At 43.2% G+C, this 281584-nt stretch overlaps 4 protein-coding genes and 1 long non-coding RNA gene across 11 annotated transcripts; 1 reads left to right on the forward strand and 4 right to left on the reverse strand.

The window, feature by feature from the left end:
- Nucleotides 1-1764: 1764 nt before the first annotated feature.
- TUBGCP6 (tubulin gamma complex component 6) lies at nucleotides 1765-38183 on the reverse strand. Of its 2 annotated transcripts, XM_006122622.4 has the most exons (26): nucleotides 37867-38181; nucleotides 35765-36595; nucleotides 34536-34699; nucleotides 30150-30360; nucleotides 29265-29438; nucleotides 28420-28541; nucleotides 27763-27838; nucleotides 26492-26601; nucleotides 22968-23059; nucleotides 22724-22863; nucleotides 21151-21300; nucleotides 20203-20284; nucleotides 20021-20109; nucleotides 19426-19541; nucleotides 14292-14430; nucleotides 14082-14198; nucleotides 12314-13712; nucleotides 11248-11303; nucleotides 10977-11166; nucleotides 10555-10723; nucleotides 8693-8834; nucleotides 6413-6607; nucleotides 5931-6063; nucleotides 5500-5713; nucleotides 4125-4324; nucleotides 1765-2228 (listed from the first exon to the last, which is right to left on the reverse strand). In XM_006122622.4, exons 2-26 carry the CDS (start codon nucleotides 36509-36511, stop codon nucleotides 2137-2139), a joined length of 5319 nt encoding a protein of 1772 aa, XP_006122684.2. In that variant the 5' UTR covers nucleotides 36512-36595; nucleotides 37867-38181; the 3' UTR covers nucleotides 1765-2136. The 2 variants fall into 2 exon arrangements, with proteins under 2 accessions (XP_006122684.2, XP_075784265.1); XM_075928150.1 differs by lacking the exon at nucleotides 6413-6607 and having other exon boundaries at nucleotides 37867-38183.
- A 1432-nt stretch (nucleotides 38184-39615) lies between these two features.
- HDAC10 (histone deacetylase 10) lies at nucleotides 39616-85258 on the reverse strand. 2 transcript variants are annotated; one of them, XM_075928170.1, is made up of 23 exons: nucleotides 85096-85258; nucleotides 84052-84144; nucleotides 81216-81302; nucleotides 77070-77136; nucleotides 73634-73768; nucleotides 71388-71484; nucleotides 70760-70857; nucleotides 70395-70499; nucleotides 70137-70205; nucleotides 69366-69492; nucleotides 63918-63983; nucleotides 63505-63564; nucleotides 63040-63129; nucleotides 58626-58732; nucleotides 55874-55941; nucleotides 52370-52658; nucleotides 51594-51684; nucleotides 50221-50306; nucleotides 49733-49786; nucleotides 46194-46278; nucleotides 45435-45620; nucleotides 43276-43435; nucleotides 39616-41590 (listed from the first exon to the last, which is right to left on the reverse strand). In XM_075928170.1, the coding sequence occupies exons 1-23, from the start codon at nucleotides 85241-85243 to the stop codon at nucleotides 41580-41582; spliced, it is 2379 nt and encodes a 792-aa protein (XP_075784285.1). In that variant the 5' UTR covers nucleotides 85244-85258; the 3' UTR covers nucleotides 39616-41579. The 2 variants fall into 2 exon arrangements, with proteins under 2 accessions (XP_075784285.1, XP_075784274.1); XM_075928159.1 differs by lacking the exons at nucleotides 81216-81302; nucleotides 84052-84144; nucleotides 85096-85258 and adding an exon at nucleotides 78649-78808.
- A 21725-nt stretch (nucleotides 85259-106983) lies between these two features.
- Nucleotides 106984-191626, reverse strand: MAPK12 (mitogen-activated protein kinase 12). Of its 5 annotated transcripts, none has more exons than XM_075928185.1 (13): nucleotides 191285-191626; nucleotides 190142-190271; nucleotides 165819-165854; nucleotides 158214-158272; nucleotides 152758-152869; nucleotides 136616-136645; nucleotides 133994-134041; nucleotides 125366-125480; nucleotides 124657-124728; nucleotides 118003-118082; nucleotides 115773-115851; nucleotides 114745-114918; nucleotides 106985-108141 (listed from the first exon to the last, which is right to left on the reverse strand). In XM_075928185.1, exons 1-13 carry the CDS (start codon nucleotides 191398-191400, stop codon nucleotides 108071-108073), a joined length of 1122 nt encoding a protein of 373 aa, XP_075784300.1. In that variant the 5' UTR covers nucleotides 191401-191626; the 3' UTR covers nucleotides 106985-108070. The 5 variants fall into 5 exon arrangements, with proteins under 5 accessions (XP_006122678.2, XP_075784300.1, XP_075784325.1 ...); XM_075928210.1 differs by lacking the exon at nucleotides 191285-191626 and adding an exon at nucleotides 190811-191088; XM_006122615.4 differs by lacking the exon at nucleotides 165819-165854 and having other exon boundaries at nucleotides 106986-108141; nucleotides 191285-191622.
- Nucleotides 191627-197292: 5666 nt separating this feature from the next.
- On the forward strand, nucleotides 197293-208608 carry LOC142829250 (uncharacterized). Its single transcript, XR_012903677.1, has 3 exons — nucleotides 197293-197423; nucleotides 203185-203250; nucleotides 208416-208608. It is a non-coding gene; the product is annotated as an uncharacterized LOC142829250 (long non-coding RNA).
- Nucleotides 208609-222766: 14158 nt separating this feature from the next.
- Nucleotides 222767-280395, reverse strand: LOC102462429 (mitogen-activated protein kinase 11). Its single transcript, XM_075928230.1, has 12 exons — nucleotides 280091-280395; nucleotides 257526-257655; nucleotides 255756-255814; nucleotides 252909-253020; nucleotides 249943-249972; nucleotides 249767-249814; nucleotides 244312-244426; nucleotides 244121-244192; nucleotides 241630-241709; nucleotides 236748-236826; nucleotides 233485-233658; nucleotides 222767-223452 (listed from the first exon to the last, which is right to left on the reverse strand). The coding sequence occupies exons 1-12, from the start codon at nucleotides 280201-280203 to the stop codon at nucleotides 223379-223381; spliced, it is 1086 nt and encodes a 361-aa protein (XP_075784345.1). The 5' UTR covers nucleotides 280204-280395; the 3' UTR covers nucleotides 222767-223378.
- Nucleotides 280396-281584: the final 1189 nt, after the last annotated feature.

A 281584-nucleotide genomic window follows, 5' to 3' on the forward strand; every position in this document is an offset into this window, starting at 1 on the left:
TATCTTTGCAATGTATCCTTTGTTTAAACTCAGAAGTAGAGTGTAGAATTTTAGCATGAATGACAGTTCAGAGGATTCCCTTTCAAGTGCAGATTTGAAAGGTCTTTGTAGTAGGATGCAGGTAGTTAAGTCGTTGAGACAGTGTCCTTTCTGGTTGAAATGGCAATCAACTTTTTTTTTTGTGATCCTGTCTAATATCTGTTTTGTGGGCATTGATCCTTTGGCGAAGTGTCTGAGACGTTTGTCCAATGTACATAGCAGTTTCAGCAACTGCTTTTGCGGAAAAACTTGCTAGTTTAGACGCAGCCCTTGAGTATATCTGCTCAGTTGGTGGAAAGAAAGAATGAATTTGGAATATTTATGAAAACCAGTAATTTATTTACTCACATGAGACAAAGCATTTATTTAAAACAAGTTTGTTTTAAGATATGCATAAAATGAGGTTGGTATGTAAAACAGATAACATAGTGAGGTTTAATTTCACTAAGACAACTAAAAGCTATAACTTTGTATATCCTCAAATCAGTGATTTTTAACCAGTACAACTAGAAATCTCATATACTTTATAAATGTTAAGTTGCAAAGATATCATATACAGGCAGTCCCCGAGTTACGCGGATCCCACTTCTGTCGGATCCGTACTTAGGAACGGGGCTTTTCTCGCCCCGGAGGTCGTGGGCGGCGGGACCAGGACGCCTGAATCAGGACGCTTGGGGCAGAGCAGCTGGGGTGCTGCCGGGTTGGTCCAGTAGCGCTGAGGAGACGCTTTTCTCGCTCTGGAGGACGCGGGCGGCGGGACTGCGGCACGTCTGGGCGGTCCCGCCGCCCATGTCCTCCGGGGCGAGAAAAGCCCCGTTCGTAAGTACGGATCCGACAGAAGTGGGATCCGCGTAACTTGGGGACTGCCTGTATATATCTTTGCAACTTAACATTTATAAAGTATATGAGATTTCTAGTTGTACTGGTTAAAAATCACTGATTTGAGGATATACAAAGTTATAGCTTTAAGTGTCTTAGTGAAATTAAACCTCACTATGTTATCCGTTTTACATACCAACCTCATTTTATGCATATCTTTAAACAAACTTGTTTTAAATAAATGCTTTGTCTCATGTGAGTGAATAAATTACTGGTTTTCATAAATATTCCAAATTCATTCTTTCTTTCCACCAACTGAGCAGATATACTCAAGGGCTGGGTCTAGACTGGCAAGTTTTTCCGCAAAAGCACTTGCTTTTGCGGAAAAACTTGCCAGCTGTCTACACTGGCCGCTTGAATTTCCGCAAGAACACTGACAATCTCATGTAAGATTGTCAGTGTTCTTGCAGAAATACGATGCTGCTCTCGTTCAGGCAAAAGCTTTTGCACAAGAGGGCCAGTGTAGACAACGCGGTATTGTTTTGTGCAAAAAAGCCCCGATGGCAAAAATGGCAACCGGGGCTTTCTTGCGCAAAACTGTGTCTAGATTGGCACGGACGCTTTTCCGCAAAAAGTGCTTTTGCGGAAAAGTGTCCATGCCCATCTAGACGCTCTTTTCCGCAAATGCTTTTAAGGGAAAAACTTTTCCGTTAAAAGCATTTGCGGAAAATCATGCCAGTCTAGACGTAGCCAAGATGTCTTATTTCAGCCATGTTGTTCATTCTTTGGAAATAACAGGCTTATAGAAATAATTATAGAATATTAACTGTGGTTTAGACTGAGAATGTGTGTCACTTAAAAAAAAAAATCAGTGGACTAAATTTGGACATACTGAACATGCAGAAGTTTAAAAAGATATATTTTTGTTTATTTCACAAACGTATTTACATTGAACAATTTCACAATACTGAAAGGAAAATGTATACATTAACGGATTTACATATATCTGCCCTTTCCCAGGTTAACACTAAGCCTTGTTCTTTCCTGCATGGTAATGACAGGATCAGTATTCAATGGGGTGATAAATGATGGTTTGTACAGATTCGAAATGGCATCATTTTCTAAGTGCTGTGATTCCACTCTTCAGAGTTGTGTTGAATAATGGATTACTTCTTAAAATAAGCATCTGCCATGAGCATCAATTTTCATAAATAAGCATAAATCTGTAGCTATATTTTCTTTACAATGCTAACAGTACTTCTTACAGTATACTAGAGTTTAATTATCTTTGTAGTAATTATTGAAGTTGATTCTCAGCAGGAAATCCTCCAGGTGAGGTTGATATCCCCTATTTACAAGTTTGGTTACCACTGTAAGAAAAGCAAATATACAATTCTTAATTTAAACTTCTAACAAGTCAATCAATTGATTAAATGTACAAATACTATTATGGAAAAAGCCTACTTCAGATGTCAGATGTAGATGGAAACAAATCAGTAACAATGTATAAGTGCCCCTGCCTCTATTTCTAGAATTACGCGGCGTTCTCATTAACTGCCTATATAACAAATCTGATGCCAGGTAAGGAATAGAAGTGTTAATTCTAGACTGTGTGTATCTAAATGGAATTGTATTCTTGTAATTACAAGTATGCTTTATCCAAACCTTTTAAAAAGAACAATTTTAGGTTCCATAACGTCACATTAACCACTAGGCAGGCACTATTAACATACCAGGCCTCTTTTTTAAAAAGGCATCTCTGGTGGCTTCTTTATGCCAAGATCATGGTTACAGAAGGTACTAAGATGCAAACACCTTGGATGATTGCCAATTTTAACTATACATTGAATAATAAACTTACTAATACTAACCATCATTAAAAATAACAAAGGAATCTTTCCAATTTGTGGGCTTAAGCGAAGTAAGAAAAATAACCCTGGCCTCATAAACATTCCATACACTAAGGGGATTAGCAAGCATTAGTAGCATGCAAGGAAGGAGGAAAGGTGTGACATACACAGGATTAGAACCTGATCCAAAGCCATTCAAATCAACAGGAGACTCTCCACTGGCTGCTGTAGGCTTTGGATCAGGCCCTTTATGTGAGAGAGAATCTTGCAGAACAGAGTGATTACAAGGGCATGTGTAAGTACACATCTGTTTTGTGGTGATTCATATGGGGAAGTGTAAAGGACCAGGTCACTCTGCAGATTTCCTTACAAGAAGCTCTATAAATCTCTGTCCATGAAGCAACCATAGATTTTGTACGACTGGTTTAGATGGCTCCCAGAAATGTTTTGACTTCCTGTAGGCTTTGGAAGCAACCATTCTAACTCATCCTGAAATATCTGCTTTTCTTGTTTTTTGTCCTTTGACACCACTTTCTGATACCCTTAAAGAATAAAAAGGGCATCTCATTTCCTGAAGGATACAATCTGATAGAAACAGTATTTAATGACTGATATCTAAAGAAAAAAGTTGCACTTCCTTTGGATATTGGGCCTTCTAACAAAGGAGAGTGAGGAGCTGCCTATATTCACATAAAAAGGTGAGTTTAATTTTGGTAAAAAGACAGGAAGGGTCTGTAAGACCAGTATTATTTAGGAAATGTAGAAGATTAGATAGGGTCTCCCTAACTTGCACACCCTGCAGGCTCAGGTGACAGCCATGAGGAATTCTATTATGGAAATGAACATGAACTACATGGTGAAAATCCGTGCAATGGCAAAGTTCTTGCTTGCAGAACTAAATTTAGTGACATCTGCCAGTAGGTGAGGAGACAGTGGGACTCTCTTATCTATTTAAAAGAAAATTAATTTCACCATAAGATGCAGTATTCATCTTGTAGAGAGATGTAAAATATAGTTTAATGGACCTTTTAGTATTGCCATTTTAGATACTGTACTTCTTCCTGCCACATGGTTTCAAAGACTATGTTACAGCTACCAGATATATGCTTAGATTTATCATTTATGCAGCAATTATTTACCATGGATTTACTACCTGTAACCAACAAAAATGCTTATATTCACCTATGGGACACATGCCAAGAAATACAGACTTTTGATTTTGAGGCTTTAAATTAGTGGACAGATTGAGATTAGCTTTCTCAAAAATAATGCACTAAACAAAATGAGTTCAAATATACACTTGTGTCTTGCTTTTAGGCTGTATAATCAGAGACAACTGCAAGAAATGATGGGTTTTTCAGGAGTCAATTGACTGAAACAATATAAATTAGCCCAGTAATGTATACGAGTTCCTACCTTTGAATAAGAAGTGAGAATAATATTTGAAAGTGTTGTAAGATTGTTGCATCAAACCAAAGTTGGGATGAACAGCCATTTGCTTGCCAGCCTCAAAGTTCCATGACTGAGAGATTAACTGGCTGCGGAACTTCAAAATGAGACTGAAGATGCTATGAATTATGTTCATCACAGGGGTGGCCTTCTCAGTCAATAGTCCTCTAGCAAAAGAAAAAAAAACAGACTTTACAAAAACCTAAAAAGCCATTGTTTATTTGATCAGCTAGAAGTGAGAGAGAATCCTTCAGGTTCCCTCTTTACTTATTTAAAAAACAAAACAAACACATAAAAACAAGGCACCCGACAGGAATTAATTTATATAACCTTGAGTCCAGGATAGTTTACCCACTCTTCAAGGACTCTTGACATTTACATATGAAGAGCTCCATCTAGACTCGTGTTCATAATCACTTTTATGCTGGAGTGATTACGTATCTTGCTCTGTTTTTTCTTACCTTTGCCCAGATAATTAAACATCCAGGATTATTTCTGCCACTTCCCAATCTGGTTTTTACTGGATGCAGCTGTTCTTTTCTGTAACTAACAAAAAGTGCCACTTCCAAAAGGACACATTCTGGATGCCTGTTCACCATCTTTTCTTCTTCCCTTGTAATTTCTGACCGCTACTATTTTGCTCTATTCCTTCCTTTCTTACTCCACCATCACTATATCTACTTACCTCCCAACCTCATTCCCCTCATCCTATTCCTTTCCTCTTTGCTCTCTAACACAACATCTAAGGGCCTCTACAGTTTGGTGCTAGTAACAGCTGTAGTGCATGAGGCTCAAAGTGCTAACAGTCTCTGATTCTTAAAGCAAATAGTACTACTACCACTACTCATGAACCTTGGCAGGGTTTTTTCCCCCATAGACAACTTCTGTGTATATCAGATGACAACTGCTCCACCAAGATATACCGTAATCCTGCATCCTGAAATTAACTCTGCATAGGTATTAAAAGAATAAACAAAGTACATAGACAACCCTTGTGAATCCTTGAATTTGGATTATTTGAACATATTACTTATTCAGACAGATAACCCTCATTTCCCTAAGTAGTAGTTATTAACTGCAAATCATGAGCTCCCATTTTATCACAGCACTAATATTATGGTGCTTCTGTTGCACTTATGCAAAGATTTTACAATTTTTTGGTATGATTACTATTTGATGTACATTAAAATAATTTTACGCACACGTAAATATACACACCAAGACCGTGTGCACTTTACCACATTTTCACCAAAGAATGGGTCAAAACCTCTCTTGGAATAAATTGAAACAGCTCAGTTGACTTCAATGTTTTTTCCTTAAAGTGTTTCTTTGCTTTGCTTACCTGAAAATTGCTTTGTTGAGATAGTCTGCATGCGTTCTGTGAATTTCTTCCAGGTTTCCTACAGAAGACAGTTTGTTTCCAAATTCACACCATGTTACATGCAATATTTGGTTAGCAATGTAACCCTGAATAACTTTAACAAAGTGCTGCATTTCATGTTTATACAGCTGGAGCTGTCGAAATTGAACAGAATTTGATGCACGACTCACTAATGCTGAAAGTAAAAACAGACATATTATTGTTGGCACCTGTAAAGACTGTTTCCATAAAAATCATAGTTTGAGAAAACTATCAGCAAGTTTCCTTGAATACATTTTGCCCTTTAAGTCCCAAAATATCTATTTTATATGGTATGTTTATACTCCATTGTTTGGCACATGGTGCTAAAAACATTCTTATGCACTACCCTTTAATTTACTAATTTATCTTACCAGTGCGTTTTAAGTGGAACCAAATATCTTTGAGTGTCCACACCATGTGCTTCAACTGTAGCAAAAAGGAGAAGATCTTGTTGTATTTATTCATGCAGCTCTCGGTAATGACAATGTTTAAAGGCCAATCAACCTAATACATAAAAAATAAAGAAAGAACTATTTATATAAAAAAGCAGGTGCTATTAATGCTAACTTTCCATGATGTTGTATTTGATCATTTCAGAATATTTCAAAAACCTTTGTCACAGGAACTACAACCTGCTGAAACATGGCTAAATGAATTTATAAGTGGCATCACAGAATGAGCAGGATGAGTGTACCCTTTTGAATTATGTTAAATTAGCCTAATTTCTTTACTCTTTTCCTTGGGAGATAAAAATCTTCAGTAACTATACATCAAAGAATAAGCAGCAATTAACATGGATGCTCAAATGATCATGGTACAAGAGCAAGGTATAATTTTCCATATGCTTTCTTACCTTGTACCGTAGCTCCAAGCAATTCAACGCATCGGGAGCATTAGGTTTGAAAATTTCTGGAAGGTATTTGAGTGCAAAAGAAAGATTGGAAGCAAGCTGGGTGTCTCCATGAAGGCTATACTGTAATGCTTTATTTAAGATAGAATTGAGAACCAGGGGATTCAAAAGTTCACCAGGAGTTTGCCCTGAACCAAGCTTGGAAAAAAAAAAATATCTTAATTACACATATATTTTAGGAACATACAAGTCATGTTCTTGCTTTAAGGTATTTTTCAAAGGTACCTAAATTATCTCGGAGCCTAAGGCCCATTTTCAAAAGTGGCTTAGGCACAAGTATCCTATTCATTTTTTAAAATGGTACTTGATGCTTTTGAAAATTTTTCTATAAGCCTTATTCTTTTGGCTTAGTATCATGATAATCAACATAACAGCCTGATTAACTGACAAGTTAATGTGACAGAATCATAATTAATACTGTGAATAAACCTCTCAGTTTTCACCATTTGAATTTTAAAGCAACTTTAATGTATTTTCTGACATTTGTTTACTAACGAAATTAATGTATTTGTTGAAAACCAAATGATAATTCACTTCAAAATACAAAGACTTAACTGCTATAATGGAAAATATAAATAGAAGTATATAGCTAATTCAGAATTGATGGTGTCAGGTGCCAAAATAAATGAAGAATGTAAACACATCCTGTTATCCTAAACATTTCATTTATGTTACATCAATCCACCAGAAACTATTAAAATGACAGATCTGAGTATACTATCTAGATACAAAACATATAAGCACAAGTAGCCACACTGAATTTTTCATATGTTTAAAGTTAAGCATGTGCCAAAGTGCTTTTCTCGATCATGACCAAAAAGCTCTCAGCTTCTAGTAGGCTGGTGTTAACAAACCTGTGCCTATGCATGTCCTGACAGCGACCAGACATAAACCCAGACCATCTTTCCTGCTTCCATGACCTGACTCAGATGGACCTTGCTCAGGGACAGACACGAAGCATTTGAGTGCTACCTCCCTCCATAATTCTCTTTCAACAGTGTAGGGATGTAAGTGACTAGTCAACTATCCGATAAAGCTTTTGCTTATCAGATAGCTGACTAGTTCCTCGACTAGTTGCTTTCCCCCTCCCTGCTGCCTCTATCAGAGGCAAGAGGGGGAGGAGGAGAGCAGGAGCTGGTGCTGGGAGGAGCTGGCTTGAAAGCTGGTTCTCCCCAGCACCGTCTCTGCGGGGGACAGGAGGATAGCCGGGACTGGGCATGAGGTGAGAATCAACGGATTCCCAGCTCATGCCCAGTCCCAGAAGCTGCACCTCTGCTTTTTAAGTGCATTAAGAGCTTTTAATACATTTAAAAAAGCAGAAGCACAGCAGGCAGACTTGGAATGAGCTGGGGAATCAGCTGTTCCAGCTCATGCTGGGTCCCTCGCCCCCACTGCACTTCAGCCTTTTAAACCTATTAAGAGCCTATTGGCTCTTAATACATTTAAAAGGCAAAGCCGCAGTGGGGTGGGAGCTAACCCTGCTGTGGCTCCCCCGCTTATCGACTAGTTGATGGAAAATCCATTGACTAGTCGAATAGTCGATTAAACTAAATGGAACATCCCTAAAACGGTGAACTGTGGGATTTCTGAAGTAAGAGAACAGACCAACTTTTCACAGCATGGGCTCCTGCAGCATGATGGAGGGGAGTAGTGGGACTTAATCAGTGGCAACAGTGTGCTCCAGTGTGCACCAGGGGCCAGAGCAGAAGCACAAACTGTCCAGCTTTTCATAGGACTAATGGGTCTCTTTCCTGAAGGGGTCAAATGTCTGCTGCATTTAGAGATTGTACCCTTTGCCTCCACTGCAGTGCACCAAATCCCAGCATCCCTTTCCTCAGAGATAATATCAATAATATATACAGCTCATACAGAGCTTCTTGAACCTTGTCTGTCCTCCCATGGGCATTTGTAAGAGAGAGAGAGAGAGAGAGAGAGAGAGAGAGTGCATTTTGGCCCCTAGTCATTAAGGGCTCAGCAGGGCTTCTTTGCTATGGAATTTGCTGCTTTGGCAAAAGGAGGAACAAAATGAATAAGGGGGAAAATAGCAGATAGGATTTTAACCCATACTTCTCTACCACCATTATTCATATTGATTTTTAGCTCCCTATGTCAACACAGGGAACTGTCCTTAATATCACTTCATGAGTTGTTAGTGGTTTACAGACATTGTTTCTATTGCAAATGACCAAATGCCAGAATTTTAAAACACACAAGCACAAATACCTTCTCAAATAGTAGATCACTAAGTGACTGAGCAAACTCTCCATCTTCCATTAACAAAAAATGTCTTAATGCTTCAAAATGCTTCTCTATGTTCAGTTCCACAAAGTAGTAATCGACTATCGCTTTGTTCACAAGGGACACACTAATAAAAACATGAACAAACAATCACTCTTAAGAATTATTTTTTCCTTACTATTAAAATGCTGTCATGGATATTACCATCAAATTAACATTTCAATATTTTGCATAATGTCCAAGCATGCATGTACAAAAGAAAATGGGAGAAATGTTATACACAGATAGAATCCAGGATGAGCCAGAACTAAAACCAACCACTACTGAAAACTATAATTTGATTGAAATTGCCAGCATACCGACGACTGGTTATATATAAAGGGCTTTAGTGACACTACATGGACCATAGAAAAAACTTTAGTAGTAACTTTTCTCTGTATGAAACTTTCAGCTGCTGGGATCTGGACTGGTTAAGCAAAAGTGTTAAATCTGTGTCACTGCAGAGATGTGTAATTCACCCAGGAAATATAGACACCTTTGATGTTAAGTTGCAGACAGAGAAGGAGAGAAAGCTGGAGATGTCATTCTTGAGGCTGCGAGTTTGTCTAAGAGGTCATGGAAGTAATGGATTCTGTGACTGTCTGGGGCATCTGTGACTTCTGCAGCTTCCTGAGCACTGAGCAGCTCAAGCTAGCCCCTGAGGCACCTCCCAGCCACTGTTGGAGCAGTCTGAGGCCACTGTGTCCTCCCCAGCACCACCAGAGGTCCCAAACTGTGTGCAGCCACTCCTCTCCCCAGCACTAGCAGGAGGCCCAGACCATATGCCACCCGCCCCCAGCATCCATAGCACCCCCAGGACAAACAGTACCACCAGGCTGTTCATCCTCCCCAATTTACTCAGGGTATATAGTAAGGATATAAAATCCTGTTTAATTGACAAACTAGTAAACTAATTAGGAGGGTGAGTGGGGCTGAGGGTTGCTCTAGCCTGGCCGCTGAGCTAGAGTAGTTTCTCTCCCCTGCAAGCAGAGGCAGCACAGGAAGGGCTGGAGCAGCTCCCGTATGTGGCAGGCAAGAGTGCACCCCTGGCAGGGGATGCTCTAGCATCCTGGTCAGAGCAGCCCCTGCCCACAGGGCATCCATGCCTGCTGCAAATAGAAGCTGCTCAGGCCAGGATGCTGGAGCATCCCTTGCCTGCGGTGGGCCAGGGCACCCCAGAGTCAGGGGCTGCTCCAGCCTGGCCAGAGCAGCTCCTGTTCACGGTGGGTCCCCTCACAGGGCTGGAGCAGCACTCTGCCCATGGCAGGCAGGGAACTGCTCCAGCCTCCATCATTTAACCTTAACCGGTAAGCCTCACCTTTTACTGGTTAAGGTAACTAGTTAACCAGTTAAACATTCACATTCCTAGTATATAGTACAAGTTATGGATAGGTCACGGATCATGAATTTATGATTATTGCCCATGACCTGTCCATGACTTACTGAAAATACACATGATTAAAATGTAACTTTTATAGTTATTATAACTTAATACATTAGATATAAAACTATTTACAAGTTATACAACGAAGGACACAATGTCTAAATGGACACATGTAGGAAGGAAATCAACCCACACTGCCTACTATACCATTGTTTGGGAACATAAGAGAAGCTAATGCACATGTGATTTGATGGATTTCCAGACTCAGGCACATGGCGTGCATGTGTGGAATACACAGAGGGATCAGACTGGTATTCAAAGTAGTTCGATTTTTCATGCAGCTCTGTCTCAAGGGACAATGATCAGTGAAGAAAAAATAACAGTGTTAATAAAAGTGGATGTATTATTCCTAATTAGTACTTACTGGGACACTAGTGGAGCAGTAATAGAGTGTTTCATTAACACTGGCAGAGATAAAAGCTCACTTAGTTGTACAGCTGTTTCATCTGTTGCTGACTGCAGCAAAGGATCCACTGGGAAAGTGTATGACCTTGGTATCACATGATGCAAGAGATGGGAAACTGGCAACTCTGCTAAATTGAAGAACGCATATAAAAATGACAAGCTGTTATACTTGAGCTATTTTGATTAATCTCCTGAAAGTCATTCCAGAAAAATCTAAACATGCTAGAGTACTTCTGATTTTTATGCACAGAAAAATAATTTTGCCAATAAAGTTTGATGGTAAAAATAATCTACTAGCTTTTCTTTATACTAAACATCTGATTTCTCATTCATGATCATTACATTTTCTTGCTGAACTACCATTGCAAGAGTTCTACTCACACATTAAATCATAGCTGTCTTGGTATTTTTCAAGACAATACTGGTCTGATAAGGCTTTCAGATAAGCTTGTTCTTTCTTCCATGTATCATCATCATCTTCCTTCTCTTCAGTCTCAGAAGCACAAGCCTCAGAAAGTAAAGTTTCTTGAGGTGTGACAGTCAGTGTAATCAAATTTTCAGGTTCCTCTGTCTAAGAGAATGCAGATAAGTAACACCTTCTCTCACAGCAGATCATCTCATAAATCCCACGCACAAAGAATGTGTTCCTTACCTGTAAATCCAGAGGAAGCCTTGGAGAGAGATCTTTGCTGACATCTTTTGAAGTTTCTGTAAGAACACAAGTTGAAATAGTAACAGAAAAAACAACCTATAAGCATATAAAATACAGCAGACCTGATTATAATTCCAAACATTTAAATCTGTAACAAAACCACCCTTACAATGCAATTGAAAAACAGGGAAATTTAGGTTCACATACTTCTTAGCTATGTTACATAGTGGCACTATTGGAATTAATATATTTAAAGTACTGTCTGAACAATCTTCAATTTCAGAGTTCAAAATCTCACACAGTGGTGCTGGAACAATTTTAGGGGTCAGAATGCTGAGTTACGTTCCTCCCCTTACACCTGTTTTGTGCCCCTCTGATGACTGCCAGCTCTCTCGAACTGGACCAATCAGACACCATTCATGGCAATGGTATGCAGTCTGTATGGTCTGGGAGAGTTAGCAACCCTACACCCTTGCTGCCCCCCACAGAGGAGCTCTGGGTCAAGGCCAGGAGCAGAGCCCCAGGCCTGTGGTGGGACCCCAGGCAGCAGCAGACACTCCAAGGCTGGTGTCTGTGGATCCTGCAGGAGGGCAAGGACAGAGGGCAATGGGACCCTGAGGCCTGGCAGAACCCACAGAAACCAGCAGTGAAGTCAGTGAGATCCTGTGGGGGATTTCCTGGAAGCCAGATCCTTGGGGCTGGTGAAGCCAGTAGCAGGTTGGCAGTGGAGCTGGCCTCTGAGTGCGAGAAACCTGGGTGCAAAATCTGGGGATGTGTTGCAACACAACCCCCCCCCCCCCATGCTTCCTGTGCCTATGACCACACTACAATTATAAATGGTCTGCAAAGTTCAACCAGTGGAAAACTTTAACAAATATTTCACCTTTTTCATACAGGAGACCAGATTAGATGCAAATTCTCACCTCTAAATTCTAATAGTTTTTAGCCATATAGTCAATGAATTGACTCTCATAAGCATCCAGAAAAAACACACACACTTGATGGTAATTTTTAGAAGGCCTTAATAAACTGGTGACCAACTGAATACAGCTTGTTTAATTCTAACCTTCTTGTTTTTCTCTCTCTTCTGTGATGTTTTCTTGCTTTTCACCATCAATATTAGAAGCTGAAAGGACTGGAACGCTGTCTGAGGACTGTGATTGAGGTAAGACCTCTTCTTTGTGTTCTGATGATTTATCATCTCTTTTATTTTCATTAGTGGGAGAAAATTCTCCATTGTATAGAAATGTCTGAATTGTAGAATCTGATGAATGACCAGAAATTGTTCTATTATGAGGTATCGGATCACTTTCTGTGGATGGAGACCACTCCCCTATTTTAATGTTTGACTGAGATGCATGGCCAAAAGGGCTCCAACGAGGTTTTGAAGGCTCTGTCTCTGAAATTAGCTCTCCTATTTTAATGTGTGATTGTGAAGCATGTCCGTGGATGTTCCACCGAGGTCTAGATGGTACAGCCTCAGATACATTTTCCCCTATCTTGATATTGGCATCTGATGCATGCCCATGGATGTTCCACCGAGGTCTAGATGGTACAGCCTCAGATACATTTTCCCCTATCTTGATATTGGCATCAGATGCATGACCATGGATGTTCCACCGAGGCCTTGTTGGCTCTATATTTGAAACATATTCTCCAATCTTAATATTGGCTTCTGAGGCATGTCCATGAATATTCCATCTGGGCCTCGAGGGTACTACCTCTGATGTATACTCCCCAATTTTAATATGAGCTGCAGAGACATGCCCATGAATATTCCAGCGAGGACGGCTAGATTCAAATTCAGAGGTATACTCCCCGATCTTTATGTGTGAATCTGAAGCATGTCCATATGGATTTAAATGTGACTGGGAAGTATCTGCATGAGGCACATATTCTCCTACATTAATACTGGCACTGGATCCATGCCCATTAATATTCCACTGAAGTCTTCTACTCTCCACAAACACATTTTCTCCAACTCTGCCATGTCCTTGTAAAATAGTAGCTGGTCTGAGAATTGTATTAAAATCATATTCACTTTGCTGATTTAACTGTCTATTGCCTTCTCCTGGCAGTGCTCCTATCAAAAGAGGCTGACTTTCACTCATTTGAGTAGTTTCAGAAAGTTCTGAGTTAATATTTTGAAACGCTTCATCTAGTAAAGATCCTACTTGTACAATGGCAGCAGGTTGTTCTTCTTGTGATTCTGGTAAGAAATCTTCAATATTTAGACTGGATCCAGGCAGGGAATTAGCGCTCTGTGATGGATCCCATGTTTGCTCTGTACTTAATAGCTGGGATTCAGTTCCTGCTGCAGCTGACTCAGAATGTTGATTAATATGAATATTTATTGGCTGGGGCAAAGCCAATGGTTTATCAGCAGAAGTAACACTCTTCAGACCAGATTGAGAATCACTTCTGTGAATATTATTGTCAGACTGCACAGGTTCCGTAGAAGATACCTAAAATACAAATAATTATTGCATTCTTCAGATTTTTACATATAGTTAGTATGTATTTTATACTATTTTTCCACCCCAAGCTTTTCTTTTCAATTCCCCCTCTCTATTGCCAGCATCACAATATTGTAATTCTCATTCACACTGCTTCCATGGTGAAGTGGGTTGTACCCACAAAAGCTCATGATACCATCTACATGTTTTGTTACTCTTTAAGGTGCTGCTAGACTATTTGTTGTTTTTTAAGTTTTTCCAGTTACAGACTAACTTGGCTACCACTCTGAAGTTCTGTTTAATGTTCATTTTGTAAATCCTGATCACTTAGAAAACTTGGAATTGTTATGCAATGCTTCTGTAAGAAAATAAACAAACCTGAGAGCTTGGTTCTTCTAAAACAGTATCTGTAACTGAAACTTTTTGGCACTGCTTATGTGGAATAATGTCTAATTTCCTCCTGTACTTCCCATAAGGACATTTTTCAAGCATCTCCTAAAAAAATCAAAATAGCAAAACCAAAAGACTTTTAATGTACAAATGTTAAAATGCTATTAATGATATTTCTTTACAAAATTTAAAAGATACCTCAATGCGTTTTTGATCTTCTAACAGAAAGTTAAGACGGGAAGTTTCCAATTTGTGCCGCTGGATTTTCCATAAAGCTCTTTGCTCCCTACGTGCTGCATCATCAGAAAGTTTGCTGTAATGATCAATTAATTCTTGTCTGAAAGACAGTAAAGACACTATATTACAGACACTTCACCTGCTTATTTTTCATCTTGCATTATGAATATTAAGATAATATACTGGTGTAGAACAGCAAGGAAATTATAAATCTCTCAGGCTATTTTTAAAATTAAAAATCTGAGGTGTCTCATCCACAGTACAGAAGCCAGTTGAGAAAACGTAATGAAAATAGGATGCTATTCTTTTGTGTATTTTGTAGAACCATGTTATTAGGACACTAGTTTTTCGTAACATATGTGCTTAAATGTATAATGGAAAACAAAGAAAAATATATTGGTATATGTGACAGTATATTGATGAGTAAAGTCAAAGTCTGTAATAGCTATAATTACTAAGAAGAACTTAAAACAATTATAATCAATTTTAACATTGAAAATGGTGTTCTGTCTCTTGCTCATTACTGTTCAAATCTACCTGATACAAAGAAAAACAACTACTGAAATTGTTATTTTTAGCAAACCACCCCCATAGCACTGTCCTAATCAATTTAATTTGTAATCACACAAATATATTTCATTTGTCCTTATGATGGTTAATGGAAGCAGTAATGACTCCTGGCTTAGGTATGACCTGGAAGGATCATCTAGTACAGGGGTAGGCAATAATTTTTGATGGGGGGAGCCACTCCAAGAATTTGGCAAGTGGTCAATGTCTGCACTCTTCCATGGTTTTAATGGAGATGGTGTGAGGTCTGGGATGGAGGTTGGGTGCAGAAGGAAGCTTGGGCTAAGGGACTGGGATGCAAGAAGGAGTGTGGGATCTGGGAGGGAGCTTGGGTGCAGGAAGGGGTAGAAGTGCAGGAGAGGATTCTGATCTGGAGTAGGAGAGGAAGAGGGGGTGCACAGAATGGGAGGGGGTTGTGACCTGGGACAGAGGTGCAGGAGATTGGGTGCAGAAGAGGATTCCAACCTGGAGGGGAAGGTGCAGGAGGGGGTAGGGCCTGGGAGGGGGTTATGACTTGGGGCAGCAGTGCAGGAGAGGGTACAGTGATTTGGGTTGTGACCTAAGGTAGCTGTTTTCTGAGCTCTGCTCAGAAGTTCAAAGCTCCTGTACAGGCAAGGAGCTCAGATGATTGATAGTAGGGTGGGGGGTTGGGCGTCATCTCGCTAAGCAAACAGCGAAATTGAGATGTTCAGTGCTTGAAACTGAGCAGCTCCCAGAGCAAGTAAAAAGATAAAGAAGCTATAAGTCGCTGGGGGAGGAGGAGAAGAAAGGGAGTGAGTAATTGGTTGAGGAGGAGTCAGAGGGGAGGAGAGTTTGGAGAATCCCATCCGCACGAAGAGAGAGAAGCAAAAACTCAGCACTCTCAAGCCTCCTGGGAAAGGGGAAGTTAAGGGGCTGACTGCATGGTGTAGGTGGGGGAAGAAGGGATGGGTGGGTAATGGCATTGGGGTGAGGTGGAGGCAGGGGGAGGGAGTTTGTTTGTGATGTGAGGTGGAGGAAATCTGGATAATTTGTTTGTGCTTTAGCTGGGAGTTAGGACAGGATAGACTGCTGCTGTCTGCTAGTTTGAGAAGCAGGATTTTATCCCAGCCCCTACCTGGGCTAGAAGGAGCAGGTTGCACAGGTGCAGATGGGGGAAAGAAAAAGCAGGCTGCATGGCGTGCGTGTATGCGAAGATATTTGCATACTCACATTTCAAACAAAGTTTACATAGGTGTTAATGGCTTAAGGTAAAAAATAAAAAGATTCTTTTAACAGATTTTGGAATGTTGCAGATATCTAAAACTCTGATCTTAATGATTTTTAAAAAATTCTGTGTTACTAATTAATACATGATATATTGTATAGCATTAAGGCCAGATCTTTGCTATATGTTCTGGCTCTTATGAGTCGAAGTAGCAAGTACTAAGTATGATGCTAGTTGTTTTGTAGGATGAAACCTTATTTGCAAGCTCTTTGAAACATGCATGTGTCTACAGACCCTGAAGCCATGTGTTCATTTGTTTTGGGACTTCTACTCTTTGAATTTTGTTAGTTTCTAAGATGTTGCAGCACCATTTGTTATTTTTCAGTTACAGACTAACACTGCTACCCCTCTGACTCTTTGAGCTGGTGACACATACAAGGTGAAAGTTTCAAAGTTTACTTTTATCTGTTTTTACAGCAAGGATCCTAAACATTCCCCAGATAAACTGTATAGGCCTTAGTGAACCCCTTTTAGTCTCCCTCCCAGCATCATTAAGTATTGTATTAGTCATGCTCTCCTTGCAAATATTATTTCTAGTTGACTCATAGATTTGTTTAGCATCTTACAGCTGAGCTATGTATGGATAATGTGTGTTTTGGTGTGATTACTAGCTTGAGTTGTTAGAAAGGATGATACAACATGTATTCCAAACCAAGCGTAGTGTTAATTTTCTTTTTTATTTGATTTCATATTAAGTATGGTAAGCATTGCTCCTTGTAAACTATCCCTTGTTTTAATATAGTTTCTTCTACACATATGGTCTGCTTAATGTTGTGTGTGTGTGTGTGTATATTTTGTTTATACTGGTGCTGCACATCCACACACTACCTCAATATTGGTGTTGCACAAAAGAAATGTTAACTCGCCCAAAAGAAAATTCAACTTGCCCAAGGATAGAAAATGTTAGAGGGAACACGGGCTGTGACTGGGGACAGAGGATTGGGTTGCAGGGGGATTGAGTTATGTGGGGCAGGATTTCAGGAGGGGGAGCAGAGAGTTGGAGGGAGAGGCTGGTGTGCCAGAGGCAGGCTCTAGCCGGGAGGCACTTACCTGGGCGGCAGCCCAGCAGATCCCTCATCCAGGCTCTCTGCCTGCCCCACCCTGCATATTACTCAGAGCAGCTGGCTGCGGGGCCATATACGGCTCTGAGTGGTACATGCCCGGGGAGAAGGGGAGAGGGTACTTCATGCCTGTCCCGCAAGCAAGAAGCTCTCAGTGTCCAGAAACCAGCCAATGGGAGCTGTGACATTGTGCTGGGGGTAGGGACAATGCATGAAGCCTCTCCCCTGCCCCAGTTCGCAGTGTTCAGAGAAGCACATGGCCCATGCAGCCAGCTGCTCTGAGCAATGTGTAGGGGTGTGGCAGGCAGGGACCCTACCTGAGACCCGGATTGGCAAGCTTGTGGCCCGTACTTTGCCCGCTCCTGATCTAGTCTGACCTATATATATATATATATATATCACAGTCCCTTAAACAAGTTACTGCAGTATCAGTCACTGTACCCTGTGCTTGGCTAAAGCATATCTTCCACAAAGACATCCAGTCTTGTGCTGAAGTCATCAAGAGACAGAGAATCCACCATCTTCAGCTGGAGATTCTGAATGTACATAGATGGTAAAGCCCAAAACTCTATACCTGCTAATGACTAACTAAACACCAGACTTGGATGCGAGTCAGGCCTGACTACATATTAAATTAAAAGGAACTAAGATATACATTTCACCTTACATACCCAGACACCACTTGTGGCCCCATCAATGTATGGTCTTAGATTAAAATCCCTCTCAGCCATTCAAATCACAATTCACATAAAACCAAGCAGCATTTATCAATGTACAAACTGTGGCTCTAACTATGCAATAAGAGCTATATGCGTGGAGCTTCAATGAAGTAAGATCAAGGTCCACATAGACTCTGTGAAAAGTATTGTAACCCACATTTAACTTTAGAAGTAAAACAAAAAAAGTCTGTGTTAACTCCTACATGCCATTTTTAACCTACAGGCAGTCCCCGACTTACGTGGATCCGACTTATGTCGGATCCCTACATACGAACGGGGTTTTTCTCGCCCCAGAGGACACGGGCGGCGGGACCGCCCAGACGCACCACGGTCCCGCCGCCCGCGTCCTCCACGGCAAGAAAAGCTGCTCTGCGTCTCCCTGGTCTGCTGGGGGGGGGGCCTCCAGCAGACCAGGGAGACGTGGAGAAAAGCTGGGGAGGACGCGGGTGGCGGGACCCCCCCCCCTCCCCAGCAGACCAGGAAGATGCGGAGTGGCTTTTCTGGCCGTGGAGGACGCGGGCGGCAGGACCACCCGCGTCCTCTGCGGCGAGAAAAGCCTGGTCTGCTGGGGGGCGGGGGGGGGCGCACTAGCTGCGCCCCCGCCCCCCCCAGCAGACCAGGGAGACGCGGGTGGCGGGACCGCCGAGAGGCGCCGTGGTCCTGCCGCCCGCGTCCTCCGTGGCTTTGCTCTGCATCTCCCTGGTCTGCGGGGGGGGGGGGGGGGGGGGGGGAAGGGGGCGCACCTAGTGCGCCCCCCCCCCCCCCCCAGCAGACCAGGCTTTTCTCCGACGCCTGGGGTAGAGCAGCTGGGGCGCTGCCGGGTTGATCCTGCAGCGCCGCTCCTCGGCACTACTGGACCAACCCGGCAGCACCCCAGCTGCTCTGCCCCAGGCATCCCCAAGTCAGCCGCTGATCAGTTTCAGCAGCGGCTGACTTGGGAACACCTGGGATAGAGCAGCTGGGGTGCTGCTGGGTTGGTCCCCGCAGCGCCGAGGTGCGGCGCTGTGGGGACCTACCCGGCAGCGCCCCAACTGCTCTGTCCCAGCCATCCAGATTCAGCCGCTGTTGAAGCTGTTGAAACTGATCAGCGGCTGCTTCCAAGAAGCCTGGGGCAGAGCAGCTCTGCCTCGGGCTTCCTGTAGTCAGCCGCTGGTCAGTTTCAACAGCGGCTGAATCTGTACGCCAGTTCCGACTTATATACAAATTCAACATAAGAACAAACCTACAGTCCCTATCTTGTACGTAACCCGGGGACTCCCTGTACTTTGATGCATCCTAATCTTTTTAACACAAATTTTATTGTAAACGTTTTTCTGAAGTCATGATTATGACAAAAACCAGTGTAAAGGTCTAGAGGTATAGACCGTCTGTTCTCTGGAACAAATGATAAGATTCCAAAATGAAGAGAAATACTTTAATTATTTTTTTAAAACCAGGCCTCATGGGAAAACATATGAAACCTTTGGGAGACTAATCACAAATATTGTTTCTTAATATATTACCTTGCCTTTTTTTCCAGTTCCTCTTCTAAGGCTTTCAGTCTTTTTTCTCTCTCTCTGAGCTCTCGGGCATAGCTGAAATCATCATCAATCTCCTCCTGTTTCATTGCAAGTCGACGCTACATAAACATTTAGAAGTCTTAAAAAATCACTCAGCACCAGACATACAGATATGAATGTTTTACAGTGATTTTTAAACTATAGTTTGTTAGGCATTTAAACAATTTCAGAAAGTACAGTAAACTCCATCTTATAAACTAATTGGAGATTGAGGTGGTCATAACATTGAATATTTCAAAATTACAGTATATATAGTGCATAAACTGCATTGCATTACTTTCTTCTTATCCTCCAGACCACTGCAAGATGATTTGCAAAGCAATTAAATTATCAGAATGTAAAGGGAGGTTGACTTTTTCTTTATGGACATCACTATTTTGTAATTTTTCCCTTCCCTCAGGAAAAATGGTTTGTATAATTGGTCAGTCCTAAGATTAGATTTCATCAGAATTGGAGTTTCACTGTAAAAATTGGAATTTGTCTTTATTTTTCTTTAGCAGATAATTTAATTCTCAATGCAATCAAATGACAGAAATACCTCTTGCTCTTTTGCAAACTGTTCTTTTAATTTCTGAAACTGTTCCCGTTTCTTTGCATCCAAGGTCATTCTTTCTGATATTTGTTGATCTATATTTAAATGAAAAATATTATTACTTTACATCGACATATTGAAAAAACAAACAAAAAAAATCATTAAATGAAAACACCGGTGGAACTTACCATTAATGGCTTTTAGTACTTTACTTGCTGTTTCTCGAGCATGAACAATCAACTCCTGTTTTGCAATCTCCATGCGCAAATCCTATGAGGTAAATATATATTGTTTTATTATACTTTTCAGATATGACAAGATGATATTGCAATTTAAAGTATGGGCTTTCATTCCATGTATACACATGGTAATAATGATCTAAGGCAGCTGGCTTCCAGCATTTATACCCACTTAAAATGGGGCACTTAATTAGGTAAGCCACTGAATGCAGTATCTAAGATTATATTAAAATGTATTAACACAATCATAGAATGATAGGGCTGGAAGAGACCTCAGGAGGTTATCAAGTCTAGCCCCCTGCCCAAAGCTGGACCAATCCCAACTAAATTAACCCTGCCAGGACTTTGTCAATCAGAAACTTAAAAACCTCTAGGGATGGAGATTCCACCATCTCTCTAGGTAACCCTTTCCAGTACTTCACCACCCTGCTAGTGAAATATTTTTTCCTAATATCCAGCCTAGACCTCTCTCACTGTAACTGTGATCTGTTCATGTAATGAAATTCTACTAAAAGAATTAGTCATACAAATTATTAAAAGGACCTGATATACAGAACAATTGAATTAATTAATAAACAAGTTGGACTCAAATAGTATGCTAGCTGGGCCTTAATTACCTTTCCTTAATAGATTAAAGAAGATGCCACAAATTACTGAAGAAAAGTCCTCCAAAACGATTTCCAAAAATCATAAAAATATCAACAATAACAACTTGCCATTTAAACAAAACTCAGAAAGTAATTATGTTGATCTTTATTTTCTAAGATAATACAAAGCAACACAGGAAACTAGAGTCAGGAATGTCACTACTTTTACATATGCAATGAAATGAGAAATCTAAACCTTTTAAAAATATGCAAATAATATAAAATTCATTCTTCTTTAATGCTCATTTACCTTTTCTTCTTTGCTAATAGAACTGTAGCGGGCAATTCTTTCCATTCGACCCACATATACTGCACAGTCTCTCTCAATCTCTTTCAGCTCTTCAAGAGAAAAAATAACAGAAATCCGAGGAACGGGGATATCTGACCAGCATATGTAATGCTACAAATAAGAAATATTATACAGTTAAATAGTGGGGAAAAAAATCAGTGAATTTTAGATGATTAATTAGGCTTTATGATTGTATATATGTATATATCAACTGTAGAGATATTACCTATGAAAAGTCTTGTTCTGAGCCATTCTGGAGGGCTGTATCTAGACTGGCCGGTTTTTCTGGAAAATCAGCCGCTTTTCCGGAAAAACTTGCCAGCTGTCTACATTGGCCGCTTGAATTTCCGCAAAAGCACTGACTTCCTACTGTAAGAAATCAGTGCTTGTTGCGGAAATACTATGCTGCTCCCGTTCGGGCAAAAGTCCCTTTTGCGCAAAAGTTTTGCGCAAAAGGGCCAGTGTAGACAGCTCAGATTTGTTTTCCGCAAAAACACCCCGATCGCGAAAATGGAGATCGGGGCTTTTTTGCGGAAAAGCACGTCTAGATTGGCCACGGATGCTTTTCTGTGCTTTTGCGGAAAAGAGTCCGTGCCAATCTAGACGCTCTGTTCTGAAAATGCTTTTAACGGAAAACTTTTCCGTTAAAAGCATTTCTGGAAAATCATGCCAGTCTAGACGTAGCCTAGATGTTTAAATATCTATTTTTTAATTATATTACATTCTTGAATAGTTGATGGCATTACATGTCCAATAATGGGTACTGTTTGCCTTTAAATACCACATACATGGAACTGATGTAACAGGATTATGTTTCTACACCCTGTAACTAAGATCTGCAGGGACATAAATACAGGATCTTAGAAATCAGATGAAAAGATTAGAGTACAAATTAAAGGGAACTTTACATTTATTATTTTAAGCATTCTTCCTACCACAAACAGATTTGCTTTGCAAAAATGCATAAACAATGGAACTATTAAAATATGTCTGAATAAGTGTGCAGCAAAAAAGTCAAAATAATGGGGAGAGAAGGTATAACCTCCTTATTAATTAAACTCAGGTCTTTAAAAGACTCAGAGGGGTAGCTGTGTTACTCTATAACTTAAAAGCACCTTAGAGATGAAAAGAAATATATATATAGTATCATGAGCTTTTGTGGGCAAAACACACTTCTTCAGATGAGAGGAAGCCCTTAGCTTTAGTCAGTATTGTCTAAGTACTGGAGAACAATTGCTAAAACAGTCAGGCTTTATACGAAGGAAAACATGAAACCTACAGTTGTAAAAAGGTACTTTAAACTTGCTGCTGCACATTCATAGTTTGTAAATTAAGTTATCAACATCTGGATTACACTGGAATACTCAAGTCACAAATTCCTGAATGTGAACCGCTAAATAACATTATTCTACATCCATCCTTGGAGGGCCATTTATCAAGGCCACTATAAATAAAGGCATACATGTATTTCCTACAGATCTAGCCAAGAATTAGTTTTCTTAGTGCAATGTGAAAGAACCAAGCAACTACTTACCCTGGGACAACACAATTTCAATAAGTTTATGGTTTTCCCACAAATGTAAACATCATTGGCAATATGCTTCAGAAAAACAGGGACACAATCTTCTACTTCTTTTGAAATCAAAATATATCCATGGGTCCAGTAATGTTTATCTATAGATCAAAGACAAGACAGTTCAAAGTATATGTATTTAATAAAGATAATAAGAATGCAAATGGAATAAACTAAAAGTTCTACACACACATATATACTGTACCTCTGAAGCTAAGATAATCCTCATTTACTTGAATCATGAATTCACCATAAACATCTCTGAATACACCACTGTACACCCAATCATAGATAAACCTAAAACAATAAGATTATACAACATAGTTAAGTCCTTCTTTCCTTTTAAAATTATATTATTTGAACCAATAGACACAAGAGATTACAGATTGAACCTCCCTAGTCCAGTACTCTCTGGAGTGACAACAGCCATGGTCTGGCATGTTTTTAGTTAGCTGGATGGCCACTCATTTTGGATGTGGTCAAGTTTCTTGTGGTTCCATAAAGTTTGTTTACAGCCATTAGTTCTGGCTCTCAGTGTTCTGTGCTTTTTTTAAGCTCTAATTTACCCCTAAATGTCTTCTAAGAGCCCAGTAAGCAGTGTGTTATCAATGCTGCTACACCAGGGTTAGGTAATAATTTTAGAAGGGGGGGCACTTCACAAATTTTTGAAGTAGTCTCAGGCCACCCCAGAAGGGCCAGGGCCTTAGGCAGAAGGGCCAGGGCCAGGACACTTCCCGTGCTCCCCCACCCACAGACCGTGACTGGTCTGGAGGTGGGGAGTGAATCAAGTCTTTGCCCCCGGGTGCCTAGAGAGAACCGCCAGTTGCGCTCAACAACTGGCAGTTCACTCTAGATGCTGCAGGTCCTTGCAGGGCAGGAGGAGACTTCACGTGCTCCCCCAGCCTGGGGGCACTGGAGCACACAAAGTGTCTCGCATCCTGTCCCCACTCTGCAAGAGGGGGCACGGTGCCTAGAGTGAACCGCCTTCTGTTCAAAACAACTGTTGGTTCACTCTAGGCACTGCACTTCCCTGGCGGAGGGAGGAGACTTTGCACACTCCCTCGTCCCTTGGTCTCAACTGGCTTGGGGGTGGGGGAGAGGCAGGGAGTCCATAGGCCGGATCAAAGGGCTTCATGGGCTGGACCCAGCCCATGGAGGCTCTTTTGCCCACCCCTGTGCCAGACAATATTGACCTCCCCCATGGTTCGGTAAATTATCTGGTTCGGCACCGGTCAGGTCTCAAGGGTGCCAGACTAGAGAGGTTCAATATGTATTTTCTTTGACATATTGACAATCAATATATATTCATACATAGTAAATATTAAATCAGCAGCACATTTTTCAAAATTATGACAAAAATGTTGTCATTTTGATGAAATGTTAAAAGTTAAAAATAAATCACCTCGATAGCTAACCCCAAAAATATAAAATGGTACACACCTAATTTTTGTCATAACAAGGATGCTATTAGAGAATCTTAACTGCAGTTAGTTTAAAATCATTCTAATACAAGTAAAAATCTTTTTTTACTGATCTGGACATACATAAAAGCCTTTGAACTGTAATAATGATAGTATACATTTAATAGGAAAGGGGGTAGGAAGAAAATTTTAATTAGATGCAACTTGTTTAGACAGAGAAGATGGGCTATAGAACTCTAGGACACAAATTTAGACAGCCTTTCCTTTGAACTTAAGCAGCTTTTGATATATTTGAAGAAATGGGAATTATTGTTTTGGGATAAAATATGCCTTTTTCATATGCGTATCATAAGACTCTCTTTACCCCAGTATATGCAAAGGTTACCCTCCCTGTATTCACAGAAGAAACAAAATTATCATAAGTTACAGATACTGAAACTCAGGGTCCCATAGCAGCATCAGACCAGTCCTCCTTTTCTACTTGTTCCTGGAAAGGTCTAATGCCTAGAAACAGACTAGTACTGTAAACAGAAAAATGTAACCATAGCAACTGCAGTTCAACCTTAATCTAATAAAAAATAAGACCTGTTGTGTGTTTATATTCTTTTATTTTTATGATTTATAGCCGCTACAACAACTTCTATGTTGTATATTTCCTGGAAGTTAATGAATTAATAACTGCATTAACATCCTCAACAGCCATTACATAGGAAGAAATGTCCCTCTATGGCAACCATTATTACTTAAACAATTGATGTTTTCATACTGACTTGCTACAACACACATTTTAGGCCTTGATGCTGCAAATCCTTATGTATACACTTACAACATTATGGCCTAATCTTGCAATAAACAAAATGAAAGTCCAATATATAAGCTGCAGAGCTGAAGCCATATTAAGTATTTCAATGGGTTTACAGCTGAGAAGGCTTGAGGCCCAACATTTGACTGGTAAGTGAACATAGGAAAAGGATGCATGCAGTATGAGAAGTCTTCGATTCAGAATAATTTGATGGGAACACTTTTTTTTGGGGGGTGTCCTTGTTCAATTTTTTTAGAGTTACCCACATTATTATTGATTTTTAAAAAATTACTATTGTACAGGCAGTCCCCGGGTTACGTACAAGATAGGGACTGTAGGTTTGTTCTTAAGTTGAATTTGTACGTAAGTCAGAACTGGCGTCCGGATTCAGCCCCGCTGCTGAAACTGACCAGCAGCGGCTGAATCAGGACGCCGGGGGAAGACCAGCTGGGGTGCTGTCGGGTTGGTCCAGTAATGCCTAGGAGCGGCGCTGCAGGACCAACCCGGCAGCGCCTCAGCTGCTCTACCACAGGCGTCTGCGAGAAATGCCTGATCTGCTGGGGGGGGGGGAGGGGCGAGCACTAGCTGGGCCTCCCCAGCAGACCAGGGAGACGCGGGCAGCGGGACCGCACAGACGCGCCGCGATCCTGCTGCCCACGTCCTCCGCGGCTTTGCTCCGTGTCTCCCTAGTCTGCTGGGCCCCCCCCCAGCAGACCAGGGAGCCACAGAGCCGCTTTTCTCGCCCTGGAGGACACGGGCGGCGGGACCGCAGCGCGTCTGGAAGGTCCCGCCGCCCGCGTCCTCCGGGGCGAGAAAAGCCCCGTTCATAAGTACGGATCCGACATAAGTCGGATCTGCGTAACTCGGGGACTGCATGTAGTTCCTAAAAACATCTAATATTTTATACACTCCTTAGCATCTTTACAGAAGTAGATAAACAATTTCCAAAGTTGTGTGGATTTGATTAAGGAAACTGATCCAAGGGACTCTATTAAAGATAACATTTTTCTTACTCAACAGCTATCCCTGTCTGTATTTAATCATCTCTGCTTATGTTTATGATATACAAATGTTTTTATTAGTTTTGAACTATTAATACTGAAGCGCCAACATATATGAGAGAATGAGGTGGAATATTTCCTGTGTCTGTGTGTAATTAAATATCACTTGTCGGATCTTTATTACTGGTGGTGATGATGGAAGGAAGCTGAACCATGATGGAGAGAGAGATCCCTGAGTGAATTTGTTGGGTTGGCAGTTAAGAAAAATATTCTTTTATTTATTAAACCACTTTTGCAGTCACTTTTCAGAACTGAATCACACCTTAAATAATTAAAAATAATTCACATCCTTTCTGAAAATATTCAAGCTAATGGTCTGACCTATTTAAACTAAGCCAGCCTAGTTATCCACTTCTTCAGAGTGTTTATTACATTAAAAATGCCCAAATGGAAAACTAGTAGGTTATTATAAGCACAATTATAAAGCAAATAGTCAGCAACCCACCTGGTATATGGTTCACAGCTGGTTTTTAACAATGACAGAAGAACTGGATAATGTTCATTACTACAGTTATTAAGAGCCTCTTTGTAAAGGTATGAAAGCAATCTTACTCCCTGAAAAAAAGTGATAAATGCCTAAGTTTCAAAACAATAAAATCCACAGTTCTATTAGTAAAAAGAATCATACTATACCACATCTGTATATCTATTTATTAGACAATTTGGTCATGGCTAGGTCTGGATAAAACTGAAATGATATCGCTGGGATTGGTCAATACCAACTACAGAAAATGGTGGAGGTAATATTTTCCCCCTTCAACTGACAAAGCTTTACTGGAATCTTCAGGATTCTTTCTGGATCCTGGATTGCTTCTGGATATCCAGATATCAACTGTTGCCATGAGTGCTTTTCTCATCTTTACTTGAACACAAGATTGTAATCTTACTTACTTGAGGTACATTTTATCACCACTATCCCTGCATTTACCACCTCTATATACTCAATTTCTGCTATACTCTATGTGGTGGCATACCTCTTTACCAGAGAAGCATAAAATAGTGTAAACAGCCAACATACATAGTAGAGTTTCAAACATACAGCATATTACACCAGTGTTTCATAGACTGCATGACCCACCAACCACTTTCCAGGGACAATTCAAGAACTTGGTTTTGAACTATAAAGCCTTTTGGGTCCTGAATATCTTAGGATCCACCTTTTTTGAGTTTTATCTCATTCATTGAAATCACTAGGGTAAAATGGTGCTGGCATGACATTCTCATTGGAAAACCATAAAAGTTAAAGTTTATATTTGACTGTGCCTGCATTTGTTCACCTTCAGGTCTTGTCAAGTCACTGAAACTTTTCAGAGAAGCAAGCTAAATAGCAAGGATTGTAGAAGGTTGTTTTCTGCTGATAGCATTGCTTTTAATGTTTAGATTATTTTGGTAATAACAATAGAAAAATATTTAAAATTGCATATGCTACATTATAAAAGTGTTTCTATTTTATATACCCACTTACACCACAATAAATTAAACAATTTATAACCAATATATGAATTCTCTCTCATTTAATGTATTTACATGGAATTTTCCAAAGCATTCAGCATTGATCTAATAGTGTTCATTACTAACATTACTAAAATAGACTTAACTGGGAGCAGAGTTATGCCAACACTGAGCATTTAACATATTCTACTCAACTGTATTTGAAGCTGAAATACTGATATTAAAACTAAAACAATAGGTTCAAAAAAGAAAATCAATAATCACCGTAGGAAATGAAGCACCAGCACCTCTGCTGATTCCCAGTGCAGTTGTTCCTATGCCACAGAGTTCCGCTAAATACCTAAACATAAACATTGCATCTATGTAGTATTGGTCACCCAGAAGTATCCCAGAACATTACACTGATCAATGAAATGTGGCACACTTTGGTAGCATGAAGGTGTCATTCTGAATCATCAAACTATAACAGTTGGAGGAGGGGAGGTGGAGAACATTTCTCCAATTCAAGCTATAGAAAGAAATTAGAGAAGCAGATTATGACTCCTGTTGGAATTTGGCAAGGGCTGTGGGTCTAACTATCTATACTAAAGCTTTCCATTCTATCTGTCTTTATATATACTTATTCACTTCACTTCTTTGTGCCACAATTTTCTCCTCTGTAAAAAGTAGGATTATATAATAAGGAGTTCATCTATAAAGTGATTTGAGATCTACTGGTGAAAAAGCACTCTATGAGAGCCAGATAGAATTATTACTATTACTTGCCAGTGGGATGTTAATATTTTCTTCTGTGAAAATCTTATGAAATGAAAACCAAAGACTGTGAATAGGAAGGCTTCTCTAGTAGTGTCTTTTTAGCATTCATAAAGAGGGGATGTGATTTCATTTTTTCATTCCTACAATACTTTATTATAATATTACCTTAACTGTCGCCCTAATTTTCTGAAGAGAAAGCTGATTGTTAGAAGGCTTAAAGTGGGAGGTGTTGACAAAACACAAGCTCGGTAATACTGAAGGTACTTTCTCAATCCACTCGTGAATGCCTAATAGAAGAAAAAAACATTGACAACACCCTACTGTTAAAACTATTAGTGCTCAGTTTATGTTCACATTGATTACAGCATATCAGACACATTTACTGCATTCTAATTTGGGCAAGTTATCTTTAAAAAGAAGCTCAGCTTCAATGGCAAGATGAGAAAACTTGTGTATTTGATGGATAACAGAGGTTTTTTCCTTTTCATGCATACGAACAACATTTGTTAACATTAATCTGAATTACATTGAATATTTAAGAGAATGAATGTATGAACATTAGATCATTTTTATTTTCATAGTTGCAATAAGGTATTACAAACAAAGATTTCCTTTGATCTTCTGGTTAAAAAATAATTCTCATTTGACAGCAACAAAGTTAATTATACATCACCATGCAAAGAAGATTCAGCAGATTGCTTAATTCAAGTCAGATGTAGAGAGTGTCTACAAGTAAGTAATTTCAAACTGACATGATCTAATAAAAATATTCAAGTGCATTGTTTCACTCATTTTATTTCTTTTACATTGTGAAATGCATTTAGATTTACCAAGAAGAATTACTAAATCTTAAATATATTTACTATACACATATTTAGCAATATCACAGCACCTGAGAAACAGTCATCCTTTATCTCAATAAAACTGCTCATCAGGATCATTCTTTAACACAAAGAATAAAACACACTATTGAGAATGCTAGAACTCCAAGTTCTATTCAAGTACATTACCTGAAATACAAGTCCTTTGTTGTACGAGGAATCCAAGACTGGCTGGAGAGAGAAGCGACTCAATCGTGTGTAATATGTTCCATATTCAGCAACTTCTGACAGAAGATTGTTCATGCTCTCAGGTGATGTTCCAGATACATATATCCCCTGCTTTATCACAAATGTCTGAGCAGCCTAGAATGGTGCAGAAAGAGAGACAGTATCAGTTATTTTAGAATTATAACTAATTACCCAACCTTATACACATTGGCTGTGTCTACACGGGGCCACTTATTCCGGAAAATCAGCCGCTTTTCTGGAATAAGCTGCGAGCTGTCTACACTGGCCCTTGAATTTCTGGAAAAGCAGTGATGCTCTACTGTACAAAATCAGCCGCTATTCAGGAAAAACTATTCTGCTCCCGCTCGGGCATAAGTCCTTATTCCGGAACACTGTTCCGGAAAAGGGCCAGTGTAGACAGCCCAGTACGGGGCTTTTTTCCGGAAAAAAGCCCCGATCGTGAAAATGGCGATCGGGGCTCTTTTCCGGAAAAGCGTGTCTACATTGGCCACAGACGCTTTTCTGGAAAAAGGGCTTTTCTGGAAAAGCAGCCTGCCAATGTAGACGCTCCTTTTCTGGAAAAACTGAAAACGGAATAGTATTCCATTTTAAGCATTTCCGGAAATTCATGCCAATGTAGACACAGCCATTTTCCTTTACAGATCACTAAAGATTTTTTTGGACATTTAAACTTTGATAAAAAAAAAGTTGTTTGGTTATTTTAAATTATACTAATAGAAGTCACAAAACTTCAAATGCAGAAAATGTACTTCTCTTGCAAAAATCTCTACCAAAAATGAATTCTGATATGACTGAACAGAATAATTCTTAGAAAGTTTTACATACCTGATTAAGTGAAAAGGTAGCAGATACCACACCAATAAGGACATTCAAAACATCTTTAACCAGTTCAGATTCTTTCATTAGCACAATCTGTGGAATCTGGAGTATGGTATTATTAAACAGTTGTAATTCCCCTTCTCGAAGCCTATAAAATTTATCAAAAGCTTCTCTTCCAGCCTCAGTCAGATATGGTTCCTCTTTTCTACCAGGCGGGCTGTTGTCAGAAAAAATACAAAAATAATAAAACCAAGAATAAATCAATACCTTTCCTTTAACTTTATATGGCCATTAAATGTGTTACCCAACTGATTATCTATAATGCAACATTTGCAAAAGGAGGCTGTGTGGACAACTGTCAAAAGTATGCAGGAAATAGCATTCTTGAAGAAATCCCTAAAAATCTCTTTACTAAAGATGTTAACTAACGAGTAATTTCCTAGTCGAGTAGTCGATGGAATTTCCATCAACTACTCGACTAGTATATAGGCACTTCCACATTCCTCCTTTGAAATGTACAAGAGCCCCGCCGGGGCTCTTGTACATTTCAAAGGAGGAATGTGGGACTCCGCATGCAGCCCGGGGCCAGTGGAATGTGGAACTCCGCATGCAGCCCGGGGCCAGTGGGAAGTCCCCATGCCAGCTTTGAAATGTACAGAAGTCCTGGGGCTCTTGTGCATTTCAAAGCGGAAGCGCCCTCATGGAGACTGGGGTCAGCAGGGGGACTCGCAGTCCTCCACTGACTCCAGGCTCCATGCTGTGCTACCGCTTTGAAATGCCATGCGGAGCCCCGTTCCACATCGCATTTCCCCAGAATCCAGGGTCAGCTGACTCCAGGCTCCACATGGCGCTGCCGCTTTGAAATGCTGTGGCGGTGATGGCCCAAGCACTTGGCCCACGGAAGGCAAAGGCAGTGATTCCCCTGTGGGTCCCAGAGCACTGGGGCTCCGAAGCACAGCAAGAAGATGCTGCTGTCATACCTGGCTTGGCCCCAGCCCTCCTCCAGCAGCCGCCAGGGGGAGGGTTTGAGAGGCCAGGGCTGGTGTGGCCCTGGCCATCCCTGGTGGCTGTGCGGGGAGGGGACATCCAAGACTGTCCACCCCCAGAGACAGCAGGACTGATGAGTGTAGCGAGCAGGGGGCATAGCCCCCCTAGTATATTCTTTATTACAATAATTTTTACAGCACCCAGATGTGTGGACAACTGTCAAAAATATGCAGGAAATAGCATTCTTCTAGAAATTGACTACACCCCAAAAGTCTCTCCACTAGCAATCAATTCTTAATTGTAATTTTTACAGCATTCAGATGCGTTTTAGAGAATTTACAGAAAGAACAGAAAGACACATCCCTGCATCGGGGAGGTAGAGAGAAAAGGCCCCTGGAGGGCGTAGTGAGAAAAGTCCCTACGTTAATTGTGTAGCTGAAGTTGAAGTACCTCAACTCGACTTTTGGTGCTGTCCACACTGCAGGAAGTCAAAGGGAGATCACTCTCCCTTTGACATCCCTTACTCCTTGTGGAAGCAGGAATACCGGCATCGACCAGAGTGTCCCTCTCAGTTCGAATTAGTGTGTCTTCTCTAGACCTGCTAATTCGAACCCTGGAAGATTGACAGTAGCAGCTTCGATCTTCTCTGTAGTGTAGACATAGCCATAGGAAGACACAGTTCATGCCCTTTGTGACCCCCCTGCTGGGCATGCTCTAACTGTAGGCCCAGTATAAAAGCCAGAGGAGCAGCTCAGTTGGGGCTGACCATGTGAGAGGAAGGAGCTTCTGCCGGAACCAAGGAGCAGCCACCCCCACTGGCCCAGCAACAGCAGCCGTAGCAACTGTGGCAAGCAGCCAGGAGGACGCAGGTGGGGAATACTCCGGCTAGAGGACCGGCATAGGAACTAGCCCAGAGCAGGGAGCTGGAGGTGTCCCGGCGAGCTCAGCGTATTTTGGGTAAGGATGTTAAGTGTCGGGTAATTCACTAATCGAATAGTCGATGCATTTTTGCATTGACTATTTGATTAGTCGATAGGGTGGTGCTGCTCCTTTGAAATGCTGCTGCAGTGTTTCAAAGGGGCAGCACCGCATGGCACCTGGGGTCAGCTGGGGACTCCAGTTGATCCTGGCGCTGCCCCTTTGAAACGCCACTGCGGCATTTCAAAAGAGCAGCACTGTATGGAACCCAGAACCCCAGGCTCCGTGCGGCACTGCTGCTTTAAACTATCCCTCTCTTCCACTCCCCCCTTTCTCTATCTAATAGAGGCAGCAGGAGGTGGGAGGGGGGGCGGGGAGAGACTAGTCAGCTATCCCAGAGGGGGTGGACCGAAGACAATGATCAAGTGATTTGTCTCATGCCATCCATCTCCAGCCTCTGACCAACAGAGGCCAGGGACACCATTTCTATCCCCTGGTTAATAGCCTTTTATGGACTTCCATGAAATTATCTAGCTTCTCTTTAAACTCTGTTATAGTCTTAGCCTTCACAGCCTCCTCTGGCAAGGAGCTCCACAGGTTGACTACACGCTGTGTGAAGAACTTTCTTTTATTAGTTTTAAACCTGCTACCCATTAATTTCATTTGGTGCCCTCTAGTTCCTCTATTATGGGAACTAATAAATAACTTTTCTTTATTTGCCCTCTCCACATCACTCATGATTTTATATACAGGCAGTCCCCGACTTACGCTGATCCGACTTATGTCGGATCCGCACTTACGAACGGGGCTTTTCTCGCCCCGGAGCTCACGGGCGGCGGGTTGCCACCCGTGTCCTCTGGGGAGAGAAAAGCTTCTCCCGGTCTCCCTGGTCTGCTGGACCCCCCCACCAGACCAGGGACACCCAAGCAAAGCCGCCCAGGCAGCGGGACTCCCGCCGCCTGGGCGGCTTTGCTCCTGTCCCCCTGGTCTGCTGGGGGGGGTCCAGCGGCTTTGCTGGACCCCCCCAGCAGACTAGGGGGATAGGAGCAAAGCCACGGAGCACGCCCGCAGCGGGACAGCCCAAGTGCGCCCGGGTTGTCCCGCTGCGGGCATGCTCTAAGGCATTGCTCCTGTCCCCCTGGTCTGCTGGGGGGGGGGGAGGATGCAGCTAGTGCCACCCTCCCAGCAGACCAGGCTTTTCTTGCCTACCCCTGGGGTAGAGCAGCTGGGGGCTGCCGGGTTGGTCCCGCAGCGCCGCTCCGGACCAACCCGGCAGCACCCCAGCTGCTCTGCCCCAGGCGTCCTGATTCAGCCGCTGCTGGTCAGTTTTAGCAGCGGCTGAATCAGGACGCCTGGGGCAGAGCAGCTGGGGTGCTGCTGGGTTGCTCCAGTAGCGCTGAGGAGCCGCGCTACTGGAGCAACCCAGCAGCACCCCAGCTGCTCTGCCCCAGGCGTCCCCAAGTCAGCCGCTGCTGAAACTGACCAGCAGCTGACTACAGGAAGCCCGAGGCAGAGTTGCTCTGCCCCAGGCTTCCTGGAATCAGCCGCTGATCAGTTTCAGCAGCAGCTGACTTGGGGACGACTGGGTTTCTTAAGCTGAATCTGTATGTAAGTCAGAACTGGCATCCACATTCAGCTGCAGTTGAAACTGATCAGTTTCAGCAGCGGCTGACGCCAGTTCCGACTTACATACAGATTCAACTTAAGAACAAACCTACAGTCCCTATCTTGTACGTAACCCGGGGACTGCCTGTACCTCTATCATATCCCCCCTCAGTCTCCTCTTTTCTAAACTGAAAAGTCCCAGTCGCTTTAACCTCTTTTCATATGGGACCCGTTCCAAACCCCTAATCATTTTAGTTGTCCTTTTCTGAACCCTTTCTAAGGCCAAAATATCTTTTTTGAGGTGAGGAGACCATATCTGTACACAATATTCAAGATGTGGGCATACCATAGTTTTATACCATAGTCATAGTTTTATACAGAATAAGATATTCTGTGTCTTATTTTCTATCCCTTTCTTAATAATTCCTAACATCCTATTTGCCTTTTTGACCACTGCTGCACACTGTGTGGAAGTTTTCAGAGAACTATCTACGATAACACCAAGATCTCTTTCCTGATTTGTCGTAGCCAAATTAGCCCCCATCATACTGTACGTATACTTGAGGTTATTTTTTCCAATGTGCATTACTTTACACTTATCCACATTAAATTTCATTTGCCATTTTGTTGCCCAATCACTCAGTTTGGTGAGATCTTTTTGAAGTTCTTTACAGTCTGCTTCTGTCTTGACTATCTTAAACTTGACTGTACTGTCATCTGGCAAAAATACAGCTCCATTGTTCAAATATATTGAACTCCATGTCCCAAATCAGACAGAATAAACAAACAAGGAATATACCAATTAAAGTCACTTACAACTAAAATACTTATAAATCATACATAAGCATGCAGTTATTTTGCATCTTAACATCAGACACATACCATCCAATTCTTTCCCAGCATCTTCGTTTGCTGGGTCCATAAGTAAGTACAGCATCCCAGAGATCTATGTCTGGAGTCATGCTCGGTTCTGACTGAGAATCAGGAGTAAGATTGGATGCTGATTGGAATCCCTCATCTTCTGATTGATCTATACTTTGAGGAACCTGTAAATAATCATGAGAGTTCAAACTCTACACACAGATGCAACATTTACTGAGAAAATTATGCTAATGGCATTTAGATGTTGGTCTCAAATAATTATTGATGTTCATTTTAAGCACTTGAGCTTCATTATTTATACAAACTAAAATTTTGCTATGTGTTTCTATGGATGGGTATCTTTTGCTTTTTGAATTTTCAGTCTTTCTTTTTTTCCTCTTGTGGACTGTTGCTGTGTAGTTTTTTTTCCCCTGCCCCTGTAATTATCCCATGTAATAGAAAAGGCTACATGCTACTTAGTGTGAAGTTGGTCCAGTAGCAATTCCCTTCCCTGGGGCTCTGTATGCTCTTGCCTATTGAGCTGAGTGTGGTGGGAATAGGGGCATAGAGTAGGAGGCTGCTCCCTGAATCTACAGCCCTATACAAAGAAATTGCAGATTCAGCTTTCATTTGGGTTTAAGATAGGAACTTGAAAGGAAGACTGGCACACTTAAAGAGCTACATTGCCACTTTACCTGTAGCTGTGAGTATCCATTGTAGTGAAAGGGATCAGTCAGATACTGGGTAAAAGGAGGCAACTCTTTTTCTTTACATGCCTGTACTCCTACTCTCAGGTTGGAAAACACAGTGCTAAATATTCTTAGGAGCAACCCTGCATCCAATAGGTCAAATCTATTACATATACCTATTACATGTATGTTGCACAACAAATTCATAACAAAGTCAGTGAGAGTTCCATGGTTGAGATGTTCAGAGTTTTACATGATTGGGCCCTGATCCTGCAAAATCAGGCATGTGTTTATGCATATGACTAGTCTTAGTGGAAATGGTAAGAGACACATTAATCATAAGAATTTGAGGGATCAAGACCTGTGTCACTTATTTTGTGAAAAAGAAAAAATATTTTAAATCCACACCTTTGTAATGTTGATACAACTACCAGAAATTTCTCTCTCTCTCTCTCTCTCTCTATATATATATATATACACACATTTCAAAAAAAGAATACTTGAAATGTTTATATTCTGAAATAAAATAATAAGTATAGTGAAAATAAATAGACCCCGTACTTTAATTGCAAGTCCAGACAAATCCGCATTGTCAGGTACTGGTGGCAGATCCAACCTAATGTCCATATCATATGTACGGCTATGGACAAGAGCACCAAAGAGTGAGACACGTGTTTCTTTTTCAAACTTGTCACCAACAGGGTAGTTCTGTGAAAATAATCCAATGGCAGGAAGTCCAGTGCCAGGTGCAGCCTCCATTATCTGAAGTGTCTTTTGAATTGTATCATTAAACTGATATTCTTCATTTGTAATTAAAGACTGTATATCAGCTTCAAATACACTCACATCATAATAATCATATCCCTGATATTTAACATTTCTCCCAACATACTTGTTGTTCAGAAAATAGTCCTTTTTTTGTGGTAGAAGCTGAGGGGGACCAGTTCCTACAAGTTGTACAAGAAGATCCAGAACAGAATTTACTTCAGTAAATGGTAAACAATTAGATGTTTCCAATTCCTCCACAAGTTTCTCCAGCCTATCTGCTTGAGCACCCATTCCACCAACCCTCAAATTGAAGGACAGCATTAAAATTTTGTTTTTCACTGGAAGTCTGGAAATGTTTGACTGTACTTTACGGGTCTCATCCTGAAAAAGGTTCATGAACAGGGCATTATATGCAATCTTTTTTAGATTTTGCTTAGCCCTTTTCTTGCTGATCTTCTGTGCGCCTAGATGGACCTTCCATGACAAACCTGTCATGTGTGCTTCACACAAGTCACCAAACAGCTGTGTAATGCTCTCCATTTCAACACAAATGAGTGGTGCTGCAGTAAAGTCAATTTATTGCATATACAACTTTATTTTTGGTCTTTGATTCCATTTCAAGGCCTGGAACATACAAAGGGGGAAAAAGACATTAGTAACTAACTACACAAGTAGAACCTCAGTAAGTATGTGTTCATAAACTTTAAATTTAAAATACAGTTACTGTAACACATACAGTGTTACATACACAAACTAATCAAAGTACTACTTCATAAACTGTTTCATATACAAGAACACCTACCTACTGCTTAACTGTTTTAACCATTTATATAAGCAACTGCTGCCTGACCTGCTGCAACAGGTATGAGGTCCTACCACTGGTTTCACTATGGCCAGGGGGTTCCACCTCCTGGCTTGATGATGGCCCCTCCAGAGCTGGCTCAGCATGGTGCGGTTGGTTGCCACTAGAGTTCACTGGCAAGGGCTGGTTAACCAGTAAGCAATCCACTAAGCCTCATGCTTGCCATTTAACATCCCCGTAAACACCCTAATTTGGATCTCACACCTTTCACCAAGGTTAGCCCCTGGTGGACCACCAGACACTATTTACTTGCATGTCCAAAGATTAGGGCCACTTACAGTGCCCACTGTTTGGAAATGACAGTCCGTGGTCAATGGGAGCTGTGGGAAGAGGTGTCTTGGTCTATACTGCTTCTGGCAATTCCCATTGTACGGGAACGGCAATCTGAAGCCAATGGGAGCTGCAAGCAGCCATACTTGCAGATGCACAAGTAAATAAAGCATTGGCAGCCCCCCCAGGGGCTATCCCTAATGAACAGCTTGCAGCCTGTGGGCCACTTATTAACCACTCCTGTTTTACACATAGAGAAAAAGCCCTGCCATGGTACATGAACAAATCCAGGTCATCACATGAAGAGAGTGTTTCTCTGTCAAGCACTAGCACCTCCCAGTGTCTTGTCAATACTAACCTGTCAGGAAAGACCCCCCCCCCCCAACAACTTGATTAACAAAGGTAACTTTCAGCAGCAAGCTCAGCTCCATTTACAGTGTCAAAAAGGTGTGAGCGCAAAATTATTCCAGCCACGGTCACAGTTTGAGAGCTAGTGTAGACAGAGCTGGGGCGATTGTACCAGTCGCTAAAAGCAGGAGCAGACCACACAACCGTAAGAACAGCAGCGCCCAGCCCAGCCCGGCTCCGCGGCCACCACCCGAAGATGTGCAGCCCCCCCCCCCCCCCAACAGTGACTGTGAGCCGAGCCAGACCACGCTCCCCCCGTGACTGGCCCCCTCCCCCAACGGGGGCAGGCCCCACCCTGCAACACCCGAGGCAGCCCGCAGCTCCCCGCGCGTGACGCCCCCGCCCCAGCCCTTACCCCGCGCTCAGCAGCCCCAGGCGCCTCTCAGGGCCGCGACAGCAGCGACCGCCGCGCGTCCCGCTCTCCGGCTCCGGCAAGAGCGCGGCGGCGCCGCCCTCGGGACGTCACGGGAGAGCGACGGGCCCGGCAGCCGGGAGGGGGAGAGCGGGGCAGGGACGCGGAGCGGGCGGCGCTCGGCTCCCTTCGCGGGTGCACGGGGGCGCCGGAGGAGGGGGGCAGGGGCTCGCCTTGCTGCCTAGCGCTGGAAAGTGTGGGGCGGCTGCGAAGGGCGGGGCGGCTTGCGCGGAGCAGACAGGGAGCTGCAGGCGCAGTAGATACACGGGCGGCGCCTGCCTGCAGCGTGCCCGCCAGCGCCTCTCCAGCCTCCCCCAGCTAGCTGCCCAGGGCTGTAGGGCCCACTGACTCGGGGGGGGGCTGGTTGTAGGGTTGCCAACAACGGTCTAATCCCACAAACCCAAACACCCTGCCCCTGCCCCCTTTCCTGTGAGGGGCCATTTACTCCGCCCGTCCCTTCATTTCTCGTTTCGCCCCCCTCACCAGGCCACGGGAAAAGGTTGCAGTATGAAGGGGCTCTGAGCGGAAGCCCGGGGGCTCGCAGTGCGGGAAGGAGAGCTGGGCTGAAGCCTGGGGTAGCGGGTTAGGGTGCAGGAGATGAGGGTCTGGGTTCAGGGCTGGAGAAGGGGTTTCAGGTGTGAGGTACTGGCTGAATCAGGAGGTTGTGGCGTTGAGGGGATTTGGGGGGCAGGAAGGGGGTTGGGGTGCTGGAAGTAGTGAAGGGTGCAGGTTCTGGCCAGGTGGTACCTTATGTTGCTCCCAGTTGGTGGGGGGGGGGGGGGCAGGTGGCACCATGCACTGCCCTCAACTACTAGTGGCTGTGGTTCCCAGCTAATAGCTGCAGAATTGGCACTTGGAGTGGGAACATCATGCAGATGCACCCCTGGCATGCAAAGGTTCTGAGAGCAGAGCAGGCAGGGAGTCTGGCTCAGCCCCTTCTCTTCGTCACACACCCCTGGACTTCTGGTGCCCTGAAATCTTTCAGTCTGGCTTCAGTAGCCTCTGAGAGAGAGGCCCACTTCTGAGAGACCCCAAATGAAATTGGGCAGGGTGGAGGACAGGGAGTTGCCACTGCCTCTTTCCTCTGGAGCCATTCCGGAGTGCTGGCTCCAACAGCACCTGCTGCTCTTCTGTCCTCCCTAGGAAGCAGAGGCCAGTTACTGCAGATAACTAGACGTTTAACCAGACTTGCTGGTTGTAAACTGGACACCTGGTAACCCTATTCTGGCATGGCAGTGGGGAGCACAGGCCATTGGCTGCACAGATCACTCTGCTGCACCCCCCCCTCCACTCCACCCCACACACACCAAGGGACAGGCATGTTCCAGAAACACCCCAGGATCCTGTCCCTCAGCACCAGGTGACAGGTCAGGCCAGCAGGATCCAGGTGTAGGGTAACAAGGTTGTGTGGGGGATCCAGGTGCAAGGGGTAGTTGGTTGTTGTGGGGTTCTGCAAAAGGTGCAGATGAAGGTGGTTGGAGCTCATCCGGAGTCTCTGTATGTTGTTTTGGCTCACCTTATTGATAATTTTATATCAATACCGTAAATTGGATTTTCCTTTCAAACTAAAGTAGGTGTTTTATTTTTAGTTTGATTGCTATTATTGCATTACACTTTTTAGCATTTACACTTCCAATATATTTTTGTGTAGACCAAGTTATAGTAAAGAATGCCACTGGAAGACAGTTAATGTACAGAAATAAACAATTTTTATTGTAATAGTTGGCTAATACATATCAACCTTTAAAAACAATCTTTTGAATTTATATGCAAAGTAATCCTACTGAAAAAATCGTACTTGAAAATATTCCATTTAGTTTGATAAAGAGCTCAAATTAAAATAATTTAAAATACAAAAATCTTTGTGTCATTCTAGCATTGACTACAGAATATTACAATTTAATGAAGGCAGGCTGGAAGTATAACTTCAGCAAAATGTTTTTGCCATCAGAAAATGCTGACCATGTAAAACATTTTGTAAGGAGATGGTTGGTTTAGACAAATTTACCATTTTTGGGGAAAAAATGAAATTAGTTTTGAAATTTGAAACTATTTAATTTTTCAATTAAAATAACTTTTTGTTTAGAAATTTAAGTTTCTGTATAGTTTTAAAAAGTCAAAATAAAAAGTAAATGTTTCAGTTGACCTGGTATGAATTTTTTGGTTCATGAGAATCAGATTTTGAATTTTCATCCCAATTTGGGACAGTAAAAGTTTTCAAAATCTCAAAAGCTCTCACAGTATGGAAAACTGCTTCCTTCTGACCTCCAGTCAAAATTCAGTATGAGCTACAGAAGCCAAAATAGGACTAGTTATATGGTGACCCATATTAATAGAACATTACTACAATTTAAAGTTGTGATATTCAGATTGTTTTGACGTAAGTACTGTTACATGTTGTGTTCCCACATGGGCCCCAATCTTGCAATCTATATACTTAATTTTAAGCATATGAGTAGTTGTTTTAGGTAGAATTTTCAAAAGCAGCTAAATCAAAGAGAAGCCTAAGCAACTTATGAGTAGGGCTACTCATAAATTTTCAGTAAAGGATGAGTCACGAGACCAAACCATTTTGTTAAATGTGTTGCATATTTGGCAAAACTTCAATAAAACACAATTAGAGCCTCGGGCTCTAAGGCTCCCTTCTCCATAGCAGGGAGCACGCTAACCCTGGGAGTCTGGCTGGGGCTGAGGCTTTCAGAGCTGGCTAGTCTCTTCCTTCTGTGGCTCAGCTCTTGATAACCTTATTTTTGACTTGAGCAAGTTAAACATGGATGAAAGATCACATATAAAATATCTACCATGTATTTCAATCCAAGTGACAGGAATAGACTTCGTAGAGATAAGTAAAAAAAGGCACTGCTTTATATTTTGGGATCTGGAATTAATACCCTGAGCTCATTTTGTTAGATGCATTAGTTTTACGCTGACAACTGAGCTATGTCACCACATAAACGTAGCTATTTTTATACATTTTCAAATGTTCACCTTGTTCATTGTGCTTAATCATGATAAAATATTAATATTCCTATATGTAGAAAACATACAATCTCTCCATTGCTTGGAAGATTAAAATAGTTCTTAGTAAAGCGCTTTATTTTTAAAACTGATATTTATTCTTTTAATTACTTCTTTTTTTATCATTTACAGACCCTACTAATTTCCAATCTTAATTGGGAGAGTGAAGAATGAAAAACAAAGTTCCTGTTAACAAACTACTTTTAAAATTATGAATATTTCAGTATGAGCTAGATACCACAAATTTACAGCATTCAACCATTGGAATTCATATAGAAAGATGCTGGGTATGGCAAGAGAATTAATATGGTAAATGCTATCCCGGATAGAACATGCATTTAAAAGCAGCAAAATCATTTGATAGGGAGTTACATGTAAATGCAGGTTTTGCATGAATAACTTCATACATGCACAATTTGCAGACTCACAGCAAGAGCTCTCAGCTAAAAATGTGGCCTTTTTAAACAAAAATATTTAATAAAAAGTCATAACACAATTGTAAATGGCTGTGGCCATAGTATGATAATCTCTTCGTTTACTGATTTAAAAGAAAACCAAAAGTGACAATTTTTTTCTTTCTGTTATGACGAAATGTGTCAAATGATAGAGCTAGTCAAGTGACTTCAGTTTCCAACAATCTAGTCTCTTACTACAAAGAAAAAAATCAGCACAATTATTAGTCAAGCTACACAACAGAATCCCAAAAATACATTTCTACTGAAGCTGCTTAAATAATCTTCCACAAACAGCTGCAGGGTGGTGGTTGTTTGTTTGGAGGGGTTTTTTTGGGCAGGGGGAGAAAGGCGGTCGCAGTGGTGTTTGCATCCCCATGTTTAATTTTGTTTGCCTAAACTTGCTCCCTTTCCCCTCTCTTCTAAAACATTGAAGAGATCAAATCGCTAATCTCAGCCAGTTTACTGCATAAAGCAAGATTGTTCAATAGGAAAAGGACGTTTACATACCCTCTCTGTTTGGGAAGCAATTTTTATCTCATAGTATGTTCACTTTATCCAGTAAAGATACTTCCCCAATACTACCTCTATTTAGCACTTTATGTGTTACCTAAGATCCATCCCACCAATTCATACCAATATCTTAACTTGCTGTCCTCTACCTTATCTCTGGTTTACCATATTCCAGGTACCAAGAGGTGGGAAGGCACTGCTTGTACCAGGACAAGATATTAATATATCTTGCTTTTGGCAGGTTTTATATTGTCAAAAGCTACATTTCACTTCGTAGACTATTCTGGGATCTCTCTGTCTTGGCATAAATAAGCAAAGTGTTAATCAACCCACTTGCTAGCTTTAACACCATAGCCAATAAATGTATGTTTGGCATCAGGAGGCATTCTGGATCCTGGTGCTTGAAGCATATTTCCCTGCTCAAGACAGAGTCCTGTTCCAGCACAAGCCCTGATTTTTCAAATACTTATATATGTGCTTAATTTTAAGCACATCACTATGCTCTGTGAAGGTCAATGGAACTATTCATGTGAGACTAGGTAAACTGGTGAATAAATGGTAGTCTCTGAACCACATTCTGAAAAAGGTTAATAAATGCAAAGCCTATATGTCTCTTAATTATTCCCTGAATATAAAATACAGGACTATGTAGCACTTTAAAGACTAACAAGATGGTTTATTAGATGATGAGCTTTCGTGGGCCAGACCCACTTCCTCAGATCAAATAGTGGAAGAAAATAGTCACAACCATATATACCAAAGGATACAATTAAAAAAAAATGAACACATATGAAATGGACAAATCACATTTCAGAACATTTCAGAACAGAAGCTGTTCTGAAATGTGATTTGTCCTTTTCATATGTGTTCATTTTTTTAAATTGTATCCTTTGGTATATATGGTTGTGACTATTTTCTTCCACTATTTGATCTGAGGAAGTGGGTCTGGCCCACGAAAGCTCATCATCTAATAAACCATCTTGTTAGTCTTTAAAGTGCTACATAGTCCTCTATTTTGTTTCAGCTACACCAGACTAACACGGCTACATTTCTATCCCTGAATATACAATCTTTTGGTACAAAAACTATTTTTCAATGTGAGTGCTTAATATTAAGCACTTGAAATGGCTGTATTCCATGTTCTGTATAACCACTGTATTATTGAATTTAGCACTTTCTTACTTCAATGATGGGAGCACTAGGGAAACATCTCACCAGGCATTTAAGGGTTTGATCCTACTCCCATTCAAATATATGGAAAATCTCCCATTGACTTTAATGGCACACAATTTAACCCGTGGGAAATTTATAGCCTTTTCAGAAATATGCCCTCAGTACTAAGAAGTGGAACTACAAACAGATTACTTACCTGAACACTGGAGCATTTTCCATTCCTGTTTAAATTGGTGTCTCAATCGTTTTATTTCAAGTACATTTTCTTGGGAAGCAGGTGCATAGACTCCAAAGTCAGGTATAGAAACACCAGTCAAAGTTGTAGCCACACTTCGTACTAGTTTTATTTCTATGTCCTATTTTTTAAAAAATGTGGTGAAGCAGACTTTGTGTTAGTTCAACAGCAGAATGCAACATTTTAATCTATTGTAATGAAGCTGACAGTATCAATCATAATAAGTAACTTTCAGTTTTCAAATCTGAAAGTGCTACCAGTGGAGAAGTTGCTTCAGAAGTAGATAACTAAGGAATCTGTACTGTGAACTATAAAACCAATTTGTCTCAAATACAAATTACTTCTCAATTACTCTTTTATGAGAAGAGAAATAACAGAACAAAAGATGGAAAAACAGAAGAAAATAGGACTTATTTACTTGCTGTATTTTCCACCACAAACAATGATTCATTTTGCTTTGACCAGCAATGATATTATAAACAACTTCTAGAATCTTTTAACAGTTTAATTCAATGTTATAATGTCAACAAATGCTTTTTTCTGTGGTCATTGTGATTCATGAAGAAGAACATGCCCAAATGTTACTAAATTTCACTGAAAAGGAATAACATGGATTTTACTTCTTCAAAGAAATCAAGTACACTATATAAAATGTCCATGTTTTTATCATAGGAGCTCCCTGCTAAGTGTTCATATAAACCTGTTTCAGTCTTTCATTAGAGGCTCATGTGCCCATTCAAGCTCATCTTTCATCTCTTTTAGCCTATCCTTCAGACTCCCAAGAATTCTTCCCAGCTGCAGGCTCCTAATTAGTGTACACAAATAAACTAATTTTTCGGTATACAGATTATGATAAATATCATAGCACAGGAAATTCAAAGAAAATTCTAGAGAAATGTAGAATAATGTATGGTAAGATCACTTAATGGGCAACTTAAAAATAACATGTCCCTGACAGGAGCAGTTTTCAGGAAAGAGATTCTGTTTAATGTATTTCATTACATTAAAACAATTTATACGTGGTATATTTATCCCACAGAAATACTTGTTAGTAACTTTGTAAATGGGTTCACGGTAACTTACATAGTCCACTTTTTCCTTTTGTTCACTTTGCTTCTTTCCTGCTATATAATTCTGCTACTACTTTGTACTTATAATAGCACCTTTCATGCAACTATCTTAAAAAAAGTTAAGGTGTGTAACACCCTTGTGGTAAGTAAAGCAGCATTACTGCAGTTTTACACATCTGAAATCGAATAAGAGCCAAATCTGTAAAGGTATCTGGATGCTTAGAGACCAGGTGCCTAGTGAGCTTTTCAAGATTAGCCCCCAATGATTTCAATGTACAGGTGATTTTGAAAATTCCTGTAGGTACTTATCTGTACCTGTAGGTATCAAAACACTTTTACAAATCTGAAATGTAGTGACTCTGACTATGTTATACATGCAATCTTACTATTACATAGGCTTCTTTTAAATATTTTTTTAATATTGCAGTGTTTTTATTTGTTATTTTAAGGTGAATTAGCCAAATAAAATTGAGTATCTCCCAGCACAATGTATTCTGGTAAGGCCAATAGCCTGGTGCTACTTCTACTCAAGACAATGATGCTTAAATAGAATAACAAGTAGTCACATGGAACCTTAGAGCAGGGGTGGATCCATACATATACAGCCTGCCAAGACTTCTGATCTGGCCTGTGGCCCACCGTGCTAGACCCCAAGGGAGGCTCTCTGCTTGATACAACCCAAAGCTATTCAAATGGCTGGCAGCTTCCTCTAGGTGCCGCGTGTCCTTGGTGGGGGTGCCTGTGCCTACTGCCCAATCACACACCCCATAAGAAAATGCAGCCCTTGACCATTTACCAAAATCGTGGAGTGGCCCCCCATGAAAAATTATTGTCCACCCCTGCCTCAGAAACTAACAAAAGTATAAAGAATCATGAGCTTTCTTGGGCAATTTTACTATGTATATTTGTTAGTATCTAATGTGCTATAAGACTACTCATTTTTAAAGTTATAGACGAAGATGGCTACACCTCTGAGACTTTTTAAATATAATAGTTGCTCTCTGTTAGCTAAAAGAATTTTAGGTAATCAAGATTAATGCTACTTCTTACCTGAATTACCACAAGAATTCGGGATTCAGCTAAACCTTGCAGTAAACTCGTAAGCAGAGAAATCCCATTTACACCAAGGCTCCTGTTTGGTCCAATGACTATTATCATTAAGTCAGGTTGATAGTTATATGCTATAGGAAGAATGAATCCAAGTACAGCATAAAAGAAATTGTTTCTTTCTGTATCCTTTAACAAGAAACAGAAAACAGTTTAAAATTGATGTGAAACTCCAAAATCCCTGTATGCACATGTCTATAATGGGCAGTTTTCAGGGATTTTATTAAAATAAATAACCAAGGAAATAAAGGGAAAGTACTAGAAAAAAATTCTAGAATAGATGGTTATTGGAAACAGGATACATGTCTGATCCCATGTAGTGTTCTTATTTTCATTAATGAATCATTCATTGTGTTAATTACACAGCATGCATTATTCACCTCCCCTTTCATTTCAATACCACCTAGTGTCAGAGGCCATTATAACCTTCTTCAAGATGTCACAAGTTTGGTCCCTAAGATGCACTGTACATAAATGGAGACGAATAAAATATAAAAGGAAGATTTTCAAAGGCCCAAGGGCAGTTAGACACCTAACTTACATTTTTCCCTCAATTTCATTAGTAAAAACTTGATTCAAATTGATAATCTTAGACTTTACTGTCTGTTTTATAAACTAGTAAATATATTTTATTCTATCCTAACTTAATTACAAAGAAAAAGATGCCTTTTCTTATTTAGTCCCCAGAATTTTTTAATATACCTCTTTCCAGTTCAGAGAAATACGGTATTTGGAGTTGGTCTTTTCAGTTTGTTGTTTCTGGCAAATGTTCATGAAAAGAATTTTTCTGTAAAAAAAATTTATATTTTACTCTTTCATCAACAACTTTAAATGAGATAAATAATGTTACTAAAATTAGTGAAAATGGATATTAAAATCATTCTTTGGATGATATTTATGGTCCCTTATACAAGTTTTATGTCAAATTTATATCAGCGGGAAACACTTCTGAATTATTATAGTAACTAATTTAAATTTTTAAAAGCAATATTCAGAAAGTAAAATCCAGTTTATACTAAAATCTCAAAGTAAATTTCTGTATTAAAAAGTTTTTAAGAAAATAATGCTTGTCTCTTTCAGCATAAAGAGAAGCTGAAGAAATAGGATATTGATATATAAAGTTGGCCTTCAATAAAGAGTCGTCCATTTGACTCTCTCTCCTATCGTATGATTTGCAAAGCACATTTTCATAATATGCAATAAAGAAAAAACTACTTTCACAGTAGCAAAACTGGGAGACTATGCCAGGCTGGGGAAGATGCTTAAGAAAACAGGAATGGAAGAACTTCCTTGAGAGGAAATTCAAAGGATACGTCTTCACTGTGAGTTCTTCCTGCGAGTTCTTCTGGCAGAAAATATGCTAATTAGAGACTCATTAGCATAAGTTGTGACATCATTAGTATATTTTCTGCCATTTCTTTTTGCACAAGGGGTTTTTGTGCAAAAAGAAGCAGCATGGACTTTTTTGGAGGGGCGCAAAAACCCCGAACAGGCATAAGGATCTTGCGCAAAACAGGGCTTTTGCGCAAAAAAAAGTCCACACTGCTTCTTTTTGCACAAAAACCCCCTGTACAAAAAGAAACGGCAGAAAATATACTAATGATGTCACAACTTATGCTAATGAGTCCTAATTAGCATATTTTCTGCCAGAAGAACTCCCCGTGAAGACAAAGCCAAAGAGATTAGTTTGTTTACCCTAACTAAAAGAAGGGAGAGGAGAACAGGGTCAAATTGACTGCCATATTTGGGGTCGTGAAGGAATTTTCCCCAGTCAGATTGGCAGAGATCCTGCCAGGGTTGTGCATTCCTCTGCAGCGTGGGGGGTGGGTCACTTGCAAGTTTAAACTACTGTAAGTGGTGAATTCTCTATAACTTGAAGTCTTTACACCCTGATTTGAGGATTTCAGTAACGCAGCCAGAAGTTAGGGATCTTTTACGAAGGTGGTGAGGTTCTGTGTCCTACAATGTGCAGGAGATCAGATTACATGATCACAATGGTCCCTTCTGATCTTAAAGTCTATGGCTGTGTCTAGACTGGCCAGTTTTTCCAGAAAATCAGCGACTTTTCCGGAAAAACTTGTCAGCTGTCTACACTGGCCACTTGAATTTCCGCAAAAGCACTGATGATCTCATGTAAGATTGTCAGTGTTTTTGCGGAAATACTATGCTGCTCCCATTCGGGCAAAAGTCCTTTTGCGCAAAACTTTTGCGCAAAAGGTCCAGTGTAGACAGCTCAGATTTGTTTTCCGCAAAAAAGCCCCGATCGCGAAAATGGCAATCGGGGCTTTTTTGCAGAAAAGCACGTCTAGACTGGCACGGACACTTTTCCGCAAAAAGTACTTTTGCAGAAAAGTGTCCATGCCAATCTAGATGCTCTGTTCCGAAAATGCTTTTAACGGAAAACTTTTCTGTTAAAAGCATTTCCGGAAAACCATGCCAGTCTAGACACAGCCTATGAGTCTAATGCAAAAATTGGCTCGCCCCTGAAACCTCTACATAACATTATTATTATATATTAGCAACCCATTTTACTAGGTGCTGTCCAAACACAGTATGCCTATCTATATCTGTACAAATTACAAGAAACTTGCCTTCCATGTTAGGTTCTAATGCTTATGCATTTTGTATTTTCAGTCCTGGGCTAATAATGCAATTTTATTATGGCTCCAAATGCAACAATTGCAGAATTCCCCCAAGACTAACATTTTGGAATAAACTGTGTCTTTCAGGCATAGCTCTCTAATGAGCGTATGTAACCATATTAGCCCAGATCCTCGAAAATATTTAGGCTCCTAGACTCCACTAAAATCAACTGAATGTCAACCACTGATTTCAGTGGAAGTTTGAAGGCTAAATATCTTGGAGAATTCGAGCCATTGCTTCATTTGGATTCCCAACAAAAAAACCTACCACCCATGGTAAAATCCACAGGAAGTGACTCGGATAGAGGAAATCTTGTGTCTCCTATGACCCCCATGGATCCTGGGGGAACACTGGTAGACTGGGTCCAGCAGCAGGAAAGTTTTGTGACTCTACAGCAGCTTCGTGCTCCTGGTGACTTCCCATTCCCCATGGCTGACTAAAGAAACTCCTCAAAGAGGGGTCCTATCCATAGAGAGGCCCCCAGGGAAAAAGATAATAAAGGCATTTTGTAGATAAACTGCACAGCTGGGTGAGAAATGATGTATGCATGCCCACTCTTTGCTATCTGGCCAGTTCTGCTTCTCTCTCTTATGCATCTCTAGAGAACAGCAGAGAACCCACTGAGTTTAAGGCTTTAGATGAGCATGTGCAAGACTACCCCTGCTAACCCTTTTACATCATGCATCATACAGTTCCTAAGTATCGTACCAGTTCTGTTGGTTTTTCAAGAGGGCATGACCATGGCTCTGACCCTTTGTTGAAACCAGTTTCACTGTAGCTTTAGCTTGGAGCTGGCATTACTTCAGACAAGTACTGAGAATGTATCTAACGCCTGTAGAGGGCACAAGAGTGTGAATGCAGAAGGTATTGTGTGTCCTCCCCCATCACATTCACCTGTGCTGGGCTCTTAATCACAGATGTTTCATTGAAGTCAGTAACAACAATACATTTTTATCTCCTATCATACATTGTTTTTTTTAAGATCTTTTAAAAAATAGCTTGTCATCTCAATCTAAATTTTCAATAATGTTGACAAATATTATACTTCAAATCTAAAGCAGAACCTCTTACAAGGCAACCTTCTGTCTTTAGAGATCATCCCAAAATATCCCTAATCATACTGGCTACGTCTACATTGGCACCCCTTTCCAGAAAAGGGACGCTAATGAGACGAGTCGGAATTGCAAATCCGCGGGGGATTTAAATATCTTTCAAGTAGGAATGAGAAATCCTCCGGAAAAGGGCTTATTTTCCGGAGAATTGCGTCTAGACTGGCACTTTTCTCTGGCTTATCCCCAAGCCAGAAAAAAGTGGCAGCCATGTAAATGCAAATGCCGCGGGGGATATTTAAATCCCCCGCAGATTTGCAATTCCGACTCGTCTCATTAGCATCCCTTTTCCGGAAAGGGGTGCCAATGTAGACGTAGCCACTGAGTACAATTCTGGCCAAGCTTTCTTAGGTGATCAACTCTATTAAACAATGTTTACTGGCAACTTGGGTAGTCATTTAATGCAGGTTTCCTCAGACATGTACACCTAGAATCATTTATAAGTGATCCTCTGAGATTTAACCATCTGAAATGAATGGAGAATCTTACCCATCATCTAAGTTGAGTTCAAGATCCATGTCTCCAACAATTATGCAGAGCACTCTACAGAACACAAAGAATAACCATGAATGTGTGTGTGTACACGTACACACACACACACACAAACACCTACCTTAAATTGATGTTTCTAACTTTTTAAAACATGCAATACAGTTAAGTGATCAGTACAAGAGAAAATCTTAAAAATGTGGCCATTTGGCTATGGGGTTTTCATGTGTGGAAGAGAATTCAATCCCAGAAAAAAATGATTGTGGGACTGCTCTGAGTTTGATTTAATAGCAATATACAAATAGTGGGATAGTATTCAGGTTCATGGCAGTTCAGGCCAAAAACCAAAGAAAACAACAGGCTGATAATGGGATTTAGGCAGTCAAAAAAAAAGTTAAACCTTTTTAAGGCAACCCATTCTGTTTATGAATTTATATCACATTTTCAGATTGTATAAAAGAGGACATTATGCAACGAGCATAGTTCACCTTTGTAATCCAAAATCAAAGCAGTGCTTTAGTGCAATGGTAGTAGAAACAGAAGCCACAGATGCGTCTACAATTCCATTGCACACCTAAAAATAAACATTTGTATTAATAAATCATAATAATTCTACATCATACTATACTTAAATTCGTATCAGTTGAGCCTGTTTTTGTCTAAATGAGATACTTTGTCTCTGTGTCTGTTTGTTCAATAACTCCTCCTTAAACGGTAAGAGCTAGGACCACCACATTTGGCATATGGCTTCCTCTTATTATAACTTAAAGCAAGGTAAAGATGTGCCTGGAATGGGATTGCTTCTCAGAAAACTATACAGAAAAGAGACAGACTCAACAGGCAAATGAAAGGAGCTGGCTGGAGAGGGTGGGGCGGGGGTACATCCCCACCTCATCTGGGACAGTCCCAGTTCCAAGCCTCCTATCCCCCAGGCACACTTTAGGGAGGGAGAGAGGAGCTGAAGCTTCCGTCCTCGCCCCCCACTCCAAATTCATACAGGAGCAATTCTAGTTGTTTCCCCTTGCTCTCTGAGGAAGGGTAAGTGCTCAGTTTGCTGAACTCCTAATTCTAGTTTGGGAGCACATGTAGCAGACAAATCTGGCCTGCCCCAACCAGGGGACATGCATCCCTACCCCAGCTGTGTCCACTGGAGCTGCAGCAGCCATGACAAGGTAGTTCTCACCTAGGCCCAAGATGCTGCAGTAAGGGTATGTCTACACTACCTCGCTAGTTCGAACTAGCGGGGTAATGTAGGCATACCGCAATTGCAAATGAAGCCCGGGATTTGAATTTCCCGGGCTTCATTTGCATAAGCGGGGTGCCGCCATTTTTAAATCCCCGCTCGTTCGAACCCCGTGCCGCGCGGCTACACGCGGCACGAACTAGGTAGTTCGAACTAGGCTTCCTAGTTCGAACTACCGTTACTCCTCGTGGAATGCAAGCCACAATACGGGATGATATGCAACTGCACTGCCCTAATGGTATATCCAAAAGGGAAAATTACTCCCAACATGCACTGGGAAAGGAATAATTTGTGATACTCCTTTATGGGGTGCAATTATACTTTCGTTTGCATAGTCATGGCTCTAATTCCCCCCTGCCCAGTTTTGCATGAAGCATCTACTGCACAGCCCTCTGCACTCCCTTAAGAGCCAAAGCTAATGATCTGGGTAGGCCTAATGCACTAGGGGGATTTTTACTTCCTCCTCTGTCACCTTTACTCTAGTAAGTAGGCACAATTTTAACACAGATACAATCTGATGGAGACTAGCAGAGTAGGAAAAGATATATTTGAGCTAACAATGAAGAAGAATCAAAGAGCAGAAGAAACACGGGAAATAATCAAGGCAGTTTTCATTACCTCCTTCTTTAGTATTTTATCTAGGACAGCCACCACATTCTGAAGAGAGAGCAAAGCTTTCTCTTCCTTCACAAGCTCTGCATCAAATCCACTGTAAAATAAGATTTTTAAATTAATTAAAAATTAATCTAACAATTTGTTAGATTCTGAATAGTACACTTATAGGGTGATTTTCAGTGGCAATGTTAATTAGTAAGGGCTTCTAAAGTATTATGTAGATGTTGAACATTTGTCCTCAAAGAACTAGAGGTGATCAGAGGACGACTGTTCTATTTCATGAGAATTTTTAAGGTCCTGAGCTTTATTTTCACTCCACAAAATCCTTTGGGACACTTTCCAAAGCAGAACTGTGTCAAAATAGGTGTTTTTTTGATTAAAAAAACTCAAGATTTTTAATTCAGGCCTTCCTCTCTCTGGTTAGAAATGACAAGAGCGCCCTGGCCCGCAGAAAACTTTCTACTGAAAACTTCATTGAAATTTGTATATTTCTACAAAAGGTTTTAGCTTAAAAAAACAGCACTAAATTTGATTAAATTACATTTAGTGACAAGCACTACAAAGAGATTTGTTGACACAGGAGGTAAATATCATGTATCCCACTTTGCAGATGGAGAAACTCAGGCAGAAGAAAAGTGAGGCCGAGGCAAAAGAGAAAGTTAGTATCTAAGAACTAGGATTACAAGATGAGAGTCACTGGTTTCCCGTCTTGTGTCCAAATCACTATACCACGCTCTCTCCTCAAGATTAAAGTTGATAGCCACATACATAATGCCGACCTGACAAGAGTTTTCCGTTCTTGTGCACTCATTTCCATCTCCACTTGAACAGATAATGGTAGAAAATGTGCATCAGCTTTAGAGACAATTGATGCTGCTGTTTTAACAGGAGGCACTGGAAAGAGAATTCTTTTCATATGTGATTCCAAAAACTTGTCTGTTTTGATGGCTTCATCACGATTAGTGTTCCCAACTGCTTGCTCTGCTGTGGGATGTGTACTAGTTTGAGTTAGCTGAGCCTCCATCACCTGTTGTGATTTGGTACTGAGATCTTTTAAAGGAGCTGTTTCTAGAAAAAAAATGCATTTTTTGATTTCACAAGTATCATAAAACACAAGTGTGATTCCTGGGCACTAAAAATGTTACATATTAATGTGTAATTGTATTTATTTACCATAACAGGTTGCATTTGCCTGGCTGGTACAAACAGAGCCATCCCAGCCATAGGACAGCTTGGGGCAACCGCCCTGGGTCCCACACTTTAAGAGGCCCCACCAAGCCCAGGTGACCTAGGAAGCAGCAGAAGTCAGGTCCATCCCCAAACTCACCAGTGGGAAGTGGGGCAACCTGGCTCCAGCCTGCTCTGCTCCCCTGGCGTTGCTCAGGGGAGGGATGGGACTCCCCTACAGTCACTGGTGGTGGGAAGTGGAGCAATGCAGCAGGTAGCCAAAAGATCAGGGCAGAGCGGCTTAAGGCCCCATCATTTCCCTCCAGCCCCCTCCCCTGAGTGACATGGCCTGGGGCATTAGTAGGGGGCATGATGCCAGCAGCACAGTTCTGGCCCATCCCCACACCACCACCGGTGGCAGTGAGAAGCAGACTGAACAGGCCCTAGACCACTCCCACTATATTTTCCCCTGTTCTTCTCCTCTCGTCCCTCTGTAAATAAGTATCTCCCTTTGTTAGGTTTCTTATACTTTTCTGGTGCGGTCTCTGGGGGATTTGGAACAGGTGACCCTGGGGTGAAAGGGACTTTCCCTGATGCATTCCAGTGCACACCTTCTCCTGGCCAGAGCTGCCTGTGAAGCAGACTCCATCTTGGTCACGAGGATGCTGAAGTTACACCTGGAACCCATAAGAGGCGAGGCAATTCTTCATTTAATCCTAAGCAGAGCAAAGTATCTGGTCCAAAAAGTGAATATAGCTGAACCACTTGGTTATAGCAGCCATAATATAATATAATTAACATCTTTGCAGGTGGGTGGAAATACTAAAGAATCCCATCACAGTATCATTAACTTCAGAAAAGGGAACTACACAAAAATGAGTAAATTAAAAGGAACAGTCACAATAGAGAAATGCCTGCAAGCTACATGGAAACTTTTAAAAACAAATAAAGGGTCAAATTAAATGCATACCCCAAATAAAAAAAATAGTAAGAGAAACAAAAAATGCCACCCTGGCTAAAAAACAGAGCAAAAGCAGTAAGAGGTAAAAAAAATCCTTTAAATATTGGAAGTCAAATCCTATTGAGGAAAATAAAAGCAGCATAAACTCTGGTAAGTGAACCACACCAGGAAGAGAGGGCCACTGCAAAAAAGCAAAATTAAGTTTTTGAATTGATCTTCACTACACACAATATGAGTAAGATTCCTGCACCTGAGCCTTTTAGGTGACAAATCTGAGGAACTATCCAAGACTGAGGTGTCAATAGAGGAAGTTTTGGAACAAATTGATAAATGGAAACAGTAATAAGTCATCAGGAGCAAATGGTATTCACTCGAGTTGTGAAGGAACTTATATATGAAATTGCAGAACTACTAACTATGATACATAACCTATCATTTGAATCAATTTCTGTACCAGATGACTGAAGGATAGATAATGTGACAACAATTTTTAGTAAGGGCTCCAGAGATGATCCTGGCAATTATAGGCTGGTAAGTTTATCTTCAATGCCAGCCAAACTGGTTGAAACTATACTAAAGAACAGAATTGTTGCACACATTTATACACACAATTTGCTGGGAAAGAGTCAACATGGCTTTTGTAAAGGGAATCATGCCTCACCAATCTATTAATATTTTTTGAGGAGGTCATCAAACATGCACAAGTATGATCCAGTGGATATAGAGGACGTGGACATTCAAAAAGGCATTTTTGAGAAGGTCATTCACCAAAGGCTCTTCAGCAAACTACACTGTCATGGGATAAAAGGGAAGGTCCTGTCGTGTATCAGTAACTAGTTAAAAGTCAGGAAACAAAGGATAGGAATAAATGGTCAGTTTTAAGAATGGAAAGAGGCAAATAGCAGAATCCTCCTGGAATCTGTAGTGTGACTTATTCATAAATGTTCATCATATTCATAAGTGATTTGGAAAAAGGGCTAAACAGTGAGGTAACACAGTGAGCAGATGATACAAAATTACTCAAGATAGTTAAGGCCAAAGATGATTGTGAAGAGTTACAAAGAGATCTCAAAAACTGGGTGACTGGATAACAAAATGGCAGATGAAATTCAAAGCTGTTCAATGCAAAGTAGTATACTTTGGAAAACACAATCCTGATGATACATATAAAATGATGGGGTCTAAATTAGCAGCTACCACTCAAGAAAGACGATGATGACTCTTGGATCTTGGGAATGTGCAGTGGCAGTCAAAAAGCTAGTTAGGAAACATTAGGAAAGATATAGCTAAAATGACATTAAATATCATAATCCCATTACATAAATCCATGGTACACCCCTAGCTTGTGTACTACATGCAGTTCTGGTCACCCCACCTCAAAAAAAGATACATTAGCAATGGAATAAGAGCAACAAAAGTGATTAGGGGAACAGAACAGTTTTCATATGAAGAGAGGGATTAAAAAGACTAGTACTGTTCAGCTTGGAAAAGAGATGACTAGGGAAGGATGTGGTAGAGGACTATAAAATCATGAATGGTGTAGAGAAAGTGAGCAAGGGAGTATTGTTTATCCCTTCATATAACACAAGAACAAAGGATCACTCAATGAAAGTAATGGCATCAGACTTAAAACAAACAAATGAAAATACTTTTTCACAAAACACGCAGTCAATCTGTGAACCGGGAGACTGTAAAGGCCAAAATGATAACAGAGTTCAAAAAATAATTATATGAGTTCATGGTCCATTAATGGCTATTAGCCACAATGGTCAAGGATGCAACTCCATGCTCAGGGCTTCTATAATCCTCTGACATCCAGATGCTGAGACAGGAAAGCAAAGAATGGACCACTTGATAATTGCCCTGTTCTGTTAATTCCTTCTAAGCATCTGGCACTGGGCACTGATGGAAGATAAGATACGGGGCTAGACAGACCATTGGTTTCACCCACTACGGCTGTTCTTATATTCTTATGAGCTATGCTAATTTACGCTAGCAGAGGATTTGGCTCTGAATAATGAAGTGCCACACAATGCTCCTGTGAAATAGATAAGTTATGTGAACCTATTGATGCTAATTATCAACTTTTTCTAGAGTTCAAGTATGTACCATATTGATTGAGCACATTAGCAAAAGGAAACAGAACAGCAATTACCTTCATACATCAAACATTTCCAGTATGGTTTATGTGCAGCTCTCACATTTTGTATAGACTCAATAGCACTACAAAAGATAAGTGATTAGCATCATCAGTTCAGATGAAAATATAGGAAAGTTTACTTGCCAAGTTCAACATAAAGACTCCATTTCTGAAGTCTGGGCTAGAAAAACCAAAAAGAAGGACATGTTACTTGTAAGTAACATTACTTTCAACTGTCAGCCACAGAAAATGAAAGGAAATGTTTAGTATTACAGTCCTGTACTGGCTATTGACTGGTTACAGAGCTTGCTTGTGAGCAAGTAACACACCAAATGTGTTCACCAAATGATCATGCAGCTATGGTTGAGGTTAGTTTGTATAAGGTCTTTCGTACACAGGGCCGCCTAGTGGCTGAAGAATATACAGTTTAAAGTTCCATTACATGTAGTGTGAACATATTTCTTTCATTACCTTAGAAGCAAGGGTGTCTGGTATGTAAGGCAGGGGAAGGCTCTGCTTTCCCAAACCACCACCCAAGCCCTGCCCACATTCCTCCCCCAGAATGCCTGTGGTAGGCATTCTGGGGCAGAGTGCTGCTGCCCCCAGGGCCTACCCTCCCCATGCTCCAGGGATGGAGAGGCAGGGCTGGGCCAGGCCACGCAGCACACCGTCCTCCGGGGCTGGGGAGGCTGGGACCACATGGCGTGCTCGCTGACCTCCTTCAGGGCTGGGGAGGCTGGGGCCATGCCGTGCGCCTTCCTCAGGGCTGAAGAGGCCGTGTCATGTGGAGTGCCCTCCTTCCTCCTTCCTCCCCTGGGGCTCCAGGAATGAAGAACCTGGGCAACTCTGGGGCTGGGTAGGCTGGGGCCCATGCCACATGTCTTCTGCCCTCCCCGGGGCTACGGAGGCTGGGGCGAGTGCACGCCTGTCTGCTTTCCTCCTCTCCTCATGGTTGGGAGGGGGAGCATGCACATGGTGCACTGCCCCACCTCCCCATGGGGGCAGGGAAGGGGCTGGGCCTCAGAAGAAGGAGTGAGGCTGGCAGTGGGGTTTGCCTCCCCCAGCCATGCCTTCACCAACTGCCCATGCTTAGAAGTGCATACATTTATACACTACCAAGTGAAATCCTGGCTCCCAAAATGCCAATGGCAAAACTGCCATTGACTTAAGTGAGGCCAGAATTTCACCTGTTGTATTGCAGCTTTCCATTGCTTCAGAAGATTAAGGACACCAACTTTGCAGTCAGATCCATCCATGCACACACTGTGAAGTAGGGATGTAGCTGATAAATGGATTAACCAATAAGCAAAAGCGTATAGGTTAATTCTATAAACTACATGTATCCCCCGCCCCGCCAGTAAATTTTTTAGCAGGTTGGCCAGCAGCCCAGCTCAGTCTTGCTTGCACCAGGTCTGGGACCTACCCCTGCTGCGGCTCTGCATTTAAAGTGTAGTAGAAGCCAGCCAGGCAGGCAGCCTGGCTCAGTTCCGACTTGTGCCGTGTCTGGGAGCTCAGCCCGCCTTGGACAAGGGCTGCTGCCACTCTGTGCTGCTGCCTCTCTACCAGAGGCAACAGCATGGGGTGACAGGCAGCCAGTCCATGAGAAGGGCTCATTTTTAAACTGGTTCTCCTTGTGGACCAGCTCCTGCTTGGCATCCTGCCCTACTACCTTAGATACAGAGGCAGCAGCATGGAGTGGCAGGGGGCTCCTCTGGAGTGGGGCTGAAGCACAGCCCTAGGGACTATAGAATAGTCAAGTAACCAATAAGAATTCATAAGATTACTCGACTGTTCTATTAACTGGTATTTAATATCTCTACTGTGAAATCAGTGGGACTCTGTGCAAGCACAAGGGGCAGACACAAGGCAGGTTTGGGGACTACTAAACTAGTGATATATCCTTTGCTGTTGCATTGTGTTGAAAGCCACAGGTTTGTTTCATATTATTATTGCTAAATCAGGAACCAGGGCCCAGTTGGGCTGGGTGTTGTACAAACAGTAAGTAACAAGAGAGTCACTGCCCCAGAGATATTACAACCTGGATTTATGACAAGATGTGTGCATTCATAGCCCACCATTCACTGGCCATTATTATTTTGTATGGCCACTCACAGCATTATGAATTCAGCTTTGACTGATGTGAATGTCTACCGAGAAGTAACGCCTAACGATAGAGGTAGCAAAAAAGTCCCCTCCTGAGTTTATTTTAATTTTAATAATTGGAAATAATGTCAGAAGAAGAAAACAAAATCAGACATAAATTGATCATTTTGGAGTGGGAGTGATCAGAGTCAGAAAATAATACATTCTAGCAGCATATTAAAGCCCTTATTCAGCATGGTATTATAAGCACAGGCCTAACTGTCCCATTGATGGAACTATTAATGTGCTTAAAGCTAGGTATGTGCGTGAATAACTTTCTGGATTGGGATCTAACTTCTTAATTTGCATATCTCTATTTTCAGAGTACCGTTTAATTATTTTTGAGAAACAAGGTTAAGAATGTAAGGAATGAGAATTTTTATTATTTTCTACAAATTGTAGTGTTTTAATGAAATGTTCTGTTTCCCATATTCAAGTTTTAATGTAGTTTTCTTTACACTTTTAGGCTTGATGATGAAAGCAAAAAAAAAAAATGAAATGCTGATATTATTTAATTTCTACCTCACGCTCAGACAGCTCCAATTCAATGTACAATCAGTGTCTTTCAAGCACAGTAAGAAGAGACACAAATACAGCATGAAACAAAATATTTCTTGATTCATACCTTAAGCATGGTGCCATTTCTCCAGAGATCTGAGGGAGAGGGTCTCTAAGCAAAGTTTTTACAGTCATGCAGACTGATTCGGACAATGACTTCAAATGGTATCCGCCCTAGGAAAATTAAACCATGGTCTGTGTCTTGCAAAGAACACTTACATATTAATCTATCTGTAAAAGCATTGTTATTTTATGAACATGCTTGGAGAAAGCGTATTTTTCACATAATAATATTCAGCATCCACCTTTTGAAATATGTCTGGATGTTAGCTAAATGGCCTATTTGAAATCATGGGAAGGTGGCCACGTTCTAAAAGCCCCTCCCCAACCTTATGGGAGGGACACTGAACCCATGTTCAACTGAATCCGGGGGACAAAAAATGACAACAGGGTCAAGGAGTGCGGGTCACAGGTTTAAAATAAGGGAGCCGGATGGGGACACCGAGCAGAGAACCCCGGACAGCGCCCACTGCTCCTCAAAGCTGTCGATGGAGCCAGTGGACGCCGCCCAGAGGAACTCTGCCCGGATTCGTGACACGAGGGAAGAGCGGAAATAGGCCCCACAGTCGCAGAGAACCCCCTCGTCTAACATCCTTCTCCTGCTATTATAGATGGCATCTTTCCCTAAGGCCAGGAGGAGGCTGACGAGGAGGTCTCGCGACTTTGTGGGGCCACGGATTGGGTGTGCGTAAATAAAAAGGTGAGGGGAGAAGTGCAGCCAGAACCTCAATAAGAGGTTCTGGAGGAGCCGGAATAGGGGCTGCAACCTGGCGCATTCAAGGTAGGCGTGCGCCAGGTTCTCCCTCACGCCGCAAAAGGGGCAGGTGTCTGGGATTGGGGTGAACCGTGCCAAGTACACGCCCGTGCTCAGGGCCCCGTGAAGGAGCCGCCAACTGATGTCCCCGACGGGCCGCGGAATTAAGGTGGAATAAACGCTGGCCCATCGGGGTTCCCCACCCTCTATAGGTCTGAGATAGTCCCGCCACTTTGTATCGGGGCGGGACACGAGGGTGGGGAAATGCAAAGCGTGGAGCACGAGCGTGTGGAAAGTGGGATCTAATGGATACTGCCATGGAAATAGTCAGCTACAGATTCTGTTTAAATCTAAAAACACATAGTCAGAAGTAACTTGTTAAAATACATCATTGCAAAATGATACCACGGAGCATAACATGGTTTGGATGCATTACTGGAAATCCTCCCCATCTCTCCTCCCCTCCCCCAATGGGGAACTGGGAGTGAGATTCTGCAAGGATACATCTACACTACAATTAAAACTCTATGTTTGGCCCTTGCCTTGGGCTTATGGGGCTCAGGATAAAAGGCAGTTTAAATGCAGTGTAGATGTTTGAGCCCACACTGCAGCCTCAGTTTTGGGATCCTTCCAGATTGCATGGTCCAAGGACTTCAGTCTGTCTATACCACAGTTAGACAGCCCCTTAACAACTCCAAGTTAGTTGACATGGGTCAGCCATGTGTGTCTAATTACGTAGACATAGCTTAAGGGATACAGCACAGAACTCTGCCTACGAGGCAGTCCCTCTGGTTCTGGGCTGCACTAGAGGTTGGCGAGTCCCCAGAATAATTTAGACAGCTCTGGGGCCCTATCTAAGCAGCTGAAGTCTCTCTGGGCTGCCATATGGGTCACAGCCCAGCCCATACCAGCCCAGCCCTAAATTTCTGCAACAATAAATGCTGCAGCACTAGCCCACAAAACACCCCCCTGCTTCCACACCTGACTGGCCTTATTTACCAGGGCTCATGAGAGGGTCCTTGAAGGCAGCATTATGAGTCTTCCACAGTGCTTTCACAAGGCAATTCTTCTCCCAGATGGAAGAAGGAATTTTAGGGTTCCTTCATCTTCTCTGGCTCTCTTACCCAACATAAAAGGGTCAGGCATGCTATTAAGATCTCACCCTTGAAGCCTTGTGTCTATTAAACTCATTTTCATCTGCAAATATCTCTTTTGATATACACTTAGGCTATGTCTATGCAGCAGCATTATTTTGAATAACATCAGTTATTCTGAAATAACAGTCTGCATCTACTCTACAAGAAGTTATTTCGACATAATATAGAAATAATGTTGAACTGGAGGACTTCTTACTTCGACTCCCGTAACTCTTGTTTTATGAGGAGTAAGGGAAGTTGGAGACAGCATGCTCTAACTCGGACTTCCTGCTGTGTAGACAGCACCAAAAATCAAAGTAAGCCATGTTGACTTAAGCTACGCAATTGACACACCTCAAGTTGCGTAGCTTATTTTGGCTTTAGCTCTGCTGTGTAGACATGCCCTTAGTGCTAAAAAGTTGCAACACTTATACTAACTGTCTGGAGACTAAAATAGTCTGGAGACTAAAATCCACTATTCCTCCATTGAGAGTCAATTAATAGTAAAAGATAAATGTACAGTAATTATGGGTTTCAAGAGCCTTTTCCAGGTATTTTAATTTTCATGCCCTTTCAGTTCTTGGCCTTTCTGCTAAGACTAGCGGATCATAACTAGGGCCAGGGACTATCACAAATAGCATTTGTTAAAATTAGGAAATGTGGTTGGCCTGCGGATTTAGCAGTGACCTTCATTGGTGAGATACTTGAGTTGCAGTTGGCAGACTACTTCCAGTAGCTTGTTTATGGAGCTGCCCATGGCATTAGCCTCAGAGGACAATGCTTGCTTCTGTCTTAGCTAGAAGGAGGGGGCTGCAACTGTAACTTTGTAACAAGCAGAGGAGAGGAGTTTAAAGTGAGTACATGGAGAATACTAGGTGAGCAATGGGTTCATCTTAAGAAAGAAATCCTGCTTGGATGCCTTGAATGAGCAGTAACATCTCTGCAAACTCAATGTGCTCACAAGAGCCACCAGTAATCTGGAATACTGGAGAGAGAGTGAGTGTGAAGGCTGCACAGTGAAATACTTTGAAAGACAAAACATTTTCAAAGTTAAAAAGAAAGCTTCCAGTGGCAGTAGGTAGGGCACGTAGAGGTTTTTTAATAAATACATTGAGAAATCAATAAGGTTTCCACTCCTGAATAAATATGTACCTAGGCTGAAATCTTTAAAAGCTCTACTGGAGCAAAGGTTATTACTTACAAAAATGTCCGAAATTCAGTCTTGTTCTGAATGGATCTGATATGATTTGGAGTAGCTCTTCACTGGCTGTGCACAAGCACTATAAACCCATATTGAGAGCTATATTTTTTTTATCAAAATATAAAGTTGTCATATAAATTCTCTCTTCCTTAAAAACATAGACTGCAAAATATCAGTTTAAAAATCATGCAGTTCTCCTAAACCAGAGGTGGGCAATAATTTTTAATGGGGGTGGGGCACTCCAAGATTTTGGTAAGTGGTCAAGGGCTGCATTTCTGTAGAGGGGTGCAGGGTCTGATTGGTGGGAGGGGTGCTGAGAGGATCTTGGGATAGAGGACTGGCATGCAGGAGGGAGTGTGGGGTCAGAGGGAGTTTGGATGAAGGAGGAGGTTATGATCTGGGGCAGGGGTTTGGGGTGCAGGGTCCAGGAGGGGATATGGTTGCAGGAGAGGCTTCTGGCCTGGGGGAGGGGGTGCAGGGTCAGGGAGGGAGTTATGATCTGAGAGAAAGGGGGTGCAGCAGGTTTGAGTGGTGACATGGGGCAGGAGAATGGGGTACAGGATCAGGGAGGGGGTATGGGTACAGGAAAGGATTTTGGCCTGGGAGAGGGGTGTACAAGGGGGTGCAGAGTCCGAGAGACAGTTGTGACCTGGAGGAGGTGGGGAGAGGGGATACAGAGCGTTTGGGTGGTAGCCTGGGACAGGTAGTTAGGAGGACAGAGGGGGTGGAATGCCAGAAGCAGGCTCTGGCTGGGAGGTACTTACTTAGGCAGCTCCCAGCCAGCAGCTTTGTCTGAACCTGAGACAGGCTCTCTGCCTGTGTGCGTGGGAGGGGGAGGAGGCGCTGCTCCAGGTGGCTCTGCTCCAGCACAGGGAGGGAGGGAGGAAAGAGGCTTCATTTGCTGCTCCTGCCTTCAGCAAAATTTCTTAGCTCCTATTGACCGGAAACTGGCCAATGGGAGCTTGGAGATTTTGCTAGGAGGACAGCACACAAAGCTTTCTCCTTCCTGCCCAGCTTGCAGAGTAATTAGCAGCCATCGTCTGTAGTAAGGGTGCCAGCAAGGCAGACGCAGGCCAGATCTGGTAGTCTGGATCCAGCCTGTTAGCTGCCTCTTGCGCACCCCTGTCCTAAACAACACAAGAGCAGTGTAAAATCTTAACCATTCTTGCATTCCTGGTTCTCAAAAAAAAAAAAGTGCCTCACATTCAAGTAAAGATTCAAGTAAAGATTCACCCAGATTATTTCTAGGTGCAGGCTAGAGGTGTGAGACTCTTCTACAGAGACCCTTCCCTCCAAAAATATACAATAAATGAGACACTTAAAACTTTACCTCTAGAACTGCACATAACCTTCCGTTAGCTAACTGCATTAGGAAATGTGTAAGGTGGGCAAAACACTCCGGAGTAGCAGTCATCTGACCCTGAAACCAGGAAAATGTTAGAAAGAAATAGAAACTCTGGACAACATAGCTGGTAACATAAGAACTGCTAATATGGGTCATCCCCTATCCATGTAGTGCAGTGTCCTATTTCCTGCAGGGACCAGCACCAAATATTTAGACAAATATGCAACATGTGGGAAAATCTATATCTCCGCTAACCCACCCATAAACATCTCAGCCAGATCCCTAGGAAGTTCAAGATTAGTTTAAAGCCTGAAATATGAGGATTACGTTTGGTCAAAGTGAAATCTAACTATCAGTAGCTAAACAATTATGACATTTTACATATAAATGTACTTTAAAAATAAAATTACATGAAAGAGAGAACGTGAAAAATCCTGTAAAATTGCTTACCTCAGGGTCACCAATTCCTGAATCATATCCAGAAGATACCAGAATAAGTTCTGGAGCAAACTGTGAAAAAACAAAGATATATTCATATGGAATTTTTGCAATCCATGGGCTCAGTCCGGCCAACTGGACTGCACACATGAATAAAGACTGCATGACTCGGGTCTTTGTATTGTTTTCCTTTCAGTCTTTTACACTGAATATATTAAAAAACCCACCTCAGTCATGTCAATATTTCACTATTCAGGCATCAATCACTCAGACACTCCTCTCAGTGAACAATGGAACAACTGCATTTCAAATGCTTACAGCATTCCAATACTTACACGTCTTTATAAAAACACCACTTTAAAAAATATAGAAAGGATAACAGGATGATTATTATTTTGATTAAAAAATCAAAACAAAAACTTTACCTCAAAAGCCACTGGAAGCAACACATGGAAAAATGCAGCTAGATAATCTGAATTTCCCATTCCAACCTGGAAAAAACAATGTAGGAGATATGAAGCAACTCTCTTTTTCTGATAAAGTAATGTGTTTTCTTTCTAGGGGCCAGATCAACAAAAGGTTTTATGTGTTGTGACCCTAAGCAGGTCTGTCTTCACACCCTGCACATTATTGTAATAATTTTTTTGTACAAAATATAGTTTCTGAAGTATCATTTGAAAATGAATTACTCACTGAGCATTTATATTCTTTTGATGTATATATGCAGTGTCTATTAAGATGTATGGATATATAGTAAAATGATGACAAAACTGTGTTGAAACCAGGCATGTTGGAGAAGTTGGTAAACAGGCATGACATACACAAAGGAATGTGTATTTCATTCTCTGACCAAGCCAATCTTCATGTAAAGACAATGACAATCAAATTTTAAACATTGGTAACAAAGCTAGTAAGCTAACAAGATCATGGAGCTTCCATCCTCACCAGATTACGTCACTTTCCTCACAGCTTGAATAAACTTTACTATGAGGAATACCCTCAAAAGAATCCATATCTGTGTTCTATACACAGGGTGGCTGAACCTCAAGAGCTAAGCAACTGAATCAGGACTGTATACAATATTACAGTAATTTAAAACTGCACTGTGGTCTTTTCTGGCAGCTAAAGACACTCTGGTGACTAATAGCTTTGTAATATTTAGGTATTAACAGCACATGAGGAAATATGGATACTAAATGATACTCTGCTTTAAAATTTGTGGCCAAACAAGGAGAAACAAGCTCCCTCCCAGACAAGTTAGAATGCACTACAGGCAGTCCCCGGGTTACATACAAGATAGGGACTGTAGGTTTGTTCTTAAGTTGAATTTGTATGTAAGTCGGAACTGGTACATATTGTAGGGGAAACTCTAGCCAAACATTTCTCCAGAGCTCAGTTTTATTCTCCCACACCTCACATCCCTCAGTCCTTTATTCTCAAGATGAGGTGTCTGCTGAGAAAAACCGCTCCGCGTCTCCCTGGTCTGCTGGAGGGGGCGCTAGCTTCGCATCTCCCTGGTCGTCTGGGGGGAAACAGCTAGTGCGGGGTTGCCTCACCCCGTTTGTAAGTTGGGATCCGATGTAAGTCGGATCCATGTAACCCGGGGACTGCCTGTATTTACCTGTCTCCTATAAACTAAGTTTAGTGGAATGAAAACAATGGAAGTCCATTTACATGCAGGGGAATAGGAAGCTCATTACAAGGGAAGAAGAGCATGAGATCATCCTGCCTCTGGAAACAAAGTCATAGAACTTTGGAAGTTACAGGCAGTCCCCAGGTTACGTACAAGATAGGGACTGTAGGTTTGTTCTTAAGTTGAATCTATATGTAAGTCGGAACTGGCGTCCAGATTCAGCCGGTCCCCAGCAGACCAGAGGCACTGGGAGCAAAGCGGCAGCGGCGGCGGAGTCCCGCGCCTCCCCGGCTTTGCCAGAGCGAAGCCTCAGAGGCGCGGGACCGCTCGCCTCCCCGGCTTTGCACCAGGTGTCCCTGGTCTGCTAGAGACAGTCCCCAGCAGGCCAGAGGCACTGGGAGCAAAGCGGCAGCGGCGGCGGGGTGCCGCGCCTCTGAGGCTTTGCTGTAGCAAAGCCTCAGAGGCACGGGACTCCGCCGCCGCTGCCGCTGCCGCTTTGCTCCCGGTGCCTCTGGTCTGCTGGGGACCGTCTCCAGCAGACCAGGGACACCGGGAACATAGCCGCAGCGGTGGCGGAGTCCCGCGCCTCCCCGGCTTTGCCAGAGCAAAGCCTCAGAGGCGCGGGACCCCTCCGCCTCCCCGGCTTTGCTCCAGGTGTCCCTGGTCTGCTGGAGACGGTCCCCAGCAGACCAGGGGCACCCGGAGCAGCTTTTTTCGTCCCGGAGGTCGAGGTGGCGGGATCGCTGCGCTCTGGGCGGTCCCACTGCCTGCGAGCTCCGGGGCGAGAAAGCCCCGTTCGTAAGTGCGGATCCGACATAAGTCGGATCCGCGTAACTCGGGGACTGCCTGTATAGGTAAAGACAGAAGCCATATTTGGCATTCATCACTAGACTGACAGAAGGGAAAAAGAGTTCTTGTATGCTAAGAAAGATGGTTTCTTCAACCAAGGGGGGGGTTTGAAGTAGCAATGTAAGTGACTAGTCGAGTCACTGCTTGACTAGTCCCTCTGCCCTCCCCTTACTACCTCTGTATCAGAGGAAGCGGGGGGGTGGAGGGAGAGGGAGCAGGAGCCAGTACTGGGGGGAGCCAACTTAAAAGCCAGTTCCCTGCAGCACCATCTCCGCAAGGGGCAAAGGAGGCAGAGGTGCAGCAGGGGAAATGGGACCGAAGAGTCCCAGGTGCGAGCCAGGCCCCAGACACTGCGCCTCTGCTTTTTAAATGTAGTAAGAGCCTGGCTCGCACCGGGTCCCAGACGTTGCATCTCTTTAAAAAGCAAAGCCATAGCATCTAGAACCGGGTGGGAACTGGGACTCAGCTGTCAGGACTCAGCTCCCATCAGGCTCTTATTACATTTAAAAAGCAGAGCCGCAGCAAACCCCCTTATTGACTAGTTGATGGAAATTCCATCGACTACTTGATTAGCTTCCTAACTAATATTTAACATTCCTAGTCTGAAGTCTCTGAAAACTGAATGTGAGAAACCATCTTGAACAAAGCGTATACCTTGTTAGATGATCACAGAGGTATCTGTGCCTTTAGCTATCATCTTTGAAAAATCATGGAAGATGGGAGAGAGTCCAGAAGACTGGAAAAGGGCAAATATAATGCCCATCTATAAAGAGGGAAAAAAGAACAACCCAAGAAACTACAGACCAATCAATGTAACTTCTGTGCCTGGAAAGATAATGGAGCAAGTAATTAAGGAATTCATCTGCAAACACCTGGAACATAATAAGGTAATAAGTAGCAGTCAGCATGATTTTTGTAAAGAACAAAACATGTCAAACCAATCTGAAAGCTTTCTTTGATAGGATAACGAGTCTTGTGGATAAGGGAGAAGCGGTGGATGTGGTATACCTAGACTTTAGTATGGCATTTGATACGGTCTCGCATGATCTTCTTATCAATAAACTAGGCAAATACAACTTAGATGGGTGCATAACTGGCTGGATAACCATTCTCAGAGAGTAGTTATTAACAGTTCACAATCCTGCTGGAAGGGCATAACAAGCGGGGTTCCGCAGGGGTCTGTTTTGGGACTGGTTCTGTTCAATATCTTCATCAACGATTTAGATATTGGTATAGAGAGTTTGCTTATTAAGTTTGCAGATGATACCACACTGGGAGGGGTTGCAAGTGCTTTGGAGGATAGGGTCATAATTCAAAATGATCTGGAGAAACTAGAGAAATGGTCTGAGGTAAATAGGATGAAGTTTAATAAGGACAAATGCAAAGTACTCCACTTAGGAAGGAACGATTAGTTTCACACATACAGAATGAGAAGCGACTGTCTAGGAAGAAATAGTGGACCACAAGCTAAATATGAGTCAGCAGTGTGACACCATTGCAAAAAAAGCAAACGTGATTCTGGGATGTATTAACAGGAGTGTTGTGAGCAAGACACAAGAAGTCATTCTTCCGCTCTACCCTGTGCTGATTAGGCCTCAATTGGAGTACTGTGTGCAGTTCTGGGCACCACATTTCAAGAAAGATGTGGAGAAATTGGAGAAGGTCCAGAGAAGATCAGCAAGAATGATTAAAGGTCTAGAGAACATGACTTATGAAGGAAGGCTGAAAGAACTGGGCTTGTTTAGTTTGGAAAGGAGAAGACTGAGAGAGGACATGATAGCAGTTTTCAGGTATCTAAAAGGGTATCACAAGGAGGGAGAAAAATTGTTCTCCTTGGCCTCTGAGGATAGGACAAGAAGTAATGGACTTAAACTGCAGCAAGGGAGGTTTAGGTTGGACATTAGGAAAAACTTCCTAATGGTTAGGGTGGTTAAACACTGGAATAAGTTGCCTAGGGAGGTTGCGGAATCTCCATCACTAGAGATATTTAAGAGCAGTTTAGGCAGACATCTATCAGGGATGGTCTAGACGATACTGGGTCCTGCCATGATGGCAAGGGACTGGACTTGATGACCTCTCGAGGTCCCTTCCAGTTCTAGTGTTCTGTAAGTTTTAGACTTTTAGATGGTTTTTTTTTAATTTTTATTCGATTGTACCCCTTTCTAACTGTATTCCTTTTACTTGGGCTCATTTAACCTATGTCCTGTTGTTAATGCATTTGTTTTATTTTTTACTGCAAACTAACCCAGTGACGGGAGAGGCATAAGGATCTTGCACAAAATTGAGGTTTTTGCACAAAAAAATTCCCGTCCACACTGCTTCTTTTTGTGCAAAAACCCCTTGCGCAAAAAGAAATGGCAGAAAATGTGCTAATGAGATCATGACTCATGCAAATGAGTCCCGCATTAGCATATTTTTTGCCAGAAGATCTCACAGTGTAGGCATAGCCTAATTGTGTAACTGAAGTCAAAGTACCTTAACTTGGCTTTTGGTGCTGTCTACAAAGTAGGCAGAAGTCAAAGAAAGAACACTCTTCCTTCAACTTCCCTTACTCCTCGTAAAATGAGGGTTATAGAAGTCAGATGAAGAAGCCTGTTATTTTGACATTATTTCAAAATAACGGGCTTGTTGTGTAGACACACACTCTGTTATTTCAAAATAATAGGAGTTATTTTGAAATAAATGTGGAGTGTAGACATAGCCTAACTCTATCAGAGAAGAAGGACTTCGAACATCCCCCTATTACCTGCATCTCCCATTGGCCTTCTCAAGTGCCTATCTCTCCCCCAATTACTGTATGGAGCATCTAGCATCCTAATTCAGGTTTTGTGGTTTTAGAGGTGCCTAAAAGTTAGGCATTGCAAAGCTGAGCTCTACAATTTTTATGTCGCTTTGTGGATCTTGGTCTCAAGTTCCTCCAAAATTTTAGGGAAAAGCATGTGTAATGGTTAAAAAGAAAGAACTGAATACAAAGCTAGAGCCTCAGTTGTTAAGGTTATCTTTTAAGTTCCCAATACAGCCGTCCACGCCTAATCAGCAAAGGATGTAAGCAAACAAATTCAATGGGTCTTAAGAATGTGCTTAAGTTCTTGGCTGAAGAGGGATGGATTTCATCATATGCTTAAATTATTTACTCTACTGGGGCCTAACTAAATAACGTACAGGTAAAGGAAGAATGTATGAATTGGTGACAGACTGATTAATTCATCACACTGGAAGTCATATTTTCTCACAGAGATTCCATTTGCCAGAATATTTGGCAAAGGTCACACAATCAAATCAAAGCATTTCTGATAAAAAGTATTATTTTTAAAATTGCTAAGACACTGCTTGAACACATGACAGACAAAGCTATTGGATTTGCACTGTTATGCTGTCAAGCAACATTTACCTTATTCCAAGGTACATTTATATTGAATCCTTTTCCATTTTCCTGACCAACTGCATCATAATCAGACTCTCTGAGTAAGGGCCAAAACTGCTGATGTTCATAGCGATGCCAGGAGAAATAGAGAACACTGAAAGAAAGAAAGAAGAAACAGACCAAATTGAAACAAAAGTTATGAAGGATCTTTTTTCATCTAACCTTCTGGCTCATTTCACAGAACGCATAACAACAGGCCTTCAGTAGCAAACATTTCCCATCTTTCTCTCCACTAATATCTCTGAATTGGCTCTCACTTACTTGAAAAGCTCTATATAGTCCATCACAATAATCAAATTCAGCAGGGGCACATTTGCTGTAAGTTTCTGACATAGACCCTTCTAAGGCCAGATAAAAGGATTATTTTGTAAAACAGGGGTGTAGCTGATGGGCTCAGAGTTTGTGCCTTTCAGAAGACAGAAGAACACCATTTTTTTAGACGAGCTTTTCACTGAATATTTGGATAGTAATGTAGAAAGAGTTTTCTATCAGCAAATAAAAGTAGCTATCAGGCTCATAATGTGCCAGTTTTTTCTAGAGTAGACTTGCAAATTGTTTTTAATTGGGTTTAAAGATTTGTTTCTGTTTGACAAAATGATAATAAATAAACACAATTTCAAAGAGAATGAAGTACCTAGAAGAATGAGAGGCATTCTGTAGGAATTTCTATTTTCAAAATAAGCTGGGTTTTATTCTACAAAAACAAACCAACCTGATATACAAAGGAAAATTACAAACCTGGGATCCTTTTCAAATATATATTGAATTCCTTGCCCATGGTGCACATCCCAGTCAACAATGAGAATTCTGCATAAATCAAAAGGAAATATTCACTAGAAATACCACACTAATAGAATGGTAAATAACAGAAGAGAAGATTACTAAAGGCACAACGGTAATTAGGTGCCAAATACCTATGGATTTTCACTGAGAGCTAGACACCTAACTGGCATTTGTGCCTTTGAAAACCTGCCCCAGAGACAAATATATACTAACCTTTGTAGACCGTATCTTCTTTTTGCATACTGGGCTGCAATAGCAACATTATTGAACACACAGAATCCATTGGCTGCATTTCGCTGGCTGTGATGACCTGGAGGCCTAAAACAAAGCTTCATATGGTTACTCACTATGAATGAACTTTGGCTGAAAAATAATGTAGCCACTGCCAGCTTGGGATGGCACTGTCCCTGTCGAGTGGCTAGAGATCAATAAGCTGCGACAGCCATGGCTAAGAGACATCTTTTATCTCAGGCAGTAAAGGCTCATATATTTAGATCAAGAGGTCTCATTTTTTATTCCTGCTGCCAGCACCCTGTGAGGATCTGTGTTTCAGTAAGAACTCTTAACCACTTTGTTACCTTACTAATGCCATTCCATTGTGCACTTTTCCGGACATCACAGAATCCACCAGTTGCAAAGTTGCTCCTACTGCTAGTTTAGCACAGCGGTAAGTATTCTAAGAAGAGAAATCTCGTGATTATCATTAGCTACCCATAAACTTATTTAAATTAAGCGTAACTGATATGGTTTGCATTGCTATAGCAAATTCTCTGAAGTGTTCCCTCCCCAATTAAGTTGGAATTGCATAAATGTAACAGAGAGCAGAATTTGATAATGGAAACTGAAGTGTGACTTTTACTGGAAATATTTGTGTAAATCATGCAGCATTGTGAAGCAGGAGTCATAAATAGGCAAACGGGAAGAATTATAGGAGGAAAATTTTGGTCTTGACTCCCTATTTTTATTAGTTTAAGATAAATTCCAGAACTATGCTTCATTTGGGTGATGTGGTTAGAGTGCAGATGTGGTATTGTTATGTTTGTCAATTAAAATAATTGCACTGATACTTGTATGTTCCTCATGAAAAAAACTACAATAATATTTAAACAAAAAATGTTGGCTATTTTTTACCAGCTATACAAAATGTGCTTCTAATGCAACATTGTAAACACTTATATAAATTACAACAAAGCAATGCCCTTATACCGGATGAAAGTAAACAGCATCATAATGTTTTGAGACTCTTTGGAGTTCTTCTTCATTCATTGTCTGGGTGCTCTTTATAACTTCCAAGTATTCGGAACTTTAATTAAAAAAAAGAAAGAAAGCAGGTTAACTGAATTCAGATCTGGCCTGAAAAATCTCTATTAATGCAAAAAGAAAACAAGTATATGATAATATAAGGGGTTGATGCAAGCCTGCGAGACCTAGAATGTCAGTCCCACATATCCAGTGGTGTTCTGGATATCAAAACTGAGATGTTGGGTCATATGAGAGTATAACAACTATCATTTCTATTAACTGGTCTTAGCACAACCAAGTGTTGTTTGCAAAGCTGTTCAATTTGGAGACTGCTATCAGCCTTCATGGAGGCCTCTCATTTAGACTGTCTTCATTTATGGTGTTGTGTACCTACTTAGCTACATGCTACAGTGAAAGACTACATTCACAATTGCCATTGGCTACGTCTACACTGGCCCCTTTTCCGGAAGGGGCATGTAAATTTCACCAGTCGTCGTAGGGAAATCCGCGGGGGATTTAAATATCCCCCGCGGCATTTAAATAAAAATGTCCGCCGCTTTTTTCCGGCTTTTAAAAAAGCCGGAAAAGAGCGTCTACACTGGCCCCGATCCTCCGGAAAAAGCGCCCTTTTCTGGAGGCTCTTATTCCTACTTTGAATAAGAAAAAAGCGGCGGACATTTTTATTTAAATGCCGCGGGGGATATTTAAATCCCCCGCGGATTTCCCTACGACGACTGGTGAAATTTACATGCCCCTTCCGGAAAAGGGGCCAGTGTAGACGTAGCCAAAGTGTTAGTAACCACATGTCATAGTGAAAGGTTCAGGCAGGGGAAGACTGAGGCAGCAAGGAAGCAGAACACTACACTCCCAAGAACAGCAGGGTAGATATAAGAGACACTGCTTCGGTGTGTAGAGACCCTGCATAGGACATGCACTCTGAGGGTTCCGATGTGTTGACTACTCTATTCCACTTGCTGAACCCTTGCCTCATTGTCTACACTGCTATTTAATCCTGTGCTAGCTGGGTATGCTGCATCTGTACTTAAAACACCTTCTTACTTTGCCATCCAAGGGAGAGATTATCACTTTGCAATTTGCTCTGAGAAAAGAGCAATGCAGTGATGCTCTGCCTCAAGGGTTGATGAAGGATTGATATTGTGTTTTTGAGAGTCATGGTTGGGTTCCAAATTCTCCCCTTGCTCCATGGAAGAAGGACCAGGTTTATATCTTTTGCATCTCCATGCTGGCTCAGTTGTATTTACTCCCATGTAACAAGTGCCATAGTCTCATCCTAGCTAGAGGACAGACACAGTGATGGCAGCTACCTAATAGAGATAAATATAAAGTAGTGACGCCAAAATGAAGGGATTACAGGAGTTAAGTTCACTGTATTAAAAAAAAGAGCTGACCTAAGCTCACATGAATCAGGTGTGAACATGTATAAGACATTTCAACATAAGTAAGTAAATAAATAGCTCTTATACTTTTCATCCAATTCCTTTGTAAAGGCAGTCAGTACCATTGTCTCTGTTAGGCACAGGGAAGTGAAGTGACTTGACCAGGGACAGCCAGTAGGCCAATGGCTGAGCTGGGAGTCCCAATCCATTGCTCTATCCATTAGGAAGAATAAGAATTTTACATGTCTTTTGAGGGTGGGAGGTAGTGGGTCACCATGTTGGCTTCTGACCTCTTTGAGGCCTGATTTTCTATATGTAAAAGGAACTTGGTGGTTTTATCCTGATGTAAGTAAAATCAACATTAAAAAAATCACTACACAACATAGGACAATTAAGACTGCACCAGAGCTGTGGCCAGGACCTACTGAGCTCAGGGATCGGGGCATTGTCTCTGAATATGTATGACAGAGTCCCTCTCAGGCCTACTGCAGAATTAAATGCAATACCTCTCTATGTAGTTCAATTTATCTTGGATAATTTCCTCTCTTTAACCCCCCCAATATCTTTCTATTTGATTTATACAAATTCTCATTTTTCCTGTGTTCAGTTTTTACTGGTGAAGTTGGACTAGTTTTGTGTAAAGACTACTAAATTTTACATGTAAAGAGCTTCAGTTGTATGCAGTTAGTGCTGAAGACAATTGGCAATCTCTGCTAGGTCAGGACCTTTCACAGCAGCAAAATACACTAAACGTTTTTGTAAACATCAGATAGAACCTGGGTGATGTAATAAACATTATACCCAATATCACACCTGTGAACCAACATGATCTCTTCCTCAGTTCCTTCCCTGACAGGTACACGGACACATCTGTCCACAAGATCATAATGTTTAAGTTGATCATAGGAGGATAACAGTCTTTCCGGCACTTCAATATCACAGACGGGGCTACAGATAAAAAATAATTATTTAGTTACAATACAATATCAGCAACGCTGTTATAAACCTTCTTCAGAGATGCATAAGATAAGATTAATTTTTCTTGTATGGGTGAATGAAAGAAAAATAATCTTTGAAAACTTTTGTTTGTAGAATGGGGGACAGCGAAGCAGACAGCAAACGTTTTTGGTTATAAAAATGTGTAAGTAAAATGGGATTTTATGTGGCTCTTAAAAAAAACAGGGGTGCAACCAACAAAGAACCCAGCCAAAAAAAAAAAATCAATAGAGATAGAGCCCCAAGACAAAAAAGGCAGTATTACTCACAAATGGAAAACAGTATCAGAAATAAATAATGCTAAAGGCCAACAAAGAAAAAGGGGCTTTACAGCAGAATTCTACTTTGATCAAAAGCAGTAAACACTCTAGGTCCCATGAAAATGCAGCTCACAAAATGGAAATCAAGGACACCCATCAGGTCTTCTATACAGCCTTCCCACTAAAGGAGAAATAGTTGCTAATTACATCAAGGAATTAATCTTATTCACAGCCCCACTGCCACCTTGGACTCTGATAGAGGCATCAGAAAACAAGGGAAGATGGTCCTGCCTTGAGCTTGGTCCTGCCTTGAGGGCGGGGGGCTGGACTCGATGACCTCTTGAGGTCCCTTCCAGTCCTATGATTCTATGATTCTATGGTGGCTGCAGGAGGTAGGTTAGGCAGCAATTCAAATAAAGTGGATATATCTATACATTTCTCCAATGGCGTCAATATTTTTGTTTGATAGCCAACCAAAAAATTCCTTTAACTGCATACACTTTTTAGCAACCAAGAGCTGACTTAAACACTTCACTACAGGCAGTCCCCGGGTTACGTACAAGATAGGGACTGTAGGTTTGTTCTTAAGTTGAATTTGTATGTAAGTCGGAACTGGTACATATTGTAGGGGAAACTCTAGCCAAACATTTCTCCAGAGCTCAGTTTTATTCTCCCACACCTCACTTCCCTCAGTCCTTTATTCTCAAGCTGAAGTGTCTGCTGAGAAAAGCCGCTCCGCGTCTCCCTGGTCTGCTTGGGGGTGGGGGAGCCGCTAGCTTCACGTCTCCCTGGTCTGCTGGGGGGAAGCAGCTAGTGCGGGGTTGCCTCACCCTGTTTGTAAGTAGGGATCCGATGTAAGTCGGATCCATGTAACCTGGGGACTGCCTGTACTTAGCTACGGGACTCATCAAATGTTTAAGATTAAACACATTCTTAAGTGCCTTTTTGGTTTAATATGTAGCAACTATAACTAATACGCAGCAGGACTGAAACAAACAAAAGGAAGTACTTCTTCACACAATACACAGTCAACCTGTGGAACTCATTACCAGGGAATATGGGGAAGGCCAAAACTACAGGCAGTCCCCGAGTTACGCGGATCCAACTTATGTCGGATCCGCAGTTACGAACGGGGCCCTTCCTCTCCCTGGTCTCCAGCAGACCAGGGAGAGGAAGCAAAGCGGCGGAACACGCGGGCAGCGGACAGGGCTATCCGCTGCCCACGTGCTCCGCGGCTTGGCTCTGCTTTGCTCTGCTTTGCCCTCCCCGTATCCCTGGTCTGCAGACCAGGGAGACGGGGGGGACAGGGGAGCAAAGCAGAGCCAAGCCGCAGAGCACGCGGCCAGCTGACAGCCCAGACGCGTCTGGGCTGTCAGCTGACCGCGCGCTCCGCGGCTTGGCTCTGCTTTGCTCTGCTTTGCCCCCCGTCCCCCTGGTCTGCAGACCAGGGAGACGGGGGGGGACGGGGGGGCAAAGCAGAGCCAAGCCGCAGAGCACGCGGCCAGCTGACAGCCCAGACGCGTCTGGGCTGTCAGCTGGCCGCGTGCTCCGCGGCTTGGCTCTGCTTTGCCCCGCGACCCCCTGGTCTGCAGACCAGGGGGACGGGGGGGCAAAGCAGAGCAAAGCAGAGCCAAGCCGCGGAGCGCGCGGTCAGCTGACAGCCCAGACGTGTCTGGGCTGTCAGCTGGCTGCGTGCTCCGCGGCTTGGCTCTGCTTTGCCCCCCGTCCCCCTGGTCTGCAGACCAGGGGGACGGGGGGCAAAGCAGAGCCAAGCCGCGGACGCGTCTGGGCTGTCCGCTGCCCGAGTGTTCCGCCGCTTTGCTCCCCGTCCCCCTGGTCTGCAGACCAGGGGGACGGGGAACAAAGCAGAGCAAAGCCACGGAGCCCGAGGGCAGCAGGACAGCCACGGCGCGTCTGGGCTGTCCCGCTGCCCCCGTGCTCCGCGGCTTTGCTCCTGACACCTGTGGTACAGCAGCTGGGGCGCTGCCAGTTGGTCCCGTAGCGCTGCTCTGGGCGCTACTGGACTAACCGGGCAGCACCCCAGCTGCTCTGCCCCAGGCGTCCTGATTCAGCCACTGCTGGTCAGTTTCAGCAGCGGCTGAATCAGGACGCCTGGGGCAGAGCAGCTTGGGTGCTGCTGGGTTGGTCCAGTAGCGCCGAGGAGCGGCGGCGCTATTGGGCCAACCCAGCAGCACCCCAGCTGCTCTGCCCCAGGCGTCCCCAAGTCAGCCGCTGCTGAAACTGACCAGGGGCTGACTACAGGAAGCCCCTACCCCGGGCTTCCTGGAATCAGCCGCTGATCAGTTTCAGCAGCAGCTGACTTGGGGATGCCTGGGGTTCTTAAGTTGAATCTGTATGTAAGTCAGAACTGGCGTCCAGATTCAGCCGCTGTTGAAACTGATCAGTTTCAGCAGCAGCTGAATCTGGATGCCAGTTCCGACTTACATACAGATTCAACTTAAGAACAAACCTACAGTCCCTATCTTGTACGTAACCCGGGGACTGCCTGTATAAATGGACTCAAACAAAATTAGGTAAATTCATGGAGGACTAAGATGGTCAGGCATACAATCCCATGCTCTGGCTATCCCTAGTCTAACTTCTGACTGCCAGAAGCTGAGAGTGGACACAACAGGAGAGGGATTGCTCAGTGATTATTCTTCTCTTCATTTCCTCGGAAGCACCTGGCATGAGGCACTATCAATAGTGAGTTGGATGCAGCACTGGCCTGACCTTAGCATAGCAGTTTTTTTATGGCTGAGGCCAAATGCTAATCAACGTCTAGCTGAAGGTCTTGCTATAATATCTTAATATAAATGGGGAATTAAAAATATCTACCTAAATAAGCTATGTATCTATTTATTGAGATGAGAGAGTGACAAATTTCCTTCCATCGGACAGAATGGGGTAAAATCAAGCTCATCTGGTACTTTTTTAGAAATGCTAATAACAGTCTGTTCATAGAAAATGCAACAAATCTGCAGCTGACTTACTCATCCCAAAGTAGTTTGTAACTTGTCATTTCATCATCATAAATCAATGCAGTTCCCGATGCCATTGCTATAAACAAAACAAAAACAGACATCCAAGATACATTCTGTGGCTATTTCAGATAGAAAACAAAAGTTTAAAAAAAAATGAAACTGTTCAGATATCTGTTGTATTCTGTGTAATCTATTTTGGGGTGAATGCCAATATCACAGAGGCAACAATATATACCAGAGGTAGTGATCCTGAAACTGAAACACAAAAGAGGCTCTGCAAATTATCTATATACACAACAAACCAACATTATTGGGCATTAGAGCACTGGACTCTGTTATCTAAACTGTAACGATGGTACATACTCATTTGTCAGGGCTGGTCTGAAGGTATGTTTGTGAAGTACTGGATAATTCTCAGACTGGTAGAACCAAAGTGTTAATATTTACACAATAGCCATTAGAGTCATAATAATTTATGTTAAATTTTACGGCTATGTCTACACTGGAAGATTCTTGCGCAAGAACAACCATTCTTGCGCAAAAACTTGCCTGCTGTCTACACTGCACGAGCATTCGTGCGCAAGTAAATTTACAGTATAGTGTTGGAAAACAGGGCTTCTTCCAGAAGTTATTCCTCTCCCCAGGAGGAATAAGCCCGCTTGCACAAAAGCTCTTCCACAAGAGGGCAGTGTAGACAGGCAACATGAATTTCTTGCCAAGAAGCCCCTATGGTTAAAATGGCCATCAGAGCTTTCTTGCGCAAGAGAGCATCCATACTGCCATGGATGCTCTTGCGCAAAAGCACATGGCAGTGTGGACGCTCTCTTCTGGAAGATTTTTTGCACAAGAACTCTTCCGCAAAAGAGTTCTTGCACAAGAAGCCGCCAGCGTAGCCGTAGCATGTTTACTTTTAGAAAGGTGCCTCTTAAATAATATTAACATGGGCACGGAAAGAAATTCATTTTAAAGTCTGTTATAAAAGTGATAAAAGGCCATTCACATGCAAAACAGAATGAACTGGTGTCATCAAAGGTAGAGGAGATCAACCAGTGGGGTTGTCAGTACCAGCTCAGCTTTTCAGTTCAGGCTCCTATTCAGTTCATTTCCTAACTTCTAAATCACATGAGGTTTCCCTATTATTTAAACAGCTCGCGTGTTTGCAGCGGGACCAACTGCAAAATCAAATAATCCAGTCGCCCCCTCTCCACCCGCAAAGCTCATCTGGAGAAAGGGCGAGTTGTCTGACCACTGGGATACCACAGAAACTCCAGCGCGCGCTCTCAGGAGCACCCCGCAGGAGGACGTGAAACGCCGAGGCGCAGCCACACGAAAAGCAGCCGGGGAAGCGGGCCGGAGAGTGCATCGGTCGGGCCGCAGACAGGTGGCAACCCCCACAAGTGGGGGCAGGAAGGAACGGCGCGAGCCGTGGGCCATGCATCCCTCATTCCCCGCGCGGGCTGCGCCTGCCTCGGCGAGCGGGGATGGGGAAAGGGCTCCGGCTCGCCGCCCCTGCGGGGAAGGGGGGTGCGCAGGAGAAGGGGGGGGGGTTGCTGCAGCTTTGCGCTGAGCTAGGGCTTTGCGTCCCTACCTCGGCGCGCTGCTGCTCCTGCGCGGGCCGCCCCTTGGCCTTCTGTGTTCTCTTCCTGTTTCCTCTATCGGCCCATGATCCGGAGTGAAACCCCCTCCGCGCGCCACCTCCCCCAGCCTCCTTCCCAGCCCAGCGGCTCCTGTGAGGGAGGAGTCACGGCGGGAGGAAGGGCGAGAGAGGGAGAGGCTGGGGTGGCAGGGCAGTGTGTGTGGGGGGGGGGGGAGGGCGGGCGGGATAGCAGGACTGTGGGGGAGGGTGGTGAGATGTAGGGTTGGTATTGAGTGAATGTATATGCGAGGGCAGGACATTGTGTGCATGCCCTGCCTCGTGTGTGTGAAGGCTGTGTGTGGGGGGGAGGAGGAGGGGGGGTTGTTTGCAACCCATGGTGCAGTTTGGGTTTAAGTGGGGCTCAACACAGGGCCCTTGAGTAGGAGCCAAAACAAAAAAAGTACAGTAGAGTCCGGATTATCCGATCTTCGGTAATCCGACATTCCGCTTTATCCGACGCTGCAGCTCCCGGGGACAAAGCGGTGCCAGCAGGAGCGGCATCAGCACCTCCAGGGCACGTTCCCAGAGAATGGCCCCATTCACTGCCCCGTCACTCTCCTGCACTACTTGAATAAACATGCTTGTACACAACTCTCTACTATGAATAGGAACACAGTTATAACAGTTTAAATACATTTTTTTCTTGCCAGTATGGATGGAAAAACAGCTCTCTAAATATATTAAGATTAAGCCCCTTATTTTCTTTTCCTCACTGATAAGAAGCCATGTTGGTACTACTAAAGAGTTGGACTCCACAGTGCTGGGAATTGAAGAAAATGGAACAGAAGACATTCTCTGTCCCATAGAGCATAGTCTACAGTGAGCTTTACAAGTGTAGACTCCATCAAAGAGTTTATTATAGGATTGGGGTTTAAGGATAAGATGTTACTGCTGAGTATAGGACATATTGGTGGGAGGAGAGAAGCCACAGGTAACAATGATAGGAACACAAAGTTACAAATATTAGCTAACTGTAAGCTAGATTTTTCTATTTTTAAATGTAAGTAAACAAGAGGGTGATTAATGAATCACTAAAGAATTATCTGATTGATTTTAACAAAGATGCTCTGGAGCATGGTAGAGAATCACGTGCTAGCATGTGTAGTTAGGACTTTAGACAAGACCTGGCTTTAAAATTCCAGATTCTTTATTCAACTTTTTAACTATACAAACACAACAGATAGCATATAACTGGTGTACCTGATAATTTATGCTATTACATATTTTTGTGCTGATTATACTCCTTTATTATATTAGTTCTGATGTATTTAAGTTGAGCCCCATCCATCCATCACCAACTGCTTTTTAAGATCAGCACAGGATTACTACAACTGAAGATGCTACAGTCATTTGGCCAATATAATGTTTTACATTTCTTGAGTATTATCAGTGTCTTTTGCAGTTGCCTTAGTCCCATGTAATTCCCAGAGATGGCTGGTAAAGCACCTGGGTTGATTTATAAAACTAACTCATGTTTTGTTTTAATTAATGTAATGAAAACAGACTAGATAAATTCAGTAGAATTCTGGTTCATATTCCAGTAGGTGTGTGTACTTTAAAAATGATCACACAATATAAAGAAATTATTTTTTCAAAAACTGTACTTATATGTGCTTTAAAATATTAATACTATGGTACTGTAATTGCTACCCATTATAAAATAAAACTAACCACCCCAAACATGTCCTTTCTGAGGCTGAGACTCTTTGTAGTGTATCTTTAGAAATTGATGTCTGACATAAAAGGAAACCATTTTGTCCATATAGAAATACCCAGTAGAGGGCCACCTTCTTTAAAAACACTCCATCAATGTATGAAATTAAGGATGTAAGGCAAATTTTCTCAAAGCAGGTGCCTAAAATTAAGCACTAAAACCACAGTAAGGCTTATAAAGGTTAATATTGAGATATTACAATGATTAGCAATACAGAAAACATAAGAAATTGACACATTTTCAGAGGTGCTGAGTACCTCAAACAGCATTGGAAGTATTGATAGTTATGATTTATATATGGAAGTATTTTATGACAGTTTATACATTTTATGCAAGATTTTTCACAGCAATCTGAGAGTACACATTTATACATGCTGGACCATAGTCATACTTCATGTAAGTGACTGCAACACCATTTATCACACAGATGTCTACTTTTACCCAGGTTAAATTCGTGTTATAACATTAAAAAAAAAGAAAGTACAATAAGACTTTACATTGCATTTATTATACATTTCTATTTACAGGATAGCCTTGGTATAAGGAATTTTACATGTACCAAGCAGGAATCATAAAGATATTTATAAACATTTATGGTGTTTCCACTTCCGTGTGGCCAAAGTCAGCTGGGAGTCCCTCCTCTGCCAGCGGTAAACTTGGTTTACTAAAACGGTACCCTCTTCAATATTCCCCACAATGACATACACCATGGGGCGGTAGGTCTGGGTCATCTTCTGAGTACAATTTTCATTTATAAGTAACCACTGTTGTATCATGTTCCGAGTATCATAAGGCAATAGTAAACCTTGATTGATGAATTCCACTTGGCATTCAATATTATACTCCTGATCACCAGAAACTGTCCTCTTTTTGGACAACTTTACCTTCACCGCTATGGGGAAAAACACATAAATTATGTTAACTATTTAAATATAGTAAAGAATACTGCCTCAGGATCAGTGGAGGAATCCATACTGTACTCTACAGTAGAGATATTAAATATCAGTTAATTGAATAGTCAGTTAACCTCATGAATTCTTATTGGTTACTCGGCTAGTCTATAGTCCCTGGAGGTGAGGCTGGCAACCAGTGTGTTCTGGCCCCACTCCTGAGGAGCCCTCTGCAACTCTGCTGCTGCCTCTGTATCAGAGGCAGCGGTGCAGGGTGCTAGGTGGGAGCTGGTCCGCGAGGGGAGCCAGTGTAAAAACCAGCTCCCCTCAAGGACCGGCTGCCTGTCACCCTGTGCTGCTGCCTCTGATACAGAGGCAGCAGTGCAGGGTGTCAGCAGCCCCTGTCTGTGGGGAGGGAGAAGCTGAGCTCCTGGACCTGGCGTGAGCTGGAACTAAGCCAGACTGCCTGCCTGCCTGGCTCCTAATACACTTTAAATGCAGAGCCACAGTGGGGGTAGGTCCCAGACCTGGTACAAGCAAGGACTGAACTGTCCAGCCTGCTAAAAAATTTATTGTTGGGGTGAGAGGGAGGAGAATGCATGTAGTTTATAGCATTAACCTATAAGCTTTTGCTTATCAGTTAATCGGTTTATCAACTACACTATTACATCCCTACTTCACAGTGTGTGCACGGATGGATCTGACTGCAGAGTTGGTGTCCTTAATCTTCTGAAGCAATAGAAAGCTGCAATACAACAGGGGTGCGTCTAGACTGGCAAGATTTTGCGCAAAAGCTGTCTACACTGGCCACTTGAATTTGCGCAAGAGCCCTGACTTTGTAATGTACAAAATCAGTGCTTCTTGCACAAATACTTTCACGCTCCCGCTCAGGGATAAGCCCTCTTGCGCAAGAGGGCCAGTGTAGACAGGCACCTTAATTTTTTGTGCAAGAAAGCCCAATGGCTTAAAATGGCCATCGGAGCTTTCTTGAGCAAAAGCGCGTCTAGATTGGCACGGATGCTTTTGCACAAAAGCATCCTTGCCAATCTAGACACTCTTTTGCGGAAATACTTTTAACAGAAAAACTTTTCCATTAAAAGTATTTCCACAAAATCATGCCAGTCTAGATGTAGCCCAGGTGAAATTCTGGCCTCACTGAAGTCAGTGGCAGTTTTGCCATTGGCATTTTGGGTGCCAGGATTTCACTTGGTAGTGTATAAATGTCTCCTCTTCTAAGAATGGGGGGAGGGGGAGTTGGTAAAGGCATGGCTTGGGGAGACAAGCCACCGGCCCCACTGCCAGTCCCACCCCTTCCCCGCCCCCATGGGAGGTGAAGCAGTGCACCATGTGCACGTTCCCCCTCCCAACCACGGGGAGAGAGAGGAACAGGTGGGAGTGCGCTCACCCCAGCATCCCTAGCCTTAGGGAGGGCAGAGGGCACGTGGCATGGGCCCAGCCCTGGAGGAGGGGGTGTTGCATGACCTGGCGCAGCCCAGGCTCTTCATCCCCAGAGCACCAGGTGAGGAAGGAGGGCGCTCCACACAGCATAGCCTCTCCAGTCCTAGGGAGGGAGGAGGGCAGAGGGTACATGGAATGTGTGTAGTCTATAGCATTCACCTATAAGCTTTTGCTTATTGGTTAATTGACTACACTGTTATATCCCCAATCTACTGTATTAGGCCATACTTTAGTTCTAGGTCATTGCAATAAGTCAGGGTAGTATTTTTTGTAAAGAGGAACATAGGTAAGAAATTTTTCGCTGAATCACACAACCAGAAAAACGTAACAGTCTTATAAAGAGCAATATAAGGTATCTTTAGTGACACTGCATTTGTTCAGCTACTTACATGACCAGCTGTTCCAGCACACTGATATCATTCCAGCCTACGTGTCCTAGGTGTTCCTAGTGAAATTGCGGCTTTCTCCATTTTTCAGTAGAATCAGCCAGCAAAATATCTGGCTACTCCTGCCTGTTCTTTGCACCATCTTTAGTTCTTCTCCTTCTCAATAAAGCTTCCCACTCAGCTCTCTCCCCACCTCTAACTTTATCGTTGCTTTTCCACACACATTTTCCTTAAGACCTGGTTGAAAATCAACTCAAGTCAATGAAAGTCTTTGCACTGATTTCTGTGGGCTCTGGGAGAGACTTCTATCTGTAATCTCACAGAATTGCCAGTGAAAGCCCCACAAGGGAGCAGAAAGAACTTTCAAAACCTCATTACGTAAGCCTTTGTTTAATATTCCAGTGTACTGAATCTTGCTTTGAGTGGTTAACAGGAAAAATGCTCATGCACACAACCAGTAAGGAACTTTCATCTTTTAAAATCAAACATCCAAGTGTCTCAGCTTTCTTTTGCTTTAGCTACCAATAAAAGCCACTTCTCTCCTTTGCCACAGATTTATCCATAAAATACACTGCAGTAAAGTACAACATACTAGACTAGAATAAAAGAGCTACTTTGTTATAAAATAGACAATAAGGCAACATCATTATTCAAAAGAAATCAGCATGGGACCTATGTGTATATTTCTATAGGAAAAAGAAGTTCCATAAACTATTTGCTTGGAGCTAAATTCTGACTCCCTTGAAATTGATGACCAAACTCTCATTGATTTCAATAGGATCAGGACTAAGCCCTTGATGTCCCCTCAGAAACTACCAATTATATTTGAAGTGCCAAAATGTGTCCACTTATCAGTAATCAAAAGAATATTGTGTCTACAATCATATACATATTAACAAGAACTTACCAAAGTTATTGGCACAGAAAACATCTAGTACTCTTTTCTGTGTAAAGATTTCCTCCACTGTTGGACAGGTCTGGCATATTGGCTTTGGCAATTCTGGTAAGAAATATTAAAGTATATTATTGAATATTGTTTAGTCCTTAGAATTTGGTGCCAATGAAAGGTATTAAAGTGATAGGCCTGAAAAGTGACTCCTCCATTTAACCACTGAATACATGTGACATAGGTAATGGTACCACAAGCTTCCAGACAAGTGCTCTGAAAATGGGCCACTTCTAGGGTTGAAAGGAGTTTCATTTTCCATGTCTTTTCAGTCCTTGCTAAGAGTGGCCAAGGTACCAGCTTATATTAATTATGGAATTACTTTAATATAAAGTTGTGGTTTTATGTGTGTGTATTGGAACAATTCTATTGGTGATGCTGGGTTAAATCCACCAGAAGGAAGATCTTGTGATTAAGACACTGGTCAAGGGTCCAAGGAAATGGTATTGGTTCTGCTAGGCAAGTCACTGGTGGCCAGATTTTCAGAGGTGACTCCTGTAGGAACTGTTAGATATAGAAATCTGAGCATTAATTTCTCCGTGTCTCAGTCTCCCAGCAGTAAAGTGGGAATTCTTCCCTATCTCAGCTTTTGTTAGGACAAATTTATCGTGTATATGAATGCTCAGATACATGGTGATGAAGGCCATACAAACTCCTATCAGTAAAAAAATAAAATACATTGAGCTCTATTGATGCAATGGGGATTATGCTGCATATATGCATGATTGTAATAGCCTTCCTCTTTCCTTGACCATCCTTCCTTGACTTCAGAGGAGTTACACTGATTATACCAATAAAAAATCTGATGCAATTTAAAGGACTTCACAGGATCAAGTGCAAAATGGATCTGAATGCAGGCACAAAGTGGATAAATGTGCATTCATGGTAATGACTGTTTACAAAAGAAACTGTTTTTCGAAATGTATCCCTAAAGTTGAATTGGATTGATTCTGTGCATTTGATTTTAAGACCTCGCAGCCACTCCCACCCATCTATTCCATTTACCTTTATGAATATGTTTGTAGTCTTTGCTAAGAGGTGCTAGACACATGTCCTCAGCAGCAGAGAAACGATCACAGTCCAAACTGTCAGGCCAAGACTGTCCATGGCAGAGGAGCACAGGAGCACAGCTGTCACGAACTGCGACACACATACTCCTACAAGGATGGATGAAGCTGTGAAAAAGTAAATGTCAGGTTCAATCAGTTACATTTCCTAGAAGTCTATGACAATAGCGAGGATTCCTACAGTAAATTTTGCACAAAGTTGTGCAAATCTTTCCTACAGGTCAGTGTTTAACATCTGCCTCCATGATGGTGCAATTCTACACAGCAACTGCTGATGTTCTGTATCTGGGCCCTGGGCTGGGTTGTAAAACTCATGCATAGTTTTAAGAAAAATGCCTGTGTGTCATTTTTATAGCAGCAGCAATGGCTCACTCCTGTGCCCAATAAAGCATTTTGGCAGTAGTTGGATTGGGATGTAAATTATTGAATGAATAACACTGCAATCTTAACAAAAATACAATCCTGCAATGTTTGATCTGAACTCTCCTTTTTTTAAAATCATGACCAATATTTAACTGGAACATTTTTGTGTGGAATTTCTTCCTGGAACAGGCAGGCAAAAAAAAAAAAAAAAAAAAAAAAAAGGTTAATAAATGTGCTTCAGCAAAAGAGAAACAAATGGGCAGAAAATTACCTTACATTTAAAATGAACAACATCATTCATATTTATACCTGTTCAGGTACACAAAACAGGATTTTAGAATGTGGTATTGTACTTACGTATCTAAGCAGACTGGTGCAAACAGAGAACACAAGAATGTCCTTGCATGAGGGTGGCAGCCAGTTTGTACAATATGCTGCCATTTGGTGGATTTTAGAATAACATCACCTATATTTGTGTGTCCCATCAGGTTGGGAAGTCTCATTTCAGAATAACCAATGCTGTGGCACATGCTCATCTCCATAGGTATCATTACACATTTAGTGGATAATCCAATGTCAAAACCCATGGTCAGTTTTAAGAAGCCACTCAGAGTAAAGGCAAGCATCTGTGCTGCAGGAACCATCTTTGAGTGATGCCTGAGCTGCTGAATACAGAGTTGTCAAGTCTCTCAGCAGCATTCAGACACACAAGGCTGGTGGTTTATATACACCAAGAGCTCACTGCCCCATTCATTATCAATGGTTTATCAAAACACTCAAGACAAGACCTAGGCTTATTGCCCATTCTAGTCATTGTTGTGATAAACAGGGAGGTGGAGACAACTTTCCTTAATTGCAAAAATTTACATACGGGATTTCATGAGTCTGAAAATGTCAGTGTTGTATGCAATATGGCATATTAAAGCGTGACACATGGTAGTTTTGGAATGTGCATACTACATCAAATTAAGTGATACCCTAGAAAAGTACTTGACAGACAGGCTGTCTCCTGGGGTTGGTGTGTCTCTGTTTGCAGACACTGCTGATTTGGCAGAAAAAAACAACAACCCAGGTTGACTTATCAAGTGAAAATGTTTTTCTTTTGGTAATTGCCCCATGTCTCTTGCACTGTTTTACAACTTTAAAAGGCAATTTCTTTATGTGGTCAAGTACTACAAAGGAGACAGCTTTCTGTCAGTAAGAGAATATTTTATTTGGAAAGTTTACTTAGGTCCCAATCCCATGAAGTGCTAAATGCACCACAACTACTATTGATTTCTATAGGATTCACAGAACTGAGGCTTAACACAGAATTTACTCTATTGTTTATTGAGTAGAATATCCAGGCACAGGGCTATACATTTAGCTATGGAACTTTCATCATTCATTGACTAAATTATCAGAAGGTATGTTCAAGTTCAATGATGGTGGAAATCTTTTCCTAAATGGATAGTATAGGACCAAATATGGCTTATAATTTATACAAGACTCTGGGTTAGGTTGAGATGAAAGATGGTACATATTTAAGGCATTCAGATTATTATGTATTTTAATTAGTTTATTAAACTATTAGCATTTCAATACTTTAAAATGTATAACTGCAAACACCAGTTTTTTAACACAGTTCTGTTGTCAGTTTTATTAATTAAAAATAAATAGAATTTCTGACACTGCTAATAGCATTACAAAGGGTGCCAGATACACAAGAAAAGGGAGCAAACCAGTTGAGTATGTATAAGAGCTGGCTTACAGCTTACATATTGCTGCTGGAAAAAAAAGAGTTGAAAATTTAGTTTCAAACTTTAGACAAAAAATTCATGGAAATTTTATATATGTTGATTTTTCCATCAGTTTTTTAACTTTTTCATTTCTTATCACTTGATCAATTTCTCCTTAAAGAATTCATTTGTTAATCAGAGACACACACAGCAATTGGTCTTTTTTATAATATATAAACTAATTTCAATAAGTTTTTAGATATTAATAAAATGTTGGGTTCTAATCACAATAAATCTGCTACAAAGTGCTTTTGCTCTAATAAATAGATGTGTACAAATTTAAAACATAGGTTAATAGTTTTTTGAAAGGCTCAGACACAATAGTTTTCATTTAAAATAGACTATTCCAAAATGTTTTCGGACCTCTAGCAGCATCAGATTTTAGAAAGATAACACTAGACATCATGCATCCAGTTATGTGTAAATGTCTAGAGGTAATATCCTAAACCCATTGAAATCCATGACAGAACTCACTGACTTCAGTGGGGTCCAGATTTCACTATATATGTTTGTCATATAGTTTGTATGTTTAAACACCCTGAAAAATGACAACATAAACATTCTCAGGGAGCTTTGGAAAACCAAATGTTCCATGGATTTTTTTTTCTTTTACTGTCTTGTTTCTTGCTCGTTTCTGAGCACAAATGTAGTTTATTTGTATCTGTTTCCATTTCCTCAGACCACAGAAGACCAATACAAATAAGACTGATTAGGGCTAACGTAGGGAAACACCTCAAATCCTTATTTATTAGCATCAGATTAATCAAGTGCTCTGTCTACTTCAACTCAAATTTAGGAGCACATTTAAACTCAGTAAAAAATTAGTTCCAAAGAAATTGGTTTAAGTATCATCAACTTCATTAGAGTCAGGTTTTTACCTGTTGGCTTTAGAGTTACTTTGCAATAATAGTGCTGGACACAGCTGCCTTAAACACAATGGTACGTCTACTCTGCACGGCTAAATAGCTACCCCACATCTACCCAAGCTGCCCACTATTTCAAAATACTTTTCGAAATAACGGGTGTGCTATTTCAATATCCCAGTATCTCTCATTCCATAACAGTTAAGGGATGTCTCGAAATAGCACATTATTTTGAAATTTAGCACTGTGTAGATGCACCAAATTTCAAATTTCAAAATAGATTTGAAATAAAATATGCAATTTGTGTATCGCAAATTGTGTATCTTATTTTGAGTTTAGGGTGCTGTGTAGACGCATCCCAGGAGAATTTGGGCCTGAGTTTCAAACTCTTTAAGCTGCCTTCTTGGTGCCAAATAGTAATTTTTGTTGTCAGAAGGGGCTCATGATGCAATGAAGTTTGAGAACCCCTGCTTAGCTTTTTTAGTTTTTGTTAATCAACAAGCAGTGCTCACAGAGCCTTAGTGTGTTCATTGACTTTGATAAACACATAATCCTTCTGCTTGATATTTGTCACTGCTTTTGGTTTGAGGCAAGAACTGAAATCTTTCCTTAGTGTTCCATAGCTCCAGTTATTTTTGCTGGCTGCCTTCTGTGTGAAAACAAAGTCCTGGAATTGGGCTCTTGATTCTGTTGCACCTTGATAATCATTTAGTTCAAGGATATATTAGCTGAATCAAATTGGTCATCCAGGGATGTTCTCAGCAGCATCATTTCTGAGTTAAGACTTTGCCATTCTGGCACTTCAGTTCATACACTCACACTTCTGTCTTATGTACAAGGATCTTAGCTATATTTGTTTGTAGACCTCAATACAATCTATACTGGGATTCTATACTGATGTCCATCATTGTATCATGTGAGTATCTTGCATGTGGCCAGTAACAACAGCCACATCTCTAGTGGATAGTTGGAGTCCCTTCTTGCGGATTAAAAATCTAATCTATGCATAAGGGGGAAGTGGTTGTTGATTTGCTTGTTTGTATTTTTTGTTCGTTTTTAATTTTTAGTTTTCTAATGTATTTATTTGGTTTTAAAAAATTTTGTGTGCAAAAATGGGACCCTATTTAGATAGATGAAGTGTCATGCTTGTTCAGAGGAAAGATTCTTAGAAAGAAGCAGATTTTTGTAGCATTTTCTAAAGATGGTCAGACTCAGGATTTACCTAATCTCACACAGCAGTTCATTTTAGAACCAGATCCCCTTCACTGAGAATGCTTTGTTCCCTGTAAGTAAATAATAATAGGAACAAATATGCTGAATATTAAGAATATTTAACAGGATGATTTAAGGAAGACATCCCTACAGGAGAGTGTACTGAATTATGTGTCAGCCCCTTTTCAAGTAAAAGTAGTTCCAAAGATGCTTTATTCATATGCTTTAACATAAGCCAAAGATCTGTTAATTTGGATGAAAGTAAACAGCAAATACATGCCAATTGTTTGTAGTCCATCCAGAAAGTAAACAAGGTAATCTTGTCTGTTCCCAGCACTTTCTTTGTCTGTGGCCTGTAGTCGGCTACTGATTAGCATGATAAGACAAAAACACATCAAGAGATGAAAATTATGTCTGGCCTCTGGCTGTTACTGGAGATAGCTCAATCAGTTAAGAAAGTACAACTTTTAGGTGGGGACTCACACTTGGCTCCATTAAGCTTGTAGCTGCCCTTTCAACTGTGCTTGCCAGTTTCCTGAATCTTACTTCAAATTACTCTACCAGGTTCCTGGAGGGAAAAAAATTGTGGCTTGGTATTTATAATAACAAGCATTGGGCCAATGTAACCTCGTAGGGACTTAATCATGTGTTTGAAAAGAGAAACATAATCTTAAATATGTTGGGGTGCTCTGGGGAGCCAGGAAGCTCAGTGGGATGGCAGGGCAGGATGTGGAGCTGGCAAAGAGGGGCGAGAAATCTGAAATGACCTCCTCTGGTCCAGCAAAATCCCTCATCCAAGACATCAGGTCCCAAGAGTGCCAGACAGGGCCAGCTTTAGGCCGATTCACCCGATTCCCCTGAATCAGGCCCCATGCCTAAAAGGGCCCCGCACCCTAAAGCCAGAGGGCCCCGCACCCTAAACCAGGAAGTGTGCTGGCGTGCTGGGTGCACTCCGGATGGAGCGTCGGTCCTGGAGGAGGAGTGCGGCAGCTTCTGTGCACAACAGGAGGGGGAGTCAGCCCCTGGATTTGGCTGGAAGTCGGGACTCTGCCCTGTAGCTGGGAATTTAAAGGGGCTGTGACTTTTTTCTTTGTGTGCTGGTTTGTTTTGGGTTTTTTTGCTCAACCAGAATTTGTGTGAGGTTTTTTTTTTTGGTCAACAAAAAATCCTGGCTGCCGGGACCACATTGAAATGGTTTGAATTGGGCACCGCACTTCCCAAACTATGAAGGTCTAGCCTGTAGTTTAGATCAGTAGCTCATGGTAGTATAGATGAGATCTGAGTCTATGTGTAAAGACCTACCAGAGTAGCAGTATGTACATGTAGCTAGGCCTTGCATACACTACCAAGTTATGTCAGTGTAACTACATCACCAAGTGACAGAATTATACTGATGTGATCCCTGGAATAGCTACCGCCTCTCAGGGAGGTGGACTTTTTTTCTGTTGGCATAGGTAGGGTAGTGTCTTCACTGCAGCAGCACAGTGTGACTGCCGTGCTGTAAGTGCACACAAGCTCTTGGTAAACATGGTTACTTGGACCCCAATATGCTGGTGTGGTGCCTACATTTGTTGTGTAAAGAACAAAAGATGCAACAGTTGCTCTCTGACATTGTTAGCAGGTGTCTCGACAGATATAATCATTTCTGGGATCCATTCTAGGGACAAATTAGTCTGGGTCAAAAACAGTAATATTGCTTCATTTTGCATATTGCCCACTAACCTGTTCCTTAATGCAGCTTTTAAAGTCTTTCCAAATTGAAAACATTTGGGGAACTTCCTTAATGCAGCCACACATTCAGAAAGTGTTTCATTTTCTTTTTGTTGTGTAAAGTGGAAAGACACAACAATCGCCAGAGAAAGATGTGCAGGGAAATAACTTTTTTTGCTTTAGCTTCAGTAGCACTATCTCAATTCCATAGAGAATAGTGATAGAAATGTTGCCGTGTTAGTCTGGCATAGCTGAAACAAAAAACAGGACTATGTAGCACTTGAAAGACTAATAAGATGGTTTAATAAACCATCTTATTAGTCTTTCAAGTGCTACATAGTCCTGTTTTTTGGTTCAATTCCATAGGACGTTTACACAACAGCAAAAGCAGGTTCCTTTTACATTGTGACTTGTGAAACACACATTGCATATATTGAGATCAAAGACAATTGCGTTCTATTATCATATCTTGTGGAGAGGTGCACTGATAAAAATGTCTCCACCCTAAACCCTATTCAGAAATGTATGGACCCAGCTCAGGCTCCAGGTTAGGATTCAAAGGCCATAACTTCAGCACCCATTTGCTAGGCTGGATACAGAACATATTTTGCCTTTGTGTGAAATGTAACATAGCTTGGCTTGCACAGTGGTTTGCTGTCTCTGGGCTGCTTTTCTTCCAACTGTGCTATTATATTAAGATGAATCCAGCCTAAATAGCTGAATGACAACACAAGTTAAACAAATAAATAGGGAAAAATTACCAGGCAATAATGTTTAATCTTAAATGGTGCATAAAATTATTTTTAAGAATGCAGTTTGCTTTGACTGGTCTTCTAAGAGGCAGGGAAGGAAAGCCGAGAATGGAAGGCATGTAATTGACTGAATACTTATCAGGAGTAGGTGATTTTAGTGAACAGCAGGGTTTTCATTCTCAAAATAACATGAAGGGTTTCATACTGGGTTTTGCAGCCTAAGATTGATTACTGTAATGTCTGATGCTCTCAAGAGACTATTTTCATTATTAAAACTCTAGAGAAGTAAACAGATTAGAGCTGGGATTGTTTTAGCTGACAATATTTGAAAGCTAGACTCAAGAACACTAGGAGACATCAGTAAGGACACCTTTTAAACACCATTAATAGATCGGTGCGGGAGAACTTTCCTAGGGCACAAAAAGAAAAATGATCCTTTACTAAAAAAAAGAGAATCAAGCCATTATGCTTGCTAAATGAAGGCTGTTGGCATGTCTGGTTGCACTGACAGCGTTCCACCTCTGAACACAGGAGGTAGTTACATTTTTATTGTCATTTGGGGCCAGACTATGCCCCCTTTCCTTGTGGTAAGTAGTACATGTCTCAGGGTATGTCTACACTACCCTCCTAGTTCGAACTAGCGGGGTAATGTAGGCATACCGCACTTGCAAATGAAGCCCGGGATTTGAATTTCCCGGGCTTCATTTGCATAAGCGGGGAGCCGCCATTTTTAAAACCCCGCTGGTTTGAACCCCGTGCAGTGCGGCTACACGGGGCACGAACTAAGTAGTTCGAACTAGGCTTCCTAGTTCGTGCCCCGTGTAGCCGCGCTGAATGGGGTTTGAACCAGCGGGGTTTTAGAAATGGCAGCTCCCCGCTTATTCAAATCCCGGGCTTCATTTGCAAGTGCGGTATGCCTACATTACCCCGCTAGTTCGAACTAGCGGGGTAGTGTAGACATACCCTCAGTGAGGCGTCCTGCTGAAAGTAGAATGCAGCTACTTTCTGGAAGCCTGATCCTGGCCATTGACATCAATGGCAAAGCTTCCAGTGGTGCTGGATCAAGCCTGGAAAGCCAGGTCTGCAACCCTTACTCATGTTGAATATCATTATACCGTGGACAACCCTACTGATTTCAGGGGACCACCTTGGCGCACAGCACTCTCAGCACAGGTACAGATTGAATGTACACTTGGATGAGTATAATCAGACCACCCCTACAACTCCTGTCTTTCAACTGCCTTTTAGGTGGCTATGCAAGATTGCATAATTATAAAAGAGGACATTTAAAGGGATTTTAACTGGGAAGGATGCCTCAGTCTAGTACTCTGCACTGCCACATGGGAGAATGGCTAAAATAATGCCCCAGTCCTGGTGTCTCAGAATCCCTGCTCCAGCAAAGGCTAGGTATGCTGCCAATGCACATGCCTCGTTGACGAGGAGAGAATGACTTCTGCCATTTAAAATCCACATACATATCCTTAGGCTGAACAGATGTTTTACATAAGTTCTGCTGTCTCTTCTCCAGGCAAAGATACCCAAGGTGTGGACCTGAATTTGGCCCTCCACTTGCATTTGCATTATGCCACTCCTTGACCATGGTTTCTTCTGCTGGCTGCATAGATAGTAATGTTGGTTTTTATTTGGTAAATAGATTTGGTAGATAACACTAAAAGATAAAGCATGGGAGAAGCAGATATTTTCTCCCCTTTTTGACTCCCTCCCAGCTCCCACTCCCAATTTTCCTAGTGCTATTTTTTCTCACTTTGATGTTTTATTTTCTCTCCCACTTTCTCACACTTTTTTGTCCTCTCCCCAACCCTCAACTTTCTCCAGTAAAACCAGGTCTATATAGGTGTGCAGTGGGCCCTTTGTTAGAATCATTCTCTGTCTCTCGGGCCATTTTCTGTCTGGGCTGCCTGCTTAGACTGTAACTCCTTTTGGGAAGGATGTGTGTTTTTGTGCATTACAGGCAGTCCCCGAGTTACGCGGATCCGACTTAAGTCGGAACTGCAGTTACGAACGGGGTTTGCTCCGCGTCTCCCTGGTCTGCTGGAGACCAGCAGACCAGGGAGAGGGGGAGAAAAGCCTCTGAGGACGCTGGCAGCGGGACAGCCGCGGCGTGTCTGAGCTGTCCGCTGCCCGCGTGCTCCGCGGCTTTGCTCCCGACGCCTGTGGTACAGCAGCTGGGGTGCTGCCGGTTGGTCCCGTAGCGCTGCTCTGGGTGCTACTGGACCAACCCGGCAGCACCCCAGCTGCTCTGCCCCAGGCGTCTTGATTCAGCCACTGCTGGTCAGTTTCAGCAGCGGCTGAATCAGGACGCCTGGGGCAGAGCAGCTTGGGTGCTGCTGGGTTGGTCCAGTAGCGCTGAGGATCGGCACTACTGGAGCAACCCAGCAGCACCCAAGCTGCTCTGCCCCAGGCGTCCCCAAGTCAGCCGCTGCTGAAACTGACCAGCGCTAACTACAGGAAGCCCGAGGCAGAGTTGCTCTGCCCCGGGCTTCCTGGAATCAGCCGCTGATCAGTTTCAGCAGCAGCTGACTTGGGGACGCCTGGGGTTCTTAAGTTGAATCTGTATGTAAGAACTGGTGTCCAGATTCAGCCTGTTGAAACTGATCAGCGGCTGATTCCAGGAAGCCCGGGGCAGAGCAACTCTGCCTCGGGCTTCCTGTAGTCAGCCACTGGTCAGTTTCAGCAGCGGCTGAATCTGGATGCCAGTTCTGACTTACATACAGATTCAACTTAAGAACAAACCTACAGTCCCTATCTTGTACGTAACCCGGGGACTGCTTGTATTTAGTTCTGAGCATCTTACACTGCTGGCACTTAAATTATAAACAGATAATATGATTTCATTTAAATGTGTGTGAACAATTGTACTTGCTGGGAAAAAAATATGTTTTCTTTGTTCAGCCATTAGATCCCACAGGCAATTGCTTCTAAAAGCTTTTCAGATACAGCGTCTAAACTGTGGCAAGTGTAAATTCAGTGCAATACTACTGGCATCACCAGCCTTTTTCTTTCTAATGTGAACTGATTAATGTTTGTAAAACACTCAGAAATAAGTTTGCACTTTGAAATGTCTGTGAACTTTAAAGCAACAAAACAGAGGCAAACAAGGAACTGTGTTGTCTTATGTGATGTGGACTTTAATGGGTTCTAATGTGCTTAACTATTTAAACATGTGCTTTACTGCTTTGCTGAACAGGGCCTAACCACCATATTATCAATTATGTGTGGAAGAAAAATATCTATCTATCTATCTATCTATCTATCTATCTATCTATCTATCTATCTATCTATCTATCTATCTATCTATCTATCTATCTATCTATCTATCTATCTATCAAGAATGGGCAATAAGCAGACGATGGGCCAGACATTGTGCACCGGGGTAGCCCCTGGAGAGTTGCTGGAATTTTATTTATCTGCACATCCACAGATATGGCTGCTTGCAGCTCCCACTGGCTGCAGAGCACCATTCCCAGCCAATAAGAGCTGTGTGAAGTGGTATCCCAGTTCATGCCGCTTCTTGAAGCTCCTATTGGCCAGAGATGATGATCTGCAGCCAACAGGAGCTGCAAAAAGCCATACCTGTGGATGTGCAGGTAAATAAAGTGCAACGTTAGATAGCTGATCATAAGGGGTACATTGTGACAAGTTTTAATCTAACACAAATGTATCCCATTAGCCTCAATAGAGGCATATTGGCATACTTAATATGAATTTAGCACACTAGGTATAGCTGACCTTTAGTGATATATATTCCTCTCCTAGTTCAGCCTTATTCTTTGGATGTCCATCAAAAAGTGCAAAGGAATGATGAGTTGCATGCTATTTCCCAGAGCTGGTGATACAGTTTTGGAAAAATCTTCCATTTTCAGAAATAATATACAGCTCAAAGCACTTCCAAGAATGAATATACATATTGTTTACAGAGAGCAGTTCAAATGCAGAGAGACATGCAGCAAGGTCATTATATTGATCAAATCAGATCGGTGCCATCATAGCATTAATCCAATCATAATCCATAGAAGTCTGTAGAATCCAAAGTTATTCCACAAATATTACAGCACAGGAAGGTAGCATTAGAGTTCCATTGTTAAGCCTTATGATGATATTGCTAATCTATCCATTAATTATAATTTTAGAGAATTAATATTAACTGAGAAAGCCACACTGAGAATTTCTAAACTCTTTCCTGTTTAAATTTGGCAACTAGGACATTCTTCCACCACTGTTCTGTAATTTAGCCACCTTAACTTAAAGTTCAACAAGGAATTTTATTTTGGAATCTATGAGAGTCATCATAATGGAAGCCTGTATTGTGTAACCTGGGATTTGAAGTTTGTTTATACACTTGGTGCCTCTGTCCTTTCACCCTGCTGGCTGAAGAACTCTGTCTCTGTTTGCAATTTTTTTCACTTCAGTGGTTTGACTTATCTGATGAGCGTAAAGGTTTCTTTTCAGATGTAGACAACTTCTTAAAGATATCTGCCTGTATCATCTTGGGGTTGTTTTTAAAATGATTCTTCACTTGTTTGCATTAGGTTTCCTTTCTTGCTTAACACTAATCTTTGTGTGTGTGGAGGGGAGGGGTATGTGTGAGATTAGGGGGCTGCATACATATGCAAGATAGTCATTACTAGCACAAATTACATATCCTAGTATTTTAAATTTAGCACTTACCATGAATCTGATCTAAAGCATGTTGAAATAAACTGAAAGTTTCACATTGAGTTTAGTAGGTTTTGAATGATGCCATATGGCAGGAACACTTGTAATAGGTTTCTTTTTATTTTTAAGAATTATGAATACATTTTCCAGCCTACTTTCATCAAGATGTTATACAAATACTGTGGGTTTTGTACGGAAGAGGAAATGCAAATGGCGTGCTCTATGCATATCTTCTTCCAATCCTTTTTGCGGAAGAGGTTTTTGTGATTAAAAAGCCCTGTATAGACGGGGACATTTGTCGCAAAAAATCCCTTTGCACAAGAGCCTTTATTCCTCAAAAAATGAGGCTTGCAGCCTCAGTAAGTGGTTTCTGTGCCTCTAGATGGAAAAGAAACACCACACCAGGAACGTGTGTGAGTTACAGCTACATTTTGCACATTACCACAGTGCAACTGTGCCACTGCAGCATCATCATTTTAATGTGTGCTGTATGGCCATTCTTTAATGCTGGGAGAGCTCTCTCCCAACGACTAAATAAAACCACATCCAACAAGGAGCGGCATCTTAATATCCAGGAGCACAGCTCCCCCCAATGAAGCTGTCCACACAGGCACTTTCTCTTGCTAAAATGTTGTCTTTCAGGGAGGTGTTTTTTCACATCTCTGTAAAGATTTAGGACGAAAGTGCCAGTGTAGATATATCCTGAGACAAGATGGGTGAAGTATTATCTTTTATTGGACCAATTTCTGTTAGCGAGAGAGACAAGCTTTCAACTATACACAGAGCTCATCTTCAGGTCTTGGAAACTTATTAAGGCTATGACTACACTACCACTTAAGTTGACATAAGTTATGCTGTGCAGGAGTGTGAATGAGCCACCCCTTCCGTGACATAATTTATGCTGATTGTAGTGCCGTGGTGGACAGCACTATGTTAGCAGGACAGCTTTTCCCGCTGCTATAATAGCCGCCACTTGTTGGGGGTAGATTAGTTACTTCAACAGAAGAGATCTCTTGTGTCATCTTAGATGATGCAGCTGTGACCCTGTAAGATCTATAGTGTAGCCATATGCCAAGGCTTAGTCTACACTAGCAATTTATATTGGTAGAAATACATTACTCAGATTAGAGGCAGAGTTTGCTCAAAGCTGTGTGCCCCTGCAGCTATTCAAGAGAGATTCAAATGGTGCCCAGCTGATCAACAGAACACCTGCAGCTAAGTTTTCAGTTTCTACAGGTGGTGCACATTTGCACATGCCTCAGTACACATAAAAATTTATTCTGCATGTGGATGGACAAAATAGGCACATGAATGGAAAAGATTAGAGGGAACATTGATCGAGAGTGTGAAAAATACACACCCCTAAGTGGCACAGTTATACTAATCTAACTGCCAATGCTATCTTGGTGAGAGGGCTTCTCCTGTCACCATAGCTACCACCTCTCTGCAAGGTTTATTAGCTACATTAACAGTAGAAGCCAGAAACGTTTCTTTCAGGGTGGGGTCCTATAACCTCTTTTTTGATATTGTACTACATTGCACTTAACGTTGAATGTCAATAGTATGCTAGAAACGTTGGCTATAATACCGTAGAAAAACATAAAAGACATAAGATAAAAGGTGGAACAGAATGCTACATACAAAATGGTCAGAATGAAGATGGCACCTTTCTTTAAAAGAAATTCCCCTTTGAGTTATGAAACTCCATACCTAGCCATCACATTATATACCAGAGTTATATAAAAATAGTTTATTGCTTTCTGAACAAAATCCAACACCAAAATAGGAATGTAAGAGGTTAACCAGTTACCTGGTAAGCATCAGCCTTACCCGCATGCTTATCTGGTGGTAAGGAGGTAAGTCTCCCATCCAAGGCGTGGTGCAGCCCAGTGGGCACAGCCTGTTCAAAGCAAGCACTGCTTGCAGTGCCCAGCCTGGCTGGAGCAGTCCTGCCCATGGAGGGCCAGGCTGGAGGAGCTACCCCCCCTCACAGCAATTTGGCTGGCAGGACCCTGGCCACGGAGGCCTCTGCTAGGAAAAGCCCCCACCACGGGATTGCATTCCTCCGTGGCTAACTGGATAAACATATAGTTTAACAGGTTAAATTTGTAAATGGGTATTTACGTCCCTACACCAAAAGGCCCATATTTTTGTCTACAGATGGAGAGCACAGTGCAGTTGAGGGGAAAAGTATGTACAAAAGTAGCCCTCGCACTGCCCTGATCCTGGTCTGATTTGAAAGAGCCTGTAGGCTGCTCTGCATTGTATCTACCTAAAGCCTAGCCCTAGAGGGCCATATAGCAGCCAGCAGGATATAATGAGGTGGGGATACTGTATAGCACAGGAATCATTACACCAGCTATGTGCCACAGAGCTTATATTGGGATTATCCTCCCATGGCAAGCTTTAGGGCTTGGGCCTACTAACAATGCAGTGCAAAGCAGCCACATCACTCTTCAGGATTGGAACAAAAGCTGTCAAAGCCAGCCATTACCATATAAGAAAGCAAACAGACCCAACTATCATTTGTAATAGCTACAATAAGAGAGGTACCCCTAACAATATGGGCCTGAATTAATGAACAATGCTTGGCATCCATCCAATGAATTTCAGCAAATGTATGAAAGTTCAAATATTGCATCTTACACTAGACATAGAAGTCATGTTATTGCATTTTCTAGAGATAGCAGCATTCAAATAAAATGCTCAAAAAACAATTGTCCTGTGCAATTAGAGTAGGCCAAAGCCACTTCCATCAGTTTCAGACCCATACACTGTCATAGTTTCTGCTCCCTAGAAATTATTTATTATTCATTGTTTTCCTGCACACGATGTGTCTCATCAGCAGTCATTTACATTGTTTGTGTTCTAGTAGGAAAAATACATTCAGCATTCTGTCACTTGCACTCAGTGCTATGAGAGCTCTACTTAATGACTTTGAAAAAAAATCTGGTAGGCAGAAATTTACTAATGAAATACTCTGAATGTTGTTGACAAACTATGCACACATGTAACACAGCCTGGAGCTTCAAAAATAGCATTATAATTCTACATCTCCTTTCAGTATTTTTGGGTGTAGGTCATATAGTCTTTATTTGCACCAAAGCTAGTCTGGCAGATGAACCCTTGAAGAAAATCTAGGAGTTGGTAGCCATTCTGTTAAGTGAGTGACTGACTTGCTCCAGAAATGGTAGGACTCATATAATTCTAAGCAAGTTCAATATCTGTCTTAATATAAAGCTTAAAATAGCACCACAGCTATTTTGCTTCCTTGACTAGAGATCATAAACCCTGCCAAGCTGTTTAGACAGTGGTATGAGATGGACAAATAGATCTGGGGGTATACAGAGTGAAACAGCACATTTCCAGTGGGCTTAGTTTTTAAAAAGTTACTCTTGCTGAGGGATTATTGCAGTTTTGGCTTTCTGGTCCGACATATATTCCAGACGGAAGATGCTGGGGAGAGCAACATCCATATTCTCTTACATTATTGCCAAGTGTGGATTAATTCAAAAGACTATGCACAAATTCTGTGTTGATGGAGACATTCTTACAAATCCATCCATCGATGGTGAAATCGCGACTCCCCCCATCCCCTGAACTCAGTGTCAAACCTCTCATTAACTTCTCTGGGGCCTTTTATCCTTACTCTGCCTGATTTAACTGGAGATTTGGCAGTGGCATGTTAGTTGCTGCATTAGAAATAATGCTAATGGAAGTACATTCACTTAGAGCAGGAGTAGCTCCTGAGCCGTATGTGGCTCTTCAAAGGAAAAATTGTGGCTCCTGTATCCACAGCTGTTCTGCGTTCCCCTGCTCTGACCTTTTTTCCTTGTCTGGTCAGGTCACTGCTTGGGGCAGTGAGATCTGACACTGTGGCCAACAGAAGCCTTCTTGGGCCACACGTGGCTCTTAAAGGAGCAGCTTTTTTTTTCTCTCAACAACGTCTTTCCCTCGGCTCTTTATCCATCACTATTTTGGCTCTTTGTCTGTAATGGGTTGGCCACCCTGACTTAGAATTTAGTGCTGTAAGATTATTCTAGAGACAAGATGGGTGAGGTAATACCTTTTATTGGCCCAACTTCTGCTGGTGTGAGACACAAGTTTTCAAGCTTATGCAGAGTTCTTCCAGTTATTCTAACTGGATATGCTTAGTGATTCTACTGTTGTTCAGGAGTCTTTTTTCTTAAATGGTAGTATCAGTGCCTTTAATACCAACATTACTGCATGTTGTCATATAGTCTAGATCTGAAGAATGTTTTTCAAAAAGCAAATTGCATAGTTTTGTTTCAAAATGTTTCTGTGCATACTTCATCCATACTTTGTTTTTCCTAATAATGACCCAAAGCCTTTAAAATATAAACTAAATAATTTCAATGGGAAACAAAAAAGTAGGAAGTTTGCTGAAAACTGAACATGCCTGGACACACACCAAATGACAGTGCACACACAACAAAACTAACTGCACCCTCTTGCACACAGAAAGTGAGCCTTTGGAAAGAGCCCAGAAAATTAGCTGATACAGCCCCCTAGTGGCCTAAAAACATTTCAGTTTGTACTGCATTTTCATTGTTTATTAAGAGCAATGAAAGTTTATCAGTTGACTTCATAGTGCCCTGGATTAGGCCCCAGTCACAGCCTTTGATTGTTATTTCTATTACAATAGTGCTCAAGGTGCTAGTTAGGCTCAGAGCCATACCAAGCTAGGAAAAATTCAAACACAATAAGATATGCCCTGCCATGAAAAGCAAGACTGTTTACAGCACTTTCTACAGCAAAAAATGACAAGATTCTAAAACAGGATCTGAGCAGTAATTTGTTTCATTTGATTTCGTGCATAGTCATCAATTTGCATTTGCTTTATTGACTGAGACTTCCCTTGTCTCATATACATCAATACAAGCAATGCAGAATTTATATTGCCAGGGGATTAGTGTACTAATCAAAGCCGCTTGGGAGAGTCATCTCATCCTTAAATAAAATACAAATGATTGATTGATACAGCAGACAATGGAGTGCTCCAGGAAACTGTAGAAAGGAAGTTCAGCAGAACTAGAGCAAGGGGAGTGTGTGTCTGTACTGCACTACTATATAACTGTATTCTGAAACTAATTTCTTTGTTTTGAAATGCCTTCTTCTTGAGGGAGGCTGCTGCCAGCCACAGAATGAACGTGCATACTTCCTTCCCATGTCTGAGGGCACAAGCAGTTGCTAGGTGGCAATGTAAGTTTTTAGATCATGGTATAACAATCACATGGACTGCAAAGTCTTATGAGCATTGAGGATCACTTAGCAACAGCATGGGGCAGTTGTAATGTGTGCATGCGGGGGAGGCACATAAAAGAGATCCTGTTTACCTAAACTACCAGCAACCCAAGGCTTGGTTTTCAAAATGTTTAGAAGCCTGTCCAGAGCACTGGTGGCCCATGCCCCAAACTGGACAGAACTACTGACCATGGTCAAGTGCTATTTCCTATATAGGAGTGGATGGGGAATTAGGAGATGGAAGGTGGATTGGCCAGGATAGCCTATTCAGCAGGGTTTCCAGACAAGTCACTAATCCGTCCCTACCCACAGATAGAACACTCCTCCCCTCGCTCCCTACTGATCTTCTAAAAAGTCGAAAGTTACCATTTGCAGTCTTTTCTCCAAATCTATAGCATATCTAGGTTGTAGACATTGCCCTTCAGTGTTCAAATAGTTAGCATGGCAACTTAATTTTTAATAGACTGCTTTCTAGGCTGACCATGTGCATGTACCAAGTATGAGCCCTAAGGGAATATTTTAGTCCAAGTTTTTATTTATATATATATATATATATATATATATATATATATATATATATATATACATCTCTAATATGAGATCTGACACAACTGGAACAGTTAGGAAAAGGCATCTGATATTTGAATTTTGCAGAAGGTAAGATAGCAGGAAGCTCAAAAGAGCAACTCATAAGCTTTTTTATTCTGAGCAATGGCTTTTTAAGACAGTAGGTAGTGAACATTATTTGAACAATTGGTATTATGAAATGGTCAGGACACAATTAGATTTTTCAGACTTACGTCCCAGTTCCATTTCCAGTGTTCTCTTCTATACTTTCTATTCTTGCAAAGTGTTGAAGTCATAACAGGGTTTACTAATTTTCACTGTGAACTAGAGAAGACAGTGATTCCTTACTCAGGTTAGGGAACAGTTCTTTAATCAGGTTTGGGAATGGTTTTATGCCTAGATCTTGAAATCCTGCCCCCCAGAACAAAGCCATGATTTTTGTGTAAAGAGTGAGAATACCTGGATGGCAACAACTATACTCAGTCACCTTGTGTGGTTGATATGTTGTATTGGGCACTGGAGTGGGGGAGGCTAAAATCTATGGGCTTTATTTCATTCCCAAATAAAAAAGCATGATCTCATATTAAAATGGAATATATCTATAATACTGGATTTCATACAGTTTCTTGACACCAAAAATATTTTACCCAGACATCTTTCATCAACAATACAGCTAGTTTGTGTGTGGGGTTGAGAGGTGGGAAAATGAGACCACTATTATTAAAAAAAACAGTTTATTTTTCACAATACACATTGAGTACATGCACATCATATTTACATTTCTCCTTAAGGCAAACAGAAATTGGGTTCTTATTCCTGAGTTGCCTAGCACCAGTAGAAATAGCAAATAAAAACCTATGAAACTTTGCCTCCCCCTTAGAATCAGCAGCTGTATCACACAAAGTGTACTTTGAGCCACACTGACATTTCTTTTAATAAGCTATTCATATTAATCACTCCTATTGCTCTCCTCAGCAATTTTTCTTATCTTAAGCTCTCTGAGGATCTATGATGCAGAGATATTACTTCCTGCTTATGTTAACTCTATGATCCCTTGTCATGTCATTTGACATAAGCTCTCATAATATTGCATCATCTACTGTATCTTTGATACGCTCAGAAGTCTGTATATTTCATTAATATCTTCTTGGCAACATCTTTTTTTATAAAAGATTAAAAATAAGAAAGTCCTATATTCACTGTTGTTTTAGATAAAATAATTAAAATTACTTTGCTTATGCCTTATTATACCTGTCCACCTTTACATTTAGAAATCACGGTAAGTTGAGAGGCAAAAGTCTTTCTCTGAGGGTGTGTCTTTTTTTTTTTTAAACGGCTGTTTTTCCGAAAAAACTTCACTTATGTCCACACTGCTATTGCGTTCTTTTGAAAGAAAATCCAAAGAACAGAGATTGGTAAACCTCATTCTACAAGGAAGAATGCCTTTTCCAAAAGAGCTCTTTCGGAAAAAGGCGTTTGTGGACACGGAAGAGGGAATTTTTTTGGAAGAGGAGGAAAGAGGAAAAAGCACAGGTGCCCTGGTGGCTTCTCCATCCATAGTAATCACAGCTTAAATGCTAGATAGCGTCAATTCAGTGTGGACACTATCTTTCGAAAAAGCAGATCAATTTTTCAATGTGCTTTAGCAGTGTGGATGCTCTTTCAGAAAAAGTTTTTTCAGAAGATCTCTTCCGGAAAAGCCTCTTCCTAAAGAAGCCTGCAGTCTAGAGGTACCCTAATGAAGGAGATATTTCATGATCCTAGTAAGTGTTGAGCACTAGAATTGCTCAGCATTTTCCAAATTTCAAAGAAATTAAAAAAAACCACACATATAGGGAAAATTTAATCGACATTTTTCACAAAATATTCATCCTGAAATTTCACCAGCTGTAGTGTAAGAAGGAATTTTTAAAATTTCTAAAAGTTTGGTGAAATTTAGAATTTTGAAATTTATTCTTTAAAATATAAAGGAACAAACTTTGAAAAATGCATTGAAGTGTTTGTCCCGTTTTTCTTGACTAGTTCTATCAAGCACCCTTAAATGCCATTTCCTTCTGTGAGAGTTGAAGATGTTTTGCTCTTAGCACCTTGCTGGAACAGGCCCACAATTTTCATAAATAGAAGGTCTCAGATATTAAAGGACCTGATCCTGTGTCTTTTGAAGTGCATGGCAAAACACTTATTTTCTTTTATAAAATTGGACCAAGCTCAGGTTAGCGCAAACAGTAGAGGCAAAATGAAATATTGATTCCCAACATGTGCGTTACTCAGTCTTATATGCTAAAGGTTTTCTTTTAGGGCATGTCTACACTAGGAAGTTATTTCAAAATAACTTACTTTGAAATAATAACTCTGAATAACTATTTCAAAATAGTGTCCATGTTACAGGGAAGAATCAAAATTAGTCCGAGGCAGGCTCCCTTGATGTGGACGCGGTACCTCAATTTAGAGCCCCAGGAAGCACTGGGAATAATTACTTTGAATGAAAACAGGAGCTGTGGAGTGTCCACACTACACACTACCACTACTTCAAAATAACTATTTCAAAATAAGCATTATTCCTCGTGGAAAGCAGGGATACATCTACACTGTACATTTATTTTGAAATAAGCTATTCCAGAATAGTTATTCCAAAATAGCTTATTTTGAAATAGCATGTCTACACTGCTGGGAAGCCTCAAAATTAGTCCGAGGCAGGCTTCCCTAATGTAGATGTGCTATCTCAATTTAAAGCTCCAAAAGGCACTGGGGAGGAATAACTTAGAATGGCACAAGTGAGGGGCTATTTTGAAATAGCAGCAATGGAGCGCCTACACACACCTTATTTTGAAATAGCTATTTTTGGAATAGGCGTTATTCCTCGTAGAATGAGGTTTACAGATTTTGGAATAAGCTATCCGTTATTTCAAATTATTTCAAAATAACGGAATGGCTGTGTAGACGCTCGCATGGTTATTTCGAAATAATGCTAGTTATCTCGAAATAATGGTGCAGTGTAGACACACCCCAGGAGTTATTGTTTTCACATACCAGGCTTGTTAGTGTGGATGCTCAGCTTGCTATTTTGAAATAAGGGGAATTATTTTGAAATAACTCCCTAGTATAGACCAGGGCCCAGATTGCGTTTATTGCTTCTTTTTATGCATGTTCGTTTTTTAAAGGCTTATTTATGCATGCATAAAATTGCAGGGTTTTAGCCATGACTTCCTCTCTTCATTTATCAGTTCTGGCTTTTCAGTGTTCATCACCAATACTTCCCTGCTAGATACTGCTATTTATACAGCTTTATTTTAAACAGTCATTAAAGCTGAGTTGAAGAAGCCTTTCAGTTTAAAATGATTACTGAGTAAAAAAGTCAACTGAGCCATCTCTGGGTTCCTTTCCAGTTACTAGCTGCTAAGATCAAATGTCTCTTTCCACAGATGTTCCACTTGGCACTGATACAAAGCAGTACAATGTAGTGGGAGTAACCTTTATGTAAGTATTCAGTTTTTAAAGAGATAAGCTTTAACCATAAAAACACATACAAAGATTTGTCAATTTCCATTTCTGTTCCCATGAGATTATGAACAAAGCAGCTAGGAAAGTGCAAGAGAAGAACACAGCTGAAGAACCTGTAAAAGCTTCTAACCAATATCCCAAAGTAAGCCATCAGGCAGATGTCTCCTGTGGATACTCTACCTTCTGTCAAGGCATTATTTTTCACATGAGAATGAGATAATGATAATAATTAAAAATAATTAGTACTGTACACCTAATACTGCTTATGTATTATATAAAAAAATCTAACTGCAGGTCAAAAGAATAATAAAAATATTATCCCCATCCCTTTTGTCATGATGTGATGTTTTGCATGTAGCTTTATTTGTAACTCATACTGGCACACTGACTTCCCCCTTCCCTATTACCAGGTACACTTTCAATCACCACATCAAAATTGTGCAGAAATTACAAAGCTTATAGGATGTATAAATCCTCACAATCTCCCCCTAGAAATTAGGAACCTCTATTTCACTATATAAAGTGAGAGCAACTTATTTAGAAGAGAAAGGAAATACTGTAATATTTAAAATAGATTTATCTGGTGCATGCTAAGCAGCAATGTTGTTTAGAAAACATCTCTTTCAAGGTGTCCTATCCCCCTTCTTAGTTTACTACCCTGGAGAAGTTGCAGGGAAGTTCTGTGGATCCTAAGGAATTTACTGGAAATCAGGACCACTTGTGGCTCTACCCATTCCTCTACTAACACTCTTAGGAAACGTCTACACTAGCCCCCTAGTTCGAACTAGGGAGGCTAATGCAGGCATTCAAAATTGCAAATGAAGCCCGGGATTTAAATATCCCAGGCTTTATTTGCATGTTCCCATCCGCTCGCCATTTTGAAATTCCACTAGCCCGAAGTAACTGCCCGCAGCTACACGTGGCAGTGAAACGGTAATTCGAACTAAGTCCTTAGTTCGAACGAACTGTTACACCTCATTCCAGGAGGAGTAACAGTTCATTCGAACTAAGGACTTAGTTCGAATTACCGTTTCACTGCCACGTGTAGCCGTGGGCAGTTACTTCGGGCTAGTGGAATTTCAAAATGGCGACCAGACTGGAACATGCAAATAAAGCCCGGGATATTTATATCCCAGGCTTCATTTACAATTTCGAATGCCTGCATTAGCCTCCCTAGTTCGAACTAGGGGGCTAGTATAGACATACCCTTGGGGTGCATCCAGGGCTGGATTATCCAATAGGCAGACTAAGCACGTGCTTAGGGCACCAGCAAAGCAGGGGCACCAAAAAAAAAAAAAGAAAGATTTTACAGTATAGTATTGTTTTTATTTTGAATTACATATGGGGGGCACTATAATCTTTTTAGTGCTAAGGGATAAAGATCTTAATCCAGCCCTGGGTGCGTCTACACAGCTGAACTACATCAGTTGCATAGCTTATTTTGAAATTGGGAGTGTCTACACAGCACTTATTTTGAAATAAAGCACTCTTCCTCTGACTTCCCTTACTCCTCATATAATGAGGGTTACAGGAGTCGGAGTAAGAAGTTCTCACAGTATTTCAACATTATTTTGAAATAACTGCCTGATGTGTAGACGCAGACTAAGTTATTTTGAAATAATGTTGCTCTGTTGACGTACCCCTATAGCCATGGGTGTCCCTGACTGCTACTGCTGCCTCTTGTGTACACCCCCTCAGAGTCTGCCCGGCATCATTTTCATCCCCTCCCAATCTGTAGGTCATCCTCAAATTGGCTTCTGCAGGAAGGAAAGAACCAAGAGGGAAGCTGGCATGCTCCCTTTGATGCCTTCTGGGCTTGGCTCCAGAGGTTCATATTTATAGTGAAAGAGGAAACATTTCTCCATTTAGCCTCAGATTGTTTAAGGTATTAACTATTTCTCTATAATCCTGTGACTTGAACAAGCATTACCTGGTCTAAAAACACATTCATGAAAACCCTTGTATTTTGAGGAGTACTTTGATTAAATGAAACCATACATGCACTCAAAAAGATGAGAAAATTTGGGTAGAGGTGAGTTTCCAGACAGTCTTGAAATGCTACTTCTAAAGGCACTAGCTTCCTGTTTAGATTAAAACACACTTATTCCTTACAATACAGATACAACAAGTTACATCCAGTTTATAAAAGGTTTGTACAACTGAGTTATCACAAGCATTTACACCTTTTCTCCTCCTTTTGATTTTTGAAGAGATGGTTCATACAGTTACACTGCCGTTTCCTTTGACTCAGGCAGGGGAGGTGGTTTGAAGTTTAGTACCTCTTTATAGGTAATGCCTGAAAAACAACAGAAAGAGAGAGCATTGCTAGTATGTTCATAAAGGGAGCCTCACGGACAGAAGTGTGGAGCCAACCCCCAAATGGCTGGAATGTTATCTATTTGGGAATGTGACACAGATGAGAGAGAAAACATATAAAGAGCTACGGTACAAATTGTCTAAAATTAATGCATACAATTAGGCACCTAAATAAATGACCTAATTGTCAGTGCTGTGCCTTCAACTGGCATTATCTTCAATAACTTTTGGTGTGTACAGAAATATAAAAATCAGGCCCTCTTGCTTAGGGGCCTAAATATGGGCACTGAAAATGAAGGGCCCAAGTTTGAGAATCAGGACTAAAACACAGCCCCCAAATCACATCTGAAGGAGATGGTCTCAGCCTTTAGTAGCAATGAGCAAAGACGCTACCTTAGGACTTTAGCTGGTTGTCAATCTCACACTGAGGGTACGCCTAGACTACAGGCTTTTGTCGACAGAGGCTTTGTCAACAGGTACTGTCAACAAAGCTTCTGTCGAAAAAGAGTGTCTAGACTACATCCAGTTCTGTCAAAAAAAAAAAAGCCGCTTTGTCGACATGAGAATGTAGACGCAAAGGACAGTATAGATGCAATAACATCTTCTGTCGACAGAACTGTCGACAAAAGGCATTATTCCTCATAGAATGAGGTTTACCGCTGTTGACAAAACTGCCGAGTTCTGTCGGCAGAACTCGGTGGTAGTGTAGACGCAGGTATAGTTTTGTCGACAAAAGTCCACTTTTGTTGACAAAAGCCTGTAGTCTAGACACACCCTGAAAGTGTTAGCTACCGGGAAAACATACTGTGAAAGACTCCTAATAAAAGGGTAAACCAAAGAGTTCAGTCATGGACAGGCAGGCAGGAATCTGTTAGGAAAAAAGGAGCTGAATCCCAACTTTTCTGACTTCTAGACATCAGGGTTAAAGCAGCCTTAGATTTCCAGGATTGGAGGTTAGTGTGTATGGGAACCACTGATCTCTCTCTCTTGTTTTGATATGAGACATTCAGAGCTGTCCTGTCTTTAGGACAGTTTGGGGCAGCTACCCCAAGGCCCCATGCTTTGGGGGCCCCTGTGGCAGCCGCTTCAACTGTCCTAGGATCGGGACAGTTCCCCATATTGTTGCGAGCCTGCGGGGCCCAGGTAGGTGGGGAGGCTAGTGAGGGTCAGCAGCAGGGGTCTGGCTAACCCCCACTCACTGCAATGGTGTGAGCCCAGGAAGTGGAGCGATGCACAACAGCGCCTGCACTGCTTCACCATCTCCCAGGCAAGTGGCACTGCTTTACCACGGCAGCGGAAAGCAGAACCCCACAGCCCCAGCCTGCTGTGCTCCACTTCCCGCCACCATGGTGAAGCTGATTGACTCGGCTGGGAGATGGCCGTGGAGCAGCACAGGCCACTGCATGCATCCCTGTGCTTCCTGGAATCCCAGCTCTGCCGTCAGTGCAGGGAAGGTGGGCCCCTGCTGCCACTCCATGCCAGGCCCCATTAATTCCCCAGGCCAGGTAGCTCTTGGGAGGGGCTTTCAGGGAAGCAGTACAAGGGGGGAGGGGTGGAAGAGGGCAGAGTGCAGGCAGAAGGAGGTGGGGTGCAGCATAGGGGAAGGGATGGAGTGAGGGCAGGGAAGGAAAGGAACACGGGTGGGAAGAAGTGGGGTATGTGTGGGGCCTGGAATGGGGAGGGGTTGCCGTGGTCCCTGTGCCCCACTAGGGACAGACCTGGAGACATTAGCATACTAAGTATCCAGTTCTCCTATCACTTGCTTTCGTTTCTTGAAGTTTATTTTAAATTCATCATAGTCTGTAAATCTAATTACCACAACTTCCTCATTCCAGTGAGCACAGGAGTCTTTTAGAAAGAAGACAGTATGGATAACGAAAGATCAGCTGTTGTGACCTGCACAGCCTGTTCCAAGTTTGTATTCCTCCCAGAAGATAGAAGTGATTTTGTCTGTATGAAGTGCAAGCGGGTCTCCATATTGGAAGAAAAGGTTAAAGAAGGACAAAGTATCAACCCTATGTTCCATCAGAGAAAATGAAGACTTTCTGGACAGAAGGCAGCATTTGATACTGCAGGCAAATCATGCTGAAGATCCAGAGAGGGCAATACAGAACCAGGAAGAAAACTGGCAGCATGTGACCTCCAGGAGAAGAAACATGACTCAGGTATCCCCAAACCTGATAGAGATAAGTAACTGCTTTCAGGCTGTCTGCACAGGTACCATGGTGGAAAACACTTTGGCAGAGACCTCGGAGGGAAGGGATCCGATGGAGACCAGAAGGCATATATGGGATGCATAGTCCTAGGGATGGGGGTTCCACAATCACCACTTCCAAAAAAAGGAGATGGATTGTGGTGGTTGGGAACTCCCTCCCAAGAGCAACGGAGTCATCCATCTGCCATTCAGACCAGGAATCTCGAAGTGTGCTGCATACCTGGAGCTAGAATTCACAATGAGACCAAGAGTCTTCTGAGACTGATCAGACCTTTGGATTGCTACCCCTTCCTACTTCTCCATGTAGGAACTAACAATACTGCCAAGAATGACCTTGAGCGGGTCACGGCAGATTATGTAGTGCTGGGAAGAAGGATCAAGGAGTTTGAGGAGCAAGTGGTGTTCTCTTCCATCTTCCCTGTTGAAGGAAAGGGATTGTCAAATCTTGGAAGTAAATGTGTGGTTGTACAGGGGATGTCGGAGAGAGGGCTTTGGATTCTTCGACCATGGGATGCTCTTCTGGGCACAAAGATTGCAAGGAAAAGATGGGATCCACCTAACAAAGAGAGGGAAGAGCATCTTCACAGGCAGGCTTACAAACCTAGTGAGGAGGGCTTTAAACTAAGTTCATTGAGGGATGGTGACCTAAGCCCTGAGGTAAGTGGGGAAGTGAGATACTGGGAAGAAACACGAGGAGGAAAGTGCAACAGAGGAGGACCAGTGATTCATAGGGAGAAGGTAGGGCAATCAGCTACTTATCTAGGGCATTTGTATATGAATACAAGAAGCCTGGGAAACAAGCAGGAAGAATTAGAAGTCCTGGCACAGTTAAAGAACTATGATTTGATTGGGATAATAGAAAATTGGTAGAAAGACTCACATGATTGGAGCACTATCATGAAAGGGTATAAACTGTTCAGGAAGGACAGGTTGGGGAGAAAAGGTGGAGGAGTTGCACTGTAAGAGAGCAGTATGATTGCTCAGAGCTCCAGCATAAAGCAGGAGAAAAGCCTGTTGAGAGCCTTTTGGTTAAATTTAGAGGCAGGAGCAACAGGAATGATGGTGTGATCAGTGTCTGCTATTGACCACCAGATGAGGTGACGAGGCTTTCTTCAGACAATTAACAGAAGCTTCTAGATCACAGGCCCTGGTTTTCATGGGGGTGTTTAATCACCCTGACAGCTGTTGGGAGACCAATACAGCAGTACACAGACAATCCAGGTATTTTTTGGAGAATGTTGGGGATAACTTCCTGGTACAAGTGCTGAAGGAGCAACCAGGGGCCATGCACAGCTTGACCTGCTGCTCACAAACAGGGAGGAACTAGTAGGGGAAGTAGATGTGAGTAGCAATCTGGGAAGCAGTGATCATCAGATGGTCAATTTAGGATCCTGCCCAAAGGAAGAAAGGAGAGCAGCAAAATACAGATTCTGGACTTCAGAAAAGCAGACTTTGATTCCCTTAGGGAACTGATGGGCAGGATCTCCTGGGATACTAACATGAAGGGAAAAAGAAATCCAGAAGAGCTAGCAGTATTTTAAAGAAATCTTATTGAAGGCACAAGAACAAACCATCCCGAAGCGTAGTAAGAAAAGCAAATATTGTAGGTGACCAGCTTGGCTTAATAGTGAAATCCTTGGTGAGGGTAAACACAAAAAGGAAGCTTACAAGAAGTGGAAACTTGGACAGATGGCTATGGAAGAGTCTCTATCTATCTATAGATATATACAGCTCAAGAATGCAGGGGTGTAATCAGGAAGGCCAAAGTGCAATAGGAATTGCAGCTAGCAAGGAACGTGAAGAGTAACAAGAAAGGTTTCTACAGGCATGTTAGCAATAAGACAATGGTCAGGGAAGTTGGGAGACCCTTACTGGATGAGGGAGGTAACCTAGTGACAGATGATGTGGGAAAAGCTGAAGTTCTCAATGCTTATTTTGACTCAGTCTTCACAGAGGAGGTCAGCTCCCAGACTGCTGCACTAGGCAACGCAGTATGGGAAGGAGGTAGGCAGCCCTTGGTGGAGAAAGAACAGGTGAAGAACTATTAGAAAAGCTGGACATACACAAACCCATAGGGTTGGATCTAATGAATCCAAGGGTGCTGAGGGAGTTGGCTGATGTGATTGCAGGCTGTGCTGATGTGATCTTTGAAAACTTGTGGCAACTGGGGGAGGACAATTGGGAAAAGGCAAATATAGTGTTCATCTTTAGAAAAGGAACGAAGGACAATTCAGGGAACTACAGATCGGTCAGCATTACCTCAGTCCCTGGAAAAATCATGGAGGGGATCCTCAAGGAATCCACTTGGAAGAAAGGAAAGTGACCAGGAATAGTCAACATGGATTCACCAAGAGCAAGTCACGCCTAACCAAGCTGATTGATTTCTATAACAAGGTAACTGGCTCTGTGGACATGGGGAAGGTGGTGTATGTGATATACTTTGACTTTAGCAAAGCTTTTGATACCGTCTCCCACATGATTCTTGCCAGCAAGTTAAGGGACTATAGATTAGATAAATGGACTATAAGGTGGATAGAAAGATGGCTAGATTGTCAGGCTCAATGGGTAGTGATCAATGGTTCAGTGTCTGGTTGGTAGTAACTAGTCACTGGAGTCAACAGCATGCTGAATACTAAGTCTTATGTTCCCTCGCACAGGCTAATAACTGTAGCTTGCTGCCAATCTTTGGAAGGCACATTCAGATGGGAAGGTGTTGATAGCTTTGCTTAGATTTGTTTTAGGAAAGGCAGATTTGTAACAATTCTTCATCACTGCTCCCACCCCTGTGATGTGAGAATCAGGAAAATGAAAAAAAGAAAACCCAGAATGAAAAGTGAACCTAAATCCTCAATGACTGACTCCCACTCTCCCCTTCTTTCCTTAAGAATGAAATTAGCATTTAAACCTTGCAACAGTGTTCTACAGACAGTATAAATCTAATTATTTTCTACTTGCAAGATTCCAGTGGAAAATGAGAATGTTTGATAAAAACCCAAAATGTTCCATAAAAATCAGAGGCCACTCCAGATCTACCAGCCAGCTTTGTTTAACAGAAATACTGTTCCAATTTTTTGAATTTTTCCATTCACAGTATAAATAGCTGCCTTCTAAAGATAATTTCTGGTCAGCTAAAGGTATTTCCCACTGGGTTCAGGTAAAGCTTGTTAGACCCTTAGCTAATCTTGGAGAGACTGAGATGGGTGAATTGAAAGATCTCAGGAAGAGGAAATTTGGTTGAAGGTAAGGGATGGGAGGAAAAAAAAGGAGCATAGAGGATGGGGGGGGGGGAGGAGAGAGCACCTTGGAGAGTGAGAGATAGAATTAGAACTGGGGCAACTTTATGAGGAGGTGCAAGGTGAGATGGGGACACTGACTCATTTTATGTTTCTAGATCTCATTGGTGTCTATCTTCTGGCAAGACCAAAGAAAATCATTTGTAAGGAGACATCAGTGTTTACTTTTCAGCTAACCCTTCTGCTTAGGGTTGTCAGGTGTCCAGTATTGGCCTGGTAAAATAAACAGAAAATACTGGACATTTTACATGTCTGGTATTTTCTGTTTTTCTTGGACAGATGGCTGCATGGGACATTCTTCCCGTCGCGTCTGGCAGGGGCAGTGGGGAGATTTAAAGGTCCCCTCCTGTTTTTTTGCTCAACAACTTTGGTTCCCCCCCCTTTTTTTGCTCAACCAATTTTTTTCCTGCCACGTTCGGTATTTTTTGTGAAAGTATCTGGCAACCCTCCCTGGTAGCATTTAAAACTCATCTTGCACTCTGCAAAGGTAATGACACACGGTGCAAGGTAATGAAGAATCAGGCCTGTGGTCTATATTTGCAACTTAATTGCTACTCAACTTTTTTTTTAACATGCATTGATACAACGTGTAGACAGGGGAGAAAAAAATTATGAAAGGAGAAACAGTAAAATAAAGCATGAAAAATTATGTGATGTACTCTGAGCACTGACTCTTGCCTAGTTTTGTAAACTAGTATCTTATACAATTGTTTATCAGAAATTATTTGCTGTATTTTTAAAAAATCTCTGTGTTTGAGTGAATACAGATTAATGACTTCAAGTGACATGACTTAGGGTTGCCAGGTGTTCAATATTTGCGGCCTCTGTCCAGTAAAAAAAACCCAGAAAATACCGGACGTATAAAATGTCCAGTATTTTCTGTTTTTCTTGGATGGAAGGCCACATGGGACATTCTTCTCCTGCCGCATCTGTGGGGATTTAAAGGTGCAGTGTCCCTTTTTTTTTTTTTTTGCTCAACCAATTTTTTCCCCCACCATGTTCGGTATTTTTGTGAAAGTATTTGGCAACCCTACTTCTGCTTAGTTCTTTTTGAACCCCACCATAAAGGACTTACGCTTCCACTCATCCAGTGGCAAATCCATATTGTCAAATGTGTCATCATATTTCTCTGCCTCAGTTTCCTCTTCAGGATCGTGAACTGGTTCAAAATAAGGATGTGCTAAAGCTTCTACTGCTGTTATTCTCTTATCCGCATCTAACACCAGCATCTTCTCCAAAAGGTTTACAGCTGTTCAACACAAGCCAAACAGGACATTCAAATATTGCCACAGAATCCAACTTGTATGTTAAAGCTGTTGTAACATTGTTGGTTTTTAGAATTACAGATGGTTACAAAGAAGAGTTATTTTATTTTATTGACATCTGTTGTTGCAAGGAGAAAATAAAAATACAAAGTGTTTTGCTGCTGTCAAGTTATATAGTGATAATTCAATACAAAACCCACTCCATTATGAACCAATGCACCAGGGGCAGAAGAAGGCTGCAATAATAGATCTGAGCCAATCTATGTGGTTAGTATACTTTCAGTCCACTAATGCAGTCAGGCAGCTATGTGTATATTTGCAGCACTGATATTCTCAGCTATGCAAACATAGTGAAATCCATGGAAATCTTTACATGATCTTCAATGGGATTTGGATCAGGCCCTTGTGATCTTACTGAAAAATTCATAATGTACTGTATATACTAAGTATGTTACCTTGAAAGATTTATAACTAACAAATCAAAACCAATTTTCTCTGGAATCCTAAAACACTTCTTACCAAGGATTATTTTTATGACGAACTTCAGTTTTCAGCTCCTGTTTGTTTTGTACAGCTATTCAGAATAGGGCTTGAAGAATCAATTTTAAAATAGGAAAACTATACTATCAATATTTTATTTCTTAGTACTTAGACACTGATCCAGCAAAACATTTAAGCCTGGGCTGGGTTATGGCCAACACCAAAAACTACTTTTTGCTTATGTCCCGCTTATTCAAGTACTAAATTACCATAATGAAACCTCAATTACAGCAGCAACTGCGGCACATATTTGTAGCACACCACCACAAGTGGTACACACTCACACATATTTTCTTACCCAAAGGGTTTGCATGCTTCAAGATGGCTGCAAAGTCTTTTTTCTGCACTTTTGGGAGGCTTTTGATATAATTTTTTGCCTTAAAAGAAACATGAACATTGGTTAGAACATTTCTTCCTTTTTATGTAATACGATTTAACAATATGTTTGCTTTATGAATTTTTCATGGTTTTTGGGAGAGTGTGTTATGCATATGGATACACTTAAGATCATTTTGGGGCTTTGTTGTCTTTATGTGCTGTTTGAAGGATATCTTGTTTTCAAGTATTAAAAAAAAAGGAGAAAAACAATATCTAAGGGTTATTAATTATACAGAGTATATTATTTAGCTTGAGAAAAGTATATGCATCATTCAAAGAGTTATAATTTATTTTTCCCCACTGAGAGTTGGTATAAATCTCTAGAAAAGTAGGCCTTTCTTTTTAAGATATATTCCTTAAGTTTTTAACTTTTACAGATATGTTAAGTTGCATTTAAAATGGTAGAAGTGTGCATATGGAGGCAGGGAAGGCAAAGTTAAAAACACAAGAACTTGGTCAGTGTGCTCTCAAAGAAGGTGGTAGTCATTTATCTAGAGCTGATGACATCTACTATATATTTTGAAGAGTTTGTTTATGGAATGGTTTGTGCAAAATAGAGTCATACTTTTCAATTACCTACAGATACCAAATTCTGCATAAACAATCCTGCCATTTAAATTAATTGAATGCGCTACTATTTTTTACACCTGAATATGCTGTGTGAAAGTCATGACTATTATGATTACAGTTCATAAAAAATATTTGCTAACAAAACTAAAATCGAGTCACCTAGTCAACTGTCATTTTAATGCAAAGAAATTTTTTCCTGTTACAAATCACAAAATAATTTAAATTAGTTGCGAAAAGAGTAATGGAAGCTTTACGAGTTTCTGATTCAAATGTACTGTTCATGGTAATTATTCAATAAAATGAATAATGTTTGAAGTTGAAATTCTACACATCTGCAAACACTTTAATAAAAAAAGCTATTACATATATTTCATTTCTTGAACTCTCTTATAAGTGTAATCTACACAAAATCACTTTGCCCAGTCAACCACAGGCCTCACCTGCTAGTGCTATATATTTAAGAAACTTTAAGCACTTGGGTATGCATATTTTTAAGTGACCACTGATTTTTTAACCAGGGATATCAAAAGATTAAAAATTAATCATGATTAATCACACTTTTAAACACTAACGATGCCATTTATTTAAATATTTTGGATATTTTCTATACTTCTGAATATATTGCTTTCAATTACAACACAGAATACAAAGTGTACAGTTCTAGCTTTATATTTTGCATGGCAAAAAAAGACATAGTATTTTTCAATTCACCTAATATAATATTGTAGTACAATCTCTTTATTGTGAAAATTGAACTTACAAATGTAGAATTATGTACAAAAAATAACTGCATTCAAAACCAAAACAGTGTAAAACTTTAGAGTCTACAAGTCCACTCAGTCCTACTTCTTGTTTAGCCAAGTGCTAAGACAAACAATTTGTTCACATTTACAGGACGTAATACTGCCCGCTTTTTATTTACAATGTCACCTGAATGATAGTTGAAGCATGAAGGGGCATACGAATGTAGCATATCTGGCATGTAATTACCTTGCAGTGCTGACTACGAAAATGCCATATGAACACCTGTTCTCATTTTAAATATAAAGTGTAGAAAAGCATGCAATATATTTCAGTTGATATTCTACTGTTTAACAGCGTGATTAAAACTGCGATAAATCATGATTAATGTTTTAATTGCAATCGATTTTTTTTAGTTAATCATGTGACTTAACTGCAATTAATGACCAGCCATATATTTAACACTTCCATTCTTGGGTGACCACCTTAAGATAGGACTTGATTTGCACACAGGTTGAACACTTAAAGCTCCAACTGACCTCAGCTGAAATTGTAGGTGTTCAAGTCTTCTACAAAAAAATCAGGCTTTTGGATTGCAGGTTGGGTATCCATAATTAATGTATGTTTCTGAAAATGTAGGCCATTACCTTACTGCAATGTACTTGATTTAAGCCTACTTGATAATTGTGTTTGACTAAATAAACTCAATCAATAAAAGTTTCCAAAAAATAATTTGATATTTTTATTATGAGATTCAGAGAACAGATTTTCATTAAGTTTTCTTGCAGTTGAAACTAGAACAAGCAGAATATTAGCAGAATACCAATCAGCATACTCACATCTTGACTTTGTAGTTTCTGAACGAAATCTTGAGTTGGTGTGCCTGTTATCTTCATTATTTCTGTGAGCTGGTCCAGATCTGAATGCCAGATGTTAGGAATCAAGTCCTTCTACAGTGACAAAGTTTTTAAAAGCCCTACAAATATTATACAATTTTCTTGCCAATGGAGATCAAAACAACACACAACATAAAAGTAAAATGAGAAACTTTACATTTATGCAGCTCAAGGCTCTGTGCTTCTTTTTCAAAAGTTGAGGACACCAAAAGCTCCTGAAATTAAATATATTCCAACTTTATAGGACAGATAATGTTCTTTCCGTTTGGGTAGCTTATACCTGGGAAATTTGCAATGGTTTATACACCTATGGGATATAGGTTGCTTCTTTCTCTCACAGCAGTTGCCCAATTACCCAGGCTAACAAGCCTGTTCCACCTAGCTAGAGCTCTGTTAGCCAGGGTGTTTTGGAGTAAAGCCCTGCAGACCTTTATGGCTATCATAGCAGCCCCAAAAGCAAATCTCATCACTATTCTTTGTCCTACAATCCCCTACTTTGCCATATTTCCCCCATACCATTGGGGGAAGGAGAGGTTTGACTTTACAACACATATGAAACAACCAGGATGCACCCATGCTCAAGTCATTGGAAGCTGATTGATTATATGTTAGTCCAACAATGGGAGCCACAAGATGTTCGCATGACTTGGGTACTATGCAGAGCAGATTGTTGTACTGATCACTATTTTGTTCCATCAAAGCTTTCTCGCTCTATCTGGCCAAAAATGTGTAAAAACCCCATCAGCCACACTTGTTAATACTGCCTGGAGGAATGATCTGTCAATTTCCGAGCAATTTTCCACAGAGCAGCTAACTTCTGCTTTAGAAACCCTTCCAATAATCAATGATGACATAACTGCCGAATGGCTATCCTTGTGTGACACAATGTATAAGACTGTTGTGAATGATGCTGGGCATGAAAATACCATCATGTAGACTGGTTTGATTAAAATAATATTAAAATATTGAGTCTCTTTGATGTCAAGTGACAAGCCCATGCCGTGTGTGATAGATTCAGTCGCTGGGACACCCTAGGGACTGTCACATGATGTGCTGAATTACAACTGAGTCACGTTCCTGTCCCTGTGGACACCCCTCAACTCTGTCCTAAGGCCTCCTCCAGCACTGACACAGAGATGGGGCCACAGCCCTCTGCAGTATAATACAGGCACTGAGATCAGCTCAGCTAAAGGGACTTGCCTCAGCACCCAAATGCATTGCCTCAATGGGACCTGAACCCTAGACAAATCCATCTCACTCTGTATAAAGTGTTATGAAAAGTAAGCTCATATTTCTTGGTATAAAGAAAGATATACACAACTGCTTCCCCTCCAGCCCCGGTACCAATTATTTACACTCGATTAATTAATAAAAGTGATTTTTATTAGTATAAAAAATAGGACTGAAGTGTACATAAGAGTTAGCAGACATAACAAAGTAGGTTAGTAAACGAAATAAAACAGAACACTCAAGCTAAGCTTCATACACTAAAGCAGTGATCACCAACCAGTAGATCGGGATCTCCCAGTAGATCTTAGAGCCTGTGACAGGTGATCCTGACTGGTTTGGCTGGGAAGCTATCAAGGGCCAGCACTTAAGCTGCCCCTCCTCACACTGCCTTTCTGCTCCTGGCAAGAGCCTCAGAACTGCCCCCTCGAAGCATCCTGCTTGTTGTGCAGGGTGACAGAGAGAGAGGCAGGGGGAACTGATATCACTTCCTCTCTTGTACCCCATCTTCACAGAGTGAGGAGGGCGGGGCGTTGGTGAAGGGGTGGGGCAGGGCATCGGAGAAGGAGAGAGGCAGGGGTATTTGGGTTTGAGGTAGATCCTGAACTGACAGATTCAAAAGGTGATCTTGTGCTTAAAAATGTTGGAGACCATTGCACTAAAGAGACTAGTGCATGTAATATCCCACCCTCAAAGTTGTTCTAATAAGCTTCTTTTACAATCTGGCCCTTCCAGTCTGGGCCCAGTCCTTTTCCACTGTTCAGTCTTAGATGTTTCCAACAGTTATCCTAGATGGGGTAGCCAGGGAGAGCTGACAACCTACATTACCTCACTCCTCACCCTTAAACAGGATTTGCATAAGGTAGGAGCCCATTGTTTCAGTCTGACCCCCCTCTCAGATGCTCATGGAAAAGTACATAGTTTTAGATGGATTCCAGTATCAAGTGACATGGTTACATGTCTCTGCAAGATCCTGGTCTCTATACTTCCAGGGCTGACCCACACACCTCTAAAGGAAGGTAAGTTTCATTGTCTCTTTGCTAATGGGCTATTGTAACCCTGAAGTACCATTAATAGTCCTCACTTAGCATGACTACATTAATAACACAGGTTTATATGCCATATTCCTAACTTGATCGACATAGATGATACATGCACGCAAATGGGAAAATCCAATGATATCTTACATGAGGTACTTTTCTAGTTATGTCATATTCACACTCATAAGCATATTTTAATAAAGTATGTGGAATGCCCCATTACACCATGCTGTTAGCTTACCCACTTTCAACTCTGCCAAATGCAAAATACATGTTTTGACTGTAAAGCAAAGCAATTACACACTCTTGCTGATAACCATGACTCAAAAACAGTGGCATAGCGAGAGGGGATGGTGGTGGGGCAGTTGCCCCTGGGTGCCACGCTAGGGGGGGCGCCAATTTAGTCTCCCTTCACTCCCCCTGTCATCCCTCGGCTTGCCTGCTCCTCCTCTGCCCACCGCCACCAGCTGGAGCCTCTTCCCCGCCTCTCCGCCCCTAGCCCGACCCTCCTCCATCCCCGCTGGTGGGTTAGTGTGTGCGGGGGTCCAGCCCCAAACTGGAGGGGAAAACATGATACAAGCTCCCCCCCTCTGCCAGGGTCAGGCTCAGCTGTGCGCCAGGTTTGGGGCCCTGCTGCATAGTGGGGAAGTGGGGGGACCGAGAAAGGCGGGTGCAAATTTTGTCTTTGCTCCTGGGCGCATAACACCCTCGCTATGCCTCTACTCCAAAAGTTTATATGATGCAGTCAAATCAGTGTATGGCCTACCTGATCTGTCCTAATATTGCTATTAAATACTGATAGTGAACCTTTGATCACAGATTGGACTGTCATCCACGAATGGTGATGGGAACATTTTAGTGAACAATTTAATTTGTGCACCTACTGTTTCTGATGAGTCACTAAATAATGTCCCTAAACTGCCCACATCTACTGCACTTGCCAATCCACTCACATGAGCCAAAATGTTAAAGGCTGTTCAAATCATGAAAAATAATAAATGCCCTAACCCTTGTTTAAAACACAGAGGAAATATTCTTACTGACAAACTCTTCCAATTTTTCTTATATGTCTGGTTTCAAGAAATTCTACTGCAAAATTGAAAGATGCCAACACTGTCACTGTTTATGAAGCATAAAAAGGCGCAAACAGTAACTATGGTGAATACTGAATATGCTTTGCTCTCTGTGGCCAGGAAGATTCTTGCACAGATCCTCCTGAACCAGCTCCTGACCCAAATCACTGACAATGTTCTATCTGAATCACAGTGCAGCTTTTGTGCTCAGCAAAGCTTTATTGACATGATTTTCATCATGTGACAAATACAGGAAAAATGTCACAAACAGCATCAATATTTATACATCTTACAAACAGCTTTGCTGCAGCAGTTTGTAACTTTGGTCCCACTGTCAGCCCAACGGACAATTGAAATTGTAGTTATATTCTAGCCAGTCATATTCTGAACAATTTTACCAAGACTCATCAATAAGGTTGGAAGGCATCATGCTGCAAATATCTTGGCAGCATGTTTGAAAATGAAGCTACAGTCAGTCATAAAGAGGAAGTGTGAATTAAGAGAGCCAGCACTGCATATGGTCACCTCTACCACCAAATCTGAAAGCAACATGGAATCCGACTAAAGACAAAAATCAAAGTCTATAATGTTGTTGTCCTCACGACTTTGCTCTATGAGTACAAAACATGGACCACTTATCAATGACACATTAAAAAGTTTGACAACTTCCATCTGCAATATCTATGATTATTGTGAAATGGAAGGCCTGGATTTCCAATAAGGAAGTCCTGGTGAAAGCTGGCTTGGTTGGCATTGAGACTCACTTGAACCATGCCCAAATGAGACAAACAGGCCATGTACTTCTGATCTCCATCTATTAAAGTAAGTCTTATATTCTGAATTTGGCAATTGTAAGCATGGATGGCAGATGAAACACTTCAAAGACACCGAAACAAAAAGTATGCAAAAGGAACATTTCTTACTCGACCTTTGAACAATTGGTGATTGATCGTAAGGGTAGATGGCCCCGACTTTGAGAAGAATCACATGGAGCAGCTGGAAACACTATGGCATGCACAGAAACAATGTGCAGCTCAATCAGCACAATTAGGCATATGACCCCGTGGCCTGTGTGGTAAATGTTATTCTTCCTGAACTGGTCTGTGGACTCACACTCAGATCCATTAGTACAAAGCATGATTGTTGACATTATCCTTGAAACTAAGGTGACCAGCATCATCATATGCAGTTTCCTGACTATTGCTGGTTGAAATTTTTTGAAAAATTTGAAATTTTGACAAATATTCCATGACCGATTTTCATATCTTTCCCCCTTCTTCCTCCATTCCAGACCCTGAGGCAACCTGGGTGGGATAAGGTGACCGTATGTGTCTAAGGAAGTATAGCTTCCTCAGCACCAGCATTATCTTTTCCAGGGATTCCAGCAGGTTTCCATGGGCTGATGCCATAGAAAGCAGCTCTTGTCTGGTGTTCCACCTCTTTGCCTATTGATCTTGCAGAGCTCCAAATACAAAACCAACACGCTTTCAAACACCTGTGGAGTCAGAGGGAGATGACGGACGAATCTGAAAAACCTTTACAAATGATGTTTAAAAATGATTTAATACCAAATTTACAACAGAATCCATCTGCGAACCTAAAACAAAAAACCTAAAAACTATATTTCTTGCTTTGCTTATCTGAAAAGGTCTGGAATGAGATTCTGTGTCCTCTGTGCAGCAGCTAACATAGGTTCACAGACTTTAAGGTCAGAAGGGGCCATTATAATTAACTAGTCTGACCTCCTACATAACACAGGCCAGATGTGGGGAACCGGTTTGTCAGGGTTAGCTGCTGGTGGGCTTTCAGGCAGTTTGTTTACTTGAGAGTCCTCAGGCACAGCTGCTCACAGATCAGTGGCTGCGGTTCACCATTCTCAGCCAAAGGGAGCTGTGGGCAGGGATGTGGGCGGAGCCACCACTTCCCAGAGCTCCCATTGGCAGGAAATGGCGAACCACGATCACTGGAACCTGCTGGGCTCTGTTCCTGTGGATGTTAAGGTAAACAAAGCATCTGAATGCCTGCCAGCGGGCTAACCCTGACAAACTGCAGCTGGCCCATGAGCCAGATGTTCTCCATCCCTGAAATAGGCTGTAGGGCTTTACCCAATACCTTGTGCAATATTCAACTTCTACAATTATTAAAATACTGTGTTTTCCACAGCTGAATTTCTGGTGCATCTTGAAATTGTGACTCACTTGTTTCCTTGTGTATGCATAAGGGATACATCCTCGAGGTCAGCACAGCTCCAGAAATAGTATTGGTTAGTTAACTACTGCCTTTAGGAAAATATATTTTTGTATTTTGTAGTTAACAAGGGACATATACTTGAATCTAATTAAATTTTTTTTACAGTGTTAAAAATAGTTTCAGGTACTGCAGTTGCTCTAGTCCCCCTGCATCATTTTTGGGGGTTTGCAATCCCATTCTTGTATTTTCAAGTGTTTTTCTCACCTGATAAGGGGAGAATAAGACACAAATAAGCGGAATAGAAACATACTAAAGCCCCAAAATATTATGCATAATTTAATTTCAAGCCTGCATTTAATTTCCCTATCTAAGAGAAAGAGTGAAACTGGTTATACACAAACACTTTCAATTATCAAAACAAACAGAAAAAAATGTCCACCTCTAATTCCTGGATAGGGACGATAATCTCAAAAGTTACTTGTAACAATAATAAGTCAAAAATGTCTAGACTGTAATGAGATTTTTTTAAAGTCCATTTAAGTTTTACTTTCTCAGTAATGAATGATACAATTCTATTTTAAATATGGAGAACCTTCCTAACCAGATCCTAACAATTCCAGATAAAATCGTGAGAAGTGTGTGCACCCAGCCTAAGGCACAAATCTAAACTGGGTTCTGTGTGTACCTGTAGGGTTGGCTATTCACACATCAGGTTTGTGTGCACACACATAAGAACTGGGGTACCTGCTATTGAAGATTTTTGCCCTTTTTTGAACACAGGTCCTCCCACCTGAGAATCTTAGAGTGATCTGTAACATTAATGATTCAATTCTCATTTCCCTCTAATGAAGTGGCTCAATATTATTAGTCATTATTTTTCAAATGGGTAAACTAAGGCACAGCCATGCAGTAATATGCCAAGGTTTAAAGGGAGGTGAAAATGAGGGGTGAGGGTGGGAATTCAATTGACCATTATGCCCATAATTTCTGAAACCAACTCATTGTGACACACAAATACTGACACACTTTTCATATCTTACTACCAGGAATTCAACATGAAAGGATACGATCATTTCCTTTGAACAGTGGCCTCCCTGTTATCATTTCTGCCATAATGCAGCCCACTGACCAGATGTCAACTGAAATTAAATAAATAAATAAATAAATAAATAAATAAATAAATGAGTAACATTACATTGCTGAATTATATTTATAAGTCCCCTCACAAATCTATGGCAGTTTCAGTTCATTATACTTTTTCAAAGAAGCAAATTAATATAGTAGATTCTCTATACAGAAAATAAATGTCTACAAAAGCAAGTTGCAATAACTGGTGTTCACAGCCAGGACACAGGGAGAGGGTCAACGCCACAGTATCAAACTGAGTAATTTCCAAAGGGACTCCAGCTACCTTCATGCTTCTTTAGTACCCCCACCTTGCTGAATGGTTTGCCCTTTCAGTTGGCGTTAAGGTACAATCTACAATATTCTGCAGAAAGATTACAGTGTGTAGCAAGAACAGAGCGCACTGCCACCTATGTCTATACTGGAGTTTAATTTCTAATGTTAACAAAGGAATATCCAAATTTTTTAACCACAGGGAACTTGCTCTTAAGTTCCTGTTTTTCATTTTCACATATTCTCATCATCAATTTTTTATTCCCCTTTAGGGAACAAAGATATGACTCCATATTACTTAACTCAGGGCATAACTGAGAGCTGTTAAAACTGTTCAGAGAGAGGATGTTAATTCCGGCACCCACATATACACATTACCTGTTTGAGTATAATGCATCCAATTAAGTATGACCTCTGGGGCTCTATACCATCTAGTAACCACGTAGCCTGTCATTTCACTGTCTGTATGCCTTGCCAGTCCAAAATCCAGAATCTATATTGGAAGAACAAAATTGAATTCAGAGACATTCCAACTTGAGACAACAGAAAAAATACTTTTTGTATTAATTTATTAAAATATGGGTCAAATATTTCATTCTACTAACAAAATTTCTGTCCAAGGAATTGCTATCAAACTTTCCAGTTATAAGGAAGCCATCCACCTTAGATACTTATATGACCCCCATTCCTGTAGCAGCTCAGTACTGCACAATTTTTATTGTTCATTCTTAATAGTATTCCTATGAGGTAGGGAAGTACAGGTTGCACTTCCCAGAACTGGAATTCTCTGGTCTGGCAACATCTGTGGTCCAGGGACCACGGATTTTCCTTGATCAGAGAACCCTGGTAGCCTAATGGCAAGAGGGCAACCCAGGAGGGGCCACAGGACGGGGCAAGGGCTGGCAGTAGCCTACAGCAGTGGGACTGGGGTCAGCAGCAATCCCTAGCAGCTCCCAACAGCCAGTAGCACTGGGACAAGGTTGGGGCAGCCCAAGCAATGCAGGATTGGGCCAGCGACAGCCCATGGCAGTATGGGGCCAGGGTCATAGTCTGTGGGATGCCGTGCGCCAGGAGCTTGCATTCTCGGCAGCCCACGGCAACGGGACCAGGACCAGTGGCAGCCCCAGCAACACATGGCAGCATGGGGCCGGAACCCCAGACAGCTTGTGGAAGTGGGGCTAGAGCCTGCAGACTGCTGCCAGGCTGGGACCAGAGCCTGAGCATACAACAGCACCTGGCAACCCAACCAGAGCCAGAGCCAGTCCCTGGCAGCTTGGGCTGCTGGAGTCTGTCCGGGGCAGCAGCAGCACCAGCAACCCAGCAAGCAGCCCATTGGGACTGGAGGCAGTCCCTGCACCCCATCTTTCCCTCCCCTTCTCAGCTGGCAGAGTCAGTGGCTGGGGGCTGTGGCAGGGAAACTTCTCTAGTCCGGCAAATTCCCAGGTTCAGAACTGGTCAGGTCCTGAGGGTGCCGGATGATAGATGTCCAGCCTGTACTATTATATCCATTTTACAGATGGTGAATGGAGGCACAGAGAGACTTGTCCAAGGTCACAAAGGAATTCTGAGGCAAGCCACGGCAGGGACTGAACCTAAGTCTCCTGAGTCTAAGGCGATTACTTTAACTATTCTTTCTCTCTCTTCCTCTTCTGAAGGGCTTTTTAAGGCCCACAGATGATTCATTCAGAATTATGAAGTTACATATGGTTAAATGTATTTATTAACCTATTATTGGGTATTTATCTATACTGCAAGCCATTTCCAGTGACAGTCACTTGAAAATACAACAAGAAGCCTGGTTCAACTTCTACAAAATGGTCCAAATCAGAGGATTAGCAGCAGAGCAGAGATGTGAATGGTTAATTGGTGGGCGCTGGAGCAGCTCCCATCTGCTGCGGGTAGGGGGCGCTCCAGCCCAGCCAGGCAAGAGCAGCATTATGTTTAACTGGTTAATCAATTAAACAGGATTTTACATCCCTACAAGCAGAGAACAGCTAGTGCAGGCCAACAGTGAAAATCAGTTATTGAAATAATAGGTTCATATGCAGCAGTGAGTAATTACTAACCAGAAAAGTGAGCCTCCTGGATGAGGTGAATTAACAGATTTTTGACAAAAAAAAAAAAAAATACCCAGCCACTGGTTTGTTGAAAAATAAAACTGAATGGACCATCTATGGCAGGAGAGATTTAAAAAACAAACAAACATTCTTGAATATTAAAATCACTGTTAATGTTAAAATTACTATTACAGAACTGTTCATTTTCATGCCAATCAGATTGCATGGACAGGGCTGCCCTTAGCATTTAAGGGGCCCTACATAATACTATTAAAATGGTGCCCATATGCCCAGTGGCAGTCTGGGGCAGGGAGGATAATGGCTGCAATTTTATAATCTTCAGCAGCACACTGAAGGCACATCTACATGACTAGGAAGATCGACAGTGCAGCGGTCAATCTTCTGGCATTCGATTTAGCCGGACTAGTAGGGACATGCTAAATCAAACACCTAGGGCACTCTGTCAATGCCAATACTCCTCGCTATTGGGAGGTCAATGGGAGTGTTTCTCCTGTAGACCTCCTGCAGTGATGACACCGACACCCTACCTTGGCTTAAGATATGTAGACTCCAGCTACAATATTTATGAAGCTGAAATTGTGTTCCTTAAGCTGATCTTCCTCTATAGTGTAGACCTTCCATAATGAAATTTTAAACTAAGGCCCTGTAGACTAACATAATACATTCAGAAACTGACTGTTTATACCTGGGGTTGGCAATTGCCTGCTAAATGGCTTCATTACCACTTAGAGATCTGGCAGACTTTTTCATCTCTCCGTTAACTAGAGCCTCTCCAGAGGAAGCAGAGCCACAGAGCATGGATAGGAAAAGGCAGGTAGGTGGGCATTAAGACCCAGTGGTGCCCCAAATTTTCAGCTGCCTTATGCAGCTGCATATTCTGCATATGGGGAAGAACAGGCTCGGTGCATAGATACCTTATGGACAGAGATTTAGAGTACAAACACTCATTGATACAGCAAGAGGGGATACCATGCCCTTTGCAACATGCGGACTATAATTCAACCATTTAAAATACTTTACTTTTCAATAAAATAGTAGCATTGCTCTCCTGGCACTAATGAAAAAGGAAAGTTAAATTATGTTCAGGGCTGGTGTAAGGCGTGTGCATGCAATTCCCCTGCATGAGGCCCAATGCTTTATTATTGGCTCCATTCCGGGATCTATTCTCATGTCCTGGAGATTCAGACAATTTATTTGATTACATTTTAAAACAATAATTATTAAAAGTTCAAAATATATTAAAGATACCTATGTACACACATTTGTTTTGTAGAAGTAAAATGTTCCTTATGACATACAAATAAGGTTGAAATACATATGTCCACTTGAAAACAAGCGTCATAATGTACTCCGTAATATGCGTTGCAGTGCAAAATATAGAGATATGCTCATGCGCACGCACAGTGCGCTAACAGCTGTTTAGACAATTTTGAGTGCATTAATGTGGTGGAACGTGGTTAGTTAAAGTTTTATATAGAATTTGGATGCCTTCTTGGTCATTTTTTGTGCCACCTGTGTGAGTGTGTGCGTGTGTGTGTGTGTGTGTGCGCGCGTGCGTGCGCATTGAAAAATATTATGGCTTTATTCTCACTGAACCACTTTAAGATAATTTCCATATTTTATATCACCTGCGGTGTCAGCTGCATTTAAAACAGAAATGGGATGCAAAGCGGAAAGAGAGATGTGCCGTGTTCAATGGCATTTAATCCCTATTTTGTACGTTACCTATAAACTTTCTCATTTAAATACTGGACACATGGCAAATAAATATTGACAGAAACAGGATAGCAAGATATAAAACCCTAGCCACTAGCTACTTGTGGCTATTTGACCGATTGAGTGTGACTTGTTCGCTTCAGAACTAGAGTGGCTACTGCTTCAGAACTGGTTGGACACCACAGTGTTACGCAATGTTCTTCTCTAGGGCTGTGTCTAGACTGCAAGCCTCTTTCGAAAGAGCGTCTAGACTGCACGCGGAACTTTCGAAAAAGCGGCTTGCTTTTTCGAAAGAAAGCATCCAGTGAGTCTGGATGCTCTCTTTTGAAGAAGCCCTATTTACATTGAAGAACGCCTTCTTTCGAAAGAGGAACTTTCGAAAGAAGGCGTTCTTCCTCGTGAAATGAGGTTTACCGCCATCGAAAGAAAAGCCGCGTTCTTTCGATTTAATTTCGAAAGAACGCGGCTTGAGTCTGGACGCAGGGGAAGTTTTTTCGGAAAAAGGCTACTTTTCCCGAAAAAACCCCTGAGTCTGGACACAGCCTAGGATTTCACAAGATACCAAGAGAAAATATGCAATACTCTGATGCTTTTCTATGGCCCGTATTATTTACATACATTTATCATTATTTTAAAGTTTTATTTGTGTGTGTGTGTGTGTGTGTGTGTGTATACATATATATAAATATTATCTCTAGTTTCATTGAGACTTAAAAACAGTTGCAATACACTACAAAGCCTTGTTTGTTTGTTTGTTTAGTAGAGGTAGCTAACAATTATAATACTAGTTAGTACATACGTTATGAACAGGGCTGAGTAAATTTTCTCAAGACAGACAATGCATATACAGCAACATAGAAATATTTCAAAAATTCATGTCAGCTTTGCCAAATTGTTCAGGTAAGAAAAAAAAACCTAACCAACCCCTCCAAATATTTTGTGTTGACATTTTAAAGTGGAAAGTTTCAATATTTCTCTTTGAAATAACCTTTTAGTTCGTATTTTTCAGTAATGTTATTCTTTTGAAAATTAAAATTCTCAAAACCTAAAAAAATTACACCCACTCACATAGGCGGCGAGACTATCTGAGGGAGCGCATGCTGCCGTGCAACAGCTGAGAGGGGAGACACCAGGTTCGTAAGATATCCGAGGGACCGGGGACTCACCTCGGAGCAGAGGCTGGGTTGGGATTTTTTTTCCTGCTCTGGTTTGAATGTGCGTCTGTCCCTCCATCTTATTTTAGCAACCCCCAACCCTCCCCCGCTTGGGAATAACCCGTGCGCTTGGGGGCCAGCTGCACTTGTCGTCGGGCCGGCTTTCGTAGTTATGACGTATAAACACTCGGTGCCAGCCCGGCATGGCAGGCTTTGGGCTCCGTTCAGCCCTGAGGGAGAGCCGCGGTGCGCTGGCTGGGAGACGCTGCACCCTGCCCGCCTAGCAACTAAAGGGCTCCACTGCTGCCTGGTCCTTGCCCTCCGCTTGTTTGGCTGCTCCTGCCTCCCTCGCCGTGCCATGGCCGGGACCCGCTGGGCTGGGCGCCCTGTAGCCCTGGTGCTGTTCTGCGCCTGCTGCGCTGCCAGCCTGGCTGGCGCAGAAGTAGTTTGTCAATGAATGGGCAGTGGAGATCCCACGCGGGCTGGCCGCAGACATTGCGGAGGAGCTGGAGTACAAGCTGCTGGGGCAGGTAACTGTCAGGCGCCGATCCGCTAGCAGCGGGTGCTTGGGTTTGCCGGGGTCTGATCCCTTCTCTCAGCGTGTCGAGGCAGAAAGTACCCAGCACCCCCCCTCTTCAGCCTGGGCTGCCTTGAAAGGTACTAAGAGAGTCACAGCTAAGTACTAAATAAAACCAGTTTAGTGTAAGTAGTTAGTACATATTCTAAGGACCACGCGAAGTGAAGAGGCAGCGGAGAGCAGTCTAAGGCTCTGTTTAGATTGCAGAGTCTAAAACTCTACCAAGTCCAGGGAATGCGTCTGCTTTTTTGGAACAGTTTCCAAAAATGCAGACGCATTATTTCGGCATCCCTGTATTCCTCATTTTATGAGGAATAAGGGATCTTCCGAAAGAGGAGGTTTTTCCAACATTTGGTCTCAGTTAGAGGGGCCAAATGTTGGAAAAGCCTCTTCCGAAAAAGCAAGTGGAAAAAAGTACGCCAATTGCAAACCGCAATTTGCGTATCTTTTTCTGGAAAAAAACCCTGCAGTGTAGACCTCGTTTAAGGGATCTATAGTAACTAGGAGTACATCTACACAGCATGGCTAAAGTTGAATTAAACTACACAGCTTCTGCTACATCAACTGCATAGTTTAAGTTGAAATAGGTTTACTTGGCTTTTGGCACTGTTTACACAGCAGGAAGTCAAAGGAAGAAAACTCTTCCTTCAACTTCCCGTACTCCTCGTGAAATGAGGTTTACCATAAGTTGGAGTAAGAAGTCCTCCAGTTAGACATTATTTCAAAATAAAGGCTTATAGTGTAGACATGCTCTTTGCTATTTTGGAATTAATGTCAGTTATTCCAAAATAATGCTACTGTGTAGACATACCCTCAATGTCTTTATAATAAGATGTGGAAGACATGTAAAAATCACATTAGCGATTTCTTATTTGCTTTCTCATAATAAACTCTTCACTGCAATAAAACAAATGCATACTGTGGGGTCTGGGCTACTTTGCATAATTATTTTTGGAGACTAAATATTATGCTCTAACACACTGATGGACTGGAAAATTCCCAAGACAGAAAAAGCAGAGTAATTGCATCACAGATTCAGTATCTTAGCTTAATGGTCTAGAGGGAAGCTTGCAGATGGCAACACCTACTTGCACAACTGTTCAGCAGGATTCTCATATGCAGGGACAATGGAACAGAAGAGACAACTCATACCTCTCTCCATGTAAAAATGTCTTAAAAGCAGAAGTCCTGGCTTTCTGATTTCCCTGGGGGTACTTGACTCCTACCCTCCAAGGCCCCACCTCTTCATGCCCATTCCACTACAGCCTCGCTCCTTCCCCTTAGAGACTCCTGCATGGTGTTGCACAGCTGATCTGTGGTGGACAGGAAGTGCTGGGAGGCAAGGGAAGGAGCTAATCAGCAGAGCCTGCAGGCAGCAAGGAAATATTGTGGGGGAGGGGAGGAGCTGATCAGCACGGCTGCCAGTGAGTGCTGGGCACCCACTATTTTTTCCCCGTGGGTGCTCCAAACCCACAGCACCCGAGGAGAGACAGCACTTATGCTTAGAAAATCTTAAACTCCCGTCTCCAAGTAACAAAAAAATTACCAACTGTCCAATTAAAGGGCACCAGCTTTTCTGGAAACCAACTCCTAGAATCACTCCTGCTAAGAAACTTTACAGCATGCATTTAACATTAACACTGGCTCAACTAGTTTCAGTAACTTTTCAAAAGAAACAAGAGCCTCATTTCTAACTTGTAAATTTAGGGCCAGATTCTGACATCCTTGCTCATCCTGAGTAGCACTATATTGCACAAAAACTCTCGCTGCAGTGGATGGGACTAGTGGTGGTGTAAAATGCTATCCGATATGAGAAAGAGTGTTTCAGTGCTATCCTTACATATTAGCTGCTACATGGACATTAACTCTTGTGGGGAAAGTCAATTTCTTTACCTGGTTACATGACAAAATAAGCAGATTTTCATCGCTGTTTATGTATTACACGAACCCAGATTTGAAAAACAGCTTTGTGTAAGCTCGTAAAGCAAGTATTTCTCATCAACAGAAGTTGACCCAGTATTTCTGCACTTACCTTGTCTCTCTAATATGGCTACAAGAAGACTGCATGCATATCTACACTGATTATTATAGTTTATATTATGAGACATTTTCAGCAGTTCCATGATTAGTAATTACAGTCCTTTTAACACCCCTAATGTGTATCTTTCTGGACATCCACTCTGTAAAACCACAGGCCTGTTATAAACCTCCTTCTTAAAACCATTCTAAAGCAGTCAATTTCAATTTTTATAGTACATTTTGCCATCACCTTCTCCTACCCTGGAGGGAATCCTGGCAGTATTAATCTCAGATGTCATTATTATAATCCATGACTGACATAGGCTTGTTCATCTAACAATTATCCTCCATACATCCAACTGTTATGTGAATTCATTACCAATACTTAGTACCATAGTTGAATTTCCTTATTGTCTGAAGCATCTTGAGGGAAGATGTCAAATAAGATTGCATTTAACATTGATCCCTAATTTTATACTTTGCTATATGTCATGAATTTTTAAAAAATAATCGTTCAGTCAACTTCAAGCCCTGTCATTGTTCATATTCAAGACCATATGATATAATTTTAAAAGCAGGATTTAATATGACACTACTGAATGATTCATTAATATCCACAAAGATAACAGTCACTGAACTCTACTTTTTTTTAAAAAAAGCAGCGACTAAATATATTTGGCAAAGTTTTTCCTCTAGAAATAGTGCCACTTGCTTGGTTTCATAATTCTCTCAGAGGTCAGTCATCCAATCAGCAGCTTGCAATGACTCAGGGTATGTCTACATAGCAGTGCTATTTCAGGATAACGTCCATTATCCCGAAATAGCATTCTGTGCATCTGAACAGCATGCCTGTTATTTCAAATACATTTAAAATAACGGGCTTCTTATTCCGGCTTCCTGTAAGCCTTGTTTCACAATGAGATTAAGGAAGACGCCGGACTAGTGATTTATTTTGAAATTAGCTCTGCGTAGACAGTGCCAAATTTTGAAATAAGCTATTTTGAAATAAGCTACGCAATTTGTGTAGCACAAATTGCGTTCATTTATTTCGAGTTACATGCTACTGTGTAGCTGTAACCTCAGCGTTGTATAGAAACACCCATAAGATCATTAGGTTTTTGATGTTCAGTTTGATCCTACCCCAACATATATATTCCATTATTTTAGTGTGCATTAAGATCAGATAAATGGGACACCAGTAGTCAGAACCACTTTTCCTCCACTTTTTTTGGAAGACTGGTACCACATTTGTTCCTTCCTTCTGGGGTTTTGAGACCACAATTGATCCTCCCTCCCTTCTGTTTTCTAGTATTTCCCCATTTCTCTGTGACTGTTCAAAAATCATAGGATAAAATCCTAAACTGGTGCCAATTGGAGTTCTGTCATTGACTTAGTTTCCCTCATGTTCTCTTATGCAGTCTTTGTAACAAAAGCAACTGCTATTACAGCAAGTGTTTCCTACCTTCAATTCACAGTCTTCATTTACTGCTAAATTTCCAGGCTTTAGATCCTGTAAATATATCAAGTTTGAGATGGACTTTTACAACAGACAGAAAAATACAACTTTTAAATAAAAATACATTACACGGAAGAAATAGTGACGGATCAGAAATTTCCTGCAATATCCTTGAAAATGTTTATTGAGTTAAATTTAAAAATATCTTTGTAGTCCATTCAATTAAATGAAAAATGTGTGTATTATTGTTGGACTGTTTGCAACTACTCTAGAAGGGAGACATGGCCAACATAAACCTTAGGAAGTTTTATGAGCTTCAGAAGTACTATTTTAAATCATGTGACAGATAAGAAAGAACCTCTGGGACAAAGGTAAGTGGGTTTCCTAAGAAATAGTTGTGTGGAGAGACAAATGCAAATTCCCAACTCTTGACCCAACCTATATCCTGAGGAGAAAACTATTGTCTGCTAATTATCTATTCCCGGAATCTGAAGATCAAAAGGCCCAAGCTATATAAAAGGGAGATAGATTTATTCTCCACATTGCTTGTTCTGAGTAAATGCTGTTATGAACGTGTAACCACAGAAAAATCCCTTGGTGAGGTCTGAAATACAGTCCTCCTACCAAAATCATGCTGTCTTGTTAACATGCATGTGTATTGTCTTATTGTTTTTAATGTTTTCTCTGTAATACTTTCAGCTTAAGATTAACAAACTTGCTAGGGAAAATTGCATGGTGAATTTATAAAAGTGGCAAATTACAACTGTTCAGAATTTGAGAGGAAAGAGAAGTGCAGACAAAGGCTTGTTTAGGCAATTTGGCTTTCTGGTGAGCTCAGAGCAGACAGGGAACTGTACAGACTGAAAAATCCTGCTCAGGAGAGAGTGAGATGTGGGTCTCTGCCCAAGAGTGATGATGAATGGGGAGCTGAAAGCCTAAATAGGTGCCTTTGGTGGACTATGCAGGAGGGAATACAGTTCTGGGCAATTGTACCTGTGATAGAAGTGTTCTTTTGGTATAATCACTTCAAAATGGCAACAGAAGTATTCTACATTATAATCAACATCAGTGCAAAACACAGGGAGCACAACTATGACATAGTAAAATTCTGGATACTTATGGGGTCTTTCTGCATTTTTTTAATGAAATGAACTTCTGTTCTATTAGCATAGCCTTGATGAAAAGTTTATTGCTATGGTTTGGCTACAAAAAAGAGAACTACCCCAGATTCCTTATTAAAGTATTTAGGTTGGACATCAAAGCCTAATTGGGACCATTTAAAAACCAACACTGTTAAGGGACCTACATAAACTCAACAAAATCAAAGAGCTTTCCTTCACAGCTGTTAAGCTACTCAGAAAAAGTCTTCAATTAAAGTCCATTATTAGTATTAATCGTGTTTACTATAGCAGTGCCTCCGGGCCACCCAAGAATGGAGCCTCATTTCCTGCTAATTTGACTCACTTGAATGAAGGCTGTTACTTGTTACATTAACAAAATTCCAAAAATAAAGGGGCAGGTCTTGATCATCCTCTGCCTCTTAGTAACATCAAAATCCCTCTGCATTTAACTGCTATAAGACTTTGACACTATAGATAGGGAAGAATACCCAGTTGGAAAAACTCAGACCCTTATTATTGACCTGTGGAGAATCACAGATTTAGGGAGAAAAATGTCAGCAGAATTTCCCCAAAACTTTTGCAGATTTATGTCAACTACAGCATAAAACAAGATGCTTGTACAAAATTTCTGCACAACTTTCCAACTGCCTTCTGATAACGAATGAAAAAAAGCAGGGAGTGTAGACTTGTTAACATCATAGGGATCTTGGAGAGAGGAGAAGGGAGACCGTGAATTGCAAAGACTCTACAATGGAACTGAAAGATGATGAATCAGCAAGAGAAACTTAGAAAATGGCTGAATGACTAGTTTAGACTATGATTACAACAGCTTTGGGAGTTAACATTCACACTAACTTAAATGTTACATCATGTTGGGTTTGTGACGAATGATACAATTTCCAGCAGTCAAATTAAAACCACCAGAGCAAAGTAAAATATTTATGGTGCTCCTGGTATTTTACTTCAAAGGAGCGATTTCTTGTCTTGGTTAAGGTAAGACAGCCAAAACTTTGCGTTGGAATGAAATTTGCAAATACAAGGGCAGGCAACCCAAAACTCTCATTTCAAAACTCTCACACTGATTTTGTGAGAGCATCAGTGGGATTTCCAAAAGGAATCACAATGGCCAGTTTTAGTTCAGTCCAAAAATGTTGATGAAAAAGTTTTTGTTAAAATATTCAGTGGAAATTTCAGACTTTCTATCAATGCTCTGAAACTTTTTGCATTATGGTGAAATATTTTTGGTTTTTATGTGCTGTTTTTCAATGGGGATTTTTTTTTTGATAAAAACACACTTTTATGCAAATTTTTGTTAGTATGGGGATTTTTTTTGATAAAAAACACACTTTTATGCAAATTTTTGTTAGTCTAAAACCCTAAAAATCTCCAACCAAAATGAATGAAGTAAAAAATGGAGAACCATATTTATGTACATACACGTGCACAAACATCATCTACAGAATACAAATAAAAAAACACAAGTATTTTTAATATTGTTTTCACTCACCCTGTGAATTATGCCTGCTGAATGGATATACTGTGAAAACAAAAGGATCTGTTAATTGATACTTGTTGGACTCTGAATAAATTATGTCAGTTCTACTGAAAAAGTGGCCTTAGGTGGTGCTAAAGGGATCTGAAATTAATAACAGAAAATGAGTCAATCAGTGTTGTCATATACAAAAATTGAAATATCATTAGAAACCAAGTAGAAAAGTGAAGAGAGACCAGAACATTAAGAGGGAGGTAATAATGAGATTTACACAACTTTAGATCAAATATTCAAAGAAGAAAATAAAAGTGTGCTCATTTTATGAATTTTCTGCCAGTGACATCAAAAAAATGATTTTAGAGGTGGTTACACTACACTCCTAAAATTAAATTGACACAAGATTATTTTTGCTTTCTAAAGAAAGACCATTTCTCAAATATACAGCTGCTGCTTTTTTCAGATGATAATCATTATTCCTGTATCTCTGTTTGAATACTGATAATGAATCAGGTCACCATTTTTTCCTCGCTTAATTTCTTCACAGATATTTTTTGTGTCCAAAAACACTCTGCCATTATTAAAAAAATAAAATCAGACTGAAATTGGGTTGTGAAATACAGGGATTAAAATAAATCCTATTGTTTTACTTACTGTTCATTTCTGAACTGGTTACAGGAGAAATCTAAATTGCACAATAACAGATTAGGCTCAGTTACTTCTGATAAAGTCCAGATTCAGGAAAGCATGTGCTATACTGCTGCCATCATGGAATTTAAGCACAGATTTAATTTTAGGAAAGCAGATGTTCAGCTTTAAGCATGTGCCTACGCACCTTATTTGAATAGGTATCCTTTCCTGAACAAAGGCCTGAATACAAACAAATCTAAAAGTAATCTTAAAATACATTTTATCAGATTAGAGTACTTTCATCATTTTTCCAGGGCTTTGTGAGAATGCTCATGTTTTTAAAACACACAATATTCAACCCAATCAGTGTCAAAGGATGAGAGTTTTGAAGAAATAGATATTTATACCATACTGTGCAGCACTTGCTATGTTCTGATAGGGATGTGCCAATGCATACATTCCAGTCACTGGGGCCCTCTTCGGCAGACAGTTTAGTAAACAAGAAAGATAATTTTGTTGTTACATTACTATTCTGTCTAACAACTTTGGATCCTGAGGGAGGCAACCAGAAAGATGCAAAAGCCAGAATGAGATGTTTGTTATGTTTGCTTTTTTGGGATGAGTTGCAATTTGAAACAGAGCGGTTCTGTCAGTCTGCTTGGAATACTGTGCTATATTCCATTGTGCTGCATCTTTGAAATATATCATAGAATGACAGACTCTCTAAACTCACTACATAACTATTTGGGAATTAAATGAAAATCTCTGTGTTGTTTAGATTTTTAGTCTCAGTTTAAAAGCTCAGGAGCATAGCAGTTTACTCAAAAAAGGGACTTTTCTTCATTTGTAAACCACTGAAGGCAAATACCTGCCTTTATCCTAACATTTTAGAAAAAGAACAGTTTTGCCTAGTTCCAGCTCTGACTTTCCCAACTAGGTTAATAGTTCAAACAGCACATAGAATCACCCTAGGCCAGATCTGCACTAGATCAGACAGGTCAGCTTAAGGTAGGCCATCCAGCTGTGCAAAATGCCTCGCTGAAGTCAGCTTACTTTAAGCTGAGTTGCTGCAGCGTCTACACTGTGGGAGGCTGATATAAGCACAAACTTTCATCAGCTTCCCTGACTCCTCACATAATGAGAAGTACAGGATGCTGGTGGGGCTGCCCTCAGCATTAGATTTGGGGATCTACACTAGACCTGATAAACTGAACACTAGAAAATCAATCTCCAGAGGGTAAAGCCTCTCCGTAGTGTAGACATGCCCATAGAGAGTAGTGCAGTTACTACTGAATATTCTGCTGGTATGAGGTGTAAACAGAAGCTCGTCTTGTTCACGAGTTTCTTCTACTGATTTATAATAGGTGGGTTACTAGAAGTTATGATGAGAAGGTAGGGGGTCCCAGTCCAGTGTCTTGTCAGTGATGGAGTGGACCACCATTAGCTTAGCAGGGAATCTCACTGCAACACACCAAGCTTCCGGGGATCAATTCCCCACCCTGGGTTACTTCCTACCAGTGCCCTCTGGGGAATCCTCTCCATCTCTCCCCTCCAGACTGGGTGCCTCATGTGCAGCCTCTAGGGTTGCCAGGTATCCGGTATTGACCTGAATAGTCCGGTATTTTCGCCTTCTGTCCGGTAAAAAAATTCAGAAAATACCAGACACCTGAAATGTCCAGTATTTTCTGTTTTTTTCCCATCCAGGAGGCGAAAATACTGGACACCTGGCAACCCTACATACTCGGCAACTGGGCCCAGCCCCTCCCCTTCCCTCCCCCCTCAGGCCCCAGCGCCCCTGTTTACCTGGTTTCGAAGGGAAGCTCCCTTCTTGCTCGACCAAAAACTCAAGATGGCTGCCGGCAAAAACATCAAGACCAGGGCAAGGGGAAGCAATGCCTCCCCTGGGTCTTAGTGCTCAACTTTCCTCTTCCTATCCCTGGCCTATTCTGACTTTGCATGCATTTTCCTACGCATCCAGAAATATAATTGATGCTATCATGTGCCGAAAGTGTCCGTCTGCTATGTACATTGGACAAACGTCTCAGACACTTCGCCAAAGGATCAATGCCCACAAAACAGATATTAGACAGGATCACAAAGAAAAAACAGTTTCTTGCCATTTCAACCAGAAAGGACATTGTCTCAATGACTTGATTACCTGCATCCTGCTTCAAAGGCCTTTTAAGAGTACACTTGAAAGAGAATCCTCTGAACTGTCATTCATGCTTAAATTCGACACTTTACACCTAAGTTTGAATAAAGACTCTAATTATCTTACCCATTACAAAGATAGCTTCCCCAGTTATCACCTCTAATATCATTAGCTCACAGACATTTACCTCCCCACCATGCCCCTTCTGTTCTGAAATTTGATTTGTCTTTTTTCATATGTGTTCATTTTTTTTAACTGTATCCTTTGATATATATGGTTGTGACAATTTTCTTCCACTATTTGATCTGAGGAAGTGGGTCTGGCCCACGAAAGCTCAGAAACCATCTTGTTAGTCTTTAAAGTGCTACATAGTCCTGTTTTATGATTCTGGGATGCATTAACAGAAGTGTTGTAAGCAAGACACGATAAATAATTCTTCCGTTCTACTCTGTGCTAATTACGCCTCAACTGAAGTATTATGTCCAGTTCAGGGCACCACATTTCAAGAAAGATGTGGAGAAATTGGAGAAGGTCCAGAGAGAACAGCAACAAGAATGGTTAAAGTTCTAGAAAACATGACATATAAGGAAAGACTGCAAGAATTGGGTGTGTTTAGTTTGGAAAAGAGAAGACTGAGGGGGGACATTATAGCAGCTTTCAAATACCTAAAAAGTGTTACAAGAAGGAGGGAGAAAAATTATTCTCTTTAACCATGTATGGAACTCTACGCCTACTTGTAGATCAAGCCCAGGGTAGCACAGGAAGAACACAAGGTTCCCTTGGAGCAAGATATGCAATTTTAGAGCAATGCTGTTCAGACACCATTTTATCTTTGTCCATGGCAAAGACTAAATAACTCATCGCACCACATTACACAGAGGTTTCCTCGCTCTTGCCTGATAGAATTTGTTTTGAAAGCCAGAATGCTCTTGAACTTTTATAGTAGTGAGTTTACATGCTCCATCTTTGCTTTCCTAGTAATGTTTTCACATAAGGACATATCTGTCTGCCTTTAGACACCCTTAGCTCATGCAATTATAAAACAGTTTCTTTTTTTGACATAATATGAGCTGAGGATGCAAGAGGAGTCATAACAAGAAGTACCACAATAAATGAGTAAGCCATGGAATACGGGAAATGATCACTTCCATTTGTGAAACGCCTGCAGGCCAGACAGTTCCAGCACCATCACTAGGGAATGACAAAAAACCTCCCATGCTCCCTTCCAAAGAAGAGAAAGAGAGGTGGGGGGAAATGTTGGTGCCATGGAACATAGCCTGGAGTACTACTGCTGATGCCACTAACTAGAGCAGACTGGCAACCATGAAGTGCTATTTAGTTCATGAATGGAAGGGTGAAATTTCTCAGGATGAGAGAAGACTGCTTAAAAGGAACTCCTGTCACATGGGTATAGAGCCCTGATGTATTTATGGAAAATGGTTGTTAGAAGTCAGTCAGTCAAGAAAGAAAGATCATCCGCTAATGACCAGTTTTATTTTTGAGAAACGTGTATGTCACAATGACCATATACATTCCAAATTATTTCTTATCGTCTTTTCACTGAACCCCTTAATACTTCAAAGAATACAGATGTTAAAAATGAGCGCAAAATGGTACAGAGTTGGGAAGTAAACAGTAGACCTAGGGTCTTTTGCATAACACAGCATACAGAAACAGGAGTTTTAAAAGAATTTCAGCTCAACAGTTTTAATAAAAATGGGCCTCATCCACCTTCAGGGAAGAGAATAATTTTCCTTAAACACCCTACTTTTGCTAATTGGTTCTCCCTACCACACCAAAAAATGAGTGTTAGAAATGCAAAGGAGGAAAAAAACAACCCATTTAAATACTTTTGGATATAATTTACATGTTTACTAAACACTCTTCTTAATAGAGAGATGGTGCGGCCAAATTACTTAACACTTCATTTCTGATGCCAGGTTTCTTTCATGTTTGTTTCTTTGTAAAGATATTTGAATCTACATTGCCGTGTACCCCAATACTAAGGAAACTACTTCAGCTTAGTTCAGAATATTTTTATTTTGAATTTATCTCTAAAATAGCACTTTGTATCTCTGATTATGGTTTTTTACCCATTCTCTCATAAAATCATCTTTTAGCACAGAGAATTTGACCATAGCAGTCATTTCCATAACAACACTGTCACCATTTTATCTCAACAACTGGTTTCGCTGATGAGGGTGAACGAATTGATTTATGGTACAGGAACTTTGGGAATAGCTAAATGGCAAATTTTGGTACCCTACCCAAATTCAATTCAATAAATTGTTACAGCTGTTGGTAAATTCTTCATCTTTAGTCACCTGGATAATAAGTGTTCTTCACTGCAAATAAAACATATGGGCAGAGTAAGGAGCTTTATACTGCAGAGCCCAAAGCAAAGTCTCCCCAGGAGTGGGGCCACCAGTCACTGCTGGCTTAGCTCCCAGGGAGGAGGCTTCACTGCCCTGCCACAGCAAAGCCACCTCCCCCTCCCTGAAAGGCTGAGTGTAACTGACACCATTAACGGATAAGCATCCATTTATAGGTTAAATGGTTAGTCGTTTACACCCTAACATCCCTATTCAATACAGGAAGATATGGCTAAGGAGCTAGCAAAGTGCAGTTCAGCAAATAGGTTTGAAAGGGGGGAAAAAAGGGAATGACTGAATTTAGTGCTCCTGAAAACCAGAGTTGAACAGCACTAAGCTGAGCCTAACATAACAAGGGGTGGTGCTACTGGAGTTTCATTCAGGCAAACAACACTTCAATGTGCCTGCTTTTAGATCAGTGGTAGAGATGTAGCCGTGTTAGTCTGGGGTAGCTGAAGCAAAATGCAGGACAATGTAGCACTTTAAAGACTAACAAGATGGTTTATTAGATGATGAGCTTTCGTGGGCCAGACCCACTTCCTCAGATCAAATAATGGAAGAAAACAGTCACAACCATATATACCAAAGGATACCATTTAAAAAAATGAACACACATGAAAAGGACAAATCACATTACAGAACAGAAGGGGGATGTGGGGGGGAGGGGGAGGGAAGGAAGGTGAATGCCAGTGAGTTAATGATATTAGAGGTGGGGAAGGGGAAATGTCTGTGAGTTAATAGTATTAGAGGTGATAATTGGGGAAGCTATCTTTGTAATGTGTAAGATAGTTGGGGTCTTTGTTAAGTCCGGTGCGGAGGGTGTCGAATTTTAGCATGAATGCCAGTTCAGAGGATTCCCTTTCAAGTGCAGATTTGAATGTCTTCTGAAGTAGGATGCAGGTTAGCAGGTCATTGAGACTGTGTCCTTTCTGGTTGAAATGACAAGAAACTGTTTTCTCTTTGTGATCTTGTCTGATATCTGTTTTGTGGGCATTAATCCTTTGGCGAAGTGTCTGAGATGTTTGTCTAATGTACATAGCAGACGGACACCTTCGGCACAGGATAGCATAGATTATATTTCTGGATGCGCAGGAATATGTGTTCTTGATCTTATAACTCACTTGGTTAGGTCCAATAATGGTATCAGCAGAATGAATATGTGGACAAAGCTGGCAACGGGGTTTGTTGCAAGGGAAGGTACCAGGGTTGGTATTAGTGTGGTATGTCCTGTGGTGGTTGGTAAGAATCATCTTGAGGTTAGGTGGTTGTCTATAGGAGACTATGGGTCTGTCTCCCAGAGCCTCTTTGAGTATGGTATCCTGTTCCAATATAGGCTGTAGTTTATTGATAATGTGTTGGACAGGTTTAAGTTGGGGGTTGTAGGTGATGACAAGTGGTGTTCTATTGTTGGTTTTCTTGGGTCTGTCTTGAAGTAGATGGTTTCTAGGTATTCGTCTGGCTCTTTCAATTTGCTTTTTTATTTCTCTGGGTGGGTAGTTGAGGTTTATAAATGCTTGGTAGAGATCCTGAAGCTTCTGGTCTCTGTCAGTGGGATTAGAGCAGATGCGGTTGTATCGAAGGGCTTGGCTATAGACGATGGATCGTGTGGTGTGTTCTGGATGGGAGCTGGAAGCATGTAGGTAACTGTATGAGTCGGTGGGTTTTAGATCAGTTCCTTAGAGACTCCTCCAGCTACTCACAGTGCTTGCACAGAGTGAATTACTCCAAGGAGAAAGATCCAAAGTATAGTGACATGAATGAAGGAGTAAAGATTATTACTGAATGCCTGACTTACAATATGAAAGGACTAAAACATCAAACATTAATGGATGAATAATGCCATCAGTTTCTGCAGATAATTCTGAGTTTATTAGAGATACATTCCTCCTTATGAGAAGTTGGAAAGCAGTTTTACAAATAATCAAGGGAACCATTTCTATTGAAAGATACAGTAAGATTAGAGTGATAAGCTATACTAGTATACAAGGATTATCTCAACATCTCTGCAAGATTTGCTGGAACTGGAATGCCCCAGTTTCTACAAACCCTGGGATTGCAGGTCACTGAAGGAGCTCCCTCCCATTTCCTCTTTACCTAGTGTGCTGCTTTGAGTGCTTCATAAATCAGTTCTTCACACCTGCTTTCCCAGCTTCCTATGAATGTTGTACATCTGATTAGTTGAGACAGAGACATCCTTTGGGGCTCACAAAGTCTACTCCTAAGGGTGCTTTATGATTGTAGGGGCCTAAATATGTCAGAGCTAATCTATGCATTTTTTCCACAGTAGGATCTAGTCCCTTTCCTTAAGAAGATATCCTAAAAAAGTAAACCACACTCCTTAGATGGAAATTAATCACTGATTTTTTTTTCTCTTGAAGATCCCATACTACTTCTGTCAACTCAGGCTTGTCTTGTAAGGTTCATGAAACCCTGGAACACAAACCCTTCTACCTGAACCCAATGGCAAACAAATAAAGGGAGCAGGATTAGAGAGGGACAAGATTAAAATATATACAGGCAGTCCCCGAGTTACGCGGATCCGACTTATGTCGGATCCGCAGTTACGAACGGGGTTTTTCTGGCCCCGGAGGACGTGAGCGGCGGGACGTCCAGATGCGCCGCAGTCCCGCCACCCGCATCCTCCCCATCTCCCCATCTCCCTGGCTTTGCTCCCCATCTCCCTGGTCTGCTGGTCTCCAAAGCCGCAGAGGACCCGGGCGGTGGGACCACGGTGCGTCTCGCTCGGTCCGCCGCCTCCGTCTCCCTGGTCTGCTGGGGGGGGGGGCGGAGGAGGGCGCAGCTAGTGCGCCCCCCCTCCCCAGCAGACCAGGCTTTTCTCTGGACGCCTGTGGTAGAGCAGCTGGGGCGCTGCCGGTTGGTCCCGTAGCGCTGCTCTGGGTGCTACTGGACCAACCCGGCAGCACCCCAGCTGCTCTGCCCCAGGTGTCCTGATTCAGCCGCTGCTGGTCAGTTTCAGCAGCGGCTGAATCAGGACGCCTGGGGCAGAGCAGCTGGGGTGCTGCTGGGTTGGTCCAGTAGCGCCGCTCCTTGGCGCTACTGGACCAACCCAGCAGCACCCCAGCTGCTCTGCCCCAGGCGTCCCCAAGTCAGCCGCTGCTGAAACTGACCAGCGCTGACTACAGGAAGCCCGAGGCAGAGTTGCTCTGCCCCGGGCTTCCTGGAATCAGCTGCTGATCAGTTTCAGCAGCAGCTGACTTGGGGACACCTGAGGTTCTTAAGTTGAATCTGTATGTAAGAACTGGCGTCCAGATTCAGCCTGTTGAAACTGATCAGCGGCTGATTCCAGGAAGCCCAGGGCAGAGCAACTCTGCCTCGGGCTTCCTGTAGTCAGCGCTGGTCAGTTTCAGCAGCGGCTGAATCTGGATGCCAGTTCCGACTTACATACAGATTCAACTTAAGAACAAACCTACAGTCCCTATCTTGTACGTAACCCGGGGACTACCTGTACACTAAATCTGGAGATAGGAGAAAACAATACAGATACAAAGGGGTAAATGTACTAAGTAGTGGAATGAAGTTAGAGGGGAGGGGAAAACTGCACTCCTAGTCTGAGTATGCAGAGTACACCAGAGTATTCAGGCACAATGTGTCCCATTTTTCTTGGTTTCAAACCTTTGCCAGGTCCATTGTAAATCAGGAAGAAAAGCTGGTTAAAATCTGATCAGGCATGATAACGTTTTTTTTCTTCCATTTAGGGCTTGATTCTATAGTTTACAAAGCATGGGAGGACCCACTTCACCCTTATTAATGTCAGTGAAACTCTGTAGGAGTGTAGGACTCTGCTTTTGCATCGTAAATTGCAGGATCCAGACTTTAACGACCAAACCTTCACAGAGGAAGAAGCCAAAAGTATAAATCCATTTCAAAATTCTGCTATTCCGTACCCTTGTCAGAGTTTGTCTCTCACAGTGAAAGGAATTCAATTCCACTGAAATGGCTGTCACTATGGGAAAGTGGCTGTAGCCTACAAAACTAGGTCAAGGCACTTTCAGCAATCAAATCTCAACTGCATGCTAAAATTGTTGTTGAAGCACAGCGTGCTAATAAGGACAGAACGCAGCATCTTTTAAAAGGAAGCTCTCTCTCCATTGGATGCATAGTTTCATTAAAAGGAAATAACAAAAAATAAACCTTTATGATAAACAATATATTTATAAAAAAAACCAACATACTCCATAATTTAAAATTTAGAGTCAATATTGTCATTTGAATTTTTAATCTAGAATGAGAAGGATTCTAATCTTTTCATTTATAAGAATCATTCAGGTACATGGGAGTTCTAAATATTTTTTCTAATTTTTTATCATTTGTGGTTCACAAAAAGAATGCTAATAATCATTGTTTATTTTGTGATAAGACGAAAATATCATATTGCCTCTACATAAATCCATGGTACATCCACATTTTGAATACTGCACGCCGGTCTGGCTGCCACATCTCAAAAAAGACATATTGGACTTGGAAAAGATTCAGAAGAGGGCAACAAAAATTATTAGGACTATGGCAGAGCTGCCATATGAGGAGATATTAATAAGACTGGAACTTTTCAGCTTGGAAAACAAACAACTAAATGGGGGATATGATGAGGTCTGTGAAATCATTACAGCACCCTAACCTCGAAATAAGATACGCGATTTGCGCCACACAAATTGTGTATCTTATTTTGAATCTATTTCCAAATAGCTTATTTTGAAATTTAGCACATCTACACAGTGAAAAATTTCAAAATAACATGCTATTTCAAACCATCCCTTATCCCTCATGCAACGAGGTTTACCGGGATGGCGAAATAGCATGCCCATAATTTCAAAAAATATTTTGAAATAATGGGCAGCTTGTGCAGATGCGGGGTAGCTATTTCGGGATACCTCTGGAAATAGCTGTGCAGTGTAGACATACTCAACGTGAATAAGAACTAGGGGTTCACCAAATGAAATTAAGAAGCAGTAGGTTTAAAAGAAACAAAAGGAAGTATTTTTTCACACAACGCAAAATCAACCTGTAAAACTCCTTGCCAGAGAATGCTGTGAAGGCAAAGACTATAACAGAATTCAAAAAGAGCTACATAAGTTCGAGGAGGATAAGTCCATTGATGGCTATAAGCCTGGATGGGAAGGGACGGTGTCTTAGCCTCGTGATTTGCCAGAAGCTGGGAATGGGTGACAGGGGATGGATCACTTGATGATTACCTGTCCTCTTCCTTCCCTCTGGGGCACCGGGCAATGGCCACTATCAGAAGACAGGATACTGGGCTAGATGGACCTTTGGTCTGACCCACTATAGCCATTCTTATGAAAGCTGAGTGAAACAAAACAGAGAACAAAATAGGATTGGATGGGATTATATTTCAAAATGATCCAAACAAACTGGAGAAATAGTCTGAGGTAAACAGGATGAAATTCAGTAAGAACAAATGCAAAGTACTCAACTTAGGAAGGAACAATCTAGTGCACACATACAAAATGGGAACTGACTACCTAGGAAGGAGTACTGTGGAAAGGAATCTAGGGATCATAGAGGATCACAAAATAAATGAGTCAACAGTGTAACACTGTTGCACAAAAAGCAAGCATCATTCTTGGATGAATTAACAGAAGCGTAAATAAAACATAAGAAGTAATTCTTCTGCTCTACTACACCTTCATTAGGCCTTAGCTTGAGTATTGTGTCAGGTTCTGGGTCCCTTCCTAAGCCCCTTTCCCACTGTCTCCCTCCTCTCTTCTGTCCCTGCACATCTGTCTTTGCTCACTACATGCTTGTTCCCTTCCAGCCAAGCCACTAAACCCAAGCAAATTATTTTTGAAAAAAATCCTCCACTTTTCTGCAATTTCTTTCTTGACAAAATAGAGCATGTTTTGTACTGCATGCCAGACATGCAGAAGGTACTTAATTAAAAGCACTAAATAAGGGAATACAAACCTGTCAGTCACAGGTTTTTTATATACCCAGATAGCTGACATGCAGGCAGCTTGTAAACACTCAGAATTCCTCTCATTGATCCTGGGGAACACAGAATGGCAAGCACTAGTTAAAGTTAATTGGGAAATCTCTGTCTTTTCTTTACACAATAAAACAAGGTGTCAGGTCTCCCCCTCAGGTGACATTTGCCCCCGACAGGAAGAAAATTACTGGAATCAGACTGCAAAAGCTGCCACCTCTCTTTTACTTCTTAAGAACATAAGAATATAAGAACAGTCATACTATCCAGCCCAGTATCCTGTCTGCCAACAGTGGCCAATAAGATGCCCCAGAAAGAGGGAATATAACAGGTAATCCTCATGTGATCCCTCTCCTGTCACCCACCTCCAGAGAAACAGAGGCTAGGGACACCATTCCTACCCATACTAGCTAATAGCCATTGATGGACCTAACTTCCATGAATCTATCTAGCTCTTTTTTGAACCCTGTTAAAGTCCTAGCCTTCACCAGGTCCTCTAGCAAGGACAGGTTGACTGTGCACTGAGTCAAGAAAAACTTCTTTTTTGTTTTAAACCTACTGCCTATTAATTTCATTTGGTGACTCCCTAGTTCTTATACTGTGAGAATAAGTAAAGAATTTTACTTATTCACTTTTTCCATACCAGACATGATTTTATAGACCTCTATCATAGGCCTGCACAACATGCGGCATGCAGGGGCTCACTGTGTGGCCCGTGACGACTACGGGCGGCGCGGCCCCATCCGATCTGCCGGCTGGGCGGAGGAGCGGAGCGCCACCGGGGAGGGGGAAGTGCGGTGATTCTTGCCACCGGGCTGCCTGCATGCAGCTCCAGTGTGAGGAGGCTGGGCATGAGCCAGAGGGCAGGACACTAGCAGACACCAGGATGCTGGCGTGACGTGGTGTTGTGACGTCATGGCCCACGACCACTGGATTCAAAAATGCTCTGGCAGCCCCGCAAACTGGAAGGCAGTAGCCAGGTAGGGGAGGGAAAGGGGCTTGTGCTGAGGGGAGGAGGGCAGGTCAGGAGAAAGGGGAAGGCACCAAGGGACAGGGTGCAGGAGAGACAAATGCCAGGGGGCCAAGTGGAGACAATGAGGAAAAGGGCAGGAGAGGAGGTGTCAATGGGAGGGGGGACAGGGTGATGCTGGGAGAGGAGAGGGTAAGGGCATTGGGAGCCATATGTTGTGCAGGCCTGATTTAACTGAAAAATTCTTAATAAAGTATCACCCCCCCCTCCCAAACCTACCCTTGCGGCTAGGGTTGCCAGGTGTCTGGTTTTCTACTGGACAGTCCGGTATTTGCTCTCTCTGCCCGGTAAAAAAATTCAGGAAATATCAGACATGTACAATGTCCGGTATTTTCTGAATTTCCAGCTTGGCACTGATGGAAACCTGGTAGCACCCATTGAAGCCGGGTGCTGTGGTGTTTTTTGTTGTATGCCTGACACGCGTGGTGGTTTTTTTTTTGCTCAACAAAAATTTTAGCCCGCGTGTTTGGTATTTTTTGGGAGAGCACCTGGCAACCCTACTTGCGGCCTGCAGCTGTTTTCTTTAGAGTAATATGGCCCTCGCCACTTTCTGAGTTGTGCAGGCCTGCTCTATCATATCCTCCCTTAGTCTCCTCTTTTCTAAGCTGAAAAGTCCAAGTCTTTTTAATCTCTCTTCATATGGGACCCATTCTAAACCCCAAATAATTTTTGTTGCTCTTTTCTGAACCTTTTCCAATGCCAGTATATCTTTTTTAAGATGAGGCGACCACATCTGTACGTAGTATTCAATACATGGACGTACCATGGTTTTATACAGAGGCAATAAGATGTTTTCTGTCTTATTCGCTATCCCATTTTTTAATGATTCCTACTGGTTTTTTTGACTGCTGTTGCACACTGAGTGGATTGTTCACACAAACATGTTGATTGTTTCAACAGCAGTAAGTACCTCAGACAAGGAATAAGAATTACCAAGGGACATGGATGCTGTCAGTAAAATACAGGCTGGTTGCTGCTTTAACAACAATAGCACCTGTTCAGCTCACAGAACTAAGAATGCAAAATGTCCCACTGAGACAGCACGGTGGTGCCAGCTTTATGTGCCAGACTGGCAGACCCAATTCCCCAGGGGTGAAGGAACAAAATCCCCAGCCCTATCCTACCAATACCTCCTTTCCTCCTCACCACCATGTGCCTCCTCCTCTGCTCCCCCTTTCCTTCTTCCACACCTTTCTGTCCCCAGGCTCCCACTGCTCAAGCTCACTACCCTCCCCATCAAGTGCTCTCCCTGCCCTGCCCATCACAGAACTTGAACTATTAAAAAAACCTAATTGCTCTGGTCCAAGCTACTAATTACCTATGGGAACGCTCTGAAGAGCTCTGGCACAGGTGGAAGGGGAATCCATTCCTCCTGGCCATTTATTGTTCCGCCTATTAGCTGGCCCTGGGCCTGAGAATAAACTAGCACAGGGTGCCTGCTGCCACAAATGACCCAGCACTTCCTGCTGCATACACACAGCATAACACTGTCTGGCCTACTTGCATCTTTGTCTAGACCTCTGAAAAGTGATGGTAAGGGGAGGCCCCTGCCTCTTCTAACAAACTGCTGCATCATCACATAGTGAGAGAATGATTTATCCCATAAAGTCCCAAACTGAAATTCTCCTGTAGCCCAGGAGGAGTGCCTATGGCATGAATGAAGCAGAAAGGTTTTGGAATTGTAAAAAACACTTTGGAAAACTGCACTTCCAAGCACTTTCCATCTGATAACCTCAAAGCACCTAACCACAACCAATGAATTTACACAAACTCCTGTGAGGCATGCAGGTACTATTATCTGTTGTTTTTTCAGATGGAGAAACTGAGGATTGGGCTAATTAAGTTCTTTATCTGTAGGGTTTTTTTTTAAATTAGTGGAAAAACTTCCTTTGAGATCAAGTCTTAAATGAGAGGTCCAGTGTTACTGGAAGTCTGTAATAGGAGGACCATTAAGAAAACCCCAGATCTTCACATTTCTTGCAGTGGGGAGCACAGGCCACTGGCTGCACCGAGTTGGGGAAGTCAATCTGCAATTCCCATCTATCCCAGTACAGGATCTTACCAGTGAGGCTACACCTGACCCTGACACAATGTAAGGGCTGGTCCTGCCCTTCTGTGTTAGGAGTACCAGGCTCAGCCCAGCATGATCCAAGTGTAGAGGGGCCTAGTGTGGAGGGGATCTAGGTGTGGGGCAATCTGGGTGTGGGTGGATCAGTGGGGATCTGGATGCACAGGGGCTTGTTGGGGGCATTGGGATTCATGATAATGGAAGAAGAGGTGGGGCTTGGTGCTGGGGAAATGGGGCATGATGGGGTGAGGGTCCAGGTGAGTCTTACTGGGGCTTTGTGGGGTGGAAGTCAGAGTGTGTGGGGGGGGTCTCGTCAGATAGGTCTAGGTACAGGGGAGAAGGGCTTGTCAGGGTGAGGGTTTGATGGGCCTGCTTAACTGGAGAGCCCCAGCTCTTGCTGAGGGGACACTGCATGACAGACTCCTGCTTTCCCTGAAATTACCCTATCCCCTTTTCTTCTGTGTGTGCTGGGAAGGAAGTCTTCCTGTTTTCTGTGCCTGCAGTGGAGCTGGGTAAGGGCGCTGGCATGAGGGAAATGAGAGAAGAAGGATTAGAAAGTGGGGGGAAGAGGCAATGGTGGAGGAACAGGGAGTGGGTTAGGGCAGACGGAAGAGAATGAGAGGAGAGGGATGGAGAAGAAAAGTGGATAGGGGAATCATGGGGGAAGCGTGAGTCCAGCATGCAGTGTCCCTTCAGCAGCATCTGGGGCTCTCTAGTTAAGCAGGCCATCAAACCCTCACCCTGACAAGTCCATATTTTTACTCTGGGATGCCCATGCCTGGCAGTCTCTTTTCATCTTATCAAAAAGGGATTAAAACAAATTTACAATAAGCATAGGAAATATGTACATGAAAGGAGCTCCCCAGAGATGGTTAACTGAAATGAACAGAACTAACAAGAAAACAAAAACGGGAAAGAAATCACATCTGGTGTCATATCTTCAGTAGCTACTATGGAAAAAAGCACTGTTCTCTTAACCATGCCACTTTAAACTGACTTTGAGAAGTCTGTAGATTAGTAAATGGGAGATTTTAAAACTGAACATGTAACCTGGTGTTCTGCACTGCCCTATGTGAGATCCAAGTTTGATTCTCAGTGAGGGATGAAATTTGGGCCCCCAATGAAATCAGTGTAAATGTTTTCCACAGGGGCAAGGTTTCACCCTTGGTTTCTAATTCTCTCAGCTAGCAAAGGCTAGATGGGCCAAAGAAGCAGCACAATTAACTGTTAGAAAAGGATGGACTAAAATCTGACTTGTTAAAATAAAATTGTTGATGATCTACTACAAGAGAGTCTTTGTATTCTCAACTACAAAAATCAGACCATCAAGGTGAGGGACTCATTCTGCAACCCCCACATGTGATTTTGGAAAAAACAGAAACAAATATTCATCATCAAGAAACATATTCACTGCAGGGAATTCCAGAGCTCACAATGTCTATCTATAGGGAGATTTCAAATTTTGGAAAATGTATGCAGTTATCTAAATCCATGGTCCCCAACACGGTGCCCGCGGGCGCCATGCGCTTTTGGGGGGAGCGCGCTTGGCGGGGGGAGCGCCGGGCGCGCGGCACTCGGCGGGAGGGGGGGAGCGCCGGCCCCGGGCGTGCGGCACTCGGCGGGGGGGGGAGGGCGCTGGCCCCGGCCCCGCGGCACTCAGCGGGGGGGGGGGAGCGCCGGCCCCGGCCCTGGGTGCGCAGCACTCGGCGGGAGGAGGGGAGCGCCGGCCACGGGTGCGCGGCCCTTGGAGGGGGCCCTGCCCCCGGGCGCGCAGCTATGGGGGGCCCCGCCCCCAGGCGCGCAAGTGTCCCCGCCCCCTGGCGCCCGGCGGGCAAACGGCCACGCCCCCTGGTGCCCGACAACCTCGAAAGGTTGGGGACCACTGATCTAAATCAATCTCCGAAGAAAAAACATAAGTTGTAAAAGTAAGAGTAATAAAAATGGCAAACCTTTAGGCCCTTTAACATTTGGTAGACCAGAAACTGGATTCGATCTTCAGTTAGTTTCTCATGCTTCATTATCTTACTCAAGTCTGTTCCCATAAATGGCATGACTAAGTAGCTTAAAAAAAAATTGAATACAAAATAACTCCACCAAGTTTGTCAAAGTGAAACATACTAGTACATTACATAAGATCATTAGAAATTACAGTTCTTATCATTTAATTAAGCTATTGGTTCATTTGATCTCCCATTTAAATTAAATACCTCTAGAACCAAATAATTTGTTCTAAAAAATAATACGACTTCCAGGAAATTGGTAGAGAGTTAATAGGAAATTATAATTTCTGAACAATTTGTCGTTTCCTATTACAGTAATTGACAACTTCCTAGTACAAGTGATTGAGTTACTCAGTACCTGCTTCAAGCAGTCATAATCATAATAGATAAATATAAAGTATAGAAGTCATTCTATATATCTCTTCTAGATTTGATTGTGACAAACAGAGAGGAAAAACTGAGAATTTGAAAGTGGACGGCCGCTTGGGTGAATGTGGTTATGAAATGGTAGCGTTATCAATTGTAAGGGATGGTAGGAGGAAAAACAGCACAATAAAGATACAAGATTTCAAGAAGACAGACTTTAGCAAGCTCAGGGAGCTAGTACATAAGATCCCATAGAAAGCAACTCTAAGGGGAAGAACAGTTCAAGAGAGATGGCAGTTTTTCTGAGATATTATTAAGGACAGAAAAGCAAGCTATTCCACTGCATAGGAAAGATAAGAAGTATGGCAAGAGACCACTTGCTGAATCAAGAGATTTTCAATTATGTGAAACTCAAAAGAGAGTCCTACAAAAAAAGTGGAAACTAGCTTAAATTACAAGAGGATGACTATAACACAGGCAGATAAGGGACACAATAGAAAGACTAGAGAGTAAACTAGCTAGAGCCATAGACGGTAATAAGAAAACACTCCATAAATACATTAAAAGCAAGAGTAAGGCCAATAACAGAATACACCATTACCCAAATGAGGGAGGGCGAAACAATAACAGAAAATGTGGAAATGGCAGAAGTGACTTTTTGTTTTAATTTCTGCCAAAAAGATTAGTAGTGATTTGATGTCTAACATAGTCAACACTTGTGAAACTGAAGTAGGATCAAAGGCTAAAATAGGCAATGAACAAGTCAAAAGTTACTTAGACAAGTTAGATTATATTAAGTCTCCAGGGACGATGAAATACACTCTAGAATATTCAAGAAGCTGACTGAGGAAGCATGTGAGCCATTAGCAATTTTCTTCAAAAAGTGGTAGAAACGGGAGAGATTCCAGAGGACTAGAAAAGGGCAAATATAGTGGCCAACGGTAAAAAAGAGAAATACAGACCAGTCAACTTAACTTCAGTACCAAGAAAGATAATGGAGCAAATAATTAAGCAATCAATTTGCTGACACCTAGAAGATAATGAGGTAATAAGTAACAATCAGCATGGATTTGTCAAGAACAAATTGAGTCAAGCAACAAATAGCAACTCAATAGCTTTCTCTGACAGGGTAACAAGCCTTGTGAATGGGGCAAGTGGTAGATATGGCATATCTTGATATTAGTAAGGGTTTTGATACTCTTTCACGGGAGCTTCTAATAAACAAACTAGGGAAATACAACCTAGATGAAGCTACTATAAGATGGGTACATAACTGGTTCAAAAAACATTCCAAGAGAGTAGCTAACAGTGGCTGAAAGTCAAGGACATGTTGAATTGGGTCTGTAGGGATCAGTTTTTGGTCCAGATCTGTTCAATATCTTCATCAATGATTTAGATAATGGCATAGAGTGCATGTTTATAAAATTTGCCGAAGATACCAAACTGGGAGGGTTGCTGCTTTGGAAGACAGAAAATTCAAAATGATCTGGAAAAATTAGAGAAATGGTCTGAAGAAAATAGGATGAATTTCAATCATGACAAATGTAAAGATGGGAGATGACTACCTGGAAGGGAGTACTACAGAGAGGGATCTGAGAGTCATAGAAGATCACAAACAAAATATAAGTCAATAATGTAACACTGCTGGGGAAAAAACACCCCACTAACAACATATTAACAGGGATGTTGTAAGCAGGACTTGAGAAATAATTGTTCTGCTCTATTCCACCTTGATTATGCCTCAGCTGGAGTACTGTGTCCAGTTCTGAGTGCACATTTCAGGAAACATGTGGACAAATCAGAGAAAGTCCAGAGAAGAGCAACAAAAATTATTAAAGGTTTAGAAAAACATAACCTATGAGGGAAGATTGAAAAAAAATGGGTTTGTTTAGTTTGGAGAAGAGAAGACACCGGGGGTGGGAGAAGCATGATAACAATTTTCAGTTACATCAAAGTTTGTTACAAGAAGCAGGGGGGAAATTATTCTCTTTTGAAAACAGGACAACAAGCAACGGGCTTAAATTGCAGCAAGAGTGATTTAGGTTGGACTTTATAAAAAACTTCCTGTCAGCATGGTTAAATAGTGTAATAAATTGCCCATGGTGGTTGTGGAATATCTGGTATTGGAGATTTTTAAGAGCAGGTTAGATAAACATCTATCAGGGATGGTCTAGAGAGAATACTTAGTTCTGCTATCATGTCCCCCCCATGCTTTATGAAAATTGGTTTATGAATCTGAATATGAACAACTCAAAGGTGCTTTAGGCAAAATGCATCATGTAACATCATTTTTAAAGTTACGATCTTCTGAATGTGTATATTTCTGTTTCGGTGCGTGTATCACTCTTGTGCATGAAGTTAGAAATATGAAGTGTGGATTCGTTTATAATTCTAAATGTGCTAATGTGGACCATTAGTGATAGATACTCTGGAAACTAACGGCTTGCTACACAGGTAATGATCTGTAAATAGTTGTTTTTTCTGTAAGCCCAAACTGTGACCCTATAAAGCCCTACAAAGACATGTGACCATGCCACACACATTCCATGTACTGAAATCGATCTTGAATCTGGTATTTTTCCATAGGCATTGGGGGACTAAACAAAGGGTTCCCACCCTGGGGAAGTCTATTTAAAGAATGGAAAGAATTCAGGCTTTTCTCTTCAGTTGAAGTTTGAAACTGCCTTCCCACCTAAAGCAGATACAGAGGAAGCTGATAGACAAAAGTCAGAGAAAAGATCAGCTCTGGCTTGTAAAGAACTGCATCTGCGTTAAGGATTAGGGTGAGGAATACGTTGTGTAAAACTAAGGATTAGTGTATTAAGATTAGCTGGCGTGTTTATTTTGTTTTAGTAATTTACTTTGATCTGTCTGTTTTCACTTGCAATCTCTTTTTATACTTAATTACAACTCGTTTGTTTATTATCAAGCCCCGTGTAAATTGTTATCCAGGCAGGGCAGTGTAGAACAATCACTGTGCATATCTCTCTTCCACTGACAAAGGGGGCTGACCTTTTGAGCTTTCTTTGTGTAAAACTTTTATGCAGACCAAGACAGATTTATTAGGGGTTTTGGTCCTGTTTGGGGCTGTGTTCCTGGGTGCTGTCAATGGCCTCACAGCTAAGCCCTCCTAGAGCTGAGTTGGTTCAGTGTCTGAGTTGTTCTTCTGGAGGGCTGTTACCCCAACTCTGCCTCAGCTGAGGGAGACCAGAGCTTCTAACTCAGCAGGACAGGGTGGTGGGTGCCCCAAAGGGCAGGTAGGCAGGCTCAGTGGCATGACCAACATACTGGGTGACAGACTCAAGGGGACTCCTGTGACTGAATGCATCACACCTTCCAAGAATGCAGGGGACTGGATTAGATGGCATCTTGAAGTGCTTTCCAGTCCTATGATTCTATAGGGAAGTTAACTAGATGCTCGGTGGGTAGTCCTAACAAACTATATGTGTGACTCTTTGCAGGGTTAGGGTCCTAGCTTTTCATCTCATGAGTGACAGGGCTGGGAAGGTGTGTGTATGTGGGGAAAATGGTCAGGTGCCACCTGAAACAGCACTGGGGTCTCAGAAGGGGCAGGGCTTTCGCCCCAGTACCTCTTCCACTTTATCTGGCAGATTGATGCTGATGCAAGATCTAAGTGTATGCTTGCCTCCAAAAAGAAGGGGTAGGATCCATATCAAAATATGTGCCTTCCAATTCCTAAAGGGTTCAGACAGGAATAATGCCCTAGAGGACTGGCAATATTGGAACTGCCTGCCCCAGCCTTGCTGTTTCTAGCCATGAGGCAGCTACAGTACAGTAGGATCAAATTCATATCACAGCCCAAACAAGCTCCCACATGACTAGTTAGCAAGAGGTAAACAATCAAATCTCCCCTTGAATGACTCATCTGACCTTTAATGCACAAAAACCTCCACTAATTTCTGTTTTAATTGTAAACACATTTGTACTTGCTTACACTGGACAGCTTGCTGAGAATATACACAACACATTTGCAACACACTGCTGTGCTTCTAGTCATGACAATAAGCCTCTATCTGCCTTTTGTACCCTCAAAACTCCTGGGTGATGTTTTACTTAGTCTACTAGACACTTCATCCTATAAAGTCTCTGCCTCAAAGTCCTGCATGGGTAAAGGGGGCATTCAGTCCACAACCTTGGGCTTACCCAATTTTTGTGTTTTATTTTCTACTTTTGTATTTTAACGTTGAATTTTTAAACAACATGGGATAGATTTGTATTACCAGAAGAGTGATTTCAAAACATTTTGAACACAACTCCGATCCCAGTTATAATAGAGGAAATACACTGCAATCTACTGAAGGTAACGGCTTTACTCTGGAAGCACAGTAACTCAGGTGCTTTAGGCAAAATGCATCATGTAACATCATTTTTAAAGTTACGATCTTCTGAATGTGTATATTTCTATTTCGGTGCATGTATCACTCTTGTGCATGAAGTTAGAAATATGAAGTGTGGATTCTGGAGATCAGAATTTAGCTTTTTGTTTCTCTGATATGAATTCAGTGCTTTAATTTGAGGATTTTCAAAGGTGTGTAAGGGAGGGATGCACCAATTCCCATGGAGTTTCAATAACAGGCATCTAACTTTCTTAGGCTATGTCTACACAGCAGCGTTATTTCAGAATAACTGATGTTATTCCGAAATAACATAGTCCGCATCTACACATAAGCAGTTATTTCGACATAATGTCAAAATAATGTTGAGCTGGAAGACTGCTTACTCTGACTCCTATACTTTAGTTGTATGAAGAGTAAGGGAAGTTGGAGGAAGAGTGCTCTATTTCGAAATAACTGCTGTGTATAGGGTGCCAAAAGTGAAATAAGCTATTTCAACTTAAGCTATGCAGTTAGCATAGCTCAAGTTGCACAGCTTATTTTAAGTTTAGCCCTGCTGTGTAGATGTGCCCTTACAAGTCCTTTAAAATGTTTTAGGCATGAACCTAATACTTATATTAAACTGAAATTCAGAAATAAACCATAAGTTAATGCCTATGATTTCTCATAGTATCAAAAACTTACAAATCATTAAATTTCTCCAGTGTTACATCTGGTGTGAACACATCCAATATTCCAATAACCTAAATACAGAAGAGAGAAAAATACAGAAATATATGGATTAATATTTCATCAACAAAAAAACCTTCAACCACATAATAAATATGAAGATGAGAAGGACCTTGCCTATAGCAAAGCACACAACTCTAAAGGTCTGTCACCCATTATCCATCAATTTTCACCTCCATCACTGGGTTTGCTTGACCTAAGTATAAACAAACTTTAAATTTTACAGGTTTTTTTTTTAATATACAGGCAAATTTGAGTGGCAATTACATAGAACAGCTGATAACTCTCACACTGAAGGATCCAAAGTATTTTACAATCAAACAAAAGTTTCACCCCATTGTACACATAGGAATAGGCCATCTTTACTATTCTGAGTCACTTCTGGGGAAAAGTAATAGAAATGTAGCTATGTTAGTCTGGTCTAGCTGAAAAAAAAACCAGGACTATGTAGCACTTTAAAGACTAACAAGATGGTTTATTAGTCTTTAATAAGCCATCTTGTTAGTCTTTAAAGTGCTACATAGTCCTGTTTTTTGTTTCCTCTGGGGAAAAGTGAGCCAACTGTGGGTCAACATATAGTAATGCTAGGTAATTTAGAATAGCAAATAAAATTAATTTTCCAAATTCATCTGCAGAAGAATTTTGTTAGGCAGAATATACTTCTCAGAATGGAACTTGGCCAGGACCTTGGGACTACAATTGTTTATTCCTGTGAAAAAGGGCTAATTGGCCTTAAGTAACCATAAGTCTTCAAGAACGCAACTGGGAATTTAACAGCTCTATATTTTGGATTCTCCTTAACAATATTGTGTTTTTCAACAAAACTTTAATAAAATGTATAAAATAGACATTTCCCTGATTTTTCACTAATAAGTCCTTCAGTGGAATGAGACCAGCTGTCTGGATATAATTACAATCATTGCCAATACTCCTCTGAAGTAAATTAAACATCCGTAAATTAAATAGTGGAAAAATACAACAATCAGGATTAGCACCTTATCATGCTTTGTGGCATTACCATGAAATTAAGGAGCAACAGTAAAAACTATTTTAAAACTTGCTTTGCAAAATGACAAATTTCCTCTTTTCTTCCAATACTTACAATTTATTACCAAAACTCTTAAACTCCCTCCCCCCCCTCCCAAAATCCCCCCCTCCCACCAAGCCTGGAAGCAAAGAGAAAAAGGAGTGAAAGAAATACAGTTAAGGAACAGGATTTGTTTCATTTAAATCTTTAAATATAAATATAGTCTCCACCCACTTAAAAAGCCCTTACACATAAACTTTCACCCTCTTCAATTATTTAAAAAATATAAAGGAGATTTTAAAGTTAGCCTGGATGTGCTCATCAAAGCTGAATCATGAAATTTTAAGGGCTTGGCTGCTTGTGAAAACTGTGAAAGTGTATTTTTCTGAAGTTGCACCTGGCTGAATCTACATTTCAAAAATTCTTAAAATATATATAGGTAACATATATAGTGTGTGTTATTGGATAGTCAACTTGATCCATGAAGTCCTTTCTCTTTTCATGAAAACCCACTACTTCCTGAGAAGAAGTGTTCCTTATCCTTTTCTAACCAATAAGCTTTCTATGCCCTCTTTTACCTGAACTGTTGCCTATCTTAGATTGTAAGCTACATCATGGTGACAGCACTTCAGCAGGAAAAGTAATTGATACCACAGAAGAATCATAGATTACTAGAACTGGAAGGGAACTTGAGAGGTCATCAAGTCCAGTCCCCTGCACTCATGGCAGGACCAAGCACCATCTAGATCAGGGTGGGCTCTGTGGGCTGCGTTGCCAGGACCCTCAATCACAGAAACAGCCCCATTCTGTTTTAAGTGGTTGGTTGCTCCCTGTGGCTGTCTGCTCTGGGCACCAGGGGCTGAGGGGGGGGACGGACATAGATGAAAGGGGAAAGCGAAGGCTTCGTACACTGCTCCTGCCCCCCAGAAAAATTCCTCAGCTCCCATTGCCCCCTTCCCCTGCACAACTCCCTGCCCAAGGCCAACACTCTCTCTTGCCCCAGGCCACCACCCAAACCCTCTGCACCTGTCCCCACTCCTCCAGGTCACAACTCCCTCCCAGACTCGGCACCTCCTCCGATACCCTCGCCCCCAGGCCAGAATCCTCTCCTGCACCCAGACTCCCTCCCCGATCCTGTATCCCATTCTTTTGCCCTATGTCACAACCCCCTCCTTCACCCAAACTCTTTCAGACCCTACACTCTCTCCTGCACCCCAGTCCCTTACCCCATGCTTCCTTCTGCATCCAACCTCTATCCCAGACTCTGCACCCCCTTCATAGAATAGAGGAGTGCAACCTTTTATCAACTGCGACCCCCATGGCTGAGCCCGGCCGTTGGCGGCCACGTGGTGCGGCACTTAGATCCGGGTGGCTGGGGGCTGGGCTTGGCCATTGGTGGCCGTGCCGCGCGACAACCTCCCAGGAAGACATCTGCGACTTCCTTGGGGGTCGCGACCCACGGGTTGTGCACTACTGCCTTAGAAAAGTGCAGCCCTTGATCACTTATCAAAATCTTGAAGTGGCTTCCCATCAACAATTATTGCCCACCCTGATCTAGATCATCCCTGACAGATATTTATCTAACCTGCTCTACAATCACCCTAGGCAAATTATTTCAGTGTTTAACCATCCTGACAGTAAGTTTTTCCTAATGTCCAGATTAAATTCCCTTGCTGTAATTGTATGGATGCTGTACCACATGGATTTGCAACCAGTGTCCTTATAGCAAACAAAGTATGGGAATCCATATTATGCTCCTTTTCTTACTGTGAAACATGAGAATCTTGAAATGGGTCCTTTCAACTGAAAATACCAACCATACACCTAAGAGATTAATCAAGATCATTACAATTCTGCTTCATCTTGCATTAAAGTCAGTGGAATATATCAGTTATTTGGACTATCTTGTTAGTTAACAACAGGATTTGTCCTGAGAGGCAAGGACTCAGCTCATACTTCTCCAGTAAACTGGAAAACTAATTGAGACAAGCTTGTCATTGGTCTTTGTCCTCTAAATTGAAAAGACCAGAGAAATATCAGCAACTCCATTTTAAACATCCTGAAGGAAATTTCAAAAGACCAATGTAGCACGCAAAATAGATAATTTTATAAACATGCAATGGATGATAGTACCTCATTTATTGTCATTTGATTTGATTTGATAAAATTGCTTTTCCTTTTTCAAAATGGATTTTTTAAAGCAACATCATTGAAATTGACCTGGACAAGTCAGACTAAGAATAATTAATCATTTATAAATATCAAAGAGAATTCTATTTCCTTATCACCAGTGACCTTTATTTAATAGCTATGTTTCAGAATGTTTTCCCCAACTAGAATACAGTTATTAATATTTCCATTCATGTCACAGCTTGCTGTAGATACACTAAAAACAAGAGGATACAAGATGAAATAAAAAAAATGTAATTTCAGTGACTAATGCAAATATAAGAAAAATCACTGGATAGTATGTTGGAAACATTCTTCTGCATAATACTCTGCAAAAACATTTGCTATCATGGAATGTCATCTTTCTATTAAGTGCACAGTACTTAAAACATAACGATCGACATAAGGACCAGTTTGGATAGTAAAGCACAAATTACGAGTGTGGTTAATCCTTTGAATACTTGGTTGGTATGTATAAAAAAACCCAGAAAAAACCCTGAAGTTATCAAAAATGATAAAGAGGACAGGTCACTAATACAGAGTGATCTGGAAGACTCAGTAAGTTAGGCACAAGCAAATAGCATCTGTTTTAATACAACTACATGAAAAAGTAATGTAGGCCGCAGTTAGAAGAAGGAGGGCTCTGCAATGGCTCTGAAACCTGGGAAAGGGGGGGCCAGGCAATGCTCCCACACACTTAAAACTGAGAAGGCCATGCCCCCCACTTTATTAGTAAAAGAAACACACGGAGTTTCGCTCAGTCCATCTGAGCATGCTTAGCATAAGCCAAGAAGAAAATCTGTGGGGGCATGGGACCATCACATTTTCCCACATGCATTGCCAAAGGCCATACCCACATCCCCAATTCTTCAAAGGTTCCAGTGCCCTTACTAGGAAGTGGTGACTGGAAATGATTTGGGGTTATGATGGAAAATCAGCTGAACATAATCTCCCAGTGCAAAACTGTGGTCAAAAGGAATAATTCTGTTTTTGAATGCATAAACAGGAGGTTATTAAGTAGGAGCACAGAGGTTACTTTGCCTTTTTGGCACCGGTGCAACCTTGCTGGAATATGGTGTCTAGTCCTGGGGTATGTCTAGACTGCATCCCTCTGTCGGCTGAGGGATGCAGATCAGGCAGGTCGACATCGCAAATAAGGCAGGGATTTAAATATCCTGCACCTAATTTGCATAAAAATAGCCACCCCATTTTGCCGACTCCGCACTTTGTTGGCAAAAAGTGGCAGTCTAGAGGGGGATCTGTCGAGAAAGAAAGCCTTTTTTGACAGATCCCTTATGTCCGTAGCAAAGAGGTTTACAGGATCTGTCGAAAAAGGCTTTCTTTCTCGACAGATCCCTTTCTAGACTGCCACTTTTTGCAGACAAAGTGCTGAGTCGGCAAAACGCAGTGGCCATTTTTATGCAGATTAGGCATGGGATATTTAAATCCCTGCCTCATTTGCAATGTCGACCTGCCTAATCTGCATCCCTCTGCTGACAGAGGGATGCAGTCTAGACATACCTCTGGTGTCCAAAATTCAAGAATATGATAATAAGTAGGATCAGAAAAGAGCCTAGAAATAAGGAACAAATGTTTTACAGTGAGGTAATTAACTGATGGAACAATTTATCAAGGGTTCTGGTGGATTCTCCATCACTGACAATTTTTAAAACTAAGATTTATATATATATGCTCCAGCACAAAATGAATTATTTTGGAAAAGTTTTATAGCCTGTGTTATACAGGAAGTCAGACTAAATGATCAAGATCCCATCTGGCCTTGGAATCTATGAAAAATCATGCATCAATTTCTTCACCAGTGCATTTACTGTTATTATAGATGCAAGTTCTGTGGAGAAAGAATGTCACTGGAAAAGACACTTCTCCAGAGTTTCACTTTACTGCTCAGTTTTTAAATTGAGATTTCTGGCATGGAGTAGCACAAGGAGGAGTGTATTCCATCAACCCAAGGCCATTTGAATGATTGTTTATTTTATCCTGTGTTAATTAGTTCCTTGTAAACTCAGTGAAAGTCCCTCCCCCATTCCTTTAAAGGTAGATCCAAAGTGGAGTGAATGGTAGGGGGATAACTCGGGAGGAGGGGGGGAGAGGAGATCCAAAAAAATCTGAGTTTTTCAGTATTAGTTTCTTATGTAGATTCCTCTTTCTTCTTCCCCAATAGAGTAGGAGGAGGTACTCTGAGGATGAAGTTGTTGTAACACTGATCTTGAACATCTGGGCTGCGTCTAGACTGGCATGATTTTGCGGAAATACTTTTTAACAGAAAAGTTTTTCCGTTAAAAGTATTTCCGCAAAAGAACATCTAGATTGGCATGGATGCTTTTGCGCAAAAAGTGCTTTTGCACAAAAGCATCCGTGCCCAGTATAGACGCGCTTTTGCGCAAGAAAGCCCCGATGGCCATTTTAGCCATTGGGCTTTCTTGCGCAAAAAATTAAGGTACCTGTCTACACTGGCCCTCTTGTGCAAGTATTCTTGTGCAAGAGGGCTTCTCCCTGAGTGGAAGCGTCAAAGTATTTGTGCAAGAAGCACTGAATTCTTACATTAGAAGGTCAGTGCTCTTGCGCAAATTCAAGTGGCCAGTGTAGACAGTTGGCAAGTTTTTGCGCACTTGCTTTTGCGCAAAATCTTGCCAGTCTAGACGCACCCCTGGAGTGCAAGGTAACAAAGACAATAGTAATAAAATTCAATTGCTTTCAGTAATAGTAGCAGTTTGCAACAACATGTTTAAAATATTTCAGAAGAAGAACAGATTCTGAAAGAAGCTCTAAGTCTAGAGAAGAAAATACAATCAAGACTAAATTGTTAAAAGAATTGATTCTTGGCAAACAAAAAGATGGATTTCTTTATATTCCACTGTGACACAGACAGCCCTTGGCAAAGGGTTCCCTGTTCTTTGCTAACAACTCACAGCAGACCTGGCAAACTTGCAACACTAGAAACAATTTACAGGATATATATCCTTGAAGAGTAACACACGTGGTATCTATTGAAAGCCATAACTTAGTTCATAATCATTGTGAGATGTATGTATGGATAATATTGAAGGATTAAAAAATTTATACTGAAAGTATGCTCTATGGACTTGGAATAAAAGTTAAGCCTTGTCTATACTGCAGAATTTTCTCACCAAAAGGCAGCTTTAGGCAATGGAGGTATACATACTGCAAAGCCATTTTTGGTAACAAAGCTCCTCAGTTTCAGTAACAAAATAAAACTACCTTGACAACAGTCACAGAGCTTTTTACACAAAAATTTCGTTACCAAAGTGCCAGTGCAGACACCACACTTGATTTTATCAATTTGTGAGTGTTCCACAATGTCCATCCTGAGTGCTCGGGTCAGCTATTTCAACTTTGCTGCTGTACAGCTAGTTATGCTACCGTCCACCCTTCCTCCTCTAAAGACCAGGGCATTTTTGAAATCCTACTTCCTGTTTGCTCAGCATGGAGAGCTCACATTGTGTCTTTCCAGCTGACCATTGTGGCTCCACACGGCAAATGCTCTCCTGCTCGGATTAATGTAGAGCTGTGGGATCGCTCAATATTTGGGGAGAGGAGGCTGTGCAGTCCCAGCTGCACTCCAACCATACAAATTTCAATACCTATGTGCAAATTTCTCAGGGCTTGTGTAAAAAAACCTGTGATCAGGATACACTTAGAAGGCAGAGCAAAGATCAAGAAGCTGAGGCATGAATACCAGAAGGCAAGGGAGGCAAACCTTCACTCTGTTGCTGCATCCGAGACCTGCCATTTTTACAAGGAGTTGGATGCTATCGTCAGCAAAAATCCCATATCTCAAGAGCTCTGTGGGGCTGGAGCCAGCAGAAAGTGGACCTAATCTAGAGCACAAAAAGGAGGCAGAAAATGAGGTGGAACAAACAGGATGGTCACCTGGGTGATGTGTCCAGTCAGGAGCTGTTCTCTGCTCGGGAGGTGTCTAGCCAATCTTGGCAGTTGCGCTCTGGCAAGGAGGAAGCAAAAAGTGGAAAATGGCTTTGCTTTGTGAAGTGCAGAAGTGGACTGAGGGCATAGAAATGTACAGTGCTGGCTGGGTTTCAATGTGGTAACACTTCTCCATGCAACTAAGCAGTACAGCAAAATAGGGCATTGATGCACACCCATGGGATTCCTCCGGAAAGATCTCTAGGAAACTTTCCTGGAGGTACTTGGCAATCTTCTGCTGAAGGTTCCTTTACAAAGCTGTTTTGTTCCTTCTCCCACTGAAGAAAGCTTTCCCATTTCATTCTGCAATCATTTGCGCAGGCACCAAAGCAGCACCCAGGTGAGGAGCAAAGGGACCAGGACGGAAACCACAACAAATGCACGTGTGCTTCCATGCTTACCCTCAGAAGTGAGATATCTGATACAATAACCCCCACCTGTGGAAAAGGGTGAGAAAATTTAGAATATTATCACTGCTCAACAGCACTGCAACCCTTTCTTATTGCTTTTCTCCCCATATAAAATGCTCCCCACCCTAAGGTAAACTCACGATGCTTGGGGTGTTTGCTGGCATGTGTACTTGTCAAAGTCAGTGAGAAAGTAATTGCCATGTTACTACAAGTGTATTTTACTGTACTGATTCAATGCTGTGCATGTACTTAATAATCATGCTTCTGAAGCACCTCCCTACACATGGATGGATCACTTCCACAAGATAAAAAAGCACCCAAAATGGAGCAAGGAAGACGTGTTCTGGGAAGTGATGCAATGCTTACATGCAGAAAAGAGGAAATGTAGGCAGTAGAGGCAAATAGAAAGGCAGGACAGAATAGAAAATGAGGCCTATGCTATGGCCACAATAGAGAGGATAATCAAAGGCATAGAGAAGCTAGCTGAGATGCTACAATTCCTCACAATGCTCCAGACTGAGCAGATGCATGCCCACCCTGCATTCAGAACTTTTCCCAGGCCTTTCCGAAACTCCACCTGTGAATTCCTTTCTGCTGTATAGGACTTCTCACTTTCCCATTCAGTCCACCCTCTAGGGATGTTACATTTTGATTAATTAACTAATTGAATAGTTGATGGGATTTCCATCAACTATTTGATTCGTCAATAAGAACTTCCACGTTTCGCCTCTGAAATGTACTCTGAGTCCCACACTGACCCTAGGCTCCATGCGTCCCTTCCGCTTTGAAATGCACAAGAGTCTCTCCCCTGGGGCTCTTGTGCATTTCAAAGTTGGAATGCAGCTTGGAGTCCGAGTCTGCTTTTAAATGCATGGAGCCTGGGGTCAGTGGGGAATCCGCGGTGCTTCCGCTTTGAAATGCACAAGAGCCCCATTGGACTCAGTCCTACACTGGCCCCAGGCTCCATACTGGGCTTCCTTTTTGAAATGCACAAAGCCCCTGCTGGGGACTCTTGTACATTTCAAAGTTGGCACACAGCATGGAGCCCGGGGCCAGCAGGCAGTCCCCCGCTGACCCCAGGCTCCATGAGGGCACTTTTGCTTTGAAATGCACACGAGTCCCCAGCAGGGGCTCTTTGTGATAGAGGCAGCAAAGGGGGGAAGCGATTAGTCAACTAGTGTGTCGACTATCCGAATAGCTTTTGCTTATCAGATAGTCGATTAGTTGCTTACATCCCTACCACCCTCACTGACACCTTTGCAACATACATTATTAATTCTCATCTTTGAAGAGTTGACTAAAAGCCTTCCTGATTTGAACAGCCCCCCTCCAGACTGTACCCTTTTAATAGCTCTAGTATCTGGCTGCTCAGTCTACACATCCTTACCTGCACATTGCACAATATTTGTGAAACACACAGCTATGCCCATGGGAACAGTATCCCCAAACCTGCCACAAAGGCATTGCCAGCATACCTTTAATCTGCCAAATGAACATTCAACAGGCATCATGCACCTATTCTTGAACTGTTCCCTACTGCTATCTAAGTTTCCTGTGTAAGACTTCATGAGTCATGGCATTAAAGGTCTCTCAGGATCATTATGGGCATTTCAACATCCTCTTCTGTAATCTTCTGGTCTAGCAGGAAAGTCACCCTTGCAGCTTTCTGTATGGTGTTCCTGAAGATACATGCATCAAGCATCTTTCTGGACCATCTGGCATTGATGTCAATAAAATGTCCACAGTGATCCCACAAGCACATGGAACACCATGAAAAAGTATCCCTTCCTACTGAGGCACTCCATTGCAAGGTGTTCCTGTGCCAAAATTGGAATATATGTGCCATCTATCACCCCTTCATAGTCAGGGAAATCCATTTCTGCAAGCCATCACTCTTTCACATACATTGCCAAGAGTCAGTCCTTCCCAGCAGGATGCAATTAATGGTCCTGCACACCTGAGTTAACACAAACTCACTGGTTGATTTCCTGACTTCAAACTGATTTGCGACTGTCTGTCTGGTGTTGCCAGCTTCCACACTCCTATTGCCACATGCTTCTCCACCAACACGACACCTCTTATTTGAGTGTCCCTGCACTGCACTACTGAAGTGAGCTTAGCACACAGTTCCAGAAAGTTAGCTTTCTGTAGCCCAAAGTTCTGCAGCCACTCCTCATCATCTCAGATTTGTACAACAATGCATTCCACCATTCAGTGCTAGCTTTCTGAGCACAAAAGTGATGTTCTGTCATGTTCAGCTGTTTTGTGAATGCCAAAAGTAATCTAATGTTGTTCCTACCAATGTCATATAGCACTTCAGGCATCTATGAATCCCACTGAATTCTGAACTTCACAATTAATTGTATTGTCAATCACAATGTGCTACTGACAGCTAACCAAGCATTGGAAAGCAGTACAGGATCTATTCTTTCAAGGGACATTGAAAAGCGCCACAAACCAAAGACAGAAGCACATGGAATGCTGAGACAGAAAGCAATGCATTATGGGACATGGATCCATTCTGTCTTTCTACAAGATCTCATGCCAGATGGACAGAACTGTAAGACAGCTACCCACAGTACACTGCTCTCACTGTCAGTGCTATTGCCCCAAGTGTGGAAGTGCTACATCAATGGAAGATGAGAATGTGAACATGTAATAACAATTTTCTATTAGCACTTTCTGATCGTCGACAAAACTTTTGGGAAAAAAACTGTCAATGCAGACATGGCCTTAGTCACCAAGGGATAATGTGTCTCAGTGACGGACCATTTGGACAGGTGGGAGTTGTCACCTCACCCTCTTTAGCTGGTGCTGCAATGCAAAGCTCAATAGCTTAGCTTTGTGCAATACGAGGACTTTCAATGCAGAACCAATAGAGGCATATGCAAACAAAACTACTTGCAAGTAAGAAGCAAAATGTACAACAAGATGGGGTTCACTCTGTCTGGGTACATCTACACAACAGAGAACAATCAAAGCTGCCACTGTCGATCTTCCAGGGTTCGTATTAGCAAATCTAGTGAAGACACACTAATTAGAACTGAGAGGGACACTCTGGTCGATGCCAGTAGTCCTGCTTCCACAAGGAATAAGAAACATCAAAGGGAGCGTGTGGACAGCGCCAAAAGTTGAATTAAGGTACTTTGACTTCAGCTACACAATTCATGTCTCTGAAGTTGCATTTCTTAATTCGATCTTGGCCCGTAGTGTAGATGTACCCACTGTGAGTGGAAGGCCATTTTTAGTGTGAAACAGAGGAAGAAGCACTATGGATCCATTCACTAAGGGAACCCCTTTATGGAGGAGTGTTTTCATAAACATTTAGATCCAGGTTCTTCGGAAACTTGCCAGTTTTGCAACAATTTGAATTTTGGCAAGGAAACCTACTTTATTAATAAGAATGGACCCAGGTTTGTATTTTGTATTGAAACCATTTGTTTTCATCACTTTCTCTCATTTCTAGTTAAATCTTTGTCCTTTCTTAAAATAAACTTATTTTTGTTTATTTTAAGTGCTCACAAGCGCTATGTGGTGTACAGGAGCAGTGGTTTAAGGTATGCTGCTCCTTGGGGACAGCAGAGCTGGCATTTCTGCAAGTAGCCAGTGTCAAGGGCTGGCTATCACAGAGGAATGATTCAAAGAGACTCAGGGGCTGGGGTGCATCTATTATTCATTTGCAAGGTGAAGACAGCGCTGGCATAGGCTAGAGGAGAGTGCCTATGAGGTTGACAGGTGGGTGGCATTAGGTGGGCTTATGTTCAGCTAGCCACTGTCAAGAATCCCTCACACCGGAGACAGGGGATTACAAGATGACTGACAACCATCGGTGCCCCAAGAACCATCACAGACATTCTCTTTAATATATACAATGCCTGTAGATTCCCAAGCTAGCAAACATCAGAGTCAGTTTGACAGATCTCATTGGGCAGCACATCCATTACCACAAGCCAACAGGCAATTTCATTTACATTTTTAAATTTATTTTCATGTAGTACCATCAAGCCACCTACTTTTTTTTAGTTACCAGAAGATTTACCCAGCATTGCTTGGGTCCTCAACTCAATAAAGTTTTGTTTTGCTTAACTGAAATCATTGTTCTGCAGTGGAGTGAGGCTCAGGGGTTCAGTATGCAGGCTGCCACGGGGAGAGAGGACTACTTCAGCCTTTTCTCACTGCAGCAGCTTGGGGCCAGGTGAGAAGTGCCTCTCCATGGCCACTGCAGCTCCAACAGGCACAGCCAAGTGAGGGGTGCATGTCCCCCCAAGTGGGAGCAGATCCAGGTTTGTCTACCCCCTGTTCTCCCCAGCCAGACTGAGGTACGTAGCAAACTATGCACTTTACCCTCACTCCTTAATGAAGGGGAACAGCCAGCAATGAATGGGAGGGGGCAGCTGCAGCTCTCTCTGACCTCCCTAAAGAACACCTGCAGGATGGGAGGCTGAGTTCAGGCAGTCCCAGACCAGGGCGGGGGGAGGGAAGAAGGACAGGGGGAACCCCTTTCACCTGTCTGGTGATTTAGTCTCTTTTCTGTATGGTTTTATGCATCCCCATATGCATCTGGAGGGGAGAGTTTCAGTCTCCTCTCCCCCACACAACCAAACCCTTACCTTGCTTGAAGTTATGCAAAGAGGAGGCTACATAACAAATTTGGTGGTCCTAGCTCTTACCCTTTAGCACCGTGGTCATCGCAACCAGTTGATCGTGAGGTGTTCGGGGCCCTCCCATTTCTCCCCACCCCCAAGAAGCCCCACTACCTACCTTCGTGACAATGGAGGTAGCGCTGGTTTCCTGTGGGATGGACGGAAGTCCCACAGCTGCGCTCCATTTCTGAGGTTTCAGGAAGTGCACTGGCTGCTCCCTCTCCCCCAAATAGCTGACACGGTACCTGAAAGGCCAAGTCTGTGGCATGCCGGGGACTTCCTGTGCGGGGGTGGGGGGGAAGTAGGAGTCCCCAGAGAAGGTGCGCGTGGACGTCCCTCCTCTGTGGGAGAGGGGGGGGCCAGAAGTCCCTGGAGCAGATGCACGCACGGTCTTCCCTCCTCTGAGGTGGGTAGGGGGAAGGGCGTAGGAGTCCCTGGAGGAGGCGTGTGCAGACTTTCCTCCTCTTTTCTGGGGGAGGGGGAAGAAGAGGGGGTACAAGTCCCCAGAGAAGGCACAAGCAGACTTCCCTCCTCTCCAGGGGGGGGAGGGGAGAGGAGGTAGGAGTCCCTAGAAGAGGCGCACGCCAGACGTCCTTCCCCTGGGAGGGGAGAGGGTAGGAGTCCCAGGAGAAGGCACATGCTGGGGACTCCCTTTTCCCTGCCCCGACTAACACCATTTTCCCTGCCCTAGCACCCACCTGCAGCCGGCCACCTGCCCCATCACCCTGTCCCCTAGACCCACCAACACCCTGTCCCCTGCTGCAGCATCCACTGGCACCCTGTCCCCACTAGCACCCTGTTCCCGCCCCAGCACCCTGCCCCCTGCCTCCACTGGCCCCCTGCCTCCACTGCCTCCCCGTCGCAGTACCCTGTCCCCAGCACCCACAGGCATCTTGTCCCCCCCCCCACCCTGTCCTGAGCACCCACTGGCACCCTGTCTCAGCCCCAGGACCCACTAGCACCCTTCCCCAGTACCATGTCCCCTGCTCCCACCAGCACAGTTGGGGCCACATTAGTGAGGCTTGGAGGGTTTTGGAGGAGTGGCTTTTTGCATTTCACTTGTGTGGCCCCAACTTACTTTTCTGTGAGTCAGTGACCCCTAACTCAAAAGAGGTTCCTCACCCTTCTCGTAAATAAAGACAATTCTGAAACTTTTTGTGTCTGACATAATATTTTATTTAAAAATGAAGCCTGGCCAACAAACCCCCAAATGGGGCCAAGCCCCCATCTGGCCGCATCATCATAACAATCCTGAACAGCGCCCAATCCCAAATCTGAGTCTATCATACACTGGAACCCCCTGTCCTGAGCCTCTCATTCCCAAACTCCAGCACCCCACAACCTCAGTCTTCTGCCACAACACTCCTGCACCATCCACATACCACAAATCTGTGTCCTGAGCCCCTTATACTCCCAACCTCCCTGCCCTGAGCCTCACACACCCCAACCCAAATTCCAGCACCCTCACATCCACAAGCCTGTGTCTTGCTCAGCACCCCAACCCTTCACCTGACCCCAACACTCCCCAGCCTGGAGCCCCGTCCCCGAGCCAGCATCCCCTTCTCTACCTCCTCCTGCATCCAAATTCCCTCCCAGAGCTTGAACCTCTCACCTCTTCCCACACCCAAATCCTTCATTCCCACTCCAGAGCCCACACATCCTGTCTCAACCCTGTGAGGGTACGGCTAGACTACAAGGCTGTGTCTACACTGGCCCCTTCTTCGGAATAGCCATGCTAATTTCGAACTTTGGAATAGGGAAATGCGCGGGGGATTTAAATATCCCCCGCGGGATTTAAATAAACATGGCCGCCGCTTTTTTTCCGGCTTGGGGAAAACCCGGAAAAGAGCGCCCAGACTGACGCGATCCTCCGGAATAAAGCCCTATTCCGGAGGATTTCTTATTCCTACTTTCAATAGGGCTTTATTCCAGAGGATCGCGCCAGTCTGGACGCTCTTTTCTGGCTTTTCCCCAAGCCGGAAAAAAAACAGCGGCCATGTTTATTTAAATCCCGCGGGGGATATTTAAATCCCCCGCGCACTTCCCTATTCCAAAGTTCTAAATTAGCATGGCTATTCCAAAGAAGGGGCCAGTGTAGACTTAGCCCAAGAGTTTTTCTGAGATACCAGAGGTATCCTGGAAAAACTCTTCCGTGTTCAGGAACACATTTGTTCTTTGGCTTTTTTTAGTGGAAGAGCAAACATGCTCTTTCGGCAACCCCTGTATTCCTCGTTCTACGAGGAATAAGGGAGCTTCTGAAAGAAGGGGGTTTTCTGACATTTGGCCCAGTCTAGACAGGGCAAATGTTGGAAAAACCTCTTCCTACAGAAGAATTGAAAAAAAAGCGTCAGTGTAGCCATACCCTGAGAGTGTATTAGGGCTAGATATATGTAGCCAGACACAAAACCCCATCTTGTTTTTCCACGAGCCCCATCTTGTTTCCCCCTCCCCCCCAGAGAGCAAGAGAAAGGCAGTCAGCCTTTGATGCCCTGGGAACACAGGTTTGCTGCCTGTCCCTGACTCTACCATAAACAGAAACCAGACAGTAAATGGGCTAGCTGATGACCCGGGGCCTCCCGTCGCCCTGATGGCTAGTACCAGTAATTGACACGCCTGCACTGTCCCAGAGAGGAATCTTCGCCCATCACATACCAGAGGTGCATTTTCCCAGGTGTAAATTATGCTTTGCACCCTTCGTGGGAAACTTGGCATTCAAAGCCATTTTTCCTAATTGGCCACTTGAGCCCAGGAAGAAGCCTACATGACCCAAGGGGTATAAAAGGGGTTCAGCAGCCCACCCTATTTGAGCTCCAATCATCTATACCTGCTGGCAGGTATTGATTGTCTCCCGAGGTCTGTGGGACGCCCAACCTCGCCCTACTTCTTCCCGAGGGATTGAGAGAAAGACGCTGGCCATGCCAAGTCTGGAACGCAGGGGTGAGAATATATACCTGCTATGTGTCTATTTTGCATGCATTTAATAAGAGCTCAGAGAACCAAAAGGGTTTCATGGTACCTGTAAGTGACTTTCTTAGTGTAATTTCTGTCCTGTCCTTTGTAGTGGCTGTGTTATCTGTAACACAGCAGTAGCATTTAACAGCTAAGTTTACCCTGTAACAATAAAATAGTAACTGTTTAAGCTTTAACCTGACTCCTTCAGTTGCTGTAACAGAACCAAGCACAATTTAAAAGAACTTCAGTCGGTCATAAGGGACTTACTGCCCTGACCGTCGGCTGACAATATAGCAAGTGATAGAGAGGAGGAGAACAGAGAGGGCGGGGCTTCAGGGAAAGGTGGGGTCTTGGGGGAAGGATGGGGGTAGATCTTGGCTTGTTCTGGTATTTAAAAAGTGGTCTTGGGCGTAAAAAAGTTGGAGTCCACTGCTTTAGGAGGAGTTCTTGAACAAACAGACAGAGAAACAGATAGATTCACATGCTTGCTCACAGACAAACTCTCTCAGATATATATTAGATAATGCTAAAGCTAAGATTAAGGTAAATTACATCAAGATTAAAAAAACTGAGTAGATTCTTTCTCCTGAATTTTACCATTTTGGCTATATGCTTTAAACATATCCCTTAGCTTACTAACTCTTACAAAGAACACTGGAACATACCTTTAATTGTTATTAATCATCTATCAGTATCTATCAGGATTTATGTACCAAACATTTGTATACAGGCAGTCCCTGAGTTACGCGGATCCGACTTACGTCAGATCCGTAGTTACGAACGGGGATTTCTCGCCCCGGAGAACTAGAGCAGCGGGACGCCTGGTCCCGCCGCCCGCCTTCTCCGGGGCGAGAAAAGCTGCTCCCGATCTCCCTGGTCTGCTGGCAGAGCCAGCAGACCAGGGAGACGGGAGCAAAGCGGCGGAGCACCGGGGGCCGGACCCGCGGCTGCTTCCAGATCAGCTGGAAGCGGCGCGGGTCCAGCCAGATGCTCCGCCGCTCTGTTCAGCGTCTCCCTGGTCTGCAGACCAGGGAGACGCTGAACAAAGCGGGAGCACCCGGGGCCGGACCCGCGCCGCTTCCAGATCAGCTGGAAGCGGCGCGGGTCCGGCCGGGTGCTCCGCCGCTCTGTTCAGCGTCTCCCTGGTCTGCAGACCAGGGAGACGCTGAGCAGAGCGGCGGAGGACCCGGGCCAGACCCGCAGCGCTTTCAGCTGATCTGGAAGCCGCGGGTCTGCCCGGGTCCTCCGTGGCTTTGCTCAGCGTCTCCCTGGTCTGCAGACCAGGGAGACGCTGAGCAAAGCCGCGGAGGACCCGGGCCGGACCGCGGCGCTGATCTGGAAGCGCCACGGTTTGGCCCGGGTCCTCCGCAGCTTTGCTCCACGTCTCCCTGGTCTGCTGGGGGGGGGGGGGGGACGCAGCTAGTGCCCCCCCAGCAGACCAGGGAGACGTGGAGCAAAGCCGGGGGCCTGTGGTAGAGCAGGTGGGGCACTGCCGGTTGGTCCCACAGCACCGCTTCTTGGCGCTACTGGACCAACCCGGCAGCACCCCAGCTGCTCTGCCCCAGGCGTCCTGATTCAGCTGCTGATCAGTTTCAGCAGTGGCTGAATCAGGATGCCTGGGGCAGAGCAGCTGGGGTGCTGCTGGGTTGGTCCAGTAGCTCCGAGGAGCAGCCGCGCTACTGGACCAAGCCAGCAGCACCCGAGCTGCTCTGCCCCAGGCGTCCCAAAGTCAGCCACTGCTGAAACTGACCAGCGGCTGACTACAGGAAGCCCGAGGCAGAGTTGCTTTGCCCTGGGCTTCCTGGAATCAGCTGCTGATCAGTTTCAGCAGCAGCTGACTTGGGGACGCCTGGTGTTCTTATCTTGAATCTGTATGTAAGTGGAACTGGTGTCCAGATTCAGCGGCTGTTGAAACTGATCAGTTTCAGCAGCGGCTGATGCCAGTTCCGACTTACATACAGATTCAACATAAGAACAAACCTACAGTCCCTATCTTGTACGTAACCCGGGGACTGCCTGTATAGAATTACAAATGGTGAAAAACATGGGGGTAGAATCCTGGCTCTACTGAAGTCAATGGCAAAACTTCCACTGACTTCAACAGACCCAAGCTTTCATGCATGGTCCCTGTCCCAGCTCACAGTTGACCTCTGAGCAGCATAATACCATTAATAGTCTGAGCACTCTAGAGAGTGCTCTTGAGTTTAGATTGCAGATTAGAGAGAACAAATGAAAAGATTCCAGGAGGATGAGGAGGCTTATTTTATTTTAATTCTTTTTAGAATTGTTATAGTATTAATTTAGAGGACTGACATGAGAGAAAAAAATCACCACCTATGTAAAGGTCGTGGAAAGTTGAAACATGGGGAGAGTAGGTGGGTTTCAGAATCTGAGTCACAACTTCAAGGTGTAATCTATAGAGCTGTTTTTAGAGTACTGGCAGGAGGAGCCCCACTTGCCCTAGTCTGTCAATTCTGGCTGGGAGGCTCCTTTCAAAATACTGTTGTGACATACTTGATTCAGGAAAACATCCCTATTTCAGGAAAACACTTAGCACATGTTTAACTGTAAATATGTGCTTAGGTCCCATTGTTGACATGCTTAAAGTGCCTACCTGTATAGGTCACCTAAGGAAGAAAGGGACCCCTGTGGCCAAAGACAGACTAACATCTAAAGAAGAAGTGAGTTGTACCCACAAAAGCTCAAGATACCAGCTACATGTTTTGTTAGTCTTTAAATTGCTGCCAGACAATTGGTTGTTTAAGTTTTCTCTAAATATTGCTCAACTGATGGGGAAAAAAAAGTTTCAAATCTGCGGATCTGTTTCCATGGCAACTGGGAGACAGATCAGTCAAATTCTTCAATGCTCTCATAATCCATTACTGCCTGTGGTGAAGTAGGGTGAGGGAGCCAGAATTGCTCTCTGAAACTGCTGATTCATTTTTCCTGAAGAGATTGGTGCTTCACCACGCCTCTCTTGTTTTATAGCTAGGGATCCTTCTGAGCATATTTAGGCTATTGTGTAATTACAATATGAGCATTTACCAAAAACTCTCTCTTGGGTAATTAATAAAACCTTATTTTGAAAGTTTTATTTCTACTAGTATTTCATGAATTAAAGTCTAATGGAACGTCTATGCTTAAAATGCTGCTGCAGCACAGCTGCACCAGGGCAGCTGCACACTATGATACTTCAGCAAAGATTCTACTACACTGACAAGAGAGCTTCAGTATAGTTCAGGGTGGGTAATAATTTCTAATGGGGGGGGGGCACTCCAAGATTTTGGTAAGTGGTTAAGGGCCCCACTTCTGTGGAGGGAGTGTGGGGTTTGGGATGATGGGTGGGATGTAGAAGGGAGCTTGGGATAGAGGACTGGGATGCAGGAGAGAATGTGGGGTCTGAGAGGGAGTTTGGGTGAAGGAGGGGGTTATGATCTGGGGCACGGGCTTGGGGTGCAGGGTCCAGGAGAGGTTATGGGTGCAGGAGAGGCTTCTGACCTGGGAGATGGGTGTAGGAGGGGGTACAGGATCTGGGAGAGAACTGTGATCTGCAAGGCTCAACAATTTAGGTAATCTACTCACCAAAGGCAAGTAGATTATAGCCCGGCGCCGCAGCGTGATCTGTGCATGCGGAGCATGCTGAACCGCGTGGCTGGCAAGCGGGGCTCGCCACGGCTTGACAAGCCCTGGTGATCTGGGAGAATGGGGGAAAGGAGGTGCAGAAGGTTTGCATGGTGACATGGGGCAGGGGAATGGGGTACAAAGTCAGGGAGGGGGTATGAGTGCAGGAGAGGATTCTGGCCTGGGGGAGGGACCTGAAGGAGGTGGGGAGAGGGAGTACAGAGGGTTTGGGTGGTGGTCTGGGGCAGGTAGTTGGGGGCAGAAAAGGGGTGGGGTCCCAGAGGCAGGCTCTGGTTGGGAGGTGCTTACCTAGGCAGCTCCTTTGCAAGAACCTGATAGACTCCCTCTCTATATGTGTGCGCGGTGGGAGGCACTGCTCCATGTGGCTCTGCTCCAGCACAGGGAGAGAGGGAGGAGGAGGCAGCTTCATTTGCTGTCCCTGCCTTCAGCAAAATTTCTCAGCTCCTACTGGTTGGAAACTGACCAATGGGAGCTTGGAGATTTTGCTAGAGGGTAGGGACAGCATACCAAGCTGCCCAGCATGCAGAGCAATTAAGCAGCCTTCCTGCCCAGCTTGAAGAGCAGTTAGCAACCTGCTGTTTAAAGCAGCTGCAGCTGCTGTATAGTAAGGGTGCTAGCAAGGCAGACACAGGCTGGATCTGGCCCGCTAGCTGTCTCTTGCCCACCCCTCCACAAGAGGCTTTAGCTATGCCAATGGAAGAAGCCCTCCCATCAACGTAACTCTGTCTACACCAGGGACTGGGTCAGTATAACTGTATTGCTCAGAGACAGAGCTGTTCCATCCATTGGATGGTCCAAGGTAACCCCCACAATGGTGATTTCGCTCTCTGCTGCGTGCTCTGGGTGCAGGAAACTAAGCACCTGCTCTGGTGGGGTGGGGCACATGACCACTCTTGTGCCTTCACTTTCTTACCCTGTCATTTTCATGAGTAAAAGAACCAAAGCCACTTTTGATGTATAAAGAGACTGAACTTTCAAATGGCAAATCCAGTCTGACTCACAAGGCAAAGGGATTTTCAGTTTAGACTTAGACTAATACATATTTTATTATAAGCACTGATTCTGTTTGAATTGTCCTAAACTGAAATATACATGTTTCAAGATGGCTTCATTACTTAAATAGTCTTATCTGAAGATTGATTCCATTAGGTTTATGCAGTATAAAGGAAAGTTTTCTGAAGGTAGATGGAGCATGTCCTCTTCAGCCTCAGATCCTGTACGTTCAAACATGAAATGTGCCTTACATTATGAATTGTGTCATCTTGTAAATGTTAAATATGGAAAAGACAGAGAAGCTGAATGACTTTGGCATTCATGATGCAAATATAAGGACATTCTTATAGGAGCTATCCCTGCTGCATTAACTGTAGATCAAACTGTTTATTTACTGCATGGTTAGTTTAATGTTGTGCATATTTATATTTGCCTCACATTACCGGGTCTTTGCATTCATGTAGCATTCTCAGGCTCACCCATCCTTTTTCCTTTCTAAACTGTCTTGCCACCAAGCCTGTGCTGCAGTCACCTGTCTTCCTCACTGAGTCTTTCTTCAATAGCTGTCCATTCCACTCCACCAAAGAGAAGGATCACTGCTGATGAACAAAAATTCCCTTCTCTCTCCTGCATATAATGCCAACAGGATGAGCACTATGCCCTTATAAGGGTACGTCTACATTGCACCGTTATTTTGAGATAACTAACATTATTTTGAAATAACAATGCGAGCGTCTACACAGCCATTCCATTAGTTTGAAATAATTTCAAAATAACAAACGGCTTATTCCAAAATCTGTAAACCTCATTCTATGAGGAACAACTCCTATTCCAAAAATAGCTATTTTGAAATTAGGCGCATGGAGATGCTCCACTGCAGCTCTTTTGAAATAGCCCCTCCCCCATGCCTCCTGGAGCTCTAAATTGAGATAGCATGTCTACATTAGGGAAGCCTGCCTCAGACTAATATTGAGGTTTCTCTGTAATGTAGATGTGCTATTTCAGAATAACTATTCCAGAATATCTTATTTCGAAATAAGCCTGCAGTGTAGACGAACCCTAAGAGTCTCCTCATAATTCCATCTCTCCCTTACTCCATGTTATAAAAGAATGAGAATAATCAAGAAGAAAAAGTAGATCGGAGAAAAGATACCTATCCTGACTCTCAGATTCACTACCACCTATAGATCTGAAGTAGGTCTTTGAAAAATAAACACACATCAGGATTTATGTGACTATTGTGGAGAGAAATATTGTGGCAATAGGACTAAGTGATGATGTCAACATGTCTACAGACTCTCAAGTCAGGCTTAAGTAGTTCCAATCTTTTCTCTGAGAAGCCTCAGAAAGTAGTATTTGCTTTCTCATCTGCCCTGAGGGTTCTTTTTCTGTAATGTACTGGAAGATTCTATTGTCATTCATCCTGTTCAATGTGTATGCAGTGCTATTAGGGTAGACAGAAAGAAGGAGTGGGTTGCAATGCCATCAATATGCTGATGACTCTCCACGCTATATCTCTGATGGGATCAAGTGTGTGCAGCTGATTTGCTTTCTAGTGTCTAGTCAAGATTGGGACTTGGAATATGGTTAGCTACCTGAAGCTCAGTTCAGAAAGGAAAACTGGTATATTGTCAAAATCAAAGGAAGTGACAGAACTGATATGTCATTACACCGAAGATTTTCCAGCTTTTTGTTGTTATGAAGTTGAGTGAGACCCAGTGAGATCCTTGGCTTTTCTGAAGATCCAGATAGTACAGGTGGCCAAGAATGATTTTTCCATCCATTCTTGGCTAAAAAGTTATGAATATGTCTTTTGAATGTGATCTCTCACTCTCCCATGCCTTTGTCACCTCCAGCCTACATTATAGCATTACACTCTACTGGAGTCTAAATCTGATGTAGATGAAATTTTAACTGGCACAGAAAGTGGCTACCCAATTACATAGCAGAAATCCTTGCAAGGAGTTTATGCTCCAAAAACTACACAGACTTTCGGTTCACTTCCTGTTGCAATCCAAGATGCAGGTTTTGATCTGTAACTTCCTTCCTGGTTTCAGATTTGTGTATCTCAGAAACTGACTCTCTTTCCATGTTTTAACTGGCAGCTGAGATCAGCCAAGATGTTTGAGCTGACAGGCCCAAAATTTGTTCAACTGGTAAAAGCAAGTTTCTCAGCAAGAGGCACTTTAATCTGGAACAAATTTCTTCCTTGCTCTGACACAACCTGAAATTATCTGCATTCAGGGCATGTTGGAAAGCTTATCGGTTACTCAGGAATTTTGCAGGTAGATGGAAGGGTGGAAAGGAGATCATTAATGTAGGTAGGATGGAGGCTGTTTTAGTTTTAACACTGCATCAGGATGAAATATATAGTAAGATGCCTCTTAAATTGTTTATGGAGTTTCCAGATAGGTGCACTGTATATATCTAAACAAGCAGCTGTACAATGTGGCTGCTTTGCCATTAAAAGCATTTGCGGAAAAGAGCGTCTAGATTGGCACGGATGCTTTTGTGCGCGATCGGGGCTTTTTTGCGCAAAAAAAATCTGAGCTGTCTACACTGGCCCTTTTGCCCGAACGGGAGCAGCATAGTATTTCCACAAGAAGCACTGATTTCTTACATGAGATCGTCAGTGTTCTTGCGGAAATTCAAGCGGCCAGTGTAGACAGCTGGCAAGTTTTGCCTGTCTAGACACAGCCTGTGAGCATTTTGCAAAACACAGAGTTCAACTTATGTAATATTATATGTCTGAAAACTAGAGGCCTGTAGCTTACTTAAACATCCACTGCTTTTTGGCAGAAGGGCCTTCACCCACTCCTGGGCTAGAGAGACATGCCGGCTGTTAAAACAGCCGGTGTTTCTCTCTAGGGGGCGGGGCGGGAGAGGGAGGCAGAAGACTTCTCCCACTCTCTCACCCCAGGTCAATCAGAGTGTAGGGGGGAAGCACAAGAAGTCTCTGACTCTGCCCTTCTGCCCACCCCTTCCGGGGTGACCCCCTTTTAAAAATTATTGCCGAACTCGCTCTAGATTTGGTAAAATCTAGGATATTTTAATACACTTCGCTGCTGAAAAAATTAAAATAAATTATTTAACAATAGCCATTGTTTTTCAACATCATAAAATCCCTCCCTCCCCCAATATTCTATACTTCCACTGGTGGCTTTGAAGCAGACACTAACTGATATCCCCAAGAGGGCACCAAGATGGGTTTAATGTATGTCTCTTTACAAACTGCTGTTGTACAAAAACAGGCATGTTAATGATTGCTCTGTTCAGTGTGCAGAACAAAAACCAAAATCGTATGTTAACTAGAAGTAACAAAGGCCCTAATCCTGCAAGTACTTGCACCTTGTTAGGATGAGGCTTACCAGTTAGGGATGTTAATGGCTGATTGGCAAGCCTCACCCTTACTGGTTCCGGTTAACTGGTGGGAGCTGGTGCAGCCTCCCCACCCACCATGGTTAGGGTGCTGCTCCAGCCCTGGCATTCTGCAGGCAGGGGTGCTCCAGGCTGGCTGGAGAAGCCCCCAACCTTTCTGGGCCTGGCCCAGGTACGATGCCGCAGGGGCGCCCCCCCACCCTATTCAGTCGGTTAACCATTAAACGTAATATTTAACCAGTTAAATTAAATGGGATTTTACCTCCTTAACTTTTTTGAGTTGGGGGCCTCTGACCACAGAAAAATCAGCCGGGGGTCGCACACAAGTGAGAAGAGCAGAAAACCCCCCAAAAACCAAGCCCTCCCTGTGGCCCCTGAATGAGAAGAAAGACACTCTGCTCATTCCCCTCACACACAATTGCTTAAGGGGGGGTCCAGCCTAGTAGATTTAGTGTGCTCCAGCGCCATGGGGAGGCAGCGGGGGGAATGGAGCACCAGCGCAGACTCCGCAATGTTTAGGGGGGCCCTGAGCCGTAGGGGCCAAATCCAGGAAAGCTAAGAGCTGCATCCAGCCTCCAGACCTGAGGTTCCTCAACCCTGCTTTAAGGTGCCACCGGACTCCTTGTTGTTAAAATACCTGTATTGTTTTGGGTATTGCATTTTTTTCTTTTCTGTTTAGGATTAAAAATATAATATAGAGAGTTTTAAAGGTCACATTTATAGATTTAAAGTCAAGTTCAAAAGAAAAAAAAATGCTAAAAAATCCTCTCATTTGTAAACAGCCTGTTTTTCTATAGTGGCTCATGCGTTGACCTCCTCAATTTCCTCCATCAGCTTCTTCCCAGAACTTTTCAAATTGAACATTAACTCAAAATATTTTTTAAAAAGATGGACATTACTGCTACTAGCTTAAGTGGTTCATTTTAAAAACTCAGATACAAATGGAACAGAATCTCTCAAATTCTCACTTCTGTGCTCCACAAACAAAACAACTCTCTCACATCACTTCTTCTCATGGATTCAGCAGCAGATGGCCAAAGTGAAGTCTCTCATTACCTAGGGTACATCTCCACTGCACACTTTATTTCACAATAAGCTATTCCGGAATAGTTATTCCAAAATAGTTTATTTCGAAATAGCATGTCTACACCGCAGGGAAGCCTCAAAATTAGTCCAAGTCAGGCTTCCCTAATGTGGCTTCCCTATCTCGATTTAGAGCCCCAGGAGTCACTGGAGAGGAATAACTTTGAATGGCCCTTGTGAGGGGTTATTTCAAAAGAGCAGCAGTGAAGCGTCTAGACGTGCCTTATTTCGAAACAGCTATTTTGGAATAGGCATTATTCCTCATAGAATGAAGTTTACATATTTCAGAAACAGCCATCCGTTATTTTGAAATTATTTTGAAAAACGGAATGGTTGTGTAGATGCTCACTTTGTTATTTCGAAATAATGCTAGTTATCTCAAAATAACGGTGCAGTGTAGATGTACCCTTATAAGAGCACAGTGCTCATCCTGTCAGCATTATGTGCAGAAGAGAGAAGGGAATTTTTGTTCATCAGCAGTGATCCTTCTCTTTGGTGGCGTGGAATGGACAACAGGATCTGCTTCCTGCTTCGGGAGGGGGCAGGGCTAGGCCTGCTCGCCTGGATGGCCAGTCAAACTTGGCACGCCAGGGCCCGGAGCATGCCATGCTGCTCCTCCCTGGCTGTGCGGGGGCAGGGAGCCCCTCCCAAAGCGCCCTGCTGCACCTGTCCGGGCTGGAACCAGCGCTGGGCAGCTGGGGCTCTGCCTTCCCCAGCCCTGGAGCCACCGCCTGCAAGGTAAATGGCTGGGCTGGGCAGGGAAGGGAAGAGACTGCCCGCACCTCCTCCTTGCTCCAGTGCTGCTCCTGGGGGCTGCTGGCCTGCCGGCCTGCCAGTGAGTGTGCAGGAGGATGTGGGGGCAAGAGGAGAGATGAAGGATGATGCGGGGGGGAGGGGCAGGATGCACTGAGGGGCATGGGGCAATACAGGGGATCAGGCTGGGGGATCACAGGGCTGAGGGGAGAGAGGCTGGAGCAGCGGGAAGATGTGAGGTGGGATACAGTTTTACTTTGCAGAAGCTGCACTTTCCTTTACTCCCCACTTTTTTGCCTCCCTCCCCAACTAGCTATTTGGCTGCATTCTCACCCTTTCACCTTTTCTGTGTTACTCTCCCAACTCCCTTCTGCCCCCAAACTTCCTCTTATGCCCCCTCCCCACACCTCTCTTGCCACCAAACTCCCTTCTAGACCCTGCCCTTCTCACTCTGTCCTACACCCCACCTCCCACCCAGATCCTGCATCCCTATCCTACTCGCTGGCAGCCCTGTCCCACACATTGAATCTCTCATTTTTGTTCCCACCCTAGAGCCTAAGGGGGTCCACAAAATCCACTAACTCTGGAACCCCAGAAAAATAAATCTGGCCTATTGGAAGCCCTGAACCTCAGTCCTTCCTGTCCCTCCCCCTCATCCCGTGGGGCTGGAGTACCTGAAGAGTGAGGTGTCTCAGTTGGGGGGGCCACAACAGTGAGTGCTGCGAGTTTTTAGAGGAGTTTTTTTGCTTCTCACTTGTGTGATCTCCAACTGATTTTTCTGTGGGTCAGTGGCCCCCGACCCAAAACAGGTTCCCCACTCCTGCCATAAATAAATAAAACATTGAAACCTTTTGTTTTGAACATAATATTTTACTTTATTTAAAATGAAATTTGAAAAACTAACATGAGCGTTAAAATGCTTCATTTGTTTAATAATTTAAATTAAACTGTTCTCCACAGCTGCAGCACTAGCAAAATGTCTTGGGTATAATAATGTAATTAACAGTGAGTTTCCATGAGCAACTGGTAGTCCGCGGAAAGGTTTGCATTGACTAAGGTGGTCCATGGGGTGCATGTTGGAGAGCCCCTCCTCCCCAACTCTGGGAGAGTGGCATGGACCAGGGCAGAAGGGTTAAATCTTGGCACGCCACGTTGCTGACCCTTGAATCTACGTATATCACAAGCTCCATTGAGATAAAAGTTTAATTAAATTCAGTAGGACCAGCCACACTTCAGTATTTGCAGGATTGGTCTTCAGGTGACAGATCATACAACCCTTACTCATGTGAATTGCCCTGCTGAAGTAAATGGGAATGAAATATTCTGAGGCATATTTCAATTCAGAATGCTCCAATAAAGATTACTCATGGGAGTAAGACATTTTAGAATATTAAATAGAAGTTTGCTTCCAAATGTGATGATGCACTGTTGTGGTACAGTAGTAGGTAGAGTAAGCAAACCAAGATAAAAGTTCAAATAATCACTGCAAGGATTTTTGACATAATATATCATACCAAGGCATATTCGTCTATCATTCTGAATATACCACTAAGTGAAATGGTTGAGTCGGAATATAGCCATCTATAGTCAACATATTGTAAGAGCTTTCATTTTACTAGCTACTAGACATACTCACGATGGCTTCACAAATGAAAAAAATCATTGCAACAGTTCCACAGTATATTGCAAATGATAAAGAAGTACTTTTAATAAGAATTCCTTATTAAATGTTTAACTGCTGCATAAGACACTTCCAAAGAAAAACATAATTTATAATAGAAAATTGAATATCATTTTAACCATGATGACCTTCCAGTATCTACAAATCATTTACATCTTGAGTGGGAAAAAAAGGAAGTCGAAGAAGATTATGTACTAGCAGATTAATTCAATATTGCAACGGTGTCCCAAGTATAAAATGCAGCCGCTGCACTGTTAAATGTTGGAATACAGTGCTGATAGATCTGTATTATATACTGCCTACACTAGATGTCATGAGCAAGGTGCTTTTAAAACCTAAGATAGATAAGACAAATATTAATAATATTCATCTCTATCTTGTTCCAACTATCATCTTATTTAGGAAAACAGCACTGCAACTCTATTTGCATTTTATAACAATTGTATTTATGATAAGATACTATTGCTCTATATTTTCTATATTAATATCTTTTGGAACTTGTTAAATAATTGCAGCTATGGTACTTTAATTCCCCCTCACGTTATTGTCTGACTAACTGCTGTTACCAAGATTTCATTCAAATGCAGAAATACCATCTCAAGATAATCATTGTCACTTAAGCTCTGTGGCAGGGTTGTACAAAGAAAAGGGGGCTATTTGGCAAAGTGATGGTGGATCCAGGGTATGTTTCTTCAGAGACACTACTGATGTGGATTAAAATAAGAGCCTCCATGCGTCAATATTGAGAGGCTAGGAAGTCTCAGAGGTGCTGTGTTGCAGATACAACTCACCCCTAACAGGGCAGAATGGTTGATTTCCACCCCTTTAATCACCACTAAATCCCAGCACAGATGCCTCTTACTCAAGCTGTGTTCCAGAAGGACTTGCTATGTACTCTCCCCCCCAGAATTCCAAGTCATTGCTTCTTGATTTCCCTTCTGAGACCTTAAATTATGCCTTTTCTTCATGTATAGCAGGGGTGGGAAACCTTTTTTAAGTCGGGGGCCACTGATCCACAGAAAAATTAGTCGGGGGCTGCACACAAGTGAGAAAGAAAGAAAAAAACCCTCAATGATTGAATGTGGAGAACATTCTCCACATTCCCCTTGCACACCAGAGCTTAGGGAGGAGGCTCAGGCTAGTAAATTGTGTGTGCTCCAACCCCATGGGGGAATGGTGGGGGAACTGGAGTGCCAGCCTGGGCTCCCCAATGCTGGGGGAGGGGCCCTTGAACACCAGGGACCAAATCCAGACAGGTGATTATTAAGCCTTTTATGGACTGAGATCACATCCCCAGATTCTACTCTCTTCTAGAGTCTTTAATTATCAAGTGAGCATATGGAAGAGTTCAAGATTGCTTTCCTAAAAGGCATAAACAGCACAAAGACAACAGATGAAAAATGCTAGCCAGCTGAAGTACAAAATACTCTGAGAAATAGGGGAAAACAATCATCCAGCTATGATGGATATTTGGTAACTGCATAAGTCCATCACTGCCTAAATGTTCAGTCAGAGTACTTTGTGCATGTTCCAAATGTAGTAAAAGGGCCTACGTGATGTACAAATATTAACTGTACAGCAGTTTGGACATATAAAATGCTAGCTGTTAATGGCAAAACACAATTACTTTAAGGATGCAGTGAGTGAAATGAATTAACCATAAATTATAAAAGAATGCTTAAGACTAAAATGCCTGAGGGACAGACACTAGTGGATTTGTAAGTCTAAAGTGAAGTCTGCTTCATCTAGATAGGGAACCAAGGTATTTCACAGATTAGTTTAAAAACTGAACACAATATTGGTGCTGTGTTTAAAGTGTCAATTCCATCACTTTAAATAACAAAGACTTATTATGCCAAGCCATTAGCTGAGCTGACCTTCCCACTCTCCCTCTTGCACAAGTTCTTGCTCTTTTCAAAGAACTAGCTGTTCCTAGATTAAAAGCATCAGAGGGGTAGCTGTGTTAGTCTGAATCTGCAAAAGCGACGAGGAGTCCTGTGGCACCTTATAGACTAACTGAAGTGTAGGAGCATAAGCTTTCGTGGGCAAAGACCCACTTCGTCAGATGCATGTGACGAAGATTAAAAGCATGCTCTTATCTCCCACATCCTCAAATGTTTTATCAGTTGCTGCACCCTCCCTCTCTTCCTAGTATGTCCCCATCTTTCTCCTTTCCTTCACCTCTTAACTCAAGGAACATGCATTTGTAGCTATACTGATCCTCCATCTTGGGCCCTTCAATTCCTTCACTCTATCAAAATTTCTCTTGACCTCTTCCTGACTACATTTAAAGCCCTGGCCTGCATCTGTTTTCCTTGACATTTCTGTCACTTTAGGTACTGTTCAAAACCTTCAGGATCTCTACCAAGCATTTATAAACCTCAACTACCCACCTGGAGAAATAAAAAAGCAAATTGAAAGAGCCAAACGAATACCTAGAAACCATCTACTATAAGACAGACCCAAGAAAACTCACAATAGAACACCACTTGTCATCACCTACAGCTCCCAACTTAAACCTGTCCAACACATTATCAATAAATTACAGCTTATACTGGAACAGGACACTAAACTCCAAGAAGCTCTGGGAGACAGACCCATAGTCTCCTATAGGCAACTACCTAACCTCAATATGATTCTTACCAAGTACCACACTAATACCAACCCTGGTACTTTCCCTTGCAACAAACCCCGTTGCCAGCTTTGTCCACATATTCACTCTGCTGACACCATTATTGGGCCTAACCAAGTGAGTTATAAGATCAAGAACACATATTCCTGCGCATCCAGAAATATAATCTATGCTATCATGTGCCGAAAGTGTCCGTCTGCTATGTACATTGGACAAACGTCTCAGACACTTCGCCAAAGAATCAATGCCCACAAAACAGACATTAGACAGGATCACAATGAAAAAACAGTTTCTTGCCATTTCAACCAGAAAGGACACTGTCTCAATGACCTAATCACATGCATCCTACTTCAGAAGACATTGAAATCTGCACTTGAAAGGGAATCCTCTGAACTGGCATTCATGCTAAAATTCGACACTCTCCGCAGAGGGCTGAACAAAGATCCCAACTACCTTACCCATTACAAAGATAGCTTCCTCAATTATCACCTCTAATACCATTAACTCACAGACATCTCCCCTTCCCCACCTCTAATATCATTAACTCACAGGCATTTACCTTCCTCCCCCCCCCCCCCCCCCACATCCCGCTCTGTTCTGAAATGTGATTTGTCCTTTTCATATGTGTTCATTTTTTTAAATGGTATCCTTTGGTATATATGGTTGTGACTATTTTTTTCCACTATTTGATCTGAGGAAGTGGGTCTGGCCCACGAAAGCTCATCATCTAATAAACCATCTTGTTAGTCTTTAAAGTGCTACATAGTCCTGTATTTTGTTTCAAAACCTTTGTGACAGTCCTTTCCTGGTTCTCGTTACATGGATCATTCTTTCAAAATCTCTTTTGTGGTTGTCTTCTCCCAACAGGAGCCACACTGGACTCTAGAGGAAATCTTCAATTAACATCTGTATCTCAATGACTCAGAAATTAACCTCTCCACTACTGACCTGTCTTCTCTTCTTTCATCTAATTCCACATCTCAATCTGTTTCTCTGAGATCTTTTCATGGCAATTATCTAGCCACCAACATGAATTTTAACATAGTCAAAAATGAATCTGAGATTTCCTCTGAACTCCTTTCCCCTGCTCCCTATTTTCTCCTGCTGTTCACAATATTTCTATCCTTCCTGTCCATCAGGCACATAATTTGGCTGTAATTTTTGACTCCTTCCTTCCCTCCAATCCTCTCTTCATTACTGCAGCCCTATCCTTTTCCACTTCCCTGACACATTACCCTCCTCCAATCCAGAGCAAACACAGGTGTTACAATCACCTTCCACTACTCTGATCACATCCGATCTTCACATTTTCTTTGAATCTCCCTCTAGTTTCCCTTTTCCACTTCCCTTATATCGAAGTGACTAAAATTTTCAAGAAGCAGCTAAATGACATTTTCAAGTGACTAAGATCTTGTTTACACTTGAAATATGACAGTAGTACCAGTGCAGCACTTGAGCTGTGTCACTGTATTGCTTCAGTGTAGACATCATAGCAAGGGGAAGGATTCTCCCATTACTGTAGGTAATCCACCTCCCCAAAAGGCACCTCCCCAAAGAATTCTTCCGTCGACCTAATGCTGTCTATACTGGGGGATTAGGTCATCTTAACTGCCTTGCTGAGCTTCCCTGACCATACCTGGGGCATCTGTCAAGGAGGGACAGGCCTTGCCCATAAGGTATTTCTTGGGCAAGCTTTGTCCTTGTGCTCTGTCAAGGTTGGGTGCAGTCTCACTGCACAGTCCATGACCTGTGGCAGTGGAGCTGCACAGTGATCTCCCATCTCTGTGCAGCCAGTAGCCAGAGTTCCCCACTGTCATGCTGGGGCCTCCACATTTATTTGAGAAATAAAATTTGCAGAATTTTGCAGAATTTTAAAAAATTGTGTGCAGAATTTTTATTTTTTGGTGCAGAATGCCCTCAGTAAAACAATTCTGCCTCTCCCTATTTAATCACTCATCTTTTATCACTTTCCTTCATCCCTGATAGTCCAGCCTTGATTGCTGCTCCTCACAAACCATCATTTTATTCTCTTCCAGATCACCATGGAGTTAATCCTCAAAGCTACTCACACATTCCGCCTCTCCAACAAGTATTCCATCACAGGAGACAGGCATATGCACTGTGCAAGTTACAATGTATATAGGTGTACATGCATTGTGTTTATAGATTTGTTTGTACATTACAATAGTGCCCAGAATGTGGTAGGCTTTGTAAAGACAGATAGAAAAAAAACTATCCCTCACAGTTTAAAATCTACAGGATAGCCATAGACAAATGCATGCAAACAGTATAGGTTAAAGTCACTTTTTGACGGCTGCTCTCTAATGGCACATACATGCACTCTCATCATCACTATTTTTTATGCTAAATACATGGCTAAAAATCTTTGTTAGAGCTAAATTACTGATGCTGCGGTGCCAGGGCATGTCTACCTTGGCAGATTATGGGAATACTGGAAGTATGGGGGACAGTAGATCAGGCACCATGCATGGTGAAATGTATGCATTTTGCTGTGCAAGCTGCAGTCTTGAGAGTATATGCTAACAACTAAACTTACATTTTCATGCTTCATGTGTTTCAGGAGGCGTAGTTCCCGATAGGCTCGTTTGGCAAAGAGTTCAGATTGAAATGGACGGTACAATTTCTTGATGGCCACTTTGATGCCACTTCTTCCATCAATAGCTGAGCTTTAAGAAAACAAGTATAGAGTTTGTGAGTGAGGATTGGAGTGATGCTGGAAGTCCTGACACGCAAGGTACATTGAACAATAAGTTAGAGGACTCCAGGTGTGGGGCTCTGCTCCGCCTTGCCATTGATTTGCTATGTTACAGAGGCAAAGTCACATAACCTATCTGTGCCTTTGTTTATCTTACTGTAAAGTGGGAATAATAACTCCCTAAGCTATAGCTTCAGAACTGGTTGGACACCATGAAAATAGACCATTCTTCCTAGGCAATTCTGATGAGCCACAGTAGAGGTCTATAAAGCAATGTCTGAACAGAGGTCAATCAGCTCTCATACTGTAATAAAGAATGGAACATTCTGATGAAGTCAAAATGCAAAAAAGATAATAGGGAAATGCAGTTTTACTGGATTATGTAACTGTGGAACTCACTGCTACAGGACACCGCGGACTGCAAGACTTTAGGGTAGCTAGGAAAGTGCTTGCCTATATCCATGAATGGGACCATGCAAAGTTACACAGAAAGGCTAGAAACTCTCATGCCTCAGGTGATGAACTCAATGCCCTGCCCCCTGGCACTAAGGAAGAGCTTTTCCGGGCAGGATCGCAGAACTGTCCGCTTTGGGCTTTCCTTCCAACTTGCCCTTCGTTGCAATGTGAGCGCGGAGGTACCGGGCGTACGCCTTTCCCTCGCACCGGAGCCGGCCGGGCCGATGTCGGAACTGGCTGCAGTGACTCCGGCACCGCGGGGAGCGGTTCCGGGCCCCGCTGGGGGCGGAGCAGCCACAAAGTTGGAAGGAATTAAAGGGAAAGTGGCCACGCTTCCCCCGCGAGCCAGGGACCCCCCGAGCCGCCTCCCCGAGCCCTTTCTGCAGCGCCAGGGCGGGGCGCCAGGCAGAGAGCAGCCCTCTGCTAGCCCGGGCGCGCAGCGCAGGCAGCTCCCGCCCAGCCCTGTCCTGGCCGGGGCGCCCTGGGCAAGGCGCTGGGAGGGACCCCCTGCTCCCCTGCCTCACTCACCACACAGCGCCGTAGGCTCCGGAGCCCACCGGCTGCAGGTCCCGGTAGCGCTCCCGCACCTCCCACAAGGTTTTCGTGATTTCCTGCCGGTAAAAGCCTTTCTTGGCGGAGGACATGGTGACTCGGCCCCCTGTCGGCGCCTTCCAACAAAGAGCCCCGAGGCGGAGAGAGGGGCTGCGGCGGCGGGGCTGGTGCGAGGGGCTGGGCTTGGAAGCGCTCCCGGGGTGTGTGTGTACGTGTGGGACCCTCTCTTAGCGGGGATTGAATGTGGCTCCGGCTTTCTCTTTCCCCGCCTCTCCTCTCCCCTCCCCACCTCCACGCCTGCCCTCTCGGAGGAGGAGGAGGAGGAGGTCCTGTGGGAGTCACACTGAATTCCCCCCTCCCCCTCCGCATCTGGGGCTGCCTGCTTTGTCACAGACACATAACTTTCCTGCCTGCGGTTGCTGCCTGATGGCGAGGCTGGGAGGGTCTCAGCCCCTGGGCTAGGGAGGATCTGCTCGCTCTTCTCAAACCAACTCGAGATCACGTGGTGAGATGTCGCCCCGCACCCCGAAAGGCCCCCCATTTCTAGCCTGTTTCAAGGAAGCCTGTTGTATTCGAAAGCAGCTTTCTAGCTAGGTGTGATCTCTGAGTTCTCTGAAAAAGGGAGGGTCTAGCTGAATGGCACACGCTCTTATTTACAGAGAGTGTGTTGGGACATGCAAGCAACAAGACAAAAGAAAGCAAGGTTTGCACGCTGCATTACAGACAAGACCCCGGTGAAGAGGGGTTACTTATATGAGGCCCCAGAGCCAATGCTGCAAACTGGTACCTACCCACTAATCCAGTTAGTTGCCTATATGGAGCCTAGATGTTTGTCCCAGTGAACAGTTTGATAAACATTACACTGACACAAGTAATCAAAAGCAGCATGGTTTTGCAGTAAAATTTGGTATATATTTTAGTTCCATGGCTTTTGTAAATGTTTTTTGTCTCAAAAAAATAAAATACACTTAAAAGGCAACGTCTTGTATGCACATGAAAGAACCCAAGGGTGGCTACTTCCATCTCTTTTTATCTTTGTCAGAGCTACTATGGTCGATTAAGGGGATGAAGGAACATTTGATCAGTGGAGAGTTATTGTTAATTTATTCCAGTGGCATCTAAAGTCTCCCACCAACTGGACTGGGGCCCAGTTGTGCTAAGCACTGTGTGGACACAGAATGAGGGTACATCTACACTGTGGAGTTTTTCTGGAAAAATGGGAGTTTTTCTGGAAACACTACACTTACATCCATGCTGCTATTGCATTCTTTCGACAGAAAGTCAAAGGAATGGAGGGTTTTTTCTGTCAGCGGTATACTTTTTTCTACAAGAAGCCTTTTTTCGAAGAAGCTTTTTCCAAAAAAGGTGTGTGTGGTCACGGAAGAATGTTTTTTTGAAAGAAGAGGCCTGCAGGAAAAAGCACAGGTGCCCTGGTGGCCACTCCATCCACAGTAATCACAACTGAAATGCGAGATAGCGTTCAATTAAAGTGGATGCTATCTTTCGAAAAAGCAGATAACTTTTTCATTGCACTTTTGCTCAGTAGACACTCTTTTGAAAAAAGTTTTTCTGGAAGATCTCTTCTGGAAAAGCTTCTTCAGAAAGAAGCTTGCAGTCTGGACATAGCCTGAGAAACATATCCTGCACCAAAGTGAATAACTGAAAAAGTTTGTGTAGATAAACAGATTTAAACAAAAATTGGTGGATCATACAGTGAAAAGGTGTAACTGTCATTAACATTTTTTTCTATTTTTGCTGTCACATAACATGCCATTCTCTACTTCTCCCCAAACCTCTGGCCCAATTGTCAGAGTAAAACTCGTTCACAGTTTCCCATTTCCCTATTATCCTGTCTATATCCCTCCTTCACATCAGCAGACCAGGGAGATGCGGAGCAAAGCCACGGAGGACGCGGGCGGTGGGACAGCAGCGCGTCTGGGCGGTCCCGCCACCCACGTCCTCTGCAGCAAGAAAAGCCGCTCCGTGTCTCCCTGGTCTGCTGGGGGTCCCCCCCCCCCAGCAGACCAGGGAGACGCGGAGCAAAGCCGCAGAGGACGCGGGCGGCGGGACCACGGAGCATCTTGGCGGTCCCGCCACCAACGTCTCCCTGGTCTGCTGGAGGGGGCGCAGCTAGTGCACCCCTCCCCCCCAGCAGACCAGGCTTTTCTCGCCGCTGGTCAGTTTCAACAGCGGCTGAATCTGGACGCCTGGGACAGAGCAGCTGGGGCGCTGCCGGGTTGGTCCCACAGCGCCGAGGTGCGGCACTACTGGACCAACCCAGTAGCACTCCAGCTGCTCTGCCCCAGCCGTGTCCAATTCAGCCGCTGCTGGTCAGTTTCAACAGCGGCTGAATCTGGACACCTGGGACAGAGCAGCTGGGGTGCTGCCAGGTTGGTCCCCGCAGCGCCGCACCTCGGCGCTGCGGGGACCAACCTGGCAGTACCCCAGCTGCTCTACCCCAGGTGTCCCCAAGTCAGCTGCTGCTGAAACTGATCAGCGGCTGATTCCAGGAAGCCCGGGGCAGAGCAGCTCTGCCTCGGGCTTCCTGTAGTCAGCCGCTGGTCAGTTTCAGCAGCAGCTGAATCGGGGACACCTGGGGTACAATATGTACCAGTTCCGACTTACGTACAAATTCAACTTAAGAACAAACATACAGTCCCAATCTTGTACGTAACCCGGGGACTGCCTATATTGTTGCATCAAGTAAGTGCTTACAGTCAAGCTGGTTCTGCAGTATAACTACATACTACACAGTGAAAGTGAACAACTTTGGTACATATCACTTAATATGTAAGTGGAGCCTTATACCTTAGTTCCTCCAGTGCCACAGACACATCAAGCTGTTTAATTCCTCTGCTGTATTTCTTCTGAGGTAATGCCAACGTATGCTACATCCTCTGTCTCTGTCTTGCAAGTGCTTCCTTGATTTTTCTCATGTTCTATTTCTTCACTCAGGTAACCAATTCAGTGCTTGCTTAGCATGTCTCTTCTTATGTTCTTAAGTTATGTTCTCCCATTTTACCACATCATGTGTCTTCTTTCTTTGCTGATATGTTCTAGCATGTCCTGCTCTGTAAGCTCTCTCTCATTTGTTATTTTGTCTGCTCATGAAATGTGTAGTGTCTTCCTTAGCCATTTGTGTTGGGCAGCTTTCAGTTTCAGTTTCTTTTAGCAACTCTCATTGGCAAAGTCTCTGCTCTCCACAGTAGCATGCTCAGTATAATTGTATGATATAATCTGATCCTTAGTTTGGAGTAGAGATCTCTATCAGAATGGTTATGGGTCATATTTCCAAAAGTGGTGTTTCTTTTCCTAATCTTGTAATATCATCTTCATCACAGCCTCCTTTAAATGTCATCACACATTCCTCACATAGCTGAACTCTTTCAACTTTTCAATTTCTTTTCCATCAGTGTACATCTTTGAATCTGTTGTTCAGTTTCCTACCTTCATAATCTTGGTTTTCTATGCATTTACTTTCAATCCAATTTTTTTATGCTTCCTGTTCTACCGCTGATGTAAGGGTAATCCTTCAGTTCCCCATCATGCTTAATAAAGCAATGTCATCAGCAAAGTTAAGATAATGTAATTCATCTCTGCTAACCCATTTTACAGAATCCATGATACCTTTTGTTGCTTGCTTCATCACCCAATCTATTACTAATGCAAAGAGGTTTGGTGATAAAACATACCCTTGTTAGACACCACTCACAATATTGAAACATGTAGGCCTGTATCTCCTCTTAATTTAGGTCTCCTTCCAGCATATAATGTTGATAAGCTTGTTGGTATCACATAATTTCTAGCAATATTCCCCAGGGTTCTCTGTGGACTCTATTAAATGCTTTCTTTAAACTAGAGAGAGTTAATTAAAATGGAGTATTAGTTGCCAACCAGTAGCTTTTTCAATGATCTGTTAAAGAGTGAGTATCAATTCACAGCAGGAACTATCTGGATGGAATCCAGACTTGTAATATTTCATTCACTGCCACCTTCATCCTATTCAGCATAAAGGTAGCCAATTATTTCCTGGGATTGTTAGCCGTACAATTCCTCTTCAGCTTGTGCACTGAATAAGATCAGACTTTTTGGCAGTGCCACAGTGGTACCATATTTCCAGTTTTGTTGCACCTGTTACCTTAACTTGTCTATATTTCATTACAGAGTTTTATTAGCTGTTCAGTCAGAATTTTCCCTCCAGACTTTATTAGTGCTGATTGAATTCTGTCAACCCCAGAATCTCTCCCGTTTAAGAACTTTGGTGACTGCAATGCTGTTATTTCATTAGATGTTATTTGTCCCCCTTCTATTTCTAGCTTACCCATGGAATTTCTCACCAAGCTTTGTGATCATTGACTTTGGTCACGTTAGTATAGAATGATTGCCTTGTTCTTTATGCATTTTCAACAGGTTCATGAGAATCCCTGCTGGGCACCACCTGTGACAGTCTGGTTCTTCCTGATATGTATTTGACTATTCTATGGAGCTGCTTGAAATCTCCCTTGTGCTCTTTCTTCTGCCTCTGCAGCCTTCTCCTGAACCCAGGTTCTTCTATTTTGCCTGCATTTCTTCTTTATTCTCTTGTGTTGGAAAAGACTGATGTCTATCATTGATTAGGGTATTTGTGCTACAGACATTTAAGAGCCATTTGCCATTATTAGTTAGTTAGTTAATATACATTCCATCACTGCCTATGATTCCTTCCCAGCCAGTAGAGTTACTGCCAACTGTGCACTGAAGTTGCCTATCATCAGCTTGATATCATGATTAGGCACATCATCCGATACTTGCTGCACCTGCTCCCAGAATGCATTATTTTCACTGCCAACTGCTGAGTTGTCAGTGCATATACTTGGATTATTATACACTTGACATGCTTTGTTTGCTGCTCTTACTAGTCTGTCTTCCCCAAGCCACAGGTTCTTCATTGTGAGGTTACCCAGGGTAATTCCTATATCACATTTGTATGTTCCTCTTCCTAAGACCATAGCACGATCAGGCTCTATCTTGCCACTCCCTGCCTATCTTGTGTCATTGATGCCAGGTATATTCAGATGGTATTTTTTCATTTATCTTGTAACTTGTACCAGCGTTCCCATATTATACAAAATAGGTATGTTGCATGGGCTGACTCTTGTTACCAATGTGGCCATCTGGCTTTAATGTCTCCAGAACTCACTTTCCTTTCTGCTTTCACCAAAACCTGTCATAATTGAGTGCAGGTGCAGCTCAAAACCCACTGCCCTCAAGTTTTGGTTTGGTTGAATTGTTTCTGTTGCAGTAAAGTTTTTACCTGTATGGGTTGCAAAACTTGTGAGTGCAAAGCTAAGGGAAAATCCCCAATCCTGATCATTTTCACTGGGAAGTCCATTGTTGTGATGCATCTGCTGCACCATGTGGTTGTTGGCATATGTAAAAACTAATAGGGGCCTGGGATAGTGGTAAAGGGGCATTACCCTTAAACATATTTTTTCTCTCTCTTTCTGCACTCTGGAAAGATAGATTAGGGTCTGGCCCAAGCAGATATTATACTTTCTATTGTATAAATATGCTTTGTCCCTTCATTTTTGCAGCCTAGAAAAACAGATAAGTATGCAGTTGCTCTTCTTTGTTGTGTCTTCTACTTACCCTCACTGGCTCTGTATAAGATATTTTTAGGGTTACTTTTCTTGTAATCTCTGTAACCTGTTGATTTGGAAAGTTTGTAGTGTAGAAAAGTGTTGATTTAATTAGAAATTTTGTAAATAGTAATTAGGGGCAGGTATAGTTGTATTCATCACCTGCTTATTAATATTCATTGTGTAGAGGTTAATATTACTAATACAATTTTAGGGAAAGTAGTGATAGACGTGTGAATTAACATATTAAAATAGATAAAAGGGTGTAATTGGTGCCAAATTGTTTCCACTCGAACATTGTGTTGACTGTCTGAGGTAAACGTGTGTGGGCAATAAAGCAGTTCTGTTTACCCCATCTGCTCCTGGGGTGCCTGTTTCTTCTCTAACCGGGGTCTTTGCAAAGGCAGCTGAGCCTAGAATACGAAAGTGGGGAGCAAGACCTGGCCTGAGAACATTGGAGACTTATTGGAGAATGGGTCTGTGATAAGGGACTTCAGGTGAGAGGCTTGGTAGGTCTCTAGTATGGGACATGTTGGCACTCTGGTGTAAGTTAAGGACAAAAGAAAAATCTTAACTATGAATTTCTGTATCAGTCTTCTCTTTAATGTACGTACAAGGGGTTTACACTGCACCCTCACTGATCCAGCTTTGTTTTATATAATATGTTATCTAACCTGTAACTGGGTTTGACTCTTTGAAGTGTTTTGGGATTAAAAAGTAAAAAATAGCGCAGAGGGGAAGAAATTAAGTTATAGACAAGAAAAGGCTTATTTTCAATGTAGGTTTAAAATGAGACACCCACTTTAATTTTGTTCCTAGTTACCGCTGTGAAAATCATGAATCCACTGCAGTTATTGGTGTTATGTTGGAGTGACCTATCCCTGAGGAATCAATGAACAGACCCACACAATAGCTGTATTAGGTGGCAGATGCTGCAAAGGTGAAGGCACTTGCACCAACCCTGGCACGACTGTGTGGAAGGATAATGAGGATAGCAAGCACCACCGCTGTGTGGGGACAATTCTTCATTGCCATTTGAGGGGTTTTTATGCCACTTCCCCTTCTTGCTGCTAGGCTGCACTAGCTTGCATGGGTTTTTTGGCCTCCTGTTTGCCAAAGTAGATGTGTTTGGTTTGACTGTGTGGAGGGGTGAAATGAACCAGCAGTAAGAGAATATTGCACTTGCCAGAAACTCAGATCAAAGGCTGACTATTTCCAGTAGAAACTTTCCAAGTTAGAGCAAGGAAAGCAAAAGTGAACTTTGTCACCTTTGCACGCCTACTCCACTGGATTGTGCTTGCTGCTGTTCAGCCTCATTCCAGGAGCACAACCCAAATTACAACATTTTTAAATAATACTAAAAACGTCTCAACCTATACTTGACATATATACAGGTTGAACCTCTCTAGTCTGGGATCCTTGGGATCTGACCGGTGCCGAACCAGAGAATTTGCGGAACCATGGGGCAGTCAATATTGTCTAGCAGCATTACCAACACTTTCACTGCTTACTAGGCAATTAAGACAGGAGTAAATTAGAGCTAAATAACAGCACAGAACACTGAGAGCCAGACCAGGTGGCTATAAAGAAACTTTATGGGACTGTGGGAAATGTGGTCATACCCATGATAAGTAGACAGCTGGCTAACTAAAATCATGCTGGGCTATGGCTGTTACCAGGAGCGGTCCGAGGCCGGCTGTAGCAGCTGGCGCCCCAGGCTGTGATGTAATCACGGGGCACCCGTGCTGCCGCCGGTCTAGGCGACCGCCTAGTCTGCCTAGGCTCACGGGCTGCCCCTGGATGTTACTGGACCAGAGAGTGTTGAACTAGAGAGGTTCAACCTGTACTGTCTTTCAGTGCAAGAAGCCTGGTGCACATTTGCAGGACAATGTGCCTATAGCAGCTTAGAACAATTTCAGTGCAGGTATATAGAGATAAAGCACCTTGACAGTACTACTTTAATAGAGCTGTGATATCTGAACTTTGCCTGTCGTACCCCTCCCTTACCAGGAATGGCATCTGTCTGTGCCCCACCCACTTTCAGCACTGCACAGTTGGCTCAGCAGAGGAACTTGAGCTGAAGGTGGGGCCTGAGTTTGGCTGGGACAGAGTGCGGCTGGGGAAGGAGATGGGCTGGGTAGGGACAGCTGTAACTGGGGCTGGAGCTGGGTTCGGGGGTTGGAGAGCACTCCCTCCTCACCTTTGTGAGGCCTGGCCTGCCTCCCACTGAGGGCCCCTGAACATTCCTCTGCAGCCCACTAGGGCACACTCTACAGTTTGGGGACCACTGCAGGAAGGCCTGTGTAAAGCACAAACACCTACTTTTGAAAATGGTCTTCATTTTCTCTGTGGGGATGTAAATTCTTTTCCTTTGGGAGGTGGTAAAATCTTTGTGGCATCTGACTTCACCCCTGAGCAGTGTTGCTGAGGTTAAAAATTCAGGATTGCTGTCACTGGCATTCTGTTTGTGGCTTACCTTGAAATGGGCTCTCACACCCCACCTGTGGACAAGCTGATTGTTCCGTTTGCCTCTTTGATAGTTGCCATGGGTCTGTTCCTCTTCATGTGTAAATAGCAAGTTTGGAAAAACAGCCCCACCTGTCTTCATCTGATGACTGAGATGTCAGATGTAGTAGAAAAACAGGCCTTCCACATTTATTTTTGGAGACATGTCGTAAATTCATTTGCAGCCACACCAGAACAGCTCTGACATCCTTTCACAACATAGATGTTTTTCCATGGACATTTTCTATTGATCGCTGACCTGCTTGACTCACCATAGTAACAAACATGGAAACTATAGACCCTTCTGACATTTGGTAGACAGGGTAGTACAATGTGCGTGTATAGTGTTAGATTAAGTGTACAGAACTGTTGTTTTTTGTAAAGCCAGGACTCCTGTAGGATTGCTTTCTAAAATTAATTACTACAGAGGATGGTATAGCTTTAAGGGGATGAGTTGGCCACAGTGAAACCTGAGATAGGCTAGGCCCATCATTGCGTGGCAAGAGTAAGTTTACTTCTATTCAATTTTCAGTCGTTCTATTATATACAACAAGCATATCTAGAACAAATGTAATGCTTGTGCCTTGATTGTATAGAGAATGTGGTCACCACCACTGTACATCTTTTTCCCATTTGAGGCTTCAGCAAAATAATGTCACTGGAAACTTGGTTTTGTTTTGTTATTCAGGGATGGGAGGAAGGGAGGAAAGAGAGAGCGTGAGAGATGTGTTTGACTTGACAGTATGGGGTAAACTGAACCAGCAACAGGACAACATTGCACTTGTCAGAAACTCGGAGGAAAGGCTGCTTATTTCCAGTAGAGACCTTTCCAAAACCCCTAAGGCTAATTCTTGCTCTTCACTCCTTTCATCTAAGTTATTAGAGGGAACATGATAGCAGTTTTCAAGTATTTAAAAGGGTGTTACAAGGAAGAGGGAGAAAAATTGTTCTCTTTGGCTTCTGATGATGGAACAAGAAGCAATGGGAATAAATTGCAGCAAGGGAGGTTTAGGTTGGACATTAGGAAAAACTTCCTGTCAGGATGGTTAAGCACTGTAATAAATTGTCTAGGGAAGTTGTAGAATCTCCATCACTGGAGATATTTAAGAGCAGGTTGGATGGACATCTATCGGGCATGATCTAGACCCGGAGTGGGGAACCTAAGGCCTGGGGGCCAAATGCGACTCCCCAGCTTGACTGGATCTGGCCCCCGAGGCTCAGGGCTTCCCCCCGCACTGGAGAGCCTGAACTGGTGCTCCAACCTCTCGCCATCCCTCCATGGGGCTGGAGCACATGAAATCTACTAGCTTGGGCCTCCCAAAGCTCTAGAATGAGAGGGGAATGTCTTTCTTCTTAGTTGGGGGCTACGTCAGTGAAGATGCTGTTTGAGTGTTTTTGCTTCTCACTTGTATGCGGCCCTCAATTGATTTTTCTGTGGGTCAGTGGCCTCTGACCCAAAAAAGAGTTCCCCGCCCCGATCTAGACAGCACTTGGTCCTGTCATGAGGGCAGGGGACTGGACTTTATGATCTCTCGAGGTCCCTTTCAGTTCTAGTGTTCTATGATGCTAACAGTATCGGCATGGGCTTCTAGTTAATGGAAATATATCAGTGGGACTAATGCTACTGCTATGGCCTAGCCAAGTCCCAAGCCCGTGTGGGGGAAGGGTGTGATCAGCCACTGGCACTGATGCAAATGATTAAATAATGTATTACAGTAGTTGTAGCTGTCAGGGAATCAGATCCCCATGACCCTAGGTGTTGTGCTAATGTGAAGTAAAAAAACAAACAAACCCTACCCCTAGAATTTATGATCTTGGGGCATGTCTACACAGCAGTTGGAGGTGCGTGCGTAGACATAAGCTACATCTAGACTGCAAGTGCTTCTCTGGGATACCAGAGGTATCCTGGAAAAGCAATGCCATGTCCAAGGAACACATGGATGCGTTCTTTTGCCATCTCTGTAAACTTTGGTTTATGAGGAAGAAGGGATGGCTCAAAAGAGCAGGTTTTTCTTAAATTTGGCACCATGTAGATGCACCAATTTTGGAAAAGCCTCTTCCAAAAGAAAAGCAGAAAAAGATACGCAGTTTGCAATATGCATACCTTTTTCTGACTTTTCTTTGTAGTTTAGATGTAGACATACCCAAGCTAGCTTTGATTTAGCTAGCATGACTATCATAGTAATGGAGCAGGCTATAAAAGCCTTGGGAACTTATTTGGCTGCTGGCCTGCATTGAAGCCTGTACTGCTGTGGCCTCATTGCTGCTGGCGTGCTAGCTAGGCTATGCAGGCCCCCCTACAGCAGTTCCAGGCCTCAGGGCAGAAAAGTCACATACAAATGTACCGCCTGACATCTGGACGGTTTTGCACCTGCACCGGCTGATGCCCTCCTGGTTACTTTGCTGGGTGCCTTTTCCTGACACAGATGAGGCTTCTGCATGCCCAACCAATAAGGTTGCCATCTGTGTAATTACTAATATGCAAAGACCCTTACCCTGCCCCTCTCTCATCTGTTCCCTGAGGCCACACCCCTGTACTACCTCTTATCTGAGGCCTTGCCCTTCATTCACTTCATCCCCACTCCCTCTGTTACTTACTCTCCCCCACAAGCACCAGGTTGGGATGTGGGGGTTGGCTGGGGTATGGGAGGAAGTTCAGGAGGTGGGCTCTGGGAGGGAGCTTCATTGTGGAGGGGGAACAGGAGTGGGTTGGTCTACGGGGGGAAGCTTGGGTGTAGGATGCAGGTTTGGGGTGCAGGGAGTTGGTGCTAACCTTCTGTGGCTTCCAAAAGGGACCAGCACACCCTGGCAGCAGCGTCTAAGCAGAGAGCCCAGGAAGTCCCCTGTATGCCACTGTCACATGCACTGCCCCCTGCAGTTCCCATTTGCTGCAGTTTCTGGCCAGTGGGAGCTGCAAAATCAGCCTGCTGCTTCCAGCCTTTTAAAATATGCAAGCCCCTGGGCAGCTGCCCCCTTCGCTCGCCCTCCCCCAGTGGACCTGAGTCTCAATCTACACATACCATAATCGCAACTCCAATTGCAAAATAGACATACCAGTGGTTGTATAATGACAAGGCTCAACAAGTAGATCAAAAAACCTTTGCTGAAGACATAGAAGGCTGTAACCATGAAATAAGGTTTGCATGGTAAGTACAAGTCACAGGTAGGTTGCATCTAGACTGGCCGCTGTCTACACGGGCCGCTTGAATTTCCGCAAGAAAACTGGCTTCCTACTGTCTGAAATCAGTGCTTCTTGCGGAAATGCTATGCTGCTCCTGTTCGGGCAAAAGCCCTCTTGCGCAAATGCTTTTGCGCAAGAGAGCCAGTGTAGACAACGCGGTATTGTTTTGTGCAAAAAAAGCCCCGATAGCGAAAATGGCGATCTTGCGCAAAACCGTGTCTAGATTGGCATGGATGCTTTTCCGCAAAAAGTGCTTTTGCGGAAAAGCGTCCGTGCCAATCTAGACGCTCTTTTCCGCAACTGCTTTTAACGGAAAACTTTTCTGTTAAAAGCATTTGCGGAAAATCATGCCAGTCTAGACGTAGCCATGCTGTTTCAAAGACTCTTAAACACAGTCCACAATCAAGTCTGTCAATAGTAAGGTGGGGCATTTCCAATTCTAAAGAGTAGTTCACATATATAGTTTAATACACAGAACCACCTTCTCAATGCCTTTTCCAGAAAAGGAAGGTTTGCAAACGAGTGATAGATGGCAAGGGTGTTACAGTCAAGAAATGATTTTATTTTAAAAGGGCCAGACCACAGCCTGTTGGAAGATTGCCAGCACAGTGAAGGCTCAAGAGTAGATGGGGACATGGGTAAGTACAGCTTTTATATGCTCCCCACCATACTGCTGATACTTTAGCCGGCATCCTCTTGTCCGATGGGCAAGCTGTGGCAGAGCAAGGCTCATTCCTGGTTCTGGATAGAAGCAGGGAGATTAACTCTGCTTTTCCTGCAGTGGAAATGTATAGATCTATACATTCCGATCAAGACTCAGTAGCCTTCCCCTTTCGAAAGAACCACATCTAGACTGCGATTTTACTTTTGAAAAAGCACCATGACGCGATTATGCAAATGAAGCGCAGGAAATTCAAATCCCGGCTTCATTTGCAATTTCGAAGTGCCTGATTTACATCCCTCTGTCGAAAGAGGGATGTAGTCTAGACACACCCTTGGAGAGGTGCTAAATCGGTACATTTCCCAGCCATACCCACTCCTGGGATACCTGTATCCACTTTGCATGCTGACCTGACAACTCTGGAAGAGAGAGAGAGAGCCAGAGAGTATGGGGTGCTTGCAGGTGTTTTACCCTACTACTCCCTCAATCAAGGCAAGGGGCAGCATAAGTTCTGCCAGTGGAAATGAGGTAATTGAAACTCAGTAGGACAAGCAAACCCCTCCCAGCCCAGCTGCTTATATGATAGATTAAGTATAGTTCCAGTGAGAACAAAGTAAAGATGCACATGATTCTTACTGTCTACTTAGTTATGTGCTTTTAATGATGAGATTTTGTAACACTGCCTGTACAGTTCTATTACCCATATTCTTACATTTTGAGATAAAAACAGTTCACAAAATAAAATAAGGCTATGTCTTTCTGCATTGTTAAAGGGTATTTCCTAAGTGAGAAATGATTTGTTTCTTAAAACAGCTTCCTCTCCCCCCCACCCCCTTTAATTAGCCTTGTTCATAATTCTCCTTCAATTCTGCTTTTTCAAAAGGCATGCTTTTTTTTTTAAAATCAGTAGAACTTTGTTTGCTTGCAGGAAATAAGAATTATTTCAATCAATATTTCTCCTTATTTTAAAAAATGAAACAAAAGTCTCTTTTTCCGCTGAAAAATCCTTTTTGAGCTTTTCTCTTCGCTGTTGTCTCCACACCCTTCCATGCCTGAACTGCTGCCCAGTGTTCTGTTTTTGCTATAATTGTGACCTCTTGGTTTTGTTATGTTTGGCTTTGTTATGTAAAGCATTGAGTACATTTTTTGTCACAAAATAAATAATTATTTCAACACTAAGTAGAAAGATATAAACATCAGTCAGCTGAATTCTTTTTATTAGTTTGATTTTACAAATCATTGGTTTGGATATTACAGTGAGAACTTATAGCTGGCCTACAGCTGTTATCTATTGTTTTATTGGTGGGAAGGGCAAAGGAAATGAAGCCGGCAGGGCTGTGTGTTAACTGTCAAGCCTAATAAACACACTTGTCTGTAAAAGCTCTCACATATCTACACTTCTCTCTTCCTTCAAATCCTGCCTTAGGACCCCGCCTAACAAACTGCTAAATGAGGGTATGTCTTTATTATGAAATTAGGTTGAATTGAGGTCAACTTTTAGCATTCGATTTAATAAAGTCGAAGATGCATGTCCCCCACTGAGTACATTCGGTCGACAGAGTGCATCCCCATTGCCATGGCTACAATCGACTCTCACAGAGGTGCACTGTGGGTAGTCATCGCACAGTTCCTGCTGCCCATTTGAACTGTGGGTTAGGCTTCTGTTTGATGGGACAAAAACATTGTCATGAATGGTTCTGGATACATGTCGTCAGCCTCCTCTTTTCTGTCCTCTTTCACTCTCTCTTTGCACCTTTTCCCCCCTGGTTATCTGTGCAGATGCCACAGCACAGTAAGGATGGATGCCACTCAGCGGTATGCTCCTATGGCAAGAATTGCAAACACCTCACCCATTATCCTGAAATTTGTCTAGGGCCTACCCAGGAGCTGTGTGCATGAGGAAGAATGTTAGAAGGACACACACAGACATGCAGGAACCCACTGAATGTGTTGATTGGCAGATGCTGGCAGCAGTCGGGCATGTTGACACAGTGGAACGCCGATTCTGGTCCCAAAAAGCTAGCACAAATTGGTGGGATGACGTAGTTATGCAACTGTGGGACAATGATCAGTAGCTAAGAACTTCACATGCATAAGATCACTTTCATGGAACTTTGTGAACTGCTTTCTCCGTCCCTAAGGTGCAGCAATACCAGAATGAGACCTGCTCTGACAGTTGAGAAGCAAGTGATGAGAGTCCTATAGAAGCTTGTAATGCCAGACAGCTATTGGTCAGTCAGAAATCAAGTTGGAGTAGGTAAAACTCCCATGGCAGCTACTGTGATCTACCATGGTGGCTGCTGTGATTGCCCAGGAGAGTGCAGGGCAATCAGTACCCTTCTGCTAGGAATGATAGTGACTCTGGTGAATGTGAGAACATACTGGTTGCGCCTTTGCCATGACGGGGTTCCCTAATTGTGGTGGGGCGATAGATGGATGCATATACCTATCTTGGCACCAGACCACCTTGCCAAAGAGTACTGTACATAAACTTCAAGGAGTACTTCTCAATGGTGTTGCAAGTGCTGATGGATCACAAGGGCCATTTCATTGACATCAACGTGGGATGCTCGGGAAAGGTGCATGACGTGTTCATCTTTAGGAACTCAAGTCTTTACAGAAAGCTCCAAGTTGAAACTTGAAAATTACAATTGGAGATGTTGAAATGCCAATAGTTATCCTTGGAGATGCAGCCTACCCCTTGCTCCCATGGCTCATGAAGCTGTATACAAGCAGCCTAGATAGCAGTAAGTAGCAGTTTATAGGCTAAGGAAGTGCAAAAATGATGGCAGAATTTGCCTTTGGCCATTTAAAAGGATGCTGGTCGTTTATGGAGTAGGTTAGACCTTAGAGAAAGTAATATTCCTATTGTTGCTGCGTTTTGCATGCTGCAGAATATCTGGGAAAGTAAAGGGGAAAGTTTCTGGCAGGGTGAGGGATTAAGACAGATTGTCTGGTGGCCAATTATAAGCAGCCAGACACCAGGGCAATAAGGAGAGCACATTGAGATGCACTGCACATCAGAGAAGCTTTAAAAAAACAGTTTAGTGAATGACCACACAATGAAGTGACAGTTGTGTTTGTTGCTCATTACCAAGCAGCCCTGATGTATACATACGCCCTGTAATTTCCCCCCCTCTACCCCCACACCCAAGGGCTTGTGTTTACTGCTGCGGAGATCGATGCTGCGGCAGTCAATCTTCCAGGGTTTGCTTTAGCGGGGCTAGTGACGACTGCTACATTTTAATGCTGACGGCGCCCCAATCAACTGCGGTACTGCTCATAGTCACAAGGAGTAAGGGAAGTCGATGGGAGAATTTCTCCCATCAACCTCCCATTGTGAGGCTGTCCCAGAAAATTGATGAAAGGTACATCAACTCCAGCTACGCAATTGTCGTAGTTGGAATTGCATATCACTTTCATGGAACTTCTCCGCCGGTGTAGACCTGGACTCAGTTGGTACACTGAATAAAGATCCCATCGTTCTGAAATTTTGCATTTTTATTTAGGCAACACAGTGAACACTGGCAACAGTGAATAGAAAAAGAAAAAGACTGGCAGATGTAAGAAGGGCCTGATAACCCAGGTCTGGGGAGGGGCCACAAGGACATGCAGCTTATTACAATTGCCCTGTGTAGCAATCAGAGCTATGCGGATGACAGCCTTCTGCTCCATACGCCATCCCTTGGAGCCTTAGATTTGAGTGAAAGGCTTCCAGGCCCTTCCCTTCCCCCAGTGGTGAAAGTATTTTAAAATTTCTTACAGGTACTGTCCTATTGCAACCTAGGATCCTGCCAGCTCTTTACATAGCTCCCCACTGGCTTTTGCTGCAGCTCTGCCAGCTCTTATTGAAGCTGAGCACCAGGGCGCACCGGCTTACTTTCACCTGTCTCCCAGATGTCTCCTCCTCCTCCCCCTTCCAGGACATCTGGGAGTGTAGGGTATAAAACTAGGTGAGGAGGGCAGGTGATTTATCAATGGGTACAGGGAGGCTCTGTGCTCTAGATGCTTTTTCTGCACCTCTACCAGGTGTGTCATCAGGTCTGTTTGCCCCCATGAATCTCAGTATCTTGTCCTGTGTGTTATGCTCATGTTCCCTGCATGCTTTCCTATCCTCCCATTTGGTGCAGATGACCTCTAGAGTTGTGCCCTTTTAGTGTGACCAGATTGCATGAACTTGTTAAACATTTCATCCTGTGTTTTTTTTATAATCTTCTGATCTCTGATAGCCTACCTGCTAGAGCAGGGGCAGAGACCACATACAGGCGGTCAGCTGCATTAGAAAAAACAAGGGTAGAATTTATAGAAGATAGATTGTAAAACCCAGAAAGTTAACGTTTTTAGGCTATATCAACACTGCCGGCAAAACCGGCAGAGAGTATGCAAATGAAGCGCTGATTAGCATTTTCTCATGCTTCATTTGCATAAACTATTTGGGCCGGTTTTGCGCAAGGGGTTTTTGTGCAAAAACAAGCAGTATGGATATTTCCTTTTTGTGCAAGCTCCTTGTCTTTCCCAGAGAGGAATAAGGATCTTGCACAAAAAGGGTTTTTTGCGCACAAAGGAAACGTCCATACTGCTCAAATAGATTATTCAAATGAAGTGTGACAACGTGCTAATCAGCACTTCATTGCATACTCTGCTAGCAAAAGCCAGCAGCATAGACAAAGCCTTACAGTGAATGAAGCACTCTATAGCACAAAGTACATGTGTTCGATACAAGGCTTAATTTTTCATTTTTAGTTGAGCACCTACCAGTGCTGAGCAGCAAAACTTTGCAGGTAGGCAAGCACGGTTAGCAACTCATTAAGAGGGGTATTTAACTTCCACTTTGAAAATATATGGGAAAGAGTTCTTGCAAACCACAGCCCCCATTGGTTGTGTGTTTGCATTTCCAAAGAAGGGCAGCAGGTTTGGGGTGGAGAGACACAGACATGCATAGTCAGTGTGTAGCCAAACTGTAATATTTTAATATTGTAAGAATATAAGTGCAATGATAGCAAAAAATCCTATATGATTTGCTTATAAGTTTTGTATGATTCTATGATTAGACGACGTTTGCTGTAAGGTCTTGCTTCCTGTTAGCTTTACAAATTAAGTTGTACCTCATGTCTGCATTACAAACTAAGTTGTGTCTTCTAGTAACTATGGAATCCTTGGTCTGAAACTGCAAATTGTTTGGTGCAAATGGAGCATGTGTGTAAGTGTGAAAGCCATCACAAATGCGTACGCGGTCAAGAAGTGGGAACCTTGAAGATAACTAGGAAACATCCATTGTGTCTGAGGCTGATTAGCAGAACTGAGGAACCCTGAAGATAGACAGACACCCCCAAGAGTGAGAGACAAACAAAAGACAATGATGGGAAGACTGACAATCAGCATCAAAGGATAACTGTGGGAGAATACGGAGATTGGCACTTTTTAAGCATAAATGATGGCAGCATGACACTGCCTGTAGACGCAAATACCTGTAGACTCACAGGGACCTTACATGTATAAAATGGGGTACTTTTGCCATTAGGCTCCAATTTTGGTCCTGCAAGCCAAGGCTCAGAGGAGCCTCAAATTATGATCAATGAACCCTATCTCCTCACTCAGTTAGCCTTGCCAGTAAGACTGACTTGAGCCACTACAGACTAGTAATTATGCACCATCTGCAGGATGGGCGCGTGCGCACACACATGCTGCTTCTCATGTTGTACTTTCAATAAATGCAGGATATTTTCCCCTGAAAAAGATCCCCTGTGCTTCTTATAAACATCACAAGTGTGGTGTCCCCCTTCCTGCACAGCATGGCTGTTCTCCAAGATGATCTTTTCAAGCCCATCACCATGGGTGGTGAGTGAACCTAGGGCTGGCGTAGGCAAGCCCCCAGACCTGCTGCTTCTGCCCAAGACTCCATCCCTGCAGCCATGAGAGCCAAGCCCCCCGGCACTGTGAGGCAGTCCCCCCAAGCATGGGCAGCCTGCAGCCCCCACGTACTCCCGAGGACAGGCCCAGGTGGCCCATGGCCCTGATCTTCCCAGCCCCTCCGAGCATGGGGAGGGCAGATGGCACATGGCCCTCCTGGAGCAGGGGGTGGGCACTACCCCCTCCCCATTCCAGCTTCTCTGGCACCAGAGCATGGGGAGGGCTGGCAGTACAGGGTTGAAGCCCAGGCAACCCCTGGAAACAGGGAGCTGCACTGAATGGGGGGAGCCTGGAGGTGGAGTGTGGGCTGGGCATTTGGGAAGGCATTGCCTTACCCTGCCCCTAGTATCCACTGTCCATGCCCATCACAAACAAGCCAGCAAACCTGGGTCAGGGATGAGCAAACAGAGGTGACTCTCCTCTGTGCTATCAATTACAAAACTTCCCCCGTTTCACCCAGATCTCCATGCGTAATATCATTGTTCTCCAAATCACAGAGAACAGACAGGGAGTGGGTGCTGCATGAATGTGGCCAGGAACCTAGACCGTATGCTGCTCTGCTTTGTGCTGCAGTGATGCCAGATCATTTATTGCTGGCTTGGCATGGAAAGGTGTCCTCTGATGGAGGTTGGAATAAGGCAGCCCTCTCCAGAGAGCTGCTGAGAAGGATTGCGGAGTACCCCTATGAGAGCTTTGAAGAGATGTGCAGGGAGAATTCCCGCCCATCCCCAGGTATGTTAACACACTTTCCCAGGGAGCACCCATTGTGTAGGTGGACAGGCCGCTACTGTACCCCAATTGCTTAGGGCAGATCAAGGGCTAAACCCAACTACATTTAACCACTGTAGTACGATTACAAATTTACATGCACAAGAAGTGCCCTCTTCACCTCCAAGGTCTGCCAACGAGAGGTCCTGGGAGACGGTTGGCTCCAGAGTTAGGAGAACTGTCTGGATGTGAGTGAGACTGGATCTATGCTTGCTTGCTGAGCATTCTTCTCCTCCTCATCTTCAATATCCTCCGCATTGTTGCCAGAGACTCACTTGGGAAGTATCCAGGGACAGTTCTGGGACACTGATTGGTTCCCCCACTAGAATTCCATGCCGGTGCTCATAGAAGCAGTATGTCTTTGGCTCTGGCCTGGTGTGACTGTTTGCATCTGGCACACTTGCCTGAACAGATTCTCCTCCCAACACAGCAATCAGATTCTGCATTTCCAGCATGCTCCACGCTGAAGCTTGTTTGTGACGCTAGGCATTCATGGTCAGATGTGCTGGTGGGAAATGAAATGCAAAAGTTCCCAGGTATTTTCCTATGTATCTGGGTGTGCAGCAGAGTTGAAAGTGCTGGCCAAAATGGTCACATTGGGGCACTATGGGAAATGTCCCAGAGTCCAAGAACATCAACTTGTCTCCCTTATGCCAAATTTGGCCCTGAAAGATTGGGGCGGCAGGTTTGTATAATTTTTGATGGTGCCCCATTAGCCACACCCCCTCACCTCCATTAACCAGGCCTCTGGAGATAACACGCTCAGGGCAAGATGGACACATGACCAGAAGTAAAAGGTGTCATGTCACCCCTCTTGAAGGACTTTTCCCACCATCCTCCTACCAACAGGGATTAGTTTGGTCCCCACCAAACCCCACCTCATACAACTATCCTGCAATTGCATTAACCCAATGTGTGTGACATTAACTTGGGGGGCAGAGAGGCTGGGGGAAGCGTTCCCTCTAAGGCAATGTCTACACTCTCAGCTTCTTGTGCTAGTACAGCCGTTCTTGTGCAAGAATCCACAGAGCAGCCACACTGCCCACCTGCTCTTGTGCAAGGAAATGTACAGTACGGCGTGATAAGAGAGGGCGTCTTGCGCAAGAGCTACGCTCTTTTCTAACAGGAGTAAGCTCTCTTGTGCAAGAGGGCAGTGTGGATGCTTGACAGGGATTTCTTGCGCAAGAAACCCCTATGGCTAAAATGGCCATCAGAGCTTTCTTGCACAAGAGAGCATCCACGCTGCCATGGATGCTCTTGCGCAAAAGCACAGCTCGCACATGGCAGTGTGGACGTGTTCTTGCGCAAGAAACCGCTAGTGTAGACATAGTCTAAGAGTTTCCTCCCATCTCCGGCCTCCTTATATTGTTATTTCACTCATTTATTGTGTTTGTTTGAACTACACTGAAGGATGGATTGAGCAGGAGCCTGTCATATTATCTGTTTATAGTGCTGAGCATGATGACAGTTCAGACCTGACTGGGCTACTGTAAAATAATTGGCAATTCTAGCCAATGTTCCCTCTGATCTATTCCATACACTAGGGCTGCGTCTAGATTGGCATGATTTTCTGGAAATGCTTTTAACGGAAAAGTTTTCCGTTTAAAGCATTTTCGGAACAGAGCGTCTAGATTGGCACGGACGCTTTTCCGCAAAAGCACTTTTTGCAGAAAAGCATCCGTGCCAATCTAGACACGCTTTTCCGCAAAAAAGACCCGATCGCCATTTTCGCTATCGGGGCTTTTTTGTGGAAAACAAATCTGAGCTGTCTATACTGGCCCTTTTGCACAAAAGCTTTGTGCAAAAGGGACATTTGCCTGAACAGGAGCAGAATAGTATTTCCGCAAGAAGCACTGATTTCTTACAGTAGGAAGTCAGTGCTTTTGCGGAAATTCAAGCAGCCAGTGTAGACAGCTGGCAAGTTTTTCCGGAAAAGCAGTTGATTTTCCAGAAAAACTGGCCAGTCTAGACACAGCTGTGGATTTCCCCCATCCATCTGTGGAATACATTTTTTTATGTGCACCAAGGCACATGCCTATGTGCACCATGAGTAGAAACAAACCTAGCTGTGGGAGCTCTGGCTAATCAGCTGGACAGCATTTGAATCTCTCCTGAGTGGCTGCACCAGTGCACAGCTCACAAGCAACACTGATTCTAGCTCAGTAGTACTAATCTACTGCATATCACTAGTGAGCACTATAAAGAATGAGGTATTGCTGATCGGAGGCTGTCAACTACATCCCATTATGTGACAGTTTTCAAACAAAGTGTCCCTAGAGATTAGGTAGAGCTCACTACACTCATTTCACTTTTGCTTTAGTTCAGCTCTGTAATTAAAAGGCAAGGAGTTCTGACTGAATAAGGCCCCCTTCCTGTCAACAAGTTATTTTGACATTAATTGAAGCCAGTGGGTCTATATGAATGTAAAATTAAGCATGTGTATGTTTGCAGGATTGAGGTTTTACAGAACCGTTTTAAAGCTTCAGAGGGGTAGCTGAAACTTGGTAGTTTGTAACTGGAAAATCTTAAAAAACAACAAATAGCCTAGTAGAACCTTAAAGACTAACAAAACATGTTGATGGTCTCATAAGCTTTCGTGGGTACAACCCACTTCTTCAGATGAATGGAGTATGAGAAGTCCAGATCCAAGAATAAATAAGGGAAGGCAGAGGAGAAAAGGAGTGGGGAAAAGAACAAGTCTCTTTCCCGTGAGTCCATATGATGAAGATGTCGTCAATGTACTGTAAGGGTGCTAGGAGGCGAGAGCTGAGGAATCGATCAAGGTCAGCCATAAAGACATTGGCATATTGTGGGGCCGTGCTGGTGACTTGAAGAAACAAGTTGTGTCTGAATCAGAAGTAGTTGTGGGTGAGGACAAAGTCACAGAGCTCAGTAACCAGGTGTTCATTGCTGTCATCGGAGATGGTGTTCCCAATATCCTGTAATCCGTCTTCATGTGGAATGTTGGTGTAAAGAGCTTCTACATCCATGGTGCCCATGGACCCAACCACATCAGCCACTACATCAGAGGCTCATTTAACTGGGAGGAATGAATAAACATATTGGCTGGCTTGCACACTACCTTCCACATCCTAATGACTTTACCAGTTGGTTGGTTGGTTCTTATAAAGGTGCAAATTGTTATCAGCCTCTTGTAATTTGAACAATCCAATTCACTATTTAAAAAAAATTCCCCTCCCCCTTCCCTTATTTATCCTTGGATCTGGACTTTTAATACTCCAGTCATCTGAAGAAATAGGTTGTACCCACAAAAGCTCATGACCATCTACATGTTTTGTTAGTCTTTAAAGGCACTGCTAAACTATTTGTGATTTTTTAAGTTGAACCGTTTTGGTTATTATAGAGACTTACAGTATAACAGATTGGACTTCACATGGCTGAGAAAATCAGACACCTCCCAGCGCATTCGCTCTCTTCAGTGGAAACAGCAAGGAAAATTTTATGAACGTCAGTTTGATATTTTATGTAACAGGAGAAAACAAGGTCACTGCCAGCTGCACTATTGCAGCTATTCAACTCTCCTGATGATAGTCACATAAAAACCCTTACCATTTCATCTTCACCTACTTACACAGAACTCATTTAGTAATGCTCATTGCACATGGTGTTGAAAACCTACATTACAGCTTTGTTACATTTGGTGCTACCACTCTGTTAGGAAATGCTGCTTTTGCAAGAGAAAGTCAGATTTAATGAGCTGCAATATGGGGATGAGTGCTAGATGCTTAGTTCACAGAGCACCTTGCAGCAACACACACTGCTTTTGCTCTTCTCCCTGCTGAGAGAAACAGAGGTGCTGAAATTAGCACTTAGATTCCTAATCAGATTGACACAGTGAAGATGGGTAGGTTGAAAGATTTGCTGCTATTGAAAAAAAATATGGAATTAATCCAGTGAAGGTTTATCCTAACAACAGGGCTGCCAACAGAATTCCTGGACCTCTGGGCAAGTTAGGAGGCTGGGGGCTGACTTCAGGTCTCTAGAAGGGGCAGGGCCTGGAGTAAAAGGGGCAGGCCTCGGGGCTAGCCTCACCCAGTCTGCAATGTCCAGGGTTCTGGCAGTGATTTAAAGGGCCTAGGGCTTCAGCCACTGCTGAGGTAGCTTCAGCTGGGAGCCTTGGATCCTTTTAAACTGCCAGCCTCCAGGACAGCTGCCCCTTGTCGGTAGTCCTGGCTAACAAGCTGTCACGGGGCAGACTCACCACCATGGCACCTTCAGCTGGTTGCTCTGGGAATTAGCTTTTTGAATGCCTCCCTCGAGCTGGTCTCCCCATGTTCCTCTTTGACCACGGTGTCCTCTTCCAGACACTTCCCTCTGGCAGTGCCCACTCCAGTCTCTCTGAGCCCCCTTCCAGGGGGGTGTTGCACACTCCAAGGTCCTCCCCTTCCAAGGGGCACCCAGTTCTTCTCCCAGGAAACACCTAGTTCCCCTGTACCCACAGTGACCCACTTCCAGTCTTCATCTAGCCCCTGCCACAGGGGCAAACTGCAGTCTGTAATGGCCACTCATCACTGGCAAAGGGGTGTGGACCTGCCGCCTTTGCATAACCTGGCTACTTCAGGCCCTGCAGCCTGGGAGCTTACTTGGCCAGAGCTTCCCCAGCTCTGCCTTCCTTCCCCAGCACTGCTCTATCTCCAGGAAGTCGCCTACTTTCCTGGCAGTCATGTCCCTAATACTCTGTCCAGAGCAGCAGTCAGTTCTCCCTCTCCCGCCAGGAGTCCTTTATATAGCCCCCCCGCTGGGCCCTCATTAGTCAGAACTGCCTCAGTTGGGGCTTCACTGCAGGCCTCACTCAGGGCTGGGGTTTTGCCCTTAAAGAGACAGTGCAGGGCAAACACCCTGTCACACAAGCTTAGGTGTAAAAATATTTTCCAGAATGAAATAAAATACAAACAAAGATTAAGCATACAGTAGAACCTGAGAGTTATGAACATCTTGGTAATGGAGGATGTTTGTCCTGCTGAACAAAATATATGGCTGTTCTTTTAAAAGCTTACAAATGAACATTGGCTTAAAACAGCTTTGAAACTTCATTATGCAGATGACAAATGCTACTTTTAATCCTCTTTATTTAAATGAAACAAGCACAGAAATAGTTTCCTTACCTTATCAAATGTACTGTAAAGTATTTTCTTTTTTGTCTCTGTTGCCTGACTGTATTTCCAGTTCCTAATGAGGTGGATAGTTGATTAGTAAGACCACAGCTTTGGTGTTTTTAACTCTGAGGTTCTACTGTATTTGTATCACCAGCAATTTTTTCAGAGATTCATGAGTGGAGCCTGTGATTATTCATGTTGCAAATGCTATTAAGACCATCTTTGACTAAAGTTAAACATGCCACAAATGAAGGTACTTTCTTCAAAGAGTCACCTTCGTCACGTTCTGAGAATTAGAGGATTGTCTATGTTCTTATGATCTAAAAATATATAGGAAGGAAGTGGTTTTTACACTGAACACTCTTCAAGAACTTCAAAGAGAGGGTGGAAATTGATCACTTAACGAATTGAAGATAACTTTGTCTAGCAAATGTTGCATCTTTACAAGTTGTTTTCAAGAGTGTGAATAAGCCTGATCCTGAGATGTGGAGTCCCCCCATCATCTCCTTAATCCCTTGCAGTATTTTTTTTTAAATGGAGAGGCCATACATACATTATGCAGGACTCTATACTGAGAAGCACTAACTTTGAAAAAGATTTGGAGGTTATGGTAGATAAGCTCCCAGCATGACACTGTATCACAAGGGCTAATGTGATCCTTGGACACACAAATAAGATTCTTGAGTAGGAATAGAGAGATTACATTACCATCCCCGTACAACTGCTGCTAAACTATCCTGTCCAATTCTGGTGTCCACAGTTCAAGAAGGATGTTAATAAATTGGAGAGGACTCAGAGAAGAACCATGAGAATGATTAAAGGATTACCAAACATATCTGAAAGTGATGAAGTCAAAGAGCTCAATCTATTTAGTTTAACAAAGAGAACGCTGAAGGGTGAATTGATCATAGTCTATGAGTACTTACATGAGGAAAAACATTTGATAATGGGCTCTTCAACCTAGCAGAGAATGGTATAAAACCATCCAATGGCTGGAAGTTGAAGCTAGACAAATTCAGACTGGAAATAAGATGTAAACTTTTAACAGTGAGAGTCATTAACCAGTGGAACAACTTACCAAGGCCATGTTGGATTCTCCAGCACTGGCCAGCTTAAAATCAAGAGAGGATGTTTGTCTAGAAAATCTGCTGTAGGAATGATTTGGGGCTAAGTTCTATGGCCTGTGTTATGCAGGAAGTCAGACAAGATTATCACAATGGTCTCTTCTGGCCTTGGAATCCATAATAGAATTTTATCAAGTAACTAGACTTTTGCTCCACTACTGCATAATTCACTTTTCATATTTTACAGTTTTGAGGACTGTAATTTCCCACTTTGATTCTGTTCTGCTACTAATTTCAAAATGCATAAGCAGTCAAGTACATTTCTTCTGATATTTAACCTTTTTCTACATTCTCCTGTGAGGAGAGCATTCAGAGTATTTTGGTACAAGACACATAGGCTGCGTCTAGACTGGCATGATTTTCCGGAAATGCTTTTAACGGAAAAGTTTTCCGTTAAGAGCATTTTCGGAACAGAGCGTCTAGATTGGCACGGACGCTTTTCCGCAAAAGCACTTTTTGCAGAAAAGCGTCCGTGCCAATCTAGACACGCTTTTCCACAAAAAAGACCCGATCGCCATTTTCGCGATCGGGGCTTTTGTGCGGAAAACAAATCTGAGCTGTCTACACTGGCCCTTTTGTGCAAAAGCTTTGTGCAAAAGGGACTTTTGCCTGAACGGGAGCAGAATAGTATTTCCGCAAGAAGCACTGATTTCTTACAGTAGGAAGTCAGTGCTTTTGCGGAAATTCAAGTGGCCAGTGTAGACAGCTGGCAAGTTTTTCTGGAGCGGCTGATTTTCCGGAAAAACTGGCCAGTCTAGACACAGCCATACAGTGCTATGCTTTTCCTCTTCACTCCCCAAAACTTAAGTTTCTACTAGTGTGCCTGCAATTTATGCTCTATTACAGTCCTTGTAGGGCCAGTCAGATTGATAGACCCAAAGTATCACAATATTAGAAGAAATGTATATGGTACAATAGTCAAGTGCTATGTACAAGCTTTGCAAGAAAAACTTTATTTTAAGAAAAATAATGTCAGTAAATTACCAGAATTCACATTGCATTAAAAATTGATTAGAGTTAGAAATTTGTTAATGGAGGGCTCCTTCAATCTAGCAGGCACAGACACTGCAAAATCCTCTCACTGAACACTGAAGCTATTCAAATTCACATTGGAAATAAAGGTGCACATTTTTAATCATGAAGATACTTAACCATTGGAATGATTTACTAAGGATTGTGGTGGATTCTCCATCACTGGAAATTTTAAACTCAAAATTAGATGATTTTCTAAAAGAGAATCTCTAGTTCAATCAGAGATACTGGACTTGAAGCTAGGGATGTTAAAATGTGGTTCTTCAGGTAAACATGTAACATTGAAATTTTCAGCCACCTTCACCCCTCCTCTTCTGCTGCCTCTGATACACAGCCAGTGTTTGTGGGCAGCCACCTTTTATGTAGGCTCCCCATTAGCACCAGTGCCCATGGAACCCCATGCACCTGTGCTGCTCTCTCTGTATCAGAGGCAGCAGCATGAGGCGGGGTAGGTTGGCTTTTAAGTCAGCTCCCTGGCTACAGCTACACTGCAGACTTCTTGCGCAAGAACTGTTTTGCGCAAGAGTTCTTGAGCAAAAGTCTTGCGCAAGAGCGTGTCCACACTGCCATGTACTTTTGCGCAAGAGCGTCCACGGCAGTGTGGATCTTCTCTTGCATAAGAAAGCTCTGATGGCCATTTTAGCCATAAGGGTTTCTTGCGCAAGAAGGTTTCTTCCACATACGGAGCGTCAGAGCTCTTGGGCAAGAAGCCCTCTGTTCAGACGCGCAAGAACACGCGTGCAGTCTACACTCTCTGCAAGCTTTTGTGCAAGAGCGGCCATTCTTGCGCAAAAAGCCTGCAGTGTAGATGTAGCCCTGTGTGTACCGGTTCCTGTCTGCCCCCCCACTCCTGCTGCCTCTCTATCAGAAGCAACAGGCCAGGGAGCTCATGGCTCCACATGAGTCAGTGCTTGTGGGGAGCTGACTTAAAAGCTGGCTGCCCATGAGCGCTGGCTCCTCCCTGCCCCAGCAGCACAGGGGGGGAACAGGGGCTGAGGGAGAGAGGACTGGGTGTAAACATGAAGGTTCACCAAAGAATCCAGGCTCATCTGTTAACTATTTCCATGTTTACTATTGTATCCCTACTTGAAGCAGGAATTCCCATGGAAGTCTTATGACCTGTTTTATAGAGCAGGTCAAATTAGATTATTATGAGTGTCTCTTCTGGCCTTAAAAATCTATGAATATGAAATGCTTTACATAAATGGACACACTATATACAAAGAACATATCAAAATTTGATTGTAATAATTTAACTAAACAAAATGTCACAATATTAAAGAACATACATGCTGTAATAGACTCCTTTACTGTAATAGACTCCATTCCGTGAACAGAACTGGGCCAAACAAGCAATTGTCCTGTAGGTCTAGTAGGCATGAAAAGATTTGCTCCTTAAATGCTTACATACATTAACAGTCTATTGTGGGTAGGCTGACAAAAGATTTCTTCACCTGTGTTCAAATGATAAGCATTGCTAGCAATAAATTTCCTCATATCTACTTTAAGAGGGTTTCAATTATCCTTAGGGTTACCAGGTAGTTGCAAAAGAATACTGGACACACTTGATCGGAGGTGGGGGGGGGAGGGAGGAGGGACAGGCCTGGAGGGGATCAGGGCTGGCCGGGAGGAAGGGGGGGGAGGCAGGAAGCAGAGCTGGCAGGGGGAGGGGAGGGCAGCGGGGCTATCTGGGGGAGATTGGGAGGAGATGGGGAGAACTGGCCGTGGGAAGCAGAGCTGGCGGGGGCAGCAGGGCTGGCCGGGGGAGCTGGGGGGTTGTCGGGGGCAGTGGGGCTAGCCGGGGAAGATCGGGGAGGAGAAGTGGGGGAGAACCGGCTGGCCGGGGGGGGGAGGGAGAGGGAGAAGAGGCGGGAAAATCAAATCAGTCAGCAGGGAGCAGGACTGACCCGGGCATGTGCAGATCCCAGGGTGCTGCCTGTCCCGCGCATGATCGAGTCTGGCTGCAGCTCCACCACGTGCTTGACCAGCGCTCAGGAGCAGGGACAGGGTTTCCCCTCCTCCTCAGACACAACCAGAGGCTCCCAGCACCAACCGCGCCCTACTTCCCAGCCACTCCCCCTGTCTCGCCAGGCTTCAGTCCAGCGCCCAGCCGGAAAACCAGAAAATACCGGACACTGCACATGTCCAGTATTTTCAGATTTTTTTTTTACCGGACAGAGGGCCCAAAAACTGGACTGTCCGGTAGACTACTGGACACCTGGCAATCCTGCCCTGCCTGTTAATTTGATAAATTTATCACATTACCATAGCATAGGAGAACCTCGAATCTGGAAAATAATTTGATTATTAGGATTTAAATGAATCCATAAAAAAGGCTCAATACCTTTTACAAAATCTGTCTCAGAACTTGAAATATCGGAGATAAGAAGATTGCACCCTGACTTCTATGTATTTAGGCATGCAGGTGAGATAACATTATATGGCTTGTGATGGTACGTCAGTAGAAATAATCCAAGTGTATATTAGTCTATACTTTAGGTAGTTATACACAGCAGCTTGGAGGTGTAATTCCCAGAGTGGTTAGTCAGACATGTGCTAACTCTGCTTGAGCAAGCATGCTAATGCCACAGATCTACAGGACTGGTGCTAAGTTCCCAACTTTGGAACTGCAGCTCTAGCAGGAATTGTGAGGGGGCCTCAAGGGAGCCTTTGTTGAGGACAGATTATCCTGTGTCTGTTATTTACTGTTGGGCTCTGAAACTTCCTTGGAAACATCTGGTATTGGCCACTGGACCTGCCCCAGCTTTGGATCTTGGGTTTGATCCACATGACTATTCCTATGGATAGCCATGTTGGTCCCAGGATAGAACAGAGAAAAAGGTGGGTAAGGTAATACATTTCACCAAACCAACTTCTCTTGGTGAAATAAGCTTTGTGAAGAATTCTGTGAAGCTCAAAAATGTGTCCTGTCAATCAACAGAAGTTGTTCTACTAAATATTACCTCACCCACCTTTTTCTCAGTTCCTGCACTGAAATCTTTAGTACCAAATGCAAAACATTCCACAATGTGGAATGACAGATGAAATTCAGTGTTGGCAAATTAAATTCAATGTTGATAAATGCAAAGTAATACATACTGGAAAATATTATCCCAACGATACATATAAAATGATAGGAGACTGAATTAGTGTTACCACTCCTGAGAGAGGTCTTGGAGTCACTGTGGACAGTTCTCTGAAAACATCCACTCAATGTGCAGCAGCAGTCAAAAAAACAACCTCCAGGAGTGTGAGGCTGGGGCCAGAACTCTGTGGCTTCCACTGACTGCACCAGGCTGAGGTTGGAGCCTTGTGACTTCCCCTGGCTGCATGGGGCTGGAGCTCTGCGGCTTCCCCCAGCTGTAGAGAGCCAGGGCTGGATCTGAGTGGGGCTAGAGTTGGAGCACCCTCTCAAAGAAATTCTTGTGTACAGGCCTGCCTGATGATTACCTCTTCTGTTCATTCCCTTTGGGGCACCTGGTTTTGGCTGTTATTAAATAACAGGATATTGGGCTAGATGAACCTTTAGTCTGACTCAGTGTAGTTATTCCTACTTCCTTATGTTCACAGACATTACAAACAATACTACTGGTGGCTCTTTGGTGTTAAAGTAGATGCACACCAGGCTCGGAATTAACATTAAAATATTTCAAGACAATCAGGTATTGATTACTTCCTAAAAAAATATAGTAGCTCAATTACATGAAATTTCTATGTCTGAAAATAAAATGAATGTTATTTGCATTATTCTGTCAAGGAAGACATTTAGGCTATGTCTAGACTGGCATGATTTTCCACAAACCCTTTTAACGGAAAAGTTTTCCGTTAAAAGCATTTGCGGGAAAGAGCATCTAGATTGGCACGGACGCTTTTCCGCAAAAGCACTTTTTGCGGAAAGCGTCCGTGCCAATCTACAAATGCTTTTGCGCAAAAAAGCCCTGATCACCATTTTCGCGATCGGGGCTTTTTTGCGCAAAACAAATCTGAGCTGTCTACACTGGCCCTTTTGCATAAAAGGGACTTTTGCCCGAACGGGAGCAGCATAGTATTTCCACAAGAAGCACTGATTTCAGACAGTAGGAAGTCAGTGTTCTTGCGGAAATTCAAGTGGCCAGTGTAGACAGCTGGCAAGTTTTTCCGCAAAAGCAGCTGCTTTTTCGGAAAAACTTGCCAGTCTAGACACAGCCTCTGAGTGGCTTACACAAAGTTCACTATTCTTAGCCTATCTGATTAATTTAATCAATGTGAAATCATAAGCGAGGAATCACTGAATGGCCACTATTGACCTGATTAAAAGTCTCCAGAAGTCAATGGAAAGACTCCTGTTGCCTTCCTTGGGCTTTGGATGAGGCCTTAGCTTATACATAGCAATTTTCTATTAAAAAATCATGAGAACCAACCGTTCCCATTGTCATGTTCTATGAAGTCTCAACTAGCTTAACATAAGCACTAGATTTGTTCAGTAATCAGTAAAGTTATAAAGAAAACAAATTCTCACAAATAAGATGATGTTGAAGCCTTTGAATATTTACCATGACGTGAACACTTATTTTCCCATCCTATAATTATTACCTCCTGTGCATCTACAGTGTTCATACATTTTCACTGAGGTTAATTCAGTTGTTTCTAGTAATTAAATGCTATGGGAAATAAATTTTCCTTTTGCTTTTTTTGGTAGCTGTTTATTAAGAAAAAAGGATCCAATAGCAAATATAGAGAAAGTAAACAAATGTATGCAAATTCATCAGCTGATAAAAGAGTGGTACAAGCCAAATTAATGACAAAGTAATTGCAGCAAAACAAAGTAACAATATTAATATAAAAAAAACCAATCCCCCAAATAAGCCAATGACAGAATGAGACATGACATGACAAACTATGTACACAGAAAATCGATAGCATCTTCTGGTATTTACAATTGTGAATCACAAAGGAATGAGGCAAACATGGACATATATTAACCAGAGGATCTCTAACTGAAAGATGTTAATATGAATGCTCTTTTATCATGGTTACACTTTCAGGGGATGAAAGAAATGATAGGGTTAATTCTTTAAGACATCTTGGCATCAGATATATTCTGCTATGAATGAATTTTAAATTTAGATGGTCTAAATTGGAGCTTTTAAAATATTGCTTAAAATGCAATTCCAATTAGATTATAATATTTTGCTTTTCACAAATCTCCAAGTTATTCTTAACCCTTATCCCTGTTTTGTTTCTAAAATCTCTAGTATTATGTTGGCCTCTCATGGATTGACTGAATGAAAATAAAGAGAGTAAGGAAGATACTGAGTTCAATGCTGAGAGCTGAACACATTATCTCTAAATTATAATCTGTGGTATCTTCGGTAAAATTTCTGGAAAACTACAAAAATTCCTCAAAGCATCTGCAGTGTGAATTCTTGTAATCTGTGCAAATTCATAACTGTTCACTAGTGACACAGTCTGTAGTAGCATCACAAAGAAACACTGTCTCTCAAAAACTTATCCTCTGCAGATTTAAAAGCTATACCGAAAATAATGAGAACGACACTTTACATGGCAGCAGGACAAAGTTTTATTCACTGATTTCCAACTGGTGTTAAACCACTCAAGAGACATCCAGTATGTTTATAAGACCACCACAGATATGACTACATTTGCATATTACGTCTAACTCACTACCATGCCCTCTTTACCTTAAAGGCACTAGCTATAAATAAAATTAAAAAAAAAAAAACAGATAAAATTAGGGTAATGCCAGGAAACAAGTGGTTGCGTATATGTACTTCTACTTTCATGTTTGCACATATTCATGCTTTAAATGTACAATTTTTTAAAAAGTATATTCAAAATAATAAAAAGTTACCTTCATTTTTGGCATTACAAACAATAAAATGAAACATGCAGAAAAAATCCAGCAAAACCAAACTCAGTGCATCATTTTGTCAGAATGAAGCAGTTCTTTACCACCTTTTTATTTTCTGTGATTACATTCATAGTACAAGGAAAAACAAATAAACTCTGGCTTCAATATCATTTACCTGCTCTTCCATACCTTTTCCAACATCTTTGGAGAGTGAAATCTACTCTTGGGAATACAGGTTAAATTGTAATGCTATGTTTTCAACAGTCTTGGTAGTCCAGCGAGGCAAAACACAGCTGGCTGTATTTACTGTTCTATTTCCAGGCTATCCATTTTTAAATCAGGTGGTTTAAAGCTAATCATTTCTTCATATGTAATCTCTGGAGGGGACAAAAAAGAGAGATGTGAACTACCTGAATCTGAAATGAATCACATTTAAGTAGTGACTGTATGTAGACTGTATGTAGACCTAAAGTATCTGAAAAGTATCAATTTACAAAGAAAATATTCAAGGCAAAAGAGACACACAGGTACCATGAAAGGGTTTACATTTCTAACCTTACTACGAACTTGATCAAAAGCCTGCTGAAGTCAGTGGAAGTCATGCTCCTTATTCTGACATATTTGCATCAAGCAGTTTATTACTAAAACACACTAGCCTTGAAGAGGAAATGCAGCGTATGTTGTCAAAGAACTTCCAGGATGACTTAATGAAATAAAATAAACTATAATATGAAACCTTTATAATGCCCAACTGAGTTTATTTTAATATACATTTTATCATTTCATTTCTTTAGGTGCAAAAAGAACATTCTTCATCTATTTCTCAATCCCTTGTGTTCCAACCTAAATGAAACACTTGAACCTCTACTGTTATGCCTTGTTCTTTGAGGGTTCTACTGCAATGTATGTAGCTTTAAAGTTTCCTTACAGGATAGTTGTTTGCTGCACAGTATGTTAGCTCCCAAACTTGCTTGAACCAAGACTTGCCCAAAGTGGCAGTATGCAGTGCCATTTTGCTCTACTTTCTGCCTAACCCCTTTTCTCTCTCTGACGACAGCAATCTCCCTTCAGCAAGGAGCAAGTTATATCTTTCAACTGACAGGAAAAAAATATCACAATTCTGGCTCTTCTCTATTAAAAACACCTTTTCTCTCAATGTGGAAAGAGACCATAAGGAACTGATCCTCTCCACACTGTCGTAAATGAAAAACTTCCCACATGTGCAGGAAGAGGCCTTTGCTCACTGGCTAGTGTTTAAAGTAGAAATGTTAAACTGCATGTAATTATGCTAAAGCCACCCCCCACCCCATGCTGCTGCCGCTGCCGGAGCTCAATGGTTAACATTCATGGTTATATGTTGTCTCTGTTTTAAAAGCAGCCCTACCTCCCTGTGTAAATGGTTACACTTTCACATCCCTAGCTTAAAGCTCAACATGCTCATGTGAATTGGTTTGGTAAAGATTCACGTACTGCAGCAGTAAGTGTGTGTATCTGCATGTGCATAGCTTTCTTCAATGTAGTCTTTAAATGTTATGTACTTAGGGCCAAAACCTGGCCACAGCTGTACGCTGTTTCACATTGCTCAGGTGGTGCAAAGCAGCATGGGCTTAACTTGAAATTGAGATAAGTCAATTACGTAGCTTATTTCGAAATAGATTATTTCAAAATTGGGAGCATCTACACAGCACTTATTTCAAAATAGAGCACTCTTCCTCCGACTTCCCTTACTCCTCATACAATGAGGGTTACAGGAGTCAGAGTAAGAAGTCCTCCACCTTGACAGTATTTCAACATTATTTCGAAATAACTGCCTGATGTGTAGACGCTGACTAAGTTATTTTGAAATAATGTTTCTGTGTAGATGTACCCTGATTGATTAAACAGCCAGGAATTTCCTGGCTGTAAACCTCAACAACATGTCATGAAGCTCTTTGGACATACCAAGCACTTGTAACCCCATTCAGGTGCTCAGTTCCTCACTCAGGATCAACCACTTAGAGACTTTAAAGTTTGAAGAATAGAAAATGGGAAGAAATGTGCTATCAATTTTATTTATTTATTTATTTTAAATTGAGCCAATATTCCATTAACAACTCAGAGAAATCATTTCTGTAAATGGACCTTTAAGGTCTCCCTATTTCGATTAGCAATTGCAGTATTTGAGAAGCAGTAATAAATAATGTTAATTTATTGGCATAATAAAATGTGTAGAAACTTCTGCTTGCAGGAAATATTCACAATCGTATTATTCATGGAAAGATATACTATTTGTTTCCATCATGAAATACTGTCACTGTGGAGATGTACATGAACCCACAGTTTGCACAGATTAATGAGAGGATGTTGTCTCGCTACCGTTAATGCTATGAGTTGTTTTCTATTACAATACCAATTTGATCTCTCCTCTAATTTCATCTAACTTACATCTATCAAACTGTCTTGTGTTGTCCAATGCCAAGGAAAATTCATTTTGGCATATTTGGAGGAAATCAGGACATTTTTTAAACAGTGTGGAAAATCAGAAGAAACTTATTGAAATCTTTCTTGGCCCTTATTTTCCCCCCACATCTCTCAAAAACAATTTGATCTAGAAATCCAGAGTTGATTAATTTTGTTTTCTCTTAAATAGTCTTAACACTTTATACTACTTGTACAGTAAAACCTTTGCTATCCAGCACTCTGTTAACCAGAAAACGTTGTTAACCATATTGCCTCCAGCCACAATACTGTCAAATCTTCAGGCGCATAGGCCTGGCTTGGTTTACCATGAGTGGCTTAACAATTTTTTATGTAAGAAATATTAATCATCTTTAACTCAAAATAAAAATGTGAGACCAACTGCCTTACACTACAAAACTACCAATATTAAAAATCTGAGTTTTACTATTATTGTCCATTGGTTTTTCCTAGGTTGATGGGACCCTCAGATAACTGGAATTTTTAGATAACTGGAACGCCCTAATCCCCGAGCGTGCCGGATAACACAGGTTTTACTGTATTAAGATAACTGAGTAAACACTTGAATTAATGCTATGTGCTTCCTTTTATTTTTATTCATAATATAAAACAGTGGTTCCCAACCTGTGTTCTGCGACGGTACTGTAAGGGGTCCGTGGAAAGGTTAAACATAAGGATCAGGCCCACTGTGGGACAGGGACTTTCAGCCCAGGGCTCAGTTTGAGACCATCCATCCTCCCACAGCCAGCTGCGCTGTCATTTATGCTCCAGTCCTCGCCCCCCTCCCAGCCCCATGGTGGGCTCAATCCTTACTTTTCTTTTCCTTTTATTTTTTTTTCCTCCACCAGGGCTCTGAGCCTAGTCAAGGGCAGAGTGCTGGGGCAGGAGCTGCCTTTGGCCATGAAAGCTCCCTCACCATATCCTCTGTGAATAAGCAGGGGACGGCGGGGCGGGAACTGAAGCAGCAGTGCAGGCCAAGGGATGTGCTGGCTGCTGCATTATCAAGTAATGGAATGTTTGAAAACAGCAATATGGTGGGGGGGGGGGGGGGGGGGGAAGGGAGGTCCATAAAATTTTAATAGATTGAAAAGGGGTCCATATGCTCGAAAACGTTGGGAACCACTGTTATAAAATAAAAACAGACTGTTAGCTTTACAGAAATTAATCAAAAGAAGAAAAAACAGCCCTGTTTTCCTTGGTACATTGTTTGGGTGAAAATCAATTTTCTATTACATAGCTAAATGCTTAGTCTAACAAACTTGAGCCTTCTCAGGTATGAATATTAGTTGCTTGCAGACAGTTGAGTCATTATAAATATTACGGCCAGATTTTGAAAGTCAGATACCTGCATATCTATTTAGGCACCTAAAAGAAAGACTAACCTGATTTGCAGAGCCACAGCACTGGTACTGGTGTTGATGGACTGTGAGAATACACAGCACCATTGAAAATCAGGTCACTTCCATTCAGGTGATTAAATATGGATTTAACTTTAAGCACCCAACTTCAAATACTTTGTCTGGAATGTTCTTATAATTTGTTTTGTTGGTCTTCCTTGAAGGATTCTTCTGTTGTCATCCAATTCATTTGTCCTCCACTAAGGACTACATGGATATAAGTAGGATTTTTCTACCATCAAGAAACAGATGGCTTTCTTTTAAATAAAGTTATGCATATGCTCGCTCTTATCCACCAGAGAATCACTCACTTGATAATTGAAGAAAGCAAGCCAGACACTTAATCAGCAAAGATAGAAAATCATCAGGTACTTTGAAAGCTGTTCCCCAGATTTTTTTATAGCATGCAAGGGAATTATTCTCCCTCACCCCCTATAAATTAACTCAAAGAATCTCTGTAGACAGATGTAAAGCAGATGAATATTAAGGCAGTTTGCATTTTAAAAGATGAATCATTAAGGGGCAATTCTTGTAAAGCTACTAACAAGTTGTTAAGCAAAGTACACTACCTTTGTTCTATTCTGGTTATAAATTTTGGATGAAAAGCATTAGCCTCTTGGAGGAAAGAGCTAACAGACTGGTTTGAGCTGTGTGGTAGCAGTGGAGAGACAAGTGTTAAAAGGGAAGAGAGAGGATTGTGTAAATTTTTGGGGACACTTCCAGGGTACATTTTTTACAGCCTCTCAAAATCTCTTAGGATTGCCCGATGCTAAACATATTGATCAAAACTCATATACTCCCTTTCAAGTATGAGATGCTGTCCCTGATCTAGGTTAGAAGGGAAACAATGGGTTGTATCACCCAAAACTGAAATACCACTGGACAGTCATCGGAGCTGCTTGCAAATAAAAGGATTTCCCAAATTTATTATTTGTCAAAAAGTTTTGAAATTCAAAATGTTTCTGTCAGGTATAAGAATAATTCATATGTATCCAAGCCTAGCTGTCCTCACACAGATGTTGTTTTAGTGACTTTAGTTGAGTTACTCTTGACTTGCACTGGTTGGCGTAAGGGAAAAGAAGATCAGGCTTTTAATTTCATTATTGTTTCAATGAGTGGGGTTCTCTCACTGGGAGGAGGAGAAGCAGGAGAAGGGGCAGAGTTAAGGTTGGTTTTGGGTACCTCAACAGGGGTATTTTTGGCAGTTAGATGTTAGAATTTTTTGTTTTGTTTTTCAATAACTAAAATACTTGAAATTCTAGACGTTAGCCCATCCCCAAACAAAACTGATTTGAAATCATATTATTAAAACATTGTCAATTAATGGCTGATTTATGGGCTTAACTGTATCTTACCAATGCTTTTAGTTGGGGAATATATAAATACTGTGTTTGCTAATATGTCCTTTATTACTAGTCACATAGGACTATAAATACCAAAATATGGAAAATGTGAGTTATTAAAAAAACCTCAATAAAATATACATAGGCACTAAAAATTTAGGGCAAGCATAGACTTGAGTAAAAGCATATAAAAAAGTTTAAAATACAAAAACACCGTCTCATTGCACTAACGCCTACAATCAAATGATGCAAGGTAAATAATTCAGTATGTAAGGCTTCTGATTCTAAATGTGCACGGAATACAGAGTGTTCAAAAGGCATTACTACATTTATGTTAAAGCAACTTGCTGTTTTTACATGTTGCAGGATTCATGTCTCCAAAAACAGAGCCTTCATGGAACTTTTTACAAAATACGAGGTTAGCTATTTCATTTATTCTTGAGACCCTTGACAACTAACAAGGGATGGCATAATGCTATGCCTCCCATGCCTCTTTCAATGTACCAAAACTAAATGAAGTACACTGAGCTATTCTGTGACTGTGCTTAAACAGAATGTAGACTTTTCCTTACAAATACAAAATTCAGACTAAAATGTATCTTTAATGAGAGACTAAAAGAACCCATCCATGTGCCTTCTACCCCTTGTTGTTTGAATTTTCCTATTTAGTTCCATCCAAATGGCATAGAAATGTCTCCCACATATTAGATTCTTTAATATGGTGCTTTGGATATAATTCTTCCATTGAGGGGGAACGGAGTTATTTTCATAAAAGCTAGAGGAGAGACAAGCATAAAAATCTTACAAATTGATGAGGAACTAGATTCACAAACTGAACTGAGCAGCTTGTTGGAAAATTTTAAAAGCCCTCTATCTAGCCTTGTATCTGTTCCTTAAGACTTAGAAGAGCAGCTTGCTATTCTCTTGAGAAGTTCTAACAGAAGAGAAACAAAAATACTACATAGCTTCACAATGTGTCAGTTTCTGGTACTACAGAAGCTCAGTTGTGATGAAATAAGAGAATTCGCAACTTCTTCAGTTTTGTGAGTGATTTTCTATTATATCTCTGCAAGCAATCGTGAACATATTACTTCATTTGGAATATTATTCTTCCATAATAGAGAACAAAAGAACCATATTTTGCCTTGTTTTAATGCTCTTCTAGCTAAAGCTGCAAAACGATTTCAATCAAGCCATTTTTAGGCCTACTAAAGCAATAACAACATTTCTTTCTAAACAACCCAAAGACCTTGATTTTTCCCCTTTCAAGAATTTCAACCAGTTTAGCTTCATTAAGGAATACTTTTACCTGAAGCTGTTAAAGAAATGCTAACCAAATAAATCTCTCAAATAATTCTTATATAAAACTACCTTTGCACTTAATTATTCAACACATGGAATGAGAACACACATTTACTTGAATGCAGCATCTGAAATATTAATTGTGATTTTCCTCAGAAAAACTGTTTGATGGCCTAGAAGTTTCCACTTCTATTCACACAGTAAAAAGTCAAAATTAAACTGAAATAATCAGACTGCAGAATCAGATGTAGTACAGTAAAACTCCAATAGTCCGGCATCCAATAGTCCGGCACTCCTGATAGTCCGGCATCAAAATGGCAAGAGCCTAGTGAGTGAGCTTCAGCAAAAAATGAGTCACAAGGTAACAGCAGCAGCAGCTGAACTGAGCAAAAAGGGTAAAAAAGGCTTAAAAAAACAAAAACATACAGTATGTACAATAAAAAGGGTTAAGAACACTTTATATACAGTATATAATGTATACAGTATTATATAAAACCAGTTTATAGTACCTCCTGATAGTCCGGCATATCTGATAATCCGGCACCACCTAGGTCCCATAGGTTCTGGATTATCAGAAGTCTACTGTATTTGTTTTATTTTCAGAGCATAGGGTATTTGCAAGATCCATTTTCTAATGCTAGGTGAAGTATGTAAAGAAGAGAATGAGATGAAATCCCTTGGGGGGTGAAATTCAGCCCTGTACAGCGGGCCAACAAAAAGGCCTATGCTCTGTTTCAGTTTCAAGAAAGCCGTATTTTGAAAGCTTACGTGGCCCCTAAAGCTTGTGCTGCCTCTTTGAACAAGGGTTAATTTCACCATCTTTTTGATGCAACAGAATCTGCTGCTGCATAAAACATGATTGCAGTTATCCCCACTTCCCAGTTTCAGCTCAGGAAACGTTAAGCCAAGTTTGCCCCTGTAACCATTTTAAAAGAGGCTTGCATCATGAAGAGGAATTATTTTTGTGAAAAGGAAATTGTTAAACCTTCCTGTCAAGGGCTCAACCATCTGAGGAAATAGCAGACAGACAAATCAAGTACCTGTAGCTACAGCAGCAAATGCAGCATGGATTCATACTCAACAAGGTACGTGCAAGGCGATATACAGGCAGTCCCCGGGTTATGTACAAGATAGGGACCGTAGGTTTGTTCTTAAGTTGAATCTGTATGTAAGTCGGAACTGGCGTCCAGATTCAGCCGCTGCTGAAACTGACCGCCAGTTCTGACTTACATACAGATTCAACTTAAGAACCCCAAGCGTCCCCAAGTCAGCTGCTGCTGAAACTGATCAGCAGCTGATTCCAGGAAGCCCGGGGCAGAGCAACTCTGCCTCGGGCTTCCTGTAGTCAGCGCTGGTCAGTTTCAGCAGCGGCTGACTTGGGGACGCCTGGGGCAGAGCAGCTGGGGTGCTGCTGGGTTGCTCCAGTAGCACCGCTCCTCGGCGCTACTGGAGCAACCCACCAGCACCCCAGCTGCTCTGCTCCAGGCGTCCTGATTCAGCCGCTGCTGAAACTGACCAGCAGCGGCTGAATCAGGACGCCTGGGGCAGAGCAGCTGGGGTGCTGCCGGGTTGGTCCAGTAGTGCCCAGAGCGGCGCTGCAGGACCAACCGGCAACGCCCCAGCTGCTCTGCCCCAGGGTCCACAACAAAAGCCTGGTCTGCTGGGGGGGAAGCACACTAGCTGCGCCCCTCCCCCCCCAGCAGACCAGGGACATGGGGAGCAAAGCCGCAGCGTCAGCGGGGTGCCGCGCCTCTGAGGCTTTGCTCTGGCAAAGCCTCAGAGGCGCGGGACCCCGCCGCGGCTGCGGCTTCGCTCCCGGTGTCCCTGGTCTGCTGGAGACGGTCCCCAGCAGACCAGGGGCACTGGGAGCAGCTTTTCTCATCCCGGAGGTCGAGGTGGCGGATCACTGCCTGCGAGCTCCGGGGCGAAAAAGTCCCGTTCGTAAGTGCGGATCCGACATAAGTCGGATCCGCGTAAGTCGGGGACTGCCTGTATATTTTCCAGGCTTTGCTGCAGACAGATTTTGTGGAGGGAGTTCCTGATGGCAATCAACTATCATCAACAATCTAGAACTAGCAGAATCATAGCAGAGCCCTCCTCAGGCTAATACAGGATTGTTCCTTCCTGAGTAGTCACTGTGGCACATTTCCTGCCCTGCGTTAGTGCAGCTTTGCACCACTCCTAGAACCCAGCCACTGTAGGATTTCACCAGAGGGGTCCTTATGTGGCACAGACACAGACAGACACTGTAGGAGGACATGATGGGGAGAGGAGCAGATAAAAGGGCACTGGAGAGGATCTCTTACACTCCTGGTATCTCCAGGTGCTGGAACAGATCCTTGGAGTGATGGATAAGTGTAATTTGGAGTAGTTATCAGTCTGCTCTCATTTAAAACAGAGACCAGCTTCAGAAGTGGGGGAGTGCAAAGATCATTTATCAGTTATCTTTGTAGCACCCTTTCTGCACTACAGCTCAGGATCTGGCCTAGAGTGTCTTACTCCACAGAAGTGCATACAATGAATCAGACTCCCTATAAGTAAACTCCATGCAAAAATATGCCATGTAAACCAGCTCTGCTGTATCCATTTGGTGATGAGGGAACCACACAAAGGGTTAGGCAGGATTCTCTGTTCTGATAAAGACACTCTGCACCACGTAAGTAGTGCAAAGTGGTTTTACATTGGCTGGAGACAGTAGAAAATTATCTCCCTCCACCCACCCACCCACAACTCTTCATTAGTGGAAAACTGGCAGAAGCAGCTTCATTGTCTCCTGTTCTAGCCCTCTGTGTATTGCTAAGTAAAGAGTAATTGTGTTTAGAATCCTGTGCAAAGGCTGCGCGTGTGTCTGTTGGCTTTTATTGTCATGTGCCTGTGTCCCTGAAGAGTTAAACAGTAAACCCACAGTGTCTACCCTGAGGTGAAATCTTGGGAAAGAATGTGCCTAAGGTACAGGAAGTCTGAGGGATCACCACTGGGCTTCGGGGCGAGGCATTTGGACTGAAAGGTCTCAGCTCTTAGGAGGAGGTGCTAAATAGAGAGAGTGTTCTGAGAACCCAGCCAGGGGGTAGTGAGTATTCCTACATCGCTTGCAATGTACACATAAATGGGAGATTCCTTGTGTGCTTTTCTTTACCTTCCCATGTTTTATATTTCTTCCATCTCAAATGGAATATGTAAAAAATATTGAGAGTTTCTTGTTTACAAATGTGTGCTGGAAGTTAAAACCACAACAGACCTTTTAATGCCCATAGTAGCTGGCCATGCATGTACAGAATCAAATTTCTTGATGCCAACTATACAACTGGAACAAATACTTTGGGCAAGCATCGTGGTGCTAATTCACCAATTTGAAATGGACAACAAAAAGCACACTCAGCACTTTTATCCCACATAATCCTTTTGGGACTTAAATGATGCAAAGGCCACAAGACAGCCCAGTATACTGAGGTGAACTTCACCCTAGGTGCGCATTTATACACGTAATCTACTTTACCTTTTATTGTGAAAGCATGTATAGGAAAGCGTTAACAGGCCATTTAGGACACGTTTGCTATAACTACAGAAGGGTTGGAGCCAAAACCTCACATGGTGTAAACTGGTGGTGTTCTGCTATCCCAGCTGAGGATTTGGTTCACAGGAGTTTACACGAGAACAAAAGTATGGGATCCTTATAAGATCACCTGTGCCCACCTTCATGTGGGGCTGTGTGTACTGAGGAAAATCCAGTGGTCAGATGATGGGAAGAGAGATAGAACCTCAGAGGGAAATACATATAGATATGCCTTGTTATTTCTGAAGTTTAAGTTCAAGATGTGTTGCAATTTCCTGGGTCTGAACCAGGCAAAATCTGTTTTTAAGCAAATTCTTTTGCTACACATTTGAAGAGTTGCATGTAAGTATCCCTTACCTTTCCATTCATCTATGGTTCGTTCTTTATTCTCTATTGATTCGTCATATAGCTCGGCCTCAGGCTCATCATCAGGATCATGATACTGGACAAAGTAAGCATGAGCAAGTGCTTCTGAGGCTGTTATTCTTTTATCACTGTCTAATATAAGCATCTTCTCAAGAAGATCTACAGCTAGGGCAAAACCAAAACTCTAATTAAATTTAAAACAAGTTAGGTCATTTTAGACATCAGAATCCTCATTTAGACTTCCTCGTAAGGCCATGACCTTGCAAACAGGTATGCATATGCTTAATGGTAAGCTCATCAATAGTCATATACAGGCAGTCCCCGGGTTACGTACAAGATAGGGACTGTAGGTTTGTTCTTAAGTTGAATTTGTACGTAAGACCGGTACCCCAGGTGTCCCCGATTCAGCCGCTGCTGAAACTGACCGGCGGCTGACTACAGGAAGCCCGAGGCAGAGCTGCTTTGCCCCTGACTTCCTGGAATCAGCTGCTGATCAGTTTCAGCAGCAGCTGACTTGGGGACACCTAGGGTAGAGCAGCTGGGGTGCTGCCAGGTTGGTCCCCACACCAACCCGGCAGCGCCCAAGCATCCAGATTCAGCCGCTGTTGAAACTGACCAGCAGCAGCTGAATCGGACATGCCTGGAGCAGAGCAGCTGGAGTGCTGCTGGGTTGGTCTGGTAGCGCCGACCCTTGGCGTGGCGGGACCAACTCAGCAGCATCCCAGCTGCTCTTGGGGACGGCTGGGGCAGAGCATCTGGGGTGCTGCTGGGTTGGTCCAGTAGCGCCGCACCTCAGCGCTGTGGGACCAACCCGGCAGCCCCCAGCTGCTCTACCCCAGGCGTCGGCGAGAAAAGCCTGGTCTGCTGGGGGAGAGGGAGGGGGCGCACTAGCTGCACCCTCCCTCCCCCCCCAGCAGACCAGGGAGACGCGGAGCGGCTTTTCTCGCCGCAGAGGACGCGGGCAGCGGGACCGCGGCGCATCTCAGCGGTCCCGCCGCCTGCGTCCTCCGCGGCGAGAAAAGCCTGGTCTGCTGGGGGAGGGGCGCACTAGTTGCCCCCCCCCCCCAGCAGACCAGGGAGATGCGGAGCGGCTTTTCTTGCTGCGAAGGACGTGGGCGGCAGGACCGCCCAGACGCGCCGCGGTCCCGCCGCCCGCGTCCTCCGCAGCTTTGCTCCACATCTCCCTGGTCTGCTGGGGGGGCCCCCCAGGGAGACGCGGAGCGGCTTTTCTCGCCGCGGAGAATGCGGGCGGCGGGACCGCAGCGCGTCTCGGCGGTCCTGCCGCCCGCGTCCTCCGCGGCAAGAAAAGCCTGGTCTGCTGGGGGGGGGGGGGGGGAGCCCTAGCTGCGCCCACCCCAGCAGACCAGGGAGACACAGGTGGCGGGACCGCCAAGACGTGCCACGGTCCCGCCGCCCGCGTCCTCCGTGGCTTTGCTCCGCGTCTCCCTGGTCTGCTGGGAGGCCCCCCTCAGCAGACCAGGGAGACGCGGAGCAGCTTTTCTCGCCGCGGAGGATGCAGGCGGCGGCGCGTCTGGGTGGTCCCGCCGCCCGCATCCTCCGCGGCGAGAAAAGCCCCGTTCATAAGTAGGGATCCAACGTAAGTCGGATCCACGTAACCCGTGGACTGCCTGTACTTAAAATGAAGCAGGTAAGAGTACATGCTTAAGCATATGCATATGTCCACAGTATCAGGGTCATAATGACCTAAACTGTGATTGCAAGTTCACACTTGTAATTTTTATACCCATAAATAATGTTCATATGATGATTGTTAGTTAGCCATAAAGGGGACAGTCACAGAATACAGAATACGTACAAAATGTATTCATTTTAAATTTGTATAACACTATACATGAGAGAGATATCCAGAGGACTGGAAGTGGTTTATATATTATGTTTTTGACTAAATATATTATAATTTATATATGACAATTTCTTTAACATATAAACAATCACCATTTTGTTAGTTTTTCCTCTTTAATATATTATATTTCTTACCATCATCTTTCTCAGATCATACTTTCTGCTACTGAAGTTTGTTCTACTGGCCCAGAGCAAGTGGCAAGATATTGACTCAGACAGTTTATCTTTTAATTCATTTGTATCAGAGAACTGCACTTCATTTCCCAATGAAATTTGTGAGATCTCAATCACACCTTATTGATAAAAATGTTGCGTAACTTCAGTACATTTTCACTTTCAGATAAAAATACTACAGTAAAACTCCAATAGTTCGGCATCCAATAGTCCGGCACTCCTGATAGTCCGGCATCAAAATGGCAAGAGCCTAGTGAGTGAGCTTCGACAAAAAATGAGTCATAAGGTAACAGCGGCAGCAGCTGAACTGAGCAAAAAGGGTAAAAAAGGCTTGAAAAAACTAAAACATTACAGTATACTGTATACAGTATGTACAATAAAAACGGTTAAGAACACTTTATATATAGTATATAATGTACACACACACATATATATAAAACCAACCATCTTATAGTACCTCCTGATAGTCCAGCATATTTGATAATCTGGCACCACTTAGGTCCCATAGGTTCCAGATTATCGGAAGTCTACTGTAATTCTTAAAAAATTTTCTGATTTACCTTTGTGTGGGATTAGAAAAACTGACATTGTAACTTTTAATTTTTATTGTGAGTTGATGCAGGGTAGTAATAAACCCCATATTTTCTACAGATTTAGCTACACTTTGAGTATTGACAATGTTGCTTCAGTAATCCTCAGTATTTATGCTTTTTTTCCCCGAACAGTGGGCCATATTTCAGAAAAACCCAATTAAATAGTACTGATGGTCTGATATGTCCCAGTAGAGTTGTTATATTCTAGGACCTTTGGTTTGAACCATACTGGAGCAAAATAGATAATGGGTATCCATTACAAATAAAACATTTTCCATCATTCTTGATAGGCAGTTCCAAATTTTAATCTTTGCTCTAACTCTGGTTATATCAGTTATACAATATTTGTCTGGTTTTTACTTTTTGAAAGCAGCCATTTGAGCTCTAATCCTTGGATTGCTGCTCACCCGGATCCACGTGCTTATTCTTCCTACCAAGAAAAGGGTCTGAATAGGTTTCATCAGAGTAAATCAAGAGTAAACATCCAAATCAAGATGTTTGGGAATGCTTATGGTATTGTGCTCCATTGTTAGTCAGTTGGCTTTAGTACACAGTAAAACCTGAGCTCAGATGCTTGTGAAAGAACCAAATGACATCAGTCTGAAAGGCCTTAAAAATTCTTACCTAATGGGTTGGCACCACGAAATACTGCTTTCAAATCCTGCTGAGGCATATATGGTAGAGATTCAATGTATTTTCTAGCCTGGGAATAAATCAAGGCATATACAGATTACATTTTTGCTCAACAGTAAGCATGGCAACTCTGGAAAATAATCTAATTGCTAGGTGTCCTATTTAAGGTAGACATTGTCTATACAAACTTATTGTGTATGTGTGGGTGTCTAGATGCACTCAATCACCTTTATAGGTCTTATAAAGGCCACGGGCAAGAGGTTATAAAAGGTGAATTTTCTCCTTAAAGTTAAAATTATTTCACATGGAAACATTTGCTTATGTTTTTATCTGCCTGCCTAGCTGATTATCACCATTAACCCTAAAATACCATCCTGTCTGCCACATGTAACTTTCAGTTACCACTGGCAAAGAGCGATTACCCTTCCTATCCAGCTCACCACCATCACACTAATGTTTAATTGACTAAGAATCAAATCCCAACTTAAGATGCCTCCAAGGTGCAGCCCCTCAGGACTTTTTGTAGCTTGCGTTGGCTCCATGGCCATGGGGTGAACTAGAATCCTCAGGACCCCCAACTTAGAGACAGCCACACAGCACATATTCAGCTGCCCAACCCACATATTCCAGGCAAGGTGCTGGGACCTGACACAATTGAAGACATTGCTTTCCTGATGTCCAAGCTGATACGCTGGTGACCTGCTGATTATGGGACAGAGGAGACTAGAGGAGGATTTTGAGGGTAAACAGTCAGACCCTGGTAGATGATAGCTCTGAAAATGGAATTGTCAAAGGAAAGAGGACAGAACAGCCCTGTACACATGAAAAAGAGGCTCCAGGCAAATTGTGGTTTCTTTAAGAAAGGTTGTTCAGTCCTGATCAGCTCTCTTCTCTACACATGGGTTATTTCCCCTCAGCACTTGTTACTGTAGGAAACTGAGTAATCCTCCAGGGCCTCACAGAAGACAAGAGGAGGGACCGAAGATGCAAAGAGCTGCTAAAAGTGGTGCTCAAGCTGACCAACTCCATGTCTCCTGGTCAGAGAGAAGGCACTAAGATGTGTTTTCCTCCCCTTCAGGATAAGTTGGCCCTGCGCATCCTTTCTTTCACAGTGATAAGAGGTTATTGGGTTATTGTGAGTCAGAATATAGCCACTGAAGAAAGGGAATCCTGATCTTTACTCAGTTCTCTCTCTGTGTGACAACACATTACTGATATTTCTCTAATTTCCCCACGATCTTTTTTAAGCTTTTCAATTGTTATGCACTAAAACAAAAAATACTTTAGTATTTTGAGAGGTCATTCTAAGATACAGTATCCATTCAAAATGTATCCCAGTACAGGGCTAAATCTTTATCTTACAGACAAAAAAATTATGAAACCAGAATGGCTGCCATTAGCATCATATTTCAACAAATTTTACCCATTTTACTAAGGAGGCTGGAAGCTCAGTTTTCTAAAAAGTATGATTGTTCTTACCAGCAGTAGCCAGTCATCTACAGATGACCTAGGTTTAAAGGACAGAGAACAGGATTCATTCCCCTTTTCTCTCCGTGACATGAGAATACATCCCTGCAGAGTGTTGGGCACTCTTGGGAGATGATGCTGAGCATGAGCTATTCCCATGGGTGCTAAGACAGGTCATCACTTCAAAGAATCAGAGCTTTAGGGGCACATCTTGATATAACTTGCTATGCAGTTACCCTTTCTTGCATGGAAACTACAGACTAAGGCAGGCATGTCCAAAGTCCGGCCCGCGGGCCAATTGCGGCCCGTGTTCCGGTTTAATACGGCCCCACAGGTAATTTGGCAATATCTATCTTCTATGGCCCCCAACGAATCCATATGTATTGAGATGAATACATTGTAAAATCTCAGTTAATGTCAGTTGGTCTAAATCAGTTATAAATATATTTGGACACAACATGTATACTTGGTGTTATGTTCCTGTTCATATTTTTTTAACTTAAAAGTTGACAGACAACCTTTATTACCAATAATATGTAATGTTTACAATGTTCCTGTTAAGGTTACAATGTTCCTGACATATATTTCAGCTTCCTGGATTTTTTTTTCATCTGGCCTTCAGATATGAAAGGCAGAGTGATTTAACACCTGTTTAGATTTGTCATCCATGTGACAATGAAAAGTATGCCGTTTGCAATAAACTTTGCATAAAATAGTTAATTTGCATTTAATTTTAATGGTTCAAAGAATGTCAGGCAAAATGGTCGGCCCTCACGCATGTTCACTTCATCAAATCTGGCCCTCTTTGAAAAAAGTTTGGACACCCCTAGACTAAGGTAAATAAATCAACCATTACCCAACAGAAATCATCAGATACCTGGGCATCTGACCACAGTTGTGCCTAATCTGTGCTGATTTATTCATATCCCATTCCACATGTCAAGAATCCATCTGTGATTGCAGGGAGCCAGGACTGTTTTGTTTTCAGGCTACATCCAAATGAGACCAATATCAATTTGGCTGCATCTTGGTTTACTCACCAATCTTTCCTTCATGCGCTTGTCATTCCACAGAAACCCACCCAGGGAGACCAGAGTATTTAAATAATTCTGAATTTGGAAATAGTGAAAGTGAGATTTTGGCCTAACCCCAAATTAAGACATCACATCTGTAAACTGACTTGGAAACTTGTTCTAAAACATCTGGTAAAGTTTATATAAAAGATCCCTTTATTTTTCCAGTTCTTTAATCCTCTGTTTATCATTGAAAATGGGTTTGGGGATTCTCCATTTAAGTCTTGATCTTGCCTTGAGTGGAGTGTAGCTGGGAACACAAAGCTGTTGCTCTTTGGGTAAAGTACGAATGGAGGCCAGACAAACTCTTTCAAACATATAGTAGATATACATCGCTGAACCTAACATAGGTGCAAAGCTCAGACGTGTGGCCTCAAGAAAAACCAAGCGACCAGGTACTGAGGAGTCCTCCCTGCAGTGCCTGACTGACCCAATCTCTCTGCACAGGGTATGAAGGGGAGCCAACTAATCATCAATTTCTTCATCAATACTTCCCAGGAGCCTGAGTGCCCACAAACTGTGGGGATGCTCCAAGTACATAACAGTTACATTTTATTTAAATAAACAGCTGGAGGGTGCAATAAAAGTGCTCACCTACCTAGTTTCTTCAATTGTTCAACAAATATAAATGGACTGGTAAGTTAAGTGCAAAGAAGATAAATAAAACACACAAAGGAATACAAGAATAGCTTTCACAGACGGTGAGAAATAAAGCAGTGTTAGAAATCCAGCAAATTAGCAAAAAGGTGTTAGACCAGCTTTATTTACTTGTCACCTACACAGTTCTTATATTCTGCATTAAGCCTTAGAGTAGCACATTAAACAGAGGGGAAAATATTGACTATGTAACAAATATGTGACAGTCCATCCATTCTTTTTTTTAAGCTCATGGCAATGAGCACCTCTGAAGCTGGACTTATGACCACACAGACTGTTCCACCAAAGATGTATTCTTTCTCCTTGAGATCTGCCCAACAATGTTATAAGCATGCAAATGTGGCTGCTCTCACTTCCTCCAGGGACTACACCAAGAGCAGGGGAAAGTGTAACGGGAGTCAGATATAACTAAGGAGTGAGCTCTATATATGCAATGTACAGTAAAATAAATGATCTGAGCCAAAGCTGTTATTGCTGAGGTGGTGTAAATGTGCTGTGATTTCTCTCACCAAATGTTTATGACATTGTGCCCATGAACATAGCATTTCAATGCCTTGACAGGCCAACCCAGGTCACAACTTTCAGCTAATTAATTCTCCTTCAGACTCTCCTGGAACCTCTATTGCTACTGCTTTATATGCACCTTATATGTAGAGTTTTAATGATCAAATTATGACTTCAATTCTAAAATTATAAAAGCAGATCCCATATAAATAGACAGGAAAGATGAGTGCACATGAGCCTCAAGACTAGGACCCAAAAGACACAAACATATACAGAACATAGTGATGTTTGGATCCAGCATTTTTGTTTGAATCTATCTCAAGAACTGAAGGTGCAAAAACTAAACAGAATTCAGTTGATAATTTCATGCTGTTTGGCAAACATCAATATTTATTTTTCAAAGTTCAGTACCAAAACAAAGAATCATCCAAATTGACTGTAAGATTACTGAATACATTCTTACATAATCAATGATTAGTTTTAGTGCTTGTAAAAACAATCACTAACATTTTCAAGACTAACAAAGGTAGGTGGCATAGGACTACTCATTTTTAAAGATACAGACTAACAGCTAAACTGTCAGAGCTATTAACATATTCAAGAGCACCTAAGTGATTTAGGAAATAAGTCTCATTGAAAGATGAAATCTTGAAAGTTACATTGGAAACATTTTATTCCACTTACTGAATGTTGCCACTAGTAGCAAAATAGCGAGTATTTTAAACAGATTTTCATATTTGGAATTAAGCAGCATGCTATCAAACACAACCAATGACGTGCCAAACCAATTACAAATTAAACCTCTCTAGTCTGGCACTCTCTGGTCTGGCAACATCTGTGGTGCAGCATGATTTTAATTAGCTGGATGTCCACTTACCATAGGGATAGCCAAGTTTGCCACAGTCCCATAAAGTTTGTTTATAGCCACCATTCCTGGCTCTCACTATTCAGTGCTATTACTTAGCTCCAATTTACCCCTAAATATCTTCTAAGAGCCCAGTAAGCAGTGGAACTGTTGGTAATGCTGCTAGACAAAATTGACCTCATGTGGTTCAGCAAATTCTCTGGTTTGGCACCAGTCAGGTCCTGAGGGAGCCGGACTAGAAAGGTTCAACCTGTACTATGGAAAAGTAAATGGATAAATCAGCAAATTTATGGAATGGTGAACTCACATGTTCCGATGATATTTTCTTAAGAAGTTCAGGACTGGGTGTTCCTACAACTTCCATTATTCTCTTTAGTTGGTCAATATCTGCAAGTATTCAAGAAAACTCCAGGAAAGATAGTAAAAGTAAGCCACAGACAAGCCTTGTATGTTTAAATAAACCCTAAACTCCTGCAGGGAGATCCTCAGGGAGCTCTACTGACTGCAGTGGGGTTAGCCAATTACACTAACTGAAGATTAGGGACAGTGTCTTATTCTCCACTGCCCAGAACCTTGTGTATTCATTTATATCTGTAGAATGTGAATGTAAAATGCTACCAGCAGTGCAAAGTCCCAGTGCAACCAAGTCATACACCTAACTTTGAGCTGGATAGGACTTACATATGTGCTTAACAATTTCAGCTCATGTCCGTGGGCTTTGCTGAACAGGATGACTGCTGACTTGCGGACTGAGTGGAGAATTCTGAATGGGTTACATATTAAACCCGATTTGCAGAGGAACAAAAGCATGTAGGACGACACCCATATGTTTAAAATGTACATATTCTGAGTTAGTATATGATCTGGAAAGTGAACCATACTAACCCTTTCTCTAATGAGTCAAGATTAATTTAAAGTCTTACTGAAACACTATAATCCTAGATTGCATTTTGCAAGTGAAAAAACTAGTAAGTCCATAGTATGCAAAAATATCCTATTTTTTGAAAAAAATACACATCAGACAACCAATTTCAGGCTCCAGAAACTGACTAGAAAGCCAGGCAGCTAGAGCCTGGCTGCCCTTTGCTCTACAACCCCACTGGGCTGCTGCTCAGAGGCTCCCTGCTTCCCGCTCCAGGAGGCAAGAAGCCCCGGTGGCACTTGGGGGGAGCCCTAGCTCTCAGTTCCAGACACTGTCCCTCTTCAGTTAGCGGAAGTTCTCCTGGTGAGGACATGTATCACCAACAGAAAGAGTGTTGGACATCAGCCACCGCAGAACGACTGTGGCGACTGTGAATTCACCTAACATAGGTCGAGTTAGGACAGTAGTATAGACATGCCCTCAGTGTGGAACACAATAGAATCTGATGTATACTATACTCCTGTTTCAGATGCAATGAGGTTTTCTGATGTGATCTCACAATCATTTGTTTATCTACAGTCTCCATTTTTATTTCCTCTGCATTTCCTTTTAGTATTATTCTACTCTACCCTGCAACTGCTTTTTCTGCCTTATCAGGCAGAGAAACAAGAAAGGCTGCAATAGAGTCCATTAATTTTGCACCATGAACAATAACAATTCCACTACTTTATACTGGACTGTGGGATTTTTGTCTCTCGTTTACACAAATAGAAACACCAATTTTATAACAATAAGTGTGTGTCTACCCTGCACTGTAGGTCAAAATCAGATACGCAATTTGAGCTATGAAAATTGCTTATCTTATTTCGATGTTATTTCAAAATAGCTTATTTTGAAATTTGGCACTATCTACACAGCACTCATTTTGAAATAAATCATTATTCCGAAACGTCCCTTATTCCTCTTGGACAGGGACATGGACGTTGGAATAGCGAGCCCATTATATTTCGAAATAAGGGGTGCGCTCAAGATACACAGAATAGCTATTTTGGGATTCCTCTAGTATCCCGAAAGAGCACTGAAGTGTAGATGTAGCCTAAGTGACATGCATATTAGGGATGTAAGCAACTAGTTGAGTAGTCCTCTACCCGATAAGCCTAGGCTTATTGGGTAATCAAGTCACAACTCAACTACTCACTCCTCCCCTTGCTGCTTCTGTGTCAGAGACAAAGTGGGAGGTTAACAGGAGCTGGTGCTGGGGGGAACTGGGTTAAAAGTTCTGTGGGGCAGGGGAGAGGGGCAGGAGAGGCAGAGGTACAGTAGTTTGGGACCCAGAGTGAGCCGGGACTGCTCAGTCCCAGCTCACGCTGGGTCCTGAACCTACCCTTGCTGCAGCTCTGCCTTTTAAGTGTAGTAAGAGCCCAGCAGCTCTTACTACATTTAAAAGGCAGAGCCGCAGCGGTCCCAGAGCTAGTGCAAGTTCAGTCCAGGATCACGCCAGCTCCAGGAGCCACTTGCACTGCAGCTCTGCAGAGCCCCTCTCCTTTTCTACTAATCATGTAGTTGATGCAAATTGTATTGGTTACACCATTAGCCAAATACCTGCTCCTTAACATACTTAATGCATATTAATTCTAATTGTTTTTTAAGAAGCAGCACAAATGGAAGAAATCAATCCTGCAAGTAGGTCATTATTTAAATATCAGGCATAAAATAAAGATTGCATGTAGCTTCTTGTGGTTTAAGAACATGTTATTGCTTTTTCTTTTGACGGCTGTTATGGTCAGCTGCAAGCTGAACAATTAGCAACTCTGTTTGCTGTATCGAAGGTTTGTTACCTGACAAATGGAGCCTGGAGAACATGTTGGTGGTTAGAGAACAGAAAGAACTGCAGTGCATTTGCACATCATGTAACTGCATTTTATGTTAAGGATACAGTCGTTTCCTGGAAAAAGAGCCTTGCCTTTCAGTAACTCTGCCATGATGCATCCCACTGACCAAATGTCAACTGTCAAAAATAAGGAGGGAAGGATATGCAAGATAAACATAAAAATGGTTAAATGCAGTTGTTTTTTTCCCTGTTGTGACTATACTGTTTGTAGTTTAAAAATAAGTACCTTCCTTTACCTGTTTGATTATAATGCATCCAGTTTAACATAATTTCCGGAGCTCTGTACCATCTTGTTGCTACATATCCAGTCATTTCATCATCAGTTTGTCGAGCTAAGCCAAAGTCTAAAATCTACAGAAGAAAAAAAAAACAGGATTTCTCATTATTTTTTATTACAGAAGCTGATTTGTTCCCTGTTCTTTACTTTTGGCTTACTTCAGCAGTCAGAACACCTCATCTTGAAATGAACTGGACCCTCAACATTTCATACCCAGTTTAAGATTTCTCCCCATCTCATGCTTTTTGGTAACACCAAGAAAGATGTACTACAGGCGGTCCCCGGGTTACATGGATCTGACTTACATCGGATCCCTACTTACAAACGAGGTGAGGCAACCCCGCACTAGCTGGTTCCCCCCAGCAGACCAGGGAGACGCGAAGCTAGCGCCCTCCTCCCCAGCAGATGAGGGAGACACAGAGCGGCTTTTCTCAGCAGACACCTCAGCTTGAGAATAAAGGATTGAGGGAAGTGAGGTGTGGAAGAATAAAACTGAGCTCTGGAGAAATGTTTGGCTAGAGTTTCCCCTACAATATGTACCAGTTCCAACTTACATACAAATTCAACTTAAGAACAAACCTACAGTCCCTATCTTGTACGTAACCCGGGGACTGCCTGTACTTTAATAATTAAGAACCTGGTCTTAATGTCAATGGCTCAACTTATGCAGTACCCATTAAAGTCATCGGGGCTATGTGCTGGTGCCAGGATCTCCCCATGGTACTATGCTGGTAGAACTGGAGCACAAGTGGAATTGGACCCTTTTACACAAACTCTGAATTTGACTTTAAGTTTAATTTTCCTGTAAGATTACTTTCATTACTAGCATTGCTATAGCAATAATCACAGCTAGTATATCAGAGCTGAAGAATATCAACAGGGAAAATCACATCTAAAGTGTATAAGTATAAAATGCCAATGCCCCAAAACATCAGTCTATAGCATGTTAAAAGCACCCTCTGTATTACTCACAGATTCCCTAATGTTCCCTTAGCTAACCTGTTTGTGCATAGGCCTTGTAGCACATATAGCAACTACTCAATCATGCACATTTTGATGGCACTAAGAAAGGCACCTGTAAGCTCCATCTAACACCCCACTGAAATGAAAAGAGAATTTTTCTTAAAAATACCATGCACATTTGATGGCATAATGTTGTCCACTGAATGCCCTCCTTTTGGAGAGCTTATGTCCATAAAAAAGTTATTTCAGCTTTGTGTTTCTTTGCTTTCTGGTATCTACTTCTTCTCTTGGGATAATCAACGTCCTACCAAGGACTGTGCTGCACAAGCATTCCTAAATGCAGAGGTGCTGTTGGGAAATATTCTAATTTAAATGTTGTCCATTAACCCAATCAACAGGGGTATCAGCATCCTTTGAAATAAGGAGAAATAAAGGTGCCTAAATACTTTTAAAAATCCGCCCCCTGGAGCTTTATCTAGACTGCAGGCTTCTTTCGGAAGAAGCTTTTTTCGGAAGAGATTTTCCGAAAAAACTTCTTGCAAAAGAGCACGTCCACACTGCCAAAGCACATCAAAAAGCATCCAGACTGACCTCTTGCATAAAAGGCCACCTGGAACCACTTCAGGCAGGGCTTTAGGTCACCAGTTGCTTCGAGTGCCAGGGGGTTGTGCCGTCCCGCCCTCATACAGCCCTGCTGCTGGGGGAGTGGCCTCATGGGGGTGTCTCCTGGGATGTTTGGGGGGGGAGATGGTAGGAGGGCGGGCACTTCCCAAGGGCTCAGGCATTCCCTCTCTCATTCTCTGTTTTGTATGTTTGTTTGTCTCCTTCCACAGGTGGTGAGGGCCATCGACTTGATCCTGCTGCGGAGGATCGTCTGCCTGGGAGACCTGGACCCGATCGTGGCTGGATTTGCTGTCCTGGGGTTCTCAAACTGAGGCGGAGCGAATGATGGGACCTGACCATCGAGCGGCCCAATACATTAATCGGAAGGGCTACTTTTCTATGGTGCTACAGGCCCTGGGTGACCACCGTGGACACTTCACGGACATTTTTGTCAAGTGGTCGGGCAGGACACACGATGCCTGCAGCCTGTACCACAAGCTGGAGGCTGGCACATTCTTCCCCTGCCAGGGCTTTGAGGTTGGAGATGTGCAGATGCCATTGTGTATCGTGGGGGACGCAGCCTATTCCCTTATGCCGTGGCTCATGAAGCCATACACCGGCCACCTGTATCCAACAGGGATCAATTCAATGCAACCTGAACCAGGCCAGGATTCAGGTCAAGTGTGCCTTCAGCCACCTCAAGGCACGCTTCCGGTGCCAGTTGATCCACCTCAACATGGGGAAGCACAACATCCCTGAGGAGGTCGTGGCATGTTGTGTCCTCCACAACATTGTAGAGAGGAAGGGGGAGGCCTTCCGCCTGGGGTGGAGGATAGACGCTGGCAGCGAAGGGTGAGTGTTCGAGCAGCCAAGGACAGCTGCCATTCGCCAGGCCCATCAGGCTGGGGTGCGCATCTGGGAGGCCCTGAGGGAGAGGTTCTCTCAAGGACCCCAGTAAGTCTCCCCAGGGCCTCCCCAATAAGGGCCTCTGACTTGCTGCTCTATCCTTTCCCCAACACAACTTCGCCATTTGCCCCTTCCCTGACTTCTCAATAAACACACCTGTTTGGTTTTCCACAAAACAAAGTCTGTATTTATGTAACATTAAGAAAAGGTAGGCAGTGGGAGGAGGCTCATAACCTAGAGGGAGAGGGGAGCTCAGGCCTGGAAGGAGCATGGGGGGGGGCAGCTAGATGTGCCACTTCTGGTGTGGGGACCTCGTCAGAGTTGGGTGGGTCTGGGGACCACAGGGGGTTAACGGGGGGGGGGGGGGTGGCGCAGGGTCAGGGTTGGCAGGGAGGGCAGACATAGGCATCACTTGGGGAGGGAGCATGGGCATCACCTGGGAAGGGAGAAGAGGCCTAGCAGGGGGGCAGGTGGAGGAGGAATGGGCATAGCAGGGGGACAGGAGGGTGGAAGCCAGGAGCAGCAGCATCAGGCAGGCGTGCCATCATGCGCGACATGACGGCATACATGTTGTCACACTGCTGCATGAGCTGGTCCCATGCGTGGTTCCGCCACTCAGAGTCCTTGCAGACCTTCTGTGCCAGAGTCTGCTGCATGTCTCGTAGGAAGTTGACATGCTGGCACATGAGGTCTTCTTGGACCCTGGCGCATCTTTGGGTCCCCCAGCCTCTTGCAGCTTGCTGCGGTGGTGTGGCTCGCCCGAGTCCCAGTTGGTCCGGCTGTGGAGAACGCACAGAGGGAGAAGTGGTCAGTCATCCCTGCAGACACTGTCCCTGAGGCCTTGTCCTCCTCTGTGAGCAGCGACCAACAGTCCTCAGGGCAGAAGAGGGGGATATCCCGGGAGCAAGGCCATGTGTGGCCTGCAAAGCGGGCCATGTCTCACAAGAGCCGGGCCTGATGTGCCCAGAGGACCGTGCTGCTTGCTTCCCACCCCCACCCACGGCCCATGGACAAGCAGTCAAGGGAAGTGTCCGGCCACAGTGGGATCCCCTTATGGGTGGCAGAAGAGCCAGGAGCAGCCTGGGCCTCCCTGGGGTCTGCAAACACAGCTGTGGCTTGCAGCACTGTCTACGGGAGTGGCTGCTGCCTCGCACTTGCAGTCATGCTCATGTGCTGTTTGCAGCACTTCTCTGTCTGTGTGGGGTCATGCCTGTGTCCTTGTGGCTAGCCTGCTTTCAGCTGTAGCAGCCCCCTCATCCCCAGTAGGACTTGTGTGGCCTCCCCTGAGCCTGGCAGTAGGATCCAAGCTGTGCTCTAGGGCTGCCTGCTGCGTCCATGTGCTGCATGTGGTTGCACGTGCACGGACCACAGCACGATGTCCAGCCCGAGCAGCATTCACCTCCCCACCCCCTGTGCGCCCGTCTCCCCCGCCCTGTGTGTGTGACAAAGAGACCACTCACCTGAAGATCCCCCTCCCAGGTGTCTGAGGAGACCTGAGAGACATCTTGGCTCACAGGCACTGGCTCCAGGGAGAGGGTCACGGTGTCCATGTCCTCCTCCGCCTCCAGCTGGCCCTGGTTCTCCTGCTCCTCCTCCGCCGAGACCTCCTACTGGGCGATGACAGGGGTCTCCAAGCCAGAGTCCATGAGGACGGGTGGGGAAGACGTTTTGAAACCCCCCACGATCTGGTGCAGCTCATCGAAGTAGGGGCAGATGTGGGGTCCTGCCCCTGAGTGTGAGCTGAGCTCTCTGGCCTGGACATATCCCGGCGGAACTCCTTAACCTTATTCCGGACGTGAGTGTCCGCACTCCGTTAGGGACTTGGCTATCAGGTCATAGATGTCCATGTTGTGGCACTTGGCCTGGATATCCTACAAGGACTCCTCCTTGCCCCGCAGCTCGAGGAGGGACAGGATCTCCAGTCCGGACCAGGAGGGTGCTCGCCTCTTGGTCCCCCTGGGTGGGTCCTGGGACTGCTCCCTGCATGGGCCAGGGAGTTGCGGGGGTCTTGAGGCTGACATGAGTGGCAAGGCTTGTGGCAGGGAGAGCCACGCGGTGAGATGCTGCTCATGAGGCCAGCTTCCTGCCACAAGGCTTCTCCAGGGTGTCTGCAGCTTTAAGAGTGGCCAGGAGACAGGCACTATAGAGTCCTGATTACTTTGTAATCCGCTCTCCCCCTCACCCTGCCCACGTACTCCTGGCAGGGCTGGAGGAGGCTTCATGTGCTCCCCCACCCCTTGGGAGGAGGCACATGCAGCCTCCTCCCTCCCTGCCAGGAGCACATGGAGCTCTGAAGTGCCGCGCGCTGCTTGCAAGGTGGGAGCAGAGCAGAAAAGGCTTCGCGCACTCCTCTGCCCCCAGGCCCTAATTGGCCTGGGAGTGGGGGGAGCAATAGAGCCTCTGTGGGCTGAATCCGGCCCACAGAGGCCCTTTTGCCCACTCTTGTTCTGGGTGCTATGATACAAATTATAAACAACAGTTAACAACATCAACAACAACAATCCAGAAGGCGATTCAAAAAGATCTACATTTTATTTTTTTTAAATAAATCACAATTTTTGAGGCCCGACTCGTGACTTTTGAACACCTCGGGTGATAATGCTGGTGTTTGCATTAGCAAAGGACCATTCTTATATTTTCAGCTCAGTTTACTTGTTGTCAACCTTCTATAAGTGTATGTCCTGTAGATATAAGGTAGTTGCTATATGTACTGCTTCACCTCAACATCTGGGGCCAGATCCTCAAGTCTTGTCACCAACAACTGAGTATCAACTAAGCCCATTTTTAACCTAAGTGTTTCTTAGTCTGTTTTTTAGCATTAAGAGGATTTTTATTTACAGTTGGATGTGTACTAATGTAAAAATGTCCATTAATATTGGTACAGAAAAGTTCTACTTCTAGAGATATTACAAGAACCTTCATCACAATAGCATGAATCCTACCCTTAATTCACAGTCTTCATTTACAGCTAGGTTACTGGGTTTCAAGTCCTGTAACAGAACAAACAGAGTTAGTCGTGCATACCTAACAAGGTTAAATTAGTATAAAGACAACATAAAGCCTTACATTGGGCAGTGCACACTGCACTAATTTATTTTCTGTGGCTAACTGAACTCACCCGGTGGATGATTCCAGCTGAGTGAATATACTGTGGAACAAAGAAAAAAAGAAAAGCTAAGAATCCAAGGTTCGAAAAAAGTGGATAACAGGTAACAGTCACTTATTCTATTCATATGTTTTTCTTCACTATGTCTGGCGGTTTTATAAAGAGTTCAGATTTCGGTCAGGAAACAGTCCCGTCTAAACAGCAATCACAAATGCTAACAGGCAGATAGCACAAGTGTCACTGACTTGCTCCAAGACATAAGTGTTCTCTCTCTCTCTCTCTCTTTCAAATATGAACACTTCAAGAAAAATAACCATGAAAACCACAAGCAGACCTGGGCACAAAGGCAGTAAATGGTCCCCCCATGCTTGTACAAGCCAAGTACACGAGGACATGGTTTGTCTGACATTTGGGCACAGGAGCAGTTGCGGGTTCTGCGGGGAGTTTGGGTGTGGGCTCTAGACTGGGGCAGTGGGTTGGGGTGAAGAAAGGGGTAAGTGGCATGCTTACCTTGGGTGACTCCCAAAAGTGACTGGCATATCCCTCTGGCAGCAGCTTCTAGGTGGGGTTGATATGGGGATCTCCATGCATGACTGCCTGCAGCAGTGGTGGGTAATAATTTTTGGTGGAGGGCCACTCCGAGATTTTGGAAAGTGGTCAAGGGCCGCACTTTTCTGTGGAGGAGGTGCAGGGTCTAGGATAGAGGTTGGGTGCAGAAGGATGCACGGGGTAAGGGACTGGGGTGCAAGAGATGATGTGAGGTCTAAGAGGGAGTTTGGGTGATGGAGGGGATGTGACCTCGGTCAGAGGATTGGGGTGCAGGGTCTGGGTGGGTATTTGGTTACAGGATAGGATTCTGGCCTGGGGAGGGCTGTAAGAGGGGGTACAGAAGGGAGGGAGTTGGGACTTGGGGCAGGACAGTGCAGAAGGTTTGGATGGTGACCTGGGTGAGGGAGTTGGGGTACGGGAGGGGCAAGGGTGCCAGAGGCAGGCTCCAGCTGGGAGCCTATGCATCTCCTGGCAAGCACTCCCAAGGCAAGATGGGCTCCCTGTCTGCTGCAGCCCCAGATCACTTATAGCTGAAGGCTATTCCCTCCATGTGACTCTCAGATCCGGGAGGGGGAAGAGGCTTGCGTTGCCCCCATCCCTGAGGCCAATCTCTCAGCTCCTATTGGCTGGGAACAACCAGCCAATAGGAGCTGAGAGATTGGTTGGGGTCAATTCCCATTGACTAATTGTTTCTGGCCAATAGGAGCTGAGGATTGTGCTGGGGTTGGGAGATCACACAAAGCTTCCCCCTTCCTCTAGAGCAGAGAGGCGCCAGACTGCACTTTAAACCTGTGGCAGCTGTGTGCCTGAGGGTCCCGCCAGGGTGGTCCATGGGCCAGATTTGGCCCCCGGGCTGTATTTTGCTCAGCCCTCGCCTGCAGACATCACTCCTGCACCTCCCATTGACTGTAGTTCCCAGAATGGGAACAGTGCATGAAGACACCCCTCCCACAGGCCGCAGGGATATGCCAGCCTCTTTCAAGAGTGGTGTGGAATGAGAGCAGGCAGAAAGCCCACCTTAACTATGTTGCGCTGGCAGTGGGCAAGGCCCCTGGGCAATTGACCTCTTTGTCCCCACCTGCATCAGTGGGCCTGCATGCCAGCAAGTCAATAGATGCATACCGTTGCCACAAGCTAGACTCTTCACAAACACAATATATGACCATGTAACTGCATTTATATTGAAGCAGAGTGGTGAGTTCATTACAAGCATATACAGTATATGTCCGATAATACGGCACCTTTAGGACCCAGGGGGTGCCGGATTATCAAATATGCCAGACTATCGGAAGTGGGGGCTATGAGGGGTCTGGGCTGGAGGCTGCGCCCCTCGGCGCTGCGGGACCAACCCGGCAGCACACCAGCTGCTCTGCCCCAGACTTCCCCAAGTCAGCCGCTGCTGAAACTGACCAGCGGCTGAATCGGAGAAGCCGGGGGCAGAGCAGTTCCAATTGTCTGGCTGCCCGGAGCACTTCCGGGTTCCAGATGGTGCCAGACCATCAGAAGTGCCGGACCATTGGAAGCCGGACCACTGGAGTTTAACTGTATTTATGTGCACATTTTAAAGAGAATTCTTGCTTTTCACAACAACAACAAGAAAGAGAAAAAACATTCTTAGGATGCTCATAAGATCAGGTGAAATCTGAGTAAGGGCTGTTTTAAAAAGAGCAGTTCCCTATTTCAGATACCAGTTACCTGAAGTTTGAGGAGCAATGGTACTTTGAAAAATTACTAAAAATAGAACCCTGAGGTGTCATGTGTATTGTCTTTCAGTGTCTTCTTATCAAGCTTTGATCAGTTTACAAGTAAAAAGATGCATTTTTTTTCTTATCTTCAGCCCTGGGATATGAAAGCCAACACGGTTTTTAATCTTCTCAGCACATCATCAACAGCAGAGTGCATAATTAGCCCCCCTGGATCTTTATTACTGAGGTCAATATCCAAGAAAAAAAACAACTTTTGTATCCAAGGGAGAAGTTACAGCACCGACAATTAAAAAAACCCAGACATATTTTACATACAAACTGAGCAGATTATATGTTAATTTATTGTAAAACTATAATATTATAATCCCATTATACCATTTGACAAATCATAAGCCTCAATGTTGCAAATGCTTACAGGGGTTCTTAATTTTACACACAAGTAATCCCATTCAAATTATTAGCGCTACTCACATGTGTAAAGTCAAACTTGTGTGTAAGTATTAGAAGGATTAGGGTCTTTTTTCCAGTTCTGAAAGGAATCTCGAGTGTTCTAAATTTAGTATGGTTTATAAATATAAATCACCAGAGGTGTCATGAGTATTTGTAAGTCTATTCAGCTCTGAACATGGATTTAAACATTTTCTTTTGAATGAAACTCTCATTATTACAACATTTTGGTGGCTGAGTACAAAATAAATGCAATAATGCAGTTGCAGCTTGTACCTTAAGTCCTCTAAGTAACTGGTAGATGAGAAACTGTATATGGTCATCTGTTAGCTTCTGGCACTTTACAATGTTATTCAAGTCAGCACCCATTAAATTTGTCACGAGATACCTGTAAAAATAAAATAACTTATTAAGCACAAGCAGCAGGTAAATCTAGTTTGTTTAATGTCATACTAATTATTCACTCCCATGTATATTCCTACTCCATCCATCAATGGTAAAAGAAGAAAATCTCCTTTACCAGAATTTAATAATCTGCAAACCTAAAATCCTGACAGGCTATGTCTACACTGCACAGTTACTTCGGAATAAGCTATTCCAGAATAGTTATTCCGAAATACCTTATTTAGAAATAGTGCATCTACACTGCAGAGAAGCCTCAAAATTAGTCCGAGGCAGGCTTCCCTAATGTAGATGTGCTATCTCGATTTAGAGCCCCAGGAGGAATAACTTAGGATGGCCCTGGTGAGGGGCTATTTCAAAATAGCAGAAGCGGAGTGTGCCTAATTTCAAAATAGCTATTTTAGAATAGGCATTCTTCGTAGAATGCGGTTTACAGAAGTCAGAATACTGAAATAATGGAATTGCAGTATAGACGCTCACATGGCCCTTATTCCAAAATAACTTTACTGTGTAGACACACCCTTAATGTCTTCTTGACAGACCAGTGTGTACAAACACAGGAAGTTGGGCAGTTTAGGGGAAAATAGCATATAACAATAGCAATTCATGTGTCAATCAGTGTATTTTTACTGCAACTGTAGCAAGCCAAAAATGATCATAGATGAAGAGAACTGCTGGTCAAGAAACAGCACAATCTATCTGGGTTCCCATCTGATCCTACTGAAGTCAAAGGCAAATCTCTATAAAAAGTCAGGTCTGCTTTTGCTTATAATGCTACTGCTACAATACAGATTCCCTTCAATGAGCGGAGACGGACAAAATTTGAGTCCCAGGGGAAACACTGATATTTTGAAATTAGTTTTCATCCCAAATTGAAATGAAACAATAAAATTCATAGAATGGAAAAATCTGAAATGTTTTGCTTCTGTATTTCTTATTGAAACAAAACCATTTTGACATTTCTTAACCAAAGTTTCATTTTGGCTTGTCAAATAAATCTGAGGGCCACAGTGCCCCATGGGTGCTGTAGCTCGTGTACCTCATGCCCCTATTCACATGAATAATCCTGTAAGTGACTTCAACAGGACTGGAGCCAGTAAGTGTTACATGATCAGACCACAACCATCCAGGCTAACCCCTATAAATGACTGCAATTTCAATACCAAATATTTAAAAGTCACTTTTTATTTATCCACACTGGAGTGTTCACCGCACTCTACCAACTTTAACCAATTAATTTATGTCTTAGGTTATGTCTACGTTTCTAAAATAACAGTGCAGTCATGTAGCTCTTCAAAGTGAAAGAGTGGCCATGGCAGGAGCGCTGGGAGAGAGCCTCCTCCCACCTCCATGAGGGGAGTAGCTAACAGTGCTGAGAACATGGTTCCCAGCACTGAAAGCCCAGTTACACTGGCACTTTATAACACTGTAACTTGCAGCACTTGGGGGTGGGAGGACATTTTTTCACACCCCTGAGCCAGAAAGTTGCTGTGTAGTAAGGTGGCAGTGTAAACTTATCCTCAGGTTCTAGATTCTGTTAAAGTAATCATTGGACCCACTGATATCAGAGAGTTTTGCTACTGAATTCAATTAAGTCAGAATTTCACCCAGTATTTCTCCTGAAAGACTGAGGGCCTGATTGTTTTCTCACTTACCCCAGTGTAAATCAGGAGCCACTCCACTAAAGCTACACCAATGTAAAACTAATGCTAAATGAGAGAAGACTCATTCCCAGAGATATCACCCGCTACAGAATATTTTCCTGTAGTCTTTATATGTCTGAAGTCATACATACTGGCTAGACTAAACACTTTACCTCAAAACAAGGTTAAAATGAATACAGGCAGTCCCCGGGTTACGTACAAGATAGGGACTGTAGGTTTGTTCTTAAGTTGAATCTGTATGTAACTCGGAACTGGCGTCCAGATTCAGCCGCTGCTGAAACTGATCAGTTTCAACAGAGGCTGAATCTGGACGCCAGTTCTGACTTACATACAGATTCAACTTAAGAACCCCAGGCGTCCCCAAGTCAGCTGCTGCTGAAACTGATCAGCGGCTGATTCCAGGAAGCCGGGGGCAGAACAACTCTGCCTCGGGCTTACTGTAGTCAGCCGCTGGTCAGTTTCAGCAGCGGCTGACTTGGGGACGCCTGGGGCAGAGCAGCTGGGGTGCTGCTGGGTTGGTCCAGTAGCGCTGAGAAGCGGCGCTGTGGGACCAACCCAGCAGTGCCCCAGCTGCTCTACCCCAGGCGTCGTGGACAGAAAAGCCTGGTCTACTGGGGGGGAGGGGACTCTAGCTGCGCGCCCCCCCTCCCTCCCCCAGCAGACCAGGGAGACGCGGAGCAGCTTTTCTCGGCCCCGGCGGCGGGACCGCAGCTCATCTGGGCGTCCCGCCTCTCCCGTCCTCCGGGGCGAGAAAAGCCCCGTTCGTAACTGCGGATCCAACATAAGTCGGATCCGCGTAACTCGGGGACTGCCTGTATACCAAAAATTTAGAGGAACATACAGTATCAAACAACATGTCAGGCAATAAAATCCCATTCCCTGGGTAGAGTCCCATTCCCCCTTTTTTGAAAAGGGAACCAAAGGCATGTTTCAGTCTCTCAAAGCTCACTTTGGCTGCAGCTAGAATAGAAAAGCGTGTGTCAGTTTTCCAGGAATATCACAGCGTCTGTCTTCATAGCTTACCAATTAGTCACACTGATGTTAAAATTTTACTTACACTTCATTAAAATTTTCTATTGAAGTTGCAGGTGTAAAAACATCTAGTAATCCTATAACCTGAAACAGAAAAGGTGATTTCCTTTTTATTTCAGAAATTCATGAGATGGCACATCATTTATGCTGGCTGTGCTTAGAATGCCTGGAACTATGCATATGAACAACATGGTTTCATCCTGAAAACATAACAAAACCAGAATAGTAGCTGAACGAACCTGAATAGAGATGGTTGTTTTTTGTTTGTTTTTGCCACTAGAAGAAAAATTATCTCTAAGGGCAAATATTACATTACTTTATGAAAAAATGGAACAAGACTTCAGACAATCCAAAGTCAAGAAGGAGGAGACCTAATCTCCCATTATAGAACATGTAATGTATGATTGGGATTGCATTTAAAGTTTAAGTAATACTTTACATGTTTTCTTGTAACATACTTACTAAAATAAAAAATGTAAGCTCCCCTCTCCACATACTTTTCAATCTATTGTAACACCTCTTCTCAGCTATATGTATTGTGTAATTGCCTATCACTACATAATTTTAATTTTAGTTTAAGTCTGGGAAATTTCACAGCATTCGGATCCCAATTCAGCAAGGTACTTAAGTGCCTGCCTAACTTTAAGTAAATTGGCAGTCCCATTGAAATTGATGTGACTGGATTTAAAGTTAAGCGCACATTAAATACCTTGTTGAATCACAGCCATTAAATCCCAGCAGCTTGCATTAGGTCAAGGACCAAACTCAGTCTTCAGATAAGTACATTATACTCCCATTAACTTCAGTGAGAGCTGTATGAGCATATATGAGAACAAAATCTGGCTTTAATTTCTCAGAACACTTTGCATCTCCATAAATTGGGATTCTCATCTGGCTGGCAACATCCGTGGTTCAGCAGGACTGTGAATGTTGCTGAACGAGAGTGTGCCAGGCCAGGAGGCCAGCAACTAAGAACCCCCCACAAAAGGCAAGGCTGGTGGTAGCAGGGCTAGGCGCTCAGCAGACAGGCAGCGGTAGCAGGGCCGTGGTAGTGGGGCAGGTGCAACCCATATGTGCTGGTCCGGCAGTGTGGCTGTGCTGCAGCAGCCTGAGTGGGGCTGCGTGCTGGCCCGGCAGGTAGTGAGCCTTGGTCACAGCAGCCCGGCAGGGAAGCCTATCTGGGGCCGCAGCAGGTTGGCAGCTCAATCGAGGCTGTTTGCCATCCTGCAGCGGGACTGCTGCCGCAGCAGCAGACCTAGGGCTGCGTGCTGCCATGCTAGGAGTGGGGCTGGAGCAGCAGCAGCTATGGCAGTGGGGCCAGAGCAGCTGTGTTGCCCGGCCAGCAGCGGGCCGAAGGAGCTGGCAGCAGAAAGGGGCTGCAGGCTGAGTGGGCCAGAGGCATGTAACCTTCCCTGGCCTGGCAAATTCCCTCATCCGGGACCACTCAGGTCCTGAGGGTGCCAGAATAGTGAGGTCCACTCTATAGATTCCCAAACTGACAAATGCAGATTTAAGTTCTATTTGGGTTTGATGCTTTATCGTGTCTTTCTCTTCTAGTATAGCCACACACTTCCAACAAAAGAAACTTTTGTTAATGTCTATCAGTACTCATTTATGTGAATGGAATTCTTCCCATTGATTTCAATGGATTTAGGATCAATTCCTGTAACAGCAACATTTTCTTGGAAGGGCAGGAATATACTGTACCACTGTAAGCATAGGCAAAATAAGTTAAACTTTGACTTATAAACTTTAATCTATAGAAACACAATGGAAAGTAAAACTCTTCACTTACATTTTCATGTGTCATGTGCTTAAGCAACCTAAGCTCCCGATAGGTCCTTCTTGCATGAATTAGTGACTGAAAAGGTCTTGAAAGCTTTTTTACTGCCACCTTCTGTCTTGTTTTGGTATCATAAGCTGAACTAAGAGACAATTTTAAAAAGATTAAAAATACCCTGGCATCAATAGGCAAGGCTTCATAATGTAACAGTCCAAAGGTTATGATTCTATTTCCTGCTTTATCACCTGAAACTCACTCATTGATCTCTGGTAGGAGAGTTATTTGGAGACAACCTCCAATATTCAAAGATACCACTTTTGCAATCTTACTAACAAATTATCAACTCCTAATGATATTGATCATCCCTAGGTATTACCCTGTCCCCATCTGGTATGGAAAATAACCAGAGAATTAGCTTCATTAATTTTGCTTTCCAACCCCTGCCCAAACTCAAGATGCTCTTAGGGAATATAAGGATTTCAACTGCAGTCCTTAGTAGACAGACTGGAGCCTTTACTAATTATAGGGAGGCTGCCATGCAGTCTGGCAAATATTAATTATTGTTTAGTGAGTATTTACATGGTCTGTGACACCTTCAGAGATCTACTGATACCAAATTAAAATTTCAAAATAGCCACCATCAAGAATAAAAAAGTTGCCTCAGGAGCCATTACTAATAAACGAATCACCAATATAAATGCATGCACATGCAATTAAGGCTTCAATCCCACGAAAATTTAAATGTGCACTTAATTTTGAACACTTGAACAACTCACTGTCATCAGTGGGAGGGCATAGAGTTAAGCATGTATATAACCATTTGAAGGAACAGGGACTTAATTTTCAGTACAGTAGCAAGCCTGTAACAAATAGCAAGCCCCAAACAAATACTGCAATAAGGGGAAACAATGGTTCTTTTACATTTCATTTCCTGACAATACACAGGACATTTGAAAACTACTTATGTGGCTCATCAATAGTGAAACACTAGTTTACCTATTGAATACCATCTCTGCATTTTTACTTTCCCACTAAAATAAATTCAGTTCAGCTAAAAAGAAATTGTGAAGTTGTCTACTGAAAGTGTTGATAACATAATCCACAGTTGCTGGAAACAGCAGGAGCATAAAGAGATAATCTTTAACACATTATTAGACAGTAAGCCCGTGTTTCTCAAACTGTGGATCCTGACCCCCGGGGGGTTGCGAGCAATTTAGAGGGGGGGTCGCGGTATCACAAAGTTTGAGAACCCCTGCAGCAAACCTTTTACTGAGCACAAAACTTGTTGAAAATTCAATAGTACAGGCAGTCCCCGACTTACGCGGATCCGACTTACGTCGGATCCGCACTTACGAACGGAGCTTTCTCGCCCCGGAAGTCGGGGCGAGAAAGCCCCGTTCGTAAGCTGCTCCGGTGCCCCTGGTCTGCTGGGCTGCTGCTGCCCCTTGAGACCCGGTGCCTGTGGTCTGCTAGGGACGGTCCCCAGCAGACCACAGGCACCCGGACTGAAGCCGCAGCCGCGGGGGGGTCCCGCACCTCTGAGGCTTTGCCAGAGCAAAGCCTCAGAGGCGCGGGGAACCGCCGCTGCTGCCGCTTTGACTGAAGCCCCAGCAGACCACAGGCACCCAGACTGAAGCCGCAGCCGTGGCGGGGTCCCTCGCCTCTGAGGCTTTGCCAGAGCAAAGCCTCAGAGGCGCGGCACCCCGCTGCCGCTGCGGCTCTGCTCCCCGTGTCCCTGGTCTGCTGGGGGGGGGCGCAGCTAGTGTGCTCCCCCCCCCCCAGCAGACCAGGCTTTTGTTTTGGACTCTGGGGCAGAGCAGCTGGGGCGCTGCCGATTGGTCCTGCAGCGCCCGTGGGCACTACTGGACCAACCCGGCAGCACCCCAGCTGCTCTGCCCCAGGTCCTGATTCAGCCGCTGCTGGTCAGTTTCAGCACCGGCTGAATCAGGACGTCTGGGGCAGAGCAGATGGGGTGCTGCTGGGTTGGTCCAGTAGCACCCCAGCTGCTCTGCCCCAGGCGTCCCCAAGTCAGCTTCTGCTGAAACTGACCAGCGCTTACTACAGAAAGCCCCAGGCAGAGTTGCTCTGCCCCGGGCTTCCTGGAATCAGCTGCTGATCAGTTTCAGCAGCAGCTGACTTGGGGACGCCTGGGGTTCTTAAGTTGATTCTGTATGTAAGTCAGAACTGGCGGTCAGTTTCAGCAGTGTCTGAATCTGGACGCCAGTTCCGACTTACATACAGATTCAACTTAAGAACAAACCTACAGTCCCTATCTTGTACGTAACCCGGGGACTGCCTGTATGTGTAAGAGTGAGATGACAATAGTAAATAGTCATACTGTGAAATATTATTAGTTACTATTTTAATGGCTCCCAAAACTGTGTTAAGAGCTCCCCCACAAAGAAATAAGATGCCAAAAGTAGTTTACAAGCGAATAATTGGCTCCTGTGTTTCCTGTGGGTGGAACTCCACATTTGCATGGCACCTCACTGAATTGAATAGAGCTCCATGTAGAGTGGAGGTCTACTCATCCGACGCCCAATGCAAGATCAGGACCTTTTTCCTGACAAGACGCAAAAAGGGGGCAAAAAAAGCCAACATGGAAAAGTAGAGGCAGAAGAACCAGGGCAATGTCAGTAAGGTTATACAGCTCAAGTTATGTCAGATTACACAGAAACTCAGCAAAGGCCAAAGCAGATGAATTTGTTTTAATCAGTTACACTGAAAGAGGAAATAGACTTAATCAGCACAATTTTTGTAGGCATCAGAGAGTGAGTCAATCATGAGATAGTCAGTTTGTAAGCCTCACAGAACTGGATCTTCAAGAGGGATTTAAAGGTGGAGAAGGTAGAGGCATTGCAGAGCACTCCAGAAAACAGGCTGCACCACTAAAGGGAAGAATGGAAGAAAGCACAGGCAGTTACAGGAGAAGGCTGGCATCTCTGGCGAGGAGGAACAGGCAGAATGATATGATGAGAGATTTGGCCTGACAAATAGGGAGGAGGCAGTTATTTAAGATGACATGGAAGCCACAATTTGATGTGTGGCTAGAGCAAGGGGGTGGGGGTGTTAGACATGGGCTGCTGGGCTCAGAAGTACAGGCAAGGAAAGTGGATTTATTTTGTGGTTAGGTTTTTCATTACTGGAAAAGGGAAAAATGTGGACAGGAGCGAGTCCTAAAGAGAAATATATAGTCACATGTCTCAATAGCACATTGAGGACTGGACCCAAACTCGAGGGTGAAATCCTGATCCCACTGAAGTCAATGAATGAGCTATATGAATTTCAATGGGCCAATACTTCACCCCATCTCTCTTCAGAAATACCTATGCTTCACTTACATTCTAGTGCTTTTAAACTTTGCACATTTGTGAGAAAGGAAATGGATGCACAGGTGGTTTAACACTTACTGCCATCTACTGCAGAGCACTGCCTAGCAACTAACCTTATTTGTGCCAATGCATGAACCTCCTCTCATACTTTCCCTGGCACATGAACGTCTTCTCTAACTTGGGCATTCTCAACAAGGGCTTAGGAAGATCCGTAATTCTGATAAACATCTTCTCCCCCACTTCAGTTCAGTAGCTTGATAAACATTCAACTTAGAAAAACAACAAGCAGCCCTGTGGCACCTTAGAGACGAGACGAGACTCTCTCTCTCATATAGAAACATGGGCTTTCTTGGGTAAAACCCAATTCATCATTGCTGGCACTTGATGGCACATTCAACATTAGAGGATGTGCAGTTGTATGAGCCCCTGATGTTGTGGCTCATATGGTTAGGTCCTGTGATGGTGTCACTTCTATAGATTTGTGGACAGAGTTGGCAATGCGCTATGTGGCAGGTATAGGTTTCTGGCTGAGTGTATCTTAGGTGTGATGTGTGGCTGCTGTTAAGTATTTGCTTCAGGTTGGGGGGAGTGTGGGATTGGCAATCCAACTATGTATACATAAAATGTCTGGTTTATGTGATTTATGCTTATCAATTGCATTACATGATCACTTTGAATTTTTGGTTTCTTTCGGTGTGCTTCTGAAACAGTTCAGGACAAACTAATGATTTTATTTTACATACAAAATTTACAAACATCACTGTCTTGGAAAGGACCAAGAAGAGACTGCTCTTAAAGCAGCCTCTGTTTAATGGCGGTGCCAATTTTTCTTATCAGCCTCTTGTAACTACTTAAACTATCTACTCGCTGTCTTGCCCCTCCCCCTTTTTCCTTATTTAATCTTGGATCTGGACTTCTAATACTCCAGTCATCTGAAGAAGTGGATTGTGCCCACGAAAGCTCATGATTACCATCTACATATTTTGTTAGACTTTAAGGTGCTACTAGATTTTTTGTTGTTTTTTAAAGTTTTTCTTGTTACAGAATAACTTGGCTACTCCTCTGAAACTGTTTAATGAATTATGGAGCATAGTCTTGGGAAAGAGCACATGCGCCATCAATCCAACCACAAGGAAATTTGCTGCGAGAGCAGCTAGCAACATGGCAGAATCAATTCCTGTCCTAATTTACAGAAGCAAGCATTTCCCATTGTCAATTTTTGATAAGCAGTGCCAACACACAACATAAACACAGGGAACTGAAGTATTCCCTTGATCTCTCACCCCCAAACTAATGCTTTATTATTTTATATCAGTTCAAAGACATTAGTGAATGCAACTTTCAGAGAGACGATTTACCAGACAAAGCACAGAGTGCTTCTTTGTCTACTAGGAAATACACAATTATGCACAAGTACATGCATAAGAATAAATATATAAAAATATGAAAGACAGCTAGACAACAGGAGAGAGGATGAGTAATAGTTTGCAGCGAAACAACATACTAATCTCATTGCTACAGGAACAACCCTTAGATCACCTGATAAACAGAGCAGTATCGCATCACTATAAAACCCTAATATATCATTTGGATACTGTTCCAACTTTCCTTGCTTATAAGATATGTAAGAACTTCAGCTTTACTTTAGTTCCAGCACAAACAATGCCAATTATTTAAGATGAATTTACAGCTAGCATCTGAATGCCAAAGCAGGTATCAGCTATTATATTAACTTACACTTCCTATCCTGTATAAAGCATATCATAAAATTGCACATTTCGGCTTCTTAACATTTTTATATTTAATTGTCTCCTTAGTTTACTAACAAAGAAACACAGTTCTTCACTACAAATGGTAACTAATTTCAATATAAAAACCAATGAGGAGTCCTGTGGCACCTAAAACACAAACATTTATTTGGGCATAAGCTTTCATGGGTTGGAACCCAAATAATTTGGTTAGTTTTTAAGATGCCACAGGACTCCTCATTGTTTTTACTGAAATAGTTTCAGTATAAAGCTATTACCTAATGTACTAATTATACTCAACCTTTTAGCTACTGGAGAGATTTAGTTTAATCTTTGTCTGTCAGGGCTTCCATTCTTCAAACATTTATTCATGTGAGCAGGGCTTGACAAATGCACTCGCCTGCAGTGAGTAGATTTTTCCAGCTGGCGAGTGCAGGAGCAGACTGGCCCGGTGGGTCATCATGACGGGCTGGCCGAAGTCCGCACCACAGGAGGTACGGCCAGCAGAGGAGCACAGCGTCGCTGGGAAGGGGAAAGTGTGGCGATTCTTCCCACCGGGTTGCCTGCGTGCAGCTTCGGCGCGAGGAGGCAGGACGGGACGCCAGGACGCTGGCGTGACCTAGGCCCGCTGATTTTAAAGGGCTGCGGCAGCTTGGCTCTGGCCACGTGTCCCTGGGAGCTGGCTGCGGCGCGTGGCATAGCCACGGCCCGCCCCGCCGGCTCCAGTCCTGCCACGGCCCCAGCCCCCCTTTGTCTCCGCGCTGCCCATTTCCCACGCCTCCCCTGCACCCTGGACCCCCTGCTCTCCCTCTTCCCTGCGACCCTTTGGCTCTGCGCCGCCCTTACACCCTGCACCATACTCCCCCCGATCCCTGCCCCCCAGCTCTGTGCTGCCCATTCCCTGCACTGCCCCTAGACCCTGATCCCTCTGCCCTTCCTGCCCCCCCAGCTCTGTGCTGCCCATTCCCTGCACTGCCCCTAGACCCCGATCCCTCTGCCCCTCCTGTCCCATTCTCCGTGCCTCCACCGCACCCCTGCACTCTGCTCCCCCCGATCTCTGCCCCCCCAGTTCTGTGCTGCCCGTTCCCTGCACTGCCCCTAGACCTCAATCCCTCTGCCCCTCCCGTTCCCCGCGTCCCGTTCCCCGCGCCACCCCCGTACTCCCCCACTGTTCCCTGCACCCCTCTGGCTCTGTGCTGTCCCTGCACCCTGCTCCCCCTGTGGGTCGAGAGTGAGGGGTGCTTGCCCATAGGAAGGGGCTGGAAAGGGCAGGGAAAAGGCTGCTGTGACCCAGCAGTGAGTGAAAGGGGGAGTTCACTTGAAGCGTCTTTGCCTTTATGGAAAAAAATGAATGAAAATGCTATTTGCTATTTATAGGGCTAAAATGTCAGGATAAAAAAGAAAACAAAAAAAACCCACTGCAAAATGCAAACATGTGTAAGAGACAACAACAAAGGGGAGGGGGCAAAAAATGTTTTGCTTGGGGCAGCAAAAAACCTACAGTTGGCCCCTGGGGAGGGGAAAGGGCTGGGCTGGACTGGGCTGGGCTGTGGAGAGGGGGGTGGAAAAATATGGGGAAGGGGCTTGTGCTGAGGGGAGGAGGCCAGGAGGAGAAGAAGAAGAAGAAGAAGAAGAAAGGGGAAGGCACCAAGTGACAGGGGTGCAAGAGAGACAAATGCCAGGGGGCCAAGTGCAGACAATGAGGAAAAGGGCAGGAGGGGACGTGTCAGTGGGAGGGGGAACAGGGTGATGCTGGGAGAGGAGAAGGTAAGGGCACTGGGGGCTGGAGGGGGAGAGGGAGGTGCTGGGAGAAGGCTTGAAAGAAGAGGTGGGCATGAGGAAGGCAGGGATGGAGCAAGGCATCTGTGAGGGCACAGGAGCATGAGGGAAATGGGGGCAGAGGATGGTGAGGGGGTGGGTATCAGGGAAAAAGAGAGCAAAGGGGGCAGGGGCAGTGAGGGAAGGGGGAGGCACCAGGAGGGTGCAGGTGCCAAGGGATGCTGGGGGTGAAGCAGAAGGGCAGACACCTGCAGGGGAGGGACCAGCACCAGAGGAGAGAGGCAGGGCAGGTGTGTAGAGGGAGGTTTTAGGAGAGGGGATGAGGAGGGGTAGCTCACACGATCAGAGTGGGGCTACTGGAGGAGTGGGCACAGGGCAGAGAGAAGGGCTGGCAGACGGGGGAAGGCTAAGGGCAGTGAGAAGGGCAGGAATCAGGACAGCAGAGGGTGTGGGTTTGGGGGGCAGCAGGCACCAGGGGAGCTGATGGAGCAAGGGGAGGAGACATGGCAGCAGAAAGAAAAGGTAGAGGTTTATAAGATATTTATTAATAACTTATTAGTAATTACTGTTCTTATTCTTATTAGGAATTTATGCCATTAAAAAAACACTTTTTGTGGGGGAGGGTGGCGAGTCCCTTTTTTGTCTGGCGAGTAGGGTTTTCCATAATTTGTCGACCCCTGCACATGAGTATGAGACGGGATATATCAACCCTGCATGGAGGAACAGGGAGTGAGCTCTGCTCTACTGGGTGAAAGAGCCCCTCCCACACAGCCCTGCTGGGCATGCTCACAGTGGAACCTCGCTATAAAGAGCCCTGGGGCAGCTCGTTCGGGGCTGACTGCTGACAGGGAGGGAGCCTCTGAGAGACCTCTGGAGAGAAGGCGCTACCAGAACGTCCACCAGCATTTCAGCCAAGAGCTACCACTTGCAAGGCCGGCGAAGACACAGGAGAGACAGCCAGCGGACTCTGATAGGAAGTAGCCCACGTTGGGGAGTTACAGGGCTCTGGGCTGGGATCCGGAGGAGTGGGAGAGCCTGGGTCCCCCCCTCTCCTCCCCGTAGCTGGCTTGAGAGGCCTACACCCCTGTGTACTAGGCCTCAGGGCCGTATTAACCCTTATATAAGGGACTTTGGCCAACTGGCCGTAATAATCCTGGTATAAAAAAGGCTTGAGAACTGATTTTGGCCAGTAGGCCGTATTAACTATAATATAAGAGACTGGGGAATAAGTCATCTGAAGAAGTGGGTTTTGCCCACGAAAGCTCATACCGCCATCTACATGTTTTGTTAGTCTCTAAGGTGCTCCTAGACTATTCGTTGTTTAAATTTTTCCAGTTACAAACTAACTCGGCTACCCCTCTGAAGCTCATAATATAAGAGACTGGGGAATAGACTTTGGCCAGTAATAACCCTGGTATAAGGGACTAGGGAACTGACTTTGGCTGGCATATTGTCTCTAGCGAAGGGACTAAGCTCGAGGGGCCTCCCAGGGAATGTCGCCCCTCAACAGAGTAACTTTACACATGAGTAGTCACACTAAATACTTTTTTTGGAACCATTACAGACATTATAAGTGAAGTCTTTGGGACCAATCACACATGTAAAGTTACTCATGTGCTTAGACTTGGAACAGTTAGCTTTGTTAGTACAGGCACAATGTGGGATCTGTACCTTAAGCTTTTGAGTAGAATGCCAGTGCTTAAATAATAAACATCTGTCACAGTCACAAAGATCAAACAATAATATACTACTGAAGATCAAGGTGCCTTTTATTCCACCTTTCACTAACCCCCCCCCCCAAAACTGTCAGGTAGCTATAGATTCTGGAATACAAAACTATAATTAAAATAGTCAACTTCTAAGTTACACACAAAATTTACTTTTTTTAAAATAGTGCCATCAATCCAAGCAAGCACCCACCATCTCATTTACATTTCCAGAATCCTTTTTTTCTTTAAATATCACCCATATTTTGTTTGCTCTCTCCATAATGATAAAAATGTTCAGTTGTAAGACTTAGGCTCCTACGTCACTTGGGCACTTTTCAAATTCACACACTTAGGCTTTAAATATAGACTTAGGAGTCTAGAAAACGTTGGTCATTATGCCTAAATGTATACCCTGATCTTGCAAAGAGCTACATGCAGCCAAATGTTAAATCTTAAAGGTCTTTGCGACAATGGACAATCTTTTACTCTATCTGTAAACTGTCAGGCTTGTTTCAGCACTAGATGAACAATAAACAACATTATTAATAGTTATGATGCAGAAAACGGAAAGGAAACTGCTCCATTTCCAAATAGCAGGCTGAATTAACTTCCTTTTTCCAGAAAAAATGTGCTCATTTTTTGTATTTGCCTTTGCTGAAGTTGTATTTCCCCATAGCATCATTTTTATAGTTACTTTTTTCCACCAGAACTCTAAAAAGTCCTGCTACAAGCACTAGAGAGCCACCCAATGACCTAACCATCCCACCCAGATCCATGCAACTTGGTTGCCTCCTTCCCATTCCTGAGAAAAGCACTCAAGCGGTCTGGTATCATTAGCACCAGGGAGCCAATTCTATCCCAATCTCTCCACCCCTCATACCTGCACAGCATTTTTCAGACATTTTCTTCTTTGTAATCATTGTCCATCTGCTGCTCACCATGGCTCTCATCACATCCTTGGTGCCTCAGGTCATCCATTCACCTATCTACTTCTCCTTCTCTCCTTTCCTTCCCCTCACTGTTAAAATTTCCATATCCTTGTTACTCTCCCCCTCTACATGCTCCTCTTCATCCAAATCTCCCCACTCTTCCTACCAGCACAAATCCAGATCCTGCAGCCACACCCTTCTCTGCCTCCTAACTTACTCTTAAGTCACTTGCCTCTCCAACTGCCACTCCTGTGCATTCTCCCTGTAATTGCTAAGCTCATTAATCATGCTCTTTGCAACTACTGTCTAGAGTTCCCCTCCTAGATCTCCATTCTAGACAGCCTGTTTCCACTCTGTTTATCATCTCTTAACAACTAGTGAGATGCTGATTTCCACCTCTGATCGACACAATGCCAGCCTCCACATCCCACTTGTTAAAGTTTCAAACAAGCAACTTCATGCTTTCTTTCAGATGTTTGGGAGCAGCTCTCAGTAAACATCTGAATAACTAATGCACTGTCCTTCTTCAAAACCCTCCTTGAACTCTCCTTTACCATGATGCCTACAAAAAATATGACAGTAGTTAGGGTACAGTGCAGTGATCACTGACCATCAGGCTGACCAACACTGTCTTATTGTTTCATTGTGTATTCTGTAAGTCCATATCAATCTGCAGACTTGTCCCATATTTAGATTCCATGTTCTTCCTGGCAGAGAGGACGGGGGCAGCGTTTGTACACTGTCTTACACAGTGGAGTCCGAGCTTGTGACTAGGGGCCCTTAGACTCTGTAGTAACAGAAATAAGAACAAAACTATAATTCAAGGTCCCCAAGCAATCAGAATCCTGCCATGTTAGTATCAAGAGTCACCATGAACTAGGAAAGACTTAATGAGAGCAGGAGAAATTTTATCAAACCCCTAAATGGCAGAGCTGTGAAAGATCAGAAAGAAGGCAAGCTCTGTTCAGTTCATTTTTCCATGTCAGGAGTGTCACTCAATTTCTACCAGGAAACAGAAATGCAAACTCAAGGGAACAAATCAGTTTTGAGCATGGCATTGGGTGAAAGCCCAGCTGGGGAAGGCAAGCTCCAGCCCAGCCCCTTCTGTCTAAGGCCCTGCCCCTGGAACCAAGCCCCAGCCCCTCCCAGCCTGATCCTTCCTGGTCACATGGAGAGTAAGAATATAAGCGACTAGTTGACTATCCGATAGCAATGCTTATCGGACAGTTGAATAGCCACTCAACTAGTTGCTTTCCCCCCGCCTTGCTGCCTCTGTCAGAGAGAGACAGCAAGGGGGAGGAGCAGGAGCAGGAGCAGGTGCTGGGGGGGGGGGGGACTGGCTTTAAGCAGTTCCCCTCAGCACCATCTCCACGGGAGACAGGGCACGCAGAGGCACCTCAGGGAAACTGCTGGTGCTTCTAATTTTGAAATGTACAAGAGCCCTCCAGAGAAGTGCTGCAGAAAGCATGGAGTGAGCAAGGACTCAAGCAATGCCTGCTCGCTCCCTGCTCTCTGTAGCTCTCCCACCGCCCACCACCCCCGCTGCCTCTAGCACCCCCAGCACCATCTCTGGGGTGCCGTCTGTGTCCCCTGCTGCCTCTATAAGAGAGAGCAAGGGGGGGAAGGGGACGCTGCTGGGAAGTAGCCCCTGTTTGCAGGAGTCCCAGTGGGGAGCTGGGCCTCCCGTGGACAGGGGCTGTTGCCAACAAGCAACCCCTGTTCAAGGCCAGGGGCTGCTCAGGCAGCAGCCCCTCCCCATGGCCATCCCTGGCTGCCGTGAACAGAGACTGATGCCAGAGCTAGACCAGCTCCTGCTCACCACGGACAGTCCTGTCCACTGCAAACAAGGGCTACTGGACTCAGTGTGAGCCAGGACTGAGCAGTCCCAGCACACGCTGATTGCTGCGCCTCTGCATTTAAAATGTAGTTAAGAGCCCAGCGACTCTTACTACATTTAAAATGCAGAGTAGCAGTGTGGGTGGCTCTGGAGCCGGATCCTGGAGCCACCTCCGCTGCAGCTCTGCACAGCAGCACTTATCGACTAATAGTACAGTTGATATAGACGAACCAGATACAGGCAGTCCCCAGGTTACGTACAAGATAGAGACTGTAGGTTTGTTCTTAAGTTGAATCTATATGTAAGTCGGAACTGGCGTCCAGATTCAGCAGCTGCTGAAACTGATCAGTTTCAACCGCGGTTGAATCTGGACGCCAGTTCTGACTTACATACAGATTCAACTTAAGAAACCCAGGCGTCCACAAGTCAGCTGCTGCTGAAACTGATCAGCGGCTGATTCCAGGAAGCCTGGGGCAGAGCAACTCTGCCTCGGGCTTCCTGTAGTCAGCCGCTGGTCAGTTTCAGCAGCGGCTGACTTGGGGACGCCTGGGGCAGAGCAGCTGGGGTGCTGCTGGGTTGCTCCAGTAGCGCGGCTCCTCGGCGCTACTGGAGCAACCCAGCAGCACCCCAGCTGCTCTGCCCCAGACGTCCTGATTCAGCCGCTGCTGAAACTGACCAGCAGCGGCTGAATCAGGACGCCTGGGGCAGAGCAGCTGGGGTGCTGCCGGGTTGGTCCGGAGCAGCGCTGCGGGACCAACCCGGCAGCCCCCAGCTGCTCTACCCCAGGGGTAGGCAAAAAAATCCTGGTCTGCTGCGGGGGGCGGGGGGGGCGCGCCTGGGCTGTCCCGATGCGGGCGTGCTCCAAGGCTTTGTCCCGCTGCTCCCGTCCTCCGGGGCAAAAAAAGCCCCGTTCGTAACTGCGGAACCGACATAAGTCAGATCCGCGTAACTCGGGGACTGCCTGTAATCACATTTTAACATCCTTAATGGAGAGCCAGGGTTGCTGTGGGGCAGCCACAGCAGCAGCCCCAGCCTTAGGCAGGACGGCATATAGGCAGTTTTGGGAAGGCTGTGCCTTCTCTTGCCTGCATCACTGACTGCCCATGGTTTTGAGCCTATCTTCGGGCAGGAGTCCTACCATTTCCTCTGCAAAATGTGTTAGAAAAAACTCAAATGCTCAGGAGCAGGGGTGTCCAAACTTTTTTCAAAGAGGGCCAGATTTGATGAAGTGAACATGCGTGAGGGCCGACCATTTTGCCTGACATTCTTTGAACCATTAAAATTAAATGCAAATTAACTATTTTATGCAAAGTTTATTGCAAACGGCATACTTTTCATTTCGTCACATGGATGACAAATCTAAACAGGTGTTAAATCACTCTGCCTTTCGTATCTGAAGGCCAGATGAAAAAAAAAATCCAGGAAGCTGAAATATATGTCAGGAACATTGTAAAGTACATTACATATTATTGGTAATAAAGGTTGTCTGTCAACTTTTAAGTTAAAAAAATATGAACAGGAACATAACACCAAGTATACATGTTGTGTCCAAATATATTTATAACTGATTTAGACCAACTGACATTAACTGAGATTTTACAATGTATTCATCTCAATACATATGGATTCGTTGGGGGCCATAAAAGATAGATATTGCCAAATTACCTGTGGGGCCGTATTAAACCGGAACACGGGCCGCAATTGGCCCGCGGGCCGGACTTTGGACATGCCTGCTCAGGAGTAAGTCTCCCTTTGCTACAAGAGAGATGGTTTTTCTACCTCCTTTGCCAGCCTTGCTTTGAAATCTGTCTAAAACGCCTATAAATAAGATCCATATCTTGCAATTCACTACAAAGCTTTGCATAGTCATCTTCAGTGAAAATCATTATCCTCTTTAAAACACAGATCTCATCAGAACCAACATAGATATCAGCAGAACCATACCGAGAACCAGGCTTAGCTGTGATGTAAGTAGGTGCGCCTCTAATGAAGACAATGAAATTAACTATCACCAGGGCTGAATGTAGGCCCAAATCCTGCAAAGGGATCCCAATGAGTGCACCTTTCAGACTGTACAAAGTCCACTTAAATCAACTATCTCTGCAAAACCGCATTGGTGCATAGCTGATTGCAGAATCTGAACCTTCACTCTTGCAGATCTTCAAGTCTTTGGCTTTTAAATACATCTATATACAAAAAGTGAGTGTATTATTATGAAGCATGATTGCTTCTGTATTCCTGTAACATTCAAATACACTGGCAGTTTTACAAATGATACAAATTACTGCAGTGATATTTGACTTAAAGTTGAAATTATACTTTTAGTGTCACTGTAATTAATGCTGATTTAATATTTCCATTAGAAATATCTATTTGCAATGGCTGAAAACTACCATGAAAAGGTGCTGTGGACTAAAAGTCCTCAGATAAAAAAAAATAAATCTTAGCTTTGGAGGGATTCTATTTTTAGCCAAAGGCCATTTACATCAGTCTAACCATTTTGTATAATTTTAAAAAATACCTACAATCTCCCCCGCTGTTCCTCCAACACTATTAAATGGTTTCTGAAGCAATTTTGCTGCTCTTAACATTGTGACAATTTATTAAATTAGTTTGGTAAGCTATTGCTGTATAATTTAAGCCCCAGTCCTGCAGTTCACTGCACCCCCAACCTGATTTTCAAACCATCAGAATCACAGGATCAAGACCTTAAATTTAAGAAGTTGGGAGGCTTAATACTATTACTTTTGCCTTTCCTTCCAATGCTTGAGAACAAAGTAAAACCCCATTCAGGAAAGGATCCTTACAGGAATAGCATGTAAGCTTAACTTTAAGCAAATGCTTATGTTTCATTAAAGTCAATGAGATGTAAGCATGTGTGTAAGTGCTTTTCTTAATCAGTGTATATTTTATTATAGTCTAAGGAAAATGAAAGAGTACACTGTGTTTTTAAAAACAAAATACACACACCTCAGTTTACCTGCGTGATATTATCTGCCTAAATATGTGGAGTTAAATCAAAAGAGGCTGTAAGAAGAAAACCAACAGGAAATGAAACAATGGCTAAAATAAGGTGCTAACATAAAGAATATCAAGGTTCCTTGAGGAAACATCAGGGTAGCTATTGATTGGGGAATAGCTCCCTGGCTCCAGCTAGTCTGCTGCAGATGGCCGTCTGTGCTGTGCCTAGCCCAGCCATAGATGCAGTTAACTGGGTAGAACTCAATTACAGAAGCTGATAGCCAATTACAAAAGCTGGCAAGGTGCAAGTATAGGAAAATATGCATATAGGCTTTTGTTCTGTTTTTCTTTTGCTCTGCATGCAGTGTATCTTTGGATGAATAAATAATGCATTATTGTGATGAAGCTGTCTTTGAGTAACTTAAATCAGCTGCTGTCAGACTCCTGAAGGAAAAGTTTTAAAAGTGGGAAAACTTAATTGGGCCTGCTGGGTGAGCAAGGCTGGGAAACAGGGTGGGGCTTCAATCCAAATAGCCCATCTAAAGGCATGTTGGCACTGCACTGAGGTATGGAAACATGCCACAGTAAAGAGTAAGACTAGTAAACTGTCCATATTCTGTGTGTAGCTCGCCATGGTAGTGAAAGGCTCTGGGGCTATCAGAACCTTTCCTTGTTGCCTCCCTGCGGTAAGGTGGACCTGGCCTTTGCAGCTCCGTGCTACATCCTATCCCAGACAGCAGCCATGTGGGAGAAACAGAGTAATGAAAGTGGATTCTTTAGAGAGGCCACTCTGAAGTGGCCACTTTGGAATCCACAGAAGCTTGGTTCTCCAAGGATTAGAGGAATTAGCAACAGCCCATCAAGGCCTGGAGGGCCCTGACAGAAGGAGCTACCTGGCCTTAGCAAGTCAAATCTCAGATGTGAGCAGAGGAGTAAAAAAGGCAGCTTGCTCTCTGGGCAAAGGAGCCTGACAATGGCTGAAATTACATAGCTAGGACTGCAGAGAGAGAGAGAGAGTGACCAAAGGGCAGTGGCCTTGAGATAAGGCCAGAGAAAAAAAAGAGTCTGGTAGGATGAAGCCCAGGGAAATAGCAGCAAAGGATTGAAGTCAGCAGTACATGACTGCTGTGTACATGGTACTGGGCTGGAAGTGGGCAGGCCCAGGTTCCCATACCAGTCACAGCTAAAGTAGTATAAACCCCAAAGAGACAGGGCTTATTTGGGAGCCTGCACAACATGCTGAATTTAAAGGGGCCAGAGCTGGTGCTGAAGATCCTATAGAGGGCAAATAGATTGCTTATTTATTGGACTCTTTCATACACCAGAAAGGGTTCATTGGGATTTTGTGTCTTGTTTAGAAGTTGGCCAGCAGTCCACAGGAGACGCCACGGGTGACAACTGACTGTATCACACCCAGCCACTTAGAGTTGAGGCCAGTGAGTTGAGAAGTACACTCAAATGGGATAAAAATGACTGAAAACAAAGCTTGCCCTGTAATCATGACACAGTCCAATTTTATTATATTGATCCTAGAACAGAAACAAGATGGCAATACACCTCGCCATTCACTTCAGTGCATGTCTTTACCATCCAAATGATCGGATAGTACAAAATTCTCTGAAACACAGGGAGGAAGCAAAGGGGATTAAAAAAAGAAAAGAAAAAGAAAATGTGTTTAAATCAATTTTTTTTTAAAAAACTCACTGAGTAGGGATTAAATCTTAGCTCCACTGAAGTCAGTGGAAGTTTTGCCACTGAGAAGTTGGGATTTAACCCTAGATGTTTAATGTATATGAATTTCTTCCAGGAAAAGATCTGTATCGAGGATGCTAAAATGCATGATATTGGTGTCAGAGTAGGGATGTAACTGACTAGTCCCTCGACTAGTCACTTCTCTCGCCCCCTTGCTGCCTCTATCCCCTGCTGCTGGGGAAGCTGGCTTAAAAACCAATCCCCCCCAGCACTGTCTCCACAGGGGGCAGGAGAGGCAGAGGGGTAGCGGGGACTAGGCATGAGCCGTGAATCAGCTAATTCCCAGCTCACACCAAAATCTCAGATGCTGCACCTCCGCTTTTTAAATGAAAAAAGAGGCAAGCTCTTAATACATTTAAAAAGAAGAAGCATAGTGGGGGGACCTGGCACGAACCGGGAATCAGCTGTCCCAGCTCATGCTCGGTCCCCAGCACTACGCATCAGTCTTTTAAATGCATTAAGAACCTGCTGGCTCTTATACTTTTAAAAAGCAGAGCAGCAGCAAGATTAGCTCCCGGGGCCAGGAGCTAACCCCACTGTGGCTCCCCCACTTATCGACTAGTCGATGGAATTTCTATCAACTAGTCGATAAAGCTAAATTTAACATCGCTATGTTAGTTACTCTGATAATTTATTTGTACTATATCAAAAGTAATCATAGTTTAAAGCTGCATAATAGTTTCTATTTTAATCTCGTTATTTGCTACATATAGCTTCCTGAAATATTCACTTTCTGGACTAATATGTCAAACAAATGTTGGGATAGGTTTAAAACTAAATAATTTAAAACAACGTTTCCATTATATAAAAATCCTTGCACCCTTTTAAAAATGTAAACAAAACCAGCTCTCCACGATAAATGGCTGGGCACTGAAAGTAGATATTTGGTATCATGTAAATAGACCTAAGTGAGAAGAAATGCTGTGGAGTATTATAGTGAAATTTGGTTTGATCTGAGTAAGTTATGACCCTTTGAAACTTATGGAACCCGCATACACCATATCTCGTTTGTTTCCTTTTACACTAAGCTTAAAGGACCTGATCTTGCACATAACCAAGTTGACAATAGAGCATCCACTGATTTGAATAGGTGAAGGTTCATCCATACAAAGTGCTCAGCTAAGGAAGACTGTGCAGCCTACACATGCAGAGTTATCTGGTGAAAACACAACATAGGGGTGCAAGGCCTGGGATAAAGCCTCCACAGAAGTTCTTTGTGCAGTGCTCGTACACTCTGAAGTCCAATGGCAACCCTACACCAAAATGTTGGATTTCTATATGCTTCACCTCCCATCAGAAGATAAAGGACAATAAACTATCCAAACTCCTATATGCCTCAGAATACAGTAAAACTCCTTTGGTCCGGCATCCAATGCTCTGGCACTCCTGATGGTCCGGCACCATCAGGAACCCAGAAGTGCTCCGGCTGCCGGACAATTGGAGCTGCTCTGCGCCCGGCTTCCCCGATTCAGCCACTGCTGAAACTGACCAGCAGCTGAATAGGGGAAGCTGGGGGTAGAGCAGCTGGGGTGCTGCTGGGTTGGTCCCGCAGCGCCGAGGAGCAGCGCTATGGAACCAACCCGGCAGCTCACCAGCTTCTCTGCCCTAGGCGTCCCCGATTCAACCGCTGCTGAAACTGACCAGCAGCTGCTGAATTGGGGATGCCTGGGGCAGAGCTGGACTATCGGAAGGGGGGGCTATGAGGGGTCTGGGGTGGCATCCCACCCCACCCCACCCCAGACCCTTCATATCCCCCCTTCCAACAGTCCGGCATATCTGATAATCCGGCACCCCCTGGGTCCTAAAGGTGCCGGATTATCGGAAGTTTACTGTATTTCAATTCTGGGACCCCAACTCACTGAGCAACATTGTCAACCTAACCAACCACACTGTTAGCCTGGTTGAAGAATCTATCCTATCTCGGGGACTCTCTCTCTGTTCCACCACAAATATGATTCAGTTCTGTGGAGATCTGGAAGCTCATTTTCACCGCCACTGTCTTATGGAATATTTCCAACACACAATGAACAACACGCTGACCCTCCAGTTCCTACCCGCCAACCCCACAAGAGGAAGGCCTCTTGGTGGATCCCTCCTGAGAGTTATAACGAGAGTCTTCACTTCTACAGCGATTTCTTCCACAAACATGCACGGGCTGACGTTGTCAGTAAACAACATCATGTAACATATAACCTCAGCCATGCAGAATGCATTGCTATACACTGCCTCAAAAACAATTCTAACATTATAATCAAAGAGGCTGACAAAGGGGGTGCTGTGATTATTATGAACAGAACAGATTATGAACAAGAGGCTGCCAGACAACTCACCAACACCAGACTCTACAGGCTTCTCTCCTCTGATCCCACTAAAGAATTCCAAAAACCCCAAACCCTAAACCACCTGCTCATGAAACTTCCTGCTACAACTCAGGACAAAATCTACACAAACACCCTCCCAAATCCCTGACCAAGAGTTTTCTATCTGCTACCCAATATCCACAAACCTGCAAATCCCAGATGACCCATCATCTCAGGCACTGGCACACTTACAGCAGGAGCTCTTGTGCATTTCAAAGAGGAAGCGTCCCAGTGGAGCCCAGAGTCAGCAGGACTTCCCACTGACCCTGGGCTGCCCGACTATGAAATGTACAAGAGTCCACAGTGGGAAAGCGGCACGGTTTCAAAGCGGCAGCATGGCACAGAGCCCGGGATCAGCTGGGGACTCCCCAGCTAACTCCGGATTCCGCGGAAATGCCACACACAGACCAGGGTCAGCTAGGGGCTCCCCAGATGATCCCAGGCTCCATGCAGCACTGCTGCTTTGAAGTATCCCCTCTCCCTCTCCTTTGTTGCTTCTACGTAATAGAGGCAGAAAAGGGGGAGAGGGGGAGCAACTAGTCAACTCCTAGTCCTTAGCATCCTTACTCCTAGCTACCTTTGAGACACCACCGACTTCCTGAGTAAACTATATAACATCAGTAATCTTCCTGAAAACACCATGCTAGTCATCATAGATGTAGAAGCTCTTTATAACCACATTTCACACGATGATGGATTATTGACCATCAAGAACACTATACCTGATGACAACACTGAACACCTAGTTACAGTGCTCTGTGACTTTGTCCTCACCCACAACTATTTTCAATTTGGGGACTAATATCTTCAAGTCAGCAACACAGTTACGGGCACCCGCATGGCCCCACAATATGCCAACATCTTTATGGCTGACCTCGAACAACGTTTCCTCAGCTCTTGCCCCCTAGCACCTGTACTCTGCTTATGCTACATTGACATTTTCATCATATGGACCCATGGGAATGAAACCTTGAATTCCACAGAGATTTCACCCCCACCATCAACCTTAGCCTGGACCAATCCACAAAAGAGATCCTCTTCCTTGACACTACAGTACAATTACACGACAGCCACATTTCCACCACCTTACACCAGAAACTTACCGACTGCTACATTTGTCTACATGCCTCTAGCTTCCATCCATGACATATTCCCCAATCAATTGTTTACAGCCAGGCCTTAAGATACAACTGGATTTGCTGCAGTCCCAGAGATAGAGACAAACACCTACAGGATCTATATCAAGCATTCTTAAAACTTAAATACCCATCTGGGGAATTGAAAAAACAGACTGACAGAGTCAGACGAGTACCCAGACATCAGCTTCTTCAAGATAGGCCCAACAAAGAAAACATCAGAACACCACTGAACCTACTCTCACCAACTTAAACCCTTCCAGTACATTATTAACAACCTACAACCTGTCCTGGAAAATGACCCCTTCACTCTCACAGGCCTTGGAGGGACAGGCCAATCCTCGCCTACAGACAACCCACTAACCTCATATTCTTTCCAGCAACCACGCAGCACATCACTACCATACTCATCCAGGAACCCACCCCTACAATCAATCCGATACTAATTCTGTCCAAACATCTATGCAAGTGACATCACCACATAAGCCACCACATCAGAGGCTCATATAACTGCACACCCACCAATGTGATCGATGCCATCAAGTGCCAGCAATGCCCCTCTGCCATGTATATTGGCCAAACTGGAAAGTTTCTACAACAAAGGATTAATGGACACAAATCAGATATTAGAAATGGTAACACACAGAAACCTGTTGGGGAACATTTTAACTTGCCCAGGCACTCACTAATGGATCTAAAAGTGACTATATTATTACAAAGCAATTTAAAAACCCAACTTGAGAGAGAAGCTGTAAAACTTGGTTTCATTTACAAGTTTGACACCTGGAATCAAGGCCTGAACAAATCAAGGCCTGATCTGGATAAGCCGCTATATTCTACACCCTCATGACATAAAATGCTAAGCACTGGGTACTTAGAGCCCACTCTATTAGACTCGTTTAACAGACACACACTAATTGACAATATTTTCCCCGTTTTTTTCCTTCTCTTTCCCTTCCCATCCCCTCTCTTTCTCTGCTGTTTATTTGTACCCTGGACCCCTTAACTCCAGTTATCGGAAGAAGTGGGCTGTGCCCATGAAAGCTCATGATACCATCTACATGTTTTGTTAGTCTACAAAGTGCTACCAGACCATTTTTTGGTTTTTTTCTGTAATAGACTAACTTGGCTACCCCCTGAAGCATCTATATTCGTGTTAGTCTCTGAGGTGCTACAGGACTATTCGTTGTTTTTTCAGTTACAGACTAACATGACTACCCTTCTGAAACTATATGCTTTGTAATGTTTCTTCAGAGTGGAGACTAATCTCTGTGGGTCACAGATTGAATTTTCAATCCAGTACAACATCCAAGCATTTAAATAAATACCTAGCAAAAGGAGCTGCAAATCATTTGTTTTATACCAAGCCCATTTTGAGCAATACCAGCACAAAACCATCTGATCTCCCCCACCCTTTATTTCTAACTCTGCTTTACAAATGTACATATAGTCATCCAACAACTGAATCTGGCCAAATGAGGCTATCTGGGGTATAAATCAGAGCAGAATTTGATCCCTGTGTGCTTTTCCATATATCATACTAGTCACCTCAAATAATGTTTAACATTATATATCATTCTATTTATTTCTTTGTTCTCCACTTTTGTGCTGGCCCTCTGATTAATCTGTTTGTCAAAAATCACATAACTCAGAGAAATGTGAGTACAGGTATTATTTAGACACAAATATGGAGCAAGTGAATTGCAGGCAAGACAATGGGTCACAAAGTATCCCTGATAGACACAAATATGGAGCAAGTGAATTGCAGGCAAGACAATGGGTCACAAAGTATCCCTGAAACAGGCATGACAAAATACAGTGAAGTTTTTCATAACATTAACAAGAACTTTGCTATTCATGAAAATGATCTCTGAGCTCTAACACACTTAGTTTTTTCTGCCTCATTCTAAAGAAACAGCCAGGTTTTATTTCTGATTCACAGAGACAATGACTCTGCAAGATCCTTGGCAGTGTTGCAATTTTAATTCAGCTAAATGTGCACATAACATGAAGGATTCTTTGACAGATGAATAGACTCTGTAAACAAACTCGTCATTGTCTCCCTGCACCTAGAAACAGTTTTAAATGAGCCTTGAGGTATTTTAGGTGAAGGTTTCAGGTGATGCAACAGTGTTATATCAACTAGTGAGAAGGCTACTGAAGGGGGAAAACAGTGGATCCGGTGATTTACTCACCTAAAGTTTTATTTAAAGAGAGCAATATTAAGTTGTTTGAAAGATAGCACCAGTCACCTTTACCTCCACCCCCTAAAATGAATGCACCAGATTTGCCCTCCCCTCAATTGCAGTGTGAATAAAAGAATCATCCTAGCAAACTTTAATTCATGCATGCTGCTCAGCAATCAGGAAGGTCTTAAATCCACAGGGGAAAAGAGGGGAAGCCTCTTTTCAGCAGAAGGAATGACCCAGGTTACCCTTAGCAACCCATGAGGAATTCCAGAGCTCAACATTACTGTGAGCGCTCAACCCCAGCTCTCCTCTCCCTTCGCCTAACCCTAGTGGGGGCGGGGAAGAGGAAGTCACACACAGAGCAACCCCCTGTGCATCGTACAGAGAGGAAGAGCAAGCCTATAGCATTATTGGGTCCATAGCAGATACTCATATAAAGACCCTATGGGCCAGAGGTGCTTAACTAGGGGCGCTGGAATTGCTGCCGCGCTTCCTGGCTTGAAGTGGTTTCCATCATACCCAAGGATTAGAGTTTGGATCAATGGCCCTCAGCAGCCCCGCTGCACAAACTGCTCCAGCCCCGCTTGACTACCCCGCATCGACCACACAGAGCAGCCCATTGACAGAGTCCTTCCCCCCCTCCCCGCATCCTGGGCGTTTCACAAACACGCCCACCCCGGGCTCGCCGATACCAACCCAGGCCTAGCGACCCGCCGTGCAAAGGGGCTCCCGCGAGTTGTTTGCGCCCAGCCACTAGGCGAGCAGGGCAATTCTCGCTGGCCGGGGCGGGAGCCCGGAGCTGTCTCCCCGGCAGGGGCCCGAGCTCTCCCGCGGCGCGCACTTACCACACGGAGCCGTAGGCTCCGGAGCCCACCGGGGTCAGGTTCTGGTAGCGCTGGGGAACCTCCCACACCGTCTTGTTCAATTCCTGCTTGTAGAAGCCGCCTCGCGCGGACATTGTGCGCAGCACCAGCCGCCGCCGCAGCAGCAGCAGCAGCAGCACCAGCTCAGCCGCCAGAGCGCTCCAGCTGGAAAGCGCCGGGCGGGCACCGCCGGCGGGGGGCAGGGAGGAGGGACCGGGGAGGGGCAGAGGGAGGGGTAAGCGGCAAGAGGAGGGGAGAAAGGAGGAGGGGCACGTAGAAAGGTAGCCAGAAATGCGAGCCCAGGGCCAATGTCGCTGCACACACAGAGTCACAGCAAGGGGCGGGGCGGGGCAGGCCCTGGTTCATGAACACAGCGGACAACAACAGACCAGAAGGCTGGGAGCGTGGGGGCGGAGGGGAACCCGGCAGAGCTCAGACTATCTGCCGGAGCCTGGAAGAATCAGGGCATCCCCTGCCCCGCCTCTTCCAATTCAGCAGAGAGCGCAGAGAGAAAAGGCGGGACCTACCTGGTCACCCAGTTTTGCCAAAGCAGCTGTTCGCGGGTTCTATTCTATTATTGAATGTAATGTAAATGTACTTGAAGCAAAATGCAGGACAATGTAGCACTTTAAAGACTAACAAGATGGTTTATTAGATGATGAGCTTTCGTGGGCCAGACCCACTTCATGTAAATGTACTGATACGGCAGGAAGCTCCCTACCTCACGGATCTGGCTACCAGGCTGTTTTACCTTCTTGCCAGCGTTAGTAATTTTTCTGGTGAATCTCATGATGAATAGGTAGTATTTTTCTTGAAGCCCCAGCCTCCCTTGATTATTTTGACTGTCAGCTAGCATTTACAGAAGAACTCAGGGTTAAAATGAAAAGCTTAACAAACACAACCCCTAAAGGCTCAAAAACCACAAAACAAATAAAAAGAACCCTGTTTATTTTTACCATCTTGTGTTTTTAAGCCAATCTCGTGATTTTTGAAGGCAAGTTAGCAATACAGAAATATTCACCCTATATTTACCCCCCCAGTTACTTCTCATTATTTCTTATAGCCCCTTGTGCTGCTTACCCAAATATATATTTAATCTTTCTTCATAAGTCCCCTTATGAATCTTCCATTTCCCAGATCGCTTTGTTGCTCTGCCCTGAATTCTGTTTCACCACACTGTCACCAACCCCACTGCACGGTGTCAGTGTGTGTAGTGGTGCATCAGTCACTGGGTGGGCATAGCTCTATCTGGAAAGCAAGTTTTGTAGGTACTCCAAGCCCTGTGGGCTTTGGATTCTGGCTTTTAGTTGATTTCCCCTTCCCCATCCAAAACCACCTCTATTTTGTTTCACTACCACTGTGAGAAATAGCACTGGGGACACTTGATTAACAGTTTCAACAAACAAACAGACAAAGATAAACACAGCAGTTATCAATCCAACCAACTGGGGCAAGGCAATCTAAACAAGGGATGTG

Source organism: Pelodiscus sinensis, chromosome 1, assembly GCF_049634645.1.
Source record: "Pelodiscus sinensis isolate JC-2024 chromosome 1, ASM4963464v1, whole genome shotgun sequence".
NCBI classification, from domain to species: Eukaryota; Metazoa; Chordata; order Testudines; family Trionychidae; genus Pelodiscus; species Pelodiscus sinensis.

Excerpts from the sequence above, each read along its gene's own strand:
- LOC102462429 (XM_075928230.1), bottom strand. The coding sequence starts at position 280,203 with ATGTCCGCGCGAGGCGGCTTCTACAAGCAGGAATTGAACAAGACGGTG. Across the intron at positions 257,656-280,090 it reads GGAGCCTACGGCTCCGTGTG|TTCAGCTTATGATACCAAAA; the intron begins GTAAGTGCGCGC and ends ATTGTCTCTTAG. Across the intron at positions 244,193-244,311 it reads GATGCATTATAATCAAACAG|TTGACATTTGGTCAGTGGGA; the intron begins GTAAAGGAAGGT and ends TATTTTTGACAG.
- HDAC10 (XM_075928170.1), bottom strand. The coding sequence starts at position 85,243 with ATGTGTGTCGCAGTTCGTGACAGCTGTGCTCCTGTGCTCCTCTGCCAT. Across the intron at positions 70,206-70,394 it reads AGAAGATACGGTCTACAAAG|AATTCTCATTGTTGACTGGG; the intron begins GTTAGTATATAT and ends TGATTTATGCAG. Across the intron at positions 45,621-46,193 it reads TTTCTCTGAACTGGAAAGAG|GATACAGAAAGAAACAATTT; the intron begins GTATATTAAAAA and ends TTCTTGTTAAAG.
- MAPK12 (XM_075928185.1), bottom strand. The coding sequence starts at position 191,400 with ATGTCCTCCGCCAAGAAAGGCTTTTACCGGCAGGAAATCACGAAAACC. Across the intron at positions 125,481-133,993 it reads ATGAAGACTGTGAATTGAAG|ATTCTGGATTTTGGACTGGC; the intron begins GTAGGAAACACT and ends CTTCCAATATAG. Across the intron at positions 118,083-124,656 it reads ACTGTTCAAAGGAAATGATC|ATCTGGACCAGCTCACAGAA; the intron begins GTATCCTTTCAT and ends TCTGGCATTCAG.
- TUBGCP6 (XM_006122622.4), bottom strand. The coding sequence starts at position 36,511 with ATGGAGAGCATTACACAGCTGTTTGGTGACTTGTGTGAAGCACACATG. Across the intron at positions 34,700-35,764 it reads TGTCTGGACTTGCAATTAAA|GTTCCTCAAAGTATAGATCA; the intron begins GTACGGGGTCTA and ends GATTATTTACAG. Across the intron at positions 22,864-22,967 it reads GGATTATCTTAGCTTCAGAG|ATAAACATTACTGGACCCAT; the intron begins GTACAGTATATA and ends TTTGATCTATAG.